Below are 288,358 nucleotides of genomic sequence, written 5' to 3' on the forward strand. Positions count from 1 at the left end.
CATCGATTTGCTCGAGCGGGCACCAGTAACGTCTCCATTGTGAGACTCGTTGTTACTGTTTTTGGCATATTGAATATGCCATGGGGAGCTTGCCAGGCTCTGCCGCGCAGGTGAGATACTCTTGGTAACTTGCCAGGCTCTCCGAGAGGGACAAAGGAGTCGAACCCGGGTCAGCTGCCTGCAAGGCAAACACCCTACCTGCTGTGCTCTCGCTCCAGTTCTAACGTCTAAGTCTACTGAAGCAGAAATCCCTGAGGCCTCTTGACTGGTCTCACAGTGATCCTGCCCGATTTCTCTCTGAGCAGAGGATCTGCGCTAAGCACATCTACCAGCCTCTCTCAGAGCTGAGGACGGGGCATCTGCAGCGTTCCGGTTTGGGGAGTTGAAAGTCGGCTTGTGGATCGGGGGACTCTGCTTCTCTGACAGGCTTGGGAACTGAGAAAGTAGCCAGAGGTCCCCAGGACAGTCACCATGAGGGCCCCCAATCAACCAAGTGCCAGCGAAGCGAATGCCGGCCTCTTGGCCCCCGAGACTAAACTCTTTCTAGATGGTGCTCTGGGAGATTATGTTTAACCTTTGGGGGTATTTTCTGTGTGCCCCCCCCCAGGAGCATCATCCTGGACCATTTTCCTGCTTCCCAGCTGATAGGAATTACCGACAGCGCTTGTGGCACCGCGCCCTTTGCAGCCCCTTCTCTGGAGATTGCCTTCTATTCTCTTTTTTTTTTTTTTTGAAAAATGATATTTTTCCTCTCTCCTACGTGGAACTTAAACGATACACAGCATGGGAGCAACAAAGGTGGAAGGCAACATAGTGGGCAAACACAATGGAGTCAGAGAGGACTTAGGAGGGAGGAGTCTGGGGGTCCCTGACACAGGGAGGGGGATACACGAGTGATGGATGTTGGAATGATGTGCAGGAGGAACCGTTATGAGTAGCACTGCAAGCAGAATCTCAATCTAACATTCAAAATAAATATGTATCTTTTTTCTACTTTGAAAAAAGAAAAATTCTATGTCCCACCATTCTACACATCAGGCTGCAGTGCCGGCATAATCAGCTGGCGCACCGGGGATCACAAGTGACAGAGCCTCTGGCGTGAGGCAGCGCTGGGAAATTGAACTTGACCTCCTGTCTGCAAGGCAGAAGCGCTGCCACGGAGTCATTGCCAGGTTCCTTCTGGAAGTGCTGCTACCCGGGCATCATCCACTGATGCCGTGTATCTGTGTTTTAGCAAGTAGGGGCTTGCCTCTGCCGAGGACAGGGCATCCCTACTTGTTCTCAGGATGGATGGGGGTTCCCATCATTGCTCTCTTCCCTTTCTGCCAGTTTCTGGCTTCGACACTCTTCACTTGGAAGACACGGGTGTGTGCTTGCAGTCTCTCTACCGGTGTCTGTCTCGGGGCTCACACACTCGCATCTTCAGAGACGGGCTTCCTTTCTGCAGCTCTAGCCTTGTCCATTGACCCCCGGGCTTTGTCTAGGCTGTGTTTCCCAAAGCTGTTGTGCCGTGGCCCCTCCCCTGCAGATCAGGAAGTTAGGAAGGCAACATGAGCTGGAGAAACTGTTACCCAAGGGTACTTGCTCTCTGTCTGGACCTCTGGCTAGAGCCCTGCCTGCCAGTTCTTCCTGTAACTCATCAGGCGAGGGCTTGGGAATGATTCCATTGTCATTGCTCCATGTACCTGCATCTTTAAGCAGCAACCTTCTCTTTGGACCACAGACCCTATCGGAGCTCCCTGTCCTCCTCCCTCCCTGCCGCTCTTGACCTCACGTGAGGCTAGTTTTCCAGTATCCCACAATCAAGGTTAACACCCCCTCCCTGCCCCCACACCATGGACCAAAGAGGGTTCTAGAGACAAATCTAGGGACCCAGTAAACAAATAGCAATAAATGCAAATGAAATGGCAATCTATCATTTTTTTTCCCACTTAGTCTGGCAAGGATGAAAGATTCATAATAGTGTGCATTATTGATGAGGTTTTTTACGAAACAGGCATTCCCGTTGGTGGGAACTGTGAGTGGGTCCAAGAGCTTTAGAGGAAAATCTGGCAGTAGGTCTCTGAAATTAAATTATAGATATCATTGAAAAGGTAATTCCAGGTCTTGTAATTTACTTTATAGAGCTCTTTGCTAAAGTATGTAAATACAGGATGGGTAGCGGGAGGTAGTCACCCTAGTGTGTTCCATTAGAGCAAAATACTGGGGAGTCACCTGAAGACACCCCAGTGAGGGAAGCAGAGCGTCATAGCTGGTTCATCGCCACCCTCTGCAGCACTGTGGAAGGTGAGTGCGAGCTGTGTGACCAATTAAAGAAAGCGAAGGAGACATCAGGGAAATAGTGAGACATGCCCAGCCGGCTTAGAAATTGTTTCAAGCTTTGACTCCGGTAATATCAGGAAATGAGGTTCCACCCCTGTCAAGTAGGGGCTGCTTGTGTGGGCCAAAAGACTTCAGTTCTTTGATTCACAATTTCTCTATCTCCCACAAGAGAGTCGCAGTAGCTGCTGCATAGAATTCTTGGCAATACTTAAGAGAGAGAATCTATGAGAATGCAGTGAATGTTGGGCCCAGTTCCTGAAAGGCAGAAATGAAAGTGACTGAAAGAAAAGAAGTCATGTGTATGTCGAGTAAAACCCCATCCATCTTCTCTATTACCTTTGCAGATGGACTTTTCTAGGTTGGGCCCAACTTTTCTTCTCCTCTTCTTCTTTTCTCCTCCTCTCCCTCCCCCTCCCCCCTCCCCCTCCTCCTCCTCCCCCTCCCCCTCCTCCTCCTCCCCCCTCCCCCTCTCCCTCTCCTCCTCCTCCTCCTCCCCCCCCTCCTCCCCCTCCTCCTCCCCCTCCTCCCCCTCCTCCTCCTCCTCCTCCTCCCTCCTCCTCCTCCTCCTCCTCCTCCTCCTCCTCCTCTTCTTCTTCTTCTTCTCTCTTCTCTTCTTCTTCTTCTTCTTCTTCTTCTCTTCTTCTTCTTCTTCTTCTTCTTCTTCTTCTTCTTCTTCTTCTTCTTCTTCTCCTTCTCCTTCTCCTTCTCCTTCTCCTGTTCTTCCTCCTTCTCCTTCTCCTGCTCTTCCTCATTCTCCTTCTCCTTCTCCTGCTCTACCTCCTTCTCCTTCTCCTTCTCCTCCTCCTCCTCCTTCTCCTCCTTCTCCTCCTTCTCCTCCTCCTCCTCCTTCTCCTCCTCCTTCTCCTTCTCCTTCTCCTTCTCCTCCTCCTCCTCCTTCTCCTCCTCCTCCTTCTCCTCCTCCTCCTCCTCTTCTCCTCTTCTCCTCCTCCTTCCTTCTTTCTTTCTTCTTCTTCTTCTCTTCTTCCTTCTCCTTCTTCTCCTCCTCCTCCTCCTTCTCCTCCTCCTCCTTCTCCTTCTCTTCCTCTTCCTCCTCCTCCCCCTCCTCCTCCTCCTCCTTCTCCTCCTCCTCCTTCTCCTTCTCTTCCTCTTCCTCCTCCTCCCCCTCCCCCTCCTCTTCCTCCTCCCCCTCCCCCCTCCTCCTCTTCCTCCCCCTCCTCCTCCTCCTCCTTTTCCTCCTCCTCCTCCTCCTCCTCCTCCTCCTCCTCCTCCTCCTCCTCCTTCTCCTTTTGTTTTTAGGGTTATACCTAGTGGTTCTCAGGGATTACTTCTGGTTCTGTGCTCAGAAATGACTCAGGTGGTCCTTAGGGAATCATATACAGTACCAGGGATTGAACATGGGTTGGTTGCATGCAAGTTAAGTGCCCTACCCACTGTACTATCTTTCCAAGCCCCAGTGTTTCCTTCTTCTAGGAATCTGTATTGTAGGGAGGCTCCAGCTCACAGGAGGGAGAGTTGAGAAATATGGCACTCAGAGTCACATTCTAAAACCCACTTGGCCCACCTCAGCCTAATTCAGCCTGAATTCAGTTTCTCTGGCTCGTTCTGAGCTTCCATTCGAAAACTTGAAGGCAGATTTAGTTCAAGCTCTAGTTCAAAGCCAACCAAGAGCTTAGGTAGGTTCAAAAGGCAATAAAAGAGAATCTGGCAGGCAGAGGATCAGTATCATAAATGTTGGACCTTTTTCCATTTCAGCAAAGAAACCTTATCTTGCTCCATTCCCCAACTATCCTAGTCTAGCACCTATTATGCCATTCTTTTTTTTAAAAAATGAGCAAGTTTGTGTACTTAATTTACTTTTACTTTAAGGGGAAAAAAAACATTTCCATATAGACGTTGTTCTATCTGTATACATAATTATTTTCCTAATTTTAGCTGAACTTGGGAACAAAAAAAATTTAATTTCCCTCTTGACTCGAAGAAAAACAAAACAAGGATGATGATGAATGCCTGCTGGAGTGCACTCAGCCTTGGAGAGACAGCAGGGAGGGGTGGGGACTGTGGAGAAGGAGGTTCCTGGTCCCGCTCCATATTCTGTGTTGGGGGGGGGGGAATTATTAGTTTCCATCCTATATACTTTTTGAACCACAGTCGGCTGTGCTCAGGGCTTACTCCAGACTCTGCACTGGACCATATGGGGTCCCAGAGATCAAACCTAGATCAATGGTGTGCAAGGCAAGCGTCCAATACCACTGTACTCTCTGTGCCCCCTGGAGTTGTTAGTTTTTCAAGAGAAACCCCTTGAGTATTTTTATTCAAGATAGCAATTCTCCCAAATATCAGAGCATAGGAAGATTGGGTGGTGTGGGTCCTGAAGCCAGAATCACGGCTTGAGGAAGGGGGTTTGACACCTCAAGTTTAGCATCTTCACAAAGGGCTCATTGGGATCCAGGGAGGGGAGCAGGCCTCTACAGGATGCCGTCAGAACTCAGCGTGTGCGCGAGAGAACCATCTGAGGATTGATTAAGAAAGACTATTGCAAGGGTGTGGCCAGGATGACAGGAGCCTCAGGCACAGAGTGTGATCTGGGACTAGCAGATGTCAGGTAGTCACTCTCTGTGCCCCCCAAAGGGTTTCGGAGAGCAGGGTGGGGCCAGCTCATTTGAGACGCTCCTTTGAGAAGTATGGCAGGTCCAGCGGAGTGCTGGAAGCAGGAACTGGAGAGATAACATCTTGAGCTCCTTCCCTCCTCTTCCTGGCTACCATGGGTTCAACCCAACCAGAGAGGGGTGGTGGGGGGGGGGCGAGTCACGGAAGCTCATGGCCGGATGCGCAGGGCTCAGCCTTTGGAGCAGGGAGCAGGTGGAAGGAAGCTGGGGTAGGACAAGAGGGACCGTGGAGATGACCAGCGAAGGGAAGGAAGCCACCGTGTTTAACTGAGTCTTTCTCAAGCTTCCACGGGGGCGGGCCCGTATTTTCAGTCACTTTTCTCAGCCTGAGCCAAGTAACCAAGTCCTACCTGTTTCCTTGTTCCTGTTTCCTTGGTGCCGGGGTTGAACTCAGAGCCACTAAAGTGTGAAGCGTGTGCTTTACTACCACGCTTTCTACCCAGGTGTGAACTGAGGAGGAAGAGGAGGAGGAAGTATCGACAAGAGGGCCCTGCAAGGGGCTGGGTGAGCTGCTAAAGCAACAGAAAATCAGGACCACTGAGGCACACAGCAGCCCCCCCTCCTCTTCCCTGCACCCCCTTTCACACCAAGCCCTGGATTAAAATCTGCTTTTACCTTGATGTCTCTCCCAAGCAACTCAAATAGTGTCTGGCCTGCAGTAGATGCTCAGTAAACTCTTGCTGGGCAAATGCGGTATTTGAGCTCAGAGTGACACTCCACTCCGTTTAATCAACGCAGAGACATCCTGCCGCATTTCTCAACACTCTCAGAACTGTTCAGGGTCCCGATCTCCTGAGGCACTGCTCTGAGAGGAACCCCCGCACCATAAGAGTCCACATGGGGAAGTCACCTCCCAGGATCGCTCTGGGATTTCCTGGCCCGGAGGACCAAACAACCCAAAGCCTCTTCCCCAGCTGTTGCCTTCGCACCAGATGGAAGGAGCTCAGGGAACAAGTAGCTTGTGTCTCTGCATATTTCTCACTCGGCAAATCAACAAGCAGTTGGATTAGAGGATTAGGCACTAAATGAATGGCTAATGGCTTCTGCGAGCTGTGGCAGAGGCAGGAAGCAGGTGGCAGGGTTGACAAGAGGAACTGTGTGGAGTTTCCCCGAGGCCCGTCTGCCCTTGGCCCTGGAGAGCCCTGAGAAGTGGGGAGGAGATAGGTCTAGCCCTTTCTTCCCATTCTAGTCTTCAATAACCTATGGCATTGGGGTTGATGAGCAGGCATCCCACTCTGAGTTAAATTGTGGAGCATGCGTCATTTCTCTAACTAGATGGATGGATTGTGTGTGTGTGTGTGTGTGTGTGTGTGTGTGTGTGTGTTCAGTTCCCCAGGGCTGGCAGCAGTTCTTATTGAAAAGACAATCCTTCCTTCTACTGTGAGGCCGTTTTTGTCCTGGTCAAAGGTTGGTTCAATTTGCACCTGTCCCTTCCCGTCATCCTTTCCTTTCTGGACATGCAGTTTGTCTGTCTGCTCTCAGGCCCTACCTTTGGATTTCTATAACAAAGCCAAGGAAGAGGAGAAGCCGGTTCTCAGTCAGTCAATGAATCTGTTAAACATATACCAGGTGCTGGGTTTGTGCTGGGCACTGAAGACAAGGTCATGAATGCCACTGTTCCTTTTTCTGTGCCCCCCACCCCGCCCCTGATACATTGAGGGAACGTATCAGAAGCAAGTGGAATTCATATTCTGCTGCAGATTCTGGAGCTACATACCCAGCTAGGCTGGAACTGTAGACCTAGAATGGAAGGGGCAGGAGTTTGCATTCTTGAAAGCAAATAACTGGGTGGTCCTAATACAGTCCATCCTGGCCATATCTTGAACCAACAGACCTTGCAGGAACCTTACACTGAGACACAATTCCTAAGTCAGACAGTGTCCCATTGTCCAAACTGGAATTCCACCTCATCCAAAGACTATCAGGGACGCCGCTAGGCAGGAATGGAGAAAACCCCTAGTGTCAACACAACCTCACTTGGGAAGGCTGCTCGAGCATCTGAAAACAGCTCAGCCCAGCTGTGCTTCCTCCACTTGAGAGAGAAACCTCTGTTTCCTCTGTGCACGTCGGTAAATGGAGTGACTTAGTGGCTTAGAGGTCCTACTGTTTGAAGAGTAGCTGAATAGGACAGAAGGCAGCCTTGCAATGGCCCCCTGAGTCCAAACCCCTGAACCCCATATGGTCCTCCAAGTCCTACATGGAGTAATGCCTGAGCACAGAGGCAGAGTGTGTCAGGTGTGACCCAAAAGGAAAAGAAAAGAACAGGGTAGACATCTTAAAATACTCCGCATGGCCGTTCTCTTTATTGGAGAACCCCCAAGGACTAGCAGAATCAAGGCACAATATATTGCAAGCCCACTCTGGAGTATGCACTTACTGACTGCAGTGACAGGAAGAATTGCCCACAGGATTCAAGCTATTGTTTCTCTTTCTTAATTTTCTTTCAAGACCAAGGAGTAGGTTTGCAGGAATTAAAACAACTGTGACATACCTCCACTGTCCCAGGCAGGACGTGAAAGGGGCCTGCCACTCACAGGTCCCCAGTTTGAGAAAGCCCAGAGTGTGTGGATTGATTCCAAAGCTCTGTACCTCAGTTAGTGGCCCTCTGGTTATTGAACCCAAGCTAAGCACCCCCAAGCTCTCAGGGAGCCCTGAGTGAACAACCCTAAACTTGGGTCAAATGCAACCTGCACCACGTTGTTGTATGATGATCTGAATTAGAGCCTGAGTCAGTCATTCAAGTCCAACCACCTGCAGTGGCCTTTGATGGTGTGGGTGGGGAATACACTTATCTCACGACTTCAAACAACACAGTGGCAAACACCCAGACAAATGAAACACCCAAGAGAATCTGAGGATCTGTATTTCCAATTACACCGAACATGTATTGCTCACCCACATGAGTGCCAATTTGTATTATTCTGAGTTCCACTGAAATTGGCCCAGGCCCCTGGGGCGCTCCTTGCCTGGTTTCACTTGTTACCCTGGGATAATTGGTTTAAAACTGATTACTGGGTCACTAATTATGGGGCCTATTGACAGTGTATTTCAGCTTAGGGAAGCAATTAAAAAGTTCACCCTAATTAATCAGGGGTAATTAACAGGTCTTAAAATTTGTCAAGAGATTCATTATCAAGAAATCCAGAACAAATCAATGTGCATTCCAGGAGGGTGAGCGAGGACTCTGCTCAGAGTCAAGGGATATCAGATCACTCAATGACTCACCGAGTTTAGTGTTTACTGAGCATCTACATAGTTCCACTCATGGAACCCGAAGATGTCAGTGACTTTGCCAACAAGAGTTTCCCAGTGAATGGGGTGCATTCGGGCCTGTGACCAGCCTTTCCAGATGATTGCCGAGCATCTCCAAATGCATAATAATGGAAACTCTCTTGGATGATCATTTTAAGCACTTCTATGCTACTTGTCATCCAAATAATGTTCATGGGTTATTCCATTAAACATTTACAGTGCCACCCTGTTGGTGAGATGGTGTCAGGTTTTAACAGAAGGAAGCGCTCGGAAGCCCAGAGAGGTTAAGAAAGTTGCTCAGAAGAAGAAGCACTAGATTTGACTCATGGGAACATGAGACTCTGCTTTTTGCATTTCTCCAAAGGCCAGTGCTCAGACAAAGGAGCGGGTTAGCAGTATCATCTCTGGATGATATCCACTAGGTAGACAGTAGATGAAGTTTGGGGGGTCTGAAACCTGGGCAACCAGTTCAAATTCTGCTGTCTCAGACTAATGGAGCAGGCTCACGCAGTGTTTCCATGACTTCACTTTCCCCCTGCTTAAATCGGGTATCTAATAGTACCAATCTCCTGGCACTGTTTGAAAACTGAAGGTGAATCAGTTTGAATCATTCCTGGCACGTGGGGAGTGCTCAGTAAGAGATCTCGGTTGGAGTGACTCATCACTGCATTCCCAGAAAATCAGGGGCTTATTATCTTGGCTCCTGTTCTACCAGCTCGCATTATTCAGCCCCAGGGGCTTTAGAAATGAATCTCTATTGAGTTTGGGAGTATGTTGTGGACTAAGTTGTGTCTCTGTCTGTCCATTCAAATGTTGATGCCCAAGTACCCAGGTGATGGTGTTAGGCAAGGCGCAGTGTTTGGGAGCTAATTAGGTTTAGGTAAAGTCCTGAAAATGGGTCCTAACCATGAAGTCAGTGCTTTAGGATAAGAGAGAGAGAGACAGAGAGAGAGAGAGAGAGACAGAGAGAGAGAGAGAGAGATGTTTTTATGGCCTCAGCCACCCAGTCTGTGGTATTTTGTTTTGGAAGCCTGATTGGGCTACTACAGTGTTTACAAGTGTCCAGAACTAATGACATAGAGATGCAAGCTTTTCTATTTTTGTTTTCACATGGGAGGTGAAATCCTATGAACTGAGGATCAGACCCATCTTTCTGCCCTCTGGGCTTCAGACAGTTTTGAGAACTGAAAGGTCAATGGCTCAGGACATCATCAATACCACAGTCATCTCTTTCCTGGGGCTGCAAAGGGATAGGTGAGCGACTCAGAGATTTAGGGCAGCAGACCCTGCCGAATGCCAGGGAGACACCAAGGGAGCTTATGTGGGAAATGCTGGTGCCATAGTGATCACTGTATCACTGTCATCCCATTGTTCATCGATTTGTTCGAACAGGCACCCGTAACGTCTCCATTGTGAGACTTGTTACTGTTTTTGGCATATCGAATACTCTACGGGGAGCTTGCCAGGCTCTGCCATGGAGGTGAGATACTCTCAGTAGCTTGCCGAAATCTTCGAGAGGGATGGAGGAATCAAACCCGGGTCGGCCGCATGCAAGGTAAATGCCCTACCCGCCACAGTGATAGGCATGAAAAAAGGTGCATCCAGATGTCACCCTGCATCTCCTTAGAAACCATCCTAAGACTTAGAAAAACAAGAATTCATTTCCTTGAATGTTAGGCTAATAGTCATAGAAAACCATAAAGGGATGAAGATTAAGGGGCTAGAAATCTGGTTCAAAAACTGACCCTGGCACTAACTAGCTGGCTGACCTCGGCGGGGCTACTTTGTCACCATAAGTAGCTTCATTCCTAGTAAATGTGGAGGACACTAGGTTGTCACAAGGTGTCCATAACTTTGAGTGTGTGGCATGAGTAACGCTATGCAATGCCCAGTGAGAATCCCCAAATGGTCTCCATGGTTACACGACAACTCCAAGCACCACTTGCCAAACTTTGGTTCAAAAGAGTTCTGTTTGTTCCTGGAATTGCCTTCCCAAGCCTCTTCCCGTGTGCTGTCTATCGGGGAGTCAGGAAAGCACTTGTGAGCAGAGGAGGTCGGTACAGAGAAAATGTTCTTCAATCCTCTGAGCTCTGAACCTTTTATCTCACTGTTGTGAGGGAATGATTTGCCCTTCTCCTAACTTCTCTTCTATTTCTGTGTGGGTGTTGAGTATGAATATTGTTAGTATGTTGAAGTAAGGCTTTGGCGCAGGGTTGAGTTTGGTGGGGGAGATTTGCTCCTCTCTTGATGTCGGCAGAGTTCGAGGGATGTTGGGGTGCTACGCTGATGAAAGAGAGTGACTTACAGATCAGAACGAGGGAGTGGGGAGGAGCTGGAGGAATGGCCCAGGTTCTCTCGAGACACTCTCAAGGGATATCATAGAGAGAGCATGTCTAGCTGGAAGTTCCTTGGTGGGGAATCGGATTTATCCAAAGGAGAGTGCGTGTTCCCCCAAGTGTTGGAGGTGTGTCAATCCAGCCAGGGGACCAGGACAAGGTCTGAGGGCTCAGGAAGCCAGCACCCTGCGCTCTGGGGTGAATGATAAACTTCCTATGCTTTGCTAGATTGTTTTTCTTTCTCTCTTTTTTTTTTTTTTGGTGGGCGTGTGGGGAGGGCACATCTGTTGTTGCTCAGGAATCATTCCTGGTGCTGTTCAGGAGACCATCTAGGATGCCATATAGAATCAAGCACGGGTTGGCAGTGTGCAAGGTCAACACCCTACCCACTGAGCCATCTCTCTGGCCCCCTGCCAGATGGCTTTTTTAATTTTTGTTTTTGGTTTTCTTTGTATTTGTTCCATTTTCTGTTTTCTCTTAGCAGTCAGTACTTTGAAATCCCCGCTGGTTTCCCTCTACTAGAGGGTTGGGGTGGAAAAATTCCAGTGGGAGCAAAGTTTGAAATGGAAGCGTGTTCCTTGGGACACCAAAGGTAAAGGCATTCATTTTTATTTTTGTCCTTCTATGCATCCATTTTTCCACTTAGTAACTTATTCGTCCTTCTGCCTGGGAGATAGTAGAAGGACTCAGGGAGCACGCACCCAACCCTGGTTTGATTTCTGGTACCACACGTCCACCCTCCAATCCCAGCAAATGTCTGGTATGGTCCTGGTGGTTCCCCAGCATCTTAGGACCTGAGCAGCACTGTGACCTTGGGCCCATGCATTCAGCTGTATGTCCTGGATGGCCAAGAAGTGATGGTGGGGTCCCTGGAAGCTCTTAGCAACCCTTGGGAGGCTCCAGCCAAGCAACCAACCTTCCTCATCCTCGCATCATTCATCTTTTTATGCTCCCTTTTCTCTTTGTATCACCTAATAAATAATAATATGCCACCCTCTCTGTCCCTGGGAGTGTTCTACACACTGGAGATACAGCAATGGGTAAGATGGATTTGCCACCTCAAGCAATGTAAAAATAAATTTTCCTTGTTTGTGGTACAGAGAGAGACAAAACAAGGGAATCGAAAGTACCAAAGGATGACAAATGCTTGCCTTGGATTGCAAAATTCAGATAACCAAGGGGTAAGGGGAGCTGGGAGGAAGGAAGGGGAGGACTAGAAGTGGCGTCAGGACAGGGGTGAAGGGTTTGGGACACTATGATGGTGGTGGAGGGTACAGTAACTTTGAACTCAATTCCAGAGACACTAACACAATTACAGCCATGTAACTTACCCTCCCATACAAAATGAATTAAATTTATAGAACAAGAAAATAAACTTGCAATTGCTATATGATTCCCTCTTCCCCCAAATTCTAAACAAATAAACATACTGATCAAGTGTTGATAAATGGAAACTATGAATCAGAGAAAAGGGGTGAGGGAGGGCTAAGAGGTTAGTAATTTAAAAGGAATTTGGGATAGCAAAACCAGGCCAAAGGGTTCTTTCTAGTCCATCCCTATCAAGATACATTTAAGAAAATACAATGGTACCTGAGAGATCTCCCAAGGCTTATTTTATTGTAGCCACTGAGCCAACTCAGTAGGTGATTGCCCGCTTGTGGTGTCATTAAGATATGCACATCTGCTTGAAGAGGGCATCTATTACTTTAGCTGATATAGCCTCAATCTTCCTTTCCCTATAATCTGTCCTTGCTTTTCCCTCAGAGAATCAACCTTCTTAGTCTATGATGTCCTGAGACCATCCTTCTTCAAACTCCATGGTGAATATCATGAGTTCACCAGGTAGGATCTAGCAGTGTATTTATTTTTATTTGCTATATTAGGCATGGACTGGAGTGATAGCATAGCTGGTAGGGTGTTTGCTTTGCATGCGGCTGACCCGAGTTTGATTCCTCCGTCCCTCTCGGAGAGCCCGGCAAGCTACTGAGAGTATCCCGCCTGCACGGCAGAGCCTGGCCAGCTACCCTTGGCGCATTGGATATGCCAAAAACAGTAACAACAAGTCTCACAATGGAGACGTTACTGGTGCCCGCTCAAGCAAATCGATGAACAACGGGACGACAGTGCTATATTAGGCACGGACATCTGAATGTTACACATTCAGTAATGCACATCTGTAGGTTCTGGTGCCCTCTGAGAAGAGTTGGTCTGAGCATAAAACCAACTCGGAGGGAGGCATGGGAGATGGAGAATAAGTTTTAATGGCATGATGGATCTCTTGACCCTAATTGAGTCTCACCCACCCAACTCCAGATTATTGGCTTTGTGAGTGATTTTTCCACAAATGTTAAGTCGTTGTGGTTTGGATTTCTGTCATTGTAACCTAATATCCTGGTCTCTAAGGTGATTCATGGAGTGGATAAAGACATTCAAACTATTGGAAGCATCTTCAAGGAACCATCCTTCCAGGGTTAAAGATAACAGCAAACAAAATTAAACAAATGGGATTACATCAGATTTCAAAGGTTTTTTATGGCAAAAGAAACTAAAGCTAAAACATACAGGCACCCTACTGAATGGGAGAAAATATTCACACCTAATACATCAGGTAAAGGGAAAATATCCAAGACGTATAAAGAAGCACCCACAAATGTCAACAACCCAAAAGTCCAATAACCCCATCAAAAAACAGGAAGAGAAAATGAACAGACACTTTCTTAGAGAAGATCTGTGGATGATTAGTAGGGCATATGAAAAAGTGCTCATTGTCTCTTATTATTAGGGAAATGCAAGTTGACACAATAATGAGATATTATCTCACAATGATGAGAACACATATCAAAAAGACTGGAAGCAAGGATTAAAAAGCAATCCATACTCACTATTGGTGAAATGTCTGATTCAACCTCAACGAGAAACAATATGAAGATTTCTCAAAAAAAAAAAAGAATAGAGCTCCCATACAATGTAATGATTCTACTTCTTGGCATTTACCTTCCCTACACACAAAAGCATTAGTTTGAGATCTCTGTACATTTATATTCACTGCTGTGTTTAGTATAAGAGCCAGCATATGGAAATAGCCCAAATGTCTGACAGGGGATCAAGAAGTTGAGCTAGAGAAATATCACAGTGGATAAGGTGCTTGCCTTGCATGCAGTTGAACTGCATTCCATCCAAAGAACCACATTTGGTCCCTTTCCAGGAGTGAGCCCTGAGCACAGATCCAGGAGTAATCCCTGAGTACCACTGGATGTAGCCCCAACAACCAAAAAGGAGTTGATGTTTCTATACATAATGGAATATTATACAGCAATAAGAAAAATGAAACCGTGCAATTTGTTGCAACATGGATACAATTGGAGGGTTATAATGTTACACTAAACACATCAGCAGGAGAAAGGCAACACCAGATGCTCACCCTCATCCAGGGACTCTAGAGAGACAAAACAAGAATAGATAATACTGAACAATAAAAAACCTGGGCCTCAGAGTACAAAACCAATTACCAAATAGCTCGGGGGCAGGGCATGCGGAAAGACCAGACTGCAGGTGACACCGGGACAGTGAGGGGGAGTCCTGGGTACTTTGGGGGTGGGAGTGTAGTAATTTTGTATACCAAGACTGTAGACGTTCATGCTATTCTAATAACCTAAACGATAATAAATAGAGATAATTAAAAAAAAGTCTTACTTTGTTCTATTTTTCTCACTGAGAAGGTCAATGTGATACCAGGGTGATAGATACTACTCGCTTTTCGCATTTACCTTTGAAGCTTTAAAATGGAATTTTATTTGTGTTCAGCATCTGGGAATTTAGGGAAGAAGACAGAGCTGTTGAGTATGTTCAGATGTTGATTTTTGTATGCTTCAAAATGATACATGTTTACTCTGGAGAATACAGAGAAGTACAAGGAAGTAAACAGAAATTATACATGAACCTACGGCGAGGAAAGAGCTTTGTATATAGCAGTTGTTTTTGTCTTTGCATCTGTGTTTTTTTTTCTTGAGATAAATTTAGTATTTTTCTTTTTTGTTTGTTTTATTTTGGGGGCCACACCTGGTGATACTCAAGGGCTACTCCTGGTTTTGCACTCAAGAATTACTTCTGGTATTACTCAGGGAACTGTATGAGATGCCAGGGTTCGAACCTGGGTTGTCTGCACGCAAGGCAAGCACCCTACCTGCTGTACTATCGCTCCAGCTTCAAATTTAGTATTATTCTTAAGGGCTCTTATAGCCTGGTTTATTTTCATTCAGAATATATTGTGACTATTTTCCTATGCCGTCCATTATTTTTCTGCAACAACATATTTGAACCACAATCTGGAAAGAATTTAAAGTTACAGTTAAGTACAAAAAAATAACACAGTACACACCTACACACCCAGCATGTACATTTAACAAATATTAATATTATAATTGCTTAGTCATTTTTTAAAGAAAAAAGAAACATTATACTTGTAGCCAAATTCTCCCAGCAGTCTTTATTTATTTTTCACCCTTGTGAGAAGCATTTCTGAAAACATCATTGGTGGATTGTAACTTTATATACTTCTAGGGTAAAACCTTAGAAATGGTTTGGGGGCTTCATCAATGGGAATGCCCCTATGACCTACCAACAGTCCATTGCTATAATTCCTTCTTTTATTTTTTCTTCCTGGGTCACACCAGGCGATGCACAGGAGTTACTCCTGGCTCATGCACTCAGAAATTACCCCTGGCGGTGGTTGGGGGACCATATGGGATGCTGGGAATCGAACCCGGGTTGGCCATGTGCAGGGCAAATGCATAGCCCGCTGTGCTATCGATTCAGCCCCTAATTCCTTCTTTTTAGTAGTTATGTTGGAGGGGGCGATGTTTTGTTGTTTTCTTAATTTGCATTTCTTCATTTCCTCCTCTAAGACATGTTATTTCTGTGTGCGATTTCATTTATAATTGTTCTTTTACATTTCATTTGAACTCAAATTGATTAATTTTTATAGAGGCAATATTAGTTTGCAACAGTTGACTTGTTGAGTACATGATCAGCCTGCTTCCAATCTATGTGACCACACAAGTTCACTCTGACCGGCTGGGTTCCACTCTTTGCTCCCCCACCCTCTCACCCTCTGATAACCTCAGTTCTGCCAACAGAAACCAGGGCTAGTCATGGTTTGGTTTTGTCTGTTCAGTTGCTTTATTTCTTTATCATCTACATATGAACAAAATCATCTGGTATTTGTCTTTCTCCTTCTGGTTTATTTTGTGTAACACAATCCCCACCAGTTCTGCTCATGCTGTTGCAAATGAAAAGATTTAATTCTTTTTCTTAAAAAAAATTTTTTTTCTATCTTAGCTACTGTGGTTTCCAAATCTGTTATAGATAGAATTTCATACATAAAACATTCTAGTACCACACCCTCCACCAGGGTGACCACTGCCCCCCACCCTTGTCCTGTGTCTCCCCAAACCCTTGCCCCCCCCACCCACTCTTGGTAAGCATCCTACTGAAGCCCAGTTTTCAGTTTCTGTTGCTTTGAGTGGAGCGATAGCACAGCGGGTAGGGCGTTTGCCTTGCACGCAGCCGACCTGGGTTGGATTCTTCCATCCCTCTTGGAGAGCCCCGCAAGCTACCGAGAGTATCCCGCCCGCACGGCAGAGCCTGGCAAGCTCCCCGTGGCGTATTCGATATGTCAAAAACAGTAACAAGTCTCACAATGGAGACATTACTGGTGCCCACTCAAGCAAATTGATGAGCAACAGGATGACAGTGCTACAGTTGCTTTGAGTGTTTGTTATTCCCCTCCTATGTTTATTTATCAGATTTAATTTTTAAAAATAGCTCAGTCCAAAGCATATAGAAACCTTATCTTCTTTACTCATCTCTGTGGAGCGCTTAGGTTGTTTCTCCATCTTGGTTTTTGTAAATAGAGCTGCAGTAAACAGTGACAGGGTCTGCCTGTTTGAATTTGTGTTCCTGTGTTTGTCAGAGGGATGCCTAGGAGTGAATTTCCAGGTCATGTGATGGATCCATTTTCACTACTTCATTTGAGAAGCTGCCATACTCTTTTCCATAGAAGCTGTCCCGGTTCATGTCCCACCAGCAATGCACACAGCTTCCTCTACTCCATCGGCTTGTCAATGCTTGTTAGTGGACTAAGGGAAGTAGAACTGTGTCGCACGCATGTGGTGATGAGTCACTGTGGTTTTATTGTTTCAGGGGCCTCGTGTGCTGAGGATCAATTCCAGAGCCTGACATGTGCAAGGTATGTACCTTACCCCATGATGCCTCTTCCCAATTCCTTACGGGGGTTTAGATTGGTATTTCCTGATAATTAGTGAAAAGGAGCATTTTTTTTCATATGTCTTTGGCTATCTGTATATGTCATGTTTGGAGAAGTTGTGCGTTCAGTTTTTCTGCCCATTTTTTGGTGGATTATTTTGTCGGTGTGATTGAGTTGCTTGAATTCTTTACATATTTTATGCACTTTTACATGTGCATTCATACAACATACCTATTTTATTGAAATTATTAAATAAAATTACTAAAGCATATTTAAATAAATATTTAATATATATTTGTATTTTATATAGTATGCCCTTGTTGGATATCTGATGTGCAAGTATTTTCTGCCATTCATTATGATCTCTTCTTAATGATATTTATTTTGATGTACAGAAGCTTTTCTGTGTGAGATAGTTACGTTTGTTGAAATCCATTTTGCATTTATTTTTGTGTATGGCATGAGATGATGCTCTCGTTTCTTTCCTTTGTATGTGACAGTTGACTTTCCCAAAACAGTTTGTTGAAGGGACTTTCCCTTCTCTATTGCATACTCTTTGCCCCTTTGTCATTAATTAACTGGACATGTGCAGTCTCAAATCTGACGCAATCATATGGCGCAAATCATATGGTTTTTTTTTTTGTTTTAATACTACACTGTTTTCATTACTAAAACTTTGAAATGTAATTTGAAGTTGGTGAATATAGCTTCTTTTCTGAGAATTTATTCTGGGTTCTTTATGGTTCCATATAAAAATCAGTGATGTTTATTCTATTTACTTGAAAAATGCCATTATATACATATGTATACATATATGTATGTGTATGTGTATACATAAAAATAAATATACATATATGTACATATCTTATTCATAACACAGTTATTTTATTTTATTTTTTTTATATTTTTTTAAATAATTTATTTATTTTTAATTAGAAAATCACCGTGAGGGTACAGTTACAGATTTATACACTTTTGTGCTTATACTTCCCTCATACAAAGTTCGGGAACCCATCCCTTCACCAGTGCCCATTCTCCACCACCCGTAAACCCGGCGTCCCTCCCACCCTCCCCAATCTCATCTCCCCCCACCCCACCCTGCCACTGTGGCAGGGCATTCCCTTCTGTTCTCTCTCTCTAATTAGCTGTTGTGGTTTGCAATAAAGGTGTTGAGTGGCCGCTGTGCTCAGTCTCTAGCCCTCATTCAGCCCGCAACTCCCTTCCCCCACATGGCCTTCAACTACAATGTAGTTGGTGATCGCTTCTCTGAGTTGCCCTTTCCCCGGAACGTGAGGCCAGCCGCGAAGCCATGGGGTCAACCTCCTGGTACCTATTTCTACAGTTCTTGGGTATTAGTCTCCCACTCTGATATTCTATATACCATAGATGAGTGCAGTCTTTCTATGTCTGTCTCTCTCTTTCTGACTCATTTCACTCAGCATGAAACTTTTCATGCCCATCCACTTGACTACAAAATTCTTGACTTCCTTTTTTCTAACAGCTGCATAGTATTCCATTGTATAGATGTACCAAAGTTTCCTCAACCAGTCATCCGTTTTGGGGCATTCGGGTTTTTTCCAGATTCTGGCTATTGTAAACAGTGCTGCGATGAACATACATGTGCAGATGTTGTTTCGATTGTACTTTTTTGCCTCTCTGGGATATATTCCCAGCAGTGGTATTGCTGGGTCAAATGGGAGCTCAACCTCTAGTTTTCTGAGAATCGTCCATACTGTTTTCCAAAAGGGCTGAACTAGCCGGCATTCCCACCAGCAGTGTAGAAGGGTCCCTTTCTCCCCACATCCTCTCCAACAGCGGTTGCTTTTGTTCTTTTGGATGTGTGCCAGTCTCTGTGGTGTGAGGTGGTATCTCATGGTTGTTTTGATCTGCATCTCTCTGATGATTAGTGATGCAGAGCACTTTTTCATGTGCCTTTTGGCCATTCGTATTTCTTCCTTGGTAAAGTTTCTGTTCAGTTCTTCGCCCCATTTTTTGATGGGGTTGGATGTTTTCTTTTTGTAGAGTTCAACCAGTGCTTTATATACCATTGATATCAACCCCTTATCTGATGGGTATTGTGTAAATATCCTTTCCCATTCTGTGGATAGTCTTTGTATTCTGGTCACTGTATATCTTGCGGTGCAGAAGCTTTTTAGTTTAATGTAGTCCCATTTGTTGATCTCTGTTTTTACTAGATTGCTTAGTTCCGTGTCACGTTTGAAGATACCTTTATCTTCAATATCGTGGAGGGTTTTGCCGACCTTGTCTTCAATGTACCTTATGGTTTGTGGTCTAATGTTGAGGTCTTTAATCCATTTTGATCTGACTTTTGTGCATGGTGTCAGGTCAAGGTCTAAACCCATTTTTTTGCATGTGGTTGTCCAGTTGTGCCAGCACCATTTGTTAAAGAGGCTTTCCTTGCTCCACTTCACATCTCTTGCTCCCTTATCAAAGATTAGCTGATCATACATTTGGGGTTGTGTGTAGGGATATTCCACCCTGTTCCATTGGTCTACGGCTCTGCCTTTGTTCCAGTACCATGCTGTTTTAATTGTTACTGCTTTGTAGTAAAGATTGAGGTTGGGGAGGGTGATGCCTCCCATCATCTTTTCCCCAAGAATTGTTTTAGCTATCCTTGGAGGTTTGTTATTCCATATGAATTTTAGGATTGCTTGATCCATTTCTTTGAAGAATGTCATGGGTATACTTATAGGGATCGCATTGAATCTGTATAATGCTTTAGGGAGTATTGCCATTTTGACAACATTGATTCTCCCTATCCACGAGCACGGTATATGTTTCCATTTCCTCATGTCCTCTTTGATTTCATGGAGTAGCGTTTTGTAGTTTTCTTTGTAAAGGTCTTTTACTTCCTTGGTTAAGCTGATTCCGAGGTACTTGATTTTCTGGGGCACGATTGTGAATGGGATTGCTTTTTTCATGTCCCTTTCCTCTGCCTCATTGTTTGCATATATGAAGGCCATGGATTTTTGGGTATTGATTTTGTAGCCTGCAACTTTACTGTATAAGTCTATTGTTTCTAAGAGTTTCTTAGTAGAGGTTTTAGGCTTCTCTAGATATAGTATCATGTCGTCTGCAAATAGTGAGAGTTTGATTTCTTCCTTTCCTATCTGGATGCCCTTAATATCTTTTTCTTGTCTAATAGCTATCGCAAGTACTTCCAGTACTATATTGAAGAGGAGTGGTGAGAGTGGGCATCCTTGTCTTGTGCCCGATCTCAGAGGAAAGGCCCTTAGTTTTTCCCCGTTGAGGATAATGCTTGCCGTAGGCTTAACACAGTTATTTTAATAATGCTAATTCTTCCCATCTTTAGGTATGGAATAGTTGTCCATTTCTTTTTGTCTCTCATTTTTAAAATCAATGTTTTACAGTTTTTGTTTTGTGGTGCTCAGAGGATACTCCCAGTTTAGTGCTTGGGAGACCATGTAGAGTTGGGATTTGATGTGGATCTCCTGCATGCAAAGCATAAACCTAATCTGATGAGCTATATTTTGGGCCCTCATTTTTGTTGTATAGATTTTGTTCCTCTTTTGCTAAGAACATAATCTTTTTTTTTTTTTTGGTCGGGGGAGCACACTCGGTGATGTTCACAGGTTACTCCTGGCTCTGCACTCAGGAATTACTCCTGCTCAGGCTCGGTGAACCATATGGGATGCTGGGAATCGAACCCGAGTTGGCCTCATGCAAAGGAAGCGCTCTATCTATTGTACTATCTATCTCTCCTGCCCTGAACTCAGTTCTTTCTGTTGCAATTATAAATGGGATTGTTGTCTTTATTTATTTTTCTTCAACATTGCTGTTCGGATATAGATTTTTGTATATTGATTTTGTAGCCTGACATTTTACTACCGACTTACTGTTTCTAGTAGCTTTTAGTGGTCATTTATATATATTATCATGACACATGCAAATGGTGATAGTTTTACTTCTTTTACAATTTGGATTCCATTCCTCCCCCCCCTTTTTTTCTTGCTTGACTTCTCTGGCTAGCTCTCCCACTATGATCACTGTCACTGTCACTGTCATCCCGTTGTTCATCGATTTGTTCGAGCGGGCACCAGTAACGTTGTGAGACTTATTGGTACTGTTTTTGGCATATCCAATACGCCACCAGTAGCTTGCCAGACTCTGCTGTGCCGGCGCAATACTCTCGGTAGCTTGCCGGGCTCTCTTGCGGAGGAATCGAACACGGGTCGGCCGCGTGAAAGGCGAACACCCTACCGCAGTGCTAGCGCTCCAGCCCTCCACTATGATATACAGTATAAAAGGTAAGGGCGGATATCCTTTTTTTGTACCTGATCTTCAGTGAAAAGCTTTCAGTTATTCACCACTGAGTATGATGTTAGTTTTAAGCTTTGTTGTATCTGGGCCTTTATCATATTGAGGTATTTTTCTTCTATCCCCACTTTATTGAGAATTTTAATCACAAATGGATATTGAATATTCTCTGTATCTATAAGGTCAATTTTTACTTTGTCTTTTGTGAATTGCATCACACATTTCTGCCCATTTACTGTATTCTTTGTTGTAATTTTAATTTTTTCCTTTTGAGTTGAAGATTTTGTTTCAATATTAAGGCTATTTTTACACGTAGCAAAATGCATTCTTTGTGTATATCATCTGCTTTTGTTTTTTTACGATGGTTTTTGACATAGGTAAGGTACTTTTTTTTAGCATTAAACTTTTCAGTCTTTTCTTTTGTTTTCTGCTTTTAGTGTCACGCTTAGAAAATCCTTGCACCTTCCAAATTCTAAAATTATTGTCTCCAAATAGTTTCAAGTCCCCATATGACTTTATTTTCACACAAAACTTTTAAAATCACCTGGAACTGTTTCTGGTGTAGGGCGTGAGGTTGGGATATTCTTTGAAATGATTGTCATATTATCCTAACATCATTTATAAATCATTCTTCTTTTACTTTTTAAAAATTTTCATTGACATTTTCATCACTCTTACCTTTGTCATTTTATACCAATTTCTGGAAATGTATCAGTTCCGTTTATGTGCGTGTCTTAGCTCCTTGGCTGCTCCATTCGTGGCTTAATGGATGTGTTATATGTCTGTTCTCATGAGTGTCTCCTTGTCTTAGTTTTTTTGGCTATTACTTGTGCTCCTGCTTTAGGGGTTCTTCTTAAACTGTGTTTGGAGGGATGGGGTCTTCTGGGGAGTCTCAACATTCAGGAGGCTTGTTGTGAGGGAAACGGAAGCAATGTGATCTAGTCCCTGAGGTATAGGGGACTCCTTGGGCTATACACAGTGTCCCTGGGAAGCCACCAAGGACACTCCCTTCATTGCTTGGATGGGGTGCGCTGAGTGGAGTGTCCAGGGCTGCACCCAGTAGTCCTTGGAGTACGTGTGTTTGTCGGTGATCACCCCAGAGGTGACTGCATGCAAGAAATGTGCTGTCGCCCCCATACTATCCCTCCATCTCCCACTTTTGTTTCTCTATATTAATTATTTCTCACCAGGGAAGAGCAAGCAAACAAACTGTGGTGTTTCTGCATTATAAACCTGCCTAAGGCTCCCATCGCAGGAAATACCGCTCAGAAATAAACAAATGAAATCTAAGCATTATAATAAAAAGCTCTCTAGTTGGTAATGAGCACCCCGCATGTGCATGGAGTGCAGGCACACACACACACACACACACACACACACACACACACACACACACACACACTTCAACTCAGAACCAGTGCTACAGCTCTAAAGGAATAGAAAAATTAAATATATCGAAAAGAAATGTTTACAAAATGGGTTTTACAATTTTATTACCATATATTAAAGTTTTTCTCTTCCCTCCTTCCAGTCTTCAAGAGTAAGATGTTCTCTTGGCACTAGATGGGGTATTCTTATGTAATTAACGGGTCTAGGGGAATTAGTTCATTATTTGGGGCATTTTAAAAGTTCCCCAGATCTTTCTAAAATGTTGATTCAGGATTAGTAACTGCCGGTGTAGATATTATTTATTGCTTCTTAGTCTTTTCTCTTTCCTTTTGATCTTCACGCATTGGTGCTTGAGGGCTACTCCTCAGTCGGTGTTTGAGAGTGACTCCCAGTGGAGCTCAGAGGACCATGTGGACCCAGGAACTAATCAGGGGCTTCTGCAGAACATGCGCTCAGCCCTTTGAACTAGCTCCCGGCCTCTAGAAATAGCTTCTTAGTCTTAAAAAAAAATAGCTTCTCAGTCTTAACCACTAAATCCCTATTCTGCTGCTCATAGACAATTTGTGAGTTGGTGGGGAATTCAGTCCTGGTTCTATTTTGGAATCACCTGTGGAACTTCAAGATATGATTGAGTTCAGCCTTGGCCTCCAGTTTATTAAAGAAGAGTCAATACTATTTCACAGGAGATTCTGGTCCTGAGCCAGAGGCCCACTCTCTGCTATGCTAGGCTGAGTGAAGGACTCATATATGCTAGGCAGTGCTCTGCCAACGAGTTATCTCCTGGCCCCACTGCCCCGCAATCAACAGTTTCACTTTTCTGTTGGGCACATAACTCTCTCTTGGGGTGTGTCATCCTGTTATAAGAGAAATGGTTCTCAGGGCCAGAGAGGTAGAACAGCAGGTATTGCACTGGCATCACATGTGGTCTTGGTCTCTGCCAGGAGTGATCCCTGAGCCCAGAATTAGGGGTAAGCTCTGAGCATGGTCGATGTACCTCCAGCCCCAATTCCTCCCACCCCCCAAAATAAAAACAAGAAAAAGAGAAGTTGTTCCGATGACTAAAAGGAGAGAAAGGAGGGAGGGGGAGAAGGAAGGAGAGAGAGAGAGAGAGAGAGAGAGAGAGAGAGAGAGAGAAAGAGAGAGAGAGAGAGAAAGAGAAAGAGAGAGAAAGAGAAAGAGAAGAGAAGAGAGAGAGGCCTAGAGGCAGGCTGGGGTGGGTGATGGGAGGGAAACTGGGGACACTGGTACTGGGAAATACACACTGGTGGAGGGATGGGTGTTGGAATACTGTATGACTGAAACCTAATCATGAACAGCTTTGTAAGGGCCTATCTCACAGTGATTTAATAAAAAAAAAATTCTTTTAAAAGAGAAGAGTGGTTCTCAAACTTAAACTTGCAACAGAGCCTCTTGGAATGTTCACTGGGGCCCTGCTCAGACCTTCTGATTCCACTGATAGGTGCCTGATAGTTTGCATTGCATCAGCTTCCCAGGAAAAGCTGAGGCTAAGGCCGCTGGCTCAGGGACCACACTCTGAGCTCCATGAAGCTATAGCAGTCATGCAAATATACGACTTCTTTCACCACTCAGTTGTACTGAACATAAGCGTGGTCTTTAGTCACGCTTGACCCCGAGACAAGGGGTATGCAAAAATGCTCCAGGAACCTATTATTATGAAGAATCACTACCACCACCATTTATTAAATCCTTAGAACTATATACAGCCTTCAGCTGGACTTGACTGAGGCAACTTCTTAGGAATGTTCTCCTTTCCAGTCCTGCCCCTGTTGTCTTGCACATGTAACTTTGGATACAGGCCCAGGGTGGCTGCACTGTTGCATTCAGATGGCATTATACTGTCCATAAGGTGAGTAGCCTGGTACCAAGTCCTTCCTTGAAAGGAGAGTTGAGTGCTATCTCCACAGTGTTCAGTATGGCACAGTCACATATTCCTTGCAACCAGGCTATTATCTACCTCTCCAGTCTTACCCCAGGACCTTTGTGCACACTCTTGTCCTGTGCCTGGAATATTCTCTCTGCATACCTGACCTTTCTTCTACCCCTTGTTCAGATATTTTGACTGATTCTTCGGGTTTCTACTGAGGTGCTGTTTTCTCCGAGGAACTTCACCAACACTCTTTCTGGATTAGAATTCTGGTATACCATATTGCTTGTCATTGTTCATCATATACAGAACAGGAGACGAGGGATGTGCTTCTACTGCAGGCAGAAGCAAGGGGTGCCCTGGTCATGTGTATTGGGAAAGACATCATCTGCAACCCAAACCAACCAGTCCAATGGTACAAAAGAGTCTTTGAAATACAGGACCCATCTGAGGACTCAAAAGCTTTTAACATGCAGAATTCCAGTCTCAGAGTATGGACTGGGTACCCTGGGAAGAGAGACTCCTTCCCAGAAACAAAGGCTATGCTAAGAATCTCAAAAGAGATCACCATAGCTTCCAGTCTCTCCCCCTTGGCAACAGACTTTGGACGGGGAGGGAAATTTGAGAAAACTGTACAAAAACTAACTTGGCAGAGGCAAAGGCCATCATTTCCCTAATCTGGGGTCACGCACACCCCTGCCTGAGATGACAAATTCCTTTCTTTTACTTTATGATACACCTCTCCATCTTGGGGATTTGCCCACAATTCCTTGGGATGTGTACTTGTCTCTCTCCATTCTGGAGAAGCCCATTATTCTCTGTTGAGTAGGGAATGCTCTTTCTCTCCCTTTTTATTTGCCAAATAAACATATTCTTATTTCATTATCCATCTCCTTCCTGAAGTTCTTTTCTGTGAGGGTAGGGATGGACCAATCGGGCACAGGGTAGGACTTGCTCTCCTTTTCCTACAAAGAGCAATCCTCGCTCTAGCCAGAGCTGGGTCCCAGAAGCCCTCAACTTGTGGGGTTGAATGAACATGAAGATCAAGTGGGAGGCAAGAGCAGATATATATATGTTTATATGTATAAATTTATTTATTGAATCACCATGAGAGCAGTTACAAAGCTTTTGGGTTTCAGTCTCGGTCATACAATGATGAAACACCCATCCCTTCACCAGTGCACATTTTCCACCACCAAAAACCCCAGTATACCTCCCATCTCACACCCTCCCCCTCTCTGTGTGGCAGATGGTTTCCACATTACTCTCTCTCTACTTTGGTTATGTTCAATATTTCAACACCAGACCCACCATTATTACTTGAGATTTTGCCCCAACACTCAGACCTGCCGAAAAGGCAACATTAGACAACTTGTTTTCTGTTGCTGATTATGACTAGCATATGATGTTGAGGGATTTCTGCCCAAAGCCGCTGGGTTCCGAGATTTGTTTCTGAGTCTCTGGGATCATGGTCGTTAAGCAGCCTGAGCAGGAGCCAGAGAGGCTGTTCGTGGGCGGCGACTGAGGGTCTCGTTGGGGCGGGGGAGGACAGGGCCAGCTCCACCCCCATCCCCATGAGACCTCACGTGTCTCGTCACTGTGGGCCCATACCTGGCTGTCCATTGGCCTCTGGAAGATGGTGGGGCCCGAGCTGCCAGGGGGAGCAGGCGGTGGATGAGCACCTTCAGGAGCAGGTTTAATGACTTCGATGTGGTGCTGATGAGAGACAAGGTCGGTTGTAGGTGCTTATCGCAGCTTTTGTGGGCTCAGTCCTAATGCTCCCTAGGCATTGATGGCTACGGAGGAAAGCAGCAGACTCACCACTGGAGACTCCCCCAACTCCCCGCACCTTACACAAGCCACCCACACCACTTCTGCTCCTTTCCTTGGGGTTCCATGTGCAGAGGGATAACCCCCCCAACACGATGATGCCCTGGCCAGGTGGGGTGCAATCAGATACTTGATGTATAGTGCGGTGATTTTCCTAAAAACCTTATTAGTCCAGATTCTTGGAAAACTGGGCCCTGGGTCCCTTGTGCTCTGTTGTGACTGGGGTTGGAAAAGCAGAGCAGCAAGACTCGGTGACAGACATCAAATGAAAAATGAAATGTGCCAGGATCCCTTCTGCTGGATCTGTTTCCCGTTTTATGGAGCTTCTTCCTGTTACGGTGAACAACACGATGATTTGAAATGTGGATATACAGTTTGAGATGCACCACGGTTAGTTCAGTTCACAGCCACCCGGGGGGCCCTTCTCGGGCTTCCTCTCCTCCAGGAACCCTCCTTCTTGCATTCAATCAGCGCTGAATACTAACCGTACAGTAACAGAAGCAACGCTGCCCTCTGCTAAACACTTCCTCCATAGTAAGCACATGGGTGTGCTGGCCTGGTCCTGTAATAAATTTTACTTGCCTTGTGTCTCAACCTGCGAGAGGAGAAATGGCAATTTCTCACTGTGAAGGCACCGAGGAGGCACAGAGGTTAAGTCATTTGCCCTGGATCACACTCAGTAATTAGTGACGGATCGGGGAGTTGGAGGCTGAGCTGTCTGATGAGAGAACCACCACGTTCGAGCAGTTCCATCCGGCTCTTTGATGGAGGAGCTTATCGGAAGCTCCAGGGGTAGGTGGGAAGGCTGGGCCTCCAGCCTCAGGGCCGGATTCTCTGCAGCTGGGGCGTCCCAGCCTCAGCTGTTAGCTCTGCCCCCACCCCCACCCCCTCCAGCTCCACTGCCCTCCCCCGCCAGCCTGGCTGCTCCAGTCCCAGCATGCCTTGGACTGCAGGCAGCCTGAGTTATGATATAACTCGCTTGAAAATTCCCCTGTAAAGGGAAAGGGGCCAATCAAATGTGAGTTATTCTTATTGTAAGTTCCCCAAAGCCAGGGACCTTGTATGATTTATCTCAGTATAACCCCCAGCTCTGGGAACAGGGGCTGGCACATGGCACACAATAAATGTTTATGGAATTGACTGAAGTTTTCAGAGACGAGGGGCCATGTATGAGCGCGCGCGTGCGCACGCGCGCACGCACACACACACACACACACACATTGTCAACACCTGAGTACACATGAATCCTACACATAGGCATACACATGCAACACATGTGCACAAAACACACCCACCCAGGCATGCACACATGGGTTTCTTTCTTGCAGTCACGAGCTTGCATCTGTAATCACGGTCTCCCTCCAACATAGTGTGTGCACCACCCCATCACTCATTTTAATTACATTATTATGGGCTCGATTTGGCCTTCGGCTATTTTGGAGACTGAATTAGAAAATGAAAAGACAGCCATCCTTCTTCCCTGGGAAACGTGTAATAGCAGCTCCCCCAGGCTGGGGACCAAGACCCAGGGGTCAGGGTGGGGGGTTTTACTTTATCTGGGGGTGTGTGGGGGGGTGTCCCTGTTGTTATTTTAGACTGTTTTAAAAATCACGTGCATGGATTTTCTTTTCAAAGCCTGAATGCTGAGACATTTTGAAAAGAAAAGAACTGCAGCCCTTTAACAACCGCTGGGTTACATAAAAGCCTTTATAACTGGGTTAGTCAGAGATTAAAGTTCCGAGCCTCGTGGATGATTCCACAGCTGCCTCCACCTTCCCGAGTCACTCCCCAGAAAGGCAGGTACTAGGCCCTTCAGGGCTGTTCTCCCTGGGGGGGCTGGGGGTTCCTCTCTCTGGATCCCACTTATTCAGGGATTCTCCTTGCTGGCTCAGGGACCGACAGGGGATGCTTGGGTGGGGTGAGCTCTGAAATCTACTCAGTAAGCCAGAAATCTGAGCCTTCATTCTCACACTCAAGGGAAAGGAGTCGGGTGGGCGGGTGGGGGGGGGGGTCTCTGCAGCCTCTGTGCTCAAAGCTGTGTTGCATCTTTTCCTGTGATTTTAGAATCGCTGGGGTCAGGTCCCCAGTCTGATGGCAACCTGTTGGGTGCCTCTAGGTCAAGCCCAGGGAGGTTTGGCATTTTCACAGAAGACCTTGTACTTATTCCGCTAATGAGAGAGTGGAAGCTGGCTTCGGAGTCCAAGATATTCCTGGAGGGATTAATTTTTATCAAATGCCTTTTTAATGAGAGGCCGCTTACCTCCAAATTTGGAGTCTTTAAAGCTCCTGAAATGTAATGCTCATCAGCAGGCTGGTCAGCTTTGAATGCCAGAGCTTACACTCACAGAAGTTCAAAAGAGAACAAGAGAGCAAGTTTGGAAGAGCCCCGGTGCTAGCGGAGAGGGCGACGTGAGGAGGCAATTCTAGATCGAAAAAGGAAATACAACAAAACAAAGCATGGGGGTGGCAGGGAGGGGTCTGAAATCGAGGCTGATGTGTTTTGTTTAGTCTGCAAATTGGTTTTGTTTGTTTGTTTGCTTTTAGGTTTGGGGACATCACCAATGGTGCTCAGGGCCTACTCCCAGCTCAGTACTCGGCGTGGGAGTTGCTCCTGTGGTGATCTGGGGACCGTATGCGGTATTGAGGGCTGAACCTGAGTCCTCCCACATGCAAAGCATGCGCTTAGCCCACTGAGCTATCTATCTCTCTGTCCCTGCAAATTATTTTAATAGGGGAGAAGTTCTATGTAGAATTGTGGTTTGGGCTTCTTTCTTGCAAGTAGTAGTTCATGTAGATTATCTCCTAGAGCTGCCTGTAATTGCCTCTCTGTCTCTGTCTTTCTCTGTCTCTCAGTTTCTCTGTCTCTCCCTCACTCTGTCTCTCTGTCTCTGTCTCTCTTTCTCTCTCTCTCTGCTTATTTGCCAGAGTCCCTGCCTTTCCCAACTGCCCTTTCAGCTAAATGTGTTATGTTACCTGCCTGGCTCTTATGACAAGTTGAGTTTGTGGCACCCCCGAGATCAGTCACACTCATGCTTAGAAAAACTCAAGGGATAAGCTATTTTGCAAAGTTTGGGGGTCGTTTGGCAGAGACATGAAGTCCACTTCTCCCTTGGGCTCAGTTTGAGGAGTTCATTCGTTTCAACCCACACTGCTGTGTGGGTTTTCCTTCTGCCTTGACTCAACTGTGGTTGCTGAATATTGCTCATCTTGCATCCTGCTGGTCTCGAAGATGTTTCTGCATTGTCTTTCTCATTTCCTGATGCACAGCTGATCCTGATCCTCTTCCCTGGAGTGTGGGCGGGATCTGAGACTCACTGCTAACCAATGGAATATAGCTCTAGAGGACTCTCTTCCCTGATTGGCTTTGGTGACACAATGATTATGTGGCGGAGCTCTAACATTAAGGGATTTGAGTGACCTGCTAGCTAACAAATTGCTGGAACTGAGAGAGACTTGTGTCCCACATCCAGGAAGAAATGAAGACTCGGTCTGGAAGCCCTCAGGAATTTAGGATAATCCCATGAATCTGTAGCTGGCCGTCACAGTTGAGCTTTCGAATGAAATCACAGGACCATCTTCACTGTGGCCCTCAAGAGAACCTGATGTAAAAGACATGATTCAGTCGTGTCAGACCTGGAACCACAGCAATTATAAGATTATAAGCAATTATAAGATCATACACATGAGTTATTTTAAGCTGCTAAATTCATGGTAATATTGTTACGAACTAAAAGCTAGTGGATGCATACTCCCCTTCAGTTTGGAATGTTCACAAATAACCTTCCTCCTCAGTTTAATCCCACCGATGTTTCTAGAAATTGTACTCAGTTGGAGAGCTGCTGCTTTCTACGATTGATACTCCCAAATCTGGAATGCATGCCAGGATAGATTTTTTTTTTGTTTTTTTCAAGTGGGGTATGGGGGAGAGTATGGTTATGTTCAGCTCACACCCTTTTTGTGTCCTTCAGCAAACACAGGCCCACAATAAGCTGTGTAGCTGGGTATTCTCTGATGGCCAGCACTTTGTCTTGTTCATCCTGGCACCAAGACAGCTAAATGAACTGACATGTGCTTCACAAATTTCTGTTGAATGAATGGACATAGTCAAACAGCTGGGTTATTGTTTTCCTTTTTTTTTTTTAATTGAGTCACCGTGAGCTACATAGTTACAAAGCTGTTCATGATTGGGTTTCAGTTATATAATGATCCAACACCCATCCCTCCAAGGCTCCATTTCCCACCACCAATGACTCCAGTTTCTCTCCTATGCCCCTCAGCCTGCCTCCATGGCTCTATGGCAGGCTCTCTCTCTCTCTCTCTCTCTCTCTCTCTCTCTCTCTCTCCCTTTCTCTCTCTTTCTCTTTCCCTCTCCCTGTCTCTTTCTCCCTCTCCCTGTCTCTTTCTCCCTCTCTCTCTCCCTCCCCCTCTCTCTCCCTCCTCCTCTCTCTCTCTCCCTTTCTCTCTCTTTCTTCTCTCTCTCTTTCTCTTTCCATCTCCCTCTCTCTCTCCCTCCCCCTCTCTCTCCTTCCTCCTCTCTCTCTCTCCCTTTCTCTCTCTTTCTTCTCTCTCTCTTTCTATTTCCATCTCCCTCTCTCTCTCCCTCCCCCTCTCTCTCCCTCCTCCTCTCTCTCTCCCTTTCTCTCTCTTTCTTCTCTCTCTCTTTCTCTTTCCATCTCCCTCTCTCTCTCCCTCTCCCTCTCTCTTTCTCCCTCTCCCTCTCTCTGTCTCCCTCTCCTTCTCCCTCTCTCTTTCTCTCTGTCTCTGTCTCTCTCTTTCTCTCTCCCCTCACTCTCCTTTGGGCATTATGGTTTGCAATCCAGATACTGAGAGGTCGTCATGTTTGTTCCTTTACCTGTTTTCGGCATGCTGTTCTTATCCAGAGTGATCCTTTCCAACTCTCTTTGTCATAATGGTCCCTTCTCTGTCCCAGTTGCTTTAGCACTGGGTTATTGCTGGAGGCACCTTTCTCCTCACTCTTGTTCCCAATGACTAGATCGCCTTTGTGTGAAAAAACAGTTTGTCTCAACCATGGCCAAATGGCCTTCTACGGGTCTCCAGAATATACCCATGGGGCCACAAGTGAAAATCTTGCAAATGACGGGGGACACTACAAGACTAGGGAACCAATGGCAGGACTTGGGAGCACAGGAAAGAAACAGGGTCGAAACACTGGTTTTGAGGAAAAGGTTCTTTTGTCATTCATCTTGTTTCTACATTAAAAACATAAATCAATGCTTCAATTAAGCATTCTAACAGGAAAATGCTTGTGCTCATTATGATTATTGATAGATCAAAATATATGCACAATATTATGGATTTTAATACTAAAAGATATTTACCTAGAAATGTTGTGTATGAGAACACTAACTTTTCTGATCATTTTCCAACTCTAAATCATATTTTTCTGTTTAATCTTTGCCAATGAATAACTGGTAATGACTCTTTTTTTACAAAATGATTTCTTGTTTTTATTTGCTTGTGAATTTTATTGGCTTTTATTTTTCTTTTATAAATTTATATTTATATATTTATTACATATTCATTGTATTTATTTTTATAATGTATTATATGTCTATTAATCATTTTTCCCCATCGGAATAGTTGACCTTATCACAAGCATTCTTTGTCTACTAGATGCAAATAATCTACACTCTTTGTATCACACAAATGATACAAACTATGTTTAAAAGTTTGTCTTTTCTAAGTATGTTTAAGAATACATGGATGGGGGCTGGAATGATAGCACAGCGGGTAGTGCGTTTGCCTTGCACACGGCCAACCCAGGTTCGAATCCCAGCATCCCATTTGGTCCCCTGAGCACCGCCAGGGATGATTCCTGAGTGCAGAGTCAGGAGTAACCCCTGTGCATCCCTGGGTGTGACCCAAAAAGCAAAAAAAAAATTCATGGATGAATTTTCAGTTGGTGAAGTTTACTAGCTTTTACTTTTGTAGTTTGTCTTTATTATTACTCTTTCCATTTTTCCAATATAATTATTTATTCTCCAGACTTTTTCCTAAGGAAATGGTTGGTCTTCAAAGGACTTCTTATAAAGTCTAGCAGGTGGTAGATGGACTTCCATTAGAAATAGTTTGGCCAAGCATAATTAAAATCTAATTACTCAGAAGCACACTTGATCCTTTGTAAGAATAAGGTATGTTTTCCTTGAAGATTCACTCTGACATATTTAGCTAAAAGTTATTTCCTTCGCCCAAAAACTCAAGAAATATTCTTTCTCTTCTAAGGGTGAAGTCACTTCCTGTCTGGAGCTAAGCCCTAGAAATAGGTTCCTTGGGAGAGAGACTCAGTCACAGATGTTGGGAGGAAGAAGACATCACCAGGCAACAAGTGTCAGACAGGACTAGGAAGAAATAATGAGAGTCCTATGGGAAATGGGAGTGTGCTTACAGGGGACCAGAAATATAAACAAGGGCCAGGGATTGAGCCAGAATCAACTCAGTTCCAGAGACACTTAGCATTGTCATGTCTCCTATGTAACTTAATCTTCCCAATAACTCCACGGTGTAGCTATAATTAGCTGCATTTTGAAAATGGGGCAATGAAGATAGAGGATCTGTTAGGCTCACCTGACCGAAGCCTGTATTCTTTCCAGGACCCTAGACTACCTGGTCATGTTTCTCCACATGCTTTGAAGCAGGTATGGGAGGAGGAGAATCCTTCACCTATGTGGGAGGATTCAGGCAGGCAGCAGAAGCAGGAAGAGGAAGGCCCACCTGGTGGGCTGGGTCCTGCTGAGATGCTGTGAGCATGGTGGACTGTCAAGGTGGACATGTGGCGGAGAAATTGGTGTGAGCTTCACCAACTCAGCCTGTGACCGAAAAGTGTAGTCAGCTGTCCCGGCATGTAATGACCCGTGGAGATCTTGCTAGAAGTTTCTAATAGTCTGAATCTTCTTCTTCTTCTTCTTCTTCTTTTTTTTTTTTTGCTTTTTGGGTCACACCCGGCAATGCACAGGGGTTACTCCTGGCTCTTCACTCAGGAATTACGACTGGCGGTGCTCAGGGGACCATATGGGATGCTGGGATTCGAATTCGGGTCGGCCATGTGTAAGGCAAATGCCCTACCCGCTGTGCTATCGCTCCAGCCCCAGTCTGAATCTTCTTATCTAGGGATGGGATCGTCTTGTATTGACCTGCCCTCCTTGTGGCAAATGAACGTTTCCTCTCTGTTCTTATAGCTGTAGGATTTACGTGATTTGTCTCACTCCTTGGGGATAACCCATAAGTGGATTCTCTGTGCTCTTAGTAGGTGATCAAAGTGCTTGGGTGTATCTGACACTTCCCTAGGGCTTAAAGATAAGTATTTCATATGCCAAGGTGGCAAAGGATAAGCTCACCAAAGGGAATTCCTAAGAACCAGAGTCTTTAAAATCAAATTTCATTAATTTGTTCCATAAACATTTAGACTTAAGAGACACCAAGAGGCATCCTGGAGACCTCAACCGCTTCAAGTGAATAGATGCTGGTACTGTATCAAAGGAACCAAGTGAATAAGAACTTACCTTCAAGTACCTTATGTTCTGGGCTGCGGGGGAGACACCAGAAAGAGGAGTCACAAAGAAAGAACATTTGAGATCTGTAGCCCATGGTGTCTTGATGGCAAAGCCAATGGGATTCCCTGAGATGCTACACGTGGGATACTGAAGATGAGAGCAAAGTTGACTAGACAGTCGAGGAAGGGGGTGGAGGAAGCGTCTTCTAAGGGAGTTGATAAGGAGTTCAGCTTTGAATGTTTGAAGACTTACTTTTGGCCACCTCACCGTATTCTTTGATTAATTATGAATTGGAGGTTGAGCTAACTCAACCCAAGATGGGTCTAAAAGGAACGGGGAAAAATGGGAAATGCAACAGATAGACTTTACTCACCTTATTCTTCTCTGAAGTCACTTTAGGGGCAAGTTGTCCAACAGTTTCTGGCATTGCCATCTTGACTCTGATAGTTCATGCCAAGTCAACACACCGGACTCTGTCTCCTGTCCTCTCTCCAGAGAACCCTAGGGCCCCCCCACCCCGAAATAAGGTTTCCAGCTAAAATGTGAAAAGGGAGTCACCGATGGAACCTGGGAGGCTGGTGGGGACTTGGAGAAAATGAAGCAAGACAGGGTCTCGGGCTTGGGGACTAAAGGCCTGGGTGTGAAAAAGTTGTTTTTTTCCTGTGATGGAGTCTCAGTGCATCCCCTTTTTCTGGGGACACTGGAGAATGGTCCAGCTTTCCCCCATTGATTATTGGAGAGTGATGAGATTCACTGGATCAAGGAACTGGAGGGGGAGTATACATAGGTCACTACTGGGACAAAGGATTTTATTGTCACAGTGACCATGTAATGGTGCGTGAGGAGGACTCCCTTTCTACATAGTGCCACCGTAAGCTGCCAGAGCCTCCATTACCCTAAGCCCCTCAATGACTAAATGGGATCCCTACCCCCAATGATCTTTCTGGCTGTGTACCACCAGAGGAAATACGCATGCTAGATTAATCCACTGAGAGTCTAGGGTTAAATATGTTATCACAGGAAAACCTAGACTGCCTTGACTAAAACACCTCTTAAAGACAGAAGCAAATTACACCTTACTCTATTTCATCTCTTATCCTTTTAAGAAAATAAAAGCTGTTAACACTCTTCTGATGCTCCTGATAATACATCAGAACTCCCACCCACCCTTCAAGACTCACTCGGTGAGAAGCCTTCCTCTCCTCCCTCCCCCCGGCAGAGTTAGACAATTCCTCCTTCTGCGTCTGCTACACTCTCATCATACCTCTATTAGAGCACTTACCACATTGTACTGAAATGATTTGTGTGTGTCTGCCTCTCCCACTAGACTGTAAGTGTCAGAAGCCTCCTCTATTTCCCTCTTAAGAATCAGGGGGAAATACACCAAAGGAAGAATCAATACAGATAAGAGGCAGCAGCACGGTCGTTCTTCCACTTTTATCTTGCAGCATTTTAGTTAAGCATTTTGGTTGGGGATTGCAGGGAACAGAAACCTAATCTTACTAGTTTAGGTAAGAAATGAAATGCACTGGCAGAATATAAGAAAATTGTGGAATCCATTGGACAGAAGGATATGTAATTCAAGGACCTGCAGGTTTTAGCCACCATTCCTACGCATCCCCACTTGGCCCCACATGGCTTACAACTCCTGGACATTGTTTAGAAAAAGAATCCAATTGGCTCAGCTTGGGTGACTTGCCTGCCCATGACCCAATCACCGACAGCCAAGGGAAGTGTCATGAGATAGAAACACAGTGCTGTGACTTTGAACAATCAATAAGAGCGATTCTCAGAGACGAGGAGCTGACAAATCATCGCACAGATGCTGGCGTCAGATGTTATCTTGTCTGACCTTTGGGGAAAGCATCTCCTGGCTTTATAGACTCTCAGCCTGAAATTGCCTGATAAAGTCCAGTGAAGCATTATTCCTAAAGCTTGCTTTCGATATCCCCCAACAACCCAGGACATTTACAAAAACACCAGGATCCAGTGTCTATTTCGAGGTATCAGAGTGTACTGAAAAGTGAGGGCTATCGTTGTTTCCTAGCTGGCTGATTTATTGAGCAACCCTTTGCCTTTTTCCTTGAATGGGTCCCAGTATCTAGAACACTGAGCTTCCCTCATGGATGTAGCAGACCTGTGTGAGGCTGACCACTCAGCCAAGCTTGACTGCCAGTTGGAAGCTGACAATGAATTTTCTCATGTTAGGCCCAAGGAAGATGTTTGTTGAATCGCTTAAGGTGAGTGACTAAAAGCTAGATTCATGTCTCCTTTGATCAGTCCTGTCTGGAATGGAGCAAAGCAAACTGGAATCCTGTGGGGGAAAGGAGCGTAGTATCAATTCCCCAAGCAGATCACCCTCCAGGTTCTGAGTATTCATTCATAGCTATTAATCCACTCACTCATTATTTGGACATTTCTGGGTATCTCTGATGTCAAGCTTCTCCCTAGAACTGGGGATAGTAAGATGAAAAAGATCTCATCTCGCATTAACTCAACTCTAGTGAGGGCATGCAGACGTTTAAACAGGTAACTGAAATAACTGAAATGATGGGTTGTGAAAGAGGCATGTTAGTCTTGCTAAAAGTTTGCAGGGGCTGGAGTGATAGTAAGGCGGGTAGGGCATTTGCCTTGCACGAGGCCGATCTGGGTTTGATTCCCAGCATCCCATATGGTCCCCCGAGCACCACCAGGAGTAATTCCTGAGTGCAAAGCCAGGAATAACCCCTGTGCATCACCGGGTGTGACCTAAAAAGAAAAAAAAAGAGGTTGCAGACCTTGGGATGAGATGGATCTTTCCTTGACTACTTCTGAGCTACATGACCTTGGACAAATTACTTGACCTTTCAGAAACTTGGTTAGCTTACAACTGTAGCACTGTTGTCAAGTTGTTCATTGATTTGCTCAAGCGGGCACCAGTAATGTCTCCATTGTGAGACTTGTTGTTACTGTTTTTGCCATATCGAATACACGACAGGTATCTTGCCAGGCTATGCCATGCAGGCGGGATACTCTTGGTAGCTTGCCAGGCTCTCCAAGAGGGATGGAGGAATCGAACCTGGGTCGGCTGCGTGCAAGGCAAATGCCCTACTTGCTGTGCTATGGCTTACAACAAAAAAGCAAAAATAATGTTGACTTTGCCGGTTCTATCATTACATATAATCTATAAAAAAAATCTACCATATAATAAATTGCTAATGGAAGAAAACTATTAGCGTCATTACAAAATCCATTTTCTTAAACATGCTTATGCCTCTATGTGATTTCCAGGACCAACAACTGGCATTGTAGTAAGTCCTCAAAAATATTTTTAAAATATCATTTTATTTAAAGGAATTCAGTGAAGAGAAATGTGAAGAGAAAGAGACAGAAAGAGAGAAACACACTGATGAGAGAATGTAGACTTATCTAGAGTGGAAAAATATATATATACCCAACTGTCACCTATATATCTATCTATATATATAGATATGTACTATATATAGCTTTTTGGGTCTCATCCAGTGATGCTAAGAGATTACTCCTGGCTCTGCATCAGGAATTACTCCTGGTGGCAATGCTCGTGGGGTGCCAGGGATCGAACCTGGGTTGGCCACATGCAAGGCAAATGTCCAGCCCACTCTACCATAGCTCCAACCCCCAACAAATAATTTTTAAATGAGTGAATGCATTCATCATTTCTTGCGAAATAATTTCTTTATTTCAATAGACAGTCATATGTACATCTGTAAAATTACTTTTAATTTATAGAAAGGCAGCACATGATAGCAAAAAATTATTTGGAGTTTCAATATACTTGTGTCCTATGTCTTACAATGAATTTGGGTTCTCTCCTGGGTGGGTTCATAGAAGCAGAATTGAGAAGGGGCTTCTGGGGTCATTGATGAGCCTGTTCTCAGGAGGTTCTGTGCACAAAGGTCAGAGCCGCAGGCCGATGCTGCAGACACAGTTGGGTTTCCATCTGCATATTTCTGCCCCCAGCACAATCCTGTAGGGAGCTGTGGGGTATGACTTGGACCCCCGTTTGGACTGTCTTGATAAAAAGGGGGCTGGAATTTGTGCCCACAAATCGGTCAGCTCTTGATTGCAAGGGACCCTAAGAGGGAGGTCATGAAACTCAGGAATATCTTGGGTCATGATGGCTCCCACTGACAGCAAGAAGAATGCAAGAAGCATGGCCTTCGTGATCAAAGGCAGGAGCGGGGTGCTGCAGGGAGATCTAGGGTTGGGGACCGAGAGCCTCTGATGGGCACCTAAGGGCAGTTGACCTTTGACAACAGGTCTGAGCTATGAACATACTTCTCCAGGGATTCCTCTCTCTGTTGGTTTTGGTTTTTGAATCACGCCTGTCAGTGCTCAGGGCTTGCTCATGGCTCTGTGCTCAGGGATCATGCCCGTTGGGTTTTATTTAGGGACCATATGTGGTGCCGGTTGGCTCGGCTCTTCACACGCTACCTGTCCGTTTTTCATCCCAGTGGAAAACCAGCAGGACTGTTCTGTTATGCAAGAAGGGAGTCATCTACGACATCGGCAACTATTGCCCAATCTGCCTGCTGTCTGTCATCTACAAGTTGTTCACTGGAATCATCCCGAATAGAATAGGAAGAACACTAGATGAAGGACAACCATGCAGGCAAGCCGGGCTCCAAAAAGGATTCAGCACGATCGACCATATCCACACAGTGACCAAACTCATCGAAGTTTCTCGAGAGTTCAAGATGCCGCTCTGTCTAACGTTCATTGATTTAAAGAGGACCTTCAATTCTGTTGAGACTGCAGCAGTCATCGAAGCCCTAGCCAAACAGGGCACTCAAACTCAATACATCAAGATCCTCCTCAAGCTGTATTACGGATTCACACCAGGATCTCACCATTCTACAAGGAAATGATCATTGACGTAAAGAGAGGGGTTCGGCAGGGTGATACCATTTCACCAAAACTCTTCAGTGTCACCCTCGAGAACGTCATGCCATGACTGGAATGGGAAGGAATGGGAGTGAAGATAGACGGTCGGCAACTACACCACCTCCGCTTCGCTGATGACATCATTCTAATAACACCAAACATTAGCCAAGCGACACAAATGCTGGCCGACTTCGACTGTGAGTGTGGGAAGGTTGGACTGCAGTTGAATCTCACCAAAACAATGTTCATGAAAAATGAACTAGTCCCTGATGTTCCATTTGCTCTCAACAGAACAAACATCTCCGAATACAGCAGCTATGTGTACCTGGGTGGAGAACTCAACATGAGGAACAACTTGGCGCCAGAACTGTGCAGGAGGAAGAGAGCAGCGTGGAACATCTTCAAGAGCGTCAAAGAAGTGGTTAAGAGGACGAAGGATTTCCCACTCCAGGCATATCTTTTCAACTCCACCGTTCTTCCTGCACTAACATATGCCTCAGAGACCTGGGGCCTATGTAAACAGGATGAGAATGGCTATTTGGGTATCCCAAAGAGGAATCGAAAGAGCTATGCTTGGAGTATCACGTTTCACTCAAGTGAGAGAAGGAATCTGGAGTTCTGACCTCCACTGATGATCAAGAATCAGGGACACTGTCTCATTTGCCAAGGCATCGAAAATCAGATGGGCTGGACACATAATGTGATTTAGAGACGACTGCTGGACTAGAGCTGTTACTGGATTCCACAGGATGTCAAAAGACCACGTGGCCACTCACCTACGAGATGGTCAGATTTCTTCATCAAAACCCTGAACAAATGGTTTAAGGCTCTTCATGTTCCTGGAGTGAGCAGGTACCACTGGGCTACACTAGATGCAACAGGAACGAATGGAGACATTACTAGTGCCCGCTTGAGCAGATTGAAGATCAATGGGATGACAAGTGACAAGTGATGTGATGCTGGTGATTAAACCAGCATTGGCCATGTGCAAGGCAAGGGCCTTACCTGCTCTCTGTCTCCTTCAGTGATCCTTTCTTTCTACCCAGGGATAGAAAGGACTGTGTGCAAGGATTCAGCAACTGACCAACACTGCTACTCGGTTAAATGCAGGAATGCAGAACCTACAGATACCAGCTAAATTATACCCAGATTTTCCACTATGAGGGGCTTGGCACCCCACACCCCCTCATTTTTCAAGAACCAATTGAGCTTTCGTTCACGAAGAAACACAAAGGAATGGAAGGATTGAGAGTTCTTCCAGGTTATCTAGTTCAAAGTAGGAAGTGAGTCCTCACAACCCCTATGTGTTAACAAAAATAGCTACCTATTGTTAATTAAATTACCATGTTCAAGGTAGTGAAATAAATGCTGTTCATGCGCTGTCTCATTAACTGTTCACTACCAACCTACAGGGTAAGTAATCTTATAATTTCTCAATTAAAACAAGGAAACAAAGACTAGGAGGGGGTTTAGTAATTAGCACTCAAGTCACAGGACTGCCGGTAGCAGGACCCAGATTTGAAATCAGGTATGTCAGACTCCAGAGAGTTTTGCCTGTAATTCAAGGACAAAGTCATGGGATATTAATGTTTATCTCTCTCCCACACATTTTGCTTCTCCTCCCCCCTTTTCCTTCCCTCTACTCAGTTAGGAAACAGTCTTGAGATGTTTTTCCCAGAGGAAATTTGTAGAGATCAGTTTAAGTGTTTTTTTTTTTCATTTTCTTCTTCTTTTTTTCTCTTTTTTTCCTTTTTTTGGGGGTTCATCTGTCAATGCTCAGGTTTACTCCTGGATCTGCACTCAGGAATTACCTCTGGTGGTGCTCGGGGCACCAGATGGGATACAGGGGATTGAACCCGGGTAGGCTGCGTGCAAGTCAAACGCCCTACCCACTGCACTATCTCTCCAGCCCCAAAGTGGTTTTCTTTGGGGGATTTTCCCCCAAAGTCTAAGCCTGAAGGAAGGGAGAGGGTAGGGGAATGGGAGAGGGGGAGAGAGGAGGAGAGAGAGAAACAGGAAGGGGTGAGGGAGAGAGGGGAAGAATGAAAGGGAGAGAGGAAGAGGGAGGAATACGGAAGGGATGAAGGATAGGAAAAGAAAGAAGAAAGGGAAAGGAAAAGGGAAGGAGAGGGGGAGTGGGAGAGAAGGAGGAGCGGAAGAGAGAAAGAATGGGAGAGGAGGGAAGGAGAAGGAAAGGGGGAAGGAGAGAGAGAGAGAGAGAGAGAGAGAGAGAGAGAGAGAGATTGATTTCCTGAGATTCTTTTTAGATGCCTGAACGGCCCAGATGAAAGTCACATCCCAGTAACACTGACAGAGAGATCACAAAGCCCCAGGGAAGAAAGGCTACCTGGTGTGACTTGGTAGATGGGGCCTCTGCAGGAAGATTCACACGGCCCCTCATGCATCAGCATCACAAGCAAGCAGAGAGAGGGGGTCGATGAAGGAGTCCAAGCAGACCTGGCTGGCAGAGACACTGACAGTGACTCAGACCGATGCCTCAAAACCAAACCAGCACTCTTTGGATGTGAAAGACCCGAATGTGAGCCACTCAAGGTGGGGGAGAATGAGGAGGTGGTCCACAGCTCAGAGGGGTTGGAGTCAGAACATCAAGCATAACTGGGGGAGGGTGACGGGACAGGGGAGAATATTTATTGCAGACCTGAGATCAAAGTTGAGAATGTGAACAGGGAAAGAATTGGCCTTGGCCTCATATACTGAGGGAAAAGGCAATTCAGTTAGAGAAGGGATCACCAAGTAAAGAGTGCTAGGAGGATCCGCTCAGGATGGGAGATGTACCCTGAAAGCAGACTATAGACCGAACATGATGGCCACTCAATACCTCTATTGCAAACCACAACACCCAAAAGGAGAGAGAGCGAGCAAAAGTGAATGCCCTGACACAAAGGTGGGGTGGGGTAAGGGGGAATGGGGTGGGGAGGGTGGGAGGGATGCTGGGACCATTGGTGGTGGAAAATGGGCACTGGTGGAGGGATGGATACTTGACCGTTGTATGACTGAAATGTAAGCACGGAAGTTTGTAAGTCTGTAACTGTACCTCACGGTGAGAAAGAAAGAAGGAAAGAGAGAAAGAAAGAGAGAGAGAAAGAAAGAAAGAAAGAAAGAAAGAAAGAAAGAAAGAAAGAAAGAAAGAAAGAAAGAAAGAAAGAAAGAAAGAAAGAAAGAAAGAAAGAAAGAAAGAAAGAAAGAAAGAAAAGAAAGAAAGAAAGAGGGAGGGAGGGAGGGAGGGAGGGAGGAAGGAAGGAAGGAAGGAAGGAAGGAAGGAAGGAAGGAAGGAAGGAAGGAAGGAAGGAAGGAAGGAAGGAAGGAAGGAGAAAGCAAGAAAGGAAGGAAGAGAAAGAAAGAAAGAAAGAAAGAAAGAAAAAAGAAAGAAAGAAAGAAAGGAAGGAAGGAAGGAAGGAAGGAAGGAAGGAAGGAAGGAAGGAAGGAAGGAAGGAAGGAAGGAAGGAAGGGAAAGAAAGAAAGAAAGAAAGAAAGAAAGAAAGAAAGAAAGAAAGAAAGAAAGAAAGAAAGAAAGAAAGGAAAGAAAGAAAGAAAGAAAGAAAGAAAGAAAGAAAGAAAGAAAGAAAGAAAGAAAGAAAGAAAGAAAGAAAGGAAAGAAAGAAAGAAAGAAAGAAAGAAAGAAAGAAAGAAAGAAAGAAAGAAAGAAAGAAAGAAAGAAAGAAAGAAAGAAAGAAAGAAAGAAGGAAAGAAAGAAAGAATTGGCATTGCGGGAGTGAGAGACAGAAACCTGAGTAATGCTGAGTGGAGAGAACATTCCAGTCCTGAAGTTATCCTCACCCATCATTATAAGCCAAACATTTACCTATCTCTTTGAGTCTCACTCTCTGCCCTGACGGTGGTGGAAAGTATTGAAAAATGAGGTCCAAATAAATAAATAAGTTTGGAACCCTGACAAGGTTATTATCTCTGCAAAGGGAGCTTAAAAAATATGGTGCCATCAACTCAGAAAAACAAAACAGGGAATTTGTTGCAGACAGGAGAATGCTAAACTCTCAGAGAATGCTAAATGCTACATTGAAATGCTGAGTCTGCAATATCTTGTTGATATTGAAAAATCAAATCTATAATCTTATAGTATAAGATTTTACAGTATTTTTATGTATCTTATCCTAGATGGTAAAGCCCCCAGGAGTACTTGCAGGTATAAATTCAAAACTACTCTGTCACCGCATGACCAAAATCATGGGTCCCAAGGTACTCTCAGGTATAAGCAAGGGCCACTAGAAGCAGCTGTCATTCAAACCCTACAAATCAAAGAAAAAAATCATCAGCTGTGAGGAGGAGTTGGTGGATACCAAAACAATAAGATGAGAAAGCCTTCAGGTTAAACTAGGAGTCATCTGAAAGGCACTCAGTATGTTTAATTTTTTTAAGATATGAAAGAAAAGATAGACATAATCCTTTGTGATTTTCAACATGAACGCATAGATTCTTGAATTGTATTTAAATCATTGATCCACCTGCTATTTTATATATATGTACATATATATATGTATATATATATATATGCCTAAAAAGTAACTTTTGAAAGCAATGGGGTAGAAGATATCCCAACAAATACTAATAAAATAAGGGCCTATGTATCAATAGTAGCATCAGATCAAATACTATTTGGGACAAGACAAATAGGGATAAAAATGACCCTGGTATAATTAATAAGAGGGGAGATTTATCAGTAAAATACGAACATTGAACCAATCAACATGCAACTAACAACACTGCTTCAAAAACCTAGAAAGCAAACATGATAGAAGTATTTGAAGAGTCTACACTTCTGGAGGGAGACTTTTGTGAAAATTTTCCAGCAGAAACTGACAGACTCAGGAAATGGACCACACAAAATGGAGTACAGAACATTTTAAGCCCCACAACCAATATGACTGGCTTAATGAACACAACCAAGACATAAAACTTAAAAATTAGATATTTTTTGTTTGTTTGTTTTTGTGGTGTTTTTTTCTTTTTGAGACATGCCCAGAAATTCACAGGGGTTACTCCTGGCTCATGCATTCAGGAATTATCCCTGGTGGTGCTCAGGGGACCATATGGGATGCTGGGAACCGAACCCAGGTCAGCTGGGTGCAAGGCAAATGCCTTACCCGCTGTGCTACCACTCCAGCCCTCCAAAAATTAGATGTTTTTTCTTGTTAAACACTCATGAAATTTTAATTAAAATTTTCCAAGTTTGCAAAGAAAGTCTCCCAAATACCAAAAAATCGATATCTTCTTAACTGTTTTCTACATGTAACCCTGTTCTCCTGAGAAAAGCAACATGGGAGAAGCAACTCAGATTATTGCATGCTTGATTTTAAATCTGAGATTGTTGTACATCCAGAGACTTTTTACTCGTTCCAAGTCTTTCACAATCCCCACCTTTAGTTAGTTACAAGACCCCAGATGGGGTCGTGATCCAGTTTAAGAATCGAGAGTATAGACCACTTCCTAGATGATGGAGTACGATTGCAAAAGAGTAGAAAGGTAGTTCCTATCTGCTCTCGCTCCACATGCCAAAGTTTGAGATAAATTAGAAAGATGTTCAGGCATCAACCCTTCCCATTGAAACATGTAAATGGGTGCTGACTTCAGAACCTCATATGGAAGAGTAAAGGCTACAGCTCAGGAAAAATACAAATAGGAATAGCAATGAAATCCATTTTTCACCTATAAGGATGCCCCAAATTTGGGGGAGAAAAGGTCTGAAATGACAAGCATTGACAGTGGTGGTGTGTGGGGGCTAGGGGGGATGTTTGAGGAGTTTCGGAATCTGTGAAAGGGCTTGTGCCAACCTCAAATAAATGGAGCATACGTGAACCCTTCATTTCAGTTATCTCTTGGTATAGACCTTAACTGTCCACGGAGCATTAGTGAGTGGGCTGTGAAATCCTTCAAAGAGAAGGAAGAAAAGGAAAACATGATTGTGCGTGGCATAGAGTCAGATTAGCACTGGATTCTGCAGAAAGGGTTGCGTGCTGTTGCCAATGTAGATGTGCTCTTCCTAGTGGAGTCACATGTTGTTTTGTTTTAAAGGACTTAGGCTGGAAAGATACTTAAGGGGGGAAGGCACTTACCTTGCATGCTGCCAATCCCAGTTCCAGCTCTGGCACTGCCTATGGTCCCCTGAGTATTGCCAGGGGTCTCTCCTGAGCGTAGAGTTAGGACAAGCTCCCCAACACTGCCAGATGTGGTCCCAACATACACACACACACACACAAACACACAAACACACACAGTAAATAAAGAGAAAAAGAACTAAACAGACACTCTCACATGTACATACGGAAATATGTTCATTGAAGTGTGGTAATCGTGGAAATGGAAAGCAGCCGAAAATTTCATGGAAAAAAAAAAAAGTCATTCTCTCCTGAGTGGAAGATTGCCTTGTTGTTCAGATTACCCCGCCTTGACATTTTCAACAGGGAGACATTTCAGAACCAGCATGCTGAAGGGATGGATGGTTTATCATCTATTCAATATTTAAAAATGCATCCAGAGATTCCTGGTACAAACATTGCACCCTTTGGGGAAGGGTCCACTGGGGAGACAGGCTGGGAGGGGTTCCCTCAAAAGTGTGCGTTTAGAGCCTGGGAGAGGGGGTGAGAGTGATGAAGTGGCTTTTTCTGAGGTGTGGCATTCTGCCTGTGAACAAGCATGAAGCCAGTGCAGGAGAACATGAACACCTGTACAAATGGAGAGAGCTGGGGACCCAGGGGTCTGTCCACGACTGTATGTCTGGAAAGGCTCACAAAGGAAAAAAAAAATCAGGCATTGAAACAATCACAATACAAATATCTTTAGAGCAGCCTGTCCCCAGCAGAGGCCCTCAAACCACCAGCCTGGCGAATGCCTGCTGCATCGGGCTGTGTGGAAAGGGGACTCTTGCTGGCATTTAGCTAGCGGGCAAGGAGACAGGATGTAAATTGCTAGCGCACACCCCCCTGAAATCAATAGAGGCAATTTCCCGATTCAAACCCCTCGATGTGCACAGAACCACCCAGATCTACAAGAACGAGACACACAGAGAGGGGCCTCGGCGGGGTGATTTGGTGGCCTGAATTATTCAGTGTCTGTCCGATGACCTGTCACTGGGGGCTTCAAGTCGGGGCTGCGAGGAGAAGCTTGAGCGGGATGCTGAACTGCCCTCCGCTCCGAGGCTGACAGCGGACTCGTGATGAATGATAATTGCATTTTCTCTACATCAGTGTATGGAAATCTGTTTATAGATTTGGATTACAAATTCTGGAAGCTTTAGATGCTTAATGATTTCCCACCACCCGCCCCCCCATACCCCCCCACACACAGACCTCAAAGAGTTCTGGGCTATTTCAACCATGAACTCTGCCTAGATCCTGCGTGTCTTGTCTTTAGCTCTGAGGATGCCCCACCTGACTCATATTTGTGATTAAGAAACACTGCAAAGGTCACTTCTCCCACCCCTTGTCATATTCAGGGGAAAAAAAAAACCACGGACCAGGGAAAAGTCTCCTCCTGAAAGCTGTTTTCCTCTCTGAGGCTTCTAGGTTGTTCCAAACATCATCACTGAAACCCCTGCCAGGGAACAGGTGGTCCATGGGGTCTCCTTTGTACGCCTCCAAGTCCAGAGCTCCGGCCGTGAAGTTCAGTGGTAAAAGGATTAAAAAAAAATACGGCAGCAGGCAGATGGCCACACAATGAAAAGGTGATGAGTGACATACACATTAGGAAAAGAAAATTGAATTAGCAGTGGCAATGTAGGGTCCCGAGGCCCTGCTTGAGTGTGTATGTGTGGAAATAAAGGCAAACTTTGATGTGTTCTCTGCAGAATCTGATGAAGACATCAAGGCCGGGATATTGCCTCTAATCTTATTTGTTATTTGTAGGCTGGATCCTCAGAACTCCCAAGCTCCTTAAGTGCTGGGCCTCCCTGCCTGGAGAATGACTGCTTGGTTACAACCCCCCACCCCATGGAAGCCGTGTAATTCTCCCACCCCCTAACAATTGTGGGGCACACTTGGTCAAATTTATGAGATTTGTAGGGGAAGGTCACACCCAGCAGTGTTCAGGGCTTACTCCTGGCTCTGTGCTCCGCTACTCCTTCTTGGCGGTGCTTGAACAATTCTATGCAGTATTGGGAATCGAACCCCGGTCTGCTGCGAGCGAGGCAACTGCCCTACCTGCCCTGCTATTGCCCCGGCTCCATCAAATTCATGAAATTTAGGTGTACTTTCTCAGGATGGAAAAGCCTTTCCTAGGACAAATGAAAATGACAGAGAGGCCCAAGAAGGGACAGCAAAGAAAATTCTAAAAGACACAGCAAGCAAAACTTTCTCATCCTGAAATGAAAAACTTCATCATTGTTCTTTTTTTTTTCCGGGACAAAAGAACATAATAAAAGGAGAACTGCCTGTAGACACAATTTTCAAATGTCTTTTACGTTTTGAAAGATAAATTATGCAGTGAGCAGCCAAGCAGGAAAAAGAATTATCCTCAAAATCAAACTCAAACACCAAAGGAAAACAAAACAAAGCACATATTTAGAAAAGGATCCGTGTGGTTCAGGCCTTTCTGCTTCAGCAATAAATGCCGTGATAGACCTGGACAGCGCCTGTGTGACTCGGAGGAGAGAGGATTGTAACTCAATGCACATGCAAGTTGGGGTTCGGGGGTGAAGCCAGAGAGAGCATGGCGCGAGCTCTGGCGGGGAGAGCGGTGTTGCCAAATATCCCAGGGGATAAAAAAAAATCTGGGGAATTTTGAAACCTGCCGCAAGGGTCTTCAATTCTTTCGAACACAAGGAGGAAATGTGATTGAATAGGCCGTTTGAAAAGCTCTCAATCTAGCATGCTGTTTTATTTATTTTAATTCATTTTTGTAAAAGATTTATTTTTTAATGGAACCAGTGAGATAGACTGTTACAAAGTTGTCTATGATTAGGTTTTAGTCATGCGATGTTTCAATACCCATCCCTTCACCACAGTTTACATTTCCCATCAGCAATGTCCCCGGTTTCCCTCCTGACCCAGACCCCTGCCTCTATGGCAGGCACTTTTCTTCTCTCTCTCTCTATCTATGTATATATATATATATATATATACAGATATATACTATATATATATGTATATGTATATATCACTGTATCACTGTCATCCCATTGCTCATCGATTTGCTTGAGCGGGCACCAGTAACATCTCCATTGTGAGACCTGTTGTTACTGTTTTTGGCATATTGAATACACCAGGGGGAGCTTGCCAGGCTCTGCCATGTGGATGGGATACTCTCGGTAGCTTGCCGGGCTCTCTGAGAGGGACAGAGGAATCGAACACGGGTCAGCTGCATGCAAGGCAAACGCCCTACCCTCTGTACTATCGCCCCAGCCCATATCTCTCTATATGAGATATATGTAGCCCATATATATAAAGAGAAAGATATATATATCTATTTCTCTATTTCTCTGTGCGTTTATCTCTCTCTGTCTTTCTCTGTCTCTCTTGTCTCTGCTTCTGTCTGCCTATCTCTCTGTCTCTGTCTCTGTATCTCTCTCTCTCTCCTTTTGGGCTTTATGGTTTGCATACAGACACTGAAAGGTTATTATGTACATTCTTTTACCTACTTTCAACACCCAGTTCTTGTCCAGAGTGATCATTTCCAACTATTATTGTCGTTCTGGTCCCTTCTCTGTCCTAACTGCCCTAGCATGCTGTTTTAAAGCACCAGCCTGAGAGAGGACTGAGTGGAGCTGGCATATAAAATAAGAAGGGTTTTCCAAACTCTAGAAGAGACCATGGCAAGAAGAGATGAAGGCCCAGAATGGAGTAGGATAAGGAAGTAGGAGGAAAAATAGTTGGATCCCTGCTGGGGGCGGATTTCCTAACAGGACTCCCCAGACCTGTTGGGACTATTGTCCCCGTATTCAAAATAAAATTACTCACTGGCTGGAATTGCACCAGAATCTGTGATGGCCCCTCATCCCCCACTGGATTTGGATTGGCCAACATCCCCCTAGGGGTGCTAACACCCACTTTGTGAGGACTGACATGAAGGAAGGAGTGCTTCCAGGCTTCAGGTTTGAGCACTGGGAAGGGAGAACTGGGAACTGCGCGACTTCATATCTCTTCATTCTCAGCAATGGAAAACTAATTATCAAATGCTTCCTTGTCAGCAGAGCTGATTTTTTTTTGGGAAACTCCAACAACAATAGTGAATTTTGTGTTGAAATATGGAATGTAATCAAGGTAAAGAGAAAATGAAGTGAAATTTATCAGCTACGTACGTGGGGGTGGGGATGGGGGGGTGGGAGGTATACTGGGGGTTTTGGTGGTGGAATATGGGTACTGGTGAAGGGACGGGTGTTCGAGCATTGTATAATTGAGACATAAGCCTGAAAACTTTGTAACTTTCCACATGGTGATTTAATAAAATAAATAAATCTAAAAAAAACAAAAACATACCCTGAATGAACAGTTTGAGGCTCTTCCTGTTCCTGGAGTGAGTAGATATCACTGGGCTGCACTAGCACGTGACAGGGACAAGTGGAGACGTTACTGGCGCCTGCTCGAACAATTCGAAGATCAACGGGAAGACAAGTGATACAAGTGATTCTCCTCCCAGACTTATTCCACACCCTTCCCCATCATTCCATCTGACATCACTGCTTATGTTTCAATGGCTGAAATTCAAAATTCAAGAGCAAGATTATATCACCAACTCCTCTTTTTCTCCAACATCCCATGCTCAATAGTCCGGGAAATTCAGTGACTTTCCAAATGCCTCAGAATAAAAACCAAACATCTAACAAGCCTCAAGTCCTGCACGACCTGGACCCTCTGGTATGACACAGCTACACAGAACTTTCTCGCCGGTCTCATCCCAACTCAGTGTTTCAACCACAAAAATCTAAGTACATTCCCATCTCAAGATTTTTCCACTTGTTCTTCCTTTTGTCAGAGACACTCTTCTGCATTGTCTCCTTATCATCCTCCTCGTCCTCCTCCTTTTATTTTTTATTTTTTTGGGGGGGTCAGACCCATCTGTTCCCAGGGTCTACTCCTTGCTTCCCACTCTGGAATAACTCCTCGTGGAGTGCTTGGGGTGCCAGGGATCAAATCCAAGTTGGCCATTTGCAAGGTAAATGCCCTGCCCTTGTCCTACCTCTCTGGCCTACACTTTTTCCTTCTGTCCCCTCTTATCCCCAGGGCTCCCTTATTTTCTTCAAATATCACCTCATTAAAGGGGTGTATTCCAAGATGATCTACAGGAATCACTATTGGTAGTGCATGGGGGGGCCATATGGGATGCCAGGGATAGAGCCTGGGTCAGCCACAAGCAAGGCAAACACCCTACCCACTGTATTATCACTCCGGTCCTCATCACGCCCTCTACTCAGGTGTTTGCTGGCTTATTGCTTGTCTCTCTCTATGAGAAAGCAAGTCCCCTTGCCGTCTGAGACCATAGCCTTCCTTTTGCTCACTCCTACGTCTCCCAAATTTAGAAAAATGGTCCTGTCTCTAGTCGGAGACCCAATCGTCATTGCTGGTGACTAGGAGCTAAACAGCATGCAGAGTAGTCTCAGTCATAATCTCCTGCATCCTCCCTGAGCTTTCTGTCATGTTCTTTTTTTATCTGTGAGATGGATAAAATCTTATCATTAAATCTCTGCTTGGTACACAAGGCTACTATGAAGATCCAATGGGTGGCTTTACCCAAAGGGTTAACTGCTAGACAGAGTGAGAGAGCTTCCAAGGACAATTCCATGGTAAAAAAAAATGTAAAGCAGAAAATGTGGGATTCAATCAAGTTTGATTGTTTAATCATTTTCAATATAATTCCCGTGGACTGGAGTGATAGCACAGCAGGTAGGGCATTTGCCTTGCACGCGGCCGACCCAGGTTTGATTCCTCCATCCCTCTTGAGAGCCCTGCAAGCTACTGAGAATGTCCCGCCCGCATGGCAGAGCCTGGCAAGCTACCCGTGGCATATTCAATATGCCAAACACAGTAGTAACAACAAATCTCACAATGGAGACATTACTGGTGCCTGATTGAGCAAATTGATGAACAACGGGACGACAGTGCTACAGTGCTACAGTGCAATATAATTCCATGATGGGAGCGAGGAGTAGGCAGGACTGTGAGAAGCCAGAAGAAACGGTTCACCCAAAGAGTTCTCTGGTGAGCTCTGATCTCAGATGATCAGTACATAAAGACGGGCAGATGGGCACAGCATCCACGATGAGTAGAGTGGTAGACACGGGCGAGAGTGGGAGCACAGAGGCTCTGGCAAGGAAAGAGCTAAGGATTGCAAAAATGTTAAGGATGAGAGAAATTGATTTGGGGGCACATTTGAAGCAAGAAGATAAATGGTGAGATTGTGCCAACAGATGACAGATTAAAAGCAGAACGCAGAGATTTTAAGTTGCTTTCCAACAAAGAAAATGGTGTTCAGAATTCAGGAAAGAAATCCTTACACATGGAACGCCAAGAGCAACAGAGGTGTGAAAAGAGACAGCATTTCACTTCACTGCACAAGATGAAGCCTCCGGCCCCAGGCAGCTGTCACCTCAACACCATTCCCACTTCGTTCCCTGACTCTTGGGTTTTTTTTTCTCCTGCCCACAGCTTGACATCTAGACTACCCACCTCGTTCTTGGAGTGTTCTTACCTCGCTCACAGCTCCATCTGGAGAAAGAGGTGGCTAAGGAGTCAGTTCGGGCAGCCACAAGATACTCTTGATTCAGGAATAGACTGGGAGGAACAGAGCTGATGAGCACACACATGCCTGGTTTTGTGTGGATACATGCACCAGTACCCCCCCCCGCACACACACACCCCAAGAGGTATCATCTCATAACAGTAAATTTGTTCTTCTTTTGTTCTGTCACCAAAGGTAGGAGATCTGGGGATGCATAAGGATCATCGATCCTCTGCAGTTTATCAGTACAACAGAGACAGACATCTGGAATTTTCAGATTCTTATCAAATACTACAAGAACAGCTGTGAAGACCTTGCCCTCTATTCAGGAAGCCCACCAAAATGTTCCTGGGGTACAGAACAACCTGGGAAGGTTATTGGAGAGATGCCCCAAGGAATAATTACTTGTTCTAGCCTCCAAGGTAGCACCCCCGTTACATTCTGATTGGGGAACAATATTGACCACGTCGGATGGTAATTCAGGCATAACAGGACAGCGAATGTGGCCACGGACTTTACCTCCTGGTTCTGTGTTATTTCCTCCAATATTTCAGGATTCCCTAATGCCTGACTTCCCCATATTTTTGTATTCCCCCAGTGGAAAGAGTTTTCAACATTTGGCTATTGCTTGCATTCAGTTCCTTGGATTTGGAGAATGACTCATGCCCAGGTTAGCATGCTTTCTGCCTTAAACATTTCTACTTCTTTCTTCTCAAACCTTTCTTCCACCAGTCTGCTCTCTGTCTTTCATTGGTCAAATTCATACTTTACTCATTGCCTTCCAAAACTGACCCTGGGTCTCATCTCTCATACATCGGGCTGACTGCTGGGTTTCTGGGTTGCCCTTTGACCACTGCAATCCCATTCTGTCTCCTGCACGTACTCCTTTTTCCAGTTCATAGAATTGGGCTCCCATACCCACCCACTCCCTACCTTTGTTGTTATTTTTACAATTTGTCTATGTCTTCTGTCTCTCAGGGCTAGCTCATTCTCATTCCAACAAGAAGCTGGGACCATAAGGAGATTTCTCAGATGTCGCCTTTCTCTTTGCCCAAGCCTTTGGACAGTGCTCCTAGTGGTCTTTTCCTGGCCCCCATCACCAGACGTTTGTCACTCTTCCTGGCTGCCATTGTAGCCAACCACTTACTTAAACCATGACCCGGGTGGTCACAGCTCTTGGAGAGCACATTTTGATGATTGAACCTGGGAGCTGAGCTCTCTCTTGTGGCCCATGTTCTATTTTTTTATTATTATTATTATTATTGGGGTCACACCTGGCAATGCTTAAGGGATGCTCCCAGCTCTGCACTCAGGAATGACTCCTGGCGGTGCTCAGGGGACCATATGGGATGCCGGGGATCGAACTCAGGTTGGCTGTGTACAAGGCAAACACCCTCTCCACTGTGCTATCACTCAGGCCCCCGTGTTCTTTATAGAAGGAGAATCTGGTCTAGAGCATGTCTTATCTGTCCAACCTGCATGATTTTGCTGTAGATTCTGATCATCCTGTTTCTTTGTTCTAAATTATAGGACAACTGGAATTCAAACAATTCCAGTAATGATTTGACCTTTTGGGGGATGGTGGGGGACAGAAAGAGAGTCTCATTTATCTACATATCCTGAGACTGTGAACAGCCAAAATGTCATGGGAAGAAAATCAAGGCCAGAGAGAGACATTGTTCTCTTTCCAAGAAAAACAAATTACAAAATACAAAATACTAGAATGAAGTGGAAAAAAAAAAACCGAAATGAATCCTTACATTTTCTGGCATCTGTCCACACCTGGCCATGCTGGGGGGTTGAACCTGGGTCAGCTGTGTACCTTATCTGCTGGACTATCTCTCCAGCCAGCCCTCTGTTCTAATAATCTCTAAGCATCCAGTTCAGTGTAATTAAGTCTTATTCACAGGGTGACACCACCCGCACTAATATCACCTCCAGAACTTTTCCATCTTCCCAAATGAAAATTCTCCTTACACAGTATGGTTCCAGTTCCCTATTCTCTCAGCCCCTGCCATAGAGGAAGTAGCATCCTCATTCTATTTCCTGTCTCTAATGAATCTGACTACTTCCTGCTGCCTCGTCTAACAGGAATGGTATCACTGGAATCCTTTTGTGTCAGATTTCCCTGTAGCACAGTGCCCTCAAGATGCATCCCTATTGTCACGTGTGTCCAAAGTCCCTTCCTACTTAGGGGCGAATAATAATAGAGTATCCCCATTTGAACAAGACCGTGTTTCTCCCAATGAACCAAAGACTGAGCAGACTGAAACATTATCTAGAATCGGTGCCATCTGGGGAAAGGCTGTCTTGGGAAATTCCACTCTCCTCGCATCCAGGCCTGCCTGGACAGTCTCTCCAGCGATGACTTAAATGAGGACACCAGAGGGCTGCCAAGCTAACAACTTGTGAATGACATAAAATTGGGCAGAACAGCTCTTCTGTTGAATGATGAATATGGATTCAAAATATTTAGCGTACAAAAAAAAAAAAAAGAACGACATCCTGAAACCCAGGAGATGAAATCGAACAACAGTAACGCCAGAGACTAAAATTAGGTTAAAGTGCATACGGGCAGAGCCTCCGGACCCCCCTCCCTGCCTGGCACAGGATGGCGTAAAATGGGCCTAAGAGCGGCACCATCAAGAGTTGTGGATTTTAATTGACCACAAGCTCAGTCTGAGTCAACGGTGGGATGTGGTTGCCAAAAAAACAACTGATGTGATGCAAAGGTGCATTAATAGAAGCACAATGTTCAGAGCAAGGCAGGAAATAGCTCCTCTGCTGCTCCGTGGAGGGCTGGCCACACCTGGAATGCTGTGTCCAGCTCAGGACCACAGTTGATGAGGGTTAGCAAAGGCTTGGAGGACATTTGGCTGAGGGCAAAAAAAAAAAAAAGGCCAGGAAATGGTGCCTTGTCGTGAGGATCAGGCAACAAATTAATGACTGAGAAGGTAGCAGAGTTGCAAGGAGACAGGAGGCTCAAGGAGCTTGGATCAGCTTGCCTTTGAGGGGGCATTGGAAAATGGACCTATGGCTTGGAGCTGAGAGTTGGGGATGGAGCCTCTATTTAGAGAAATAAACCACGCCCTTACTTTTGGACCAATCAAACAACAGAACAGCTTCAACAACGAGTCAATGAGTTTTCCCCGCCCCTAGAGGCAAGGCATCAGAATCTTTTGGGATGAGTGCTTCTCGGGGGGCAATCTGGCCTTTCAGGTCCTAGGTTGGAAAGAAAGCTGGTTGTTACTGGCATAGAGGTGGGGGAGGAGGCAGAGGTCACCAGAGGCTTTTGAACTTCCTACAAAGCACGGACGGGTCGCCAGGGACGGAGATCCAGGCCGCAAAGTGAATAGTGCTGAGTTTGAGGAACCTGCTTTGGAAGGAATCCCTGCACGAAAATATCCCACAGCAGATGCCTCCGCGCTCGGGCCAGATCTGGCCGCAAGTTCTCTTCTTTTTTATATATCGCTTGCCAACGTCGAAGAGTCCTGTGATTTCACAGAGAGAGTTGGAATTCCGGCGTGTCTTACCTTCCTTCCTTCTTTCTTTATTCTTTAAAAAAAAAAAAGATCATGGAAGTCCCTGCATGTTGGCAATGCTGGACGTGCCTTCCTGCATGGCACTGGTGCCTGAGACTGAGTAGTTGGCAGCCATGGTGGTCGAACCCAGACTCGCATGTTCATTCCAGTCCTGGGGGACTTTGGAGGGCTGACCCCATGGGTTATTTAATCGAGAAATTCCCAACTTTGTATCTGCATTGAAATCACCAGAGGTACTTAAAAAAAAAAAGCCAAATGCGAAGACTGTCATTCTCACCAGCACATCAGACTGGTGGATTTGGGGGTGGAGGAGGGGGGGGGCAGCAAAATGGTTCCAAAGTAAAATTTGGATAAAACTATGGGGTTATCAGAGAGGGAAGGGGATGGGTTTAAGGAAAGGGTAAGAGAATTCATTTGCTGGCAGGAAAGGCGCTCAAATTTTGGTAGTTAGTACAGTGAGGCAGATACATATATTGCTAAATTCCACATTTATATAGTATTATAAAAACAATGGTAATTTCATAAAATGTTGAATGGTTTATCTAAAAATAAACAACCAAGAGCAAACAGCATTAAATAATGCAATGAGAATCTCTGTAAGTTTTGTGTGTGTGTATGTATGTGTGTGTGCCTATGTGTGTATATGCATGTGTTCGTGTGTGTGTGTGTGTGTTGTGTGTGTGTGTGTGTGTAGAAAGGAGTCTTCTAAAGCAAACTCCTACCCAGTCGATAGAATTTTCTAATAGTCAAAACATTTAAATCACCAGTCTGCTTCAGAAACAAGCCCCACATTTCTGGAGGTAATCCATCAAGAGAATTTTCAAGGAGTCCTCGCTTCAAAAGATTTGAGCAAGAGAGGAGGAGATAGGCATGGCTGAGTTTCTTCCTTTCTTTTTTTTTGACACTTTAAGTTTTTTTTATTTATGAAATCACTGTGAGATACAGTTATAAAGTCGTTCATGATTTTCAGTGTACAATGTTCCCACACCCATCCCTTCACCAGTGCACATTTCCCTCCAGTGATGTCCCCTGTTGCCCGTCCACCATCCCCCACATACAGCCTGATTCTATGGCAGAAACTTTTCTTTTGTTTTTTCCTTCAAACACTGGTTTACTACTCAGTAATACATTCTCCAAATGTTGCTGTTCAATTAAATAGCACAACATTTATTTGATAATTTTAAGAATTCTCACTTTGCGGGCATTAATATATAGATAGCTTGCTTTAGTTCACGAATATATTGCAAACATAAAATAAACTCTATACTTTAATTAATTGATATTTTCTTTTTTTAATTGAATCACTGTGAGTTACACTTACAAAGCTTTCATGGCTGAGTGTCAGTCAGTCAATGATTGAACACCTATCCCTCCACCAGTGCACATTTTCCACCACCAATGTCCCCAGTATCCCTCCCCCACCCCACCCATCCCACGCCTTCCCCTGCCTCTATGGCAGACAGTTTCCCTCTTACTCTCTCTCTCTACTTATGGTTTGCAATACAGATAATTAGAAGCCATCGTGTTTGGTTTTTTGTCTACTTTCAGCACACATCACCCATCCCAAGCGGTCCTTCCAACCATCATTGACTCAGTAATCCTTTCTCTATCCTAACTGCCTTTTCCCCCAATGGCTAAGTTTCTTTGGCCATTTGTGGGGAGTTTCTTCTGGTGCATGGGTCCCAGGATCAGACCAGAAGACTGGAATCCAGTGAAGTCAGGGGAGAATTGAGCAGGTCCAAACTGGAAAACCTCCCCAGACGATGCCAGTGAGTGCTGTTGAACAAAGAAGGACTGAGCGAGATAAATCACCTCTGTGAGTTCCAGCCTCTACCTTGGCCAGGACTCAGAAAGAATCTATGAAAATCTTCAAATTTATCCCAAAGTGCAAATATAATATCTTATAGCCTACTTCTCCCTCTGGGAGAACCTGGCAGACTAGAGGGAGTTTCCTGCCCACATGGGAGAGCCTTGCAAGGTCCCCATGGTGTATTCATATGCCAAAACTAGTAGCAAGCTGGGTCTCATTCCCCTGACTCTGTAACAAGAGCCTCTATTACGGCATCATTGGAAGGACGAGTAGAGAGAGGTTTTTAAAATCTCAGGGCTTGGATGAATGGAGACGTTACTGAGACTACTCGAGAAATTTGATGATGATGATGATGATGATGATGATGAGGAGGAGGAGGAGGAGGAGGAGGAGGAGGAGGAGGGGGGGGAGGAGGAAGAGGAGGAGGGAGTACATACACACACAGAGAATTACCCTTGAAATTGTAATATTCTCAGATTCAGCTTAAAGCCAAGTCCTGAAGGGTTCAAGGGAACAATGTCTCTAAGTCTTACGGTTTTTCTGACATACTTGACATGCAGTGTTTGCTTAAACAACCCCTCCTCTCCCCAGCAAACAGCTTATATGCTTGTGTGAGAGTTCTTAGCTCCAAGCAACAGATCCTCACATTGTCTGCTTTGAGCTAAGAAGAATTTCAGTAAATGGTATTGGGCCAGAGTAAGGAGGCTTTGATCCGTGCTCTCCTTAATGAACTCTGATACATTTAGGCATTGACTCAGGCTACAGCCATTGGGAACTACCATGTACAGATTCAATATACTGGCATGTAGAGGTATTCACAAGGTAGGGATTTGTGAGAAAATTGGGTTACAAAATGCAATGTAAGACATGATACCATTTATATTTAGAATAGCATATATTTATAATTATATTTACATATAAAATCAGGAGGGATCTGAACGTCAACTTTACATTATATAGAAAAACTAACTCAAACTGGATTATGGAATTAAATATAAAATGCAAATCTAGGAAAGTTTTTTTTTAAAAAAAAATGGAACTACTGAATGCCCCAGTGATCCACGTCTTGGCATCAATCCACAGAACATTAAAACATGAATTTGAAAAGAGAAATGCACACCTATGTTCACTGAGATGCTAGTTACAATAGACAAAAAAAAATAGAAATAATTTAGATGCCTACTGATAGGCAAATAAAGAAACTGTGGTACAGGGGTCAAGGAGATATCTCAGAAAGGGGCTGAGTATAAGCCTTGCACACAGAAGACTCAGGTTTGAGTGCCAGGAGTAGCCCTTACTCACTGCTGGGTATGGATTTAAAAACTAAAACAAAAACTGACTCCCCAAGAGAGAAATGTTGGTGCGGATGCACAATGGGATACTACTCAGCTATATAGGCAAGGTATTATTCTTGCCTTTTGCTACAACTCAGAGGGTGTCATGTTCAGTGAAATAAATCAGAGGGAGAAGAAAATGCTGAATGATCTCACATCTTAGTGACCTATCAAGAAACAAAAAAAAGTAACAGGCAATGGCCAATGAAAACAAATTCTTGGTCTTAGGTAACAGAGCTGAGCACTGAGTTTACCAAGCTGGGGTGAGCCAGGTGGGGTGGAGTGATGGAGTGGACTTGAAGTGACATAAAAACAATGGCGAAGGCACTTAGGGTGGTGATGAAAGTACAGTAACTTTGTCTATCCAAAGCACTGTGATAAACAATGTAACCTCAATAGTAATTTGATTGGAATAAATATCAATTGAGGGTTGGAGCAATAGCACAGAGGGTAGGGTGTTTCAATTCCTTTGTCCCTCTCGGAGAGCCTGGTAAGCTACCAAGAGTATCCCATCTGCACGGCAGAGCCTGGCAAGCTACCCGTGGCATATTTGATATGTCAAAAACAGTAACAACAAGTCTCACAATGGAGACGTTACTGGTCAAGCAAATTGACGAACAACAGGATGAGATGACAGTGGCAGTGCTAAATATCAATTTGAATTTTAAAAAAATGAGAGTCTTCAGGATGTTGGGACATGCAAAGAATCCCTAGGTTTGACATCAAAAGCATAGTCTTAAGATAAAGATAAAATTGATCTCGCCAACAGATCAAGACTATTGCCTGCAGACTGACTGTTAAAAGAACAAATGAGAGACAATACCTGCAAATCATATATCCAACAAAGGTCGGGCACCTAGAATACATAAAGAGCTTTCAAACTCAACAGTAATAAAAGATCAAATTAGAAGAGAGGGAAAATAGGTAGATATTCCAAAAATGAGATGGAGGTAGTAAATAAGTTCATGAAGATATGCCCAACATTGTTAGCCCTCAGGGAAAGATGAATTGAAATCTTTGTAAGTTGTCAGAGACCAGAATCCAGAATGCAGAATGCTAACCCCCACCCCCACCCCACTATGTAATGCTGCCCCTGGATCTCCTAGAAAAATTTCCCCTGAAGAAAGAGATTTACACTGTTTATATGTGCTCAACCAAACAAACCCATGTTTATAGTTGCATCTGACCAATCTCATGTTAATCCCTGTCCCCACCTCCCTTACGCTTTTCCTATATAAACACTGTCTGATTTCAGTGAAAATGTTTCGGGTCTCCAGCCTATAACCTGTTCTTTAGTCCGTCAGCTGGGGAGACGTATATGGGTCCCAAAAGCACCAGGGAACCTGGCCCCTGCTGGAACAGTGACAATAAGTATCACTGCATACCTAACAGAATGAACAAAGTGCTGATGAGGCTGTGGAGAAATTAGATCACTATATCTCCTAGCATGATAACATCACAGGGAAACAGTTCAGCAGTTTTTCATAAACTAAATATGCAATTTCCATTTGACCCTGCAATTGAACACTTGGATATGCATCCCAGAGAAACAAAAACAGGTTCATGCAAAAGCCTTACATGAATGTTCATATCTATATTTGGGCTAGGCAAAAACGAAAACAATCCAAATGCTCTTCAATGAGTGAACACTTAAAGAAACAGTGAGACATTCATACTATAAAATCCTACTCAGAAATAATAGAAATCACCAGTGGATATATGCAACAACTTGGATCCCTTGGGGAATTATTCTGTATGAAAAAAAGTCGGTCACCAAGGACACTTGTTTTGTGGTTCCATTTATATCACATGTGTGAAAAGACAGAATTTTAGAAGTGGAGAACAGATTGGGGTTAGGATGGGAAGTGGGTGAGAGAGAGAGAGAGGTGGATGAGCTTGTTAAAGGACAACTTGAAGGACCCTTCTGATGTTGGAACTTGACCATTTTCTGGCTGTGTGTGGGATCCTTGAGCATGTGATAACAGAGTAGAGAACTAAATGCACAAGCAAGTCATAGGTCAGCCACACTTGGGAAACCTCAGCAAAACCAGTGTGTTTTGGCAATATCAATATCCTAGTTGTGATATTTGGTTAAAATTTTCTGAGATGTTTCTTTTGAGTAAAACTTAATGAAGGGCATAGGTATCTCTGCATTTATTTTTATAACTGCATGTGAATCCACCAATATCTCAAAAATTCCAGCCAAAATAAACAAAAGATCACTGGCATGTAGAGATGTCTAGAACACAAGGCTTTGTGAGAAAACTGGAGTCTGGGATAAAATTAAACTATGTATGTTTCTAAAGTTTTTCACTAAAATCAGGAATACATGCTGATACGAGAACAGTGCATCCTTCTGGGTAAGGGGATTACAGGTACCTGTTGTATCTTCTATTTCTGTATGTTTTGTTTTCTTTTGTTTTTCTACTGGAAACATGGATTAATGGAGTGACAATAATTTTAAAAAGAAACTATAAAGCTGTGAATAGTTCAGTGTTTTCCTTTCACCCCTGCAGGCTGGCACATGTCCTGCAGACTAGTCCATGGACAAGCAGTGATTACCAAGGTGGTAGACCAGTTGTTTTCAACCATTTTACACCTGTGGGTTGGCAACAGTCCATGTATCAGCAGTGATCACGAAGGTGGTAGACCAGTTGTTTTCCATCTTTTTACACCTGAACATTGACAATGGTCTATGAAAGTTCACAGAATCACTGAGATACCTGGATGAAAAGGAAAATTGAGCTAAAGGATGGGACATGAGGACTCTGGTCAGTTCCCTTATATAGACACCCCTGCAGTCTCAGCTTCTGTGACATCAGGGGTTCCCCCCTTCCAATCTCACAGGCAGAGGACTTTAGGTATCCCTAATCCCCCAGCTACCATTTGCCTCCAGAATTTCCATTGAGAATGAGGAGGGAAGGAGAGGAAAAAGGCGGGGGGAGAGGAGAAAGTGAAGAAAGAGGGGGGGAGGGATGGGAGGTAGAGAAATGTAGGAAGAGAGGGAGAGATATAAGTAGGGGAAAGGAAAGAGAGATGAAAGAGAAGGAGAGGAGAGAAGCATAAAGAGAGCGCGAGAATCTTTGTGAGTCCTTTAGCAGGTGATTAATTTTTGGGGGTGCTGGCACAAGTGGGGCACTCATATATTAGATGTGTAAACATTTAAAAACTATGAAGGAGAAAATAAAACATAGACTCCAATCCACTCCTGAAAAATATACCTTCAGTGCATCCTGGAGAGCCAAGTTTAATTTAAAATTCTGACTCTCACTCGAAGGTGACAGCAGTGGGAGAAAAGTCAGCCCCTGGCCTCCCCCCTTCTCCTTCCACTTCAGGTTAATCCTCCACCTCAAGGTTCTTGCACAGCCACATGCCAACATCCTGGCTCCAGTCACAGCCTCTCTTGCAAAGAACCGTTCATCAAACACTGTTTGGGTCTCAGAGCACCTCCTCCAGAGGAACTTCCTGTTGTCAGAGACAGTCCTGGAAAGAGATGTGTGTAGACCTGGAAGTGGGTGGAGGCTGTTTGACCAGCTCATCCAGCATCCATAAATCCTGGCATGTGGTCCATAAGGAGAGGTCCTGGGGGCACATCCCTTGGTCCTGCAGATGCCTGACTCCATGAGAAGGGGTACGGTCAGAGTTTGGATGTCACTGACTGTGCATGAGCTCTGGAGCGTTCAGCTCTTTAGTAGCTGAAAGGCTTTGCTCACCTCCAAGATTTACAACCTGGAATTCCATCAATGTAGGAGGGACGCTCAAAGCTGGGCATTCTAAAAGAAGAACGGGGGCCAGAAAGACAGCACAGCGAGTAGAGTGCTTGCCTTTCATGTAACTAACCTGGTTTGATCCCTGGCACCCCCACTGGTGCCCCCAAATCCCCTCAGGAATGATCCCTGAGAGCAGAACTAGGAGTAAGCCTTGAGCACTGCCAGATGTGGGCCATAAAGGACAATAAATAAATAAGTAAAGAAGTATGCAACAGTGCTTTAGCTCTTAGCTGTATTCCATTGTCAGCTTGGGGATTCCGAGATGATGATGATCTTGGTGGATGCTAAGACTCACAGAGAACCCACTTCCAGAGGGTTCTGTACAAATAACTATGTGCATTTTCTTACAGAATCCTCAGAGAAAATTCACGTTATAGCCTTTCTTTTTAGTACTGGCAGCAAGTAACCAGTGCGGGCTCTGAGCTCAAGTGTGTCCGGCTCCAAGTCTACACAATTTTCTTGTTTGTTTTCTTTGGTGGCGGTGTTGAGGTGGCAAGGGGGAGTCATCACATTCATCTGTGCTCAGGATTTTTTCCTGGCTCTATGCTCAAGGATCAATTCTAGTGGGGCTTGGGGGAATCTTTTGAGGTGCTGAGGCTTGAATCCAGGTCATCCATATGCAAAGCATGGGCTCTACACACTTTACTCCTACACTGGTACCATCAGGAAGTACTCTAGTACAGATAATTTCCTATCTAAAGATAAAAAAATTTTAGCATCAAAGAGTGGTTATCGAAAGGAGAAAAGGGGGGGTGCCTCAGGACCATGGGATATGTATGTGGTGAAGAAGAGAATGGGACTTTCAGTGGTGAGCTTACTGTGGTGGAGACTCATGCTGATTATCAGGGGTGCACAGTGAAACATAAAAGACTATAACGCGATGGGAAGGAAGGAAGGAAGGAAGGAAGGAAGGAAGGAAGGAAGGAAGGAAGGAAGGAAGGAAGGAAGGAAGGAAGGAAGGAAGGAAGGAAGGAAGGAAGGAAGGAAGGAAGGAAGGAAAGAAGGAAGGAAGGAAGGAGGGAGGGAAGGAGGGAGGGAGGAAGGGAGGTGGGGGAGGGAGGGAGGGAGGGAAGGAAGGAAGGAAGAAGGGAGGGAGGGAAGGAAGGAGAGGGAGAGAGGGAGGGAGGGAGGGAGGGAGATGGAAAGAGAGAGGGAGAGAGAGAGAAAGAGAACATAAGAGCCTAAATAGTGTCCCCTAAAAAATTCATGATCCTAAATTAGGACATCCTTTTGGGTAAATTTACCCCCTCCCCGGACTCTCAAGCTGAGTTTAAGGATAATCTAATTCTGTGGATCTAACACCTTCCCCTCACCAGTCTTCTTCAGAAACACGGTTTCCCAGAGGGTGGAGCTGCAGTGAGACCCCTTCAGAATCCCGGTAGACCTGGGGACCAGACGGGGTCTTGAGGTGGGATTGTCATCCTCCTGATGAGGACGGCAGCTGCCATCCTCACGTCTCTACCTGCTTCTCCCTCACTCCACATTCCAGGTGTAAGCCTGGAGGTGGGATGATTTCAGGGAATTATTATTAAATGAAAGATTTCTCCGTTTAGCAGAGAGGTGGAAAGAGATGAGAATCTTCTCAGTGCTCTTTTTTTTTTTTTTGAGGGATTTCATCTTAGAGGTTGAGAGAGGGATGAGCTGATTTGGTTGATATTCTGGGAGTTTAGTGCCCCAGGGAAGATTCTAGATCAAAGTTTTCCAAACTCACCTGGCCGGCATAGTCATCTGGTGCACTCCTTAGCATGACATCTTTTTAGTTGCCACTGAAGCTACTGAATCAGAACCTTTCTGGTGGTTTTATTCATCACATGGATGAGTGACCTGCTTTAAAGGGAAAAGGATCTAGGATCCTGTTTAGTTTACTTTCGGTTTTTTTACTGATGGAGGTACTGTGCTTCACAGTATTGTGAATACTGTGTACATAATACCCATGTACATAATTCCAGCATCACAGCCATCATCAGTGTACCCACCCTCCCTCTAAGTATCCCAGTGCCCTCCCTTTCAACTCCACCTCCCCAATCTCAGTTTTGTGGTGCTGATATATTGTGCTACCTTTGGCCCTTGGTTGCTACCTTACTGTGTAGGTTAAGTCCCACTTATGAGAGAGATTGTTCTGTATCTACCCCTTTCTGACTGGCTTCACTATATGGAGGCATGATAGCCTTCACTTCCATCCAGGCCACAGCAAACTGATTTTTTTCCTTCTTTCTCAGAGCTGCATTGTATTCCATTGTGGTATATATATTCCGGATGCATCTGCCATAACAGAACATATCTGCAACTTCTTGATTCATTCTTCCATAGCTGGGCATTGGGGTTGTTTTCATATCTTGGCTTTTGTATTAAGTGCTGCAGTGAACATAGCTGTGCATAGATTCCTTCACATTAATGTTTTTGTGTCTTGAGGATAGTTGCCAAGAAGTGGCTGGGTCATATGGGAGTTTAACTCCTATTTCTTGGAGAGCTTCATCTTTGTTAGCTTACTCTTAGAAAGAAGTCAGATGAAGGGATCTTGCAATAAATAAAGTCAACTCTGGGCTCTAGCCACATATGTCCCACAGGTGAGTGTCCCCATAGTGGTGGCACCAAGATAATTCTGGGTATAACAGAGCCACCGACTCACAGAGAAACATATTCTTTAAAAAAATAGTTTTATTATAGGTTTTCAATACTGTAGCATTTCAGAGTTATAGCTTGATGCTGCTATATGGGTCAAAGACTCACCACTTTCACCAATGAAGTCCCAGGGGCATCCTAGAGCAAAAAAATACCCATTCACTCAAATTCCTCTCGCCTGCCTCCCTCCATCCTCTCTGCAACACCTACCAGTGTTTTCACTGAGGCTAGGAGCTGAGTTTGTTGTTTTTATCAGCGCCTCTGCTATAACACGTCGTATTCCCCATAGAAATTGTTTTTCTTTCACGAACGTCTTTTAATCTTGATCACACCAAGGAGACTACTCAACGTGGAGCTAACATCTCCTGGCGCATCCACCTTTTGCAGAGAAAGAGAGAGAGAGAGAGAGAGAGAGAGAGAGAGAGAGAGAGAGAGAGCAAGTTGCAAACGCCTTTTCTGGCAGGCAGCAGCACTCTAAAGAATGCAACAACCTCGTTTCATCTTCACAGTGTATGTTTTTAAGGTAACCTTCAATTTTGAGAAACGATACCGGCTTTTACTTTGAGTAATGAGCAGCCTCGGTTTCTTTTTTATATTTTATTTTTTTAAATACACACTCAGGTATACAAGGCAAGAGGACAGATAGAAATGTCATGGAAATAACCAGATTGTTGGCATGGGGCAAGGCAGACATCAGGAAGGTGTAACGGAATCAAAGGCATACCCCACTTCTCTGCTTTCTCTCTCTCAGGAATTCAGGCATGGTGGGGAAAAAAAAACACCACCAATAACAAAAGAAACCTGGGAAATATTCTCCACATCTCCCCCCCACCACCACCCCTTCCCTTTTATTCTTTCAGCTTTGAAGGGAGGGTGTGAGCCATTCATACATCATCTCCCCTAGTATTTTAATAAATGATCTGAAATGAATGATGGTCCCATTCGCGTGCAAGACCACCTCGAGAGGGGCTGGGGTAGGAGGGAGGGTGGAGGGAACAGGCAGCTGTGGATGAAAATAAAGAGGCATTTTTCAAGGTCTGCAGCAGAGCCTCAAGCCACTGCCGCATGAGCAGGAACAGGCTGGGAAGTTGTTTGTGTGAAATGGTGTGTAAACGGCAAACACGTTGTTGAGGTGGAAGGGAAGGGAGCGGAGACCGTGTGGGGGAGAGAGAGAGAGAGAGAATGTGTGGACAGAAGGAGGGACCCACTCCGGAGCACTGGTCCTGCTGCAGGTGGGAGACGCTGGGGGAGGCTGGCCGTCCTTATTTGTACAATATTCGAGAACGCGCGACTCCCACTCCGTGTGTTTGCTGCCGCCTCCCCATCAACAGATGGAGGTAATAAAGAGGCTAAAAAAGGAAACTCGAACTGGTGTGTAGTTTTGTTGTGGCAGTTTGTCACAGAACCGTCAAGGATCTCTCGCTGGTAAGTGTGTTTGTCAAGGTCACCCATGACCTCTTCGGTATTAAATAATCGAACAGATACTTGGCTGGCAGGCTGGCACAGACCAGGGAGGCCAGTCTCTTGGGGCATGAGGTTGGCCGCTACCCACCAGCAATCGGTCGGGTACAAGCCAAGTCTTGGCTTCCCCAGGGCTTCCAGAGGCTGTTAGTTCCAGCTTTGGTCAATAGCTTTCGTAATTAATCAACTTAAAGGGAGCTGCTGGTCAACAGTAGTTCTTGACCCCCGTGGCGCATTCTAATCCCCTAGGGGGCTTTACAAATAATACCAACCCCAGACGTTCCCCACCCGGGGACCTATTGGTGGGGCCTACAGACATCTGCAGTTTGTCAAAGTGGCCCCCAGTGATTCCACTGTGGAGCCAGGATTGAGAACCACTTATGGGCCCCCATTGAAATGTATATGGGTGGGTGCCATCTTGTTCCTTCTCTAATCTGTGACCGTCTGTCTCCTCCTGATACACTCTGAAATGAGGGTGGAGATACAAGTTTGGCATCAAGAAAGCGAGAGACCATGATTTATTTAAGCAGAAACCAATCAATGTGGTTTTAAGATTGCTTCCAATTTTATATAAGAAATGCTATAATGAAGCAGTCACTGTATGCACATACCTTTGCATATATCCATAATTTATTTTGAGGGGGGGTGGATAAATGCCTACATTGAACAGAAACATGAACACTCTCTATAGTTTGTAGTGCATGGTGCCAAATTGTCTTCCAGAATATTTGTTCCAATTAACATACAGAAATAGGTATGAGTTTGGTACCTATATGTTTGATCATCTGGAGGGTTTTTTTTTCTTTTTGGGGGCACACCCAGCGATGCACAGGGGTTACTCCTGGCTCTGCACTCAGGAATTACTCCTGTGCGTGCTCAGGGGACTATATGGGATGCTGGGAGTCGAACCCGGGTTGGCTGCGTGCAAGGCAAACGCCCGACCCACTGTGCTATCACTTCAGCCCCTTCTGGAGTTTTTAAACAAGGGACTAGACAGTATCAAATGAAGACAAACCAATGGTCTTTGATTCCAAGACATGGGGGGGGCTATGGGGGGGGTGAGGTGGAGGAGTTGGGAGTAGGGAGGAAGAAACAGATTAGAAGGGAAGTTAGGACAGAGGTGGAGGGTATTGGGTACTTCGTTGTAGCAACTTCTACATGCAAGCCATAAACATTAACACTATTACAACTCTGTCCTGTAAATTAACATAGTTACAATAGCATTAACTTGCAATTAAAGTTAAGTGAAACTGATGGATGAAAGACTCCAGTTAGAAGTATTGGAAGGCAAGAATGATAGCACACGGGGAAGGCGCTTGCCTTGCATGCGTTGGAGTCCTGTTCAGTCCCCGGCACCCCACGGAGCCCTGCAAGCACCTCGGAAGTGATCCCAAAACACAGAACCAGGAGTAAATCATGAGCACTGCTGACCGGGGTCCAAACCCACGTCCATCTCCCGATTTTTCTATTCTATGTATATCTATTATAAATACTATTTGGTCTTTGATTTGTAATTCTCTCATGTTCCACTTTCCCACTGGTGTCATTAGTCATTTGTGCTTTTTCCCTTCTGAAGTGACAATGCGTGTACTCTGACTCTTTGCCCACGGTGATATGCATCTTTTCTTACTGACTTTTTAAGACTCTCCTCCTATGTTAAGGGTATTAAACTGTGTAACAAACTAATATCTTGTCCTGATGTCATTTGTTCTAAGTTTCATAGTTGAAATTGAGCAGGAGGTCTTACCAGTGGTGCTTGGGGACCTGGTTGCGGGGGGACGGGGGTCACTCCTGGTGATACTTGCCCACTAGGGAAGGTCTGATGGCTCAGTGCTCAGACCCAGCTTTGGTGCTGCTCACCCAGAGGTACACAAGCACCCAGGAGCACACCAGGCAGTGCTTAGGGGCCCCACAGTGCTAAGTGTCAAACTCAGAGCGCCCCACAGGCCAGGCCTGTTCTTCCACCCTCCGAGCTATCTCCCTGGCCCTATGCTTGAAATGTTAAAAGTTTGAATAGGAACTGTGTGCTGAAAGTAGGTAAAGGAACAAACACGATAACCTCTCAGTGTCTGTGTTACAGACCATAGTGTCCAGAAGGACAGAGAGACAGCGAGAGATAGAGAGACAGAGACACAGAGAGACAGAGACACAGAGAGAGGCAGAGACACAGAGACAGAGACACAGAGAGACAGAGACATGGAGAGACAGAGACACAGAGAGAGACAGAGGCACAGAGAGAGACAGAGACACAGAGACAGAGAGACAGAGAGACAGAGAGAGAGTGAGAGAAGGAAAGAGCTTGCCATAGAGCCATAGAGGCAGGCTTGGAGAGGGGGTGTGGCAGGAGGGAAGCTGGGGTCATCGTTGGTGGGAAAAGGACACTGGTGGAGGGATGCGTGTTGGATCATTGTATGACTGAAACCCGATCATGAACAGCTTTGTAACTGTGTATCTCATGATGACTCAATTAAAAATAAATAAAAATAAAAGTTTTCTTAGATGTACAGTGTGAACTGTTTATGCAGCCAGATCTATTTGTATTATCTTTTGTGGTTTCTGCCACTGCTATTATGCTTAAACAGTTTGTAATCTCAAAAAAAAGTTTTCATAATTATTATCCAGCCCAATTGCTAACAATCAAAGCCCAAATAAATGTTTTGATTCAGCTGGAATTTGTTTTGACAAACTGACTTGACCCCAATGCTCAGATGATAACTGATCACCTACTGGACATGAGGACCTGGGTGAATTTTCTTTGTTATCCCTTTCTGAAAACCTCCCTGTTCTGTTGTTAGCTAATTCTATACTCATTTCTTTTTTTAAAATTTTATTTTATTATATTGAATCACCATGAAAAAAATACAAAGCTTTCAGGTCTAAGTCTCAGTCATATAATGATTGAACCCCTATCCCTTTACCAGTGCACATGTTCCACCACCAAGAACCCCTCCCACCCAGCCCCCACCTAAGTAGCTAATGATCTTCATTTTATTCTCTCTATACTTTGAATACATTCTATATTTCAATAGAGAACTCACTATTATTGTTTGGATTTTTCCCCCAACAATCAGGCCTGCTGAAAAGGCATCATTTAATAATTTCTTTTCATTGCTGAGAATGAAGATTCTATGAGCTCGCGCGGCCACTGTATTTCATGTTTTGGATTTCTGATATTTTAGTTCAGTTCACAATCTAGATGCATGTCTGTAAGAAGCCGCTCTGGGTGCCAAAATGGGTTAGAAGACCTCTTGGATCATAGTTTTTAGGAGCAGAGGGTCTGTTTCATGAGCAGCAGCTCTGGATCTTATCTGGGCCGAGGGCGTGCCGGTAACGCCCCCTTCCCATGATCGACCATACTCATTTCATTCAGGAATCACGAAATCCCATTAATCACCGATTTCTCGGGCGGGCTCAGTAACATCTCATTTCGTCCTTTCCCTGAGATCTTAGAAGTCTATCTCGATTCGGCCCTCCCAACGATGTCGCATTGGAGGCTCTTTCAGGGTCAGGGGAATGAGATCCAGCTTGTTACTGGATGTTGCATATGAATTCACCATGGGAAGCTGCAAGGCTATCCCATGTGCCCCCCGAAGATTGCCAGTTTCTCCCAGAGGGAGAAGTAGGCTAAAGATATCTTCTGGGAGCTTGCTTTTAAGTCTCTGGATGTTGGCCGTTGATGGGATTACACACACCTGGGTTCCTCTGCCGGTACCTTCATGCATGAGGCCTGTCCAAATGAGTGGAGAGGGGCCTCCAGCATGGCTGTACCTAGGTTCTGGTGGTCTTCGGCTGCTGGGAGCTCTGCTCAGGGTGGGGAGGGAAGCTGGAGCCCATCCCCTCCGAGGGGCCTTGGGCAAGAGACTCTCTGCATCACTCTCTTCTGAGAGCTTGCTTTTAAGTCTCTCTCTGGATGGAGAAGACCAGGAATTGAACCCAGGGGGCCCCACACAAGCAAGGCAAGTGATCTCTCATGGGCTGTTTCCCAGGCCCAGTGTGTGGTCACTGCTCAGCCCTCAGTGGGACCCTCAGAAAGAGGGTCTCTCAGGTCACCCCTCTGTGCGGGAGACCCAGACAGGCCTAAAACTGGTTATCGGGTGAGGCTGAGTGTACACTCCCATGACTGAAAACTCCCGTGAGTGCATACTCCCGTAAGCAAACACTTCCGTGAGCAAACACTCCCATGAGTGCAGACTCCCAAGAGCAAATAGTGCCGTGAGTGGACACTCCCGTGAGTGCGCACTCCGGTGAGTGGACACTTCGGTGAGTGGACACTCCCGTGAGTGCACACTCCGGTGAGTGGACACTCCGGTGAGTGGACACTCCCGTGAGTGCGCACTCCGGTGAGTGCACACTCCGGTGAGTGGACACTTCCGTGAGTGGACACTTCCGTGAGTGCACACTCCGGTGAGTGCACACTCCCGTGAGTGCGCACTCCGGTGAGTGGACACTCCAGTGAGTGGACACTTCGGTGAGTGCACACTCCGGTGAGTGGACACTCCCGTGAGTACGCACTCCGGTGAGTGGACACTCCGGTGAGTGCGCACTCCCGTGAGTGCACACTCCGGTGAGTGGACACTCCCGTGAGTGCACACTCCGGTGAGTGCACACTCCCGTGAGTGGACACTCCCGAGAGTGCACACTCCGGTGAGTGGACACTCCCGTGAGTGCGCACTTCGGTGAGTGGACACTCCGGTGAGTGGACACTCCCGTGAGTGCACATTCCGGTGAGTGCACACTCCGGTGAGTGGACACTCCCGTGAGTGCACACTCCGGTTAGTGGACACTCCGGTGAGTGGACACTCCCGTGAGTGCGCACTCCGGTGAGTGGACACTCCTGTGAGTGCGCACTCCGGTTAGTGGACACTCCGGTGAGTGGACACTCCCGTGAGTGCGCACTCCGGTGAGTGGACACTCCTGTGAGTGCGCACTCCGGTGAGTGGACACTCCGGTGAGTGTGCACTCCGGTGAGTGGACACTCCCGTGAGTGGACACTCCCGTGAGTGCGCACTCCGGTGAGTGGACACTCCCGTGAGTGCGCACTCCGGTGAGTGCACACTCCGGTGAGTGGACACTTCCGTGAGTGGACACTTCCGTGAGTGCACACTCCGGTGAGTGCACACTCCCGTGAGTGCGCACTCCGGTGAGTGGACACTCCAGTGAGTGGACACTTCGGTGAGTGCACACTCCGGTGAGTGGACACTCCCGTGAGTACGCACTCCGGTGAGTGGACACTCCGGTGAGTGCGCACTCCCGTGAGTGCACACTCCGGTGAGTGGACACTCCCGTGAGTGCGCACTCCGGTGAGTGGACACTCCGGTGAGTGGACACTCCCGTGAGTGCACATTCCGGTGAGTGCACACTCCGGTGAGTGGACACTCCCGTGAGTGCACACTCCGGTTAGTGGACACTCCGGTGAGTGGACACTCCCGTGAGTGCGCACTCCGGTGAGTGGACACTCCTGTGAGTGCGCACTCCGGTGAGTGGACACTCCGGTGAGTGTGCACTCCGGTGAGTGGACACTCCCGTGAGTGGACACTCCCGTGAGTGCGCACTCCGGTGAGTGGACACTCCCGTGAGTGCGCACTCCGGTGAGTGCACACTCCCGTGAGTGGACACTCCCGTGAGTGTGCACTCCGGTGAGTGGACACTCCCGTGAGTGCGCACTCCCGTGAGCAAAGACTCCGTGAGAGCACTCCCGTGAGCGTGAGCAAACACTCCCGTGATTGCACACTCCCGTGAGCAAATACTCCCGGTAGTACACACTCCAGTGAGTGCACACTCCCGTGATCAAATACTCCTGTGAGTACACACTCCCATGAACAAACACTCCCGTGAGCAAACACTCCCGTGAGTGCACAACCCTTGGAGATGAATCATTTTACTTAGGTATAAATAAATGGTGAAGAAAAAAACAAACTTTCTGGGGCTGGAGAGATAGCACAGTGGGTAGGGCGTCTGCCTTGCACGCGGCTGACGGGTTCAAATCCCAGCATCCCATATGGTCCCCTGAGCCCCTCCAGGAGTAATTCCCATGTGCAAAGCCTGGAGTAACTTCTCTGCATGGTGTGATCCAAAAAGCACAATTTAAAAAAATTTAAAAAAAGAAAAAAATTAAACTTTCATATATAGTGTGAGATATATATCCAACTTTGTTGCTTTGCATGTAACTCTCCAGTTTGTCCCAAGAAAAGTTAAAGAGACTTTTCTTGCTTTATGTCATGCACCCATGTCTTTTGTATGATATTAACTGTTTAAAGTCAAGGAAAGAAATTCACTGTATCACTGTCATCCCATTTTTCATCGATTTACTCGAGCGGGTGCTAGTAACGTCTCCATTTGTCCCAGCCCTGAGTCTTTAGCAGCCTCTCCTTACTCATTTTTCCCAGTGATTGGAGGCTCTTTTCAGGGTCACAGGAATGAGACCTGTTATTGTTACTGTATTTGGCATATTGAATACTCCACGGGGATCTTGCCAGGCTCTTCCGTGACATTTAAATCCTGAACCCTACTATAATAAATGCAGGCAACTGAATAAGATCAGATTAAGATAATATAATTTATATCATACAAATTGTTTATCTGACAACAAAAATATATTTGGTATATTTTTCTACTTTATTATATTTTATCATTTATTTTAGATAAAATGAATAAGCTACTTAGTTCAAGAATAAGCTACTTTTTGCTTTCTGTACCCAAATATAAATGTCCCTAAATTTTCAGTTCAAATTTAGTGTTTATACTGCAGTTAACCTTATTTACAATAATTTTGATTATCTTACTTGATGGGTTCATTTTTATTTATTCTTTTTTCTTATCTTCCATTAAAATGATTATTTTAAAATTAGTTTCCCCTTAAATGGATTTGTTGTTGTTGTTTGGTTTTGGTTTGGGGGCCACACTTGGCAGTGCTCAGGGTTAAGTCTTGCCTCTGAACTAAGGGATCATTCCTGGTGGGATCAGGGGACCAGATGGGATATCAAGGATCCAACCCAGATTAGCCACATGCAAGGCAAGTATCTTCCTTATCCACTGTACTATTTCTTTGGCTCTGAGAGGTCATGAGTTTTTGATCGGCCCAGAGAGTTCTAGGACCCCACGTCAGGGCTATCATAGTTATGGGAGACATTTGATGTTGTTTCCCATGTTCAAAGATGTTCGTGGATGCCTTGTTGTTAAGAACAACAGATTGGAGGCAGAGATTTCCAGAGATTTCCACATGCCTACACAATACAGACTTTCTCTGATACAAGAGAAACTATTAAAATTACTGACTGTCAGAAGAATACATGTCCCAGCTTTCCTTGCAATCAGGTGTGTCCATGTAATTGGATTACAACCAATGAAAGGTGAGCAGACATTAATGGGACAGCTGAGAAATCTTCATGTGGATGATAGACTCTCTTCTCCTCTTCTTCCAGGAAGTCACCTGGATTGAGGATGTGATTGTGGAAACTGTAATACCATCTAAGGTTATGAAGAGCAGGCTTATACTTTCTGCCCCTTTCTGGGCTTCATTTTAATAAGACCAACAAATGAATACAATAGCAAATGCACTCACTGCTATTTTGGGTTTCCAGTTAAATAAAACCAAATTGAAATAGAAAGCTAAATACCCATTAGCTAAATAAGCAAAATGGCTATGTCAAACCATGATATGTATTTTTTTTTTGGGTCACACCCGGCAATGCACAGGGGTTACTCCTGGCTCTTCACTCAGGAATTACTCCTGGCGGTGCTTAGGGGACCATATGGGATGCTGGGATTCGAACCCGGGTCGGTCGCGTGCAAGGCAAATGCCCTACCCGTTGTGCTATCGCTCCAGCCCTGCATGATATATATTTTTAAAAAATAAGTTTGAAACCATTTGAAACATCTTTAATATGATGAAACACTTTATAGTGATCAAGTTAACTCAACACAATTTTTCCCACTATTCGAGTAGAATATTTCTACTTGGCATGATTTGTTCAGTGATTTGGAGACTATTAAATATTTTTTATCATTTAAATTTATTTATTTTTTAATTAGTGAGTCACAGTGCGGGTACAGTTACAGATTCACACATTTTCGTGCTTGTTTTTCCCTCATGCAATGTTTGAGAGCCCATCCCTCCACCAGTGTCCATTCTCCACCACCAATGAACCCAGTATCCCTCCCACCCCCCCAATCCCATCCCCCCACCCCACCTCTGTGGCGGGGCATTCCAATTTAAAATCTCTCTTTCCTTTTGGGTGTTGTGGTTTGCAATAGGGCTATTGAGTGGTCATCCTGTTCAGTCTCTAGTGGAGACTATTAAATTTTTTTAAAATCTAAATTAATGACAAACAGGCTGGAGAGTATAGAGGGTGAGACACTGGCCTTGCATGATACTGACCAGGTTTCATTGCCATCATCCACTCTGGTCCCCTGAGCACTGACAGGAGTAATTCCTGAGTACAGAGCCAGGAGAAGCCCTGAACCCCAGGTGTGGTTCCCAAACAAAACAAAAAAAAATCCAAAACTTTATTAATGGCCACTGTGTTCCCAAGCCTCCCCAGAATAACCTTAAAAATGGCACCAAGTAGGAATGTTCTACTTCCAGAGAGCAGGGGACACGTATAATTCCCAACAAGTTGATAAAAAAAAAAAGCTTTCTGCAGAATAACATCATCATTGATGGAAACTTCTTGCCAAACGTCCAAGACAGTGAGATGGGTTTCATTTTTCTATACACGTGGAAACAGAAACAAGACAAAGAGTGCACGGGCTAAACTGGGGTGATGACAACAACCCTAGGGAAAAGGACACCCATTGCTGGGAGATGGTGGGCGAGCACCTCCTCTTTGGCTGCACCATTCTACATCTGAACAACAGGCATGATTCATGCACTACCTGTTGAGGACAAATTAATGAGGTTTCCCACCTCTCCACCAGCTGACCTGCTGCCACTGTTTACCTGCCTGCTGCTTGCCGCCTGCCAGGGCTGCGTTTGACAACTGTCATAGCTGCAGAGTCCAAAGTGGGGGGAGGGAGCCGGGGTGGGGGGCATCTTGGCACACAACCTGAGCCACCACCTGAGCGCTCTCTGTTGGAGAAGCTCAAGGTTCACTCACATCCTCTCTGGCGCACAGAATCGTGCTTCTCACAGTACCGCTATGTCTAAGGGAATGAAAGAGAAGTATCAGTCATCCAGGACAAAGAAAGGGAGAGGAGCAGCCAGTGGTGACAAGAAAGGAATGTCAGGAGCAGCACGGGTGCAGCAGCGCTGAGAAAGTCACACTCAGTGTGGAAGACAGGAAATGTCACCCTGCCACTGCCACCACCACTGCTACCACCACCCATACAGCTCACAGCGTTCTGGAGTTGGAAGCATCTGGAACCAGAAGGAGGGACAAGGTGGAGAAGCTGAGCCTCTAGAGTCCTCACCGTGCACAGCTCTGGGAAACTCATCCGTCAGAACTTCTGGTTGGAAGGAGCTTCAACAGGAGACCTCAGAGTGGTGGTCAGGAACAAGTGTTGGTATAAACCAGGGGGAATTGTGTTAGAATCATCCTCTGAGGTAGCGTTTGTTCACAGACCTACTGCCTGCTCCTTTAGGTTGGTTCTCACTGGGGATCAGGGATAGTTTTGAGTCTGCTGATTGCTTAAGAATAGTGTTTGGATACCACGCAGCCACAAGGAATGATGGACTCGTGCAATTTGCCGCAACTTGGATGGAAGTGGAGGAGCTCGAGTAAAGTGAAGTAAGGCAGAGGACATGGGCAAAATACTGAATGTTCTCACTGATCTGTGGCATAACCGAATGACAAGACAAGGAAAAAAAGTGCCTGGGAGGTATCCAGGGTGGAGATGTTGAGTAGACAGTTCAGGGGAAAGGAGATAGAAATTTGAGAAGAGCAGTACAAAGGGGTAGACACGAAAAGCTGGGTAGCACCACAGGAGCGAGTGTGGAGTGAAAAGGTACCATGTCCAAGGACCAATCCTGGGATGCTTCACATGAGGAACAAGGGGCATAAAGAAACCATCAAAGGAGACATAGAATGAGAAGCAGATAGGGCAGAGACGCTGAGTGGGTGTCTTGAAAGGCTGGTGAACAAAGGAGGAATGGCAGCCTGAGTGAGGACTGAGAACATCTAGTTTCTAGCCCTGTGGGATTCACTGGTAGAGTGAGAACAGTTTTAGATGAAGCATCAGATTGATAGGAATGGGCTCCAATAGATAGGTAACTTGTAACAGAGAATTTGGAGTCAATGAGTGGAAATCACTTCCAGGACTTGAGCTGCAAATTGGTAGAATAAAAAACGAAGCTTTAGTGGGAAGAAGAGGTGACATCAAGACAGAATGATTTCTCTTATTGTTAAGAAGAAATTCCAATGTATTTGTATACTGATGGGAAGGACCCAGTAGAGGCGGGGAGGGAACTGATGATATGAAAAAAAGGGGGGGGAGGATTTTGGGTGTTAAAGTCCTTCAGTTGACAAGAGTTGGTGGAGAACATAGTGGAGGGGTTGACCCTTGTCTAAAAGCATAGACCATAAAACTCATGTTAATAGAGAAAATAGCATCCAGACATAGCTGCCGGCAGATAGGGAGAGGAAGGTGGTAAACATTTTCTTCCAATCTCTTCCCTTTACCCAGTGAAGTAGGAAGCGAAGTCATCAGGTGATGAGAAGGGAGGAGGCATCAGCGGTTGAGAAGTGGAGAGAAGGAATTCGATAGCTACATAGGAGAGCAGAGAATGAATGGACTAGGAAAATGTAGTCTAATTGCTCGGAAATGTTAAGTATCCTACTGAGATTAGAAATGATGAATTTTAAGTGGGTCTAGTCATCATGTTTGTGCATTTACTGTGCTCAGCCGTATGGGTGCAGACACAGGGCATTGAGTGGGCAGGTGTTTATCCATCAGATTTAAAACGAATAAGGAAGCAAGAGAGGACATGAAGGAAGTGATCGGTAGATAGAGGTTTGTCCTCTAAGATAACCACACCTTGTTTGCATGACTGAAATTGTACCCAGACAGCTTTGAGGCATTATCTATCCAATAATCACTTATTGAACTTCTTATCCTGAGCTTATCCCAAAGAGGCTTTTTGTTGACTCCCCTGAAAACATTAAAAATATTCAGAGGGGTGAGCTGAATCTAAAGAAAGTGGCTTCTTGGGTAATTTTATTGAAAATGAATTGATTTTATTTTACTGTCCAAAATTTCTTCCAGCAAGTCAAAAGAGGCTGTATGGTTTAAAGGTGCCTATATGCATCAATCCAAATGACTGCGGCAAAAAGATAATTTATTGGTAGATGGATAAGTGGATGTGATTGAAAATTTTGTAGCACTATACTGACCAATTCTTAGTGGGGGCTTATTAGCCAACTTTTCCCTTATTAATTTGATTATTCCTAGTACCAGAGTCAGGATGTTTAATTTCAGGCAGTCTGCTCCCAAGCAGTGCACTCATAACCTATATGCTGTAATGTTATCCTGGGAGAGACAGCTTCAGGCGCAGGTAGATCCAGAGATTTGAAAATTACGAGGACTCAAGTCTTCACTCTCACCTTGCTTCCTTCTTCTTTTTTTTTTTTTTTTTTTTTTTTTGCTTTTTGGGTCACACCCGGCGATGCTCAGGGGTTACTCCTGGCTCTGCACTCAGGAATTACTCCTGGCGATGCTCAGGGGGACCAAATGGGATGCTGGGAATAGAACCTGGGTCGGCCACGTGCAAGGTAAACGCCCTCCCCGCTGTGCTATCACTCCAGTCCCTCGCCTTGCTTCCTTCTGTGTTGAATAGACTCACCTGATGTTGAGATTCTCTCCACTCCTGCCAGCTGCAGGCTTACATCTAGCATTTCCAATGGGAAGGAAATTTCTTTCTGAAAGTACTAGACCTACCTAGGTCTGTATTTCATGATGTAAAATAGATCCACAGTATAGTAAGCACTGTAGCAGTGTCCTCCCGTTGTTCATCGATTTGCTCAAGCAGGCACCAGTAATGTCTCCATTGTGAGACTTGTTGTTACTGGTTTTGGCATATTGAATACGCCACGGGGAGCTTGCCAGACTCTGCTGTGAAGGCGGGATACTGTCAGTAGCTTGCCGGGTGCTCTGAGAGGGACAGAGAAATCGAACCCAGGTCGGCTTCATGCAAGGCAAATGCCCTACCCGCTGTGCTATCACTCCAGTCAGTATAGCAAAAGTAAGAAAAAAAGAATAAAGATAAGATGATCTATAAGCAAACAAAATACATTTATAATTAGAAGAATGTAAATATAATATTTCCAGGTAACGGTGATTTCTGAACATTATGCCTTCAAAGGACTTTTTCTTTTTTTCTTTTTTTTAATTTTTATTTTTTATTGAATCACTGTGAGATACAGTTACAAAGTTTTCATATTTGATCCACCACCCAAAACCCCCACATATCCCCCCTCCCACTCCCCCTCTGCCTGTGTGGCAGACAATTTCCACTTTACTCTTTCCTTACTTTGATTGCATTCAATTTTCAACAGGAATCTCACTATCATTACTTGGAGGTTTTCCTCCAACAGTCAGACATGTTGGATGGCATCAATAGATTGTACATTTTCATTTTTCAGGAAAGGTCATGTGGCCGCATTAGCGGCCACGAGGTTTGGAGATGTCCCAGTCCCACATCCTGGAGCCGTGTTAGTAGCTGCTCAGTGTCTCCGGGGCTCCATCTGGAGAAGACGTGCTGGCTGTACCTCCTCCGTCTGGCACCTCAGGGGACATTTTCACTTCTCTGTACTTCCACTTGCTTTACATCAAGGTCATATTACTTGTAAAATATGAATGTTAAAGGGGAACAACAAAACTCACTTGACCACACATTCTTCCACTTACCGTCTCCTAGACCTCTGAGATCCATCTCCCAGGGAACTGCTAAAGTGAAGGTAACAACTTCTGTAGTCACATTCGGAGCTGCTTCCGTTTGGCTAAAGACAAGGAGATGCGAGCTGATGTCTCCCAGCCCATTCGACCACGTCATCATACCCACTGGTGTTTGCTTACATCTTTATTGACATAAGACAGAATCTGCTTGGAATACGTTTGGAAACAAAATATTAGTTCTCCCTCCCAAGCCCCAATGGGGTGCTACTCAGTGGTCTACCAAAAAGGACATGTCAACATGACTATAGAGGAAATTTCACATGCCAGTTGAGTCAGAACCAACAGTTGAGCCCTTGGTCTCCTAAAAAGTGTTCAGACTCCTTAGGGAGGGAAGACAGCATGGGCTAAAATAGTTGGGTTAGGCGTTAACTGCAGGGGAGGTGGGGAGGCTGAGCAATCTGGCCAAGGGAGGGATGTGGGTAAGGCTGATGGTCATCTCTCTCTTCATACTTGTTCCTTCTGCACCATCTGTGAGAACACAAAAAATTCAATTTTCTTAAAATTCTTTCCTGATACACAAATGAGGGATAGTATAATCTCTGTCTCAGTGACCCCTTGAGTGGACTAAATTAGGTAATACATCTAAATTCTTAACTAGTGCCCAGTACTAAATAAATGCTTAGTAAGTGAAGCTAATTATAATTAGAATCATTGCCAACCACATAAGTAAATCAACACGAATAATAGCAAAGGGTTTGGAATGTCTTACCAAGTTAGGCAGCCATCTACCACCAATATCCCAATATCTGGAAGTTTCTGGAGCTTTTGCCCTTCGAGTGTATCTAGAGAATGGAGCCCCGTCCTCACTCCCGGTCTCTTTTCTACAGGTAGAATATCCACCCACATCCTTCGGGCTTACGGGTGAACTGTGTGCTTCACGTCACTCTCAAACCAAATGATTCCATTTCATGGTCTTTTGTCTCCTCTTTGTAATGTTTTCTCACATTTTACAAAACTCAGCTGTTAGGGGGAAAAATTGAAACTTACACTGAAATAAAACTGAATAATAAAGCTTGATTATGTCCAAAGACTTAACGGAAAGAAAATCTCCTTGTTTTATCATTTCAAATTCAAGGTCTTAACTGCTGAGCATTAGAGTGGGAAGGAAGACTTTAAGACAATGCTGATGAGTGAGAGACCCAGAGACAGGGGTGGGTAGGAGGGAGAGAGAGGGAGAGGGAGGGAGGGCGGGGAGAAAATGAAGACTCTGAGAAGAAGGGAAGGAAAAGAAATGTGTTTTATCATTGTTATTCTGTTTATGAACCCAGTCTTCATGCCATCTTATTAATTCTGTAAGCTATTTCTAAGGTTTTCTGGTGTGTGTGTGTGTGTGTGTGAGCTATTCCAAATTCCTCCTTTTTTGCTTATATTAGACACCATCAGTTTCTGTTGCTTGCAACTCAGTAACCCTTATGATTCACAAATAAAGGGGCAAAGGGCAGCTAAGAATGGGGGGACAGGTTGAGGGGGGAGAAAATATATAAGATGATAGAAAAAGTAGCTGGGTCCCAGGGTTACCTCAAACCTCAAAAGATTCCAGGTCTAGTCTCTACAGAACCCTAGAAATAAGCCCCCAAATCACCCCCACCACTTTTAAGAAAATGGCCCCTGTTTCTTACACTAACAGTAGTGACTGTGTTTTGTATTAGGATGCTCTTGATTGCAAGTCAGAAAAGTAACTACAGATCAGCTCCAGCATGCACTAGGGTTGCTGCTCGACAACACTGTAAATTGAAAATGCATTTACTACACCTAACCTTTCGAACATCACAGCTCAGGTCAGCTCTGGACTCCGGCATTAGCCTATAGCGGGGCTATTATTTTGAGTGCATCTCGAAATGAACTGCCTCTCTTTTCTTCTTACCTGAAGTAGGAAACCTGGATGGGTGTTTTTCAGACATGGTAGGCTATGAAAACATGAAACATGAGCTCTAAAAGTGCTGTCACAGCAAGTGATGGATGATGTAGCTGACCAGGAAGCACCAGAGACTGTCCAGAAGATGTGGGTGTGTAGTCTACCTTTAAGGAAGTTTGGTTTCCATGGAAGGGATATCATTTCTGCACAACTACAAAAGTCGTCCATTTCACGTCCTTCAAAAGTTCTGAGTTGGGGGTCAGAGTGATAGTACAGCAGGTTGGGCATTTGCCTTCTACACAGCTGACCTGGGTTCGATCCCTGGCACCCATGTGGTTCCCATAAGCACCACCAGGAGTAATTCCTGAGTGCAGAGCCAGGAGTAACCCTGAGCATCACTGGGCACGACCCAAAAAGAAAAAAAAAGTTCGGGGTTATCTGTCATCAGTTGAAATTATGCAAGTATAATTCAGACATCCTGTTTCTGCCCTAGCCAGATTCAGAGGTGCAAAAGGATAGCCCCTCCCCACAAAGAAATCTGATTCTTCCTCTTGGTCCCACTTCCCTGTCTTTGCTTTATTTCCTGTCTCTTGGCAGAGACAGCCATTGGCTGGAAGAACTTCTTGTGTATTCGCTCGGCACCTCTGCAGAAAAAGCTCCATGCCACCTCCTTACACACACACACACACACACACACACACACACACATGTTCTCAGTGGTTTTTATTTTTTATTTTTAATTAAAAAAATTTTTGGCTTTTTGGGTCACACCCAGCGATGCCCAGGGGTTACTCCTGGCTCTGCACTCAGGAATTACTCCTGGCGGTGCTCGGGGGACCATATGGGATGCTGGGAATCGAACCCGGGCCGGCCACATGCAAGGCAAACACCGTACTCGCTGTGCTATCACTCCAGCCCACATGATTTCAGTTGTTTTAACAAAAGTTCTGTGGTCAAAGCACACTAAAATGGTTCTAGTTGTTCTCAAGTTGTTGTTCTCAAGTTGTTCTCAAGGCATGCTCAGAAAATGATAATTGTCAGGGCTTGGTCAGATGCTCTCTTTCAGCTCAGACCACACCAATCACACAGGAAAAGATGCTTTCTCCAAGAACATTAGAAGTGCCTGGCTCTCCTTCATAACTTTGCTCCCGCTTTTCATCCTTGGTAACAAGACACCCAAATATTAGCAGAGAAAGCCATCTAGAATGAAGACTGCATTTCAAAAGATCAACGGACACGGGAAGGACATTTGAAAATGTCGGATCACTTGGTCATAAGCAGGCACAGGAAGGGACTGAAAAGGATCCAACTTGTTTTCCCCCATTCTTCCTCACAGAGAGCCAGAATGTGGAAGGGATGACTGGAGGGAAAGGTAGCCTGGGACTACTTCTTTTGTTTTGTTTTTTTTTTTAATTTATTTTTTCCTTTTGGGTCACACCTGATGATGCACAGGGGTTACTCCTGGCTCATGCACTCAGGAATTACTCCTCATGGTGCTCGGGGGACCATATGGGATGCTGGGAATTGAACCCGGGTCGGCCTCATGCAAGGCAAATGCCCTACCCGCTGTGCCATCACGCCAGCACCCTGGGCTACTTTTGAAGGCAGGATCTGCCTGATACAGTCTCTGACCCTGAGGAAATGTGCCACCCCTGAACCATCTTTATCTTTCACGTATGTGATGAGAAAAGAACCATTGGTCTCTCTTAAGGACTATTTGACAAACTACACAGCCCAATATAATATGACTTCATCCTTTCGAGGAGAATCGTGATAAACCCTTATAAACACAAGGGGTGAAGGACATTAAGTGACCAAGTCCACTCTTGAATAGACATTCAATTCAAGGTCATAACTCCAAGTTGGGAATTGGAAGAGCAATTCTGCAGGCTCACATGTGTCTGAATACCTGGGGAGTTCAGAGATAAAATTATGAATGCAAGGATAAGATTAATTTAAACTTTGAGTCAAGCATAGAATTTCAAGGAGAACCCAGTTCAGGTTTCTTTTTTGTAAGAAAAGTACCTGTCAGAGCAGATGAATCCACATTCAACCTTGTAATTTTAACAGTGAAATGCAGAAACAGAGAGTTTCCAGGGTGGAGGCCGGGGGCGGGGGTGTAAAACAGTTGAAGGTGGATATGAGAACTCCTTTTGGCATATTTTGTTTTGACATCCTATATTAGAAATTTGAGTGAGAAATTACATTAAATTAACCATAGAGAGGACATGATACCAATAAAGTGGTTCCATACCTTGAAGAACGGGATCATCAAATGCCACATCAAACCCCAAGAGGTCTCTGAATTGAGTTGTAACAACCCCGTTTTACCAGACATCATCGAGTTTCGGGAAGGTCAATCCGCTCTCCCTGGGTGATACCTGGAACCGAGGTTAAAAATGCTAAGATTCAAGCTTTCTGCTCTCTCTTTGGGAACAAATGAAAGCTATGTCATGATTCAAGTAGACTTTAAAAAAAAATTGGAGCAGTCAGTTGATGAGAGACAAGCTAAAAATTTAATCAGGTCAACTGTACAAGGACCTCCATGTTGCGTCCAAAAAAGTCCACTGCATAAGCTCAGTAGGGGAGCGTGTGTGCTTTAATCAGTGACACTTAAGAGAGTCATGGAGCTGTTACTTGGCGCAAAGCTTGAGATGCCAGCAGTGTGACAGAGCTCTGTGAAACAGATAATGGAGTCCCGGGGACCACAGCTCAGAACAGACATTATTGAAGGGAATGAGAATCCTGTGGAACTTTCCCAGGTGTAACTGCACTCCCTCACTGGGTTCCGGGTTCGATTGCAGAAATGATGCAGAGAAATTAGTCCTCGGCTGGAAAGTTAGGTCAGCAGCGTTGCAATTAGGGAACCTGGACCTTGGAGGCAGACCACTAGGGCTTAAATCCCAGCTCGGCGCATGACTGTGTGCGGGTTCATGAGCCCCTAAACTCCCCATCTGTGACCCGACTTTAAGAGTAGCTCTTTCCGGGATGAACAAGGCAGCACACGTCAAGTGATGAGCATATGACTGGGATGAAACAAACATATGTGTTAGCTGCTGATTGGCATGATCCAAAAGGGGGAGTTATTGTAGTAGTGGAGGGATTGACCTAAGGTTATAGGGATGGGGATAAAACAGTCCCTAGATTGAATAAGATTCTCAGGGCCTGAGGGGTTTAGTCTCTGAAACTGGACCTAAATAAGGATGGAGGGAGGGGCGTGGAGTAATGACCTAGGGTGGAAAACAAGACCAGGTGGTCATTTAGATATTTGGTGGGGTCATTCCCTCGCTGAACCCCTGGGAGCCCTAAGATGCCATTGTCCTGAAGCGACAATTCAGTGGGGTTCTTACTTAAGGTCCTTTAGTCCCGTTTGAAGGAATAATTCTCGTCCACTGGCGAGTCATTTCTCGCAGTCATGGACTGGTCACTCCGGACAGTCCCGGGCTGGCCACGGATTTTCAACGTCTCGGGGAGGCCACTGAGAATCCTTCGGCGGGGAACCGCGCCTGGAGAAGTCCTCCCAGTGCCACCAGGCGCTGTGCCCCCGCCAGCGGGTCCTCAGGTGGCTGTGGGACCCGGGACAGGGTCCCGGGGAGCAGTCGGTCGCTAGAGGGCGCCGCTCAGAGAGGCGCCCCGAGCGCGCGGAGTCGGCTCCTGGGGCTCCCCCCCCCACCGCCCCACGACCCAGCCCCATCCTCAGCCCCGGCTGCGGGCCCCGGGAGAGGGGGAGTGAGAGAGGGCTGGGGGTGCGTGTTTCCCGGGTGTGAGACAGCTCTCCGCCTGCGTGTGAGTCAGCGCGCCAACAGTCACGGAATCTCAGCGCCGCCGCCCGGCTCGTCCCCCTTCCCCGTCTGGGGTCCGGACCCGCGCGCGGGCGCGCCACCCGGAGTGCAGTTCCCGGCTGCGTGTGTGTGTGCGTGTGCGTGTGCGTGTGCGTGTGTGTGTGTGTGTGTGTGTGTGTGTTGTTGGGGAGAGAGGGGGTCGGGGTGAGAAGGGGAGAGGGGAGTGTCCCGATCGGCGTTTTTCCAGCAGATGAGAAGATTCTCAGTCCCCCCCCCCCGCCATGTGGCCAGTTGTGCGTGTGTGTGCGCGCGCTCGTGTGCGTGTGTGTGCGCAAGTGTGTGCATGTGTGTGCGCGCGCGCGTGTGTGTGTGTGTTGGGGGGTTTGGTGGGGGGTATAGGGGTGCTTGCGTCTGCGCCCGGGTCTCTGTTAGCGTCTGGATGTTGGCGCAATCTCGTCCTGGGTTCCCACCCCTGGGTGTCGAGAGAGACCCGCGTGACCGGGGCTGTCCAGCTTCCAGGCGGAGTCAAGACCCCCAACCTCGTCTCCGTCCCCACCCGCACCCCCCACCTCCTACCCCACCCCAGCTGGTCTGGGTTCGTGGAGGGGGGTGGGGGCGCGGCCGGCGTGGGGAAGGCCCGGGGCGCAGTGTTCCCGGGAGGGGTAAGAGAGAGGGGGTGCAGGGGGCGGGCCAGGTCCCCGGGCGGGGCGCGGGCTCGGGGGACCCGCGCGGCTGACGTCAGGCGACTCCTTAAATAGAGCCGGCAGCGCGCTGGGCTCGGCATTTCTCGAGGAGCCGGCACCCGGCCAGCGCCCCCGTCCGGCCCGCGCGCCCGCTCGCCGCGCCCGCCGTGGCCACCGCCGAGTGACCGGGGCGCCGCGCTCCGAGCGGCGGGCATGGGGCCGCGGGCACCGGGCGCGCTGCGAACCCCGAGAGCGTGAGAGCCGCCGAGGAGCCCCCCCCGCCCCCGAGAGCCGCCGGGCGGCTGGAGATGCGGGGAGCGCGGCGGCCGGGGCCCCGAGGAGGAGCCGCCGCCCCCGGGAAGCCCGGCCGCGGGGTGCGCCCCGGCCAGCCGCGCCCGGAGGAGAGCGGCGCCCCCTAGACGCAAGCCGCGTGGCCCCGGCCGCTGGTGCCCCCCTCGGAAACCATGACCCCCGGCGCGGGCCCATGGAGCCATGGCCTATAGGGTCCTGGGCCGCGCGGGGCCACCGAAGCCGCGGCGGGCGCGCAGGCTGCTCTTCGCCTTCACGCTGTCGCTCTCCTGCACTTACCTGTGTTACAGCCTCCTGTGCTGCTGCGACGATCTGGGCCGGAGCCGCCTCCTGGGCGCGCCCCGTTGCCTCCGCGGCCAGAAACTTCTCCCCAAGTCCCGCCCCTGCGATCCCTCGGGGCCGACGCCCAGCGCGCCCGGCGCACCCAGCGCGCCCGCCGCCGCCGCGCCCGCCCCGCGCCTCCCGGCGCCCGCCGCCAACCACTCGGGCTCCCCGAAGCTGGGCACCAAGCGGCTGCCCCAAGCCCTGATCGTGGGCGTGAAGAAGGGGGGCACCCGGGCCGTGCTGGAGTTTATCCGCGTGCACCCGGACGTGCGGGCCTTGGGCACCGAGCCCCACTTCTTCGACCGCAACTATGGGCGAGGGCTGGACTGGTACAGGTAAGGACCCCGGAGCCTCGCCCCGCGCCGGGGCTCCCTCCCCAGCTCCCCCGCCAGCGTTTCCCTGTTTTTCCCCTTTGGCTGTCTCGTATAGGGTGACTTCAGGCTGGCACTGGGGTTCAGAACTGGCAGAAGGAGCCGGCCAGAACTTGCAGAAGGGCGCGCACCGCGCGGGGGGTTGGGGAGGGGTGCTGGAACCGCGACGATGATTTGTCATCTCCCCCACTGCCCCCCGGGGTCCTGCACGCACGGATGGCGACAATACAGCCAAGTCTCAGCCCGAGCTCGAGGGCTGCTCGCCCGTGAGGTGCAGAGAGTGTTCAGGGAACGAAGCCCAGGCAGGACACACGCGCCGCCGCCTCTGGACCTTGGAAGGGCCCCCCGCTGCCCTCCGCCCCACCCCCCGGGACCCTGCAGCTGGACTCTGTGCTGGGAGTGGCTGCTGGTACCTGTGGTGGCCGTGTCTGGACTGACACCCCCTTCTTCCCTCCCTCCCCTCGTGACTCAGCCCCCAGTCCTCCGTCTTGGAGAGTGGACGAGGACTCCGGATTTGGGTCGTGGCCCTGTGGGTTCAGTCTCGAAACTCCAGAGCCTGGGGTGTCTGCTCCCTTGTGCCCGCAGCCTGGCGGGTCTGAATAATGTCTCTGTCCGGTACCCCCCACCTCTGGAGGGAACGGGCGTTCTCAAGTGCTTGAAAGGTGTGATAAGGGACTTGTGGCTCTGTTGGAGGCTTCTCACCCTGGAGCCCAGATTCTGGTGACACCTCGGGGGCCCAAGGGGTCCTAGATACAGGCAGCTGCTGTTGGGGATGAGTCACTCTGGCTGCTGGGGTCTGCCTGCCTGGGGTGGAGGTGAGGGGGATGCTTGTAGCTTCTGGAGAGATACAGTCTGCCTTGCTCTGCATCTCCCCTTACCTGTACCAGCCCCACCTTACAGCTCTGAAGGGGCTGGCACTGACCTACATGTGGGCTGAGTCAAGGCTTTTCTGGGGATGCCGGGCTCCCCGGAACTTATGGGTTGGGTTGCAGGTTTGTCTCCATTCTCCTTATCCCCCGAAGACTTTATGGAAATATCTATCCAGTGAGGGCCCTGGGATAGGAGAACACAGGAGCTTGCCCAGTAGCTGAGGCGAGTTGCTGAAAATTTCTTTAAAGGGGAGGGGGGTCTGCTGGCTGGTAAGGCAGTGGTGCCTTTTTGCAGGTGGTGAATCCTGGTTTAATCTCTGGCCCCCCACCTGGTGTCCTGAGCCCCACCAGGAGTGATCCCTGAGTGCAGAGCCAGGAGTAAGACCTGAGCACAGATGGGGTGTGGTCCCCAACCCCCCCCAAAAAAAAACAAATGACTAAAATTGTTATAAAAGTAAACCCTTCGGGAAGTCAAATGCTGTGGGCATGTTGGACGAAGGAGAATTTCATTCGTGTCACCTCACGGTGCTCCTACTAGGGACGCTTCCTTTTGCAAGGGGGCAGTAGAGCCGGCCAGTCCCTCTTGCCAGTAGTAGCTCTGGCCCACGGGAGCGTGCGGTGGCAAGGGCCGAGGGGACGGGCACCGAGCACTGGATGCAGACACACGAGCTGGTGGCCCCAGCTTGACACAGTTGCTGCTGGGGTGTAGAGTGGCAGATCCGGTCTCCCCAGATCAGGGGTACAGCAGGGGCTTTGGAGCCAGACCCAGACCCTTCACAGCAGAGCCCTGCAGGGGGCTCAGGCCGGTCACACCCTAATGCACTGCAGGTTTCCTTTGTGGAAAATCCAGAGAATATTCTAGAACCCCTTGCCCCTGTGAAGTGCCGTCTCACGACAAAACAGCAGAATCCCAAAGCATGTGGCTTTGGGCAGTGTGGCCTCCGTTCGGTGCCTCAGCCCTGACCCCAGATTCTGCACCGCCAGACAGCTACCTCAGGCTCCCTTCCCAGCCCGTGTCATTCAGGGATGGCTGCTTCTTATTTTTAACCTTGCCATGTGTGATTCTAAGCCAGCTTAGCTGTGAACCTTAGAGATGGGAGCCGTGCCTTTTTCTTTTTTCTTTCTTTCTTTTTTTTTTTTTTATATAGCACATTTGGATTCTGCTAAAATTCTCAGCTAAGTCTTGCTAGGTTTTATTTAACATCAAGCACACTGACAAACTCTGTCTCTTTCTCTCTGCCTATATCCCTTCCCAGGTTCAGAGTTACCGTCCCTTGTCCCTTTAGGTTTCTAAAGCAGATTAGCACCCCCCCCCCCGGGGTCTGTAGTTGCCCCCTGCCCACCCCTTGGGAAGGAAGGCCAGGAAGCCACCGCCAGGAAAGGCCTGTGGGTCTCTGCTTCTTTCCATTGCAAATTCACCTCCCCAGTGGCCAGGATTTCTGTTGGAGATCGCCTTTTCTGCATAAGGTAACGCTACCCCATTTGGATGCTGTGCCCATCAGTTCCAGAACCCTTCTCAGTGTGTATTTGATCCTCTATTATTGCTCCAGCAATATGCATTATGCATTAATTGCAGAAATGATGCGAATCTCTGAGATCCTTTCGAACCCGCATCCTCACTTTGTGCCTGGATTCTCCAAGTCAGGATGCAGCTGATAGGGTCTGCCCCTCTCTCTGCCCCATGCCCATTTTAACTCATAGGTTTGAAAATGATACACAGCCCCTGAGAGAGACAGACAGGCAGATGGACAGACAGACAGACAGACAGACAGAGGATCTAGAGTGGGTTCACGAAGCCAGTGGACGACATTGAAGACTCACGGTGCGTGGCATACACCGTCCCACAAGGATATGCCCCAACTGCAGGCACCTTTCCTTTCAAGCGTTCCACCACAGTGGGCCACAGAGCCCAGGCGCCCGCTGCAGGGGGCTGCGTTGCCCACGGGTGGCATACAGTGAGCAGGTCATGGGTCTCAGCCCGAGCTGCCCACCGGGAAGCCCTGGTTGAACTTCTCGGCTTCAGAAGCCCCGACCCAAGTCTCCCGAGGCTCAGGTGAAAAGCTTTGCCCTGAGCTTAAAGGGGTGAGAATAAACCAGAAGCCAGAGTGGTAGAAGCGGAGACCCCCGGGGCCAGGGAGACTCAGAGGCAGTTGGCACCTTCCTGGCCTCCAACTGGAACCCTCTCTCGGGGACATTTAGGCCGACACAGCTCCTCTCCTGCGAGTCTCTCCCACCTGGGATGTTTCTGAGGGCCTCGGGCATGCATTGGGCTTTGCCCTCCCCAGTTCCTGCCCCCTCTTGCCTCGGGGGCTGCAGCCAGGGGCACTTAGCTCCTTGGACCAGCTCAGCCAGGGACACTGAGGCTGACATGAGGGAGCCGGGTCAGGACCCACTGTCTAAGGGTCAGAATGGGGCATTAGGTGAAAATAGATGCGCCTCTTGCTCTTCATTGGACTTAGGGTGGGGTCGCCTCTCTAGAAGCAACCCAAGGAAGACACTGTAAGGTACATAAGGTGGCTCCGAAGGCAGGAAAGTGCCCCAGATAATCCTGGTGACTGTCACCACTGCTCCTGCAACCGCTCACCCCGGCCATCTCCAGAGGAGCCGAGTATCTGCTGCTGTCACCCAGGGAGGTGGAGGAGTTGCTCCTCTCTGGAAAAGCTGATCCAGGGTAGTCTAGGAAGACGTAGGACCCTCAGAGTGTCCTCTTTCATTCCTGCTTGAATTTCCTATTTCATTTTCCCATGCTTTTCTTTCTTTCTTTACTCCCACACTTCTCTCTTCCCTCCTTCTTCCTTCCATGGATTCAAAGACCGCGTCGCTCTCTGGCTGTTCATTTTGTCACCTTTAAAATGAGAATCCGGTTATAGCCTTTAATATGGGGATGATGGGCTGGAGAGAATAGTACGGGGGTGGGGGATAGGCACTTGCTTTGCAAATGGTTTGCCCTGGTTGGTTCCCCAGTACTGCACACGGTCCCTGAGAATTGACAGGAATGATCCCTGAACACAGAGCCAAGAGTGATCCCTGAGCACAGAGCCACGAGTAAACCCTGGGCACAGAGGCAGGAGTAAGCCCTGAGCACAGCGTCAGTGGTGATCTCTGAGCACAGAGCCAGAAGGGATTCCTGAGTACAGAGACAGGAGAGATCCCTGAACACAGAGTCAGTGGTGGTCCCTGAGCACAAAGCCAGGAGCAAGCCCCGAGCACAGAGCCAGGTGTAAGCCCTGAATGCCAAGAGTGATCTCTGAGCACGGGGCCAGACGTACTCCCTGAAGACAGAGCCTGGAGTGATTTCTGAGCGGAGAGTGGGGAGTGAGCCTTGGCTACAGAGCCAGGAGTGAGCCCGGAGCACTGCTGGGTGTGGTGCAAGAACCCCACAGTCCTTTGGAAATCAACTAAGCGCATACATGTGCCAAGGCTTGTCCCAGCTGAAGGTCCTGTGTGGAAGACTGTCACCTGCCAAGAATCTGGCGCGAGACGGACTATTCCCAGGGCTTGTCCCCATCAGGAGTTATGCACGCACCGTCCAGTGGCTTTTGAAATTCAGGGAAAGTTGCATTTTGACTCAAGTGTTCTTGACACTGAAAATTTCCGAGACAGCAAGAGGCACATGGAGGGGTGTGAAGAGGGAGCGAATCTCCCCCCTCCCCCAAACACCGAGATGCCAATGAGAGCGACTTAATACGTGATAACTGACTCCGTGTTCAGGTGTCAGAGTTTTGATAGATGAGCCTGTTCAGTGTGCCGTAGACACCACGTCGCAACTTGGGCTTATTTATTTGTTCAGCCTCAGTGGTGTTCCTGGGCTGGTGTAAGGCAAAAGACAGCACCGTTATTTTGCCCTGGAGACAACAGTCTGTGGAGGAAAGAGAATTAAAAGCCCAGATCAAGATCTGGCACCGTGCGTAGGTCGTTTCAACCGAGAACGTACATCCCAGCGACAATGACACATTCCAGCAAGACAAAGTTTGGGGAGAAACAGAACCAAAGCGGAAGGTGAGGGATCCTTGGGGCGATGCCAAGAAGACTTAATGGACTTTAACAAACTGACCAGTGCAGGGCACAGTCCCCTGCCTGGGCCCGGGGCAGAGATGCCTGAGGCACTTGCGCCCCATGCTTGGTTTCGGGGGGTGCACCCTTGCCGGTCTTTACGGCCGCTCTCCCTGCCTCTGACAGGCCGATGCAATGAAACCGTCAAGTCCACCCATTTCCATCCATCTTCCGCTCTCTGTCAGCCACGCAGCAGCGCGCTGGCGATACAATAGTTCATTCCAGCTGCCGTGCACATTTGTCAGCACCGGGGAATGGTCCAGAACATGCAAGCGCAGTGTCACGGCCCAGGAAGTCTCCTGAAGTGCCTGCTTGGCTGCTTCTCCCTGGAGCTTGGGGACATAGTCAGGAGAGCTGGCCCTGGCCCCAAAATCTTTGGGGTGGAGGGATGCATATGGTCAGGGGGAAGGACCCCAGTGGTTCCAGGGCTTCCCGGCAGACACGCACAGAGACCTTGTTCACATTTTGGAAATACCTCTTATTATCAATCAGGAAGTGCTTTTCTCACAGCTCGGAAGTGAGCGTGTGGTGACGAGAGACAGGTCTCAGAATTGATGACCCCATTCAAGCAAACTTCCAAGTGGACACTGACACACCCCCCCCCCCCCCGCTCATCATGTCCTCCTGCCTGCGGAACCCACAGAAACTTCCACAGGGCTAGCAACGAGCAGGCAATTGCCTAGCTCATTGGGGCACGACTAGCTCCCACACGTCCCTGCGGCCCTCTCTGTCCTGGTCACTAGAGCATCCTCCTGTCTCCCTGGCCTCAATGTGTCTCTCCTGAAATGCCCACTGGACAGGCGTTTTGCTGAGTCTGTTTCCCCAGGGCTCCCTGGCAGCAGGGAGTGGCTATTTCCAGGCACACCCCAAAAGTCCCTAACAGACTTGGGGCAGGGTCACTCTTTCTGACTTGCCTCCCTGCAGAGTTGGGAGAGTAGCAGTCAACCAGGGCCTCCGTGCCCGGGGATCACGAGGGAGTGACTGAGTGACAGAGTGGGTGGGGTGGGGGCTGCAGTGCCCCTACAGTTCCCTCTACCAATCGGGATCCACTGGAGCATTTGGGGGTGTCTTTCTGGGTAAGGACTCTGCAGTGGGGGAGTCAGGGATAGATGAACCCCCTAGACACTGGCGTTCTGAGTCCGTCTGGAAGGTTCTAAAAGGTCCTGCCACCAGCCCACTCCTGTGAGCCTCCTCCCTCCTCCAGATCTACCCCCGGGGCGGGTTTAATCCATTTGCCTGTCAAACGCCTACTATTTGGCAGCTCTGTGCCATGCCGGGCTGCTGTAGGCTGGTTCTGCTGCCACTTTGTTCTCCTAATGGGCTGCGCTGATGGTGTGAAGTGCTTTGTAGTCCACGGGTAGCCTGGCGAGGTGGGTAAAACCCACCTGCGAGTGAAGTAACTTAGAGCTCCGAGGTGATTGCTGCCAGAGAAGCTTCCATGCTGACCGTGCGTGTGAGGCTGTTGACATGGGACCGACACCCTGGGAAGGGAACCCGAGTAGGGCAAGGGGCCCCAGTGACTGAGCCTGCTTCTCCCAGGAATGTGGGCTGAGGGTGCCAGCCATGTTGGGGGTGTCTGCCCAGCTTTGGAATTGCAAATGGTTCCACCCCAAGGGCTCCGTCCACCAGCTCTCCTGAGTGCTCCCCAAGGAAGAAAATGAGGGGTCTGCTTGGGCCATGCAAGGACTTCCCCCTGCTGTCCCAGGGTGGTGTTGCTCCCACATTCTTTTGTTTTGTCTTGTTTTTTTTTTGGGAGGGGGTCACCCCTGGCGATGCTCAGAGGTTACTCCTGGCTCTGCACTCAGGAATTACTCCTGGCGGTGCTCAGGGGACTGGTTATATGGGATGCTGGGGATCGAACCCAGGTTAGCTGTATGCAAGGCAGATGCCCTACCCGCTGTGCTGTTGCTCCAGCCTCACTCCCACATTCTTGAAGGCATATTTAGAGCCTCCTGTACCAGCTGTGCGGCCCGGTACTATCATGTGCATCCCCCGTGCTGTAAGATCCTGGAGGTGGTATAGTCACTTCCACTGGCAAGACCGCTACTGTCATTTTCTTCATTTCTTCATTCATTTCTTCATTTTCTTCATAAACTTCATTGCTGGAAGTTTAATGGCAGGGAATGTGTTTTGACATTATGAAATTTGGAGAGGGTGTTGGGTCATAGTTTAGGGATGATACCTGCCTTGTTGCTGGGTTGTGGGGCGGGGGGTGTTCCCAGCAGTGCTGCGGACCCACATGGTGCGAGAGATCACACGTGGGCCTCCAGCATGCAAAGTCTATACTCTGTTCCTCTGATTTACCTCCCTAACTCCACATTATAATTTTTCACAAGAAACGGAATTGTCTGTCCACATATATAATCTGGCATAGCCTTTGTGTGCACAAGCGCAATCCTCAAAAGTGATAGTGCAGCAGGTAGGGCTATTTTTTAAATAATTTATTATTTTCCTTGCAAGCAGCTGACCCAGATTCCATCCTCAGCATCCCTGAGACCATCATGAGTGATCCCTGAATACAGATCCAAGAGTAAACCCTGAGCATCATCAGGTGTGATTCCCCCCAAATATATATGTATATAACAGCTCAAAATCAAAGTGATCACGGTTATTCACTGGAAGTTAACTCTTCCTAGGCATATACCTCCTGTTTCAGCATAAAGCTGCTCTTCCCAGGAGCAATCCCTCGTTGTCATTGTGGATCCTTCAAGAGATGTGCTTTATTGTTTTGTAAACCTGATATGCACTGTGCAACTCTAGTTAAGATACATGGTGTCGAGGGGGTTGTGTAACATACCTGGCGGTGCCTGTATGTGATCCTGGGGATTGAATCAGGGTTTGTCACATGCAAGGCAGGTGCCTGACCCTCTTTACTCTCTCTCTCTCTCTCTCTCTCTCTCTCTCTCTCTCTGGCTCTTGAGATACGTAGTTTGAAAATACCTTTATTTGAAAACTTTCCTAAGTGGAAAGCCAGAGTCAGGTGCACGTGCATGATATTTAGTAGGTCTCAATTCTGTATCACTGCATCACTGTCATCCCATTGCTCATCAATTTGCTCGAGCGGGCACCAGTAACATCTCCATTGTGAGACGTTACTGTTTTGGGCATACTGAATACGCCATGGGTAGCTTGCCAGGTTTTGCCATGCGGGCGGGATACTCCTGGTAGCTTGCCAGGCTCTCCGAGAGGGACGGAGGAATCGAACCCAGGTCGGTCACATGCAAGGCAAAATACCTTACCCGCTGAGCTATCACTCATCAATTACACTTTAAAATGACCAAGATGCGGGTAGGCAGTGACTTCACAGGAGTTCACAGAAAAGCCAGCTTCAGCCATTCCAGTGATGTTTCTTGCATCTTCCTTTGATGTGCGAATAAATTGGAAGAGGCAAACGAAAGCAAAACCCCGACCAGAGAGAAGCCGTCATGCTTCGTCATAAGCATCTGCTGGAGCAGGAGAGATGGCACCACAGGGAAAGCACTGGCTTTGCAGCTCCTGACCCTGCAGCTCCTGACCCAGGTTCGATACCTGACACCATGCACAGATCCCCCAAGCACCTCTAGGAGGGATGTCCCCGGATGGCAGAGCCAGGAGGAAGCCCTGGTATGCCAGGTGTACCTCCCCAACCCAAACAAGGAACATCTGTGGACTTGCAGTATGTGGTGGGTGATGTGGCCTTGGGAAGACCACCATCCCCAGAATACAGGGTACAGCAAGTAAAACTGAGTAAAGGAAATAGGCGCCACGAGGCTGTTGTCACCTATGGGAAATCCTCGATGACCGGCTGCCACCGAGCGAGCCCAATTCCCGAGCTTGCCACCCTGGTGCCAGTGTCAGGGATGTGGAAGTTGCCGTAAGGTGGTTTGTACTCCGGACCCAGCAGCTGGGGGTAAGGGGCTCAGTGAATTTTGAAGTCATTATGTTTTGTGTTGTTAAATGTTATTTATTTATTTTATTGTCTGGGTTTCTTTTTATTTTACTTTTTAAAAAAAAATCGCTTTAATGATTTTCATTTGATGAGTGGTTTGTTTTTTTTTATCCCGTTCCTTTTCTTTGATCTCATTTCATTCCGAGGCTCATGTGAGGCGGGCTGTCTTGTGAATCTCGGGACGCCCCGTTCCTTTCCTTGCATTGTCTGTTGCGTGGCGGGAGGCTTAAATAGGGTAGTGGAGCAGAGCGTTGCTAATGCTTTGTTGATTAAACCTCACTGGAGGAAAAGGAGAAAGAAGGCAGGGAGGCCTCCTTGTGCATCCAGATCTCCCTCGACATACTGTGACGTTCCATCCTGATGTGCCATCCGCAGTGGTGACAGTGCAGTTAACACGCCTGCCCTGCCATAGGCTGCGTCCCAGAATTCCCACACGCGTGGGGAGGGGCAGTGATGGCATCCACTTTGGGGAACACTAGAGTTGCCTGCTTCTCGACTGGCAGTCCCAACTTCCAAAGTCACGTCCTGAAAAGCCCCTTCCCCGCCTTCCCAATCTCAGCTGTCTCACCAGTTCTAGTTCTCATCACACCCCGTTGTATTTGCTTTGTGCTGCTTCTTCCCTTGTAATTTTACTTTGGGGCTTGGGGCCACACCCAGCGGTGCTCAGGGGATACTCCTGACTCCATGCTTAGGAGATTATGTAGTACCAGGAATCAAACTTGGGCCTTCCAGCCCTCTGAGCTCTCTCCCTGGCCTTGCTTCATACTTCTCATCACATTCTGAACCCCTCATGCTTGGATTTCTTTTCACTCACCATCTCCCTCACTGGTCGCCCAGTTTTCGGCAAACTGGCATCTCATCTGCTTTGTCTATGGCTAGATGCCCAGAGCACAGGACAGAGCCTGGCAAGTGAAGGGACTATATCAGAAAAAGGCCCTTGTCACCCAGATCTCATTGTCGTCTCAGCTTCATCAGCATATGTGGCCTTGATGGCATTGCTTGATTTAGGGGTCTTCTGTGGGTGGGATCCTTCCACAAGTATTAACACCACAGTGCCTTCCCATTTGATCATCAGGATCTGAATCCCACTGGGGTCCCCAAAGCTGCTGGGGCATGGGGAAATGGCTTCTGCTTTGGCAGCCTCCTGTAGCATGTTTCTGCCTTGATGGTTTTAATGAAGATATGAAATCATCGAACGGCTTTCGTTTTGCTCAAGTGAGAGGCTGAAAGTGCAGGTAACATTTCCCAGGATCAATCCCCACTTTCTGAAGTGGTTGGTTAAATTCTGCAGTGTCTGACTACCTCTGGCCGAAACCGTGCGGGTGCTGAATTATTAAATAGGTACATAAAAAAATGAGTAAAGTGACTGCAAAACTCAGTGGTGGTCAAGCACCTACTTGAAGCTCCCTTTCTTGTATTTTTCTCTAGCACAGACATCTCATTAGCCAGAAATTCTTGGGCAACTTGGCCAAATCCCTCAGTCCTTTTATCTGGAGGGAAAGAACTGGACTTCACCCAGTCATCCTTTCCTGCCAAGGATGAAGAGGAAGAAATAGGTGTAAATGACTCTGGGAGGTACTTATGTCAAGGTCACTTTTATAGGTACTCGAGTTTGGGCATCATTCAAATGACACCAGTGCCAGCAAGGTTATCTCTAAAGCACAAGGCTCGTAACAACTCTGCTCTTCCCAGGCGACTGGTTCCAAGGGAAGATGGTAGAAGGAAGGAGCTTGGGCTATGTTGCCTTTGACTGTGAGCTGGGGACCATGGCTCAGCTGTAGGAGCCGCCATCCCTCAGGAAGGCAGTTGGGAGAATAGACACAAACTCAAACCCGATGACTCTGAGGGCCTAAGTGTGACTGAATGGGTGGACATGGGAGTCTAAGGAGATAAGGGGATTTGTATCCCTTAAAGAGGACGATGCTTATCAATCCCAACAGATTTTTTTTCATTCCTGTATCAACACCTCTTTTAAAGATTTTTTTCAGAAAAAAAATCTTGAAATGTAGCATTTCAGATATAAATTCCAATTTATAATCATCTCGTACTGATTTGCAGCTCTTATAGAATGCTTATGAACCAAATAGAACGTTCTGTGTGGGCTGGGTGTTACCTGTCAGCTGACTTTCACAGTGGTGGGTCTTAGAAATAGTCACTGCTGCTTTACCATTCTCCCCCCAGCCAACACACCTCCACTTAGTAGCTATAGGGGGTCGTTCTCTATCTTTTTAAGCATTGCCTTCTCTGTAAGGCAGAGGCTATTAAGCACCCCCACTTTATAGGTTCATGAATGGCAATGATTCTCTGTCTTAAGTCCGTGCTAGGTTTTGTCACTTCTCTTGGAATCCCTCTTCCTGAACAATGCTACGAGGGGGTGCAGCTGCTCCTAAGCAGGTAGGTCTGCCTGCAAGCTAAGAGGTTCAATGTGGGCCTTTGTCGAGGTGAGAAAGCAGTGCCGGGAGTGGGGGTGGGTGGGCCCTTAGCCATTGGAAAGGTGGGAAGGAGGAGCATGGTGCTAGAATGACCTAGAGCTGGTTTGATTTTGTTTCGGGGCCACATCTGGTGGTGCTCAGGGCTTACTCCTGATTGTGCTCAGGGATCACTTCTGGCAGACTCGGGGGACCAAATGGGGAGCTAGGGATTGAACTGGGTTGGCTGTGAGCAAGGCAGGAGACTTACCCCCTGTACTGTTTGTTGCTCAGGCCCCTGGCCCAGAGTTGGAGAAATCTGTTTGGCTGTATAACTGGTGTCTAGGGGGAGATCCTCCTGACTATCGTTTCTGAGCTGTCCAACCCTCTGAGTTTGCGCAGCCTTCCCTGAGCCAAACTGTGTCTCCAAGAGATAGAAGATCTCTGCGGCTAAGCCACTATGCCTGGCTTGGGTACCACATTCAGTACAATTCTCCATCCTTCTCTGCATGTCTTTTGGATTTAGGCACCTGGAAAGGGTAGCGTTCAGAGGTTCACATTTGAGAACTGACCTTGCTGGCGCAGAAGATGAATCACCCTCAAATTCAGTGGTTGGAAAGAAAGTAGGTTCTTACTAACAAAGAGAGACCAAGAGATTGGGAGGGGGGTTCATAAAGGAATGCCCAGAAGCATTTCTCTGCAGTCTTCGATAGTAGCTGGCATCGACAGAACAACAGAACAATATTAGAAAGGAAGATTGAGGAGGTCGGAGGAAGATAGGAGATAGCCAACTCACAGAGGAGTGAATTGGGTTTGCTCTGAAGTGAAGGCAGGTCTCTGAGAATTGAGAGCTTGGATGCACGAGCCATTGGGAAAGAGCTGAAAGAGAATCCAGTCTCCGTCTGGTCTTTGGGACTTGATGAGCCTTCTCTCTCACAGGGTCACAAAAGTTCCCCCCAAAGTCCAATGTGTTGTTCCCTGGCCTTCCATCCTTTGGGTTCCGTCTTCACTCTTTATTTTTGAACCTCCCCTACAAATATGTTTATTTACATGCTATTAAAATCCACTCCCAAGTTGGGCTTTAACATATTTATTTAAACATGAAACTTTGTCTCACCACCCTAAAGGAGAATCATCACTTGCCAGAAATAGAAAGTAGTCATCAAAACAAGTGCAGTGAAAGCTAAACAATGCAATTAAAATTTCAGCCTGTTCTGTAGCCTGGGCCCTGTTCTGCCTGAGGCAGCCACTTCTTCCTGTTAAAGAGAGAGATCAAAACAGTTTAGAGAGGTGTTAACTTTTTAGGACCTAATGGAGGTTTTCCTCCATGATGTAATCAGATCATTCCAATAGAATGCAAAGGAAAGATCATTATTTTCTAACGACAGGAGCAGATGCCATTTAAAGTCATCTTTGTGCTATCTATTTATTAAATTAATTAATGGATTCCCCCACCCCTCCCCCCGCAAGGTGGTTCATATCCCACTTCGGGAACCGCCGACCTACACACCTAGTCCCTCCTGCTTTGATGTCATTGCTTGATTTCTTTTTTTCCTTTTTATCATAGTTGCTTGTCGTGGTCCATCAACAGCTTGGGAGGGACTGGCTGACATTACAAAATCTGGGTGGTTAAAAAAGCTGTGATTCCAATTTAAATTGCAAATGGATGGGGCACCACGGGAAAAGCAAATGCAGACATGAAACACTGAAGCAAGGGGATCCAGCTAGGCGGTGTTACAGATCATTCTCGCTGGACTCGCTTTGTGTCACTGTAGCTGGACTCGGGGCATCGTACATTTCAATATCCGCTCTCTAGTAGACTGCCTCAAGAACAATCCCGAAGTTTCTTTACAAATCTAATTTGAATGACCCGTGTAAAACCTTTATTTATTGTTTCTGTTAAAATGTGATTTGAATGAATCTCCAAGGCATTGTGCCTCGTGAAAGAAAGGTTATGATTCCATTTATACGATGCTCTCACGCAGACAAAATGGAAATGTTGGAGAACTAATTAGTGGTTGCCAGGATTTAGGGCAGAAGGAGGGCGTGACTCTAACAAAACATTGGCAAGGGAATTTGGGGACGAGGGAGCTGTATTACAGCCGGGATGTGGTGATGGTCCCCGGATTCAGACATGTGTTAAAATTCAGAGAGTCACCACCTATCACGTCTGCTTCACTGTTTAATGCTTGAACTATAAAATTAGAAAATGTGAGTTTTCAATGATCTATGAGTCTAGAACTCAGTTTCTGAAGGAACTTTCACCTCTCGAGAGAATAAGGTTCAATTCAGAATTAGTAAATCTAACTGGATCCCAAATTTGGTGGCAGGGGAGTGGCAGGAGGGTGGGGTGGGAGAGGATCACAGGCTTCCCTAGTTTTCCTTCGTTACGCATTAGAATCCAGGATAAGGGTGGCCCTGAAATCTCCACATTCTCTCTCCCATCTCATACCCACATCCCTGGATGCTGCTGGGATCAAAAGCAAAGGTTAGAGAGTTTCCACTGTGACTGAAACCCTGGCAGCCAACACAGGTGGTTTCCACCAAAAGGTGAGAGGTCAGGGCGGAAGGAGATCGAGCAGGAAATAAACAAGTCCGTGAACAGAATACTTGGGTGAGATGATCTGGCTGAGGTCCTGGTGGCATTTGAAGTAGCTATTGGATGAGTAAACATGAGTCTCATGCAAACAAGCCAACTGGATAGAAGCCTTCCAGCATTTTCCTCCAAACAATTCTACCAACAGCCTGTCATAGCCTCTTGACCTCCAGAGAACAGAAAGATGGCACTAGAACCGACACCCCCAAAGCAATCCAGCTAGTACTCAAATGCATCCTCTTCCAGCCAGAACACCCCCAGGGGAAGTGAAGACCAAGCTGATGCCCGTAGTCCCATGACTTATAAAGAATTTATGCTTCCCTGAGCCCTTTAGCTGTAAGGCCTCATTTAGCATCTCTGCCCGAACCCAGGAAGCCAAGACTGTGTGAACAATATAGCAGAGCTGAGCCCTTGAATCCTGACTGCCCTGCCTGTTCTGTCATCCACCAGGACCTCTGCCCGCTCTCCCGGCCCTGACTCCTTACTTGCATTCCTTCCCGTGAGTGCATTGTCTTGGTTTGGGGGGTTCAAGCCCATTGCGCTGGGTAGTACACACCTGTGAGGGTTGCCAGCCTCTGGGTCATCATGGGAGTCATGGGCTACAGATATTTAGCCTGTAGAGGGAGGTCACAGGTGGAGTGTGACCTGGAAGCAAATCAGAATGTCAAAGAAGGAAAAGGGAGTGGGTGAGTAGGTGAGAGCCTGCACCCCAGTACAGCAGAGGGTCTGTGGTATGTGCCCCTCCCAACTCTACTACTCAGTGCCAGCCCTGGAAGAAAGATGATTTGAGGGGGGGAGGGCAGAGGGAGGGATTTTGAATCATACCTGGTGGTCCAAAAGAATGAGAGGCTATTCCTCACTCTCTACTCAGGGGCCCCCTAGTAGCACCCCTAGGAGTGACCGTACGTGGTTGAAGGGATTGATCGGGGTCAGCAGGATGCAGCAAGTGCCTGACCCCCCGTTCTGTCTCTCTGGCCCCAGGAAAGATGGCTTCTCCTTGCTCACTTTGCCACTTCCCGTGGTTATTGGTCTGTTTGGACTCCCCCATGGCAGCCTTGTTGATTCATGTTCACCTTCTTCCCAAAGCCTGATGATCACATTGCAAATCATGATGCCTGACATCTGTTCTCTGCGCCAACATATCAATACTTTTACTTTATCTAATGATAATTCATCTTTGAGGAAATAAGTCAGCACACAAGCAAATCAAGATAGATCCACAGGGTGGAATTCAGCATAGGCAAGAAAAGCAAGGAAAATAGGGGCTGATATAAAAAGTTCTCAAGATTTATTGTTCAGTTAAAAATAGCAAGGTGAAAAGTCTATATTATCTTTTGTATAAAGTGGGAGGAAAGAAATTACATATATGTGAATACATCCTGGAAGGAAACACAAGAAATGAATAAGTTTCCTGATGATTAAAGTGCGTGGATGAGAATGGGGGAAGAGTCTTTTCACTATGTATCTTAATGTACTTTTTGAGCCATGCATTTTCTTTGAAAAACTAAACTGGAAGTCACTCACTGTTAAAAATTAATTGGGGGACTGACCAAAGAAATAGAATGTGACCCTAATTATACTGCAGGTTTTAACCACTGTTAGAATTTTTCTTTTGATCATGCCAGGCAAATCATGTGTATGCTTTATGAACCCTTTTATATATGACATATATATCGTGTCTTCTCTTTTTATAACTTGTAACTTCATCTAACAATATGAGAGTAGTATCTTCCTATGTCCGTTGTGTGTGGACCTACAGAATCAGTTAAAGTGCTTCGAGGGCGTCTAGTTGTACAGACTATTTATGATCTCTTAAACCAAATCTATTGGTGGCCATCCTCTATTGTGCCCCTACGTTGTGATTTTAAAATAAAAATGACAGTTGCAAGCATTTGTCCATTTCCCCTCTTTGGGCTAGGTCTGTTGCAGAAGAATTTTGGGATTTAGGCATCTTTGAAAAAAAAAAGAAACATATTAGTAGAAAAAGAAAAGGGCCAGAGGGATAGTCTAGGAGTGAAGTTAGGCACAAGCCTTGCATGGAGCAGACCCAGTTCAATTTCCAGCCCCCCAACCCTGGGCTCCCCAAGCAGGGTCTTTAGCAGACCCCGAGTAACCTGTGTCATCCTCACTCACCCTCCCCACTGCTGGCCTAAGCAGCGATGCATCTTTGGACCCTTACATCAAACCACTGGCCCCGTTGACAGAAAATTGCTGGCAGGCTTGAGCACTGCTTGGGGGGCTCTCCCCACGCATGGCTCCCCAGGCAGCGCCAGGAGTGAGTCTTGAGTGCAGAGACAGAGTAACCCTTGGGCACCTCCAGCACCTCCCAGCAACTCCACCCCTACCCCCTGCAAAGCAAGTTTGATACACAGTATCAGCTCTTCTCTACCCCGTGACAATAGCTGAGGCTATTTCCCTCCTCTAGTGGGGGTACCCTGACTAATAGATCCAGAATAAAGCTTCCCTCCGCCCCCTGCCCCGGTCTTGTCAATGTTTCCCGGAACTCTCTATTTGGTCTTTGCCAATCTAATGCATGAAATGATCTCTCCTTGATTTGGACAATTTTAGTAGCTTTAGAAGTGGTTAATTCCTGTTTGTATTTTCTTCCTGAAACTGTTTGCTTATGTTTTTCTTGTTGTATCTAATATTTACTATATATATTACATCACTGTATCACTGTCATCCAGTTGATCATCGATTTGCTCGAGCGGGCACCAGTAACGTCTCCATGGTGAGACTTGCTGTTACTGTTTTTGGCATATTGAATACACCACAGGGAGCTTGCCAGGCTCTGCCATGCAGGCGGGATACTCTTGTCGCTTGCTGTGCTCTCCGAGAGGGAAGGAGGAATCGAACCCAGGTAGGTTGCATGCAAGGCAAACACCCTACTCGATGTGCTTTTTTTATTTTGCCGTATCAGAAATTGAGCCTGGGCTTTACAGATGCAAAGCTGTTGAGTCAATCACCACTTTCCTAGTGGATATTTTTCTTTTCTTTTTCGTTCCTAAGAGGGTGCTTAATTATCAGGGCAGCTCACTCAGGGCTGACTTCCTATTTTTAGTGTTATATTATTTCAGATATGTTTTTGGTGAACGAATAGACTTCAGCTGGCTTTTATCTAAGCAGATTATCATGTCGCAATCAATAGCTTAAACTTTTAAGTATTCTGATGACCAACATGCTTAAACTTTTACCTATAATTTGTTTTATTCATTTTCATCGATTTCTTTTCCTCTCCTTCCAACTCTCTAATGTTGGTCTGGTGGGAGTGTTTTCAAATGACCTTTTTCTTCCCTAGACAAGCAACTTATTTCTGAGGGGTTTTGTTGTTGTTGATTTTGATTTTGGGGCCGCTACTGGCTATGCTAAGAGTTTACGCCTGACTCTGGACTCAGGGATCACTCCTGGTGGTGCTCACAGCAGGGGTGGGGAGGGATATGGGGAGCCGGGCACTGAACCCCCGTTTGCCACTTGCATAGCAAATACCCTGTTCACTGTACTATTTCTCCAACCCCTTATTTCTGTCAAGTAGTTAGCAAAGACTAAACAAAGCCTTGGCAAGGGGCAAAGCACGGGTCCATCCTCTGCCTGCCCCAACACTGTCCCTCAGAAGCTTGTCCAGTATTTTATGCCACTTCCTTTTATGAGTCTGATGTTAATCAAAATAGTATGTCAGTAGTTCAGACAGTTAAAAACTGTCCTAAAGGTGATCACAACAAGCCACTGAATCTCCTCCTTCCAACTCCCCCTGAAGGAAGTCAAACCGTTTTTATATTTTCTGTTCTGTTTACTCTGCGTTCCTATGTATTACTTAAATAACATGTTTACAGTGCCATGTACGGTGTATTCAGCAAAGAAGGGATACCCTTGAGCGTTAAAATCCTAGCCTTTCATCACTCCAAAGAAGCAAAAGAAGACTTTCCGAAGCTCAAATGGGCAGTATGGCGACAGTGGGCTGAAGGCAGACGGCACTCATTGAAAAAGTGCAGAGATGCACCTCCCTCCACGGTGCCTCTTCGATAAATTACAACTGAACTGACCAAGGAACAATGCCCCCAAGTTAGAAGAATGAGAAAATAAACACAAGGAAAGAAGAACACATCATACGGAAAGTAAATACAGACTAAGAAGTGAGGAATCAGCAACATTGACTTAAAATATCAAACCAAGAACTGCTCTTTGAAAAATCAACAAAATAGACAAACATCTATAGGATCTCATCAAAAACAAGTGGATTACCCAAATAGGCAGGATTTGGGAGAAAAAGGCTCCATAACCACAAGGTTTTTGAAAATCTCCAAAGGGTGCTGGTGTCTTTATGATGCTGAAAAAAAAATAAAGTGTTAGATCAAATCTAATTCCTCGTCCTCATAAAATACACAAGACGTTGTAAAGCTATTTTCCAAGAATAATTTGATTTTATTTTTAATAAAACTTTATTGATTTACCATTGGTTTACAATACTGTATAAATCTTCGCATGGTGTTAAAAATAAATTTCAAGCTAATTTTTAACCTGGCATTTTGAACATTTCACAAAACATGTTAGATCCTGTATAAGAATTAAAGGCAATTGCTGAAAAAAAAAAGAAAATCTTACTTAGCTTTGAATTAAAGATACCCCAAAGGGACACAGAGAATGAGAATCTAATTGAAAGCGGCAGTTGATGAGAACTTGCTTCTAAGTAATGATTATGAAATCATCTTATATAACGTATTTTCTATTTCAGATTTTACACTTGGTATTCTCCTTAAATTGCATTACCACAGTAACAACACAAGTATTTGTTTACTGGGTTCTCGTCCCTCCCTTTCTATATTTATTTAGAACTTCCTTCAGTTGTTTGTTTTCATTTCTCTCTCAATTGGTGGACACACTTTTATGCACAACTTTTTCCCCTCATGATTTTAACCAGAGCCCTCTGCAGATTTCAGCGTATATTTCTGGGGCTAAGAAGAGCTCTGATAGTAGAGCACATGCCTAGTAAGTGCTTGACCTTGAGTTTAATCATTGGCACTGCATGGACTTCCAAGTATCATCATGGATAGCCCTGGTAGTCCCTGAGCATTACTGGGGGGTGACCTTGGTGGTCTCTAAGTACCACCTGCCCATGCACCCCTAGCCAGAGTTCTACCATAAGTGGCCTCATTTAAGGGTGCACCACACACACACACACACACACACACACACACACACACACACACACACACCACATGGACTGGAGCGATAGTACAGTGGGTCGGACACTTGCCTTGCACGTGGCTGACCTGGGTTTGATCCCCGGCATCCCATATGATCCCTCAAGCACTGCCAGGAGTGATTCCTGAGCACAGAGCTGGAGTAACCCCTGAGCACTGCCAATGTGGCCCCCAATCAAAACAACACACACACACACACACACACACACACTTTACTCATACCAGAATTAAAAGTTTCCAGAAAAATATTTTTGAAAAAGCTTTTTAAACAACAAAAACTCACCAGGCCTGGCGGAGATGGCGCAGGGGGTAGGAGCACACACGTGCAGAGTCCTGAGTTGGCTCCCCTGCACAGCCTGGCCTGCTGAGCACCCTGTGTGTGATGCAAGTGATCTCTGGGCATCGCTGGTCTGAAGAGCAGCACGTGGCACGGGCTGCTCCGAGGATTCAACCATCCAGGAAGCTCAGGGAGTGGCCACTGAACACTGCTTGGGAGCCTGGTCACCCAACCAAACAGAAGCAATGACAAAAACACATCTCTGAAATTGTGGTGGTCATATTCACTGGTGCTCGCTCGAGCAAATCGATGAGCAACGGGATAACAGTGATAGTGATATAGTGATACATATTGACTTAGTACATGTACGTGTGTGTGTTTGTAGGTGTGTGGTTTTGATATAACCTGGATTCACTCTTTTTCCTTGCAAACGGCACTGTTGTTTTTTTTTTATTTGCTTTGATCATTTTTCCCGTTGGTCCATCAGGATATGTGGTTCATGAATATATCTAACAAGTTTCTAACCGCTTTTCCTGATCTGTCTGTTTACGTGGGTTTTCAATTTAGCTTTTCTGAAAATTTCCAGCAATGTCCTCAAGGGCTCTTAGGGCTGCTATTACTTTCTTCCCCTTTGCCTCTGTATTCTGGAAGTTTCTCTTGAGTTTCTTTGTTCACTGGTGCATATTTGAAAGGTGGGGTCTGGGCTTCTGTCTTCATGCTTTGCTTTTATTTTACTGATCTGAAAGCCACAGTTGACTTTCTCCCCCATGCACATGACCCAGATTTTTCTTACTGATTTTTCCTTAGTTTAGAAGATAGCCTCTCAGAGACTAGTGTCACATCTCAGTGCACAGGACTCTTGCAGCTGCCACCAAGGTGCGTGGCCATTCTTCACCATCGTCTCTGTGTGTTCATTTCACCCGCCAGCCTTTCTCCCCAGTCACCATGACAGTTTTCACCAAGAGTTTGATTGTTTCTTGCCAACTTGTTTGCATTTGTTATTCCTATTCCACACAGGAGTGAAACCATCTGGTATCTTTCACTTCCTGTCTTAGTTCACTTAACGCAATCACCTCGAGTTCCACCCACCTTAAAGAACTCACACAACCTCACAACAAAAACCAAGCAATTGGGGCTGGAACGATAGCATAGTGGGGAGGGCATTTGCCTTGCACGCAGCCGACCCAGGTTCGATTCCCAGCATCCCATATGGTCCCCTGAGTACTGCCAGGGGTAATTCCTGAGTGCAGAACCAGGAGTGACCCCTGTGCATTGCCTGGTGTGACCCAAAAGGAAAAAAACAAACAAACAAAACCAAGCAATTGATCACTGATTTGTGCTTGCTTGCTCATCATCGATGCGAGGATGTCGTGTTTCCTTGAGACAGCTGGTGGGTTGCTAACTTTCCCTTTGATTCTAGCAGCAGTTCTACCTCTTTGACAACATTGACTGTCCCCTCACACGGCTGATCAGAATTGTTCCCTTCCACACACCTGCTTATCTTTCTCTATTCTCTGTTCGGGTTACCTATTCTTTACAAGATGGAGCTCTGGTATGTTCTGTGAGAAACAAACAAACAAACAAACAAAACAAACAAACAAGTTTAACTCTTGCAACTCCTGATATATATTTTGTTTTGTTTGGGGGCCAGACCCAGTAGTGTTCAGGGCTCAGGAATCAGTTGTAGTGATGCTTAGGGACCATATCGGGTACCATCAACGAACCTAGGTAGACTTCCTGCAAGACAAAAGCTCTGCCAGCTGTACTATCTCTCCAACCCCTGATAAAACAATAGATATAAAAAAAAATGTTCCGGGGCTGGAGTGATAGCACAGCAGGTAGGGCATTTGCCCTGCACGCAGCTAACCCAAGTTCAATTCCCAGCATCCCATAGGGTCCCCTGAGCACCGCCAGGAGTGATTCCTGAGTGCAGAGCCAGGAGTAGCCCCTGTGCATCGCTGGGTGTGACCCAAAAGGCAAAAAAAAATTCCCTCCTTTTCCATTACAGAAACTTGGCAGGTTGGGAGAAGTATGGGGCTTTCAGGGAAAGTTTCACCTTTGTATTAAAAATGGATCCCTTGGTGCCTTTCACAGTTGGCACCAAGAAATTAATTGGTTGTCTTGGAGTATTCCCAAGATCTGAGAGACCCGCCCCACCCTCAGGCAGACCTACTTTGGTTCTCCCAGTGGCCTTGAAATGGCAATTGCCAGTGTCCCCGCAAGACAGAGCCTCTGCCCCAGAGACTCTTGGTCTCCTCTTTCCCGTATCACGGTGCAGGTGGGGCCATGTGATGCCCACACTAGGTACAGATGGCGCAATGGCTAATGCTATGCACTTGGCAATGCAGGAAGATGATCACTGGCTTTGTTCACCACCTACCGCCCAGCTCCTCAAAACTAATTGGTAAATTCCTGCCCCAACTGGGTCGAATGGGGCAATAGGTAGAAGCAAAGGAATCCCTTGTTTGGGTTCCAACTTAATATTGAGTTATAACTGACATATGTACAGCACGTTGATTTGATATACCGATGTATCATGGTATGATTACCAAGTGGTGATAGCTAACCCCTCTATTGTTTCATATACTTGCTGTTTCTTTTTGTGGTAAGAACACTGATGAAAGACCTACATCCTAAGCATCTTTCAGTGATGGAATATTTGAACTTAAATCATCATGCTGTACATTACATTGCCATGGTTGAGTTATCTTTTAACTGGAAGTTTGTTCTTTGAACAAGAAGTCCCTTCACTTTCACCAGGACCCAGCTCTCCGTGCTTATGCCACTCTAACAGTATAGTGAAGCCATGATATTCTGCTAATCATGGCCACAAGGTCATCCATGTTGTGACAGATGACAGGGTTTCCTTCTTAGGAATGGCTGGATGCTATTATATATAAATGTATAGACATACGTAGGGTGGATGTGTTTGTATATGTAGAGAGAGCACATCTTTGTCCATACATCTGTTTTCAAAATACTGAGGTTGTTTTCATATTTAGTTACTGTGAAGAATGCTGTAATAAGTAAGAGAATACAAATCTTTTTCGGCATCCTGTTTTTATTTCCTTTGGGCCTGATCCAGAACTGTTGGATCATAATTCTTGAACGTTTTGAAGAACCTCCCCACTCTTCCATAGTGGCGGTACCAATTCACAGTCACTGTAGATCCTCAGGATTCTCTTGGCTTAACATCTCTTCACCAACACTTGTTCTCTCTGGTCTTTTATTTCTTTAATTTTTTAATTTTTTTGCTTTTTGGGTCATACCTGGCGATGCACAGAGGTTACTCCTGGCTCTGCACTCAGAAATAACTCTTGGAGGTGCTCAGGGGACCCTATCGATTCCCGATGTTGGGACTCGATCCCAGGTTGGCTGTGTGCAAGGCAAACGCCCTACCTGCTGTGCTATTGCTCCAGCCCCTTCTCCCTGGTCTTTTTGATGATGGTTTAAAGTGGTGACATTGTAGGTTTGGTTGTGTGTCTGGGATCATTAGTGAGATTGAGCACCCTTGCGAGTGTCTGTTGGCATTTGTATAGCTTCTTTGGGAAAAATGTCTATTTATACCTTTGCCCATTTTTAGTTATATTTTTGGTCATTGCTGGAGTGATAGCACAGCGGTAGGGCATTTGCCTTTCACGCAGCCGACCCGTGTTTGATTCCTCCACCCCTCTCGGAGAGTCTGGCAAGCTACCGAGAGTATCAAGCCTGTGAGGCAGAGCCTGGCAAGGTACCCGTATTGGATATGCCAAAAACAGTAACAATAAGTCTCTCAATGAGAGATGTTACTGGTGCCCACTCGAACAAATTGATGAGCAACGGGATGACAGTGACAGAGTTGTATTGATTCTAAATCTCTCTTGAATATATGTGTTGGGGGCGGGGGCTTTGGGACCGTATCTGGTGGTGCTTACTCCTGGTGCTGTGCTCCAGGTCCCCCGGCAGTGTGTGGGGAACTGTATATGATGTTCAAGCCAGGATCAGCCAAGACAGGGGATCAGAGAGATCCTACAGGGATTTAGCAAGTGCCTTAATCCCTGCACTATCTTTCTGATCCTCTAGCTTGGATATTAACTCCATCCAAATTACATGGTTTGAAAATATTTTCTCCTATTCCATTAGGCTAGCTTTTCATTTTGTTAGCTTTTTTGTCCTTGCCATTAGAAGCTTTTTTAGTTTTATGCAGTTCTACTTGTTTTTGCTTTTCTTGTGCTTTTTGGTTTTCTATACACAAAGTGTTGCCAAAGAATTCCATCACACCCTGCCTATATTTTCTCTTAGGGGTTTTATGCTTTTGTGACTTCCATTTATGCCTTTTGTACTTTTCCGGTTATTTTTTGTGAGCAGTGTAAGCTAGGTGCTCAATTTCATTTTCTTCTGCGTGTGGCTCTTCAGTCTCCAGCATCATTAATTGAAGAGACTATCCAGAAAGCCCTTTGTTTTATTAGAGATAGAACTTGTGAATCATTTTGACATCCAATTGCAAATGTTTTAAAAGCTTAATTGTGACACTCATTTTTCCTAATTTTCATCCTATTACATATATCAAATGGGCAAATTAGCATGTTTCTTTTTCACTAAAGTAGATGTTTAAAGAGGGCTCCACAGATGTTATGTAATTCTTTCCTCTTTACTGAGAAGCAGGTCATTTCGTGGACAAGATTGCTGAGAAATAGAGCAGCCTGGCCCGAGGAGGGGCTCTGGGGACAGACAGTCCAGGGTTCGACTCTTGGCTGCCCTACCCGCTAGTTGTTGTGAAAGTCACTTAATTTCTCTACATCTCACTGTCCCGTCCACCAAGCAGGGTGACAACTGCCCTCCTCATCCGGTGATGTGGGGAATGGTACAAGTTTGCATGTGCAAGATGCTTAGAAGAGCCAATCCTCTAAAGGCATTTTCTCCTTTGATACTATTATTATTATTAGGACTTCTTTTGCTATTGATTTCACTTGTCACTGGTTTCATTACATTGATCAATTGATCAATTGCCTATGATCTATTTCACTGATTAATTTCCTCTAATATATAGCCAGGGATTTCAAAACCTAAAAGGGATTTTCCAAAATATCCCCTCTATCCTTGGACCTCCTCTAACCTGATGACCTGACAAATTGACTGGCTGTCTCAGGCTCCTGGTGGCTGACCAGATCTCTCTGTGTTTCACGATTTCCTGTCGAAAGTCCACCAGAGGGAAGGACTTCATAGACTTTTGGTTCTCTATGATCTCTGGGACAGCCCTGCTTTTTCCACCGCCTTCTCTTTTGCGTTCGGAAGCATGCACGTCTAATTTAGCTGAGCTGTTAGAACAAATGCTGCAAAATCCCAGGCTGATTTGGTTCTTCCCTCCATCTATTTTTAGATTTTATTTCATTGGGTTTTGGAGCCACACCCAGCAGTACTCAGGGATTAACTCCTGGCTCCTTGCTCAGGAATCACTCACAGCAGAACTCAGGGGACCATACGAGGTGCCGGGGATTGAACCGAGGTCTGCATGCAAGGCAAGTGCACTGCCCACTGTGGTATCTCTCTGCCCCACCCCTTTCATTTTGGTTTTTGGTTTTTGAGTCACCTCAGCTGTGCTCAGGGATCACTCCTGGCAGTGCTCAGAGGACTATTGGGGGTTCAGAGATGGAACCCAGTCGACCCCATGTGAGGCAAGTGCGCTACAAGCTGTACTATTGCCTTCCCCCATGTTTTTTGAAAGATGATCTGTAATGGACATGTCACGCTGTGTAAAATTAAAGCATGGGCCATGTTGATTCAATATATTTGTATATAATATTCTGCTTGCTACTGTCACCCTCACTTGTACTCCTGTCCTTTATTTTTATGGAAGTCATAAAGATATTCACTGAGCATGTTTGATGATTGTAATACATCAATGCTCACTCTGTTGTACATTAGATCTTCAGAACTTATCCTCTCACTGCAAGTTTGTCATCATTAACAACATTATCTCCAATATCCCCCGCCCCGGTGGCCACTGTCTTACTCTCTGTTTTTAAGAGTTTCTTTCAGATTCCACCCCTCAGGGATATCCTACAGTATAAGTCTTTCTCCATCTGACTTAACTCCTGTAGCCTAAAGCCTTCGAGGTCCGTCCATGCTGTTGCCAATGGCAGGATTGCTCATTATTTTAGTCGGCATTCTCATGTCTAGATCATAGACCTTTGTGCATACATCTACACACATCACACATGTATCTAATATCTTCATTCAATTTCTGTTGGTTGCTGCTTAGGTTGTTTCTCTGTTATGGTTACAGTGGTCTCACATCTTACATCTCCTTTGAAAGATTCTTGAAATTCCAGGCATGTGAATTAATTACATCCCCAGTATCCAGTATTGATGGGTTTCTCCTGTTGGTTTTTTTTGTCATTAGCCAAAGGGACCCAGGCAGTGGGATGGAGGAGCTGAAGTTATAGTAACCCTTCTGAGCTCATTGGAACTGCTATTTACTGTTGGAACTGCTATTTACTGAATTTGCTCCTTGTAACCTGCTCTTTCTGGCAAGAGATCATGGCTGTTTTTTGTGTTCTTCCCTTCCCATCTCTTTGTTGTTACTGTTGTTAAAATAACCTGGGGGTCATACACAGTTGTTTTAATATGCCAGAGATCACGCACATCATTGTGACGCCAAGAACCACAAATCACAGTGCCCCCAGGACTGCACTCAGCGTGAGGGCGGTGCCAGGGATCCAACTTGAGGCCTCATGCAAGGCAGCTGCTCCACCACTGTGGTTTCCGGCCCTCAGGAGATCCTAGTTTGTCATTTATAGTTCTAACAAGTTTTAGGATGAAGCTAAACTATAGATCTATTTAAAAAATAGTTGATTTTCTTTATAAAAGTCATTTTAACACAGGCCACTCCCAGAGAGACTTAGCCTGGCATGCAGGTCAGATGGTTTTTTGCTCCAGCCCAGTAAAATGGAGCTTCTTGGGCCCAGTTGTGCTGGGGGTGGGGGGCAGGGTAAGCAGGACCAGGGACTGAACTCAGGGTTTCAAGCATGCTAGAAACAGGCTCTGGTGCCTTAGCTACCTCCCCAGACTCCAGTCAAATGATTTTTTTCCATTTTTATTTATTTACTTTTAAATGAAGTCACCGTGAGATACACAGTTACAAAGTTGTTCATGATTGAGTTTCAGTCATATAATATTCTAATACCTGTGTACATTTCCCACCGGCCAATGTCACCAGTTTTCTTCCCGTCACCACTCCCAACTGCCTCTATGGCATACACTATACTCTCTCTCTCTCTCTCTCTCTCTCTCTCTCTCTCTCTCTCTCTCTCTCTCTCTCTCTCTCTCCCCACCACCACCAGTCAAATGATTTTATAGAATATCAACAACAGAGCAATAATATGTTTCCAATGTTTTGAAGGACGTTTGAAGCCAAGGGATACCCTTGATCTTCCTCTAGAATATTTGAGCAAAACCCTATCGTGTCGTTGAAGTTCTGGAGACAATTATGCAGGGCCCTGGGATTTGAATGATTGTTTCGTATTCCTTTGGAATACACCCCAGGAGTCCCCCCCCCAAAGCACCGCCCTTCAGAGGCAGTGTCCGAACTAAGAACCTTGGGTTCAAACACTCTCTTTGGACAGTGGGGGTGGGGGCTTCCCTCTCCTGCCAGCGCTGAAGGATGAGTCCTTAAGAAAAAATCATAAACCACCGATTAATTTCTTCTAGGGCTGTGCTGATCTCCATGCTGAGTTCAATCCGGGTGCGTTGTCGCTGGACAGTTTGCGCCGGCGGCCGGCCTGGCTGGGGAGAAAATCATGATGAAAAAGCCATCGATTAGGTGTCCACACTGGGGAAGCACAGCCGCTCCTGGTGCCGCGTTTGTGAAAGGGCAGGGGTCGGAGAGGAGGGCGAGCATGTGATGGAGAGAGGAGACCATTTGTTGAAAGGGCAACGGCGTGTGAAGGCAGCAGCCTCTGGGGAGGAGGCGGAGGGTACTGGGGTCTGCTCAGGTGCCGGTGACTGCTGTTCGCAGCCCCGGAAGGAGACCAGGGACCGGGCTGCTTCCTAGAGAGCCCGGCCTGCGTCCCACTCGCCTAGGACTTGGGCTTGGTGATGCTGATGCTCCGTTTCCACCACCCAGTCCCAGCCCAGCCAGCCCATCGCTGCTCTTCACTGTCCAGCTCTCGGAGCATCCCGCCCCACAGAGCCGACACCCTAACCCCAGCTTCGAGTTGCTCTTAAACTCTGATGCTGCCTAAATGATGGCTCCGGACAAGAACTGAGTGCTGAAAGGAGGGAACGGGATATACATGATGACCTCACCTGTTGTCGGTACCTGTATTGCAAACCATAATGCCCAGAAGGGGGAGAGAGAGAGAGACAGAGAGAGAGACAGAGAGAGAGACAGAGAGACAGAGAGAGACAGAAACAGAGACAGACAGAGACAGAGACAGAGACAGAGACAGAGGAAGAGGAGGGGAGAGAAGGGGAGGGAGAGAGGGAAGGAGAGAGAAAGAGGAAGAGAGGAAGGGAGGAAAGGAAGGGGAAGGGAGGGAGAAGGAGAGGCAAACGGAGGGAGGGGGGAATAGAGGGAAGGAAACGGAGAAAGAAGTGGAGGGAGGGAGAGAGAGGGGGACAAAGAGAGAGAAGAAAACCGCTATCGAGGCAGGGGGTGTGGGAGGGAAACTGGAGATGTCAGTGGTGAGAAATGTACACTGGTGAAGGGATGGTTGTTGGAACATTGTATGACTGAAACCCAATCATAAACAATTTTGTAAATGTGTGTTTCACGGTGATTCAGTCAAAACCCAAAGCCCTCTGATGGCCCCATTCCCTCTGGCCTTGGTCTTGGCCACCCTGCATACAAGACCCCCTCTACGCACGGGTGCACGCCACTGAGGCATAGCCTTGCCCCCTGCCTTGCTCTTCCGTGCCTTGAGCGTGCGACTGGAGAACATTGATAACTGTGGGGGTTTTTTTTTGAATGAATAAGCGGAGGACAGCACTGATCAGTGTTTGTCGAATGAATCAGCAAGCGCGTGTGCGACCCGCCGGGGCCGCGCTCAGCCGAGCACGCACACACCCACTGCAAGGCATGTTGTGCCGTTGACTCACCGCTGAGAATACACGAAAGAATGAGAAGCTTCTCAGGAAATCTGCAAGGAGCTCTTCGAAAGAACAGAAGTATAAATAGTGAGGGAGGATCGGGCTCTTCCTCACGGCCGAGGGCTGCCGCAGAACGGTAATTGTGAGTGGCCTGTCAGTCACACATCATAAATTCAGTCATACCTTAGGCAGCGATTCTCGGCGCTGCTTTCTCGGCACCAAAGCTGCTGCGTAGGTAACTTCTGCAAGTTTCTGTGAACCTGTCTTCACCGAGCAGCGGCAATTCCATTCTTTTTCTTCAACTCGAGGCAGCATATGATATGCTTGTTTTAGAGGACTTACAGCCACCCCTGCCCAAGACCTTTTGCACAAAGATTCTGATCTGCCCCAGGTCTGCTAGTTAGAATGAGCTTTTTTCTAGTCATACTACTCACAGATTTCGCTGATAAGAGGCAAGCTAGACCCCCCCCCCATCCTCCTCGAATGGGTCAATACATGCATGCAACAGTTTGCAAAGAAATATCTTTATTGCAATGGTGTGTGATGGCCTTCAAACCCATGCTCCCTTGGGCATGATCTTGGCAAAGAGCTCAGTCTTTTGATCTCAGCTTTTTGGTTTTTTTGTTTTGGGTTTTTTTTTTTTAATTTGTTTGTTTGTTTTTTGGGTCACACCCAGAGATGCTCAGGGCTTACTCCTGACTCTGCACTCAGGCATTACTCCTGACAGTGCTCTGAGGACCATATGGGATACCAGGGAACCAAACCCGGGTTAACCACATGCAAGCAAATGCCCTCTCCAGAGGTATTTTAGCGAGCCAGGTGTCAAACCTAGAATCTTCTGATCCATAGTCAGACTCATCTGCATCATACATTGCACCACTGGCCCGCACGTAGATCTCAGCTTTTTAATGTTGAGTCGCTGGTCATTTTTCCTAAAAACAAAAGCAAACTCCAAGTCATACAAAGTATGGCAAGAGGTGGCCTCCTTGGACTGTCGCACCCTGTCAGATACTGCAATTGAATCGGTAAAGAAAACTTCACGGGGCCAGAGCCATAGTATGGTGGGTTGGGCACTTGCCTTGCATGCAGCTGACCTGGGTTCAACCCCCAGCAGCTCCTATGTTCCACTGAGTGTGTAATCACAAAATAAATAAATGCAGCAGTGTGGGCTCTTACGCCACCACATGCATTTGGTGTCCATCCATGAGCCGCACCCCCACCCCGGCCTGAAGCCGCTGCCGACAGACCCATGAAAGAGGGAACAGGGCTGCCCGGCTGGTTGGTGATCAGTGGTAGTTTATTCCAGTCTCCCTCTGCCTCCTTCCATTCTCTCCCACTCGCGTTCCTCCTGCCCCCCTGCTAGTCTCCCTGCACCCGGTGGCCCCGTCTCACAGCCTAGTCTAGACCGCCACCTCCCAAGGTTGGGGGGAGCAACTACACCCAGTTTTTTTTTCTTTTTTTAAAATTTTTAAAATTTTTTTAAATTTTTAATTAGTGAATCACCGTGAGGGTACAGTTACAGATTTATACACTTTTGTGCTCATATTTCCCTCATGCAAGGTTCAAGAACCCATCCCTTCACCAGTGCCCATTCTCCACCACCAGTAAACCCAGCATCCCTCCCACCCTCCCCAGTCCCATCTCCCCCCACCCCACCCTGCCGCTGTGGCAGGGCATTCCCTTCTGTTCTCTCTCTCTAATTAGCTGTTGTGGTTTGCAATAAAGGTGTTGAGTGGCCACTGTGCTCAGTCTCTAGCCCTCATTCAGCCCGCAACACCCTTCCCCCGCATGGCCTTCGACTACATTATAGTTGGTGATCCCTTCTCTGAACTACACCCAGTTTTGATGTAGCAAAATCAACATAGGAAAGCCCTTCCTTCCGGGGGAAGCTCTTCTAAGATAACACAGAGATCTCCTGCTAGAAGATTCTCGCTCAAGGGAAGAATTTAATCTAAGGACATACTTCTCCTTTCCTTAGTCCATAAAACAATCATCTTAGATTTACTTCTTAATAATTTTTCTAGTCATTTTGTATGGACACTGTAAGAGATATATTAATCTTACAGGGTGGCTCTCCTGGGGACATCTCGCTATAGATCCCAGACCACAGTGCTCAGGCCAGATTAGTCTTTCCTAACCCTAACAGGGTCTCCTAGTCCAGTTGTTACTTGTAAAAAACTAAGGCTCGCCGAGGGGCGCGTGCACTCGCGGGCTCTCCGGGCGGCTCTGTCTCACCGACCGCGTTCGGTGCTCTGGAACCACTGAGTATGGGCTGGATCGGGACGGCCGTTGGCCAAGGACAGGCGAAGGAAGAACGAGGACCAAGCTGGTTGCTAATTAGTTACCGTTTATTCAATCTTCCATCTTTCTCATCTCCCGCACTCCCAGCTCCGGCCTCTCTCTGGATCAACTGCAGCCTCTCTCCTTCTCTAGTCTCTCCTCCTACTTGTCTCTCCCACCTTCCCTCTAGGCTACCCAGCCAGGTAGCAAAATCAACGTAAGAAAGCCCTTCCTGAGGGCAGGGCATTCCAAAGCCCTTCCTGACTCTTAAGGTTTGTTTTTTTTTTTCTTTTCCTTAGTCCAAACACTTATTAACATCTTAATACTAGTTATTTTTGTATGGACATAGCAAGAGATACATTGAGGCTTGCAAGGCAGCTCTCCTGGCAACATCTTGCCACAGACTCAGACTACAGCACTCAGGCCAGATTAATCATTCCTCACCCTAGCAGGGTCCGAATCTAGTTATCACTCTTTGGATCATGACAACATTTGTCCATGATCAAGCTCTTAACTTATAGTTAAGCATTAGGCACTTTGGCCAGGCCCATCTCGATGCCAGGGTAGCACACAGCTCACCGCTTGCCCTGGGTCTGTCTCGTCCCTCGTCTCGGGACCCTGCTTTTGGGGGTGCTAGGAAGTAAGGGCAGCTGAGGCTTAGGTTGGATGCCCAGGAGGAAAATATCATGTAGAGTCAAATGACTCCCAGGTTACAAAAGCATAACATTTGCTAAGTCTTCCTGTGTCCATACAAAATGGACATTGCTCTGAATGAACTGTGCAAAGGACTCAAGGAGAAGAGAAAAACAATATTTGCAAGTCAACAGAACACTAAGAAAGAAGTTACAAATAAACACAGAGGAGTGGGAGCACTATAATGGGAGTAACCCAATAAACCTAAACTACCTGAAGCTATGTTATCCTACAGTTACTCTTTGGTAACATATGATAGAATTTGTCCAGGACCATGCTCTTAACTTAAGAGTTAAGTACTATGGTGCTTGGCCTGTCCCATTTCGATGCCAGGGTAGCTCACAGCTTGCTCTGGGTCCATCCAGTCGGGACCCTGCTTTAGGGGTGCTAGGCACTAAGGGCAACTGAGGCTTAAGTTGAGTAAACAGATACCCAAAGTGAATATTATTCGGAGTCAATTAACTCCCAAGTTACAAAAGCATAGCATTAACTGTCTTCCTGTGTCTATACAAAAAGGACATTGCTCTGAGGTAAACTATGCAAAGGACCTAAGGGAAGGAGAAAAGCCATATTTCACTTACCAATACAAAATCAGAAATTTCTGAGGAATTTGACTTTACAAGTCACAAGTACTGCTTAGGGGAAATGAGTGATTCACAGGTAGAGAAAGCCGAGCGCAGAGAAGTGAAAGATGAATACCGAGGAAATGGGAGTGCTTCAGGAGCATCGTGAGGGGTGTTACTCAGCAAATCTAAGATCCTTGTGGCAGAGGAGAAGACACAAACCAATGTTACTCTACCACCAGGCACCACCAGGAGTAATTCCTGAGCACAGAGCCAGGAGTTACCCCTGAACACAGCTTGGTGTGGCTCAAAAGCCAAAAACTAAAAAGAAAGAAAACTTCAGCCATAGACTGTTGGGCCAAATCAGGGCTAACAGTGGTCCCTGAGTTGTGCTGACTCTAGCTTCGTGCGAGGCATTGGACTGGATCCCTGATAAGTTGTGGGAAAGTGGGCTTTGACCCTGAACAATGAAACCTATCTTGTTCCCCTCGCATCCCATCAGGCTGTTGGGAAGATGCTCTGGTATGCCACAGATTGCAGTGAATGTTGTGTGTCCTCAGCGGGCACACTGGAATGTAGTCTAGTTTGAAGGGATAACTGATATTGTTAACTTCTGAGTTCTGAGGCGAGGGTTAGCGTCCCCAGCCAGTTGTGCTGTCTGTCAGGGGGATAAATAAAGCTTCTTGTCCATCTCTCCTGCTTGGTGTTGGCAGTTCTCAATGAGTTCAGAACTCGGGATGCCACAGAGGTGCCCTTCGCAGGGAGACTTGATGGTCGCGCTGGCAATGTCTTGGAGAGCTGACAGGTTGCTGCTGCGGTATGTGTTATCTGTGACGTCGGATGGATTATGACTCCTGCTTTTGATGGCGCCAGGCACCTGACTTGCCAAGGTTAAGTAGATGTAAATGAAATCAGAGATTCCAGGAGTGGTTTGGCCTGATGAGGGTGTCGAATTACCCCAGCATTTCCCCCAGGAGTCTTGGTTGAATTCACGCCACCTCCTTCCCTTTGTACCTGCCTCAGGGCCGTTACCTCTGGCCCCCGACTGCAGAGCCCTCACTTGGCAAGGAAACTTCATTATTTCAGAGACGTTGCCTACTTTGGCAATTGCCAAGAGCAGCGCCTACAAGGGGGGAGATTCTTTGATGGTGTCAGAGTGCAGAGGAGAGCTGAAAAGGAAGGAGCTGTGATTTGGGAATAGCTGTGGTCTCCCCCAGCTGCGTGCAGAAAGAAAGGCAAGCTTCGCACCTCCTCCAGGCCTCTCTCGTAAACCCTAGAGGTTTCTGCAGCCCAGGCGGGGACGCCAGACTTCCGGGCACACTTCGTGCAATTTCTTCCTCCACTCCAAGCCGTAGAAAGGCTTAGACGCCACACTGATGTGGGAGATCATCAGTTGTACTTGTATTCTTCTAGCTATTGCCTTTGCTATTTTAACCCTGCATCTAGACTTTTTCCTTCCAGCAAATTGCAAGAACCTGAACCTATCAGATGCTTTCATGCATCCCATCGATTAGGAGTCTCAGTTACACCTTATTTTGCCAAGCCAAATTATGTTATCATTTTCACCTCCTTTAAAAACATCAGTCATAATCCATGTAGATTTATTCAGGGAATTCCTAATCCATTTGCTTAAGTCACCAATTTCCGTTTTCTCAGCTCCATTGTTTTCTACTCTCTAGTAAATTCTGTCAATATGTTGTTGTTGTTGTTGTTTTTCTTTCTGAAAATGTTTTTTTTTCGCCTTTACTCTTGATAAATAGCTCAGTGCAGAATTCTAGGATGGCAGTCTCTCTCTCTCTCTCTCTCTCTCTCTCTCCCTCTCTCTCTCTCTCTCTCTCTCTCTCTCTCTATATATATATATATATATATATATATATATCAAAGATAAAATTCTAGCCTCTTTGGGAATTTCTTAGAGCTGTTGAGAACCCCACTCAGAATCAAGTTGTTATTCCAGGATAGGCAATATCTCTGTTTCTGTGGCTTTCAACTCTCTCTTTGGTGTTCTGTGATGTCTCTGAAGTGTAGCTAAGGACTGATTTGTTTTCTTTTACTTTGACCAGAAGACGTTTGCTTCCTATGTCTGAGGATTGTTTCTTGTTACCAACTCTGGAACATTCTCAGTCATCATCTTGGAGTGTATTTTTTCTGTTCTCTTGATTTTTGCCTCCTAGCGCCTCCTGTTAGACACCCATCACACCATCTTATACGTTTCTGCTTTATCTTAATGTTCCCCCAGCTTCTCTTCCTTTTATTTTTGTGTGCTGAACTATAGAAAGTTTCCTTCCTATTTTTCATTTGAGTACATGTTTTCTTAACAAGAACAAAGGCTGAGTTTGGAAAGACTTTTGCCAAAGAACTTTACCCTAAACGAATTTGCCAGTATTTCCCCCACCCCTTAATGTGCTTTTCTTTCATTAAACATTTCTGTTATTTTCTTCCAAGTGCATCAATTATGTTAAACTTACTTAGGTTCTAGTCTTTGAAATGGATTCATTTTCTCCAGTTATCAGAAAGATTCATATTCCCTTCTGGCTGTGCTTTTATTTCCCCTCTCCATTAGAAATGAATCATTTCCTGGTGTTCTTTCCCCCCCCACACACACACACAATTTCTTCATTTCTAGATCATCTTCTTGGGGTGCTTTTGGAGTCATGCTCCAGGGTCAGAAGTATGTCCCTTGGAGGGCATGGGTATGTCCCTTGCATTGGTCAGAAGTATGTCCCTTGCTGCTTCACTGGGGCAAACTTTTGTGTCCTAGTTTGCTTTGGGTATTCCTATGCTAGTCAAGACCCAAGTCGGGAATTTCAGCATCTCAAGAGATCATTCTTCCTCCCTTGAATAAAGACATGATTCCTTGTAGGTCCCCTGGGTCAGCGAGAAGAGCTTCATGAGTCTTCCATGGCCAAGACGGCAGGCCGTGTATCCTGTGTCCAGCTGTGTAGGGGTGTCCACTCCAGGCTGCCAAACACCAGACTGGACTCCACCGGACTCCAGCGAGAAACTTGAGAAGAGTAGGAGGCCCGTTGGAAAGCATAAGCTCTCTGGATAGGTCATTGGGGATGGGTTTTCCTTGCTTAACCAGACCAACAGCGGATATCTAAATTGAACAAGGGTAACACTTGTAGGAATTTTGGAATGCCACATGTTCTCAAGAAACAGGCTTTTCTGAGCTTCCTATATCCGGTTAGATGTCCAAGTCACCAGAAGTCCAACCTATCTTCAGGCCACTTGTGGTCTTTGTCTTTGTGGGGGGGGGGCACACCCTGGGGTGCTCAGGGCTTACTCCTAGCTCTGCCCTCAGGGGTCACACCTAATGTGTGTGATGGGCTCCAGGGACCATAAGGACTGTGGGGATGGAACCCGGGTGGGTACTATCTCTCTTGCTGCGGGTGATTTCCACCCCGACCAAGCCCTGCATGTGATCTGTTCTCTCTCTGGGGCCTCATTTCGACTCTTCCTTTCTGGCCTCTGCAGGTTTCCGTTCCTTGTCTCTGTTTTTCTCCTGATCCTATTCTATCTAACATTTCTCTTGGTAGAAAAATCCGCGTTAGCTCGGGTTACTTGGCCCTGGGGCCTTGTGATGTCTCTTTAATCACGGCTACATTTGCTTAGCAAGATGATAAACAACTTAATAGGCGGCCGAAGAGAAGGCTTTTGTGTGAGAGCAAATTCAACTTGGGTGAAGTTCTAGTCTTTCCAAATGAGATTTTCTTCCTCTTAACAAAAGGCCATGTTACCCGATGTCCTTTCAGGATGAAGAGTCCTGAGTGGGCCCTTCAGGCTGGCTGCCGCCTTGGGGCCAGCCAACACTTGCTAATGGACTATGATCTGTTTGAAACATCAGCCTCTCCAGTACTTCTGGCAAACCTTTCCCACCCCCCACCCCCCACCCCCTTAATGCGTCTCCTGACACACTTCGCTCTTTTGGATCCTCATGGGAACTGAGTGCAAACCCAGAGCTGGTCACCTCTCACCTCTGGTGCCAAGCACCTAGGCAGCAGTTTAAAAAAAAAATCTGTCTGCCTTATATGAACTCATTTGTAATGGTGAAATTTAAATTATAACAGTTTGAGATGTCATTTCACACCTATTAGACTAGCAGAAATTAGAAAAATGCTGCCTGTCAGAGGGGGCGAGGGGGTCTAAGAAACCTCACTCACCACCAGCGGGAAGGCAGGCTGGCAGGATTTGGAGAGAGATCTGACAGGACTGGCCAATGCATCAGACGCTGGGGTGCCACCCGTGGAACAGAGAGCTCAGATGTTCTCAGAAAGCTCCCTCAAGACACATGCAAAGCAGGGTGGGCGCTTGCCTTGCATACGTCTGACCTAGGTTCAATTCCTGGCACCACCTATGGTCCCCTAAGTACCGCCAAGAGTAATCCCTGAGCACGGAGCTAAGAGTAAGCCCTGAGCACTGCTGGGTACCTCCCAACTAGACAACAACAACAAAATCATGTATAAGGAAAGGGGTTATGGTGTGGCTAGGGGCTGGGGAAAAGGGTTCAATGTTAGGGCCCATTCCTGGGCAGGTGAGGTGGGGGTCCCAGTGTGAAATTCTCTGTAGCATTTAGAATAAACACACCAGAAGAACAGAGCTGCATGGAGTGGAGAGGGTGGGGGAGAAGGAGGAGGAGGAGATGGAGAAGGAGAAGGAGGAGAAGGAGAAGAAGGAGGAGGAGGAGAAGGAGGAGAAAGAAAAGGAGAAGACAGAGGAAGAGGAGTAGGAGAAGAAAAGGATTTTATTATTATTACATTTAGGTTGTTGCCATAGTGTTAGCGTATGTGGCATCAATGTTCAAAATTCCTGCACCTCAGCACCATCAACTTGCCCATGGCCCTCCACCAGTGTCCTTTTGTCACTTCCACTGTGACTCCTTTCCTCCTCTTTCTTTATCCGTTGTATACTCCAAGGCCAGGGTTTGTCATTGTCCACTACTGTCCATTCCCTTGTTTCATCTCTCACTCGTCCACAGATGAGTGAGATCGTGCCTGGATAGGTTTTTTTGTCAAGTCCAGCACCAAGTGGCAAACACGAGAAAGGGGTCGGGATATTGGGTACGCTACCATCCACATGAAAGTTTAAAAACCTCACGCATCACCATATCCACTTTGCAAGGACAGGCTGCAGCACCGAAAGATGCTCATAGTAAACAGGTGAGAAATGGGCTGCCTGGGGGACAGAGGAAGGAGATAAGAGTGAATGCAGTCATTGACAACTATTTAAGGAAGGCGCCAGGCATGGACAACCATGATAAGCTACAGAGCAAGTGACGTAGTTAACTCCCGAGATCTGATGCTGAGAAATATATAGGAAAGCGAGATCAAGGAGTAGAGAACAAGATCAGCAGACTCGAGACCCTGAGTTTGACCCCTGGCACTATATTCCCTCCTGCTCCTTCCACCTCAATACTGCTGGATGAAGTCCTGGTGGCCTCTGAGCACTGTCAGGCTGAGCACCTTCAGGGATGCTATGTTAGGGCAAGCAAAACAATTTAATTTAATTTTGAGGCCACACCTGGACTTGTTCATGGGTTATTCCTAACCCTGTGCTCAGGGGGTCATTCCTGGTAGTGCTGGGGAATCACCGTTGCGTCTGCTAAAAGCAAGGCAAGTGCCTTCCCCGGCTCCCATCCCCACCCATCTCCTCTCTCCAAGTGCTACCTTTTAACCTTTTGGGAATAGATTTGCTACTCACCCATAGATCGGGGCAAACGAGGGTGATGGTCTTTCTAACAAAAGCAGACCCTCCATTGCAGCACTGTTTACAATAGCCACAATCTGGAAAAAACCAGAGTGCCCAAAAACAGATGACTGGTTAGAGAAACCCTGGTACATCTACACAATGGAATACTATGCAGCTGTCAGAAAAGATGAAGTCATGAAATTTGCATATAAGTGGATCAACATGGAAAGTATCATGTTGAGTGAAATGAGTCAGAAAGAAAGAGACAGACATAGAAAGATTGCACTCATATGTGGAATATAAAGTAGCTGAGAGGTACAAGCTTGCAATGATGCAATTTCTGGCAGAAATTCCTCTGGACTTAGTTACTAAAATACTAAAATACAGAAATCCAAAACCATGCAGCCGCTAGTGTGGCTGCTCGACCTCATATCTCTTCATTCTCAGCAATGGAAAACAAATTATCAAATGCTTCCTTTTCAGCAGGTCCGACTTTAGCGGGGAGAAACTCCAAACAATAATAGTGAGTTTTTTTGTTGAAATATTGAATGTAATCAAAGTAAAGTGAAATTTATCAGTTACACAGGCGGGGTGGGGGGCCTGGGGAGGCTGGGGGGGTGGGGGGAAGTTTACTGTGATTCTTGGTGGTAGAATATGTGCACTGGTGAAGGGATGGGTGTTCGAGCATTGTTTAACTGAGACTTAAACCTGAAAGCTTTGTAACTTTCCACATGGTGATTCAATAAAAGAATAAATTAAAAAAAAATAATAAATAAAAATACTAAATAAATAAATAAATAAGCAGAACCTCAGTGCAGCATTTTTTTGAAAGCTGCTCTTTCACAGGAATTCCACCTGCTCACCGTTGTGAAATATTCTTCTGTGCGCGTGCCTTGGGAAGCATTTTCTGCTTTCACACGCACGCCTCTGCCCTCCCGCGCCCCAGCTCTCTTCCTCTGTGCTCAGTCTTGAGGACTCTTGACTTCTCACTCACTTTCTTCCCTGCTGGTCCGGGGGAGAAGTACTCCGTGCCTTGGAGTTGATTTCGCTCCCCGCTTTTGTTCTCAGCTGTCTGTTCGAGAGACCCTCACTTCCCGCGAGGCTGGCTGCTTCTCCCCACGCCGGCGGGAGAGGGAAGCAACCCTGACACTCTTCCCGTGGACGGTGGTGATTTTTGCGAGGCCTTTAGATTGATTGCATTCATCTGAGCAGCAGGTCACACGAGCTCTGAAATTATCCAGCTGCTTTCCAAAACTCTTGCATTCAACCCGAGACGCTTTAAAAGCTTTTCCATTTAGAACAGTTGAAATCCAGCCGGTTTGGACAATGCGGCTGACTCACGATGCTTTGTGGCAGGTGTTTCTTACCTCTCTCTGCCTTGTTTTTCTCATCTAGGAAACGGGAATGATCTTTGCCTGGTGCGTTGAGACACGGGAGTCAGCAGCCGGCCCCCAAATAGCTGCTTTCACTGCACTGACTCCCTTCACCCTGACCGTCCCCTCTGCTGCCAGGGTTATATATCACCTCTGACAGCCCGCAGGAACTCACAGACGCAAACACTTACCTCTTTAAAAATAATCCGGTTCTCCGTCTCTTTAAAATAAGCCTGCACACCCGGAGACTAAGAATATATATTTAGGGGGGAAAACACTTTTGCTGAAATATTTACTGTAAGGCAATGTTACAGCTTGTCGGTGGGACGACACCATCTCATTCTAACTAGATGCAGACACGTGGGCTTGAGCTGTGGTAACGAGGAGCGCCAGCATCACAATGGCTCAGCACAGGAAAGGTCTATTTCTTTCTCTTGCTCCACAGCCTTCATGTGTCAACTGAGGAATCTCTGCTCGTGAAGTCATTCAGAGACCTGGCGTCTGGCTTCGTCTTGACACGGGCTTCCTAAATCCCAGCAGAAGTGGAAGGGGGGAAGGAAAAAAAATAATGCAGTAATTCTTGCTATTCCTACCTGGATGCAGCTTCAGGAATGGCTTGATCCAGGCCCAAGGAAGGCTATTATGCTCCATCTAGTGTACCTGCTTTTGTCTAGGACATCTCCATCCCTGGGGCTGGCCATTCTAGGTTTCACCTCGCCTGTGCACTGATTTAGCAAAGGACACAGACTCCTCTCAAATAGTACTGCCTCTCCCCCTCACATCTGAGGTTTCCCTCTCTCACTGGCCTGGTTTGAGTGACATAGCCATAGTGACGTGACATTCCAACATCGCCAGGTCCATGGATGGCTTGATCTACTGAGCAAAGATCCTCTCCCTCCTGAATCAGGGGTGGAGTAGGTTGTTCTCTACATAAAATACAGGATGTCCAGTTACATTTGCATTTCAGATACACGTAGTGCAGCGGGTAGGGTGTTCGCCTTGCACACGGCCAACCCGGGTTCGATTCCTCCGTCCCTCTCAGAGAGCCTGGCAAGCTACCGAGAGTATCTCACCCAATACGGCAGAGCCTGGCAAACTACCCATGGCATATTTATATGCCAAAAACAGTAACAACAAGTCTCACCATGGAGACATTACTGGTGCCCGCTCGAGCAAATCAATGAGCAACAAGATGACAATGACAGTGGCAATGAACCACCAAAAAAGAAAAAAAAACCCTGTGGCATATATAATGCAAATATCTCGAGGAACTTACTGAGACGGTATACTTTGGGGGAACCAGAGAGATCGTGCACTGGTTAAGGCTCTGGTCTTGCATCTCACCAACCCTTTTCTCGATCCCTGCCACCACATGTGACCCCCCTGAGCACCAGCAGGGGTCACTCCTGAGTACAGAACCACTGAGCTCTGCTATGTGTGCCCCTCCCCCAAACAAAATAATTGAGTTAAACTCAATGAGATAAGTACTCTTTAAAACGTCTGAAATGCAAATGTAACTGAGTCGCCAGTACCAGCAACCTAGTAAGGGAGCTCATTTCAAGGCAACAGTGCAGGCCAGAGTACTTCTCCCGGGCTCCAAATTGGGATGTTGTATAAGAGGAAAAGGATCCGTGTCTGCTGGGTGGCAGAAGCCCTAGGTGGTCACTACAATGACTGTTCTCAGGTCAAACGGTGGTATGTCCTTGTAGGTGTAGTGTATGATATCCTGGTTACCTGACCCCTCTTCCCCCCCACACACCAATAATCACACCTCACACGGACATGACATGACACCATTCCAGTCATCAGTCATCTCCTGCTATGGAACAAATAGCCCCCCAGCACCATCCCTCTATTTTTTTTTGCCTTTTGGGTCACATCCGGCAATGCACAGGGGTTACTCCTGGCTCATGCACTCAGGAATTACTCCTGGCAGTGCTCAGAGGACCCTATGGGATGCTGGGAATCGAACCTGGGTTGGCTGCATGCAAGGCAGACGCCCTCCCCGCTGTGCTATCGCTCCAGTCCCCAGCACCGTCCCTCTTAAAGGTTGATCATCCCTCCTGGCTTCCCGAGGCGCCAGGGCTCTGAGTCCCTTCCAGTCCAGGTCAGATACCAGCTGGCATGGCGACCAGCTAAAGATCGGTCGGGATGCATGGCCAGGATGGGTCGTGCACGTGGCAGTTGCTATCAGCTGTGTCAACTGTGAGCTCAGCCAGTGCCGCAGCCAGAGTGACAGTTCACGGCCTCACCCTGTGACCCAGGCTTCTCGCACTATGGCAGCCAGGTGTGGGGTGGGAGAGAGGGGGAGAAGCAGCTCTAGAGGCCAGAGAGACAGGACAGCAATTAGGTCACTTGCCTTGAATGTGGCCAATCCCGGGGTTCAATCTCTGGCACCACATAGAATCCTTTGAGGGGCTGGAGCCCTAGCACAGCAGGGGAGGGTGTTTGCCTTGCATGCGGCCCACCCGGGTCCAATTCCCAGCTTCCCATAGGGTCCCCTGAGCACCTCCAGGAGTAATTCCTGAATGCATGGACCAGGAGTAACCCCTGTGCATCGCCGGGTGTGACCCAAAAAGCAAAAAAACCAAAACAAAACAAAAAAATCCTTTGAGTGCTACCAGGAGCGATCCCTGAGCACAGAGTTGGGAGTAAGTCCTGAGCACAGCTGCATGTGCCCCCACCTAGTCCTCTCCCCCCCCAAAAAAAGCATATCTAGGGCAAGCAGTCCAAGGGGTCCAAGCAGAAGCGGCCACGATGTCCAGTGGCTTGGCCCTACAAGTCCCATCACACAAACTTTGCTGCATCCCTTTAATCAGTTAAGTCCCCGAGGCAGGTCTAGGTTCAAGGGCAGCGAGGCCACAGCCCGCCCGCATGAGAGCACCAGCACCTCGTATGTCCAGTCAGGGAAGGAACTGACAGTGTCCTCCTAGGAACCACCCACCAAATCTGCTTTCTGTAACTAAGCCATCAATTAAGCGCGGTGGGTGGATACTGGTGCGGCTGCATTTTATAAGACAAGGTAAAGCCACATCATAAGGGGACGGAATCAAGACACTTGCCCCCAGTTGGCCGGTAAGTATGGAGCGAGCACTTAGGTGCTGCATTCCCAGTCCAGGGTACTTTATTCTTGCTTCCAGCCCAGCTGTCTCTTCTCCGGTGTGGGACAGCTGTTGTGCACGGATTTAAGAATAAAGTCTAAATTCCATCCTCTTGCAGGAGGAAGTGTCCAGCTCTTATCCACAGCCTCCTGATCAGGGCAGTTTCCCATCCCTCTCTGTGGGTCTCCTGTAAGATATTTTAAAATAAAAAGTTAGGACTTCTGGGGCTGGCACTATAGTACAGCAGGGAGGGCATTTGTCTTGCACGACGTGGCCAACCCAGGTTTAATCCCCAGCACCCTATAGGGTCCCCCGATCACCACCAGGTGTAATTCCTGAGTGCAGAGCCAGGAGCAACCCCTAAGCATTGCTGGGTGTAGCCACGAAACAAACAAACAAACAAACAAACAAACAAACAAACAAAAGTTAAGACTTCTTAGATGAATAAGACAAGCCAATTCTGCTGTTGATGGCTTGAACAGAGTGGGGAGGGGGGGCGTGAATTCTTATCCCTTGTATTCAGGTCAAGAATTTCTGCTTCCTGGGGCCGGAGCGATAGCACAGCGGGTAGGGCATTTGCCTTGCACGCGGCCGACCCGAGTTCGATCCCCGGCATCCCATATGGTCCCCCAAGCACTGCCAAGAGTAATTCCTGAGTGCAAAGCCAGGAGTAACCCCTGAGCATCGCTGGGTGTGACCCAAAAAGCAAAAAAAAAAAAAAAAAAAAAAAAAAGAATTTCTGCTTCCTAAGGTCAAGCCTCACACATGAAGGTACCGGCAGAGGAACCCAGGTGTGTGGGACCTGGGGCTGAGATCTCCAAGCCTGCTTGGATCGGGACTGGGCCTCTTCCACCCAGATCCCCCATTTTCCAGTAGCTAGATGGTCACACCCAGAAACTGCCCCCAGTGCCGTGTAATCCCATCAATGGCCAACATCCAGAGACTATAAAACCAAGCTCCCGGAAGACATCTTATAGCCTAGTTCTCCCTCTTGGAGAACCTAGCAAGCTGCTGAGAGTTTCCTGCCCACATGGGAGAGCCTCACAAACTCCCCATGGTGTATTCATATGCCAAAACTAGTAACAATGCTGGGTCTCATTCTCCTGACCCTGAAAGAGCCTCCAATGCAGCACCATTGGGACGGACGAGTAAAGAGAGGCTTCTAAAATCTCAGGGCTAGGATGAATGGAGACATTACTGAAACCACTCGAGAAAATCGACGATCAATGGGATGATTAATGATGATCAATGATGATGATGATAATTATGATGATGATGATGATGATGATGATGATGATGATGATGACGACGATGACTCATTTGTTTGTCTCCTATGGGGTGAGAACAGTAAGCCCCCAGAACTCTCCCCACCCCCAACACTGTTGGATCTTTTGCTCAAAGGGTCAAAAGGATGTTTACTGATGCACCACCATCAAAGGTTTGGAATGGGATTGTGTGATCAGGCTTGTTCCCTTGTATTTCTGCAACCCACTTAAGAACGTTCCCAATGTTGGAACACTGAATGAATGAAACCTAATCATGAACAGCTTCGTAAGGGTCTATCTCACAGTGATTCAATTTTAAAAATCTATTAAAAATTAGGGAAAAAAAAGAATGTGCCCCAGGTAGACCAAGAAGGCTAAAAGACAGAGCAGGCCTGAATTCCACCCATAATTCTGTGGCCCCCAATTGTCACTAAGGGCTGAGGGTGTGACGCCCCGGGCACACTTCCAGCCAAGGTATAGACAGGGAAGTGAAAACCAATGATTGTTATTTGAGACCTCTGCGCGGGAGGGGAAGGCTTTGCAGGCTGCTTATTGGGAGCGGCAGGTAGGGTGGCCGAGCCTCTTGTCTTACGAGGCGAGTTCAATCGATGCTTCCCCGCAGCTGAACTTTGCAATCTCCTTGCTGGCTCTCGTTCCCTCAGTCAGTTCCTCTGGCAGAGGGTGACCCAGTAGACCAGCTGAGGTTCCTGCTGGTTCTTGGATTCCCCCGCTCTGGGGAAGTCCAGGCCCACCTTCAGCCCCAGAGCCTCCCACCTCCTCTGGTTTCGGGTCATTTCTTTCTTGCCTTTTGAAGTGCTTCATGACGCTCTGCCCCACCGGGCCCGCCCCTTCCCCTTCCTGTCACATTCGATTTGTCTGAAGACTCTTCCGTGGCTGCTCATTAAGGCTCATTTTCTCCTGCAGAGAGTGCCGGCCTTTTCTCTCCTCGCTCCGGGCTAGCCTCTCTAGCTCCAGCACGGCCTGTCCTTGATGGTGGCCCATGTCTCCAGGAAGCCAAATCTTTCTGTACTTCCCAGAAAAGATGAAATGGTTCCTTCCAGTCCTTAATCAAATCCCCACATCCCTGAAGATCTTCTAACATAGTCTTGGTTCCCCGACAGATAATAATTGTGTGTGTGTGTTTTTTTTTTTTACTAATCTGCACAAAAGAAAGTATAGACATAGAGAGAGAGATAGATTGATATCAACTGGACAAGTAATTCCATTTCATGTCACCATTTCTGGTCATCCTTTTTGAAGATTAAAAAAAAACAACTAAGATGCAATTTGCAGGTAGTAAAATGTAAAATGTACAAGTCTGATGGGCAGAGCTGGATCAATCTGTGCATCTGTGTAAACTTGTTTATCACTACAGAGAACATTCCATCCCTTAGAAAATCCTTGCACCCCTTTCCTTGCACTTACTGTCCTCACTGAGATCATCTGCTTCCGCTTCCGTCCCCAAGGATGATGTCTGCCTCTTCTCCAACTTTATGCATGTGGACACAGCCGGCTCATCATCAGGGATCATTTCTTTGTGCAGAGCCAATGTTCTCCATGTTTGGAAATGTATGAACGTTACTGAATGCACCATTTATAGCCCAAGTTTCAATCTTGTACGATATCCTCTTGCGGGTTTCATACCTGTACACTGGTGAAATGAAATGTTTCGTAGACTTGTGAGAACAGAAATTTTTTTTTCGGTATTATAACCTTGTGCATATTCCTTTTGAAATCGAATGTTATGAGAAAACCTGTGGTAAGCGGCAATCATATATTTTTTTTTCAACGGACTGGCAGGAAATTCGGTTCCAGAGGTTGAAAACCACTGACTTAAGAGATTTGTACATGAGCTATTTCAGGAAAAAACTAAATTTGGTGAAAATAGCCTCCGCTGGGATTTCCGGAGAGTCCAGGAATGGGGTGAAAGTGAGAAGGGAGGAATATTAGGGACAACGGGTTGTTCCACACAGACCTGTAGGTCTCCCCCCACCCCCAACTGGGAGGACATTGCTCTATTGAGGTATAAGGATTGGCTTTCCCTGTTTGGACCCCCCACCCCCACCCCAAGAATACTTGTTGGCCTCAGACGAGGAGGTTGAACTGACACCCTGGGAAGCAGTTTCACTTTTCCTAACCTGAGCAGAGGTCCCTCCAGCAGATGCCAGCCTGGTGGCCCTCTCTTTCCAGACCAGAAGGCATTTGTGCTAGAAAAACCCCAGCCTGCGACCTCCCCAGTGCTGGTAGCCGAACCAAGCACAACTCCACTGGCATAGGCATCCTCCAACACCGGCTGGTCCAGCAAGGGACCTCACCCGCATCCTGACCCGGGCAGCTCGATGCTTCCCAACTCTAGGATGTTGGGAAGAACGCTTTGCCCAGCTTGGCCCCTTACTTCAAGCACAAACACACCTGGTCTCACCGTTGTCTTCAGATTCCACTCATGGCTGGCTGGAGTCTCACTTCTGCAGACGAGAGTGTAGTGGGTGTGGAGCTTTCTCCGCCCTTGAGCGTGGAGAGTATCTTTCTCTGCCTGACATGGGAACAGAGTTCGGCTGTCTGTGGAGTTCATTCGGGAGCTGCAGGCTTGCGGATCTCAGATTCCAACCCCCAAGGGTGTTCTTCTCTCACAAAGGCATAGTCTGAGGCCATGCTGCCCTTTTTTCCTTCCCCTCTGAGTTATCAGTAACGTCTTTTCCTTGAAGTTAGAACTTTACTGGGAGACCTGTCTAGGATTTGGTTTCTTTTAAGTTTTGTTTTTCATGCTCCCGCCATGATTTCAAAATGAACCCTTTTGAAATAGATTAGTGTCTTCTTTACTCCGGGAATCTCTCCTCCTCCTATCGACTCTGGCTACTGTTGCATCTGTTTCTGCACATTGTTCCCAGGCATCAATTTTCTCTGCACTCTGTTCTTGTGCTGTTCTGGGTGGCTTGTCTGTATCCTCTCCCCTGTCTTGCTAGTTCTACCTCCATCACTTCCTCAGGGAAATTTCTCAAAACTGGCTTCACCCTTTGTGAATCTGCATTGACCGCGTAGCTGTCACTCTATCAAGTAAGCACATTTGAGAATCATTTAATTTCTTTCTGCCTCTCAATCTCAATCACTTTCATCTCCTTTCCCTTTCCTTCTTCCCTGCGTTTTGCCTGTTGATACCTGCATTTTCTTTGATTTTATTAAAAATGCAAAGCAAACACTTCCAGAATTCACTTCTGTTTCCTGCAATAAATCCTTTTCAAAGCAAATTTTCCTTTGTCTAGTTTTTGTCACAGATGGTTTTCATAAGTTTCACATTTTGCCTCTTATTATTTTAACTGATGAGAGTTCTAACCAGGGTAGACATTCCCTCCCAAGCACAGGGCAATGCATTTTTCAGGAATTCCCTTCCCACTCCCCACTCTACACCACACACACACACACACACACACACACACACACACACACACACTCTCTCTCTCTCTCTCTCTCTCTCTCTCTCTCACACACACACATACACTCTCTCACACACACATTCTCTCTCTCTCTCACACACACACAGACTCTCTCTCTCACACACACATACACTCTCTCACACACACACACATACACATACACACACATCTTCAGCTGGAAGATTTTGTTCATTATGGAATCAGGCATCTGAGATCTGAGGGAGAGAGAAAGAAGTTAAGATCACATCGTTTTCGCAGTGGACCCCACATTTGACCTGGACACCAGGCAGCCTTCAAGCACCCAAGCTATCCAGATCCCTCAAAATCAGGGTGTATTTTAGAGATTTGGGACTCTCCTGTGTGCAAACCAAGCCTAATGGGAGCAAAAGAGAATTTATTGCCACATAACTGACAAGTTCGGGGATCGTTCTGCTTCCAGTTTCACTGGGTTCAGGGAGACCATAAATAATGCAAGGCATCCCCCTCGCCTCCCTCCCTCCCTCTCCATCTCCTTCCCCTGTGTTGACTTTATTCTCTAGCATCCTGTGGTGCGTATACCTGCTACAGCTTCAACCCTCATATCCTCAAAATTCCAAAGGAAAGAACATTCCCCCGCATCACCAGGCCAGGTCTAGTTGTGGAACCACTGGCGCGGGGGAGATCGTCTGCTCCTCCTTGAATAACCCATCACATCTAGAACATAAGCTATCCTACCAGGTTTGAGCATGGGTTACAGACCCATTTCTCGGCAGGAATTGAATCTACACCCATGCAAATCATGCGCCCCCCCCCAAAAAAAAAACATACTAGAGTACTTGTGCCACAGACTCATGAATGGATGCCAATGGCACAATCCAGCACAGAAGCCTTCTCCCCTTATGTCCTCTTCCTCAGAGAAGCAGGGAGTGAAGAGGCCCCGCAGATCTGCCACGTACAGTCGGGCAAGCTGTGCCCTGGATAATCAAAGCGCATCATTCAGTCACCTTGTGGACTCTGCAGATGGGTGTAATGTTCACAGTTGCCCCTCCAGTGTCCGTGAGGGTATCTCTCGCCTGCTGTCTTTGGGTACCTGATGAGCAGCAGCAAATGTGAGCCCTCTCCAGGTCTCATTGTCCAGTGGGGCTTCCTAGGAGCTATAATTACCCTTTTCTGAGCTGCCAGCCTCGGTGCTGTGTCTTCCACTCACTTTTGCGTGTTTCATTGGTAAGTGCTACCTCTTGCATTATTTCTCTGAGATACAAACCCCACTGTAAACAGAAGACCGTTCTTTCCTTTGCCCCCCCCCATGTCTAGCTTCAAAACACCTGTTTTCACGAATAAGCCAACCCATCCCCCATGCCTTACTGCTTAAGCCTTTTTGATGAAGAGGAGAGAGGGATGTTCTTTCTGGGCTCAGGGGTTCTGCTCTGTAAGAACAGGGGTGCTCCGTATCTGTTTCCACTTAGGAGAAGATTTGCCAACAAGTTGGGACTCACCCCAGGCTCCCGAGGAGGTAGGTCATCATCTGATGCTTCTCTGCTCCAGGCGTGCAGCATTTCTTCTCTGGGTTGGGAGGGAGCATTTCTGCTTGCTTTAGCTCTCGGATCTAATGCCGGGGGATATCTCCGATTGCAAGAGGAAAAACATGTCAACAGATGTTACATATCTCAGTAACGACCCTTTACGCAATGCTAATGGATCATGCAATGTATGAGGCACGAGTCAAGGTGTTTATACACATTATGTCATTTAATCTTTGCAACAATCCCACAGGCATATATTACTGGTACCTTGCTTAAGCGTGTGTGGAAGGGCTGTCAATGAGTTTGAGTATTTTTTGTTGAAGTGGCATAGAGTCATAACATCACATAGGTTTCAAGGACTCAGGTATATAAATAAAACTTTGTATGTATTCCACTATGTTTCCCAGCAAAAGTCTGATTTCTGCTAACTATATGACTGACCCCATTTACCTGATTTGCCCACCACCAGTTCACCCTTTTTTTGTGGGGGGAATCACACCTGGAGATGCTCAGGGGTTGTTTTTGTCTCTGCACTCAAGAATTACTCCAGTTAATGCTCGAGGGACCAAATGGGATGCTGGGGATCCAACTAGGGTCCGCTGCGTACAATGCAAACACCCTACCCGCTGTACTATCACTTTGGCCTCCTGGTTCCCCTTTCTTTCTGATACCCACAGTTTAGCTTGCTAAGAGTCTGGTGGGATTGTGTGCATGTGTGTGTGTGTGTATTTGTTTCTTCATCTTACACATACTAGTGAAATCCTATGGTGATTTGCTTGCCTGATGCTCTGAGTTTATTTCATGGTGTATAAATAAAATAGACATATATATATATTTTTATCAAGTCATTCACCCATAGCTGTGAACTGGAGAATGCATCTATTTCTTTGAATTTATATTGTTTGTGTTCTTCAGGTAAATACCCAAAAGTACACATCACCCCATTGAGTAAATAAGGAAAACAGGACTCAAAGAAGCTCATCGGAACCTATTTATTTAAAAATAATGTTATTATTTAAATCCCATGCCCATACTTAATGTGAGATTTACTGATGGTAGGCATGATGACCAGCTGAATATTAATGTTGATGATTCATTTGTACACCAAATGTGGAGGATGGGTTCAGACAGGACTGGGCTTAGATTATTGTTTGTTTGGGGGTCACACCCAGCGGTGCTCAGACACTGCACTTGGAAATCAGTCCTGGTGGGCTCCGGGGACTCTATGGGGTGCCGGGACGAAACCCGAGTGGACCACGTGCACTCCCTCCCCGCTGAACTATCCTTACAACTCCTGGCCTTTTCCCCTTTGTTTTTCCTTTGTTGTTTCATATCTCTTTGACTGTGAGCCTTTAATTATTTTCCCTATTAATTGAAGATGATTATCATTGCTTCACCCAATGGTCAAGAGGATGAAACACAATGATGACTAGCGACGGTGCAGCCACTCTGTCTTCTTCCTTAGTCATCTTTTTTTGCTTTTGCCCTTAATCTCGAGTTTCCAGTTACCATCCTCCCCTGCCCCCATCCCTTCCTTTTGTAGTTGTCGATGTTGCGTAGGCCTCCCACACCTGGTTGCAGTGCTCACCAGGGTGACACACTGGTTAGGGGTGCCAGGAATCAGAACGGTAGTGCCTGGGGTTGGACTCAGTGATGTGGGTGGTACCAGGGATGGAACTCACAGCCTCATGGATACCGGGCAGGTGCTCTCCCACTGAGCTACATCCCTGGACCCCCGCAGACAACATCTTTGACCTGAGAAAATTCATCCTCTAATTGTTTCCTCATAACACTCTCCCTGGCATCTTCCCCCATGTAGGTTCTCAAACTATGATTTAACTTCTTTAAGCCAGAGGCCTTCGGATGATTTTCCTCAAGTCCCTCCTTGTTACTGCCCCGGTAGCCTCTTCATGAGTATCTGAGCTGTGTTTCAAGTATAAACAGTGGGAAAATGCGTTAATATCATTTCCTTCCCAGCCCCATTTCGAAATGAAAGGGAAATGTGTTTGGGGGAAAATTCACTTACAACTTTGGCAGGGGCCCAAACTCTCCCAAGAACCTGACAAACAGAAAACCAAGTTGAACTCTCTCTAAATAAAATCCCCAATTCTCTGAGTTGGCGTGGCACGAGGGCAGGGTGCGTTTTGGGGCGGGGTAGGGGGGGCGAGCTCCTCCAGTGGTCCTCTTGCTAATGATAGCCCAGCCATCAATAATGGAACGTGAAAGACAATCTCTAATCAATTTTTTTTTCCTGCTGGTTTAGATTAAAGCACAGAAAATGTCCAAATGTTCCATCTGCTTCCTCTAAGATTTCTGGTAGGCTGGAGCCCAATTATGGCTGCCTTATCCATTTTTAATAATCTACTTATGATCATGCAAACACAGGGTGTGATTATACCCACATCAGCTTCTGTTTCAGAGCTTCCTTTCCTATCCATAATTAATAAGCCGCTGGTGCATCGGAGGGGAGCCTGGAGGAGAGATGTGAGGGAATCTTAAGCAGGCTATCCTTTTCGGTTGTTCATTCATTCATTTTACAAACCTGTCTTGATGTCTGCAGCATGCTGGGCACAGCACTGGACAGCCGAGGTAAAAGGGCCGGGGCAGACAAGTGCTTTGGTCTCCGTGAACAGCTGTTGGGAAAGGGGCAAAGGACACGGGTGCTTATGGCCTGGATGGCGCTCAGCTTTTGTTTTGTCTTGTTTTGTCACCAGAAACATTCAGCTGCTGAGACAACCAGGATGTTTTATGCTCTCAAATTATGAAGTACCGGGTTATTAGAGGGCGATACCATTACACATACAATTAATTCTCCAATTTTGGAGTCTGTTTCTTCCGTTGGAGAGGGAGAGAGCTATTCAGGGGAAAGAGAGTGAATTTATTAAGGAGAACCAAAGTCGCAGGAACTTTTTAATGTATAGACCAGAGATTCCCAAACGGCAGCGATCCCCCCTTCAGGGGAAAACAAATCACTCAGTGTCTTCTGGAAATCTATCTTCTTTAAAGGAGCAAACAGAAGTTACCTCCTAGCTGTACCCTAGGCTATATCTCCCAACACCCCCCCCCACCTCCAGATCATTTCAATGATGTTTTCATGAGCTTTGGGAAACACTGGTATAGACAGGCATCCTGGGTTCGAGCTCCTACTTTATTCTGGGTGTCCTTACACAAGTTCCTGAACCTTTTGGGGCCTATTCTGCCTTGAAGACTAAAGGAACTGCCTCTCTTTTTAGACTTCTAGAATGTTGTGCATGGATTTCTATTCTGGGCTACATCAGAACAATAAAGAAAACCCAATATTTTGCTGATCAGAACTAGGATCAACCCTCTTTCTCCTTCTTTTCTCATCCTGAAGACCAATACACTTCACATTAGAAGTGTGTTGTGTTTTTGCAATACTCACGGCACAAGTTATCGTTCGGATTTACAAACAAGTCAACCTGCCTCTAATAATTCTTTGCACAAAGGGGATATTTGGAGAAAGACATCGAGGACTCACAAATATGCAGCATTAGATATCTGAATTTGGTAAATGTTCCATTATCATTGGCTGGAAATGTAATGGAATCAATAATTTACTGCCCATTCTCATTTCCGGCGGGACAGCTTCCAGATGCCCTGACATCCAGGGCTTGTGCCAAGCATCCAGCATGCCTGCCATCTCATCGTCTCATCTCAAATTCTTCCCGGGGCCTGAGCGGTCCTCTCCAGAGCCATTTCATGCCCATACCCACGATAGTCAGGATGGAAAATTCCAGCACTCTCTCCTTGTGATTTATAGCTGAGTGATAGCTGCCCGCTGTCCTTCTAGCAGTAACTGAGCAGTCTCTGTGAGGAGGCAGGAAACAAGTGCTCTGTTTCCAAAGAGGAAAAGCCTCATCCCTTAGGACTGGCCCGCCCAGCTTCCTGCATGCAGGAGGTGGTGACTGAATTAACGCCTGATGAAGCGGGTAGGATTTTTCAGTTGCTAATGGTGAGTAGGAATGAGGAGGCTACAGAACCCGAACACCAAGTTTGCACACATGTGGAGGTCTATACACACACGCAGACATCCATACACATGCATGCACACACATGCATGGGCAGATATACACATATACGCAGTCATGTATACATGGACACACATGTACCTATACACACATAAGCATATACATACATGCAAACACGCATATACATACATGCAATACATATCTATACAGATACAGACACGCCCAGTCAGGCACACTCATATACATGTATACATTGACATACATGCACATAGACACGTATGCACAAACATACTAATATGTACACACATACACACTTGCACATGCCTCCTCCTTGCTTGGCCACAGAACCTTTCTCCAAACATGTCACACATTCCCACCTCAAGACTTTGCCCTTGCTCTATTTTTTTTAATTTTATGGTTTCTTTTATATTCTTTTATTGGGTTTGGGTTGTTGTTAATTATTTTTTTATTAAATCACCATGAGGTACACAGTTACAAAGTTGTTCATGGTTGGGTTTTAGTCATACAATGTTCCATGACCCATCCCTTCACCAGTGTACATTTCCCACCACCAGTGTCCTCAGTTTCCCTCCCATCACACCCCACCTAGCCTGCCTCTATGGCAGACACGTTTCGTGTCTCTCTCTCCCTCTCCCTCTCTCTCTCTCTCTCTCTCTCTCTCTCTCTCTCTCTTTCTCTCTCTCTGTCTCTCTCTCTCTCTGTCTCTCTCTCTCCTTTCAGGCACTATGGTTTGCAATACACGTGCTGACAGGTTATCATGTATGTCCCTTTACCTACTTCCAACACAGTTTTCATCCAGACTGACCATTTCCAGCCATCATTATCATTGTCACCAGCCCCTTCTCAGTCCCAACTGCCTCCCACCTCGTGGCCAGCTTCCAGCCCTGGTTCAGTCCTTCTGGCCCCTGTTTTGACCATCCTTGGCTATTAGTCTCATGCTCTGTTTCTTTATATCCCACGAATGAGTGCAGTCATTCTATGTCCGTCCCTCTCCTGACTCATTTCACTCGGCTTGATACTCTCCATGTCCATCCATTTATAAGCAAATTTCATGACTTTATTTTTCCTCGTGGCTGCGTAGCTCTTGCTCTTATCACTTCAGTTTTCTTCCCTAGAGAGCTGCCTGGCTGGGCTCCTGTTCCACTCAAATCTGTGTCCTTGTGTGAGACTTTCCCCGATGGCTCCAGGTAAAATGGCACAGCTGGGACATGGCAGTATAAAGCAGTATGTGTCTGAGACCCAGGTTCCATCCCTAGCACTGCAGGAAAAAGACAATTCTGAAAACCACAGCTACTCTTGGGGCCGGCGGGACAGTGCCAGGGTTAAGTCACGTGCCTTGCATGTGGTCTAATGGTTTGATCTGCAGTACCACATACGGTGCCCTGAGCACAGAACCGGGAGTAAGCCTTGAGCACTGCCAGGTCTGGTCTCCCCAAATAATAAATAAATTGAATAGGCCTGAGAGATAGTATAAGGGTTTAGTTGCTTGACTTGAATGTGGGCCAATCCTGGTTCCATCGCTGGCACCATATAAGGTTCCCTGAGCACAATGCCAGGAGCAAGTCCTGAGCACCACTGGGTGTAGCCCAAAGAAGAAGAAAAAGAAAGAGAAGGAGAAAAGGGTCAGAAGGAGAAGGAGGAGGAAGAGGAGGAGGGGGGAGAGGAGGAGGAAGAAGAGAAAAAGAAGAGGAGGAGGTGGAAGAGGAGGAGGAGGAGGAGGAGGGAAAGGAAGGGGGAGGAGGAGGTGGAAGAGGAGGAGGAAGGAGGAGGAGAGGAAAGGAAAGGAGAAAAGGGAGAGGAGGAGGAGAAGGAGGTGGAGGAGAAGGAGGAGGAGGAGAGGAGAAGGAGGAGGAAGAGAAGAAGAAGAAGGAGGAGCAGGAGAAGGAGGAAGAGGAGGAGGAAGAGGAGAAGGAGGAGGAGGAGGAGAAGGAGGAAGAGGAAGAGGAGGAGGAGGAAGAGGAGGAGGAGGAGGAGGAGGAAGAGGAGGAGCAGGAGGAGGAGGAGGGAAGAGGAGAAGGAGGAGAAGAAGGAGAAGGAGGAGCAGGAGGATTTGTAGCCAGCCCACCCAGAAAACACCACATTCGACATCCTTCTTCTTTGGGGCTTACTGGGCAGTGCTCAGGGCTCATCCCAGCTCTGGGCTAGTGGCCGTGCAGTGCTTGGGAATCCAGCACGGGCCTCCTGTTTGCAGTGTGTGTGCACAGGCCCTTCGAGCTTCTCCCCTTTGTCTTTCTTCATCGCAACAATCACTCGATACTGATTCATTTGAGGGTGTTCGCCTCCTCTAGGCAGGAATCGTCATCACTTTTACTCCTTGCTGCGACCTCCACCCTCCCCAAAGCCTGCCGGCATCTTGGAGAAGTCGCCAGGAAATGCTGGTGGGAGGAACCCAGGCAAGAGCAGCAAACCTCCCCATGGTCTAGTGGTCAGGGTTCAGCACTCTCTCCCTTACAGGAGACTCGGGGTGTCCAACAGCAACTCTGAGCTAGTGGCCTCCAGCCCTTACCCAGGTGTCTGCTCATGGCCTGGTGGCAGATGCTCCAGCCGCATCTGATCCCAGTTGCACCCCATCCATGGCTGATGCCAGTCGCACGGTGCTCTGCACCTGCAGGGGGAGGTGGGTTCTTACTCCAGAGCTGCCTGGGGGGCTGCGCCAAGCCCTGGGATGTCCGCGGGCCCTGAGCTGACACAGGAAGTGGAGGATCGGGGTCCCTGGGACCCATTTCTGCTGTGTCCTCTCACACAGGCATCTGAGCCATCATTGGAGCCCTAGTTCATCCTCTGGGGGGTGGCGTGAGGCCACCTCTGGCTGTGCTTCCTTCTTGCTCTGGGCTCGGGGGCACTCCTGCAGGTGGCGTGGAGGGAGACCCTCTGTGAGTCCAGGGAGGGAACTGGGGTTGGCCCACATTCAAAGCAAGCACTTTCCTCCCATCGGATCCCTCGGGTTCCAATGCTAATTAATTCTTAGTCGGGAGTTGGGGAGGGAGCCTCCTTTGGGGAGTCAGAGGCAGCGAAACAGAAAATACTAAAACACATCGCACTGAAGTCCCTTCCATGCATGGCTCTTGTAAACGGCGCTACGGTGAATATGGGTGTGCGTAGATCTTATATCCATCATAGCCCTATTTGCAATAGCCAAGACCTGGAAACAACCCAAGTGCCCCATGATAAATATAGATTTTGTGGTAAAGGGACACAGGGGAATACTACTCAATGCTGAGCACTGATGCAATCCTGCCTTTGGTGACATCAATGGAACCAGGTGGAGAAAGATTCACAGGGGACAACTTCACCCACCCGTGAGATATAAAATAAATAAATAAATAAAGCAAGGAAACCAACCAGATGCAACACAAGCAAATCCTTAGACTCTGACGACAGGACTGAGGTCACCAAAGGCAGGGTGCCGAAGTGAACTGGAAGGGTCCAAGGGACTGGGGTAGGGGGATATTGGGGGCAGGGGTGGTGTGGTCACATTGTACCTCTGAAACATCAGCATCTTCATGTAACCCAACCATGCCTCACTTCAAAATGAAATAAGGTATGAACAAGGTATGAAGATCCCTCTGCAGCTTCCGGTTCTGACCCACGAACACCCTCTGCAGCCTGAGCACCCCTCCCCGTCCTCCCCACACTGTGCTCACCACATTCCCACCTTGAGGATTCTCTTTTCCTCGACCCCACCAAGCTCTTTCCTGCACTTTGCCTTAGGCTTGTGCTTGGAGCTTCTGCAGCCTGGCCCAGACTCTCCACTCGTCATTCGGACCCGAGCCCAGCGCTCCCCGTCATGTCCAGCTGCCAAGGCCCTTTCCTATCTATGGGAACTGCCCCCCCCCCACTACCCGCACGGCACCCCCCTCCAGCTCCTGGTCATGCTCTTTGTAACAAATTTCACTTCCTGTTGACTGTTCCCTGTAACAGTAAGCAGATACTGTTACTGTCCCTGTAACAGTCAACAGTTCCCTGTTACTGTTCCCCCTTCCACCTGCCCCCCACCTCAGGAACGTGGACTGTGTGCAGAGGGTGGTGTACCCTTCAGCTCATTTACCACCGAAGCCTGCGTGCTCCCCCCTGGCCCTACACTTCACAGGTGCTGTAGCGCCATTCATGAAGTGAGCAGGCGAGGGGCCACGCCAATGGATCAATCAGGCATTCTTGTTCTAGCTGCTATAGGCAAATGGCATGGGGGTGTTTCTCGGCCCCTCGGCAAGCCGTCGCTCCATTTCTCTGAAGAGACTCGGCAGCCAAGGTTGCAAACAGGAAGGCCGTGGGCTGGCTGGCGCCTGTGGATTTGTTGAAGGGGTTTGATTAGCCTCCTACTGGGTTTTCAAGGCAGACTGAGCAAGCACCTGCGCCCCGCTTCCCATCCACCACCCTCTCCCCCGCGCACATTCCTGCCACCTGCCTGGCTCCCACAGTCTGCAGACCTTTCCCACCTGAGACCCCGGATGCTCCATCAGTTCTGTGCCTCCCGCAACTGTCCTGGTGGAGCTAAATCTGCCCTCGGGAAGCTGGAGCTGAGCTTCCCGCTTGTCGGCTGGTCGAGCTGACCCTGAGCTGGGTGGTAGCGCCTCCTCTTCCTCCTCCTCCTCCTCTTCCTCCTCCTCCTCCTCCTCCCTCTCCTCCTCCTCCTCCCCCTCCTCCTCCTCCTCCCCATCTCCTTTATCTCCTCCTCATCTTCCTCCTCCTCCTCCCCCTCCTCCCCCTCCTCCTCCTCCCCCTCCTCCTCCTTCCTCTCCTCCCCCTCCTCCTCCCCATCTCCTTTATCTCCTCCTCTTCCTCCCCCTCCTCCTCCTCCTCCCCATCTCCTTTATCTCCTCCTCTTCCTCCTCCTCCTCCTCCTCCCCCCTCCTCCTCCTCCCCCTCCTCCCCCTCCTCCTCCTTCCTCTCCTCCCCCTCCTCCTCCCCATCTCCTTTATCTCCTCCTCCTCTTCCTCCTCCTCCTCCCCCTCCTCCTTCCTCTCCTCCCCCTCCTCCTCCCCATCTCCTTTATCTCCTCCTCTTCCTCCCCCTCCTCCTCCTCCCCATCTCCTTTATCTCCTCCTCCTCTTCCTCCTCCTCCTCTTCCCCCCTCCTCCTCCCCCTCCTCCCCCTCCTCCTCCTCTTCCTTCCTCTCCTCCCCCTCCTCTTCCCCATCTCCTTTATCTCCTCCTCCTCTTCCTCCTCCTCCTCCTCCCCCTCCTCTCCACCTACTCCCGAGTCTTTTTTATCTCCTCCTCTTTCTCCTCCTCCTCCTCTTTCATCTCCTTTATCTCCTCCTCCTCCTCCTCTAGCTCCTCCTCCATCTCCTCTATCTCCTTTCTTCCTCTCCCCATCTCCTCTATCTCCTCTATCTCCTTTGTCTCCTTCTCCTCCTATTTCTCCTCCTTCTCCTCCATCTCCTCTATCTCCTTTCTTCCTCCTCCATCTTCTCTATCTCCTTCTCCTCCTTCTCCTCCTCCTCCTCCTCCTCCAGCTCCTTTATCTCCTCCACTTCCTCCTCCTTTTCCGCCTCCTCCTCTTCCTTCTCCTCCTCCTCCTCCTCCTCCTCCTCCTCCTCCTCTATCTCCTCTCTTCCTTCTCCTCCTTCTCCTCCTTCTCCTCCTTCTCCTCCTCCCCACTGAGGGCATTTGGAGTCTCGATTTCTCCCTCTCCTGGGGCTGATTGCTCTGTGCTCCCTAGAGGAAGGAGTCTGCTCTGGAGAGTCAAGGTCTGGCACATATTCAGGGGTGCAGCCCCCGAGAGCTGGCATCCGGTCTGCTCTGTTCCCCAGCACTGAGCTGACTTGGGAGACAGTGGCCGCTGAGGGAATACTGGTTGAGTAGAAGCATTCTAATGCGCCTGGCTGCCAGGGCAGAACTTGATTTTGAAAGTACTTGATTTTGAAAGAAATTGATTTTGAAAGGGCTTGATTCCTCTGCCCCCCACCCCACCCCGCAGCAACCTGGTAAGAGGCATGCGGGAGGCGAAGGGGAAATGCCCACATCTCTGCCAGTGCCGGGGAATCTTTGGAATTCCCTAGTACAGGCTTCCTATCCCCAAGAACTTGAACTTAACAGGAAGCAGCCGCACTTGGTCAAAGGCTCTCTGGGCTCTCCAGGTCAAAGGTCAAGCCTTCTGCAACATCCTGACCTCCTGGGATTCCCAGTCAGACTCCCAGATACCGGCTCTCTCGGTCAGCAGGTCACTGTGGGATGTTCTGCGCACACCTGATCTGTTTCCAAATCTCACACATCCTGGAGTGGCCAGTGATGAATTAGTCCATGGCCCATGCTACACCACAATATCCACATCTCCTGCTCAGCACTCAGAACAACTTCATTTTTAACCCCCTGGCAAGTACCAGAGTTTCCCTGATACCCAACTCGACCGACAGATGCAGGAGCTCTGAATGGGCCATGGGTTTGCCAGCTCCTGCCAGTGCCTTGGTATCTTGCCAGCTCATCCACTGAGCTCAGCGTGGCCCTGGTGCCTGGACCAGCCCCCTCGAGAATGTTCTGAGAACAGGCTGTGTTGCAAACACGGTGTACTGGTTTCCTACGGCTACCGCAGATGACCACAAGCTGAGTGACCTCAGGCAGCGTGAGTTTATTCCCACTGGTACTCGAAGGCCTCGAATCAGTAGCACTGATAAAATTCAAAGTGTTCAGCGTCGCTGTACTCCCCCTGGAAGCTCCGGGGAGAGTCTGTTCTTTGCTTTCTCCAGCCTCTGCTTACTGCAGGCATTCCTGGGGTTGATGTCCTCAGTCTTCCCCGCCAGCATCTTTCAAGCCTCCCTTTTCCCCGGCTTCCCATGGTCTCCTCCACGGCATCTCTTCCAAATCTTCCTCTACTCCTTTCCAAGACCCTTGTGATTCCTAATGGGGCCCACTCTGATCATCCAAGGCCATCTCCTCAGTTTAGGGTCCTTCCGTTTATCACATCTGTTTGTTCTTTTGTTTGTTTGGGGACCAGACCTGACAGTGCTCATGTATCACTCCTGCTGGGATTTGGGGTACCACATGTGGTGTTGGGGATCGAACCAGGGTCAGCTATATGCAAAACAAGTGCCTTGCCCTCGTACTATCTCTCTGTCCCTGCAAAGGCTGTTTCTAAATGAGACTCCAGGGTTTAGGCCTTTGGAGGCATCACTCAGCTCATTCCATGCAGTTCTCCCAGACTCGCTGCCAATGAGGCACTTGACCTGTCAGGATCGTAGGTATGTGAGGTCTCCTGGGATTCCAAGAAGCCCTGCTAGCCTCCTAAAGGAACATGGACCATGTCTAAGAGTGATGTGCCTGCAGAATCCTGCCTTCTGGATATCACATCAGTAGGTTTTACTGTTGATTTGTCCCAGCATGGTTGTTCTTATTCTCATGAAGTTGTTCATGAAAATGGTCATCTCACTAGTCAATATCTTTCCACACATGGGTCCCCAATTCAGTGACCCTCTTCCCCTGAGAAAACCCTCCAACTCTCTCCCATCCCAGGCCAGGTTATGAAGGGTCTGTCTTTGAAATACCCTTAAACACATGCTACCTCTGATCCAGCAAGTTTTTGCTCACAAGACTCACACAGAGAAATGCCTATAAGTCCTATCAATGAGACTCCCATCTCAGTTCCTCTAGCTCCATCCATCCTTCTTTAGGCCACGCAGGCAACTCAGTGGCAAATATCCACCACCCTTTCCTCTCATCCCCCCAAAAGCCCAACACCCATGACATTGCCCCACTGGTCCTTCCTAGGTTGAGTTAGGCAGGATTCCTCACTCTAGCTTAATGCTCCTATCATGGATTTCATCAAAGCATCAGCATCCTTTTAGTAAATAGGGTCTATACTGCTAAGTAAGATAGGAACTTAAAGACCAAGAATCTGGAGGGGCTAGGGGCCACCTGTTCCATAATGGCCCTTTGTTTGAGGCCCCACCTACACAATTCAGCCTGTAATTCCTCTAGTGCTAGAAATGGTGAGGTGATGGATGTTTGGCCCTCAGAGGTTGACTTAATCAAGTTCCCCGTGGTTATAAAAAAAGCATAAATTTATTCAAATGAAGTAGAGCAGCAAGAGCAGATTTATTATAAAGTTACAGGGATTTTTCATGGAACCAAGTCTAGGAAATATGGCAGAACCTTCTTTAGGAACTGTAGCCAGGAACCATGAAGATAATTACCCATTTGCGCAACTGGCAAATATGAACCAGCAGCTCCGATTCTCTGTTCCAAGTTCCCCGGAGAAATTGTTTGACTTCTGTAGCTTGAGCCAAGTGTTCATTGCTGGTCTAGTTCAGATCTGGATTGTGGGCTGTTTAGTCCAAACATAGTGTGTGTGTGGGGGGGGGGTTCTTTCCCGTGGGTTAAGGGGCTGCTCTCAGGAGGAAGTAGACTGAGCAGATAGGTCTATTTTCTAGAGGTTGAGAACGTACAAAGTACTCCTTCCTCTCAAGATATGCCACACGATGCTATAATAATAAATAAACCCTGGACCAGAGAGATAGTTTAGAGGTTAAGACGCATGCCTTGCATGCAGCAGACCCCAGGTCAATCCCTGGCACCAGATGGTCCCTGGAGCATTACCAGAGCTTGGGAAACACAACCAGGGTGACCTGGTTAACCCTTGGCCCTGCAAGGCCTGAGAAGCACCACATCCTTGGTCCCTGGCATTGAGCCACCTGACTGGTTGGCTGGGGATTACCAGGAGGCGTCCTGAGACTCCTAAGCATCTCTCGGGAGCTTCCCAAAGTCAATAAATAATGCATAAACCCAAGTGCTGCTTCTTAAAAGTGAAACAAGAGATCTCAGAATTTTCAAATCAAAGTGGGGAGGAAAAAACTGGAATGCACAATGTCGGAAAGATAAAATAGCAAATTTAAAGAAAACATTGCATTATTAAAGGGCTAAGCCTCATCTAAGCACATGGTTCTGTGGCAGGGAAAATGACTCAAAAAGCAATGGGACAACTGCAAATATACTAAGAACCACACGAGAATTTGAAACCACCATCCAAAAAATAGGTACTAGGGGTCAGATACATATAACAGCAGTGAGGGAGCTTTCCTGGCATGCAGCTTACTTAACTTCAAACCCCAGTACCCCATATGGTTTCCCAAGACCCACCAGGAAGTGATCCCTAAGTGCAGAGCTAAGAGTAAATCCTGAGATCACCGGGTATGGCCCAAACACAAATCCTCAAAAATCTGCTAGACCAAAAAGGTTTAAATGAATATGAATTCATTTTATGAATTCAGTCAGTCTTCAAGGAATGACATTATTTATACCCTTCCAGACATAAAAATTATGCCTCTCCCATTTTTCCCCTAGCAAGTACCTGGAATTTCCTGATACAAAACACTGACTATAGATGCAGAAAATCTAAATAATAGAAGAGAAGCAAATAGTATTCCGTTAAATTGGCAAAAGTGACTGCAGATTATAGAGAAGGAATATACAGTAGGCAAAATAGAATTTCTTCCAAGAATGTTAATAGTGGTTTGTTATTAGGATGCCTAATAATATAATTAAAGGACAACAGTGAATCAAAGAAGGAAAATGCATAGTCAATTGAACAGCTTCTAAATTAAGCATCGACGGAAGTCAGTAGTCATTTCTGAACACCAAGCTATGGAATGAGGACAACAATGTACCCAGTTCCATTTACCCTACTTCATACATTATATTTAAGTGGTATTTAAAGACCAGAACAACAGCTGGCTCACTACAGTTACCTAGTATTGTTTTGAAAGGTAGAGTCAGCACATTAAGACAAGAAAAAATATATATATGTGTGTATTAACAGCTTACAGATTCCAAGAGAATCACTGACAGTCTGTTATAATTAAGAAGAAAGCATCACAGAGTTTGGCAAAAGGAAAAAAATCTGTGCGTACACAAATACACACATGCACACGCCACATCCGCTCAATAGCATGTAGATGGTGGAAGAAGTTGTTTATTTACAACAGAACAGAATTGCTAAGTACTTTAACCAATGCTCAGAAGGAAGAAATCGACAAAACTTTATTAGATCACATGCACAAGAGCAAGGCTGTGGAGCAGAGCATGTTCCCAAATGTCAGTTCTGGCATCATTCTATTAAATAGAAACTCCAAACAAACACAACTCCATGTTGAAAGTTTGTCAGGAGATTGATGAGAACTTCTGAGAAAATCTGGAGCGTGCAGGGAAGATAGTGTCATTAGCACCCAGTGTAAGTTCAGAATTACATGGGGTATAGAGCTGCTATGAGAAAGATCAGGGAACTTGATTAGACATCTATAAAAATATCTGTATGAAGGGGACCAGTGGGCAAGGTAAGGACAAATGGTGTGGAGACAGCTGACTATCCATTTGGAAAATATTTCCTTCCTCATATATATCAAAGTGTCCCGACATGATTATAGATTATATTCTATTATAATCAATTCTATGATAGATTCCACATTGTGATATGGAAGAGCAAATGTCTTCAGAGCATAATGCAGAACTCTTAAAGATGATGAAATTGCATTACATGAAAATGTATAAAATTTTTCTACTAAAAAATCATGGGACAGGGAGATAGTATAGCAGTCTAGGTCATATGGCTGGCATGCACTGGGACCCGAGTTTGGATGGTGGCATTGTGTGGTTTTCCAAAGCACCACCAGGTGTGGCTCTAGTGATCCCCAGGATTACCAGGCCCAAGCACTAAGTATCAGCAGGAATGGCCCATGCCCCCTTCCCTGGTACTCTTTGGGAGACCCTTTAAAAATAAAAACTAACAAAATAGCCTCCCCAAAAAATGTTCATAACAGTTCTGGGGAGATGGCTCAAAGAGCTGGCATATGATTTGCCTGTGAGGCCGAATTTTGATTCCAGTGCCACCTGGTCCCCCAGCACACCGGAAGTGAGCCCAGAGCACACAGTGGGACTTAGCGCTGAGCACTGCTGGATTTAGCCCCCAAACCAGCCATTCATGGCAGTAAAACAGAAGGTAACATGAGTTACAGCGTGCCATCCAGGTTAGCTCTCTTGGAAAGATTTATCACGTATAAATAAAAATGAGACCGACACCCTAATTGCAAATTTGGACAATGAATGCCAGTAAGAAATCTGTTAAAGCAAAGATTTCGACAAGCTACCAATGAAAGACAAATACTTAACTCGGTCATGAGACGCCTTGAAGTCAAATAAGGATAGCACTTTCTTCCCTTCGAAAGTGGGGGCATCTGAGAAAGATGCTCTGGTGTTGCTGTTATAAATGTCAGCGTGCAACTGTTCTGGAAGCACATTCGTCTGTGTGTGCTGCAGACCTGAGACCTAACAAGTCCCAGACACTTTGCTTTTAGAAAAAAAAAAACAGTCAAGAAAATAAATAAAGGGCAGCTCAGAGTAAACTTCAAGAATGTTCACATCGTTTGAATCTTAATCTGATGAGCCATGGTAGGACATCAGCATCGAAGATCATACAACTGTTGAAAGGGATGAAGGAGGTGAAGGGGACTATGAACGTGGGTTTTTAGCCACTGCAGATTAACAACTTTTAAAGAGTGAGTATGAGATTAATAGCCCAGGCCAGGAAAAACAGGAGCCATTGAAGAACTGGTGAATGGTTGGACACTTGCTGCAATAGTGCAGGAGGCGAAGGGCAGTTAGGAGGGCGGGGGGGGGGGGGGGGGAACCAGTATGATACTGATAGTTGAAAATGATCACTTTGGACATGAACTGAATGTTGAAAGTAGAAAAAGGGATATGCCTGATAACCTTTCAGTATCTGTATTGCAAACTACAATGCCCAAAAGGAAAGAGGAGAGAGACAGAGACAGAGAAAGAGAGACAGAGAGAGACAGAGAGACAGAGAGAGAGAGAGGGAGAGAGAGAGAGAGAGAGAAGAAGAAGAAGAAGAAGGAAAAAAACACTTGCCATGGTGGGGGGGTAGAAGGGAAACTGGGGACACTGGTGGTGGGAAATGTACACTGGTGACGGGACAAGTGTTGGAACATTATGTGACTAAAACCCAATCGTGAGCAACTTCGTAACTGTGTATCTCACTGTGATTCAACTAATAATTTTTAAGTGACAATACAATTTTTAAGTGACCGTCCCTTCTTCTAGTCTGATTCTGATTATTTATTATGCATGTATGCTTATTTAATAAAAATATTAATGTTCATGCCAGGGCTGGGTGGAAGCACCCCAAAGCACTCCTGGTGGTTCTTTGCTGGGGAAGGACCCTACGAGTTCATGATTAGGTCTGAGTGGAGTTTGGGGGCCACCAGGACCCAGAGCCAGCTGGGTCCCCTGGAATCCAGACAGGGGAGCCTGCGGTTCAAGGGATCCAACTCCAGGCCTCCCAGGTGTAAAGCTCGGGGCTCGTCCCCTTGAGCTCTCCCCCCAGCTCTGCTTCTGTTTATTATTATCACTTCCAAAGACTCTGCATGAGCAAAAACCTTCCACTCAGGTAGAGACAGAGACCGTCGGGGAGGATTTGCAAGACACTATTAGTGGTGTTGATGGCTGCATGGTCGGATTATCCAGGATCTTCCTTCTTCTCCTTATCCGAGGTGTTATTTTCATTGGCAGAATGCAAAGTCAGGAAATACTTTAAAGTCAGCCGCAGTCACGGAGCCTGGGCCCTCCCCCTAGAACTGTAGTTAATCTGAAGATGAATTCCTCCACCCAGGCACCGCCTGGCCCCGGCCCGAGCGCTGATTTGTTTCTTTCTGGGATTCATTTTGCTGCGACAGCATCCACGGCCCCCCCCCCCCCCCCCCCGTGAGCTGGGGGCGCCTGTTTCACGCGCAGCCTTTGTGTCCCACGCTAGATTTATTCTGCAGTTTATCTGGCGCTTCCCCCTAATTGAATAAAACCCATAATTTCATTTTTAAAATACACGGGCCCATTAGTGTCAGTAATTAGACATTAACAAGTATGAAGATGCCCATTAATGAAACAGCAGTTTTTAGGAGGCTCTGCCGAGGAGGCACCTGGGGGGAATCACTTCCCAGCGAGGTCCCGGGAGGCTTTTGATGGGCCCGTTTGTGAGAGTTGGTGCAGCGCTGGGACCCCCCAGTGAAATTAGCATTTTCCTGATGGCAGTAAAACAAGGAAACCTGTAACCAGGGGTAATGGGGGTTTTCTTTCGGAGAAATGGAAAGAAGAAAGAAAGCTCAGGGAAGCTGAGGAAGGAGACCCCGGAAAAAATTTCCCACTGAGGAGTGGGGGGGGGGCCGGGGGCCCGGCCCTTCCCCCCCCCCCCCCCCCCCCGTGAGGAGACGCTTGCCTTGCATACAGCTGACCTACAGCCAAACCATTAAAGAAATAAGGAGTGAGACTTAAACCTGAAAACTTTGTAACTTTCCACATGGTGACTCAATAAAAAAAATTTTAAAAAATAATAAAGTATCCAAAAAAATAAGATATAAATCAGAAAAAAATAAAGAAAGAAATAGGAGGGGCTGGAGCAGGGAGGGCGTTTGCCTTGCACGCGGCCGACCCGGGTTCGATTCCCAGTATCCCATAGGGTCCCCCGAGCACCGCCAGGAGTGATTCTTGAGTGCAGAGCCAGGAGTAACCCCTGAGCATCGCCGGGTGTGACCCAAAAAGAAAAAAAAGCAAAAACTAAAATAAATAAGGAGATAAAACCTTCCCCCCTGTGGCCCGGCCGATTCTCCTGTGTTCTGAGAGGCGCCTCCGTCGTCAGCCCTGAGTCACAAAGATTCCAGGTCGCGGGCTCCTGGCTTGGAGGCTAAGACGCGGCTCCGACAGCCGGGCTGCTTCCTCCTATTCCGGCTTCTGCCCTTTCCTCCCGCCTGTCTGTTGCCACACGCCGCCCGCGAGAGCTGCTCAGACAGCTGCTTCTCACTCCGCTCCGTCAGTGCTGGCGTCCAAGTCCTTCCGTCACCTCCCGTGCCCCCGACCTGCCCTTCCCCTTCCTCTCCTCCCTGCCCGCTGGGTACCAGCAGCCCTGGCCCCGTCAGTCCCCAGCAGACATCCCCCGCCCCCCATACCATCTCACCCCAGGACTGTGGGACATGCACAGGCCCCTCCCTTCCTCTAAGCTGCAGCTCCTACGCGCCTTCTCGACGTTTCTGTTGGAAAAGGAAACATTAGTTCATAGCACGGTGTAAGTTAGGGTGCATGTACAGCTTTTTGATGCCTGTGTCTCCTACAGTCTGATGATCACCTAAAGTCTCACTTGGGGCGGGGCAGAGGGGGTGGGATTTGAGCTTGGGAGCTACACTCATCTGTGTTCAAGGTTTACTCCTCGCTCTGTGCTCAGGGATCACTCCTGCAGGGCTCTGGGGACTGTAGGTGGTGCTGGGAATCAAATCTGAGTTGCTGCAAGCAAGGCAAGCACCATCCCCACTATATTATTTCTCCAGCTCCCAAAGTTTCCTTCCTTCCTTCCTTCCTTCCTTCCTTCCTTCCTTCCTTCCTTCCTTCCTTCCTTCCTTCCTTCCTTCCTTCCTTCCTTCCTTCCTCTCTTCCTCCCCTCCTTCCTTCCTTCCTTCCTTCTTCCTTCCTTTCTTTCTTCCCCCCTTCCTCCCTCCCTCCTCCCCTCTCCCTCCCTCCCTCCTTTCCTCCCTCCCTCCCTTCCTCCCTCCCTTCCTTCCTTCCTTCCTTCCTTCCTTCCTTCCTTCCTTCCTTCCTTCCTTCCTCCCTCCCTCCCTCCCTCCCTTCCTTCCTCCCTCCCACCCTCCCTCCCTTCCTTCCTCCCTTCTTTTCTTCCTCTTTCCTTCCTCCCTCCCTCCCTTCCTTCCTTTTTTCTTCCTTTCTTCCTTTCTTCCATGCAGTGAGCATGGAGCATGTATATCTCTTCGAATCCGTGTTTTGTGTCTCAAGATCAATTCCCAGAAGTAGTTATTTGTTAAGAGCTGGGTCTTAACAAAGGTAGTTGAAGCCTCAGTTCTTTGAGGAATCCCAGGCAGTTTCCCATTGTGTTGCTCCCAGAAATACTTGTGCCTCCCTGCTGAGGGCAGCTGTTCCTGGACACCTTTGGGACATTTTAGCCTCTCTGATCTTGAGTCACCCCGGCCTCTGCTCACTTAGTTCTCTTGGTGCCTAGAATCAGCTGGCAGGCAAGATACTTGCTTTCTTCACCTTGTTCATTGCCTATCCCCACAACCTCAGTGAAGGCAAAGATTTGGGTCCCTTTGAATCTCTGGACTCAGTAGATGCTCAATAAATATTTTGTAAGTGAATGCATGAATGCCCCTCCTTATTCAGAACCTTAACATTCACAGTGGCCTGGAACCAAGAGGCAAAGTCTTTTATTAAACTTTTTAAAAATTATTTAAAAAAATTCTTTAATTGAGTCATGGTGGGCTGGAGCAATAGCACAGCGGTAGGGCATTTGCCTTCCATGCAGCCGACCCAGGTTTGATTCCTCCGCCCCTCTTGGAGAGCCCAGCAAGCTACAGAGAGTATCTCGCCTGTACGGCAGAGCCTGGCAGGCTACCCATGGTGTATTCAATATGATAAAAACAGTAACAACAAGTCGCAAATGAAGACATTGCTGGTGCCCGCTCGAGCAAATCGATGAGCAATGGGATGACAGTGATTGAGTCACAGTGAGATACAGACTTACAAAGCTGATCATAGTCGGGTTTTAGTCAATATTCCAACACCCATCCCTCCACCAGTGTACATTTCCCATCACCAATGTCCCCAGTTTCCCTCCTGTCACCCTCCCCCCAGCCTGTCTCTCTCTCTGTCTCTCTCCCTCCCTCCCTCCCTCTCTCTCTCTCTCTCTCTCTCTCTCTCTCTCTCTCTCGTGTGTGTGTGTGTGTGTGTCTTTCTCTGTGTCTCTGTCTCTCTGTCTTTATCTGTCTCTCTGTCTCTGTCTCTCTCTGTCTCTCTGTCTCTGTCTCTCTCAGTTTCTACCTGGGGATCAGCCTCTGCTGGTGTCACCTCAGGGGCTAGAACCCTGGAGGGCTGAGCTGGGTGTGGGCGGGGACAGAGATTCACTGCCCGGGCTGAGGGGGCCCCGCCGGGCAGCACCCACAGGCGGGGGACTGACCAGACGGGTGCATCCTTCGCCAGATGCCCTGGCGTGGTTACAGACAGTCTGGCTGTTGTTGATGGGCATGCGAGCCGAGGAATGCAGGTACCCGGGAGCCAGGAGCACCGAGAGGAACATTCCGGAACTTGGCTTGTAAATCTGCTTTCGACTCAGAAATGGGCCCGTCTTGTGATTTGTCAACAGAGCATTAGGATGTCAAATGGCAGCCCTCGAGATAAACTCAAGCAAGAGACTATTTAATAATCCACCCTTCACTTCTCATATCGACCCCGAAGATGATTATGCCAGACTTATTTTCCGGGAGATGAGTTCTCCCTTAAACTCCTTCTGATTTTTATTGTCACTTTCCCTGAGCTTTATCTCCTAGACCAAATACAACAGAGCCTCTTCCCGGGCAACGTTTGACCCGGAGAACTTGGGTCTGAACAAAAAAAAAAAAAATTTTTTTGGTGCCAGCTTAAAAATCAAAATGTACTTCCTAAATTAAATTTCAGACTAACGGGCCAGACCGACAGTACAGCGTGGAGGGGGGTTTGGCTTGCACGTGGCCAACTGGGGTTCAATCCCCAGCACCCCGTTATGGTTCCCCGAGACCACCAGGAATGATCCCCTAGTGCGGAGCCAGGAACAAGCCCTGAGCACTGCCAGGTGTGGCCCCAGAACAAATATATTTCAGATCTATCTTGAAAAACGGGGGAATTGGGCGACAGGGGGCCATGCAAGGATGCTCTGAGGGCGGGGAATGTATGGAACAACTCTGGACCCTGGACATGAGGTTCCCCTGGGGCTCTGGGATCAGGGCTTCACGTGTTGTGCATTTTCAGGGACTCGAGTTGCATCTCCAGCGCTGCAGCTGGGGTTGTAGTTGACCCCCTGCATACGACCAGGCATATTCCTGGTGGGGGGGCTGGAGGAGGGGAGGACAGACACTACGAGGCATGGTGGTCCAGGTGGCGCCTCATCAGAGGGTCCTAAGATGGAACCATCTGATCCGACTCACTAGGATTGGCGCCCAGATTCCAGGACACTGCTTAGGAGAACACTACCCCCTCCCCACCAAAATCTTCAGTAAAATTTATTCTGAAGAGTCCAGATATGAGTGACTAGTCTGCTTGCCTACCTGGGGCATCATGCGCGTCTAAGGGAGGAAAACCTGAGGCCGGATATGACAGCAGGTAGGGCATTTGCCTTGCACATGGCTGACTCAGGTTTGATCCCAGCATCCCATACGGTCCCCTGAGCACCGCCAGGTGTAATTCCTGAGTGCAGAACCAGGAATAACTCATGGAGCACCGCTGAGTGTGGCCCCCAAGCCCCAAATAAATAAGTTAAATAAACAAAGCAAAGCAGGAAGGCACTATTAATAGGCGTGTTAGACTTCCAGCCACAAAAACTGCCCAGTCTGGATCAAATGGAAGCCTGGAGCCAGGGCCTGGCACTCCCGGGACATGAGACAATGCATAAATTCATCACCTCTCTGTGCCTCTGTTTTATCATCTGTAAAGTGGCCATAACACTGTCCATTAAAGTGTAAAGGAGTACCTGCCCCGCTGGTTCAGATTGGGGGTTACGTGACTCACATCAGTTACTCTTAAAAGCACCTGGCACAGGGGGCAGGAGAGAGACCTCAGACAGCAGAGCCCAAGCTTGGCATGTGGGAGGCCTGGGTTCGACCCCAGTACCACATCGCCCTGAGCACCGCTGGGAGTGACGCCCGAGCACAGAGCTGGGAGGAGCTCCTGAGCACTCTGAGTGTCACCCAAATCCTTTCCCCCCAGAAAGGCACCTGACACATGAGCAGTGGCTGTGCATGCAGGCACCCAAGGTGGGTCCTGGGGACTGTTCCCTGGAGTAGGGACCTCGTGGCCATGCAGATGGGGGAGCGCTGAGCTGCAGTGCAGATTCAGCCCCTGGCACCTCCACTCCTAGGGAAGCAGCTCCACGCTTGGGGGCCGGTGGAAGCAGAGTCCCACACAGGCTATTAGATAGTGGCGGCATGTAAAGGCCAGAACGCTTCAAATACCAGGTGCAAAGCCTGACCCGCAGAAGATGTTTGAATGCCCATAAAATATTTTCTCACTTGAACAAGTCTCCTGGACCATTTTCCCAAGACTCCAACTGAAAATTTTTTTTTTTGCTTTTTGGGTCACACCCAGTGATGCACAGGGGTTACTCCTGGCTTTGCACTCAGGAATCACTCCTGGAGTTGCTCAGGTGACCATATGGGATGCTGGGAATCAACCCCGGGTTGGCTGCATGCAAGGCAAATGCCCTCCCTGCTGTGCTATCGCTCCAGCCCCTCCAACTGAAATTCTTAGGGGGAAAATAGCCTAGAATGGAAGAGAGGATGGGGAGGGGGGCAAGACGTGGCTGTGTCTGCTGTACATCATTTTTCTTTTTTATTTTATTTTATAAAATTTTTTTCTTTTATAATTTATTGATTTTTTAATTAGTGAGTCACAGTGAGGGTACAGTTACAGATTCACACATTTTCGTGCTTGTTTTACCCTCAAGCAATGTTTGAGAGCCCATCCCTCCACCAGGGTCCATTCTCCACCATTTATGAACCCAGTATCCCTCCCACCCCCCTATCCCATCCCCCACACCCCACTCCACCTCTGTGGCAGAGCATTCCAATTTGTTCTCTCTCTCTCTCCTTTTGGGTGTCGTGGTTTTTGCAATAGGAGTATTGAGTGGCCATCATGTACATCATTTTTCATACACGACTATTCCCTTGTTCTTCAGATAGTATCAGTAACCCATTCTGGAATGTTCTGGACAGCGATGTCCGATTGCAATATGGATGACACACCCTGGGCCACTCTGGCCCTCTCCGACCACTCCACGAGTCTGGACTCTTTGTTTGCTTTGGGGGCTACTCCCCGCTCTGTGCTTTGGGGTCTTGCCTGGCTTTGTGTGCAGGGGGGCACAGTGTGCCAGGGATCAAACAGGGTTGGCCTCGTGCAAGGCAAGCGCCTTAATCCCTGTACTATCTCTCCTGAACTGTGCATATTTTCATTTATCGTGCTTTTTGTTGTACAACGAAGAACTCTAGGATACCAGGACTTAAAACGACAGTCCTTGATTAAGTTCATCAATTCCAGAACCTGAGACTTTGACCTGCTCATGCCTGAGAAGTTCTTACAATCTGGCCCAGGCTCACCTTGGTTAGACTGGCCCATGCTTCTGTGACCAGCTAGGGGTCCGGCCTGGGCTGACCAATGCCTGGTGCTGGGTCCAGGATGGCTGTGGTGCTGGGGGCTTGGTCTCCACCTGTGCCCATCCCCCAGCAGGCATGGTCGTGCTCAGTGGCAGACAGGGGGTTCCAAAAGCAGCAGGAGGTCAAGGTTCCATGCAGGGGAGTTTTCAGGGCTCTGCCTGCATCTCCTCTGCCACAATTATGTGGCCAAGTTTGGAGTTTTTCTGGAATATTTCACCCAAAAAAAATTAAAATCAGGGAGAGAGAGCTGCAGTGGCCCTGGTTATAGACAACCCATCCCTCTGGGTCCGCCTCCAAGCTGGAAAACGCCTCCTTTACTTCCATCCAGTTGAACATCCAGGGGATGAGTTTTCCTCCCCCACATCCCATGTCTCCGGCTGGGAATCTCTTCTTGACACCAACGCCCAGCCAGCCTTCCGGTGGGGTCCACACCCCGCTCTCCTCCAGCCTGGTTCCCCAACGGCTTCACACCCAACTCCCCCCCAATCCGCATCCCCTGTCTGCCCTGCCTTGGCTGGGGGAACTGAGGCAATGGATCTTCACTCCGTGAGTTGATGCGTCTCAAATGCCAGACTCTGCCCAGGCCATATGCTGTCTGGAAAAGGACATTATTCAGCGCGAGTGTCCTTGCGGAGAACCAGCGGGAACATCTGCTGGGGCTGGAGCCTGTCGCCGTCAGAGCAAGGTCTGGGACTCGCTGTACCTGTGGGGTCCAGGAGAGCAACCCCGATGCACCAGTGACAGATCACCCAGCTCTCGGCCCTCCGGATCCCAGGTCCCTAGGGAGGTTGATGTTTTGAGGGCTTGAGAGGCTCCAGAGAAGCAACAGGGTTTGCACCCCGAGGATGTGGTCACTCTCTGGACAATCTGGAATCTGCCTCATCCTTCAACCCCATGCGGAGTGACTGTGGGTGCAGAGAGTCCTTGCTACAGCAGGACAGGGCTGCATAAACGTGTTCCTAGCCGGGGTCCCACAAGCTAACACTGATGAGCGTTTATGATGCACTGGCACTGTGGTCAATGTCATTTTATTATTGTTGCAATAACATATTTTTTAGCTTTTTGGGTCACACCCAGCGAAGCCCAGGGGTTACCCCTGGCTCTGCACTCAGGAATTACTCCTGGCACTGCCCAGGGGACCCTATGGGATGCTGGGGATCAAACCCGGGTTGGCCACATGCAGGGCAAACGCCCTCCCTGCTGTACTATCGCCCCGGCCCCACAATAATATTTTTTATTTTGGGGGTCACCCCCAGTTATGTTTCCTGATTCTGTGCTGAGGAGTGGCCCCTGGCGAGGCTTGAGCAAGTGCCTTAACCCTTTGTACCATCTCTCCAGCTCTGTTACTGCAATTTTTAAAATGGGAAACTGAGGCATTGGAGGGGAGTCACTGGTGCTAGCTCAGCTAGAGTAGAAAGGACAATGAGCAGGCCCCCCTCTGTCTGGCTGACTGGTTCCAGAGTCTATCCCCGTACTCGATCCCAGAGGCCAGCGGTCCCTTCTAACACAGACAGCAGACCAGGCGGTCCCAGCATGCCTGGTGGCCACATACTCCTTTGTGCTGGACTAGGACAGTCCCACATGGACAGCAGGAAGGATTCAAAACCCCTAAGGAGTCCTGGGTACAGGCCTGTGTCAGCTGGAACCTGTCCCAAACCTCTCACTGATCCCAGGTACCACACAGCCAGATCACCCAACAGAGAGCGTTGCCTCGACTTCTAGTCAGTGTCCATTGTGTGTCAGGCTTTTTGTTTGGCTTAGTCAAGATGGAAAGGAGACTGGTCACCTCTGCCCTCAGTGGGCCACTGTGCAAATGAGCGCAGGTAGGAACAAAACATAGAGGAGGCCAGTCAGAGTGGAGGGTGAACTCTGGCTTCCACAGAGGGATAGCCAAGGGCTTCTCGGAGAAGGTGGTGTAGAAACTGACTTCTGATGCTTACGTAGGAGCTCACCCAGCAGGTACTGTTGGGATGCCCCTTCTGGATAGGAAATGCACAAAGTGCGGTGCGAGCATTGAAAACTGCTTTTCCGGAGTCAAGGGAGCATGAGGAAGCATGTCCAAGAGATGGTAGAGTGGACCAGGTGGCAGAAGGCCAAGTGAACAAGGTTATTTAGAAGCCGTTGCATTTATCTTAAATGTCTACCATTCCATAGCCTGTTTTAATTTGATTTGTACCAGGTACTTGGGCTTAAATTTATTTAGAGAGTGAAAATAGTATCAATGTGATAAATGGAAAACTGTTATCTTTTGTCAAAGAAATGAATACACCCCAGCCCACCCCAAAGCAACCTGATTCTGATTTGATATAGTGGCCTGCTTGAAAGCTCAGTTCTGTGTTAAAGATGAAAAATAAGCAGGGCTAGAGCAACAGTACAGCGAGGAGGGCGTTTTTCTTACACGTGGCTGACCCGGGTTTGATCCCTGACATCCCATATGGTCCCCTGAGCCTGCCAGGGGTGATCACTGAACGTGCAGCCAGGAGTAACCCCTGAGCACTGCCAGGTGTGTGCCAAAAACAAACAAACAAGATGGAAAATAAGGGTCAGAGATACTATAGGGGTTAAGGTGCTTGCCTTACATGCAGCCAACCTGGATTCAATTCCCAGCACTACATAAGGTCCTACAGGCATCACTAGGAGTGATCCATGATCCTAGAGACAGGAGTAATCTTTAAAACAAGCAAGCCAGAAATTAATTTAAAAAAGAATTTTTTGATGGAAAAATAACATGCATTTGTGACACAAAAGAGAGATTCTGTCCTTGCCAAAGAAGGGAAGTTTGAAAAGAAATTAAGCTTTTTGTCAGAAACTTGGTGTTATTAATCAAGAACCTCCCAAACCAAAACCCTTCACTCCCAGGGAAGACCTTTAGCTCTGGGGGATGCTGAAGGACACTTAGTTTGAGCAGAACACAACCTAAAGGACAGAAATAATTGCAAGATGGTGCATAGGAGAAGATATGAGTAACAAAGAGGGGAAAAAATAAAAATAATAAAATTTAAGAGATTAAAACAGGGCATGCTAAGAAAGGTATATTGCAATAGGGTGGTCAGAAATGTTGTTCCTGAAAGGGGAACATTTGAGCACAGACCTGTGACAGGCAAAGGAGGTGGGGATCTGAGCGATGAGCTTTCCAGGCAAAGAGAATAGCAAGTGTAAAGGCCCTGAGGTCATAATGGGCCTAAGCATGTTTCAAGGCAAAGAAGCTAGTGAAGCTGGAGAGGAGTCGGGTGCAGGGAGCTAAGATGGTGGAAAGGAAAGGTTGGAGATGGATTCAGAGAAGTAGAGAAGTGGGGACCGTGTTGACCATCGCTGGCATATTCCCAAAATCCTATCTGTGTATTCCTGCCACAACTGAGAGGAAAACAGCGAAAATCTTAGAAGAAAATTGAAAAATGCCATCAGACATTGTGTTTTCCTGAACTGACTCCCCACCTTCCCGACGCACCAATAGTTTGGGCCCTGACTGTGTCCCTTAGTCAATACCAACCAGTGTGTTTGTGTTCCTAACCCAAGATTCAGGCACTGCTTGCTGAGCAAACTTCCCGTTTGATGGCTTCTTTCTTGGAGTTCCACCAGACTCCATCGAGAGTCTCACTGTCATTAACCCCATTTTCTTCAATCCCATGTGCAGTTCGTTGCATTGCTGAACATGGGGTGGTGAAAAATCTTTAGAATGCGTTTTAGGGCCAGGGAGACAGGAGCTGGTGAAGTGCGCATGCCCAGCACCTTGCAGTCTCTGGAACATCACCAAAGGTGGGACATGGCCCACAAAGGAAAAATCCATGAACCAAGCCCAGCAAAGCCCAATGGTGTGAGACCAAGAGCGCTGTTGGAACTCTCTGAGCCTGTAGATCCAGATGGGCCTGAAAGTAGAGGACCCACGGGATTTCCCTGTGCATATGGCAATAAATTCCCTTGCTGAGTTTTATCCCTTGTACCTACGGGACAGGCTTCTATTCAAATCCTAGCTCTGCTGTCTGCGAGTTCTGTCATCTTGGCTAAGAATTTACCGCATCTGAATTCACTTTGCTCAACTGAAAATTAGGAATGATGAGCTCCTGTGTCTTCTAGAATGCTGGGAGAGGTCAGCGTGAATGTGTCTGAATATTTCGTGACATTAGTAGGTGCCTCGTGTAGGGCTCTTCCCTTCCTTCCTAGATGCAGGAGGGTGGGAAAGAGGAGGAGGAGGAGGAGGAGGAATAAAAAGAGGAGGTGAAGGAGGATGAGGAGGAATAAAAAGAGGAGGAGGAGGAGGAGGAGGAATAAAAGGAGGAGGAAAAGGAGGAGGAGGAGAAATAAAAGGAGGAGGAGATAGAGGAGATGGCAGAGGAGGAAGAAAGGAAATAGAGGAGAAGGAGGAGAAGGAGGAGGAGGAGAAGGAAGAAGAGGAGGAAGAGGAGGAGGATGAGTTGGACGAGGAGAGATTTCTCTGCCCATGAGGATGGTTCAGGAAGACACTGTGTGGAGAATATGCATTTAACCACCCAACTTTGCGAGGCTGAGGCTACACTCACCCTGCCCCTTCCACCGTCTCTACTCTCTTCCTCTGTTTCCCATCTCCCCTCAGCCACCAGCCCCCGCCTCTAAAGATGCTACCAAAATGCATGCCCAATCTTTCCAGAGTGGAAAGAATCAGGGCCCAGAGCAATAGTACAGAACACAGGGCACTTGCCTGGCATGCAGTCAACCCGGGTTCAATCCCCAACACCTAATATGGTCCAACAAGACTCATCAGGAGTGATCCCTGGGCACAAAGCCAGGAGTTAGCCCTGAAGCACCACTGCCGGGTGTGACCCCCAAACAAAAGCAAGGCAGAATGGGAAGAACCACAGGAAATTGAATGGAGAGAACCAGCTGGCCGGAAACGAGTTGGTGCAGGAACAATATACACAGGACCAGGGGCCTTCCGCATCCACACGGCAGCTTCTCACCCAAGTGAGAACAGTTTCCAGTGACCTGGTGGCTGAGAAGACACATCACAGTGGCTCAAGAAATTCATGCTAAGGACCTTAGAGCACTTGGTAAAATTCACCAGGGCAAGAACTAGATCGTCAGCTTTCTTCTCTTCTCCTGGCTTCTCCTCAAGCTGTTGGCATCTAATTGGTCCTTAATAAAGATCTGGAAAGAAAGACGGTGATGCTAGTGGCCAAGGCATACAGGTTGCAGACTGGAAGCCCGTAGACACATTTGATTTTGTTTCGATGTTTTGTTTTTCACTGTTTTTTTTTTCAAGCTGTAGATGTTTAAAAATACTGGCCAAAATTTTATAATTAAGAAATTTCAGAGGCAAATCTTCATTTATGATTTCACTTTCAAGAAAAATAGCATATGTGGGATTTCCAAAGAGAATCTTGGGGATCAGCCAGGGAGGTGAACTCAGCTGCGTTAAAATTCCCAGACCATAGCAACATTCCTGCTAACCATATGCTCCATTTGGGGCAAATTCAGATCACTTTAGAGTTCTTGCTGAATATTATAAATGGCAAACAGATGCCAATTCCTAAACAGCTGACCATTTGTGCTTCCTTAGCTGAGTCCAGGATGAACGAAGTGATAGTAAAAAAATAAAGTAAAATAAAATAAAATAACAATTCTCACTCCACTATCAGGAAAGTACTGTTCCAAACATCAGCCCCGCAATCCAGGAACATTCCCAGCCCTTTAAGAGTAGAGTGAGGTCGACCAAGCTGAGGGACAACCCAGTGTCCAGTGATGGGACAGCGGAGAGGGATGGCGTTGTGTGTGTGTCGTCGAATGCTATTTGGCTATGAGAAGAGATGAGACAGTGGAGACGGTGCAATGTGCATCCCATGGATAGAGTTGGATGAGGAGATGCTGGGAGAAATGAGCCAGGAGAGGAGCAAGACATACATGATTATTTTACTAGAGAAACAAACCTGATCCAGGTTCGATTCCTCCGTCCCTCTCGGAGAGCCCGGCAAGCTACCGAGAGTATCTTGCCCACATGGCAGAGCCTGGCAAGCTACCTGTGGCGTGTTCGATATGCCAAAAATAGTAACAACAAGTCTCACAATGTAGATATTACTGGTGCCCGCTCGAGCAAATCGATGAACAACGGGATGATGGTGATGGTGACGGTGACAGTGGGATACAAAAAACAAGGCAAGAGAGTAAATGAAATCAGTGTTCTTGAACCAACTGTCAGTGGACTAGTGTCGGCTGGCCCACAGGTGTAGAAGATTGAAAGCAACTGGTCTACCACCTTGGTCATCACTGCAGTTCATGGACCAGGATGCAGGACAGGTGCTGATCCGTAGGTATAGGGAGGTTGAAGTACGCTGGGATAAACCACCCCGGACCCACCCTGGATCCAAACCACAGACCGAGGTTGCCAGGCAGACTGAGTGGAGGAGGGATCAAAGGTGGAGTTGATCCAACAGGTGGCGGGGGGGTGGGGGATGTTGAAGATGGCAGTGGCTGTTGAAGATGCATGATAAAACACACTTGTAATATCTATGATGGTGTGAATCTGTGTCCTCAACCAAATGAAAACAAAAAGAATGAGATAGACACAAGAAAACTGAAAACAAGCCAAAAAAAAAAAGAGGGTCATTGAGCAATCAATGAACACTCCACCAGGACAAGAGAGCACTATGATAGGAGTAAGAGTAAGGCCAGGAGATGGCCTCAAGGACTGGAACACATGCACTGTGTGTGGTAGTCCTGGGTTTGGTCCCCAGCACTGGGTGGTCTCCAGAGCACCATTAGGAGAGACCCCTACGTTCAGGACCAAATGTAGCCCACAAACACTGCCGGGTGTGGTTCCGAAACAAACCAAAAAACAGATAAAATAAAGAGGAGGGGAGAAAAGGAGGGGGAGGAGGATATGGAGGAGAAGGGCGAGGAGAATGAGGAGGAAGAAGGGGAGGAGGAAGAAGAGAATTAAGAGAATGGAGGAGGCGGAAAGTAAGGAAGAAGAGGGGGATGAAGAAGAGGAGGAAGAGGAGGGAAAGGAGGAGGAGGAGAAAAAAAGGAAGAGGAAGAGAAGGTGGAGGAGAAGGGGATGGAGGAGGAGGAGGAGGGGAAAGAGGAGGGGGAAGACAAGGAGGAGGAGGAGGGGGAGGACGAGGAGGAGGAGGAGGAGAGCTATTTCCTAGGAGGCTTGTGTATGCTGAGGAAATGAGAAGTTCCAGGGATCATGGTGAGAACGATGCAAATAGCAGAGTGAACTGTACAGGGAGTCGGGCAAGTGTCTGGGATGACCGTCCACCCGGGTTTTGTTGAGGGTTTGGGGCTGGAGGGTCAAATATGAGAGGGGAGAGAGATGCAGAGAACATCCGGGGAGAGCCAAGTGTTTGAATTTGGGACCCTGTTCGCCAGGCCTCTCCTCCACTGCAGAGACCTGGCTGTGTCCCCGCCCTTCCCAGTCCATCTTGTGAGGACAAAGTGAGGACATCCCCCCCCCACTATCCCCAGGGATGTGCCAAGAAAAAAAATGAGGAAGTGGGCATCACACTGGTGGGGGTGGGGGTGGTTGCCAAGTCACTGGTGGCCAATAAGTCCAGCTCAGAGACCGTCAGCAGAGACCGTCTCCAGCCCTCTTGGTCCTTCTGCAGTTTGGCTAAGGCAGAAGTCAGACTGTCTCCTGGCTGACGTGGGGCCCAGGCGCCCTCTCCGCCCCCCCCCCAACAAGACGGGGAGCCAACTGTGCATCACTTACAGGGGAGCTGTTAACACACAGATTATCTCCGAGGCAAAGTCGCCCTAGAGACTCATTTGCTCCTTCCTCAAAACCCTTCCCCGGCCGCCGCCTCGGATGCTGCTTTATAGCCCAAGTTAGCTGCACAATTAAACCCCAAGCAGCCTGTTTATGAATACGAGGTGCCAAATTTCGCTGAGGAACGTAGCAAAGGAGCAGATGCTTTCGAGCAGTAAACAAACTGGAAGAGAGCTTTGCTTCTCTCGCGCGCTCTCCTCTCTCCGATTCCAATAGAGAAGAGACATTGCTCAGGAATCCAATGGGGTCTGAGTGTGGGGGGGAGGGGCTTATGTCAGATAATGGTGTGGGCGCTTCATTATGTTGGACATGCCCCCCCCCACCCCGACACTCACAGCAGGATCCTGCTCGAGGTGTCTGACTTGGCAAAGGGCTTGAAGATGCTCCCTGATGGCCTCCACCTCTCGCCTGTGCTCACCTCCCCTTCCTGCTGTCCGGCCACTCCGAACCGCATCTTCTGAATATTGTTCTTGCATTCACCTCCTTATCTTGGGGTCTGCATCTGAGCGTGCACACCAAGCCCAGTCGTCACCTAACGCCCGTGGCTGGCCCTCATTCTCCCGTCAGAGGCCGATTAACTGACCCAGGGTCTCCCACTCTCTGCGGACGAAGGTCGCTGGTTTCTCATAAATATAAAATGCTGCTTTGGAACAGCTACAGTGGTTTGTGTACGACGGCGGTCTTCCACTGGGCCAGTGATGATCAGCAGGTGTAGAAGGGCTGAAAACTACAGGTCGATCACCGCTAATAGACAGGACAGGTGAAGTCCCCGCAGGTAGAAAAAGATGAAATACTGGTCTATGGTATTAGACTCCACTGGCTCTTTCTGAAAACCCTATTTTCCCTTCGTTTCCCTTCCACCCCATGTTAATGGGGGCAGAGAGTTCATCAAATGAACACTGGCTGCGTCAATACTGCTCTGCAGTGTTAAACCCCACTGGTTCTTTCTGAAAACCGTATTTTCCCTTATTTTCCCTTCCATCGGATGATGGACATAGGTTTCATCAAATGAACACTGGCTAAGTCAAGACATGTGTTGCTTGATAGTATTGAGACAGTCTAGAGGAGCAGCGTGATGAGTCTGTTCTACCACATCAACTGGGGGTGCACTTCTTTCCCACCTTGCTTCTCTAGCATCTCTAGCATGTTCTTTTTTTTTTGCTGGGGGGTCACACCCAGTGATGCACAGGGGTTACTCCTGGCTCTGCACTCAGGAATTACTCCTGGAAGTGCTCAGGGGACCATATGGGATGCTAGGAATCAACCCCAGATTGGCCGTGTGCAGGGCACGTGCCCTACCCGCTGTGCTATCGCTCTTAACTCCACAGTCTAAGGTGCTCGTGGGGAGCAGGTTGGCAGCAATGGGAATGGGGCGGGGTGAGGTGCATCACACCCGCTCACCTCTGATGGGCCTTGACACACTTAGCTGCAAGGGAAGCCATAATACATAGTCTTGGCCTGCCCAGCTGAAATAGAAGGTTCTGGAACTGTAGAATAAGGGAGGAAGTGGGGAACGGCAAGAGGTCACCTGCTCCCTAGTTCTTATCCTGGGTCTTCAAAGTCTTCTGCCTGAATCAGTTCCCTGTGCCTGCCCTTTAAGCCTTGGGTTCTCTGATTATTTCCTCCTGTTTCTGGAGGAGCTTTTCATACCCACAGCCTCGGATTACCATTCTCGGCTTCGCTCCCTAATCTAAGCCTCCGTATCTCTGCAGCTCTCTTGACTTGGATTTCCCAGCGTGTACTCTGCATTCCCTCTTCCACATCCCGACTGCTCCTCAAATTCATGGAAACCTGCGTTGGTGACTCCTCCTGTCCTGCTCCTCACCCTCCTTCTCTCGCCTGTCCCTATGGTTAGGAACATGTTTCTCTCCTCAGCCACTTGAATCACAAGCCCAGGAGTCTTCGGAGACCTTGGACCTGGACATCTAGCCTCATCTGCAGCCACGTCATCATTCTGAGGCTTCCTTACCTCTCTTGAATAGAAATTTCCAAACATATCTCCCTCCCTCCCACATCCGTACACTCTCTCGAAATCTTTCCCACTTGCTATCAGGAAGGTTGCATTCAGGAAGGGTTTCGACATATTTACCCATAAATGTGACACTGTGTCTACATGTTGTTTTTGAAAAGACCATGAGATTTCAACGTTTGAAAATTCACCTGAAAACTCACATTTCCATATTCAAACCTGCAGAGTGGCAATTCCCGGCGGCGACGAGTAGCTGCCTAGTTAGGGGGACACATGCTGTCTCCTTTCCCCAGAGACCGCCCAGCAGGCATCACTCGTCCGTGTCATAAATCTGGTCACAGTCAGCATTTCCATTTGTGGGCCCTGCTCTAAGAGCTGAATCTGGACCCAGGGATGTGACTCCGTGGTGAAGTGCTTGCTTTGGATCGTGTTATGGTCTGAACACTACAGTGGTTGTGGATGTTCACATTCCTCTGAAAGGAAGCCATGCAAGGCCACTCCATGTTGGATACCTACCTGGGTTCTTAGCTTCGTGTTCTACCCACTACGTCAGGTTCACCTTTCATTCTTACCTCTGAGACATCTGTTCCCCTGCAAGACTTATGTATGTTTAATTCCTTCCCTTCCATAGTCCACTGGGGAAATTCTTGCTTAGCCTTTAAGACCAACGTGCTTATAAAAGCCTCACTCTTGCCTTCTCTGGAGTAATTAGCATCACCTCCTCAGTTGCCTCATCACAACTTCAGTATTTCTTTGTGTTTCTTTGTTGTTGTTGTTGTTGTTTGTTTTGTTTTTTCACAACACCCAGCTGTGCTTAGGGCTTATTCCTGACTCTGCTCAGGCATCACTCCTGGCAGGGCTCAAAGAACAATATGTGGTATCGGGGAATGAACCTAGGCTGACCCCATTCAAGGCAAGTGTAAGGCAAGTAAGTAAGGCAAATGCCCTATCCACTGTGCTATCTCTCTGGCTCCCAGAATTTCTCATTGATTTGTCTCCTTAGCTTAATTATGATTCCCTTCATTGCAAAAAAAAAAATCTCAGCACCAGGGATAGCACCTGGCACAAATGAGTTCGCTTCCCAATAAATGTTGAATGAACTCTTTGATGAAACTGTAAAATAATCATTGTGTCATGCGAATCAAGGTCACCTCATTTGCCTTTATGCTTTCAACACAGGTGGCTGTGCCATCCTGAGAATTCACATGCAAAGATGTGAACATATTCTTCCCTAACCCTGCTGCATGCATGCATGCACAGGTGCACATACGCGTGCACACACACACACACACACACACCCCAAGGCTTAATGCATACACATGCATGCACACACGTATGCAGACACACCAAAACTTCATGCATGCAGTGCATGCACATGCACGCACACACATGTACACAAACACACACACAACCCATAGACATCTTTTTCCTTTTCCTAGAAGCAGACAAAGGAGGAAGCCAGAGAACAATGAAAGCTTCAGGCTCTCCAAGAGCTGGGTGATGAATTTGCATTCAAAATCCAACCCAGTGGCCATGGTAATAAGCAGGGAGGGAGAGTGAGCGGAGTTGCGACGCAGCTCCCGGGCCGGGCATTCTGCTAAGACTTTGTGTACATTTCATTTCGTCCACACAGAAGCTGTGTAAGAAATTATATTAGTCAAGGTTCTCCAGAGGAAAGAACCAACCAGATCTAGATAGATACAGATGTAAAAATATACACACGTGAGATGTCTTATAGGGATCAGCACATGTGGTTATGGAGGACAAGACGTCCCGCGGTCTGCTCTCTGAAAGGTGGAGAACCAGGAGAGCTGTGGGAATAATTGAGTCCAAGTGCATGGAACTGAGTCCCAGGGGAAACTGAGCTCAGAGGTAGGAAAGACCCGACGCCCCAACTCAGGAAGAGCGTGAACCTCTCCTTCCTGGTTCTGTCCCCTGGGGGTCCTCAGAGGACTGGTGATGCCAACCCAAACTAGCAAGGGCGGGTCTCTATGCTGGGTCCACAGAAATGTCAATCATCCCCCCCAGACACCCAAGAAAGAACACCTATCCGGCTCTTGGGGCCACCATTGGTATGGTCAACTGACCACACAAGGAGACCCAGAAATTGATGCTTTTCCGCATTTAGTATGTGTGGACAGTCGCTCGGAGAGTTGAGGTGGTTTCCTCAGAGTGGCCCCCTTTTCTAAGAAGTCTGAGTTTTTCATTTCACTGACATCGTTTGCTCTGGAGTTAGATTTGACATGTTCAATGGCTTTGATTCCCCAACTGAGAGATTCGGGGAAGTGCCATAGTCTTCACTGGGAAGTAATGACATTTTGAACTATGTGTACCTCTACTTGGGGCCACACCTGGCTGTACTCGGGGGCTGCCTCTGGCTCTGTTGGCTCAGTGCTTGGAGCTTACTCTAGAAGTGCTCAGGGAACCGTGAAGTGCTGGGAATTGAACCTGACTTCCCTCGGGCTGAGCAATCAATCACTCCATTGAGCTACATCTCCTCGGCCCAATAAAAGAGATTTTAATTTTTAAACATTTGCACGTGACTGACCTGGGTTAAAATTTTTTCCCATGACTGATCTAGATTCAATCCCGGCAAGCCATATAGTACCCCAAGTCCTTTCAGGAGTGATCCCTGAGGACTGCCAGGTGTGACCCAAAGATGAACAAGCAAATAAAATTTAGACAAACTAAAGACCTGTCTTTAGATCAGTGACTTTTCTATCAAACTATTCTTTGATTTGATTTGAAGATACAGCAATGAAATAGCAGTGACCTTCCATGTCAAGGTTATATTATAGCACTGTAGCACTGTTGTCCTGGTGTTCATCGATTTGCTCGAGCGGGCACCAGTAACGTCTCCATTGTGAAACTTGTTGCTACTGTTTTTGGCATATCGAATACACCACAGGTAGCTTGCTGTAAGGGCTCTGCTGTGAGGGTGGGATACTCTCAGTAGCTTGCCGGGCTCTCTGAGAGGGACGGAAGAATCAAACCCGGGTTGGTCGCATGCAAGGCAAATGCCCTACCCACTGTACTATCGCTCCATCTATAAGGTTATATTATAACGAAGAAAAACCATTTATCATACAATTCAAAAGGGGGAATTCAAAAGCTTTTCACATCCCTCCTTTGTTGACCTTCTAAATAACCATAAAATCACTTTCTACATAAGTTCTACATAGAGTTAGATCAAAGTTATACAGCAGTCACCCCGCCCAAAAGTTACCATAGGAGAATAATCACCCAGTGAATTATCCCCGTGAATAATCATCGCAAGTCAGACCTAAGTAATTTTCTTTTTTAAGAAGCATCGTTTTTTTCTTTTTCCTTTGACACCACTGAAATGTTTTTGATCATCGTACTTTTAAAAAGTGTTTCTCACATTTTTCTTGTGAAGTTATTGAATAAAACATATTTTTTGTGCATTCTCTATCTTGGAAATTCACCCACATCTCAACCTGGGATGTTTACTCTGGGTTTTAATCACTCGCTCTCATTCTCACTTTCCTATTCTCTAAATAAAACTATTTTACTTCCAAAAATTATTTTTAAGCTTAACAGAAAATTTCTTTGTGATTTTTTTTCCCTCATCACTACCAGGTCCCTTTAACAGAAGTCAGTTCTATGGAAGGTGATCTCTCTGTTGCCTGGAAGGGGACACCATTGTCCCTTCAGGCCTCCTACTGCTAAAGCTTCTACATCTTTGTTTGGTTAACATTTTTTGAGACCACACGTAGGGACCAGAGACTGTGCAAAGCAGATTTAACATATTGGCATTGTGCATACCGCCAGTGGCTCACACTTGGTTGTGGCTTAATTAACACAGCATCCAGCATCAATTACATAATTGCAGCACCAACGTGTTCATTTTCATCCATTCTCATCCTTAATTATGTCAATAATCCTTTGAGGTAGGCACCGCCATTGGCCCCATTTAGTACATCAGAAAACCAGCCATGATGTTCAGTTAAGAGATGATTGGTTAGAATTAGTAACGATGTCAGCCAGATTCCAAAGTATCTCTCTGCACTGCGAAGCACTCAATAAATTGTGTCTTCCTCATCCTAGCGAGTTATTAAATTGACCCATATCTGCAGAAGTGCCTTTTAGCAGGTTAGTCAAAGTTACAGTTTGCTAACTGTAAGCTACAGTTCCCTCAACTCACAGGCAACTCAGCACCTTGCTGGAGGCGATTGTGGGTGGAAGAAATAACCTGTGTTTAACAGAAAAGGTCCAGGGTTTGCTGACATGTTTCGTTAATCCACACGGAGACTGCTGATGAGGATTCTGGTTAATTAGTTGTGGAATTTGTGAAAACCGAGCAGATGTGCCATGGTAAGACGCATTTCACTTCCCGAGCCCCCGGGGGAAAGCCTGGTTCTGTTCTGCGGCTGTGTGTACTTACATATCTTGATTGAACATTCAACAGCGTGTTTTGCAAGACTCAGGTATCCTGGCCCGCTTCCAGCCTGGATAATTACATTCTGCATGAGCTCTCCCTACAGCCTCAGGCAGGTACAAGATTCATCCAAGAAAGGAACAGCTAACGAGCACCTACTACGCTCTCTCGCTCTCCGGCTCTCACTGGCTGGCACTGGCCCACATATTTGGAAACTGTGTAGGTCAGCATCCCCCCATTCCTGTCCCGTCCTGCAGAGTTCATTCATTCATTTCCCCCCCCCCCATCCACCCACCTCCCATTATGGAAAAACTGAGGCCCACAGAGAGATCAGTGGACTTGACCAAGGTCACACGTGATTAAGGGGCCAAACTGGGATTCAGATTTCAGCTGTCTAGCTCTAAAGCCTCTATTTCTTTTCTTCTGCACGCTTCATTCCAAAAAAAAAAAAGCACTAGACATGTTATTAAAAATTTCTTCCAAGTTTTTCTCTTATCCCCCCCAAAATGCACTTGACAAAAAAGCCAACCGATGCAAAAAAGGGATATGCAATGAAAAATGAGTTTCTTTGCATTCCGTGTTTTCCCCTTGCCCGCCCCACACGCCCCCTCACCCCTCCACGTTCTTACACATCAGCCATATCTTTGACTTATTTTCTCGTCGACTTTCTTGTTATACGTTTTTGGCTGAATAGACTATAGCTCTGAACTGCAGCCTCCTAGTTTGAATTTATAAATGCTTCGGGAGCAAAGCGCGAAGGGTTTTGTATGAATATCAAAGAACAGGTTTTTCTACACTTCTTTAGGAAAAAAAAAATCATCAGGAACAGCCAGTCATGTGTTTTGATATATAGTTGGAAAAGGTAGAGAATAGCAGAATATCAGGAGGATGCTTTTGTCCTTCCTTTTGATCTTCAAGTACATACCTATTGCGGAGAGAAGTTACTTAGTGTACACAGTATTTTCTATAGATTTAATACCAGCATTTCTCTCCATATATTAAGCCCTCTGGACGTGTTATTTCTCATAGCATGACACTTCATGCCGTTGATAGGCCATCAGTTAATTAGCAGAGAGTGTTGGGTGCATTTGATCTGTTTTTATTTTACCAATTTAAATAAAGTCACTGGTAATATACAGCTTTCTGCAAATACCTAAACTTTTAAACCAGATGAAGTCTGAGTACCTGTCATAAAGTTTAAACTTAGTTGCATTGTATGAGAGTGGATATTTCTCTGTGCCATGGATAACACTCTTACTTTTTATAACAGACTGACATGCTATCTTATTTGGATTTAGTTTGTTCTTTTGTAATATTTAATTAATTTGGATATTTTGCCAATTCTGTATTTTATTTCAGAGATTGTTGATGTCTTTCCCTAGGTTTTCTAACGAGATGCCTTTTAAAATTGATTTATAAGAACTACTTAGAATTTGCCAATATTTTTTTATGATATAAGGAGCACAGTTTTCTCTTTTGCATGTTATTTCCCCTTGTGTAGATGTTTTTATCTTCCACAACTTTTAAAAACTGTTGTGGCCACATGCTTTCCTCCTCTGATTTATGGTGAGAGTCTTCCCGATTCTCAAGAATAGGTACATATTTCTTTCTTTTTTTTTTTCTTTTTGGGTCACACCCGGCAATGCTCAGGGGTTACTTCTGGCTCTGCACTCAGGAATCAGTCCTGGTGGTGCTCAGGGGACCATATAGGATGCTGGGAAGCGAACCCTGGTTGGCCGCATGTTAGGCAAATCACCTACCCACTGTGCTATCGCTCCAACCCCCAGTACATATTTCTTAGTGGTTGTTTTTTTCTTGTTTTGGTGGGGCGGGGGGCGGTTAAGGAGAAATAGTGCTCTGGAAGGAGAAACACTCAAAAGTGCCTGGGGATTACTCCTGACTCTGTGCTCAGGGATCACTCCTGGCAGAGTTCAGGGGATCATATGGGGTGCCAGAGATCAAACTTGCATCGGCCATGTGCAAGGCGACCCACTGCACTGTATTTCCAGACCCTTTATTGATATTTTCATCTTTAACATCTTGGTAGGGTGTTCGCCTTGCACGTGGCTGACCCGGGTTCGATTCCTCCGTCCCTCTCACAGAGCCTGGAAAGCTATCAAGAGTATCCCGCCCACACGGCAGAGCCTGGCAAGCTCCCCATAGCGTATTCAATATGCCAAAAACAGTAACAAGTCTCACCATGGAGACATTACTGGTGCCCGCTCGAGCAAATCGAGGAGCAACAGGATGACAGTGACAGTGACCGACAATTTTATTTCTACTATGGCATTATTTCATTTCTCTTGAACTAATATTGGTGTAGATGTGAATGAGGAACCTTAGTTCCCTTCCCCCTGGATTAGCATACCTAACTGTCCCAATGAAGTCCCACTGACCCATAATTGCCCAGCTAATACCATCTTTACCATGTGCTTTGTTAGGGCCAGGGCCAGGAATATAGCTCAGCACTAGAGCACCTGCCTTACACATGTGAGTGAACCCCTGGATTCAATCCCCTCACCCTGAAAATGAAGAAAAATATATGCGTTTTTTTAATATAGCTGTGCTAATTTCTGATTTTATATCCTATTAATCTCCATTAATGCCATACCTGTTCCTGAGCCAGAACTCCACTGTTTTAATTACTAAAGCTTCATAACACGGATTATGTGCTATACATAAGTGTGCCTTGACATTATAAACATGTGACATGGAGTTTCTTGCTTCCTGGCTTTTCCCCTACCACTATATATTTGCTCTTTTTGCTTGATTTTGGGTCACCGTCGGTGATGCTCGGGGCTTATGTCTGACACTTTGCTCAAGGATTATGCTTAGATTAGGGTTTGAGGGAATAGCGGTGATGCTGGGGATTGAACTGAGGTCAGCCACGTGCAAAGAAATCTCTCTGCCTGCTGTTACCATTCCAGCCCTGTGCTTTAGCTCTTCTCTTTCATGTTTCATTCAAAATATGCTTTGAATTCATTTACGGGATATAAAAAAAACATAGTATGAGACTAACACCCAGGGATAGTAGAAACAAGGGCCAAGAGGACCAGTCCATGGTTGGAAGCCTGCCTCAAGTGCTGGGGATGAAGGCAGCTGAGATAGAGAAGGGACCACTATGGACAAAGATAGTTGGAAATGATCACTCTAGATAAGGACTGTGTGCTGAAAATAGATAAATGAACAAACATGATAACCTCTCAGTATCTGTATTGCAAACCCCAAAAGGGGGGTGAGAGAGAGAGAGGAAGAGAGAGAGAGAGAGAGAGAGAGAGAGAGAGAGAAGAGTGCCTGTCATAGTGACAGGCTGGGGGAGAGGAGGGGAAGGCGGAGGGAAACTGGGGGCATTAGTGGTAGGGAATGTGCACTGCACTGTTGGAGAGATGGGTGTCGGAACATTGTATGTCTGAAACCTGACCATAAAAGCTTTCTAACTGTGTATCTCATGGTGATTCAATTAAAGAAAAAAAAATCAGTCTAAAAAAATATGCTTTGCAATTATAACGTTGAATTTCAATTTTTTTTTATTCTCTTGGGATCTGGATAGGTATTATACTTGATTTATAGATAACTTTGAGAACAATGGAAGTCTTTTTAATATTACAGTTTCCTATATCTCCATTCATAAAGTTTTAATTGAACTGTCTATAAATTATAGAACAATATCCATATTAATTGGGTTAGCAGGCATCTTCGTCTGGCTTCACTTTAATGAGATGTACAGCCTGCAGGTTACCAGCTCACACACCAGCGTCAGACGCTTGAGCTGAGATCTTGTCTTCGCCTTGGGGCTCAGTAGGTTCCTTCTCTGTGCCGGCTTTCCTTCCACGAGCAAGAAGGAGAATACTCAGTACCTACCTGGGGATACTGTGATGAGGCTCTCGCGAAAGCGCTCATGTGAGAGTACTTGGAACTGAGTCTGAGTGACTTGGAACTGAGTGTCTCTCGGTGACCGTTAGCTACTGCTCTCATTTCCCTCAGATTTCCGCAGGGTTCTGTTTTTTCCTGTTTAAGAGGCAACTTTCCTGGTTTCCAATGGTTATTTTTTTCTTATGTATTCAGGGTTGATTTACTAAGTGCCTTTTTAAAGAGACTATTTCTTTCCTTTTCATCTACTTCTGTGCTGAGTTTTGAGTATGATATGATAGATAGAATGATCTGGATCTCAACACGTCTGGAGAGCAACTTTGCTTCTAATGAAATGGGCTCTGTGGGTTGTAGAAGCGCCACACCCAATGGTGCTCGGGGCTTACTTCTGGCTCTGTGCTTAGGGATCACTCTTGGTGGTGCTAGAAGTCACTGAATGCAAGACAAGTGTCTTAACCCGCTCTCTCTCCCCTCCTTCTCTCTCCCTCCCTATCTCCCTCCCCTCCCTCCCTATCTCCCTCCCTCCCTTTCTCCTCTCCTTCTCTCTCCTGCCCTATCTCCCTCCCTCCCTCCCTCCCTCTCTCTCTCTCTCTCTCTCTCTCTCTCTCTCTCTCTCTCTCTCTCTCTCTCTCTCTCTCTCTCTCTCTCTCTCTCAGGCCAGCCGGCCTGCTGGTGTTCTGGTGTTTTGTCCAGTTCTCCTACCAGCTGGGTATCCTCTGTAGGATAATGTTCCCGTCTCTGCCTGATAGGACCAAGGCTCTAGACTGGCTGTTCAGTCGGGGGGTTGGAGGTGAGTGGAGAGACGCCCTGCAGAACCAGCTGCTCCCTGGAGAGACCTCCACTACAACTCCTCCTGACTGCCCCCTCCCCCACTGGGGTTCCTGGTGCTCTAGTTACAGACCTGTTGGGAGAGTCTGGGCCGGTCTTTCTTCTCAGAAGGGGCTCTTTCCCCTGCCTCCTGTCACTTCCGTTCCGTTTGTTTCAACTTTCACTCCAGTGCTTCTCAGGGCCGACTTCCCTCCTTTCAAATCCATGTCTCTGATTACGGCTCACAACTCTGCACTCTGTCTTTTCATGACTGATGTGTGCTCCTTTTACCCACTTCGGATCCACTAAGTGCCGAGCCAGGAAGGTGCAGACAGAATCTCTGTGCTTGATCTGCCTCGTTGTTCGTTAAGCTCACCTCTGCACTGGACTTCATCGGGATTGCACCATCCGCATGGCCTCACTGAATGCCTTCTGTCTCGGGTTCTACTTTTGCTGGCCTGAATGTCATCGTTCTAGTTTGTATTAGACTTGCCTTTGCCTCTTGCATCTCAGTCCTTTTTATGGATGATGCTTCTTTCTCTGAGTTTTGGGCCAGTTTGGTAAACACCTTTACAGTGAGATTTTACTTGGGAGTGAGACATCGCTGTGGCTGTCATTTTCCAGATAACGGTGTTTAGTCTGTTTCTAATTATTTGTAATATTAACGCAATCAGTCCTACAATCTACACCTCTGTCGTCTTGCTCTACCTTTCCCTCCCCCTTGTTTTCTCTCCCTTACAATATAAGCTGCATATACTTTGCTTTTTTAAAAGTTTTTTGTTTGTTTTATTTATTTTTTAATTTTTTATTAGTGAGGTACAGTTGCAGACTTACAAACTTTCGTGCTTGCATTTCAGTTATATAATGGTGAACTGCCCACCCCTCCACCAGTGCCTATTTTCCACCACCATCCCTCCCCCCCACCCCGTCCTCTCCCCACCCCACCCCACCTCTGTGTCAGGGCATTCCCTTTTGCTCTCTCTCTCTCCTTTTGGGTGTTGTGGTTTGCAGTAGAGGTATTAAGTGGCCATCATGTTCGGTCTATCGTCTACTTTCAGCCCACATCTCCATCCTGAACGGGCCCTCCTTGGTGGTCCCTTTACTTGGTGGTCCCTTCTCTATCTGAGCTGCCTTTTCCCCCAGCATGCGAGGTCAGCTCCTATACTTTGCCTTAAAAATGTTTCCCATGTTTTGGAAGATATATGTTCTATATATATATTTGCATTGGTCCAATAAAGACACGTACCTTTGGTTAAAAAAAAAACCTCTTGTACATTTTCCCCCTCCTTTTCCTTCATTGACAACTTCAAGGACTCTGTTAATTTATTTTAAAAACGAACACATCGAGGTAGCAACAGTTCATGCTATTATGTGCATTTCTGAAGTGTAGCTTTTTCATTTGACATCAGCGTATGATAGATTGATCACCACCAACGTCTGGTTTCCATCCATCATCATCCATCGTCTTGGTTAACTTAATCTGGGATATTGGGTTTGATTTATCTAACTACTAATTTTTTCAACTTTATTGAGGTATAAATTATTAATTTTCATATGTTCTTGTTAAAGATAAATCTTCTGCTGGAAGCTGAATTTATGCGTTATTTGTTCAGTCCTGTTCTCTGTCCGCCCTACACTGACTCTCGAATGACAGTGCTCAGATGGTTGCTTCTTCTTTCCCAAGGAACTTGCTCAACAACATCCTTTTCAAGAGGCTGAACATCTTGGAGTGCTTTTCTTTTGCCTTTATAAGCAAATTAACCATGGACTAAGTATTGGGATTCACACTTCTGCAAAACTCTGTGGAGGAGAGGAGAGAAAAAAACCTTTTCTAGCATTGGCTGTAGCTACAAAATCCTTATCTGGTTTGGATTTTTAGAAAACTGTTTTTGTTAACTTTATCTATCCTGGGAACTATAATATGCAAAGAATTTTTTAATTGATATATAATTTAAAATGTTGGCCCTACTACCTACATATATATATATGTATATGTATATATGAAAGGTGGATGGATGGGTGGGTGGATGGATGGATGCATAAATGAATGAATGGAGGATAGACAGATGAATGAGTGGATGGATGTGTGGATGAGTGGATGGATGCATGGAATGGTAGATTTATGTATGAGTCTTATGTTGTTCAGATTCACTTGGCCTTTTAAATCTAACCACATGCCTGCCCTTTATTTCTGGAACTGTCTCTTTGATTTAAAAAAAAAAAATTGCGTGTAGCTCTGTGCAGTTTATTTCCGTTTTCTTCTTCACTAGCATCATCCACCATGCACTGCTTAGGACTATTCCGTCATCCATGACTTTTCTGTCTCAGCAGCTGAATCTTGGGAACCTTGATTTGAGAAACACAAGGTCAGACAGGAGTTTGTCGTAATTTGTGTTTTTAGGGGACTCTCCACTGATGTCAGTGTTATTTACTCATCCAGTTCGAGATTCTCTGCCATCTAAGCTATACCTGGTGTTGTCTTATCCTCTTGTTTTTTCATATCATCCAATATAGTTTTCCTTCAAGACAACACTCACTTCTTGATTAAATATCCCCTTCAGGGTTTCTGTGACTCTTCAACTCCTTTGTTCCCTTTTCTTCAACACAAATTGTAATTACCCATTTATTTATTTACCTGTTATCTCATCCACCGGGCCTTCATGGGAATAAGAGTTCCAACTCCTTTCTTTCATGCTAAAACTTCAGCACTTGGCACAATGGCTGCCAGCCATTAGGTGCCTAATAATTATTTGTTGAATAATTATATTGTGTACAGGGTCCGTGTTCCCCTGGGCTGGATTCTCTTTGGGCATACCACTATTGTCTTGAATGCAGGGCTCCCAAGTTTTTGTCATTGAAGGATCATTTTTTTACTGTATTCAAGTACCATTTAGATAACTATTTACATAACAGGTGTCTTTAAATCAATCTGCATGTTCTGTATTCACTACATTTTCATCCTAAGCAAGAAAGTCTGTTACATAAAGGTGATGTCCCAGATCTGATTTTTAAAAATACATGGAAATAAACACCGAGTTGGAAAAAAAATGTGAATTTCCTCCAAGAATCACTTTTCACACCATAGATAATAGGTGACTATGCCTTGGGAACCCTTCAGAAGTCCCCAGACTTCTCTAGAAACCCAGGTCTTCACACCTCTGGCTTGATTCCCCCTCCATACTGTTCTCTGGGTAAGTATGAGTTCCTTTGGAGGGGACTGCTGGTGACAGCCATCACCACGTGACAAGGAAGGAACATTCCACAGTCATCAAAGAAAACATGGTCCCTTCCTGATGGGCCTCACAGACAAATGAGTTGGGGAGTGGTAATAAATAAAGATATGCAATGATGGTTGGAAGGAATTGCTCTGTATGGGGGATGTGTGCTGAAAGTGGGTAAAGGACCAAACATGATGGCCTCTCAGTGTTTATACTGCAAACCATAATTCACAAAAGGAGAGAGAGAGAGAGAGAGAGAAATGGGGAGATGGGGGGATAGTGGTGGTGGGAAATGTACAATGGTGGAGGCAAGGGTGTTGGAACATTGTATGACTGAAACCCAGTCACAAAAGCTTTGTAAATGTATCTCACGGTGATTTAATTTTTAAAAATTCATTAAGATATGCAGGCTTCAGCTGAGAGCATGTGCAGGGTTGAGCTGAGAGCCGAGAAGGAAGTGAACGTGGGGGCAGGGTTAGATGGGGACCTTCGAACTGAGACCTGGGCATGGGAAGAATGGAAGCAGGGGACAGGGAGCCAGGAGAAAGGACAGCAAAGAACTGAAGGACCGGACGGAAGCTTTTGAGAGTGTCATCTTGCCAGGTCATCTTGCCATGCATCCTGGTCAGGCTCCCAGAAGTACCAAAGAAGCAGCGTTGGACCATGCTGCACCATAGCCGGGGTGAGATTCGGGTCTGTTTGCTCAGGGAGGCAGACCATGGCCCTGAACAGGGCCAGATGGGAGCCTCAGCAGTCATGCATCATGCATGCCGCCGGGCTGGGGGCACAGGGGAAAGGACGGTGTGTGAGCCTCTGCCTTCCTGCGCCTCGTTTGCCCACACAGCTGCTCTCCCAGCTCCCTGCTGGGTCGGATCTCTGCTCACCCTCTAGGACCTCGGAGCCAAAAGTCTTCTGCCCGTCCCCCCACCACCCCACCCCTCCTGACTGCGGGAGACAGAAATAGAAAGAAAGGGAACCTCTCCCCATGCTAATTGTTCTCAGGGAGACTCCAGGGGATGGTCCAGGGGGCCAGGGCAGCAACTGCAGAGACGGTCACTTCCACCAGGGGACACTAGAATGCCGCTCGAAGTGGGGCGGGCTGGTGTGGCAAAAGTTAGCGGCAGCATCCCCCGGGTGGGGGGGGATGGTGCATGAGATTGTCAAGCTTGGTGTCCCGAAATAAACTCGCTGACGCATCCAGTCATTGGCTAGGGAGTTTGCAGATACCTGGTAAGAATTGAGAGTGGGTGGGAACCAGCAGATCCTTAGAGTAGACCCAAGAGAGCAGGTAAGTGGGTACAGGCAGTGAACATCACCAGGAGAAATCGGGGTGCCGAGCCCAAGAGAGCAGCCTCCAAGAGGGGCTGCCGGCCCCTCCTCATGGGGAGCATGGGGAGCCTGTTTGGGCTGCAGGAGAGAGAAGGCTATCGTCTGCGATCTCTTTCTGGGGCAGCACTTCCATGGTCCGGTTCCGGTTCTCACTGCTCTGACAAGCTGACCCAAGCTGACCGTGTTTTCCTGGCTCCCAAGAGGTTCAGAGGGTGTTTCCCCAGCCGCCAGTGACGTTCCAGGCTGCTCCTGCCTTCTGAGGTGGGCACCAGGGGTGAGACACCCGTGGTGGTGGTTAGGGTCCATTCCTGGCTCTGTGCTCAGGGAGCCACAGAGTGTGGTGTCCGGGATCCATGCAGGGGCTGTCGCAGGGAAGGCCAGGGCTTTGCTTCCTGTACTCTGGTTCCAGCCTCGGGACCTCCTGGCCCTGCTTTCTTCTCAGTGCTACTTGCTGTGCTACAGGGTGGGGAAAAACACAAAGAGGGTCACACACCTGCTCTGCGAGGCTGAAAGGCGCCACTTCTTTACTGTTCCTGGCAAGAATCAGCTCTGGGGCGGGGTGGGGGGAGGTCCCTCCTGGAAGCAGGGGCTTCTGGGAAAGGCAGTTTATGACTGGGCAGCCCTACACAGTGGAGCGGAAGCAGGAACCTCAGTGGCCCTCTCCCCATTCCGGGCCCCAAACGCTGCAGGAACCAACCACGCACTCAGGCCTGTTTGTGCTTGGACAAATCAATTGCTGGCGGGGAAATGGCTGGGTTAAAGGGTGTGTGCGTTTAACATTTGGGTAGATAATATCAAATTGCCCTCTTAATGATTGCATCGATTTATACTCCTACCCACATTAGAGAATACTTACATCTACAGGCGACTGCCAATAATAACTATTCCATACTTTGAATATATGTTTCCCAGTCTTCTAGCAGAATATTGCCTCACGATGGTCTTCAGCTGTGTTTTGTTCATTCTGAAAGAGAGAGACTGCACGGCTTTCATATATTTCTTTTTCCACCCATGGTTCTTTTTATTTCTTTTTTTTTTTTTAACTAACTCTTCTCTGAGTCTGTGTTCTTTTATTCTGCTGGATGCGTTTTTTTTCTTATGATTTGCAAAACCTTTGGGGAAGTATAAATATGTGCTTTTTTGCATATTTATATTAACAGAGAGAATCATCTCATGGCTTCTCACCTCACATGCTGCAAATCTTTTTTTTTTTTTTAATTGAATCACCATGCAATATGTGACTTTTGGGGAGGCTTGTCATCTTCCTTTTATTTGTGGGATTTTCTGTCTCAGAGCCCTACTTTATTTCCTTTTTTTTTTTTTGTAGTCTAACTTTTCTGTCTTTTCCGTCTTGATTTTTGTCTCATGCTTAGAAAGGCTGTCGTCATGCCAGGATGAATTTTATATTCTCACATTCTCTCCTGGTGCTAGAGTCACACTTGAATGCAGAGTTTGCAACTCACCATGTTGCTCCGATGATGGATTCCGCAGCACGGTACCCCCACGGCCTCCTCCCACCCTCGGGGAGATTGAGCTGTGCTTTGTCGAGTGACCGCCCAGATGGGGTGAGGGGGCTCAGTCAGACACAGCGTCGAGACCTGCCTCTGGCCCCCAGAAACTGCTCAGAAAATGTGAATCCAGAGCTGGTTTATGGCCAGGGCATCTACGACCGACCGAGTCTCCATCGGCAGGAGCTGCTGGCACAGAAACAGCAGGGGCCAGGCAGAGTCAACAAGGGGGATTTATTTCTCCTGTCTGGAGGCTGGAAGTCCAAGGTCAGGGAGCGGGCTGCCAGGGCTGTGGGCAAGCACTCATTTCCCTCGCGTGCAGATGGATGGAGCGTGGGCTTCCGTGGCAGAGCGGGAGAGACCAGCTCGCTCCGTCTCCGTCTCTTCTCGGGTCTCTAAGCCCCTTGGTGGGGCTTCATGCTCAACACATCCTTACCACCACCGGCTCCAGCTCCTAAGAGCCTTATGGTTGGGAACTCGACTTCTGGGTGTGAAATGGGGTGCATGGGGTGGGCACCAACACTGGGTCTGTAATCGGGCCGTGTGGATGGCCGATAGGCACCACTTAGGAGGATCTGCAGAGATGATGACACGATACCCAAGGGGTGTCAAGTGAGGCCCTCCCAGAATCCAGTTATTTTCACTGCTAACCATTGACTATGTGGGCAAAGGGCTTTTGGGACCTAGTCTAGCGAGTCACAGGTCTCCAGTTCAGTACCGGTAACTGTAACGCATTTTGGGGGGCGGGGAGAGAGGGGTTCCTCAGGAGCTATCCCTGGCTCTGTGCTCGGGGATCCCTCCTGGCGATGCTCAGGAGACCATATGTGGTGCCAGGTATTGGACCAGGGTGGGCTGCACAAGGCAAGTGCCTCACCCTCTGGACTGACTCTCAGACTTGAAACATTTTTTTTTATAGCTGCCAGGTGATCTATTCCTTCAACTAACTCCCCGTTTTTCCAGCCCCAGCTCCTGGCCACGACTCTTAGACAAATTTCCTGCTTCCCTAAGTTTGACATTGACATTCCACCAGGTGACAGTGCAGAGTGTCTTTTTGAATCATCTTATGCAGACTCGATGATGATGATGGTGGATATCCTGCCATGGGCAACCACGTGGGTGACCCTGGAGACCGTGGGGCTTCGTGTGCCCATTTCTCAGGCAGAGCAACCCCAGAACCATCCATTCACGTCTGTTGGACTCCAAGTCCCATATTCTAATCAGCTGCTAAAATCGCCACTTCCCCGCACTCATTTTGTGGGGACCCTGTGCCCAGTTGATCCACAAGAGGACTCATGATGCACAGGCTGTGGGTAGTATGGGCTTTGTTGGGGCAGGGGGTAGGGGTGTCCTGAGACTCGAGGGTCTCAGGACAAGCCTGGAATGGGCCATGTGTCTCTGTCTGTTCCCTCATGCCGAGCAACATGCCAGGGCTGGACCAACAGGGTCTGAGGCTCCACCAGGGTGCTTGTCCCCACCTCTCCGCCAGCATCCTTCTTCCAGGTCAGAGAGAGTGCAGCCTCTTCTGTTGGAGGAGAAGCAAGCAAGCTCCCGGGACAGCAGGCAGGCTGAACTCACTGCCAGCTGTTCACAGTTCTCTGAGACAGCTGCTGGCCAGCCACTGGAGTCCATCAGCAGACAGGCCCAAGAAATTCGGTTTTGGGGGTCAGGGAGATAGTACAGTGGATAGGGCACTTGCTTTGCACATGGCTGACTCAGGTTCACATATGGTCGCCTGTAGGATAACACTGGGTTTGTCCTTTCAGCCTTGCCTCAGGGAACTTAGTTTACCTTAAAGCAATGCCCTTTCTGTATGGACACAGGAAGACAGTTAGTATTATGCTTTGTAACTTGGGAGTTGATTGACTCCAATAATATTTACTCCTCGGTACCTGCCTTCTCGACTCAGTTGCCCTTAGTTCCTAGCACCCCAAAAGCAGAGTCCCGACAAGGGACAGAATGGACCCAGGGCAAGCTGTGAGCTACCTTGGCATCAAAATGGGCCAGGACAAAGCTCCACAATACTCAACTATAAGTTGAGAGCATGGTCATAGACAAATGCTGTCATGATCCAAAAGTAATGATGAGACTAGGACCCTGCTGGGGTTAGGAAGACTAACCTGGTCTGAGGACTGTGGTCTGGAATATATAGTGAGATATCCTCAGGAAGAACCAAACTTTAAGTTTGATACATCTCTTACTGTGCTCATACAGAATGACATTGCTAGAAATATTAGAAGTAGATTTACTACAACTAATTAAGTGGATTACTAGCTGAGGAAGGAAGAAAGCACCACACCCTGGATGGGATCTCGCCCTTAATCGGATCTCCTAGTAATCTGGAGTAATCTCCTTAGATGAGATTTTGTTAATCTCCTGGAGGAGTGCTCTTACCCCTCTTTGTTGATTTGTTAATGTTCAACCTACCTTTGTGTCACCACCCTATGTGATTGCTATATAAACTAAGACTGTAAGAGAAATAGGGGAGAAGACACAGATGCAGAGCACAAAGCGAGAGAATCAGGGAGTCATCAGAGCCAGAAGCAGGGGAAAGAAAGAGCACAAAGTGAGTGAAAGACAGAGTCAGAAGTAAAGGTCAGAGTCAGAAGTAAGAGTCAGGGTCAGAAGTAAGGGTCAGAGTCAGAAGTAAGGGTCAGGGTCAGAAGTAAGGGTCAGGGTCAGAAGTAAGAGACAGAGTCAGAAGTGAGAGCGAGAAGGGTTCTAGAGAGAGAAGCAGAAGGGCTCCGGAGAGAGAGATCAGAAGAGACCAGAGGAGAGACAACAGAGACAGAGTCAGCAACAGAGAGACAGACAGAAGAGAGCACAGCAGCACACACAGAAGCAGAGCACAAGGAGGAGCAATTCCGATCGGGTCCATACACAGAGGCTTGAGAACACCGAACACAAGTGGGGAGAGAGAGAGAGAGAGAAGAGAAAGAGAGAGAGAGCACCGCCCCGAGAGCCCACAAACACAACACACACATCACCCCTTCCATGTGCACATGTGCTTATATTTTTTACAGCCCCCTAAGCCTCCGGGAGTGATCATTTAGTGCAGAGCCAGGAATAAACCCTGCACCGCTGGGTCTGGCCCCCTAAAAAAAGAAAGGGAAAGAAATTGGGGTTCTATAAAGCCCCTCCTGCCAGAGGAGGGGGGACACCAGCTGCTGTGGGAAACCTAGAGAGTTCAGGTGCAATCTAGACACTGGGAAAGAGGGACACGCACCCCTGTTATACCTCCATGCTCGACAGCGCCTAAGGCCAAAGACTCTTCCTTACTACCTTGTGTCGCTTGCATACAGCAGTTGTTTAATATGTGCTTGCTCCACGGAAGGAAGCTTGCCAGGCACAGGACAACAAGCACTGTCCTAGAGACGCGAGGCAGTATCCGGATCCTCACCTTCTGTGACCTTCCACTCCGGGCCCACAATAGACACAGGGGACGTGTCCAAACAAAACCCAGAGCAAAGCAACATGGGCTGTGTCTGTACTGGGTACCCTGCATCACAAGGATAACAAATGTGGGACTGGAGCGATAGCACAGCGGGGAGGGCATTTGCCTTGCACATGACCGACCCGGGTTCGGTTCCCAGCATCCTATAGGGCCCCCTGAGCACCGCCAGGAGTGCATTGCATGAACCAGGAGTAATCCCTGTGCATCGCTGAGTGTGACCCAAAAAGAAAAACATAAAAAAGAGGATAACAAATGCCTGGCTCTTCTGGAAAGGGGGAAGTAGTTCTAACGCAGGGAAGACTTCCCGGTGGAGATGACAAGGAGGTGTGAGCTGAGAGAGGGGAAGGGCACAGGAAGTCATGACAATGAAGACTACTGTCTCCGGGGGACTCCCAGAGCCCCTTCTGAGCACTGCCCCCTGGTGGCTGGACAAGAATAAGAAGAACCAGATGGCTCATCAGGCAGCAGGCATACTTTGCAACGGGACCGGGGAGGAAGCGTGAAGCCCGGGTATAAACCTGGCACCTCGTGGTTCTGGAGCACCACCAGGAGCGGCCACCGAGCACTGGGTCAAGGCAGTACCACCAAAGGTGGCCTGAAGAACGAACAGAAGAGCCCCAACCGTCCTGTATGGCCTTTGTCCCAGGGAGTAACGAAGACACTGGTGGCGCACGGGCTGGGCCGGGCCTGGGCTCCGTGGCGGGGCCCCCAGTGCCACGTGGGGCTCGTTTCTTCCTTCACCCAGTGTTGCTAATTGGCCACAGGCTCCTTGCCCAGGCCTGGCGCGGCACAGGCTTACCAGGTTCTGTTTGGAGACCTAGTTTCTTACCTTACAGCCTCTTCCCTCCTCCGCTGCTCCTAATTATCTCTCTAGAGACCACGCTGCTTTTCGAGGGCCCAGATGCCGAGTTAGGAGCTAATAAACCACCAAAACCACCCCTACCTCCCCCCGCTCCCGCCCTGGCCCAAGGCTGGTGGTTCCTCAACGCTTTTGCACACAGAAGGAACGGACTTGGCAGGAACAAAAGAACAGAAGAACTGCACAGACGATGGGTACCGGAAGTGTGTGGGGATTCTGCAAGGTCCCCAAGGTGCTGCTCAACCTCCCCCACACAAACAGCCCAGGGGAATTGTCTGCCCCACCGTGGGTGGGGACGGGGCAGGGGGCAGTGTGGGTCTAACTCGCTTCTAGAGAACCATGAGCTGAGAGAAGTATTTTCCTATTTTTCTCCTTTTTTTTTTTTTTTTGGTTAAGGGCATAAGGTGTTTGTGGGGTGGGACGGGAGTTGGGGTCTGGGGTCAGGGTGGGGGTTGGGGTCAGGACAGGGGGTTGGAGTAATAACAAGGCCACCCCCTCACCATCCCCCTGCAACCCCTCCACACACATTTTCTACCTCATTATTCCCATGTAAAACCTCACCTTTATTTCCCCCCCCCACTTCAAGAACTATTTGTCACCAAAATGCTGATAAAAATAGCGAGATCAAGCCAGATCCCAACCCCAAGTTCATCCTCCGCCACCATGCGCAGAGACAGACACTGAGAGATAAATGTATGTGGCAAGAGCCCCACCAGTGGGCTCATCTGTCCTCGGGGTGTATGTGGCACTTACTCAAGTGTGCGTCCCTGGTGCATCAGTTAATCAGCCCTACGTGTGATGGTCCCCATGGTTAAAAGTGGAGATGGTGGGGCTGGAGAGATAGCACAGCGGGTAGGGCATTTGCCTTGCACGTGGCCGACCCAGGTTCGATTCCCAGCATCCCATATGGTCCCCTGAGCACCACCAGGGGTAATTCCTGAGGGCAGAGCCAGGAGTAACCCCTGTGCATCGCCAGGTGTGACCCAAAAAGCAAAAAATAAAAAATGCAGATACGGCAATGAAGGTTGAGGGGTGATGGGGGTGGAGATGGCGAGACCGTGCACCCGACTCGGGGAATCAAGGTGGCCAGAGGAGGGATCAATGCTGCTCCTGATCTGAAGTCAAGGCTTGTGACTTCAGGAAGGCACCATCTGCCGCCCTGGCTCTTTGCCCGGCCGGAATCATCTGGGGAGTTGAAAGAATGCAAGTGCTATGGGGGCCGGAGAGGTAGTTCTGGGTGAGGTGCTTACCTATAAATGACCTGGGCTTGATCCCTGATACCCCCTTGGGTCTCCCCAGCCCTGCCAGGAATGGTCACTGAGCATAGCACTCAGAGTAAGGCCTGTGTGTCACCCAAATACCAGTGAAGGGGGGGGGGGAGAATTATAGGTACTGGCGTCACCTCTCCCCTTCTCTGAGTTCCTGACTCATCTGGCATGGAACTCTGAGCACCCCCCTCTGAGCACCCCCTCTGAGCACCCCTGTTCGGGGGCGTCTTGAGATGCCATTCGTTGTGCAGATGGTCAGATGTGGCATGAGCTGTGCTCCGTTTTTAGCCCATCTTACCTTCTTAGATCGGAGGCTAAGCTAGCACGGCCCTCAGTCTCTGGGCCTGAGCACTGTGGCCAAGGAGAAACCCTCAGAGGTGCTCAGGGACCTCCCCTCCCTGGGACTCTGCTCAGGGCTTCTCTATCCAAGGTGAGATGACAAAGAGTGGCTGAGCTTCATGAATGAACCCTGGTGACTTCTGGGGACCCAAGACAGATTCACAGTAGACACCCTATCTTTAACACGCAATGCCAAGTACTGTGGGTCTTATTCTGAATAAGGAAGTAGGTCCAGGTCCTAAACATGATGGCTTCTCAGTGTCTGTGTTGCAAGCTATAATTCCCAAAAGGAGAGAGAGTATGGGGAATATTGTCTGCCTTAGAGGCAGGGGGAGGGTGGGAAAGGGGGGTATACCCGGGATATTGGTGGTGGGGAATGTGCACCAGTGGAGGGATGGGTGTTTGATCATTGTGAGATTGTAACCCAAACATGAAAGCTTGTAACTATCTCACAGTGACTCAATAAAATTTTAAAAATTTTTTATAAAATGGGGCTGGAGCAATAGCACAGCGGGTAGGGCGTTTGCCTTGCACGCGGCCGACCCGGGTTCAATTATTCCCAGCATCCCATATGGTCCCCTGAGCACCACCAAGAGTAATTCCTGAGCACAAAGCCAGGAGTAACCCCTGTGCAATGCCGGGTGTGACCCAAAATGCAAAAAACAAAACAAAAAAATTGAAAAAAAAAAAAAGAAAGTAGGTTCAGGTCCCGACCCACTCTTTCTCTAACTGGACGCCTATCTGAGAAGTTTCATGCCGTGAGTTGAAGGCCCTAGTAGACAGAATGCCATGGATTATTAAAAAAAAAAATGGATTCTAAGAGGAGTGGAAAAGACAAATGGACATTTGTCAGGAGGAGAGTGGCAAGAAAGACAATGCCGAGCATGTAAAGGTAAAACCCCCAAACTGCACAATGAGAACAGGATGTTTGGGGGCAGCGGGGCCCATGTTCAGCCTGGCACGAATGTGGCCAGAGATTAATTTCTAGAAAGGAAGGCAGCAGCCTTGAGTCCCAAGCCAAGGGATATTTATTCAAAAGGGTAACAGATGTTTGACAGGATTGAATTTATTTGAGAGAGTTTCCTGGTGGACACAGAATGTGAAATGGATGGCCAAGGACAATAAAATGTATTGGGGGGCGGGGGAGGGCAGTGGAGGGGGGAGGGAAACTGGGACCATTGGTGGTAGGAAATGTACACCAGGACGGGTGTTGGAACATTATATGACTGAAACCCAATCATAACCAACTTTTTTTTTTTATTAGTTTATTTTTAATTAGAGAGTCATCATGAGGGTACAGTTACAGATCCGTACATCTTTGTGCTCATGCTTCCCCCATACAAAGTTCAATAACCCATCCCTTCACCAGTGCCCATTCTCCACCACCCGTAAACCCAACATCCCTCCCCCCCTCCCCAGACCCGTCTCCCCCAACCCCACCCTGCCACTATGGCAGGGAATTCCCTTTTGTTCTCTCTCTCTGATTAGGTGTTGTGGTTTGCAATAGAGGTGTTGAGTGGCCATTGTGTTCAGTCTCTAGTCTGTATTCCGCCCGCCTCACCCTTCCCCCACATGACCTCCAACCACATTTTACTTGGTGGTCCCTTCCCTGAGTTACCCAGAATGAGAGACCAGCCTCCAAGCCATGGAAACATTCTCCTGGTACTTATTTCTACTATTCTTGGGCGTTAGTCTTATAGTCTATTATTCTATATTCCACAGATGAGTGCAATCTTTCTATGTCTGTCTCTCTCTTTCTGACTCATTTCACTTAGCATGATACTTTCCATGTTGATCCACTTATATGCAAACGTCATGACCTCATTTTTTCTAACAGCTGCATAGTATTCCATTGTATAGATGTACCAGAGTTTCTTCAACCAGTCATCTGTTCTAGGGCACTCGGGTTTTTTCCAGATTCTGGCTATTGTAAACAGTGCTGCGGTGAACATATAAGTGCATATGTCACTTCGACTATACTTTTTGGCTTTTCTGGGATATATTCCCAGCAGTGGTATTGCTGGGTCATAACCAACTTTGTAACTGTGTCTCACGATAATTCAATTTTTAAATTTATTTTTAAAAAATAGAATGTGGAGGTGAGAGAAGTTTTAGGAAATTTGTTGATGAAGTAACACATAGAAGTGAACAAAGTCCAAGTGGAGTATTAGACTCTTAAGTTATTTCTGCAGTGGCATCAAAAAAGAAGCAGGCCGAAACTTTGGAGGGTCACAGGAAGGGAGAAAACATCAACTGTTTGTTAGAAGCCGCAGACAGTGTGGCCAAACAGAAAGACCTAAAGAGGGAAAATGAGCCTTAAGAAAGTTTCATGCCCGCTCCCACCCCATCTCCAACCCTGAGCACAGAGAAGGGAGTTGATGGAGATAGTCAACTTCCTTGCATATTAGCATTAAACATATGCTGGAGGAGAAAAGACCTCTATCTAGAGGTGTGGGGCAGCAGAGGACAGGGATGACTTGGAAATCTGTAGGTCTGGATGATGTTGCAGAAGTTCATCGGGACTCTGAGATGGGTCTGATGTATGAGTAGTTTCAGGGTGCCAATATCTGCAAAAAAAAAGAGTGAAGTTTGGGAAGGAAAATGGGAAAGTAGGAAGTCCCATGGTTGAGATGAGGTGTCTATCTACTGCATGGACAGGGAGACTTCCACATCTAGGATAATTTGGAACTGCAGTGACAGAGTCATGAACGAATGTCACCTCAGTGGCTTTTAAGGTTTGGGGAGCTATGAAGTCTTCCAGGAAGATCATGCAGAACCAGGAGATGACAGAGCTAGACCCAGGATCAGAATGATTTGGAGAATAGTTGAGAATTTCTTGAGTCTTTTGTTTGTTTTTCATTTGGGGCCACGCTCACGGTGCTCAGAGCTTACTCCCGGCTCTGTGCTCAGGGATCACTCCTGGTGATGCTCAGAGGACCATGTATAGGGTGCCATGGATCAGACCTATGTCGGCCACAGGCAAGGCAAGCCACAGGCAACCCACCCTCCTGTCTTGCTGGCTCCAAAAGAGTTGAAAATTTGAAAGGGAGATGAGAGCTGCAAACCAGATCAGACAACTTCCTGGCTTCACTTGCACCTCAAAGAAATATTAATGGAGACTTGTCATGCCATTAACTAGGGGTAGGGGCAGGAGCTATAGATGCAAATAGTGGTGCCATGCCCTGTTCTCATAAGGTTTTTTGGTCACATTCGGCGATACACAGGGGTCACTCCAGGCTCTGCACTCAGGAATTACTCCTGGCAGTGCTCAGGGAACCATATGGGATGCTGGGAATCAAACCTGGGTCGGCCACGTGCAAGGCAAACACCCTACCCGCTGTGCTATCACTCCAGCCCCTCTCTCATAAGGTTTATCATCAATTCAAGGAAGGTAGGTGGGTCATGCAAGCGAGGTGAGAGTTCCTGAGTTGCAAGCAACGGAAGCTGATGCTGACCAACGTGTAGTCATTAGTTGGACAGATGTGTTCAACCCACAGAACACAGAGAGAAGGGGATAAACCAGGTCTCAGCTATGGCAAGAACATAGCTAGTGGGAGGCATCTGGCACTAGAAAGTGATGAAGAGGCTCTTTCAGGCTCCCATTCCTGGCTGGGAGATTTTCAGTCTTTTAGGGTGTATTTTTAGTACTGATAATACTGTTGGCACCAATTAGTCTAACTTTGGTTATGTGTCCCCCAGGTCTGGCCATACTACTGTAATTTTATGAAATGAAAGCAGAAGTGGTAGCTCCTCGGAGAAAACTCAGGGGTGGGCTGGGGTGGGAGGGGTGGGGGGAGCATAGATTATTAGAAGTTGTAGGAAATTTGTTGATGAAGTAACACATAGAAGGGACCAATGTCCAAGTGGAGTATTAGACTCTTAAGTTATTTCTGCAGTGACATCAAAAAGGAAGCAGGCTGAAACGTTGGAGGTCACAGGAAGGGAGAAAACATCAACTGTTTGTTAGAAGCTGCAAACAGTATGGCCAAACAGAAAGACCTAAAGAGGGAAAAGGAGCCTTAAGAAAGTTTTATGCCCGCTCCCACCCCATCTCCAACCCCGAGCACAGAGAAGGGAGTTGATGGAGATAGTCAACTTCCCTGTATGTCAGCATTAAACAGGTCTCCAGTGCTTCATTCCAACGTCCAAAGAAGAAATAACTACATGAGGGTGCCTTGTGTGGAATAGAGAAATTCTAAAGTACACAGCAGCCATTTACTCATGGATGATATATCTGTGATGTTCTTTATCATCTGGGGTTTGTACCTTCCACAGCAACTTTAATTTTGTTTTGCAGTTGCTATGCCAGTTAGGAAATAGAAGGGTGAAACTTCACGTGCATACACAGTCAGGGGATAGATGGATGAATGGATAGACGGATGCATGCATGCATGCATGGGTGGGTCAGTGGGTGGGTGGGTGGGTCGGTGGATGGATGGATGGATGGATGGATGGATGGATGGATTCTCTCATGGCCTTTGAACTGATCAGAATTTTCTACGACACTAACAGAGAGATATGTTCATTGCTGTTTCTGGCTCATACTTCCTTAGGAAAATAAGCCTGGGAGATGTTCCGTCCTCAGTTTCTTTCTTTGGGGGTGCTATAGCTTGTTAAAGGATATTGCTAAAAATTTTATTTTATGGCTTCCAAGGTCAAAAAATATTTATTTTTAGAAGTTTGGACCACACTTGGGTATGGTAGCTATTCCTCAGAACTTATTTCTGGCTGTGAACTCTGGGATCACTCCTGGTGGGGTTAAAGTGCCAGAGACCAAACCCAGGTCAGCCATATGCAAGGCAAGCACCCTGTCCAAGCACCCTGTATTATCGCACCAACCCCATCAGGTCAATAATCTTTTAGGGAGAGCCTTTATATCAAGAACCCCCAGGGAGTTTTGGGGAGTCCTTGGCAGAGGTTCAGTGCATTGTCACCCATTTGTAGTTTCATCTACTCATGTCATTTAGGCAAACACCCAATTACAATATATACCTAAATCATAAGACAATAGAGTCATAATTTTAAGAAATCCAGTCAAAGAATTCAAGTACATTTCAGAATGTCTGCTAATACCCCATTAAAGAAACTAATGACCTACTCAATATTCAAAGGTATCATTAAAACTTGCAAGCAACTATTATCGACCATGGGCCTGGAAGTGAAATATCGGTCGTATCAGTCCATCAGTTGTGTGGTGACTGTGCACTTTCAAAGGGAATCTGGCCAGGTTTGGAGAGAAGGTATTCAGGGACGGGAGCTGAGCACTCCGAGGAGCCCTGATTCATCCTGTCTTCTGAGACCAAGAGGGATGCAGAAAAGAGAGGGGAGGCAAGAAGGTTGGGAAGCTGAGGTGGTTATTGGGGCACCAGTTGTATTTTAGTGGGTGAGAGGAGTAGAGTAGGAGCTTATGGCGAGAAAGTAGAACACAGTACAGGAGAACAAAGTAGAAAGACGGCTGGAGGCCTATAAAGACACATATAAAAAATTATTGAGCAGCACTTCGGGCGCAGTTGAAGCTTGAATTAATAAATATATAAAAGATCCGTTGTCAGGGTCAATAATTTTCTCTACTGCTGTTTGGCAACCCAGAGACAGATTTAGGACGGATAAAAGGTTGGACGGAGGCATTATTAGAGTCCGCGAGATCAAGTAGTACAAGAAAATTGATGGTGATTATGATGTGATTGAAATGACAGTTCATTGAGTCCCAAGAAAGTATAGAAGAAAGGAAAGTCAGCAGGATCACAGAGGAATTTAAAGTTCAGATATAATGAGCGAGAGACTATGGCTAAGGTGAAAAAGAAATAAAGTTGTCATCTGTATTTATTCCCTCTGCCTGCCATAACAAATCATCCCAGAATGACTTAAAACCACCGAAATGGGGCTGGAGAGATAGTACAGTAGGCAAGGCTCTCGCCTTGCATGCTGCCAACCAGGGTTCAGCACAGCATATGCCCCCTTGATTACCACCAGGGTGCCATGCCTGAGCACAGACCTAGGAATAGCCCCTGAACAACACAACAAGATACACACATTCAAGTAAACAAAAATGAAACAAACAAAACCAGAAATAAGCAAAACTAAAATTTAACCACATAAAAACAGAAATGTATTCACTCACAGTTTGGGAGTCTGGACATCGAAAATCAAACTGTCAGCCAGGTTTGCTTCTTCAGGAGACTCGTGAGGCAGAATGTATTCCATACTTCTCTTCTAACTTCCAGTGGCTGCCAATGATCCTGGGAATTCTTGACTGGGAGGAACATGGTTCCTTATGCTGCTTTCATCTCTACATCACCTTCTGTGTGTCTCTTCTTCTCTTCTACGAATATTCTTATTGGTCCCTAATCCAAGATAGTGTCATCTCAAGATTCTTAACTGATTTATATATATACATATATGTGTGTATAAACCCCCTTCCCCCCCAATAAGGGGACATGCATAGGTTTGGGGTGGATGTATTTTGAGGGGATCATCATTCTACCCCCACATAATCCTAAAGTGGAATTTCAGAGTGAGATTTCCAGAATTAGAACAATACCCATGACAATCCCAAGGGATGGCTGTGAAAAAGAGTTGCAAGAAGAAGAGAAAAAGAGGGACTAGAGTGATAGTACAGCTGGTAGGGCATTTGCCTTGCACATGGCCGGCCTGGGTTCGATCCCCAGCATCCCATATGGTTTCCCAAGCACTGCCAGGAGTAATTCCTGAGTGCAGAGCCAGGATTAGCCCCTGAGCACACTGGGTGTGACAGAAGAAGAAGAAGAAGAAGAAGAAGAAGAAGAAGAAGAAGAAGAAGAAGAAGAAGGAGAAGGAGAAGGAGAAGGAGAAGGAGAAGGAGAAGGAGAAGGAGGAGGAGGAGGAGGAGGAGGAGGAGGAGGAGGAGGAGGAGGAGGAGAAGAAAAGAAGGAGAAGGAGGAGGAGGAAGAAGAAAAAGAAGGAGGAGGAGGATAAGGAGGAGGAAGAAAAAGAAGAAGGAGGAGGAGGAGAAGGAAAAGAGGAGGAGGAAGAGGAGGAGGAGGAGGAGGAGGAGGAGGAGAGAAAATGGAAATAGTTGCTCAAGGAATGGTGGAGCCAGGTTGCTTGTGGGGTGGCAGAGGGGGATGCTTTTAGGAACTGGGACGATGAAGACCAGAACTGGGAGTGTATATCCCAGAGGAATGTGAGCAATATTGCTTTGGGAATTGGTACACCAGGGGGGTGAGGAGTGGGGAAAGGATGAACCAGTGGGAATTCTTGACTTAGTCTTCACTGTGCAACTTGGAGGAGCTTTGTAGATGTACCCACTCCCGACAATTTTCCCATCAATTGGCTTAGGATGGGACCCAGATGTCTGTGATTTTTTTTAATTCCTGGGGTTGTCTAAATGTGCAGCCAGGATTAAGAAAACCAGTGAAAGGTGAAACCTGATAACTCCAGAAAGAAGTAGTGAATCAGTGTGTTACTGTCCATCTAGATTAGACAGACACATCTGGAAAGCAGACTTTAGAATTTCCCACCAGCATTCCCTGAAAACTCAGATAAGGTCTAGAAGTTAAGAAGCAAGTCAAGACTGGGCCCAGAGTGAAAGTCCAGTGGGTACCATTTGCCTTGCAGTCAGCTGATGCAGATTTAATCCCCAATACCCAACATGGAGGGCTGGAGCGATAGCACAGCGGTTGGGCATTCACCTTTTACTCAGCCGACCCGAGTTCGATTCCTCAGCCCCTCTCGGAGAGCCCGGCAAGATACCGAGAGTATCGAGCCTGTGCAGCAGAGCCTGGCAAGCTCCCCGTGGCGTATTCGATATGCCAAAAACAGTAACAGTAAGTTTCTCAATGAGAGACGTTACTGGTGCCCGCCCGAACAAATCGATGAGCAACGGAATGACAGTGACAGTGACCCAATATAGTCCCCCAAGTCCTGCAGAAGTAAACTCTTAGCACCACTGGTTGTGGTTCAAAAAACAATTCTTTAAGTTGCTTTATTAAGTCATTAGTACATTTATAGACATTCAATATTCCCACACCAACCCCACCACCATTGCACCTTCACACCACCATTATTTTTAATTTTCCCAATGGCCCTTTAGCCTGACCCCATTTCTGGCCCTCAATAATTTATTTTACATGGCTCGTTGTAAGGAATTTGCAAAGGTTTTAAAAGAAGCAAGTCAGACGTGCGTTCCCTATCTTCACCCTGAGGTCCAGGGTGCCTGGAATTCTGAGTGTCTTCAGATTTATACCAACGTTGTGTTTCAGATATGTTTCAGCAGCAAGAAAAAGCACAGAACTCATTTCTAAAACACTTAGTGTTCCTAACAAACAGTCTTTCCCATCCCACTCTCCCACCCAAAAAAAAAAGACAAAAAAGGTTTTCTTAATGTATTTGGACAAGTATCTTCTGCCAGAACAATACTTTCTGGCTTCCTTTGTATTTTTTTTGAATATGTAATAAACGCATTAAAATTTTTCAAGGCTTATAAAAGGTTATATAATAAAAAGAAATTCTCATTTATCCCTGACCTCTTCATCTCAAGTTCCATCCCCAGAAGCAACGTCTTTTACGGGCTCCTTGAGTCTCCCTTTTGAGATGAACAAGCTGTATCTTACCGTCTTTATTCCATCTTGACAATCATGCTGTATCAGTACACACAGATCTGTCTCACTCTATTCATCACTAGTTCGGAATGCAAGTTACCTGATAGACATTTAGATTATTTCCCACCTTAAAGCAAACCCATTGAAGGTTCGTTGGAGGATTTTTTTTTTTAATCAACAAAAGTGGGCTTCTCGCTGAAGATTTAATTGGCCGTAGAGTGATTAGAGAAAACATTACCGTCTTTTAAACATCAGACTTGCTGAAAGTCTAGATCTTAGGGCAGATTCCTAATAGCGGGGAGCAAAGGAGACTCAAGGTGCTCCCAGAGAAGCTGGATGTAGGGAGACAGACCCTAGGGGACCCCCTATCTCACCATGTGTTACTTTTATCCGCAGAAGCCTGATGCCACGGACCCTCGAGAGCCAGATCACCCTGGAGAAGACGCCCAGCTACTTTGTCACGCAAGAGGCCCCCCGTCGCATCTTTAACATGTCCCGGGACACCAAGCTGATTGTGGTGGTGAGGAACCCGGTGACCCGAGCCATCTCCGATTACACCCAGACCCTCTCCAAGAAGCCGGACATCCCCACCTTCGAGGGCCTGTCCTTCCGCAACCGCACGCTGGGCCTGGTGGACGTGTCGTGGAACGCCATCCGCATTGGCATGTATGTGCTGCACCTAGAGAGCTGGCTGCAGTACTTCCCCCTGGCCCAGATCCACTTCGTCAGCGGCGAGCGGCTCATCACCGACCCGGCCGGTGAGATGGGGCGGGTTCAGGACTTCCTGGGCATCAAAAGGTTCATCACGGACAAGCACTTCTACTTCAACAAGACCAAAGGGTTCCCGTGCTTGAAAAAACCAGAGTCCAGCCTCCTGCCTCGGTGTCTGGGCAAATCGAAAGGCAGAACTCATGTACAGATCGACCCGGAAGTGATAGACCAGCTCCGGGAATTTTATAGACCTTATAATATTAAATTTTATGAGACGGTGGGGCAGGACTTCCGGTGGGAGTGAGCCCCTGGGAGGGAAAGGCCCTTCCGCCTGTCTCTAACTGAGGTTTGTCCTTAGAGCCTGTGGTCCTCTTCGCCCTCCCTAGCAAACCCAGTCCTTCCCCCCCCATCTTGGGTACCATCATCCTGGCCCCCGGGGAAGTCCAGCAAAGGTCAAGGGATGCCCTGCCACCAGCCCTCCCTAGTCTGTCCCAGGAAGTAAATCTGTTTCTGGCACATTCTGTCAGTTCCAAAATGTCTCCCACAAGCCCTCTCGGAGGCGTCGGGAAATTGCTGTCAGAACAGGTGTCCCGATGGTGATGACGGTGACGGACAGCAGACACCGTAACGGTGCTGTTGCTAACGCAGCAGTTCGCCCCTGTCGCTGTCCACCTCCAGAGTGGGCTTGTTCGTTCCAAGTGGCATGTACCTCCCCCTTGAGCTTAGCCCTCTGGAACCGCCCTGGGTGCTGGGATGGGCTCTGTCCCTGCCCTGTGACCTTAGCGGGAAGCATCCGTTGGCTCCTGGAGAGTTTCCAGAGCTGAGAGCATCCCCTCCCACGCCCCCCCCCCCCCGGCTCCAGCCGCTCCTACAAACAGACCCTTTGAGGAGGAAAGAGACCAGAGGTTTCTGAGCTGTGATCTCAACTCTGCTTGAGGGGTAACTGTCTTGGGGGAAAAAAAAATCACTTTGTGTCCCTCCCCGCTCCCTCCGAACTGAAGCACATAACTGCTGTTACGGGTACTTTCCTTACGCGAGCTTCATGCTGAGCATGCGGTAGAATCATGCTTGTCCATGTGAAATAAATATGGCTCTCTCGTGTCCTGAATGCTGGGCTCTCTTCTGTCACCCAGGTCTGGTCGGGCAGTTCCATTTGCTCAGTAACCCTCATGCAAGAGTGGATTGGCTCTGAGGGTGTTCTGGGCGGGGCGGGCAGTGAGGGCGGCAAGGGGTGGGTAGGAACTGTGAGAAGTCCGAAGACCATATGTGTGAGGGGCCAGGTAGGGGTGGCGAGTGGGGAGAAGAGACTCTTGGTGCCAGCTTTTGCAGTGGAAACAGCCGCTGGGGCTCCATGGGCACATCCTCTTCCTGAAACATGAGTCCAGTTGTGGCCCCCGCTGACCCTGCTCTCCTCGACGTGCTTAACTAGAGGCCCCGGAACTGTGGGTAGAACAGCAGGTATGTTTGGGGGTTGATCAGAGGCTTTGAAATGATTTCCAACATTTAAAACTTGACCGTTTTCGTATTTTTTTTTAAAAAGGATTTTCAGCTTGTGTGTGTATGTGTGTGTGTGTGTGTGTGTGTGTGTGTGTGTGTGTGTGTGTTGGGGGGGTGGGTACCACATCCGCTGTGCTCAGGGCTTCCTCCTTGGCCCTGCGCTTAGGGATCACTCCTGGTGGGGCTTGGCGGGCGAGAGGCAGTGTGTGGGGTTCAAATCTGGGTCAGCAGGTAACCAGGCAAGAGCCTTGCCCACTGAGCTGTCCCTCCACCCACTCCAGATTTTTCTTAAAACAAACGTCTGACTGCTCTGCATTGGTATGTGAGCCGGGCTAAGTCACCGGACTCCTCACCCTGGCACCAGCACTGCCTGGATACCCAGTTCGCAGTCACACCTCCCTCCCTGATCTGCCACATCTGTGTGGCCCCTGCAAGCCGTTCAGCCAGCTGACCAACCTGCTCTGGACACAGCCCATGATCTCAGAATGATGTCCGGGTCCTACAGCGATGTGCCTGAGCCAGCCCCAGTGACAGCCGCTGGCGTCTCTGCTTCTTCTCTCTCTGCTCCAACCACACGGAACTCCGGGCCCTGCCTTAACTGTGTGTGCCTGGAAGTTCCCAGCCACACTTGCGAAAGCTCGTTTCCAGCTCCTGGGAACCCGGACTCCCTCGAGATTGCACTCACCTGTCTTCTTCTGCAGGCATGTGACGCTGCCTCTCCAATGCTCTCATCTGCTTGCTCTGCTCTTCCTTTCACTTGGCAGGGCGTGCACATCTCAGTCAAAGATGTGCATTCGCTTCTCATTCTTTGCGAAAGGACTGTCTTCACCGTGAATGACACCATTCATTTCCTGACGGTCCCGATGACCTCTTGCACGTATGGAGAGGTTTGTGGGAGGATGGGTGAAGGGATGGATCAAGGATAGAGGCCAGGAGACAAGCACAGAGCCATCCTGAGGTGACACACTTCCCATATAACTTTGGAAGGACTGCTGAAGCCCCAGGAGCCTCCTGGCCTTTGAGCTAAAAGGCCTGCTGGCAGGTCTCGGAAAAGTCAGACTCTGACTTGCAAGATACAAGAGTCTAAAACAGGGGCCAAAGTGACAGTGCAGCAGGGAGGGCTTTCTGCCTTGCACGTAGCTGAGCTGGGTTCCATCCCTGGCATCCCGTATGGTTCCCTGAGCAGCACCAAGAGTAATCTCCTAATAAAATAAAAATAAAAAGCCTAAGACATTCATTCCTGCAGTGGGCACCAGGCTATCAAATGGCTATCATGGTCAGGAAGCCCTTTTGGGGTGTCTGGATCTTTCTGTGCTTCCCCTGTGGGCATGGGGAGGTGAGAAGAGACAGTGTGAAGCTGAGCGCTGCATCTCCGCTGCTGAGCAGCAGGAAGTTGAATGTGAGCATTAATAAATCGCCCTGGAACATACTCTTCCCAAAGCATTTGATGTCCCAGGCCATAAGTCACATAGCCGAGGTGATAGTTCAAGGGAGATGGAATTATACTGGGAGGTGGAGGACACACTCAGGGGGGCCTTGGTGAAATTCAGGTGCTTATCCTGATGGGAGAAGAGTCTCATCGTGATTGAGGGAAAATTCTGAATTTGGAGTGGCCAGATACAGCTGTAGTCCTTGGCATGACGACTGTCCCCAGATGAAGTAGCCTCTGGGTAGAAAGGAAGAGGCCAGCCTGTGACAATGTGTGTATCAATCATTTCATGCAAAGAAAAGATGTTAACGTGCCTTTAAAATCCCAGGTTGGGGGCTGGAGCGATAGCACAGCAGGTAGGGCGTTTGCCCTGCACGTGGCCGACCTGGGTTCGATTCCCAGCATCCCATATGGTCCTGTGAGCACCACCAGGAATAACTCCTGAGTGTAGAACCAGGAGTAACCCCTGAGCATCACGAGGTGACCCAAAAAGCAAAAATAAAACAAAATAAAATAAAATAAAATAAAATCCCAGGTTAGGGGGCTGGAGAGATAATACAGTGGGTAAGACATTTGCCTTGAGCAAGGCCATCCCAGGTTCAGTCCCCAACATCCCATTGGACCCTCAAGCCCACCAGCAATGATTCCTGGAGTGCAGGACCAGGAGTGAGCCCTGATCATCATCTAGCATGGCCCCCAAACCAAAACTTAAGAAAAAAAAAATCCTATTCAAATGAGTGGAATCTGGCATGCGTGAATCTGCTCAACAAACTGATTCGTAATCCAGAGTAAATGTACTCTTTTGCCCAGGCAGCCCCAGAGCAAACTTGTACAAATTCCAAATTATGCCATTTAACTTGATGTTTACTGTTCATCTGGACTGGAGTGATAGTACAGTGGGTAGGGCATTTGCCTTGCACACGGCCGATCCAGGTTTGATTCCTCCATCCCTCTTGGAGAGCCTGGCAAGCTACCGAGAGTATCCCACCCACACGGCAGAGCCTGGCAAGCTCCTCGTGGCATATTCAATATGCCAAAAACAGTAATAAGTCTCACAATGGAGACTTACTGGTGCCCGCTCAAGCAAATCGATGAACAACGGAATGACAGTGCAGTGCTACCGTTCATCTGAGGCTTAAAAGGCTTCTTCCAGTGTTCGCTGGGGAGTGGGGAGGCAGGAAGAAAAGGGAGGGCCATTGCTCAGTGCCAGAAAATTGGGCTCCTAGTCTCCCCATGCATGACCATTTGGAATGTCTTTCCCCACCTCTGCATTCCAGTCATCAGGAAGGGACTTGAGAAATGAAGATTGTCCAGAGACAGGGTTGGTTGATTTAGATTACTCCAGGAAGGAGCTTTGCTCTGGGAAGGGTTCAGGTGCACCCTCACGGCGTGTGTGTGTGTGCGTGTGTGTGTGTGTGTGTGTGCCAGTGTGTGTGTGTGTGTGTGTGCGTGCGTGCGCAAGTGTGTGCCAGTGTGTGTGTGTGTGTGTTTGTGTGTGTGTGTGTGTGTGTGTATATGTGGCGGGAGGAGGGCTAAGGGCTCAGGGTAGCTAGATCCAAAAATCCTCTGGTCAACCAAAACCATATTTGCTTCTGGGGCCTCTAGTTTGGCACTTCCGGACATAGACTCGGAGATAGACACTATTTCCGTCTTTCTCTGGTCCTGAAGAGGAAATGAGATTCCAAACATACTGAAGTTGGCAGCCATTGGCCATGTCTCGCCTCTCCTGGGCCCATTACTACCAAAGTTGAGGGACAGGGGCCAAAGAGAAGGCACAGCAGGTAGGGCACTTGTCTTGCTCATGGCCGACCTGGGTTTGATTCCTATATCCCATGGGGTCCCCCGAGCACTGCGAACAGTGACTCCTGAGTGCAGAGCCAGGAGTAACCTCTGAGTATTGCTGGGCGTGACCCCAAAACAAAGACAAATTAATAAAATTTAAAAGTTGAGTGTCTGAAGGGCTGGAGCGATAGCACAGTGTGTAAGGCGTTTGCCTTGCATGCAGCCTACCCAGGTTCAAATCCCAGCATCCCATATGTGTCCCCTGAGCACTGCCAGTAGTAATTCCTGAGTGAAGAGCCAGGAGTAGCCCCTGTGCATCGTTGGGTGTGACCCAAAAAGAAAAAAAAAGTTGAGTGTCGAGTTCTCTGGAGTTCGACCATCATGAGTTCAAACACTTGGTTCCTGGTGCGTGCAGGGAATCTTGGGACACAGCAGGCTCTTCAGTTGAGGGTGCCACATTCCCTGTGGACTGCGGTGCCACCGTCGCTCACATGACCTGGAGTGGAACATGGTTCCTGAGTCACAACTGGGTGCCAAGGAAGCTGTAAGATGTGCCCCCTCTGTTTAGGTGAAACAGCTTAGCTTAAAGTGAGTACCCCAGGGAAGAAGGAGAGAGAAGTTCTCAGGGGTCACCTTTCTTGGTCTTAGAATGTGCCCCGTCCCCTACACTGGTGTGTGGCGTTCTCTCTGGGGTTCCGGGAACATCAGTCTGTGAACACCCCTCTCTGTGCCTCAGGGGTACGACCCTGAGCAATCTTCCAGGCTATTCCTTTTTCTTCCACTCTGGCCGTTGATAAGAAGTCACGAGGGGTGGGGCCAGAGTGATAGGACAGTGGGGAGAGCGCTTGCCTTGCACATGGCCAACCCAGGTTCAATCCCCAGCACCCAATATGGTCCCCCGAGCACCACCAGGAATGATCCCTGAGTGCAGAGCCAGGGGTAAGCCCTAAGCATTGCCAGGTGTGGCCCCCCCAAAAGTCATAGGGGTGAATGCCCAATTATGGAGGTCCAGTAGGTCTGCATTTCAATCCCACCCTGTTCTTGTCTAGCTGGATGACCTGGCCCTGTCATCTGACCCTTTTGAGTTAGTTTTAGCACAGTCTGTAGGGGAATAAGATGGATCCATGACCGGAAGTGTGTTGAGAGGATCGTGGGAAAGTACTTGTTTGCCACAGAATCGTGGCTCCATGCGTCTTCCCTTCCCTCTCGTGGATGTGGAAAATGTCATAGTTCCTCTCTCCTGGCGACCTTAATCTGAGAGCCAGGCCTCTATAAAGCCCCTCCATCCCATCTCTTCTCTGGTACCTGAGAATTAAATCACCTTCATAGCCGGAGACCAGGGGACAGAGTCTATATTGCTGAGCTGCAGAATTTCCAGCCCAGTGACCTCAGTTCCCATCACCCCCAGCGCAGGGTGATCACTCACCCTGGCTTTCCCAGGACAGGTCCATTTTGTCCCTATCAGCAGGGAGACATCATTAGCATTGTCCCTTTCCATCTCAACCGTGCCCCCAATAGCCGGTAAATCCTCATAGGTCCTCAATGATTTTGTGTCAATATTATCCCACTGCTCTGTGCCTGCCGTCTCCACTTGGGGCACAGTTCTTCTCCAGTTCCCCTCTCCTTGGTGCTCTTCACCACACAGGTTACCCTGTCCTCACCCACCACCCCACTATTCGCTTATTCCTCCCGGAGGGCTGAGCCTCGAGGTGGCACCATGCCTTGTCATCAACCGTCTCTTGACTCGAATATCTCCCAAAGCTGCTTCCCCTCTCCCGTCTCGCCTCCTTCTCCACCTTCTAAGTCTGTCTCCCTGAGAGCACTCCCCACTCTCTGATCTTCTATCTGAGACTGTTTGGAATCTGCCTCCTCCAGGGGTCTGTAGACGCCTTCAGAGTGGAGACGATGCCCCCTGCTAAGCATTACTTGAGTCCACCGGTCAGCTACGGGTCTCCAACCAAACTTCAACCCCTCGACTCCGGTCATACTTTGGAACCATCTTCTTTTCATTTGTTTTTATTTGGGGGGCCACACCTGGCTGTGCTCAGGGCTGACTCCTGGCTCTGCGCTCAGGAATCATCCCTGGTAGTGCTCAGGGAACCCCATGGATGCCAGATATTGAACCCAGGTCAGCTGTGTGCAAGGCAAACGTCCTGCCCGCTGTGCCATCTCGCCAACCCTCAGAACCATCCTCTATCCAGGTTCTCAGTTCTCCTGGGATCTCTGTTGTCAGCCTAAGGCAAACTGCACCTTTGTGAGACGTAGAAAGAGGGTCTTCCTCTCAGTAGGCAGATGAGGAAAGGGAGGGAAGGAGATAGTACAGTGGATAAGGAACATGGTAACACGGTCAGGGAACTTTCACTGAACCCAGGTTCAATTCCCAACACTACCTGGTCCCCTGAGGATTTTGGGGTGCAACCCTGGGGTTCCCCAGAAACCCCTGTGTGGCCCAGTTATCCTGGGGCCCAAGCAGCATTCCCATCTCGGGACCCTGGAGTTGAATTGAGCACCCTATTGGCCGAGACTCGCCAGTGGGGCCCTGGATATCCTACACACTGCTTGGGGATCCCCAAGAATATTAGAAAAGGGGGGACTTTGGGAAAGGACACAGCCTTTCGGGCACACTGTACAACGAGTAGAGCTTGGCTATCTGCCACCCGTCTCCCTCCCCCCGCGCCCCTCCCCCACTCTGCAACTAACACTGTTGGGAGCGGGGGGCACAGACAATCCCACCTTACGGGCAGCCCTGACAGCCACACATGTTCCATTCCTTGCAATGGCCTTGTCCAGAATGTGCCTGAGTTTAGTGCCAACACATCTGAGGGGGTCCCCCACTTGCCCACACTCCGCCGCTCTGACCACGCAGGCATCTGGGGACGTCTGCTAATGCAGAGTCTAGGAATTGTTTGTGCACGTCCGTCTCTCCTGTCTGTAACTTCAAACACGGAGAGCAATTCTGCAAACTCTTCCTGAGTGACGGTTCAAGGAGAGGATGTAGGGCCAGAGGGGTGTGGGGCGAGGGGGAGAGAGAGGGGGTGAGAGAGGGAGAGAGTGAGGGAGAGAGGGGGGGAGAGATAGAGGAGGAGGAGGAGGAGGAGGAATTTTCTGCCATAGAGCCACCAGAGGCAGGTGGGGGGATGGGAAGGAAACTGGGGTCATTTGGGAAATGGACACTGGCGAGGGACAGGTGTTGGGTCACGGTATAACTAAAACCCGATCATGAACAGCTTTGTAACTGTGTACCTCACGGTGACTCGATGAAAAATATAAAATCATTTTTAAAAGGATGCTCCATGAAGCAAGTTCAGGACCCAGAAGGACCTGAAGGAGGAGGGAAAGGCAGACAGTGGAGCAAGGACTGCGTGAAGAAGGGTCCAGACCTCCTTCTCTGCCTCTGTCACTTCCAGCCAAGTGCCCCGTCTCTTGGACCAAGTCCCACTTGTTAATCTGCTACCCCTGCTGAGAAACATCGAGAACACGATGTGCTTAGGTCAAACCCAAAGCCTCCAGCACGAAGGAGATGCCACAACGTAGCAGACCTCCGCGGTGGTCTGAAGACACACAGGACGCACACTTGTGTTCACCTCCGTCCCACTTCCTTTCAGGGACAGAGGACACAGTTATCTGGAACCCCAGAAGAGTTGGGGGCCCAGGTGGACAGGCAGTGGGGACCCTGGGACTCTCAGCAGATAAAGCCACAGAGGCGAGGAGCAGTGAGCAGAGCTAGTAGCAATTGTTCACGGCCCACACCCGACTTGGAGAAGAGTTTAAGGGGATAAAGTGCTTGCACTGCTTTTAGATCATTTTCTCCCTGGAACAACAAAGATCTTTCTTTACATTTTACAGAGGGAAGAAATTGAGTCCCAGGAGCTATTTTTCCCCCTCCAAAAGCAAGTTGTCCCAAGAACACCATTGCCAGAAGTTAAATGTCTCATTTCTCTTTTCGTTTATTTTTGTTTGGGAGGGTCACACCCGGCAATGCTCAGGGGTTACTGCTGGCTCTGCTCTCAGAAATTACTCCTTTCAGGGTTCAGGGGGCCATAAGGAGTCAGGGATGGAACCCAGGTGGGCCACGTGCAAAAGCAAGTGCCCTACCCAAAGCACTATCACTCTAGCCCCAAATGTCCCTTTTTTTTTTTTTTTTTTTTTTTTTTTGCTTTTTGGGTCACACCTGGCGATGCACAGGAGTTACTCCTGGCTCTGCACTCAGCAATTACCCCTGGTGGTACTCAGGTGCTCATATGGGGTGCTGGGAATCAAACCCGGGTTGGCCGCATGCAAGGCAAACTCCCTCCCCGCTGTGCTATCACTCCAGCCCCAAATGTCCCATATCTAACTCTGTGCTCCTGTCTCGATGATCCTGCCTGGTGCTATCGCACGAAAATTTAAAGTGTCTGTTGGAAAGACTCTGACCTCAGCAGAGGTTGTGCGCCTGGGGAACAAGAAACAGTCACATTCTGGCTTTTAACTCTCATTCTTGAAGTCCAGGACATCGATGTCTAAAACATGGAGATAACAAGAAACTGAAGATGAATCCTCATGTTTTATTTGTGACAAGAAAGGACAGGAGTGAGATTTCGCCCCAGTCTGACCTCTGAAGAGAACCCAGGGGTCAACAAGAAATTTCCAGATAAAGTTCAATGATCAGGGACCGAAAGTCAGCGGCTTTGAAAGTCCCCAGGGCTAGTGCTTCATCCCAGGTGCCACCGTGTGCGTCCTGGGAGACAGCTCAAGTGGCAAAACTCACGCCTGATGTGAGCAAGGTGCTATGTTCGTTCCTAGGCTCTGCATGGCCCCCAGGCACCAGCGAGTATAGCCAGGCTCCAGATCACCATTGGATGGGGCCACAGTGGCCTCAGAAAAAAGCTGGACCAGACACCAGCATGCCCTGAACCTCTCCACCCAGCTCGGCTAGAAGTGCCTTATTTTTGTTTTCAATGAAATCATCCAGAGGAGGACAGAATCATATCCAGAGATGTACGATGATAAATGTACCATGATACTTGAGCTCACGGGTAGCTATGTGTTTCCTAAGAGTCAAGGCGAGGAGAAAAATCAATGGGCAGTGTGGCTCCGATGATCTAACGATGTTCAGCTCAGAGGAGAGAGAATCACATTTCTGGAGGGAGAGTTTTATCTGAGCTGGATGGTCCCCATCCTGTATCCCTAATAATTATTTTCACAGGAAATCCTAGAATAATCCACAGCCTAGTCTTTCTCCCTGGAAATAATGATAAACATGAAAGAGTCAGAATTTGGAATAATGGGTCTTTTAGGGGGATTTCAGGAAGGAACCCAGTGATGTTGATGGAATTGTAAGTGAGCGATGCTGGCCTGAGCTGATAGCGGGATAAAACCTGGAGGATTCTGGGAGGGGAAAAAAATTATAATTTCCCTCGGAAAACAAGCCTCTGACTTTGTCCTTTGCTCCTGGCAAATAATTCACCTGGTGATCCTGGTGAACACACATGAAATATAAGTAGTCGATGACTTCTGGTGGGAGGGAGCGTTGCAGGAGTAACTCCCAATGAACTGAGAGTGCATCTCCCAGAATTGTTTTTGGTTAATGAGAAGATTCAGCTACAGCCATCATTGGTGCTCCAAATGTCAAGGCTATCCTTTCCAGGATTCTGAGATGACCACTTCAAGGCGCCCTATTCTCACCTTGTGGCTTTTGTGCCTACCTCAAAGGGGACCCCTCAGCCAGGGTGTGCCATCATTTTTCTCTAGATCTTTGCCTTTTAAGTTTCATGGAGGTGAACCGTGTGAGTTTACCAACATTCAACTGTTTTAACCCGCACAACAGCGATCACGTATAGCGTAGAGCCAGCCTAATGTGAGCTTTGCAGAAATTGAGGCACAAGACTCCCTACAGCCCATTTAACATCTAATCTGTTTTAGCTACTCAAGATAGACTGAAAGTCACATTATCTAGCCAAATACATATACATTAAAATAATGCTTTTCCCTTCCTCATATCTCATGAAAGGATATTATGAAAATGTTTATGAAAATTCTGGCAACAGTCTTGTTTGGAACTGAGCAAAGAGCTTTCCATTGTACTCGACTGGGAAGTCTCACCTTCCAATTCTTATACAGTGACATCTCCTGATGTCCTGTCCATTCCCAGGATAGTAGGACCCTTTATACTTGTCTGTTGGGGTCAGGATTTCACTGATACAATCTTTTCACCTCTTGCTTATTAAGATGAACTTCCAAAGGCTCCTTCACATGCCACACTGACTCTGGGAGTTCACATCACTAAGAGTAATGACTAAATCTTGTTACATTTCCAGGCCGTCTCTGCGACCAAGTCTACATCGACCTCTAGAATCCCCTCCAAGTAGCCCTGAGTCTGCTCTCATCCACTTGTATAAATAGTCCATCATGATTCAAAATAATTCAGAGACTTCTCTTAATAGAAGACCCTATAGACTCAAATATGGAAGGACTCCATCATTTCGAAGGAAATTTTTCAGTGCGCGTATACTTTATATAAGTATATTTGGAGACGCTTTAACTCGAGTACAAGTAATTGCTATTAACCTTTCAGGAAAATTTGGCAGCAAAATGGCCTCCAGGTAACCAAGTAAATGAAACTTTGAGTGGGAAAATGTAATGTTTTTCACTTGAGTGCCAAGATTTTTTTTTGTTAGAAGCAGACATTCTTTTTGGCATGATTTACATGTAACTAATTCTCCCTGGCACCACTTAGTCAATGGGTTTAGCTGTCTCCTGTGTCTTGTGCAACCTGAGCATGTAACCTTGAGGTGAGTGGAGACGGGACAGTGGGACAGGCCTCCAGGTCACCCTGGTACATCCAATCGTTGAAGGACACTGTCTTATTGTGTGCCACTTTTTAAAAAACGGAATTTGCTGTCCTACCCACTTTGATTCTCACTCTGTGTTTCGAAAAATGAGAGAGGGGGAATTAAAAGCTTCAGATCAATACTATTAAGATCATATGACTTAACCCATAAATGATTTATGCATATGAAATCAAAGCCCAGAATACATCAAGGGTCTGAGTTTATTCGCTCTTGCTACTCTCTATGGAGTGACACAGGATGAAACTCCATATATGACCATGATCAATGTCATATAACTGAGCTAAAGCTATCGGTGTCCCCTGACCTCAGAAAGCCTGGTCTGAAGGCTCTGGCAGTGCCCTGTGGCACTAAGTTTCAGAGACTGTTAAGAAAATCCGTGTTTATTCATGTTTCCCAACCTTAAGCCGTTTGACTACCATTTTTACAATTTTTGTCCAGGTCCACCTACTACCTGTTCAGATTATTCAACTTTTTCCATTAATCATCTCCTTTTCCTTTACTCCCATTTACTTTGAAAAGAAACTTACATTTTTATCATGTATGGAAAAGCAGTCAAATTAATTTCACTTTTTAAAAAAATGGAATTTGCCAAAAATAAAATGGAATTTGCTGTCCTACCCACTTTGATTCTCATGATCACTGTCACTGTCACTGTTGTCCCATTGCTCATCAATTTGCTCGAGTGGGCACCAGTAACTAACTCTCCATGGTGAGACTTGTTGTTACTGTTTTTGGCATATCGAATATGCCACGGGGAGCTTGCCAGGCTCTGCCGTGCAGGCGGGATACTCTCGGTAGCTTGCTGGGCTCTCCAAGAGGGACAGAGAAAGAGAACTCAGATTGGCCGTGTGCAAGGCAAACGCTCTACCTGCTGTGCTATACCCAAATTAATTCCAACTGAAAGCATAACTACTGCAGTGAGAGAATGTCTTTTCCTCACACTCTGGGCTCAAAGAGGTGTTGCCTGAAGCATTCTTTAACTCTTCTCCTCTGTCTAGATGGATTGAGAATTTACCTGGTTGGTGAACAAAGTCATTGGTTCACAATTCCTGATTGAGTAGAGCTAATTTAGCAAAAGTTCTAAGCCAGGAATAGCCCCTTGAACACCACATGTACCCTCTCCAAAAAAATGAGGACGGGGAAAATTTTCTTTTCTCTTTTAAATACTTCCCTCACCACCCAGACTAAAGTCATGCTCTGTATATGGGGTCTGTTCCCTAGGCATGTGCCCACCTGCAGAAGGCTGCCTCTCATGCCGGCTGGCAGGGAGAAGGCTCTAGGAAGACCCCTGGATGTTATCCCAAACCAGGCCCCAACCCTGTCTTTCGAGTCGATTTTCTCTGTTCGGTTCAGAACTCAGATGGAAAGACTAAAGCTGTACCTTTTGGGTCCCTCAAATCCCAACAAGCACTTTCAAGAGTTTTTATTTGTTTTTCCAAGCCAATGTGCTACTAGAGTCCTCTCTTACACTAAGAATGAGACCTTGGCCCTCTTTGGTAGACACGAAGGAGGAGCCATGATCTGGGGAGTCGTAGAAGTGCACTGCTGTGTTGAGATTGGGAAGCCTAGGGACTCAAGGAGCTGGAAATCAAGAGCTCTCTCTAGGCGCATCACTAGGGAGAGTGCTCCACCTTCCTGCTCGGCCCTCCTCATCTCACTAGGGAGAGTGCTCCACCCTCCTGCTCGGCCCTCCTCATCTCACTAGGGAGAGTGCTCCACCCTCCTGCTCGGCCCTCCTCATCTCACTAGGGAGAGTGCTCCACCCTCCTGCTCGGCCCTCCTCATCTCACTAGGGAGAGTGCACCACCTTCCTGCTCGGCCTTCCTCATCTCATTAGGGAGAGTGCTCCACCCTTCTGCTTGGCCCTCCTCCATCTCATTAGGGAGAGTGCTCCACCCTCCTGCTTGGCCCTCCCCATTTCACTAGGGAGAGTGCTCCACCCTCCTGCTTGATCCTCCTCATCTCACTAGGGAGAGTGCTCCACCCTCCTGCTTGGTCCTCCTCATCTCACTAGAGAGTGCTCCATCCTCCTGCTCAGCCCCCCTCATCTTACTAGAGTGCTCCACCCTCCTGCTCGGCCCCCCTCATCTCACTAGAGTGCTCCACCTCCCTGCTTGGCCCCCCTCATCTCATGAGAGTGCTCCACCCTCCTGCTTGATCCTCCTCATCTCATTAGGGAGAGTACTCCATCCTAATCTCACTTGAAAGAGTGCTCCATCATGCTCAGCCCACCCCATCTCATGGGGAGACCCCAGGGCAGTGAGGAGTGGCCAAGGTCCACCCCAAGCACCTGCTCACCGTGGACAGTTAGGTCCCTCCAGTCCCATGAAACAGCTGTCAAAGCAGACCTTCAAAGCATGGGAACTTATCTCCACCCCACACACACACACACACACATTTTCTGTTCCTGGCTGATGCGAGCACGTGCTCTTGGCAGGGAAAGGACAGTCAGTCCAGGAACCTCTGCCCGGGTTTCCCAGTGGCAGTCTGTATTCTTATGGAAAGCAACTTCTGAAGAAGACCGCTTGTGAAGGGAAGAGTGAGCATCAGCAACACTGTTTAATAGGCAAACCTGCTTGAGTGAGAACAGGACTTGTGCAGAGAGAGGAGAGAGCCCGGGAAGGAAAGGAGAGGAAAGGAACGGCATATCCGGCATGCGCGCCCTGCGGTACAGGTGGTCCCAGACTGGAACGGAAGCCGCTTGCTTTTGCAAAGTTGCTTTTCTAGGTTTTTCCTCAAACTTCCCCAGCTTGGAGAGTTTATGATTTGCTCTTATTTGGATTTCATTTGTTTGCTTGTTTGCTTGGATGGGGGCAGGTGTGTGTGTGTGTGTGTGTGTGTGTGTGTGTGTGTGCGCGCGCGCATGCACTTGTGCCCGTGTGTGATTTTTTTTTTTCGGTTTTAGAGCGACACCCAGCAGCGGTGCTCAAGACTTATTCCTGGCTCTGTGCTCAGGGATCGTTCCTGGCCATGTTCTGGGGACCATATGCAGTGCCAGGGGTCAAACTGGGATCACCATGTGCAAATCAAGTACCTTCACCCCAAGGGTTCTCTAGTCTAAGAACAGTCTGTGTAGATGAGTCTGCTCTTGGGCAATGAGACACCAGCTCACACCCATGAGAATGGCACATATCAAAAGCAGCGGGAACAAGCTGCATTGACAGGGATGCAGTGAAAAAGCTCTCCTCCATCGCCAGGGGGAATGTTGTCTGCTTCAACCCCCCCTGGGAAACAGTATGGAGACTTCTCAGGAAACTTAGAATTGAACTACCATATCACCCAGCAATTACACTTTGGGGCATTACCGCCAGGACATTAAAAACACTCTCTCAAAAGGACATATGCACAACATTATTCATTGCTGCACTTAGTACAATAGCTAAAATATGTCATCAGCCTCAGTGTCCAAGGACAGGTGAGTGGCGTATGAAAATATGGTAGATAGACACAATAGAATGCTATGACGCATTGCAAGAAACAATGAATTCATGCAATCTACTGCAACCGGGTTGAAACTGGAAGATGTTATATTGAGTGGAGTAAGCCTGAAGAAAGAAGACAAACCCAGGATGATCTCATTATTATCTGTGATGCATAGAATAACTGGATGAGGAAATGTCATAAAGGGGGATGCCTAGATCAACCTTGACCCCAGAGTTTAGAGAGGAGAACAGAAAGGGAAAAAATCAAGGGGGAAGGAAGAAAAATCGAGGTAATGGGTCAACAGGGGGCTTCCGTTATGCTGTCGATGTGGGAGAGGGGTACAGCTGGATAGCCAAAGCACAAACTCATCCACGTTGAAAATGAGAGATCTAAGCAGCAACCACTGGAACTTTATAACATGCCTGTCAAGGTGACTGACAGACGGGACTGGGGAGGGTTGGAGATGGAATATGAGAACACTGGTGAGGGAAGTTGACACTGGCTGGGGGATTGGTGGTGAAACATTTTATGCCTAAAACTCAACTATCAATAACTGCGTAAATAACAGTTCTTTAATGAAGTCCTAATTATTTGAAAAGAATAAGAGTCTGCTGCTAGGTTGTTGGCAAGGAAAGAGAGCTCAGAGCTTTGGGTGGTCTTCAGCTTTATTGGGCTGGAGCAATAGCATAGTGGCGAGGGCGTTTGCCTTGCACGAGGCCGACCAGGGTTCGATTCCTCCATCCCTCTTGGAGAGCCCGGAAATCTACCGAGAGTATCTCGCCCGCACAGCAGAGCCTGGCAAGCTACCCGTGGAGTATTCGATATGCCAAAAACAATAACAACAGGTCTCACAATGGAGACATTACTGGTGCCTGCTCAAGCAAATCGATGAATAACGGGATGACAGTGATACAGTGACAGTGATGTTATTAGGGCTGGAGCGATAGTACAGCAGGTAAGGCATTTACCTTGCACGCAGCCAATCTGGTTTCGATTCCTCCATCCCTCTCGGAGAGCCTGGCAAGCTACTGAGAGTATCCCGCCCACACAGCAGAGCCTGGCAAGCTCCCCGTGGCATATTTGATATGCCAAAAACATTAACAAGTCTCACAATGGAGACATTACTGGTGCCTGCTCGAGCAAATTGATGAACAACAGGATGACAGTGCTACAGTGCTTCATTCTTACTGAAGTTTCTCCTTCAGGAGGGTCCGGCCTCCTCTGGGCCCCTTTAGGCCAATAACTCACACTTTGACACCTGCAAAAGGGCTGGCCACAGAGCAACATCTTTTGTTAGACCATGAGGTCATTTTATTACTTCCCAAGACTCATTGCCTGCAGCTACCTACTTGTCTGATTCAATGGCCATATTTTCAGGCTAGAATATACTATTTTGCATTGATCTTGGTAGACCCTATTCTAAAAGTTATTGGTAAACATTTTTAAAGGTTGGAGCCCTCAAAATTGAGCCTAGGGTCAGAGACAGGACAGGGGTTGAGGCAACTTGCCTTGCATTTGGCAGACCCCAGTTGAAATCTTCCAGACCACATGGTTCCCCCAAGTGCCTCTAAGGAGTAACTCCTGAGCACTGCCAGATGTGACCTAAAAACACAAAAACAAACAAAAGCTGGGAGTAATGTCTAAAGTTTTCTCTTGTTTTCTCTTTCTCTAAGAGCAGGGTGACCCTTGAGGAAAGGCCAACCAGCCTTTGATGTGTGTGCCCAAACTCACTGATTTATTTTTGCTTTTTGGGTCACACCCGGAGATGCACAGTGGTTACTCCTGGCTCTGCACTCAGGAATCACTCCTGGCAGTGCTCAGGGAACCATATGGGATGCTGGGAATCGAACCTGGGTCGGCCACATGCAAGGCAAACGCCCTCCCCGCTATGCTATCGCTCCAGCCCCCCAAACTCATTTAATTGGATGCATTTAAAATGTGCCAGTCCAGGGGCCAGAAATATAGTACAGTGGGTAGGGTACTTGACTTGCATGTGTGAGTTCAATCCCCAGCACTGCATATGGTCCTCTGAGCATTGCCAGGAGAGATTCCTGGAAAAATCCCTGGCAGGGATCATATGTATATGATCCCTGTGTGTGTACCTGTGTGTAATTATACTTCAATAAGCTCGTTAACAAGCTACAGTCGTTAAGAAACCATCCCTCACCCCCAAATAATTTTAAAAGTGGCTTGGGGATGCTCTTCTGTGGCACATACGCCTTTCAGCAGCGAGGCTGATGGTTCTGCAAGGCAGCAACTTGATGTCATTAGATGCTGGAAGCGGAGCCAGTGTTCAGGCGTCGATGTCGTGCGGTTTTTGATACCCCCAACTCCCTCCCAGGGGCTGTGGCAATAGAAGAGTATCCCCAAATCAGATTAGGACCTCTGCACAATGTTAGCTGCCTGTTCTGCTGTCGGGAAATAAATGAGTTCTTTCCAGCAGGACTTTAGAGACCTCCCGAGTTAAGTTTCTCTGAGTGTTGAAGCTTTTGATTATAAAAGAAGCTTCCCTAAAATAGCAACCTCTGCAACAAAGGGGGGCTCATTCTGGGTTTTGTTAAACTGCCACGTGAGTGTTGAGTGTTGGAATATCTGTGAGAGTCTGTCCAGTAGGCTTGAGACTCTCGACTTAAAGGATAAGGAATCTATTATGAGCTCCCAGGGGTGCAGACTTGGCCTGTATGGTACCCGGGTTCGATCTCTGGCAAAGTGTGGCTCCCTGAGCACTGTTGATTAAAGCCCTGGGGTCCTCCAAGTATCACTGGGGTGGCCCTCATGGTCCCCAACCTCACCAGTCCTTGAGCATTGAATCTGAGTATTGATCACTCTGACCCTATTGGCCAAGTATCACCAAAAGTGGCCCCAAGTCCCCCCGCCCAGAGCATTGCTTGGGAATATTTCTGCCACCAAAAGAAATAATTTAGGAAAAGTAATAGAGCGATAGCACAGTGGTAGGGCGTTCGCCTTTCACGTGGCTGACCCATGTTTGATTCCTCCGCCCTTCTCAGAGAGCCCGGCAAGCTACCGAGAGTATTGCGTCTGCACGGCAGAGCCTAGCAAGCTACCCGTGGCGTCTTCAATATGCCACAATGAGAGACGTTACTGGTGCCCACTCAAGCAAATCGATGAGCAACAGGATGACAGTGACAGTGACAGTGACCCAAGCAAGATCAGAAAAGTTGCAGAAAAATAATTAAAAGCAACTGTAATTCCACTTCCCAGACATACATTTTGGGTATTTATCTTTTTTGTATAAGGTTGGAAAGAAAAGCCCCACTTTCCCTCTGGGTTTTTCTCGGGCTCGACAAACCATTATATTAATAACAGGCAGGACTACAGGAGAAAAGAACAAAGCAATTATTTATGTATGGAGAATCTACATGGATGTAGGTTTTAGAATCAGTGATGTGTGTGCCTGTGTAATGGGTGTGTATGTGTGTGCGTCTGTGCATCTGTGTGTCTAAGGGCTATGATAAGGCCTCAGGCTTCACCATATAGGGGAGGGGGACACCAGAAGTGGTGGGGTTTTATGACAAAACCAGATGCTCCGTGATTAAAAGGTGGGCCTGCCATGGACATCGGTTTCTCCAATAAAAAGGAGAAAACTGGTAAAAAGCGTGGTTCTCAGGAACACTCTTAATTTCCATTCTTCTAGGGAGTTGAGGGAATACTAAGTTGCTTGTGACTCCGCAGGGCTTCGACTGACCTCAGCTGGAAATAATCCACGTGCCAAAGTGGTGTATTTGATGTATTTGGTGTATTCTGGATCTTGGGGAAAGCATACCTTTCTGCCTCCTTTCTGATTAGAAAGGATATTAGAAAGAAATAAGAAATTGGGAGCCATTTCTTATTATAATGGCTGAAGCACAGGCTCTTAACTTTTATCTTTCATATATCCCAGTAGACATCACTGTATCACTGTAGCACTGTCATCCTGTTGCTCATCGATTTGCTTGAGCGGGCACCAGTAACGTCTCCATTGTGAGACTTATTGTTACTGTTTCTGGCATATCGAATATGCCATGGGTAACTTTCCAGGCTCTGCCGTGTGGGCAGGATACTCTCAGTAGCTTGCTGGGTTTTTGGAGAGAGGCGGAGGAATCGAACCTGGGTTGGCCGCATGCAAGGTAAACGCCCTACCTGCTGTGCAATTGCTCCCACTGACTTTTCCACCCACTGACTTTCAAATTAGAGCAGATGGAATACATAATTTAACCTTCTTTTTTTATAAAATTACAATGAGTTGTATTCAGCTCAGAATTGATATAAAATGTTTTAATTGGTATGTGTGCTTATGCTTTCATATTTTATGAATAACTCCTAGAGGTCATAATTACCTTATTTAATCTTTATTTTTTGAGAACATTTAAATGGAAGTTAACAAATTTATTGACTATGACATCAGAAAATATGGAATTCTCAGATATGACACACACTCATTTCCCCAATGAGACTCTGGGAAAGTCTGCATTCTTTCTTTCTCTCTCTCTCTCTTTTTTTTTTTTTTTTGCTTTTTGGGTCACACCCGGTGATACACAGGGGTTACTCCTGGCTTTGTGCTCAGGAATTACTCCTGGTGCTAGGGGACTGTATGGGATGCTGGGAATCGAACCCGGGTTGGCCGCATGCAAGGCAAACGCCCTACCCGCTGTGCTATTGTTCCTCCAGCCCCAAATCTGCATTCTTACTGTACTTCCTAATCTGCACTTCTCTTTGAATGGTCTCTGTTTCTCTAATTGCGTGGCAGTCACTGTTACTGAGTTCTGGAGCTGAGGCCCGTGCCTTTCATCTGGTACATCATGATCAGTAGTCTGTGGTTCTGAGGAACCGCAGGAACCCAGTAGACGTATCTCAAAAAAATAAATAAATTGAGGGAGGGGCATAAGCTTCTAAAACAGGAAATCAATCAGGTGGGGAGAACCCCAAGTGGTAGAGCACCTTCCTAATGGACTTTGATGCCCAAGCCACATGGCCCCCTGAGTCACCACCAGGTATGGCTTAGGTGACTGCCAGGCCTGAGCTTAGCCATGCCAGGAGTGGCCCCTAGAAAGCATTTTGAATCCCGATGCCATTCTTCAAGGGCTTAGACTGATCATGGATCAAATTTGATTTTCTTTAGGGGGTGGTGGTGTTTGGGCTTGGGCCACACCTTGCAGTATTTGGGGCTTACTCCTGGCTTGTGCTCGGGAGTCACTCCTGGTGGGGCTTAGGGAACCATATGGAGTGCCAGGGATTGAACCTGGATCAGCGGCATGCAAGGTAAGTGCCTTGCCTGCTGTATTATCTCCCTGGTCCCCACTCACCAAATTTGTAGGGAACCATAAACATTCTGAAAAGCCAAAAAAGTGGTTTCTGAGAAATAAGAAATCGGGAGCCATTGTGTTACCTGACTTGAATAATACTACGGCAATCGAACAGCATGGTACTGAAATAGGAACAGACTCCCCAGAGCAATGGGTTAGAATTGGAAATCCAATGGCAAACCTGCAGATATATAGACAGCTAATTTGTGGCAAAGGAGCCACGTCAATGAAGTGGAGAAAAGATAGCCTCTTCAACAGCAGTGTGGAAAAACCTGGATAGCAACATGCAAAAAAATAAAACTGGATATATCTTGCACCTTACATTAAAGTCAGTTCAAAGTGGAGAGGCTCAGGGGGGAGATAACTCGGAGAGCTGAGTCGGTGCTCTGCATGTAGGGGATGAGGTCTGGATTCGATCCCTGGCACGGCCTGTCCCCTAGTGAACCCTGAACCCTGAACCAGAAGTAGCCCCTGAGCACATCTGGGTATAACCCTATCTAAAAGACACACACACAGTTTAAGGGCCAGAGAAAACATATAGTGGGTTTCTGGCACTTTCCTTGCACGCAGACAACATAGATTTAAATCCTGGCACCACAAAGTGTCCTCTGAGCCCTTGCCAAGAATGATCCCTGATATGGGGCTGGAGAGATAGCACAGTGGGTAGGGCGTTTGCCTTGCACGCGGCTGACCCGGGTTCGAATCCCAGCATCCCATATGGTCCCCTGAGCACGGCCAGGGGTAATTCCTGAGTGCAGAGCCAGGAGTAACCCTTGTGCAACGCCAGTGTGACCCAAAAAGCAAAAAAAAAAAAAAAAAAAAGAATGATCCCTGATAGGCCCTGAGCACTGTTGGATGTGACCGATTAAACCAAACAACAACAAAAAAGTGGATCAAAGATTTGGACTTTAGACCATGTTACATAAAATGCATTGTAGGCAGAAAATCCTCAGATATGGCCTCAAAGGTGCTTTTAGTGTTGATTCCATTGTCCCGGGCAACAGAAACAAAAGTAAACAACTCTGTCAAATGGGACCATACCAAATTAAACAGTTACACTTTGGAGGGGGGGAGAAAACCTCGGTACGTTGGTGAAGTTGACACTGGTGGTGGGATTAGTGTTGGAGCATTGTGCTCCAGAAACTCAACTCTGAACAGCTATGTAAATTGTAGTATCTTAATATTTAATAAATTATTTTAAAGTTAAACTTTATGGGGATTTATAGTTTAATTGGATAGGACTCCATTAAAGGAAAGAGAATGTTTCTGCGTGTCAAAAGAATGCTAAACCTAATGGAAACCCTAATAAATGGGAGAAATTGTTTGCATACAATCCGTAGATAGAGGACTAATACCCAATATATTCAGAGCACTCACAAGTATCAATATCAATAAATTCAATAGCACCATTTAAAAAATGAGAAAGAATGAGTAGACACTTCACTGAATAGACAGAGCCACTAGGCTTTCACTTATTATCACTGAAATATGAATGAAGATGACATTAAGGTATCACTTCACACCAGTGAGAATGACATATTTCAAAAAGACTGAAAATACTCTGTGTTGGCGGGGATGTGGTGAAAAAGAAGCTCTCATCCAGTTACCCAAGCAAGATCAGAAAAGTTGCAGAAAAATCATTAAAAGCAAACCCTGATTGCTTGTAGCAATGTTGTCTAGTTCAGCTCTTCTGGAAAATAATACGGTAATTCTTTTAAAAACACATACACACACATACACACACACACACACACACACACACACAAGAACAGAGCTCTCATATGACTCAGCACCTTGCTTGGCACCTACGACCTAAGACACAAAAACATTCATTCAAAAAGATGTATGCACCTAGGCTCATTATGGAAACAGCTCTGGTGTTCAATGACAGATGTGTGGATGATGAGGGTGTGCACAACGGAATACTATGCAGTCACAAGGAATGATGAAGCCATGCAGTTCACTGGATATTGCATGGAACCCGAAGGTCTCATCTTAAATGAAGGAAATCAGAAGGACAAGGACAAATACCAGATGTTCTTACTAATCTGTGGCTTATAGAATAACATATCTAGGGGGACAGAGCGATAGTACAGATGGTAGGGCACTTGCCTTGCACAAATCTGACCTGGTCTTCATCCCCACCATTTCGTATGGTCCTCCAAACACCATCAGGAGTAATTCTTGAGTCCAGAGCCAGAGGTAAACCCTGAGCACTGCCAGGTGTAGTCCAACCCCCCATCAAAAAAAGAACAACGTATCTAAGGAATGAAAGCTATCAAAGGTGGGCAAAACACTAGCTCTAGATTATAGAAACAAAAATGCCAAGAAAGGTGATTAATGGAGGGGGGGAAGTGAGAAGGAGGGGGAGGGGTTCTGAAAGGATCAGAGAGACCAGAACAGGTTCCTGGGCTCCTTTGTAGTATGGGAATAAGATCTCTGTCTAGATCTAAACCACGAGAGACACAGCACTTTTGCAGGCCTGGGACCCAAACTTCAGTAACTCAACTGAAAAACTGTACCTGTCAAGGAGTCAGGTTGGGGGGTGGGCGGGGAGCTGGGATCAGTGATGGCGAGATGGGATCACAGGCTGAGGAACTGGAGGTGAGAACATTGTGTGTCTGAAACCCTAGTGCAAGCAATTTTTTAAATCATGATGTGCACATTTTTTTAAAGTACAATAAGCATAAAATAATTTTGTTAATTTTTTAAAAAATCAATCAGGCAAGCTGGCCAAGTGACCAAACAGCCGAGGGATTTGCACAGAGACATTGTCACCTCAGCTCAGGTCCAGGGGACAGGACAAGGCCCAGAACAGGCGTTTTACGTGGTTGGTGGGTCCCTGGTACCACTTGTCAAGGCGCTGGGAGGCACTTCCGGAATGAGCTTGTAATAAGGGCACTTAGCAGAGAGGGCAGTGCCCTACTAACTCCTGCTGCCAAAATAAACTCAGGAAGGAAACTGCTTTGCCCAGCAGGAAACTTCTCTTCTGAATGCTGACTCCCCTGAAACTCACTTCCTAGTCATCACAGACAACCACAGCCTCCACCCTGCTGGAGAAAATGACAAAAAAAAAAAATACAAACTTCTCCAGCTCTTCACTGTCTGAGACCAAAAAGGTTTCAGGGAAAACTCAAGGTCCCTCAGATAGCGCCTGATGGCCCAAACCCAAGAAGCTCCCCCTGCAAAAAGAAACTCAGCAGAGAGAAATGACAAGAGGTGCATGTGTGACAGGGGACAGGGGCTGGGAGGGGGAGGTCCCTTGGAGGCTGGGGGTAGGGGGTGGGTGGGAGAGGAGGAGAAGAAGAAGATTCGGGAGTTTAAATAAAGAGTGTGCCTAAATGTACGCCAAGAAAATGAGAACGCTTTTTATAATTATTCCTATTTCATGTTTTCTTGAGAGTTGAAGCGACATTACAGTTTATAAAAAGACTGTCATTAAGAAACACCCATTCTGGCCAAAAGAAGGCATTAATTAAGTTAAAAAGGCTTTGGATTTAGACAACCCCAAGCTCAAATTTTGTCTCTGCCATCGATGAACTATCAAAGTTGACATCTGTGCCTTAGTTTATCCATCTGTTAAGAAGTAAAGAAATGCTGGTCAGGGTGGTCCTGTGGAACTCTTGTAGAACTCTTGAGAGGTGAATGAGAAGATGCTCTAAGTTACAGGCTGTCCAAAGCAGCCAATCATATCATCTATTCTTTTGGCTGCTATAAAAAAAACAATCTTTTACTGCAACTTCTAGTGTTTAGAGTGTGGGTTAAGCCTACATATATGCCTCTCTTCCCTCCTAAAATTCCTCTGACATGATACAAAGAAGAAAAAAAAATATCTCTATCATTCGGAAAAGCAAGAAAGCTACTCCCAGTAAACAAGAAACTCCAAGGGAATTTCTGAAGGCTGTTAGCAGATGCAGGCTGACTGACAGAACATTCTGCAGGGACTAAGCTGTCCCCATGCTGTGGAGACGGGCAGAGACCTAAGACTGCACTGCTCATGGCACCTTGGATGATTGATCTCTTCTTCCCAAAGAGAAGGGATGGTGAGGTGAAAGTTGATGATTGGGGAATTGATCAAGAATGGAATAAGTTTTTGAAGAATATTTTAAAGTATTTCCTTGGTTATTCAGGACTGGGACACATCCGAGCCTCGGGGGGGCACTGGAGTGGGGCGGCGCCAGCCCAAAACTCCAAGTGGTCCCGGCCGCCGGAAGTCACGCCCTCGACCCACCCTCGGCGCCATCTTGATGCCACAATCCACAGAGAAGCGGCAGGCATTCTGGTGAGCAACACGGCCCAGACAATGCTCCGGACCCGAATTGGGGCCAGCAACACCGGGGGGCTGGAAGGAGGAGGTGCCGCCAGCACACCTTCTCCAGATGGAACCCTGGCGACACTGAGCAGCAACTAACACGGCTCCAGGATTCGGGACTGGGACACATCCGAACCGCACGGCCGCATTAGCAGCCGCGCGACCTTTTCTAAAACCTGAAAACATACAATCTTTTAATGAAAACTAATTATCAAATGCCTCCTTATTAGGGTTATCTTGTTTGGGGATATAACTCCCACAACAATAGTGAGTTTTGTGTTGAAATATGGAACGTAATCAAGGTGAAGAGAAAATAAAGTGAAATTCATCAGTTATACAGTTGGGGTGGGGGGCGGGGAGTATACCCGGGATTTTGGTGGTGAAATATGGGCACTGGTGAAGGGATGGTGTTTGAATACGGTATAACTGAGACATAAACCTGAGAGCTCTGTAACTTTCCACATGGTGATAAATTTTTTTAAAAAATAAAAATTAAAAAAATAAAAATAAAAAAATAAAGTATTTCCTTGGTCCACATATTTACTAATTTTTTCTTCGATGGTAGGACTATTAGGTCAGAAGTTACGTAATGTGTGTGTGTGTGTGTGTGTGTGAGAGAGAGAGAGAGAGAGAGCGCCTCTGTGCGTGTCTTGGATGTGGAGAAAGGTATGTACATGCAGTATTTGTATTCTAGGTCTTCAGGTACATCCCTGTAGGCTACTTTCTCTGGAAGGTGACCAGATGGAAAATACATTGGGGGTGGGGGGCAGGAGGGAAAAGTCCTGCCTCCTCTGAATACAAAGTCTGTTGTTCTTTGTGGCACAGCTAGAGTTCCGAACCTCCACACCATGGTCTTCACTCCTTCCGGCTCATACGTCTTCTCAGAGCAAGAGGACTCAAAGAGACATTGTTGCTTGTTAATAATTTCCATAATCCTCAGTATCAGCTTCTAAGCCAGCAGCCGACTCCACATAAGCAATAATAATTTATAGTTGCAGTTAATGGGCTGTTTTATAGGAACCCACAATTATAATTGGATGTCAAGTGTTGTGAATCTCAGCGGATGGAAAGCGACAAGCACTGGGGGCTGGTGTTTAATTTTTTAATGTGATTACTAAATTTCCCATCTCCTTCTTCTCCAGCTCCTCTCAGTGTGGTCTCCAGCTGTGGCCCATTTCTGCCAGTGCAATCTCCTCCGGTCCAGAATCTCAACATTCACTTCTGGGCATCTGTTTCCTGCCCTCTGTTTTGTTCCTGTGCGTGGGGACACAGCAACCGGCTGACTTGGGTGCGACAGAAATAGGGCAGCTACCAACTTTTCTGATTGGAAACGCTCCCTTCCTTCCCACAATAAACCACTGGATGTGTATCGTCCATCCCCAGGTTTACTTGATTGGCTGTGCACCAACTCCACCCCATAGTACATGGCCTGTTGGTCCAAGTCCATTCAGAAGATGATGATGGGAAATGCCAGAATCCTTCAACCCCATCTCCCTGGGCCCTTGGAAAGGACTGCCATGGCATTTTTCAGTCAAGATCTATCCTTCAGATCTTGTTCTGCTCCAGATCCCGGGACACAGATTAACGTAGGACTCACCAAGAGCATGTGTCAAGGGAAATAGTCCTAGTTGTTTGCGAGAGTGGCAAATGGACTGAACACGTTTTTTATCGGTCAACTCCTGGCTAACAGAAAACATACAACCCTTTTTTCTAATGAGAGTGAGGAAGTCTTCCCAGGAGATGAGTCCTCCCTGGGACTGGTTGAGCAAGAAGAGGGAAGGACAAGGGAGGGAGGCTTGCCGGGATGTTACTATCTGCTGGTAGCCCCGAAACCAATGGCCTTTTCGAATCTCAAACTCCAGTTGAGACATGACTCCAGTGCCCCAAAGCCAGATACTAAGCCTAACAGACAACAAAATGTCGCCTAGTCGAGATCGAAGCTCAGCAAAGATCCCCCTAACAGTTTGCTAGGCAATCAAGACATAAGCCAAAAAAATGATCTAAGTAACAGTAACAAGTACACTGACCGCTCGCTCTCTTTCCACTGCTCCTTTGGGGCACGCCCAACCCTCTGGTAGTAAAGACAGGAAGAAGCATCTAAGTAGAAACTTGTCAAAATCTCCTCTTTTCTGCACCAGGGAAACAAGAACTCGCCCATCTCAGATACCAAGTTACCCCAACCGCAATGTCTAAAGGCAGGGGCCAAGACAAAGGTATTTCACCCTTTCCCAGGAAAACACTTTGACAGGCAACTACGTCAGTGGAAGAAAAAAGAACGGAACCCAATGTCGATGAGCGACTGTATGACTTATTAGTCATCCCATTTTAAAAAAATCAATTCAATTTTTTACAAGAATGCAAGTGTTTATGTTTCAGAGGCACATTATACCAGAACCAAATCCCATTTTCCACCAAAATCTATGGGAGAAGCCAGGCCTTGTTCTCTTGAGGTGGATTTCCCATCACTACAAAGGTGTTCCCACCTGCCCTTGCTAGATTTCTATTCCATCCTCACTCACTGGGCCACACATGGTTCTGCCCATTCATTTCTATTTAGTTGACTTGCATTTTATCATCAAAATATTGGTATCCTAAAGTGAAAGTCATATTACCAGGCCCATTAGATGCTGTATCTGCGTGGATTTAATCCCAACTGAAGCCTGTCTTCCCTTTGGTTAACAAATACTCCTGGCACTCAAGAATAAGAGGTATCCCACCCTTCCTGGTACCCATCTCTTTCTTTATGTTGTCTTTTTCAGTTAAGGCTTTGCTGACTCTCATAATTCCTTCTGCACGTACTCACATAATTCATGCTGTTTCTATGCAGCAGCTGGTTCCCCTCCAACCAATACCTACCTTGGGTATTGTCAGGGCTTGGGATGACATCAAAGGGATAATGAATGCACTTAAACTTGTCATGTATTCAGAACATGACAAGCAAAGCAATTAAACCAGCACCCAGTGTTGCTATTAGAGTGAATCTAAGCATCTATATTTGTCTGTCACCATCCTCTTCAGGAGTCACTGGAGTCCTTCAACTTCTGGCCTTTTTTTTTCTAGAATGTTCTAGAATGTTCTCCTCTTAGAATATGCCCCAGGTATCCCTCCCCAACAGCATGGAAACCCAAGTCAGGGAACTGCTCTGCTACTGTCTCACATGGCCAAACTCAGAAGGCCAGAGAGAAGGGAGCCTGCCCTTCCTGCAGAGTCCAGGCCTCATGGTGGTCCTAGAGGGGTTTCCCTTTGAAACTAAGACGAGGAACCCAGTGGCTGGCAGTAAAGGAATATGACACAAATGTTCTGTTGGAAGAGCTATAAATAGAGAGAGTCAATGGACTGGAAAGGAAAGCATTTAGCAGCTAAGTGTTCTTTGCAACAGCAGGCTCGCACCTCATTTTATCAGACATTATTTACACAAAAGAAGGAGTGATGGTGCTTATGGCATCATTAGACATGGATTACTTTCCTAACTGTGACTACAGAAGCCCCGGGGAAGCCACGCCTCTGGGACTCCTCAAGGGCACCCTGGCAACGGAGCACAGACTCACCCGAGAGGCAACCGGAAACTCTAGGCACCACTTCCTGGCTCCCTCTGCTCCCAGCCCACTCAGAGCCAGGGCTGTGAGGACAGCCACATCGCTCTCATTTCAGTAACTGGACTAACTCCCCAGAAAGCCTCAGTTTCCCCCAGCCTCCCTCCGCTCCACCCGGTCAACTGTCATCATAGACACAAGACCCTCTGTTCTCTGTCATTCGAACATGTGGTGCCAACTGCTATACGGTTCTTCTGCTCCTTCCAGCCCAGACATGGAACACAGAGGTGGCAAGGCTGGTACCCCGAGGCCCTCTGGTCTTGTGTCTATGGATGTCCCATATTTCCATGTCTCCCTGGTCTCGTCCTGTCTTCCCAGTGCTTCAGCGAGACCCACTGGCCTCCCTCCTGCCCCTAGCCCAGGTATCTCTTTCTCCTATTCATGGAAGAAGTCGTCCCCGCTCTCCTTCCCTCCTTCCTGAATCTTCCAGTTGTTCGTTTGACTCCCCCAAGTCTATCTTCAGCACCCTTAGGTTTTTCAACAATGACAGAAATGTCAGGGCTTGTGTGCAGAAGTGGGGGATATTTTCCTTCTACCCTGCTTTTTTCTCTGAGGCAATCAAGCACCACGCCCACCACCTGCCTTCATGGGAGGAAGGAAAAGCAGAAAGCATGATTTGCTATCATTCTGCTATAATCCCTCCAAATACTAACACACAAGACTTTGGAGTATTATGCTGACCTGGAATGCCACCCTTCTCCAGGTTACTCCTATGCGCCTGAGTCTTGATGGTCTGTGGCAACCTAACCCTGAAGACAGTCTCTGACCCACCAGCTCTTTGCTCCACTGGGTGTTCTGCAGGAGGGTGTGAGGTGGTCCAAGAGAGGAGTGGGTGAAAGAATCTTTGGCAGCTTGGGATGGAGTTGGGCAGGGTCCTTCGTGAGCTGATTGCATTCCACCATTTTTTTTTTTTGCTTTTTGGGTCACACCCAGCAATGCACAGGGGTCACTCCTGGCTCATGCACTCAGGAATCACCCCTGAGCGGTGCTCAGGGGACCATATGGGATGCTGGGATTTGAACCCGGGTTGGCCGAGTGCAAGGCAAACGCCCTACTCGCTGTGCTATCACTCCAGCCCCATCCACCATTTTTTTTTTTTTGCATCATTTGCTTTTGTCCAGACTCGTCTAAAAACATAAAGAAACGTACCACATGGCACAGACCAAATCACACTGCCATGATAACCTGGGGCCAAGGCAAGCCACTGCCAAGAATCCAGAACTTCCCTGCTCTGTGCTCAGAGCTGGCAAACCCTGTGTCTCCGTTCATTTGCTCCGCTCCTTTTGACTGACCCTGTTGAACACGTAACTCACCGCCAGGCACTCTCCTTCCGGCATGGAGAGAGCCCGGCTGCGTTCTGGCTTGGGGTGGGTGGGACAAGACATGGATGAAGAAAGAAGACAGCAAATAAACTGATGCCAGCTCGAAAATGAAGCAGAGGAGGGGACCGAGAGGGAGCGGTTGGTCGGGCAGGTCCTTCTAGCAAGGTGACCTTGAACAGAGAGAAGGGGTGGCCAGGGGCAAAGAGGGGAGCACCTTCTGTGTGGCAGGAGAAGCCCATGGGGTCGTGCGGGGTGTTGGTGAATCACTGGGAGAAAGCCAGGGTGACTGAGCACAGTGTTGAGGACAAAGGGAGGGCAATGAACTCACTCAGTGAGACCCAAGAAGGAGGAGATCTGGCTCTCTTCTAAGAGAGGTTCCCGGCGATCCAGGCTGCCAGTGGCTGTGACTTCGTAGGCTATGGAGGGAGGGGGCTGGCACCGGAAACACTATTGCTGTTTGTTCACGTGGGAAAAACAGCATTGCCCCAACCTCCCCTGGTACCTAGCAAAGAGCAGTTTTTCCCCCTTTGGGAAAGCAGGAGAAAGTGAGAGTGAGAGGCCACAGTGGAGTCTCGATCAGGGCACGGTGACAGAACGCATGTCCGGAAGCTCTCACAGGCTCACCTGTGCAGAACAGCTGGTCCTGGGGTGGGAGGGTCTCAGGCTCGTGACTCGGGCCCACTGTGTATCCACACAAGCCACAGTGAGCTAATGCTGAGGCCTAACCAGGAGAGAGAGAGAACACAGGCCTGGCGCATTCTGGAGTCAGAGACGGCAGGGCACGTCGTGGACGTTGGAGAAGAGAGGCAAAAGGCACCACGAAGTCACTGTTCTTCCTCGAAGGGAATTCACAGTCAGAAGAGACTCTGTGGAAATATACTGCTCCTACTCAGTGTCAAGTGCTCATTACCTGGCCTTTGGAACTTGTTATACATGTTCCCGCCCTCTCATTATCTCCTTGGGGTGAGCTGGAGCTTGGATTTTTTTTTTAACCAAGTGGGCCCCCAAGAGGGGATACTTCCCAGGGCTGGAGTGATAGCACAGCGGGTAGAGCGTTTGCCTTGCACGTGACCGACCTGGGTTCGATTCCCAGCATCCCATATGATCCCCTGAGCACCGCCAGGGAGTAATTCCTGAGTGAGCCAGGAGTAACCCCTGTGCACCACTGGGTGTGACCCAAAAAGCAAAAAAAAAAAAAAAAAGAGGAGACACCTCCCACCAGATGGGGTTTGCTCTGGGTTTGAGTAAAGCTCATCTCAGGGATGGGGGTCGGGAAGGCAGCTCAGAGGGTAAAAGCTCAAAGCCCTGAGCTGAAGCCCCAGCACCTCCCCGCCTCCTGAGCACCCCGGGATGTGGTCCTGGTGGCCCCCAGGAGTGCAAGGAAAGCCAAAAAATTTTAAACGAACCTCAGGCGTGGGAGTGATGATAATTGAATTCTTCCCCAGCATCTCTGCAGCAGCAGCCTCTCGGCTCAAACACTTCCTACGGGTGGGATACTTGTTAACTTCCAAGACAATCTAGTCTGGTGATAGATCATTTTGACTGCTAGCAGGATTTCCCTAATAAAAGCTTTTCTTGCAACTGTCAGAAATCCAGAAATAGTAAAAACTAAAATCGGATCAGGAAAACAGTATTTAGTAAGAGTCTCTAGTGCAGAGAAGAACAGTTCGTGAACTGGGAGTCTTCCCAGCTGAAGATCAGAAATAAGACAGGGCATGATCTGAAGAGACGAGTGCGGAGGGTGGTGAGCCTTCTCGAGGATTAGCAATGACCATAGAGTTTTCCAGAAACCAGGTGATTGTTTAAAGGTGATTCCCCTGGTACCATTTGGGGAGGACCAGGTAAGTTTCTTTGATGACTTTGGAATGCATTTGCAGAGTCACCGAGGTCTGCTATGCTCATGAAAGAAGGTAGGTTCTGTCTTGCTTATGTGGCTTGGACAGTTTTGTCTGCATGGGGGATTTCTATCTTTTTTAAAACCTTATTTTCGAAGAACCCAATAGATGCATTCATCTATCTTGTGTTTAGTCTTTCTTTTCATTTTTAAAAGAACTGGAGGAAAAAAATAATCAAAGAACTGGAGGACCGTGACACTAGTTCAGGGGTTAAGGCATCTGCCTGGTACATGAGCAACACTGTTCAATTCTGGCGCCTCATATGGTCTCCCGAGCACTGCCAGGAGTGATCTCTGAGTACCACCAGATGATCCCCCTTTCCTCCCCCCAAAAAGGAGCTGCAAGATCAAAAAAAAAAAACAACAAACAGAAATCTTTCTTAAAAAGCAGGGATTCCTCTTGCACTGTCTCCTTTTCCTCTGTTTTGCTTCACTGACTAGACGGTCTTTGTGGAAGGGACTCCCTTTGGAGGGAGGTTGCCAATGGGCCCCCTCACATGTGTCGAGACAGACTGGCTCTGTCAGCATTGGCCAACAGACAACCCCAACAATCCTCCGAGTTTCACAGTAGAACTTTCTGGCTTGGTTGTCTGGCGCCAAGTGGATCCCGCGCCTCTCCCCGTGAAGGGTGGGGTCTTTCCACCCCCTTCTTGTTGGCCCTGATAACTGCCCTGACTAGACGGGTTTGTGAGGCCACGGCGGTGGAAATCACCCTGAAGTGTCCACCGTAGGAGGGAGCCCACCCTTCCGTGAACAGATGTGACACCACGAGGGGGAGGGGGAGGACGCAGTGGTGCTGGCGAGAGCCCAGCTGTTCGTGCCAGCCCAGCCCGCTGCCCAGCGGAAATGTGGGCATGAAGAAACGGCCCGAAACATCACTGACTGGTGTTCTGCGCTGTCTCCCTCACTGACGCTTTCGCTCGGAGCCACCTGCAATGTCCCTATCTCGACATTGCCCCTAGCTCTACCCACTCACCCTGGCTTCCTGGAGGAGGAAGCCAGACTGCAGAGGCCTAACGGGAACTGTATAGGCTTCTGTTTCCTAATGATGACCTCTCAAAGTGTGTGTGTAGGGGCTGGAGCAATAGCACAGCGGGTAGGGCATTTGCCTTGCACACACCTGACCCGGATTCGATTCCCAGCATCCCATATGGTCCCCTGAGCACCGCCAGGAGTAATTCCTGAGTGCATGAGCCAGGAGTCACCCCTGTGCATCTCCGGGTGTGACCCAAAAGGAAAAAAAAAAGTGTGTGTGTAGTGTGTATGTGTGTGTGTGTTGTGTGTGTGTTCTGTTTTATGTGTGGATTTCCTTGCCTCCTCCCCTGTCAGTTTTATCTTTTGGCAGAAGAACCATCTCAGTTTGAATTAAATGATCCCCGAACAGGATGTACAGGGGTCAGTGGTAACTCCGGCCAACAGCCAACAGAACCTGAGAAAAACATTATACAAATTTGGGTTTTTGGTTTTGGTTTCTGGTTTTTGTTTTTGTTTTTGGTTTTGGTTTTTGGTTTGTTTGTTTGTTTTTTGCTTTTTGGGTCACCCCGGCAATATACAGGGGTTACTCCTGGCTCCGCACTCAGGAGTTACGCCTGGCGGTGCTCAGGGGACCCTATGGGATGCCGAGAATCGAACCCGGGTTGGCCGCATGGAAGGCAAACGCCCTCCCCGCTGTGCTATCACTCCAGCCTGTTTTTGTTTTTTTCTTGGGATAATTCAATCATTTTGCTTCGGCCTCATCTTATTACAAATGGCTTCTCATCGACATCGTGGTTGTTTATCCAGCCAGGTTGTTTTATCCACCATGGAAAATCCACTTCCCGGGGGATCATCGCTTCTGACCGTGGCTCTGCCCTGCATCTCCTGAGGCCTCCAGGGTGCCCTGTGGGACAGAGCTGTGAGCATCCTGTTCAGAGCAACCTCAAGGAGCCTTTCTGGAGTTTCGCGTTCAGGTTTGGGATTTTGCATTCAGCTGGGGAAAGGAAGCAGGTGAGGCCGGGGGTGAGGTCAAGCAGAGAAGTGGCCAGCCCGAATCCCCACTCACAACCCTCTGGGCTGCAATCACCAATATCCTGACCTGAGTCACGGCCAGCGTGTCGAACTCGTGTGCACACGCCACACACAGTGGGTTAGGGCAGCACTGTGCTGGGGCCAGGCACACACAATCTCCTTTCGTTTTCAGAATCTGAGCAACTCCTGCCTCACAGGCAACTGGCACTCCAGAGGGTCTTGGGTTTAAGTAAAAACCTGAGAGGGTTTGTCCACTGGCCTCTGCGGATGAGACGTCCCGGCTCCACCGGGATCCTCCAATGGCTGAGGACACACACAGCGGCTGACACAGACTTCTCCGGTGTGACACACATTGCCACACTGCCAGGTGGGATGGGAAGTAGCATGGAGGTTAGACCCGGGCCGGGTTCCTGGTGCCACACAGTCCCCTGAGCATTGTCCCGTCCCGAGGGACTTGTTCAACGTGGGTAACCGGGAGAGGGTGCGAGAGTGAAAAGGAGACAGACGCAAGGAGAAAGAGACAGACAGACACAGACGCAAGAATGGGAGCAAGCTCCAACTTTATTTCTCCTAAGCTAGTCTTTTATAATTGATTATATGAGGAAGTGGGCAGAATGGGGGAATAGCAAAGAATGCAAACGTTAAATGAAACTGGATGTGGGCCCTGGTGGCAGTTTCCCTGGGCATTGTTCTGCAACCTTTCCCAAGAAGCAGTTGTTCCTAGTTACAGGTCAGTTTGAACTGACATATTGGTGCCCAGGCATAAGTTTCAGGCCGTTCCCAGGCATGGGTTTCTGGCTGCTCCCAGGCATTGGTTCCCGGCAGAGCATCACTCGGTGCAGCCCTGGAGGCCCCCAGCACCCCTGGACCCCAGAAGCACTGAATCTTCCAGCTTTTGTCTTGGCCAGAAATCACCAGAAAGGGCCCCACATCTCCTGAGCACTGTTTGGGAGGCCAAAATAATTACTGAAGTTTATTCATCCGGGGGGGGGGGCGGGGGGAGAAGGAGCAGGGGAGTCACACAATAAAGCTTGAAGACTAGCCTGAGGCCAGTGGTAGAGCGAGGGCTCATCTGAGCACCAGCCCTGGTGGATTAGATTGATTAGCCTGCCCTGAGTACGAGGGGAGACTCTCGAGGCTGCGCGACACCACTGTGATCCATTAGCCATGTCTGCACCGCCATTGCATGGTCATTGATAGCACAATGGCTAGGGTGTTTGCCTTGCACGCGGCTGACCTGGGTTCAATCCCTCCGCCCCTCTTGGAGAGTCCAGCAAGCTACCCAGAGTATCTCGCCTGCACGGCAGAACCTGGCAAGCTCCCCGTGGCGTATTCAATATGCCAAAAACAGTAACAAGTCTCACAATGGAGACATTACTGGTGCCCGCTCGAGCAAATCGATGAGCAACGGGATGACAGTGACAGTGACAGTGAATAAACCATGAAACTTAATTTCTCACAATCCAGGCCATGGGGAGTCCAAGATTTGGTCTCCTGAGGAGAGCTGGGATCCTGGCTCATCTCTGCCCTCTTTCACCCGTATCCCCTCACCATGGTGGAAGGACCTGGGCCTCTAGGGGGTAGAAAGTGGGGTTTCTTTTATAAGGGTGCAAATCCCACTCACTAGAACTCCTTCAGTATCTAATCCCAGTCCAAACGATACCCCCATTGGAATCAGCTCTCATCACGTGGATTGGGGGGACCCCAGCATTCAGACGAGAACTGGGGGAGCAGGCAGGAGAGTAGTAATATAGGAGGCAGGGAACTTGCCTCGCACACGGCAAACAATCCCGCACCCCGAGTCCCAACTGGACCCATCCCTGAGCACAGCACAGCATGCCATCCCTGTTTCCATCCCTCCCCCCACCAAAAAAATTGGAGGGATGTGCACAGAGAGGGAGGGAAGGTTGTGGGGCCAACTCTGCCAGAGCACGGGTCAGAGGAAGAAGCAAGGAGCATCCTTCCATTTCACAGAGGAGGAAAACAGGCAGGAAGGAGCAGCGCCTGGGGCCCAGCAGGTGGGGAACTGGGAGCCCCAGTAACTGAAAGTGCTGAACCTGCCTGGTCCCCCCCATTCCCGGCCAAAGTGGGTTCATGGAGAGTGGATTCGGGCTCCCAAGATGAAGGTTCCATCTCTGCCAATCCCTCACCGGGAGCACTACCGCTGGGATTCCTATAACTCCCTGCTCCACCTCCCAAGGTCCCAGGACTGTGTGTTGGAGGGCAGGAAGGATAGTCCAGCGAGTAGGGCCTTGCACGGGGCAGATCCGGGCTCAATCCGCTGCACCCCATATGGTTCCCCCTGAGCCCCACTGGAGGGATCCCTAAGCATTGCCGGTGCAGCCCAGAAACATGCAGACTGACCCAGTCCAGCCTCAGCTGGTGGCCGGGCACTGAGCTACTAATCCTGCATCCGCCTCTGCAAGAGGCAATTCCCCACCCACTGGGAGGCCACGGGCGGGGCCCACCGCCAGCAGGCGCTTTTACAGGGCTATAAAAACCATTTAAAGGTCCACTTTGTGAGCCGGCCCCACACGCCCTGGGCCCGACCTCTCCCACAGCAGCTCTGCGCCCTCTCCTGGGCCCCGAAACCCCTGGAAACGGAACCCGCCAAGGTCTGACCACAGAGCCCACCCCGATTTTACAGGGCTCCCCGCAGCCCTGCACCCAGGCAGCCGCCACCCTGCAGCGCCCAGAGTCTGACTCCAAGGCCTAGAGCCTTAGCACACCCACGTTTGAAAATGCAGTCAAGTCAGTTCCTTCAGCCGCAGGCGCCAAATGCATAAACAAGCCGTAAGTCCACAGCAGCCAAGGTGAATCTGACCATCGGATACACACACACATACACACACACACACACACACACACGCAGGCACACACACATGCACATACCCACATACCCACGCACCATGCACACATATACATACATAGATACCCATATGCACTCACATATACAAGCACACATATGTATGCAAGCACACATATGCACACATTGCACCCATCTATACACATTCACACTGTAGCACACCCAGACAGACATATGCACGCATACAAATGAGCGCACACATGTACACACATGCACTCGAGCACACCCCCAGCTCACACATGTCCCTTGCAGGATGTCCAAGTGTGCTGGTTCCTTAATGACCAGCTGCCTCCAACTGACGCCACCTGCAGGTAGAGCTAGTCACTTCCTTGAGGTGTATGAGCTGGGGCACCCTTGCATCCCTCCGTTTATTCCTTCCTCCCATGCATCATTCCAGAGACGCTGCACCCTGGGACCGGAACTGGATTGGCAGCAGCAGGAGGGCACCAGGCCGTGACCATCCATCGAGACTTTTGGAGGGGCAATGGTACTAATGCAAGAAAGGGAAAAGAGGGGGGCTCCCGCAGGACCGGCCGCTTAGGGGACCCTGTGAAAGGTGAGTGAGTTCAAACTGTTCTGGACGCAAGGAACGAGTCCAGGAAGAGGAAAGCCAGAATGGGCAGGCAACCTGGGCACCAGTGAAAGGAGAAGGCGGCCAGGCCGTGTAGCTGCCGGAAGCGTCAGGAGAGAGAAGCTTCTGGGCTAGGTGAGGGTCTCGCAGCCCCGCGGCCAGTGCCCTGACCAGGTTTGAGACAAGTGCCTGCCCTCCAGGCAAGAAAGCCTGGGCGTCTGCAGAGAGGCAGGGGAGCAGCCGAGTCTGGACACCGGGAGCCTGGGAAGCCAGGGAGACTCTTTTATTAAACAAGTAAATTAAGGAGAGATGGTACAGGGCGGGGGCTACAGAGGGGTACCATCTCTCGGCCAACTCAGCCTCGCACGCAGCACGCAGCAACCCTGGTTTGAGTCCCCGGAACTACACGTGATCTCTGAGCCGCCAGGGGTCGCTCGTGAGCACAGAGCCAGGAATAGACCTGAGCATGACTAGGTGTGCCCCCCCCCCAAATAAAATAAAAGGGTCAGGAGGTGGCTCAGGTGCTGGAGTGCGTACAAAAGTCCAATCCCGAACACTGCATGGTCCCCCAGCACCGTCCTCTGGGGCACTCCCCCAGAGCACTCTGCAGGGAGCCTCTGAAATCACTGGGAGGGTGGTCTGAAAACAATCCGCCAATAAGGTGAGTAACATTTGTTTGAGTAGTGGGGGGCGTCCTGGTATCTAAGTCGGTGGCCTACACCCCTTCTATCCGCACATCAGTACAATCATGCCGGGTGAGATGGAGAGGGACAAATAGGGGATGGGCTGAGCTGCCTGCAGAATTCTGAAAAGCAGCCAGGAGGCTGGAGCGAAAGTACAGCGGGTAGGGACTCTGCCTGGCACTCAGCTGACCCGGATTTGATCCCGAGCCTCCCATATGAACTACCCCTGAGCAGTGCCAGGAGTAAGCTCTGAACATCTGAGCACTGCTGGGTGTGGCCCAAAAAGTAAAAAAAAAAAAAAAAAAAAAAAGTGTCTCAGGCCCTGATTAGGGAAGGAAGGAAGGAAGGAAGGAAGGAAGGAAGGAAGGAAGGAAGGAAGGAAGGAAGGAAGGAAGGAAGGAAGGAAGGAAGGAAGGAGCAAAGAGAAGAAAGAAAGAAAGAAAGAAAGAAAGAAAGAAAGAAAGAAAGAAAGAAAGAAAGAAAGAAAGAAAGAAAGAAAGAAAGAAAGAAAGAAAGAAAAAAAGAAAGAAAGAGAGAGAGAGAGAGAGAGAGAGAGAAAGAAAGAAAGAAAGAAAGAAAGAAAGAAAGAAAGAAAGAAAGAAAGAAAGAAAGAAAGAAAGAAAGAAAGAGAGAAAGAAAGAGAGAGAGAGAGAAAGCAAAGCAGCAAGGTTCGTCCTTAGTATGTCTGGCCTTTCTCGAGCACCTGGCAGGCCCAGCAGGGGCACCGTGGCCTCCCGTGCAGGCCTCCTGTGGACCCAGAACTGTCCTGAAGCAAAACCACGCCTGCCTCCCAGATTAGCGTCTGCTTTAGGGGTTGGGGTGACAGCAGTGGGGAAAGGAGAGGCTGTTTCTGTCCCCTGTCCTGCCACTGCTCTGAGCACGGGGGCCCAGGACAGGACCCGTGGGAGTGGACAGCGGAAGCTGCCTTTCCCTGACCGCCTCCAGCCCAGGGTCCCCTGCCATGAACGGCACTCGGTTGGACCTTGCTCCCCCCCCCCCCCGGGGGCTTCCCGCCTCCCCTCGCTCACTGCTGCCTCCACTGCAGTCGCCTCTCTCGTTTGGGCGGAACTGCCCAGGGATTTCCGAGACTGAGTCCGCCCAGTGATCTCTCCTCTGTCTTGGTCCCCCTCTGCCCTGAACTCAACCCTCGCCCGGCCCGGGGCCCTGCCGCCCTCTTTCTTTCTACACCCAGACTTTCCTCTGAAAAGGAAACTCTGTGGGGGGGGGGCAAAGAGGGAATACTGGGTTCAGGCACTTTGCCTCACCCGTGACCGACCAGGGTTTGATCCCCGGCACCTCATATGGTCCCCGCCCCAGCCTTGCCAGAAGGGATCCCTGACCCCAGAGCAGGAGGAAGCTCTGAGCACAGTCCCCCGAACAGCGTGACCTGCCTGCTCTCTCCAGGACACTTTCTGTCATGCCCACACAGCCACTGCCTGCCAGGCGTGGGTTACTCCTCCACGTGTGCTCATCCATTTCTCATCTGGCCAGGCGAGTTCCGATCTTCTCATTCTACAGGGGAAGAGAGTGGAGGGCATGACTCATCACACCCTGAGCCTAAATCCTGCCTCTCACCATCTAGTCTCTTCTTCTCTTTGTTTGGTTGATTGGTTGATAAAATTCTGTTTATTTACTTGGAGGCCACCCGGGCCAGTGCTCAGGGCTTACTCCTGGTTCTGTGCTCAGGAACCAGTCCCAGTCAGGCTCGGGGGACAATGGGGGATGCTGGGGAGAGACCTGAACGACACCTGAGCCTTACTCATGGCACGATCTCTCCAGCCTCTTCTTTTTCCTGTGACCTTCCCAGCAGCGCTCACAAAGCCCCATCCTGTAATTCAAGAGGAAGCCAAATTCCTGTGCCACCTCCGTAGCACTCAGGGGGCTCTCTGGCTGCATCCAGAGGGGCTTGGGAGGTCACGTGATGCAGGAGGTTGAAACAGGGTCAGCTGCATGCAAGGCCTATGCTTTAACTCTTATACTGTCTCGCAGGGAGTAGGAGGTGGTGTTAGTCTCTGCAGACCCCTGACAGATCTGAGGGACTTATAAGAATTTACTAAACAAATGAAGGAAGGAAGGAAGGAACGTTCAAAACCTTGAGTGACTTTCCCCGCTTCTCCTGAGACCTTTCCTAGAGAGTTGTAAAATTGGGTCATAAACGCATTTGCTAGTAATGTTATATGTATCATTGGATCTCATCATCCCAGAATTCCTTTATGAATTAAGTATCTTGAAAAACAAACTCGAGTGAAATTCAATACAGCTCTGCATCCATCTATCTCGCGTCTTCACCCTTGCTGTCAAAATGCCAGTGCCTTCTGAAACAGGAATGCTAGCTACATATTAATTTGGCTTAGCTCGAGAAGCACACTCAAGCATGCACAGTACAAAACAAAGCAAAACAGAAAATCCGGGAGACAGAAGCAATCAAAAGGAATGAGTTAGGTAAATCCGGCAGAAAAATGCTGCAGGTCTTCAAATATTTATCAGGAGAAACATCCACATGAAAAAGAAAAGGTTAGTCTGCAGACACAAGGCCCGAAAGACAGCTACAAGACTACTCTGTTAAATGTTTCAAAGAAATAAAAAATTAAGTCAACGATTCCCTTAAGGCCAATGAAGACAAGATTCCGAGAGCTCTAGGAAGAGGCAACACGAACGGCTTTGCCTGGTAACAAAGCGGGTTAAGTTCACACGCCTCACATTTCGGCAGCTCAATATGGCAGTGGTGATTTCTTGCTCCTTCCACACTTCCAGCCTGGGTTGAAGGAGGCTTGGCCCCACCTTGTATTTATTTCCGGAACCCAGGCTGAGTTATAGTCTCGACTTGGACTATTACAGGGACATGGAAGTCCACTGTCAAGCATGATGGATGTCACCCCGACTCACCCGGACTCATTGCTTCACCTCAGCCCTTCTACAGAGCGGCCGATGCTGACCCACCCTTCCCACCGGAGCAAATGAGATTCCAGCCAAGAGTTAATGAGGAGGAAGAAGATGCAGGAGTAATGGCAGCGGGTCTCCGTGCGTTCGCAATGCCCGGGCTCCTCAATATTTTCAAGAACAAAAACACTGAGTTCTAACGATGCTCAGAGTTAGAGTTGGAAAGTCGAAACATTGATTGGGAAGTAGAAGAGAAAGGGGAAAAAAAAACACCTCATGGTGGGAGGAACTTAGTACAGGCTAAGCTAAAAGTTAAGAGTTTTGTGTCGGCCTTTTGAAAGGCCCTTTGCATTTCTTATCAACTGGCAAGCATGACAGAGAATGCAGGGGGTCCACAGGGGGGTCGGGCTGGGTTTGAATCTTTCTGGTCATCTACATCGGGTCAGAATTGTCCATCTTAGTCCATCTTAGTCTCCCTGTGAGCCTACGCTCTTGAGCAGGATTTTAGGATAGATGATAGTTTACTCACTGTTTAAAGCTCTCTGAGAAAAGCTCAGGGGGTCAAAAATGTAGGCGGGACCAGCCAAACACAGGAGTGTTCCCGGCAGCTGGCAAGGGTAAACTGAGGCTTCCTCTTTCAATCATCTACTTCCTTCGTCCCTGCCCCACATCCCTTCCCATGGGTTCCAAACTTGAATGTGTATTAAAGTACTGGGAAGCAGGAAATGCAGGTTGCCAGGGGGTCACCTCCCACCGGGCTGATGGGGGAAATCCTTGGTGTCCCCTCGTGCCCTGTCTGCATGTTCTCAGCATTCCTTGATAACCTGATGCAGAGAAGAGCATTTGAGGAAACGCTGGTTTAACTGGAGAGGAACCTTACCCTCTGGAGCTTTCGTGCATCAAATATTTGACTTATTCCTTACTCAAGGTGCACACCGCCAAGAGTCCTCAAAATAGCAAGGCATTGAACTATAAACATTCAGTTTTTCACTGGAAAGAGAAGCCTCGGGACAGGAAGTCAACCGTGGACAGGGAGTCAAACCTGGCACTGCAAAAGAAAAGGAAAACTGTTTGGGGAGGTGGGAGCAGAGAGGTGACCCAGCAGTGTAGTAAGTGACTTGCATGTGTTAGGCCTTAGAATGGCCAAAAAAAAAAAAAAAAAAAAGATAAAAGCAACATGGACGGATGGGAAGTTCAGAACAATCTGTTAACTCTCTGATATTTAGGAATCCAGTCTCATCTTTATACCTTTTGCCCATGTCCTCATGATCCAAAATGGTTGCTGATGCTCAGCCATTACATTCACATTCCAGGCAGTCAAAGGAAGGAAAACAGGAGAGAAAGACGTGCCCCTCATCTCTTAAGAAAATTTCCTGAAAACACTACAACACACACTTATACACTGACCACTATTTCACCACCCTATCATACTTGCCTAGAAAGAATAAGAGATGGCCTTTATTCTTTTTTTTTTCTTTTTGGGTCACACCTGGCAATGGAGAGGGATTACTCCTGGCTCTGTACTCAGAAATTACCCCGGGCAGTACTCAGGGAACCATATGGGATGCCACCCCCACACAGAGGACCAGACTGCATCCTACCAGGCGGCATGGGAAAGGAATGCCAAACCAACACCACCACCCTCTACCTCCCTTCCACCAAAGAGCACACCTCCCTTCTGTCCCCTTCCTGCCAGAGAAACCACCTTGTCCTTATGCCTTTGGCACCAAAGAGACCTTAAAGAAAACAAAACCTGCTAGACCCTCTCAGGCACGGCCCTGCCCCATCCTCGCCAGAGCTCAGTAGGGTCCACCCCGGAGTGCACCTAATAAATCTTTTCTGTTTCTTCACTTGGGCTGGAGCGATAGCACAGCGGTTGGGCGTTCGCCTTGCACAAGGTCAACCCAGGTTCGATTCCTCCGCCCCTCTCAGAGAGCCCGGCAAGCTACCGAGAGTATGGAGCCCACGTGGAAGAGCCTGGCAAGCTACCCGTGCGTATTGGATATGCCAGAAACAGTAACAATAAGTCTCTCAATGAGACGTTACTGGTGCCCACCCGAACAAATCGATGAGCAACAGGATGACAGTGACAGTGACAGTTTCTACACTTAACTTGTCTCTGTCCCCCTGTCTGCACTGGGTAAGGTCCCCAAACCTATACCTTTTTATTTCAAAGATTATTTCTCGCCTTTCTGGTCTTCTTAAACAGAGGTGATATGGGGGCCGTGCTCAGCTGAAACATGATTTTGTTGGACCTCTATAGAATCGTCCTCGTTATTTTAGGATGGCGTGTTGCTATCCCCTCCACCAAAGCAAGCTTCTGTGCACAGAACATCAACCAAAGAGGCCAACTGCAGAGTGGAAGAAAAACATTCGCCAACCACCTGCCGAAGGGCCTGATCCCTAAATACATGAAGAACTCACGGCACTCAATAGCAAACCATCAGTATCAGATTTTAAAGGGAGCAGATGGCCTGAATAAGACATTCCCCCCTTCTCCCCCCCAAAAAAAGATATGGGGGCTGGAGCAATAGCACAGCGGGTAGGGCGTTTGCTTGCACTCGGCCGACCCAGGTTCAATTCCCAGCATCCCACATGGTCCCCTGAGCACCGCCAGGAGTAATTCCTGAGTGCAGAGCCAAGAGTGACCCCTGTGCATCGCCAGGTGTGACCCAAAAAAGCAAATATATATATATATATGGAAATGGCCAAAAGGTACTAGAAAAGAGTGCTCAACCTGCTTATGATGAGCAAAATGCAGATCAGAACCACAGTTATCGCCCTGTACCCATGAGAATGACCATCATCAAGGAGACCAGAGGGAACAGAGTGTGGAAGAAGGGGGATGTGAGCGTCCCAGGGCCCCACTGGCAGGAATATAAATTGATAGAGCTGCCAGGGGACCTGAGAGGGAAGTTCCTCCAAAAATTTAAAATAGAACTCCCATCGGATCCAGCAATCCCATTTTCTAGGCAAGGAGCCAAAGGAAATGAAACCACTATTTCAAAGAAATATCTGCATGGCCATGTTCTTTACAGGGTAATTCACGGCAGTCAGGTCGTAGGAATGGCCCAAACGGCCACAGACAAATGAATGGCTGAAGAGAATGTGCTCTCTATGTACAATAGAGTAAAATCCGACCATCAGAAGCAAAAGAAAATCTGCCTTCGGGGACAGCCTGAATGAACTTCGAGAGCATTACACTAAGTGAAATAAGCTAGACGGAAAGGCCAGTGTGTAAGGACCTTACTTCTCTGTAGAATCTAGGGGGGGAGGAAAAAACCTCTTACAAATGGTAGAATGGTGGTTGCCAGGCAAGAGGGTGGTAAAAGTAGGAACTTCCAGTGATATTTAAAAGTTGCTGAGGGGCGACAGTGACGTCTTGTATCACACGTGCCTGGCACAAGGCCGACCCAGGTACAATCCCCAGGTTTCCTGAGCCTTCTGAGAATGATCCCTGAGCATAAATCTAGGGGCACGTCCTGAGCACCACTGGGTGTGGCCCCCAAAATCAAAAACAAGCTGCTGAAATAGAGCTTCTAGGAAAAAGTGCTATAATATACAATACCGTCATACTGGTAGGGTTTTATGGGTACAACATTCCAGCACCACAGCCTCTACCTGAGTGCCCACTTCCCTCCCCGAGCATAGCCCCGGTGCCCAACCCCATCCTACCTCCCGCCCCCGCCCAGCTCTGTAGACATCTGTGAGCATTCCGTCACCTCTGGGTGTTTGCTGTCTCCCTACTATGTCTCTATAGAGGCAGCGTTGGAGAGACTTCATTTTGCGTCTGTCTCTCTCTGGCTAACTTCCCAGGGGCCGGACACTCTCCAGGCCCATCCACGTGGTGGCAGACTGCCAAGGGGAGTCTTACATGTTCTCCCCATCCACAAAGATGGCCAAGGGCACGAGATGGTGGGTATATGTTCTCAAGGACAGCAAAGGACTGTGGTAAGCACCTTCTACTTACAAATTCAGTGGGGATTAGGACTCAAGAAAGCTGTGGAGTGGGTGCGATTGTAAGTACGAGGCCATTTCACAAGGGAATTCAGTTTCCTGAGCACTTGCTCTGAGCACTGGAGGAGCTGGGCCCGCTGGGCCTGCAGTGGCCCTGTCGAAAGCAGGAGACCGCACTGGCCTCTGGGTGCTGCTCACACTCCTGAATGGGTGTGCCCTGGAGCTCCAGACTCCCCCTGAGTGCCCTGCCCGAAGTGGGGTGCCCACCTCAGTTTATATCTACAGATGAGGGCAACCTCTCTCACTCCTGGGGCTGCCCTGGTCTCTGCCCTACACTTCAGCCCTGCATTTCTGATAACCACAACCTTCCAGCTCCTGAGACCTTTTATTTAAAAGTCACATTGGGTGGGGGGGGGCTGGAGTAATAGCACAGAGGGTAGGGCATTTGCCTTGCACGCGGCCGACCTGGGTTCGATTCCCAACATCACATATGGTCCCCTGAGCACTGCCAGGGGTGATTCCTGAGTGCAGAGCCAGGAGTAACCCCTGTGCATCGCCGGGTGTGACCCAAAAAGCAAAAAATAAAAAATAAAATAAAAGTCACATTGGGGCTGGAGCAATAGTACAGTGGGTAGGGTGTTTGCTTTGTACACGGTTGATCAGGGTTCGATCCCTGGTATCCCATAGGGTCCCGTCCCCTGAGCACCGCCAGGAGTAATTCCTGAGTGCAGAGCCAGGAATAACCCCTGTGCATCACCGGGTGTGACCCAAAAAGCAAAGAAATTTTAAAAAATTAAAAATAAAAGTCACATGATTCGACTTGTGGGGATCAGGCAAGTTGCTTCAGCCCCAAACCTTAACATAACTGTGTCATTCAATAAGCTATTTGGGTGCAGGAGCAATATACAGTGGGTAAGCCAACAATCTCACTTATAATTGCAGCGGAAAGAATTAAGTTCAGAGGCCAGAGAGGTTGTACAACAGCTAGGGCACTTCCCTACCAACCGAGCTTGATCCCCGGCATCCCATATGTGCCCCGAGCACTGCCAGGAGTCATTCCTGAGTGCAGAGCCAGGAATAACCCCTGAGCATAGCACGGTGTGACCCAAAGAGCTAAATGATTAATTTCAAAAGGGCTATTTGAGGGGCCAGAGAGGTAGTACTGGAGGTAAGGCACTTGCCTTGCACACAGCCAACTCTGGTTTGATCCCCAGCACCCCAGAAAAATCCTCTGAGCAGTGCCAGGAGCAATGTCTGAGCACAGAGCCAGGAGTCAGCCCTGAGCACCAGTGGGTATGGCTCAAAAACCAAACATAAGAGTTACTCTAGTACCTAGTAGCATCATGCACTAGGGAGTTAAATCATGAACCCTCCCGCCTCTCCTAGGAAGTCACTGAGAGCACAGCTGTCCTGCGGAATTCTCGCAGGTTCTATCAAGAAGAAACGTCAGACACAGCAGCTGGAGGGTGACATGGCACTCATCCGAAGGGTCAAGGTGATGGGAGCCAGAGATACTCACATCCCAGGGAAAAACTAAGGCGACATGAGCGCTGAGTGCAAAATACGGACGCCCTGATCAGCAGCTGGAACACTTCGGGGGGCGGGGTGGGAGGGGGTGGAATTCACCGTGTGGTGCTCATTCCCTAAAATTCCCACTCTGACTCTCCAGAAACACCGGGGGAAACAGGGCAAAGGACCTTTAGGAAAGCTCCACCATTTCCCCACCTTTCTGTAAATTGTTTTCAAAATGTAAAGAGAAGAGATGAAGTAATTTGAAAACTCCTCATGGTGTGGGATCACGGGACTGTTTGAGCAGAGCCCAAGACCTCAAGAACAAGACACCCCAGGAGAGACATGACTATTCCCATAATGAGAGCAAAGTATAAAATAAAATGAAATGTAATCTACTTTAGTGAACCTTAAGCACACGCGGCTGACCCGGGTTCAATTCCTCCCAGTCTCACAACGGAGACGTTACTGGTGCCCGCTCGAGCAAATCCATAAACAACGGGATGACAGTGCTATGGTGCAGTGCATATATGTAAAAGAAAAAGGGCGCTTTTATGTTGTACTAAATAATTTTAATTTTCTTGTTTACATAGGTCAAAATCACATCGTGACCACTAATTGGCCCTTGCTGATTTATTTTCTGATCATTCACTTGGCCAGTTCTTACCATTGGAAGAAGCAACATAATGTCAATCTGTCACAAGCCTACAGAAACAGGTTGGATTGGGAGGAAACTGGGGATGTTGGTGGAGGGAAGGTCACACTAGTGGTGTGGAAACGCTAAATGCTTGGAACAGCTGTAAAATAAAGAATTTTTGCGAGTTTGTTTATCTGTTTTTTGCTTTTTGGCACAGCAGTAGGGCGTTTGCCTTGCACATGGCTGACCTGTGTTTGATTCCTCCGCCCCTCTCGGAGAGCCCGGCAAGCTACCAAGAGTATTGCGCCCGCATGGCAGAGCCTGGCAAGCTACCCGTGGTGTATTGGATATGCCAAAAACCAGTAACAATAAATCTCACAATGAGAGACGTTACTGGTGCCCGCTTGAACAAATCGATGAGCAACAGGATGACAGTGACAGTGACAGTGCTTTTTGGGTCACACCCAGCGATGCTCAGGGGTTCCTTCTGGCTCATGCACTCAGGAATTACTCCTGGCCGTGCTTGGGGGACCCTATGGGATTGCCAGGGATCAAACCCGGGTCGGCTGTGTGCAAGGCAAATGCCCTACCCACTGCACTATCCCTCCAGCCCCTAATAAAGAACTTTGTAAATCACCATGTTTAAAATAAAAATCAATTTAAAGATAAATGTTAGAAAAAGAGCAAGATGCCTGATTTTCTCCTCCATCTCCAGCAGACCGCAGCTCCCCGACCTGCCCCCCGCAGCACCGTCACGGGACCCTGAATGATTGAGTCTGCTTGAAGACAAGCAGGGAGAAACTAACTTCATATTAGTCACGCCATTTGCCTCTCTCAATAATCCCGGGAGGAAGGAATCATTCTCCTTGTTTGACAGATGAAGAGAGTACGGTGCATAAAGGTTCAGCATCGACACACTTGTTTCCACCAAAGGTGCAGAGTGACCCCCTTCACCGACCGCGGCATCTCTGGGTGGGGAAACCGGCCCTCTGCCCGCCCCCGCCCAGCACCCTCACCCCGTCCTTCCCAGCTTCCTGCTTGCAGGAAATAGATGTTCCTGCTGCTCCCCTGTTCCCAGCACTTGGGTTTCATTAGCAAGCACAATTCTAATTGAACTTTTACTCACTCGCCACGGCGTGGCAATTAATCAAGCTCCTCCGAAGCTCAGAGCCGTGTTCCTGCCTCTCACCCAGAGAGAGGCAGAGAACTCTAGAGCCTCACTCCTCAGGCCGCCTGCCCTGCTGCCACATGGCTGTCAGCTTCTCCCCCTGCTCCCCGGACACTGTGTACTCAGTAATTCCTAGAGACGGGCTGTTAGATTCAGGTGCTAATCATAGCCCCCTTCTGGCGCAATCCCCGGACTCCTGGCCTCATTAGAAACCTCTCCTGGCCTGCTTTCTGCCTCTCACTTGCAAGTGAGTGCTGGCCTCCGCACTCCTTCCTGCCAGCATCTTGAGGCACCTTTTTTTTTTTAAATTCTTCTCCTACACTAACGTTTATTGTCATTCCCACTCCCATCCCTGACGTTGTTCTCTGACTCCAAACAGAAAAAGTGGGAAATGTGAAAAATCGCAGAAGAGAATAAAACTCGGTCATAACGCTACCCTTCGGAAATAAGCACTTCTCATCTCTGGGCACGCAAGCGCTGCCTGACTTCCTTCAACAAGACTTCCACATCTTGTCCATCGAAATGCCTAGCTCAGGAATGCAGGTTAAAAGGGGGGTGGGACCAAAAACATTGCATGGTTCCATGGAGCTACTGTTTATCTGAGTCTGCGGGGCTGACCCTGGCTGAAGTTGTGCAGTGCACACCCTGGACAGCTGGACTTGCCAACATGTGCAAAGCCTCAGGAGACAGTACCAAGCCTTGTCGCCTCATGAAGCAAGTTGTAGATAAACAAAAAGGGCCAAGACAGCTCCTGAGAATTGCTGCCAATAAGAACATGGGACTTAGGGCGGGAGGGAGAGTACAGAGGCTAAAGCAGTTGCCTTGCACACCACCATCTGGGGTGCCAGGCTCAATCCTTGGCACCCCAGATGGTCCCCAGAGCCCCACCAGGAGTGATCCCTGACTGCAGAGCCAGGAGGAAGCCCTGAGCACAGCTAGGCATGGCCCCAAAACAAACAGAAACGAGACAAGTGATATGTGTCAGAAAGAGCAAGAAATCTGGATCTTTACATGAAATAGCCCATTTTTCAGTCACTGTATCACTGTCACTAGTCATCGAGTTGCTCGAGCGGGCACCAGTAACGTCTCCATTGTGAGACTTGTTGTTACTGTTTTTGGCATATCGAGTACACCACGGGGAGCTTGCCAGGCTCTGCCATGCGGGCGGGATACTCTCGGTAGCTTGCCGGGCTCTCCGAGAGGGACGGAGGAATTGAACCTGGGTCAGCCGCGTGCAAGGCGAACGCCCTACCCGCTGTGCTATGGCTCCAGCCCATAGACATTTTTCAGCCCATGGGCAACTAATTCTATTTTGATTTTTAGGTCCACGGGGCAAAGCGAAGAGACGTCAGGGTGGAGCCTTGGGCGATGCCTGGTGACTCTGGGTTTCCCAGGGCCACTGTCACTCTAGGTCCAGCGTCTCCTCCTGCTTCCTCTCCCCTCATCGGTCATCCTCATCCTCTCTCATGGAGGGGCCTCAAGGACCCTCCTCCTCGGCCAGAAGCCCACCTGGACGGTCCTGTGCTTGGGCCTGGGGGTGGCATGGCAGGGGGGCAGGGCGGTCTCCAGGACTCCGTAGAACTCAGCTCCCTGCTTTGTAACTACTGAGCATCCTTTTAACCACATGGAGCGTTTCACCTTCTCCAAAAGGATGCCCAGGATGACAGAGACAAGCAAATGGAAGACTTTTCAAAACTCTCTTTTTTAAAAAATAACTGAGGATTCGTGTTCACCGTGTTTGTTTACGGATGCCCTCTGCCGTGGGGCCAGGCTCACCCGTGCCTGGGGCTTCTCCCCGCTCCCCGCTCAGGCGCTGCTCTGGGGATGCGGTGCCCGGAACTCTCGACTATAGTCCTGTGTGTGAATGGGGAGGGGAGAGGGCACACCCCGTGGTGCAGGAAGACTGTGGGGTACCAGGGATCAAAGCCAGGACTCCCTCGTGCAGAACGCCAGCCCCTGGCGCCCCCTGGCCAGCCCATCCTTCTATTTCAAATGTCTGAATCATGGCGATTGCTTTGAGGATGACTTGTATGATTCCATGTTTAATGTTTTAAAATGAGGCACTTCTTTAATTGAATCCCAGTGAGATATAGTGACAAAGTTGCTCGTGATTGGGTTTCAGTCATACAATGTTCCAACATCTGTCCCTTCACCAGTGTGCATTTCCCACCACCAATGACCCGTTTCCCTCCCCTCCTGCTTACCCTCTCCCAGACCCCATCCCCGCCCCACTGCCTGCCTCTATGGCAAGTAGCCCCCTCTCTCTTCTTTCTCTCGTCTCTCTCACTCCTTCTCTCTCCTCTCTCCCTGTCTCCTCTCTGTCTCTCTGTCTCTCTTCTCTATTTCTCTGTCTCTGTCTCTCTCCATCTCTCTCTCCCTCTCTCTCCCTCTGTCTCCTCTCTCTGTCTGTCTCTCTTCTCTGTTTCTCTGTCTCTGTCTGTCTCTCTCTCCATCTCTCTCTTCCTCTTTCTCCCTCTGTCTCTTCTCTATGTCTCTGTCTCTCTTCTCTGTTTCTCTGTCTGTCTCTCTGTCTCTGTCTCTGTCTCTCTCTGTCTCTCTGTCTCTCTCTGTCTCTCTGTCTCTGTCTGTCTCTCTGTCTCTCTGTCTCTCTCTGTCTCTCTGTCTCTGTCTGTCTCTCTGTCTCTCTGTCTCTCTCTCTGTCTGTCTCTCTCTCTCTCTCTCTCTCTCTCTCTCTCTCTCTCTCTCTCTCTCTCTCTCTCTCTCTCCCTCTCTGCTTTTCACATGATGGTTTGCACTCCAGGCACTGCAATGTTATCCTGTTTGATCCTTTCCCTACCTTCAGCACTCAGTTCTTGTCCAGAGTGATCATTTTCCAACTAGCCCTGTTGTAGCGTTTCCTTCTCTATCCTCCTATCTGCCCTCCATCCCACCACTTGTGGCAAATTTCCAACTGTGGACCAGTCCTCCTGGCCCTTGCTTCTTCTGGCCTGGGGAATTCGTCTCATATTGGGTCTTTTTATATCCCACAGGTAGGTGCAATCATTCTATGTCTGTCCCCCTCTCTCTGACTCTTTTGAAGAGGGACCAGATTGTAACACCCCCTAGAGGCGAAGGCCTCCTGTTTCAGACCGCCTCTGATCGGCATGATTGGTTTTGAAAATCTTTGCTGAACAATTGGTGGGATTAAACATTGATGATCCAGACAGGGCGACACACATCTCTTCTGACACTTGGCCAAATTGGGCTTTTGTAGCGTTTTCCTTTTAAATTAATGAGAAGGCTTTCATTCTTTTAAAATAGCTTCCTGATATTCCAGAACTATACCTTGATCTCTGGATCACTGAGATCTGTCAAGAAACATTAAATTGTAACAATTTTTTAAATTTCTCTTTTGCTTTTTTTTTTATAAAGTTTACTTACTGATGTTATGAGATATGTGGAACTTTCTTAATGTTAAACTATCATTGCATGAAGGACTAACTGGATTGCACCGTGCCTCTATACTTTTGGTATAGATATGTTTTTAGTTCTTTTAGTGGGTTATTGTTTGTTATTTTGGGGGGACACACCCAGTGGTGCTCAGGGCTTACTCTTGGCTCTGCCCTAAGAGATTACCCCTGGCAGCTTTGGGGGACTATAGAGAGTGCCAGGGACCAAACCGGGGTGAGCCATATTCAAGACGCCACTATACTATCTCTCTGGCCCCATTGTATAGTTTTAGGATCGATTTACTACAGTTGATTGATGATAAATGTATTTAATATTTGTGTGTATATGTGTGTGTAAGTAACAGCAATCAACTCAGGGCTTCACATGTGTGAAGTATTCACTCTAACTGTTTGGAGGTATATGCTCTATTAAAATTAAAACATTTAGAGGTATATGTTCTACCACTGAGCCACATTCCCAGTCCCCATTTAGAATTTAATTTTATATCAGTGCTCAAAAGAACTTTGATTGGTTGGTACTATTCTTCTTAGGTGTGACTTCAAACTGGGTTTTCCTACCGGCTATATTCACTTCACAAAACAACTTAAGAAACTTTCAGTATGATTTTGCTTTACCTAGTCAAGCAGTCTAGGAATCATTTGTTCTTTGTGTCAGAGGATTTGTTCACACAATTGAGTGCGCATGTACTCTTTGGGGAAAATGGGTTTTGTTTGTCAACAACTTTTACATCTCCTTTTGGAGCTACATGTACTTCTTTTTCTCCTCCATTTTATCCACTTTCAGTCCCTAAAACAATCCATTTCAGGACAAAAGAAGAGAGGACAATAGTTAGGGCACCTGCCTTGCACACAGCGGAACCCTCTCCTTCAAACTCTGGCATTGCCTGTGGCCCCCGAGTCCATCCAGGGGTGATCCCTGAGCACAAGCCAGGAGTAAGCCCTGAGTTTCACCAAGTGTGTCCCAAAAGACAGAAAAATGACCCATTGCATTCAGATTTTTAAATTCATTTTCAATGTATAGTATAGTCTTCAATAGTTTATCTGGGTGATTGTGGGGGGGACTTAAACAGTCCCTGAAAATCAAACCCAGGTTGGCCACATGCAAGGCTAGCACCTTTCCTGCTGTACTATGGCTTTGGCCTTGATCATTCTTTTAAAATCCCCTCTTATTCCAGAGTATTACTCCCTATCAATAATGAGTTTTGTTTATTTTCTTGCCTTTTCCAGAGGTTAATCTATTTTTATTGATTTTTACCATGTGTTGCTACCAACTTTTATTGGACATTGGCATTCTTGTTCAATTTGTGACTTTTTTTTTTTGGTCCCTGTTCCTGCTTTCCTTGGGTTTATTTTTGTGGTTTTTCCTATTCTCATCTTGAGGTCAGTGTGCATTTCATGCGCTTTCACCTTTTATTGTTTATGGACAGAAACATTTAGAGGTGATTCTTTTCATTGAATCCACCTGTAGCTTGTCGCATAAAATAAAAGACCTCAGGGCTGGAGCCATAATACAGCAAACAGGGGGCTTGCCTTGCACACAACCAGCCCTGGCTCGATCCCCAGTATCCCATAGGGTCCCCCAAACACTGCCAGGAGTGATTCCTGGGTGCAGAACCAGGAGTAACCCCTGAGCATCACAGGGTATGCCCCCCACCAAAAAATCAAAGGCTTTATACTTCACTTCCACTGTCTTTTGAGATAGTCTGCATTTCAATAAACTCCACAGCTGAGTGTATAAGAATATATTTGTTTTTCTCAATAATGGCCTCATCATAAAGGCCTTTCATTTAAAAACAAGTTCATTGTTTGAAACAAGTAGTGCAGGGCAGCACCGAAGTCCAGTGGGTAGAGTGTTTGCTTTGCACACGGCCAACCGAGTTTGATACTTGGCACCCCATATAGTCCCCCCCGCCAAGTGCCTCTCAGAGTAATTCTTGAGTACAGAGATAGAAGTAACCCTTGAATATAGTGACCCCCCCAAAAAAATAGGAGAAGCGGGTAGTGTTCTGAATTCAACATCCTCCCCCTCAAGTCTGTGCATCTTTCCCTCACTGGTACATATCGCTGCCTCTGTCCTTGGCTCGTTGAAACCTGCGTGTTCTACTCTGTCTTCAAAGTCACTTTTCCCTAGGTATATTAGGGCCTCTTGTTATTCTTGGGGGGATCGTGACCTCTAGGGGGCCTGCAATAACCCACCTGAACATGGGAATTGCTGGACGAGCAGATTTTCCAGGTGTGATGGATTCACAGAGAAACAGACTCAGTTGTCTCCATCTGTCTTAGAGAGCCAGTCCCCTCGCCAGCTTGATGACAATGGAAACAAGGAAACATTCCTCCCGCTCTCATGTCCGGACCCCCTGACTGCTCCCTAGCGATCCTCAATCCATCCTTCCCCACCCAGACGGGGCACATCCCTCCTCTCCTCTGTCCTCTTCTCTTCCTCTGCAGTGACAAGAGTCGTTGCCAGCCCCTGAACAACAATATGGACCCAGAGCCTAGCCGGGGACAAATACTGTGACTCAGCCCTGGAGGTGACTCACTCTTCCCCTCACCCCTCTCCCCACCGCCGCCGCCGCCAAAACACAAAATAAAGAAATGAAACAATAAGCGAGATCAACGCAGATCTCACATCTCAGCAGAGACTCAAGGGGACCTCAAGGCCTGCGACTCCTCCGCGGTCCTCCCAAAAAAACAAGCAAAGCCCCCGGAGATGCTGCGTCTCCAGATCGTCCTTGAATTCCGCGTTGCCCGATGGAGAGAGGAAGCCCGTGCCCTCCCGTGCATCATGGGGCTGTTTATTATGCCAGAGAGGCCGCTCAGACACATTACAGCTGCAGAATACAGGCCCCCGGGGGGCTGAAGTGGAGCCGGATAATTACCGCCAGATCCCTAATAGGGATGGACTGGATGGAAACAAGTCAATCAGGAACGGGGCATTTCTGTCTAAACTATTCCGCTCCACGCCCCAGGCCCGGGAGACTGCTAATGAGGGTCAAGCTTCAGGGAGGCGGCAGAGTCCTGAACGTGACCATGGAGAACCCCCATGCCTGAGAGAACCCCCGTCCCACTCCCCCCCAGAGCTACCCAGTCATACCCCGTTCAGGAGAAGTAGGTGACGGACAGGCTGGCTTTTAGGTGTCAGAATCCTGATGGCGAGGCCCTGGCTTCTTTAGCAACAGGCCTCGTTTTGCCAGAACCCTAGTGGCCGCTCGCCTCCCTTCTGATCACAGGGAATATCAATTGCCAATTCCCGGTGGCTTCTCAGAGCTTCCTCCCTCAGCTCACCAAGTCTCCGGGTCACAGCCTTACCTTGTGGGAAGGTGCTCTTGTTTCAAACCCTGACGCTCGGTGAAGCCTGCACACTTGCAATGTCATCTAAAGCATGATTAAAATCCCTGATGGACAATCCCTGCCACTCTCCCACACCCTCCCCCCCCACACACACTCCTCAAAGGAAGAAAACTCATTACACAAATCAGGGGTATCAGAAATGGAGCTTTCCGGATGGTTCTAGAGTTCATCTTTGATGATACCACCAGCTCCCTTTCCTTTGGTGGCCGGAGCCACACTTCCAGCAAATCAAAGAGTCCCCCTGCAATTTAATGTCTAGATGACTGGGGAACCCAGCATTTTTTCAGAGGGGCCAGTGCCAGAGACCTTGGTCAGTGCCCACTGCCCATGCTGGCATCCGCCAAGCCCCAATCCTGGAAGCCATCGGCCCTCATTGGCTGCTGTCCAATGCTGAGTCCCACTCATCACCCTGATAAGCTGTTCAGCTCTTCTCATCGCTTCTCTACCAAACAGATGCACTTACCTGCCTCTCTCTGTACCTTCCTTCTTCTGAGAAGCACCCAAAGTTGCTGTTTTACTGACTAGGGAAAGACAAAGAAGCCTGGTCTGGGTCTATAATAATGACAATTCCACGGTGTCCCTAAGGTAAAAAACGAGGGAGGCTGGCTGGTTAGAAGAAGTGAACCGGGAGGGGCTAGAGCAATAGCACGGTGGGTAGGGTGTTTGCCTTGCAAGCGGTCGACTCGGGTTCAATTCCCAGAATCCCATATGGTCCCCTGAGCACCGCCAGGAGTAATGCCTGAGTGCAGAGCCAGGAGTAACCCTTGTGCATTGCCGGGTGTGATCCAAAAAGAAAATAAAAATAGAAGTGAGTCGGGAACACTGGGATCACAGGACACCTTAAGGAAGAGCTGGCCCTCCTTTCTCAGGAAAGAAGCTGCATCAATCAATGGCTCTGGAGGGAGTGGGGGGGGGGTGGGAGCACATGGGGAACTTCCCCAGCTCCTAACTCGTGCTCACCATTTGCTTCTGGAACAAATTGTTTGTCAAGACCCACGCCCTACACGAGAGGTTGAGCAAAAGTCAGAAGCAGCCACATTCTCTTGGGCTGACATAAGCATTAGCCCGAATCAGAGACTTGAAGGTTGTCCCGGCCACCAGCCTGTGCTGCCACTCTGGGCCTCAGCACTGTACCCAAAGTGGACAGTACCATGCCTAGGGGACTCTGAGAAGACCTCAGGTGCCATCACCAAATGTGTTACAGTTGTGTGAACACTGTTTGTTCACTTCAATTAGATTGGAGTCTGGAAGGGGCCTGGGGGATCAGGCAGTCAGTCAAATATGTTTGAGAAGCCCTGTTCTCGATTTTTCCCATCCCCACTATCCTGAGCTCCCCTGAGCAATAAAGAAGTCCATGCTGTGGGTTCCCTCCTCCCTCCACCTCGTCACTAGTGTCCCTGCTCTCCTGGACACTACCCCACTACCCACAGCTTGGGCACCTTCCCTGTTCATGACAGTGACCTGCAAAACAAAACATCAACACACCCCAACTTAGGGTTGCTTGGGGTTGTTTGGCGTTGTTTGGCCTTTTTTGTTTGGGGGGTCACACCCGGCAATGCTCAGGGCTTACTCTGCACTCAGGAATCACTCCAGGTGGTGCTTGGGGGGGGGGGTCCTATGAGATGCGGGGGGTTGAACCCAGCTTGGCCATGTGCAAGGCAAATGCCCTCGCTCCCGGACACCCCGACTTTGATGTCTCCTCCAACTTCACCTTGAGCCTTACCTGGACCTTCCTGGCACCTGCCCAAAGTGCCCCGTGTCATAAACGCTGCATCTCCCCCTTTACCTCTTGTTGTCCCCACCCCCTCTGCTTTGAGGATACAGATTGGCCTGGTCTTGTTCCCATTATCCCAGCCTTCGGACTTCTCAGCTTCCCAACCCTCCATGCCAGCCTAGATCTCGGTCTCTCGCCCGGCCAAGTGTCTGCCGCTCACTCTCCCCCGTCCCCATCCCTCCGCCTTACCCAGAATTCCTCTCAGCTGCTAAAAACCGTGGAGGCACGCACAGGTGTCCCTCCAGCTGTGGGTTCTCCAGCATCACCTGGCACCTGTCAGGGATGAAGCCAGGTCCAGCCACTGTGTTAGTGTCACTGTCAGACTCGGCCAAGTTCCTTCACTTCACGGAGATCACTGGGGCTTCTGTCTCAGTGATAGGACAAAGATAGGCAAAGATAGGACCCACCATTACTTTGGGTCTGAAACACAAGAAGATTCTTTGGTTGGTTGGTTTTGGGTTTTGTGCTACCCCGGCAATGCTCAAGGGTTACTCCTGGTTCTTACTCCCAGGAATCACTCCTGGCAGTGCTCAGGGGACTATAGGAGGTTCTGGGGGTTGACCTGGGTCGGAGCATGCAACGCAAACACCCTACCTGCTGTATTATCGCTTCAGCCCCAAGAAGGTTCTCTTTCCACTGATTGGCATTTAAGAGACCATGCTACTTGTCCCAGGGATCTTTCTAGAGACTTCTAGAATGAGTGCCTCACTGCCTTGCCTTGATGCCTAGTGGGAGCAAAGTCTCAAAGTTGGAACAAGGAGTCAACTACCCGGGTGTAATTTAGCTGCGGCCACCAGACCATGCACCATGCTAGCACTCGACCTACTCCGCTGCCTTGGGAACCCCTTGATGATCCCTGGCCGGCTTGGGGAGCCAATGTGCCTGAGTGATGGGATTCACGGGTCTTCTCTACCGTAATATTCATAATACACACACACCCTCTACTATAACCATTCTAACACACTACGACATGACCACTCACTCACCTGGTCCCTGTCAGCACATCCCAGCCACAGGCCAGGGCTGCTGAAGGGTGGCACAGGGGAACCAAGTGTCGGACTTAGTCCCCTGGGGTGAGCCCAAAGATGAGTTTCACTCCTCGGATGAGATGGCAGACATACCAGGACGCACCCAGGGCCTAGTGCGGTGTTGGTGTGCAACAGGACTTGTGCGAGACTCCTTTGGGTCAAAGCCCAGCTCTGTTGCCTCAGTTGTGTGACCCAGATCTAGTTACTAATGTCTCTGTGACCTAGTGTCCCCTCCCGGAAATAGGGATAATAGTCTCTGCCCAGGACCAGAGATAAAGTGTGTGTGTGTGTGTGTGTGTGTGTGTGTGTGTGTGTGTGTGTGTGTGTGTGTGTGTGTGTGTGTGTGTAAGTCTGGGGGGTGAGAGGGATGGTGTGTTTGTTTCAAGCCACTAAGCTCTGAGGTGGTCGTGACAGCGGAAACCACCAGGTGTCAGTCCCGTCTTTGGACCAGCGTTGTTCCACCCAGAGGGCACCCTTGGGCTCTGAGGCTGAGCACAGAGTTGGAGATGAGCCCGCCCTGACTGAAACCCCTCAGACTGCTTTTCCCGTGGGTGCAAACACGGCCCTCGCTCGCAGCTAGGAAACCAAGAGAGGCCACGATTCCGAGCTGCTGCTCAAGCTCAGGCCATCGGCCAGTCACCAGAGAGAGGCCCTGTCGCCAGGCCAGTATCAAGAGGGGACCATCACCAGCCCAGTCACCAGAGGCGCCTGTCACCAGGACCTGGTTTCCGAAGAGGTCCCTGAGCCCCTTCTCTGGGCCACAGCCTGGAAGACAACCAGGAGCGAAAGGGGAACATCTGGACGCCTCTGGCCCCCTGCTCTCCCCCGGGCGTAGAGGTTTTGGGGTGCTGGGACTGTGTGTAGGACAGTGTAGGGGTGGATGCGGGGCCTGTGCATGGTATGGCGTGGGATTGGGTGCTAAGGTTTGTGACTAGGGGGTGGGCGCTGGGCCTGCGTGTAGGCCGTGTGGGGGTGGGGCTGAGGGTGGGGGCGGGTCTGGCCCTGGGAATAGGGCCGAGTGGGGGTGGGGAGAGAGCGAAGGCCTCCAGGAGAGAAGGTGCTCGTGGTGTGCTGTCTGGTCTTTTACTATTCAGGGGACGTCGCGGGAAAGCAGGCCCGCGGGGGTCCGCAGCCGAGCAGGGGCCGCGACCTTGCGCTCTGCAACCCTCGGGGCGGCCTTGGTGGCGCATGCAGAGCAGCTGCGGGCCCCGGCTGGCAGGGGCGCCCCAGCCCTGGGGTCCCCGGCTAATGAGCGCGAGGCGGGGAGGGGGCAGAGACCGGGTTCAGGGGAAGGGCGCTGCCCGCGTCCATCCCTGTCGGGGCGGGGCTGCCCGAGCTCCTGCCGGGCTGGAATACAAATGCCGCTCCGACAGACAGCGCAGTCTCTGCAGGGAGGGGCCTGGGCCAGCCCTGGGAGCGTGTGTGTGTGTGTGTGTGTGTGTGTGTGTGTGTGTGTGTGTGTGTGTGTGGCTGGAGTATGGATGTGTGTCTACATAAGTGTGTGGATTAGTGTGTGAGAGTGAGAGTATAGAAGTGTGTGTGTGCGTGGAGTGTGTGAATGTGCCTGAGTGTGTGTGAGTGCGCATGTGTACGTGTGTGAGTGTGAGTGTGCATCAGTGTGTGAGTGTGCATGCTTGCATGAGTGTGTGTGAGTGTGTGTGTATGAGTGTGTGTGTGCATGTGTATGTGTGTGCATGTGTATGAGTGTGTGTGAGTGTATATGAGTGAGTGTGTGTGCGTGCATGAGTGTGTGAGTGTGTGCGTGTTTATGAGTGTGAGTGTGCATGTGTGAATGTGTATGAGTGTGTGTAAGTGTGCATGTGTGCGTGTGTATGAGTGTGTGTATGAATGTATACGAGTGTGAGTGTGCGCATGTGTGGTGTGAGCACATGTATGAGTGTGACAGCGTGTGCAGGAGAGCATGTGTGAGTGTGTATATGTGTGAGAGTGTGTGTATGAGTGTGTGTATGCATGAGAGCATGTGAGTGTGTGTATATATGTGTGAGTATGTCCGTGTGTGCACATGTATAAGTGTGTGTATGTGTGTGCATGCACACGTGTGTTTTGCTGGGACAGGCCCTGGCTCTCCTGTGTGCCAGGCATGTCCCCTGCCCTGAGCCGCACCCCCAGCCTAGGCTTGGTGTCTCCTCCATCTGCCTGGAGAGGGGGAGGAACCCTCCCGCCCGGGGGCTCCCCCAGACACGCACGTGGAGCCCCAACACCCGAGCTCTGGGGGCTGCTCCGGGCTTCCCCAGCAAGCGCTGGGCAGGGCCAGCACAGTGGCCAGAGCACTCGCCTACTGTGCGCCTGGCCTGGGTTCGATCCCCGTCACTTCCTGGCCCCTGAGCATGGCCAGCTGCAGCTGTGGAGACCCCAGCACCATCGGGGCGGCCCAGGGATCCCCAGCGTCGCGGGGACCACACAACACCTCGTCTGGTTGCTGGGAACCGCCAGTGGGGTCCCGGACCCTGAGCGACACCGGGCCAACCAAGCCAAGGGCCTGCAGACGTCCACCCTGGACTCAGCTTCGAAGACGTGTTTTCATTCTTGTGGGGGTCACACCTGCTGGTGCTCGTGGGACAGAGGTGTGCAGTGCAGGGGTTTGAACCCAGGGCCATTCCGTGGGGCAACTGGAGGGGTTTCAGCCTAAACCAATGGACATACAGGGGCTCTGCCACTTGAACCCTGTGCCCAGTACCCACGTACTATTGGGTTTGTTTGGGTTTTTTTGTTTTGTTTTGTTTTGTTTTGTTTTGTTTGCTTTGGGGTACTTTTGGGCTATCTCTTCAGCCCCCAGGTACTAACTCTGTAACTGTTGGTTTTTTGGGGGGAGGGGTTGTGGTTTGGGGGGTTTTTTAATGCTTTTTGGGTTACACCCAGCATTGCACAGGGGTTACTCCTGGCTCGTGCACTCAGGAATTACTCCTGGCAGTGCTTGGGGAACCATACGAGATGCTGGGAATCGAACCCGGGTCAACCGCATACAAGGCAAACACCCTCCCCACTGTGCTACAGCTCCAGCCTCTGTAGTCATTGTTTTAAACTTCATTCAGGATGGAAGGTGGGCAGCGTCATCTTTCATCCAAGCCAGGTTGATGTTCTCCCTGTGTCCCTGGCACTTCTCTGATCATTTGGTAAATAGTTGTGTCACGCTTAAACATCTGAAACATCTTGATTCACTACTGACTCTTACAGTTTATAGGTGAGAAGACTAAGAGAGCAGAAGGAAGTCTTCTCGAGTCAAAGCATTCAGTGGGGGACCTGGGAGGGTCTCAGCCTAAACCAATGGGCATCAGAGCTGTATCAGTCAGTCTTTGCAATGTAACAAACACCCCCCCGCCCCAGCCTGGAGTGGCCTTACACTGCTCACATCTGCTGTGTCCCACAGTTCCGTGACATGGCAGGCTGAGGACTCTGCTGTGGTCAGCTGGGCTCATCCCTCAGCCTGAGTGGCAGCTCTTCCAGAGCTGGGCAGTCTAGGTCAGCTCCGTCCACAAGTCTAGGGGGTGGGCTTCAGGCTGGCAAAGGTGCTGGGGTAGCCTGACAGTTCATCTCTGATCACTAAGTCCCCTTGACTGATTCGTGTAGAGGTGGTAATAAGGGTCCCGGGATGGGACAGAAAGGAATATCTGAGCAAATGCTTTGTGGAGGCGGGAGGGGGGTAGGGGGGGCGTGAGAGAAGCATATTCTCCATGCATGGGGTTTGGGTGCAGTGCTTGGGGAGGGGGAGGCTCCTGACCCAAATGAGGGGACTGTGCAGTGCCAGAATGGAACCCGGGAGTCTTGCATGAAAAGCCGGGCCTGTGCTTTTTGTGCCTCTGCTTGTATCACACAGTACAAGATCCATCGGCCGAAGCAAGTTCCAAGCCAGCCCAGAGTGTGCAGGGGAGGCGTGGAGCGGGGAACGAGCCCAGGCTGCCGTCTTAGTTCTCAAGTGCTCACTGGCCTGCCTACTCCTCAGTCTCATTGGAGCCCAAAGCAGAGACACAGGGAGGTATCTTAAAGGCAAAGTGACCAGCTCTCCTTCACCTAAGTCCACATCCTTCCCTCCTTCTCCTCCTCCCAGCACCCCACCCTTGTGTGGAGACAAAAGCTGATGAACCAACGTGTCAGGGATAAGGCCAGGCCCAAGGCCAGGGAGTTTGGGTCCTGTTACCTAAAGGCTAGGCTGGAGCGATAGCACAGCAGGTAGGGCATTTGTTTGCCTTGCATGCAGCCGACCCAGGTTCGATTCTTCCGTCCCTCTCGGAGAGCCCGGCAAGCTACCGAGAGTATCCCGCCCACACGGCAGAGCCTGGCAAGCTCCCCGTGGTGTATTCGATATGCCAGAAACAGTAACAACAAGTCTCACAATGGAGACGTTACTGGTGCCCACTCAAGCAAATCGACGAACAACGGAGACAGAGTGCTACCTAAAGACCACTGACAGCAGAGCGCCTCATCTCTTCGAAACTCCAAGGCCTCATGTCAGGTGCTTTGCTGTTTTGTCGGTTTTGTTGGGTTTGGGGTGGGGGGCACACCCGGTGATGCTCAGGGATCACTCCTGGTGGTGCTCAGGGCACCATACGGGATGCCAGGGAAAGAGCCGAGGCCAGCCACATGTAAAGCAAGTGCCCTCCGCACTGTACGACCTCTCTAGTCCCCTCCTCGTGCTATTTTAATCCAGGAACCCCACTAGATCGATAAACAGGAATTGCTCTCCCTCCGCGGGGCAGGCGCTGGGTGAGGTGACACGGATACAGTTGTGGAATCAGGGAGCATTTAGCATCATGCAGGAAGCCCATTTCAGGGATGGGATCATCTGAATCCTGAGCCCACCTTTGCAGGCTGAGAAAGTGTCCCGGATCCCAGAGCCCAGCTCGGCAAGGGCGCAGTTACTACCAGGAATTCGGTGGAGGGCCAGCAGGTGGGAGGGCAGCAGAGAGGAAGCTTAGGAGCGGGACCAGGAGAGATGCCCAACACGCAAGAGAAGTGAGAGCTGTGGAGCTGGCGTGCATTTCTGCGCACGGGAAAAGCGGGTGCCAGACTGCCTCGCCCCGGACCAGCTTCTCAGATCTAGCTGCACATGAGAGCTTCAGCGATAAATTTTATTGCAACTTTTAGAAGACCTATGGAGAAAAAATAATCCCGGCATATGATGAATGAAAGGACAGTATTGGGGCTGGAGCGATAGCACAGCGGGTAGGATGTTTGCCTTGCACGAGGCCGACCCGGGTTCGATCCCCAGCATCCCATAGGGTCCCCCAAGCACCGCCAGGAGTAATTCCTGAGTGCAAAGCCAGGAGTAATCCCTGAGCATCGCTGGGTGCGACCCAAAAAGAAAAAAAAAATAAAAGAAAGGACAGTATTGAGAACCTAGTCTGGTTGTTTGCTTGTTTGTTTGCTTTGCTTTTTGGGTCACACCTGGAGATGCACAGGGATTATTCCTGGCTTTGCACTCAGGAATTACTCCTGGTGCTGCTCAGGGGGCCATATAGGATGCTGGGAATTGAACCCGGGTAAGCCACGTGTAAGGCAAATGCCCTACCTGCTGTATTATTACTCCAGCCCTTTTTAGTTTTTGGGTTTTTTCTTTTTTGACACACCCAGTGGTGCTCAGCAATTACTCCTGGCTCTGAGCTCAGAAATCACTCCTGGCAGTGCTCAGAGGGTCACTTGGGATGCCAGGGATTAATCCGGGTCAGCTGCGTGCAAGGCAAGCACCCTACCACTGTATTACAGCTGGAACCTAGTCATGTCCCATTTTTTCACCAACGTGGTATATGGGTGTGTACCACCAATGGCTCATACTTAACTGTGGCTTCTTTAACATAAATTGCAGCACCCGCATCTCTGTATCAACACTGCAACTTTCAAACGCCTGTCAACATTCAGTGGGGACTTGCTGCCTCACACACAGCCTTGGAAGATACAGTTTCTCCCTCTGCTCATTGCCCCAGAGAAAAGATGCCAGTTCCAAGTCTCTGTCCACCACCTGCTTTGTTTCCCTCCTATTATAACGCATCCCAGGGTTTGCCCAAGTACCTCTCAGTCCTCTTCATGTAGGCTGTAGGAATGGGGACTCGGACGCCCCAGGCAAAATGACACTCCCCTGGGCTTGGCACTTGAGTTATGACGAGTGATCAGTGTGGTCCCATTTCTGACTCCGGTGCCTGTGGTCAGCATCGGGGATGACAGGTTAGTTTGCAAGGAACGTAACGCCCAGAGCTTGCCCCTCACAGATGGGAGCACCAGGGGGAACGGGTGGGAGCGGACTTTTGGCAGAGACAAGTGCGAAGTCTGGGCAGCAGTGGAGGAGCCGGACCAGGGAGGACAGGCTCTGTCTGGTGGGGTGGGAGTTGAGAAACTGGTGAGGAAATGGAGCGAGATGGAGCCAGAGGGCTGGGAGGGCTGGGGTGGAGGGGGGCTGCGTGGTCGTGGGGAGCACAGAGATCTCCCCGAATGGCCGTGTTCAGCCCTGGAGGACGTTTTCGACAGACAAGACACCGCATGTACCCGGGGACGTGCTGAGTGTCCACCCTTCTTAAGGCCTTCCTTATGCTACCACAGCCGAGAAAGTAGTCTGGGTTGCCACCCTGGTTGGCATAGCAACCAATGATGTGGCTGTTCTCACCCGGAGCCTATTTATAACAGCTCTGGATCATTGAATGGTCTGTTTGAAAAGGGTGAACATGAGGCCATAGAGAGCAAGCTGATTTTATGTGGGTTGTTTTTTTTGGGGGGGCGCGGGGGGGAGGGAGTGGGCTTGGGCCACACCCAGCTGTGCTCAGGGGTTATTTCTGACTCTGTGCTGAAGGAGCCCTCCTGGTAGTGCTCAGAGGACCATATAGGGTGCCGGGGATCGAACTGGGCTCTGCTACAGGTACTATCTCTCCGGCCCACAGTCACTCAGACGTTCAAGAGTGAAAAGCACTGACCAGGAAGGAGCATCCCAGTCAGGGGTGCGTGTGGAATTTTCCAGAAGCTGTTTAAAAACCAAGGCGCCCCTTCCTCATCCCCAGAGCATCCTCATCCCCAGATGCATCCTCATCCCCAGATGCATCCTCATCCCCAGATGCATCAGCATCTTCAGGCTCTACCAGCGGCAGGGTCGTGAGAGACAGTACAGCAAGGAAGGCGCTTGCTTGCCTTGCACGGGGCCAATCTGGGCTTATTCCTGGTACCCCAAGGTTTCCTGGTCCCCCAAGAGCCAGGAGTAAGCCCTGAGCACAGCCCTGTGGGGCCCTCAATGCAAAACAAATCAAAGACTCCCTCCAGGTGGCTGGCCTCTGCAGCCAGGGCTAAGAACCTTCTGGAAGGTGCTTCTGGCCAGGCTGTGTCTAAGAACCAAGTGAACTCACTGTGTAGGTAGTTCCATGACAGAAAAAAAGGGCTTCAATTTGCTAATTACCCAACATTTAGACAATTTTTAAAGCAATCCATAGCACAGCGGGTAGGGCGTTTGCCTTGCATGTGGCCGACCTGAGTTTGATTCCCAGCATTCCATATGGTCCCCTGAGCACCACCAAGGGTGATTCCTGAGTGCAGAGCCAGGAGTAACCCCTGTGCATCGCCAGGTGTGACCCAAAAAGAAAAAAAAATTAAAAAAATAAAAGCAATCCAGAGGGAAGGAGGGTTCCACAGAAGCATCCCATATCCACCCCCCCTTCATTCTTCCAACTTCCTCCTGTTCCTCGGGTCCACTTGGGTAGCACCAGAGCTCGTGAAGGTCAAGCAGCCAGCAAGCAGAGAAGCGCCAGCCTTAGTCCCCTTAGAGTTCCTAAGCCCGGCTCTGGGCGGGCGTTGCTTTGGATTTTGTTTGTTTTCAACTTCACTCTTTATTTTTTTTTTGTCCAAATAAGCTTGAATCTGACTGCCAACATTTAAAAAGCTAGATTTTTAGATTCTCCTGGAAAAATAATCAGGGCACGTGGGCACAGTCCAACTCCATTCCTGCAGGGCAACGTGGGCTGGAGCGCCTCTAAAAAAAGAAGCTGGGAGGGAGGCAGAGGGTGATACAGGAGGGCGGGCACCTGCCCTGCGCGCGGCCAAGACCCTGTTCACACCCAGGAACTGTAGAGGGTCGCCACAGGCACCGGATTCTGGAGATTGCCTTGCGAGTCAAATCAAACCGCGTTTGTGAGTGATAGTTAGGGCACTGGAGGCATCAGAAGGGCTCTGGGGTGAGCCCCGGATACCATTAATGACCCCCAGCCTTATCTGAGGTCTATCTGAGGGTCTCATCACAGTCCGAGGAGTGCACGTTGGTGCTCTGTTTCTGCCAAGCCCACACCTAGCAAGCAATGTGTTAGGGCTTTCGTAGGGAAAACGTGCTCAGACTCAGATGAGTTTTTTTTTTTAATCTGTACCACCAAGTTAATAAAAACCTCTTTCCTCAGTCCTCTGGGCGAAGTTTCCCTGGAACCATGCTGTGGGACCGTGCGAGGAACTAACTGGTAACGGGACGATGCAAGTAACTGACTTGCCTTTGCAATTCCTGAGTCAGTACCTCAGCGTTAACTCCTCTAAGCAGAGTCCCCACCTCGTGGTTTCAAAGAGTAACTGCATGTTCTCCTGGGCACACGGGTGGGGTGGGGAAAATCGCGGTTTTAACAGGGTCCCTTTGGATGGACGGGTAGATAGATTTGGGGGAAGAGAGAAAAATTCATCAAGAGGTGGCGGTTCATTCCAGGAGCTTAGCAATTGGCCCCCGGGTCCATCCCTGGGCCAGTCCGAAAATCGCCCTGATAGCTTTGTAGCTTACTTGGGGAGTCCCCTTGACATTAGCCAGCTGGACCCTCAATGTAAGCATTTGGCCCCTGGTTTGGTCGGTTCTTAGTTATTTACTTTGCTGTGTGGCCACTGGCTTCGCAAGTGTCTCCAGTTTCTGAACTCAACTACTCAGTCGTTGGCGGCTGTGTGTGTTTGGATCCAAATTTGGCTCCATGCCAACCTCAGGGCTCAAGCAGAGGATAAACGGTGGCCATCTGTGCTTGGAGAGGTGGAAGCTACCAAGGCCCCATTTCCTTCCATAAAACATATGTGGACTGTGTGCCAGCCCTGCCCAGGAAAAAAAAAACAACAAACCCCAGCACCACGGCCTCATTCGCTCCCCACTGTCGAAGAGGACTGCTGATCCTTCTACTAAAATGCCTCATGAAAGAGCTGGAGAGAGGCCAGAGCGATAGGACAGTGGGGAGGGCGTTTGTCTTGCATGTGACCGACCCAGGTTCAATCCCCGGCATCCCATATGGTCCCCCAAGCACTGCCAGGAGTAATTCCTGAGTGCAGAGCCAGGAGTTACCCCTGAGCTTGCTGAGTGTGACAATAAATAGAAAGAAAGAAAGAAAGAAAGAAAGAAAGAAAGAAAGAAAGAAAGAAAGAAAGAAAGAAAGAAAGAAAGAAAGAAAGAAAGAAAGAAAGAAAGAAAGAAAGAAAGAAAGAAAGAAAGGAAGGAAGGAAGGAAGAAAGAAAGGAAGAAAGAAAGGAAGGAAGAAAGGAGGGAGGGAGGGGAGGGAGGGAGGGAGGAAGGAAGGAAGGAAGGAAGGAAGGAAGGAAGGAAGGAAGGAAGGAAGGAAGGAAGGAAGGAAGGAAGGAAGGAAGGAAGGAAGGAAGGAAGGAGCGATCTGGAGAGACTTGAGAGATAGTGTAGGGGTTCAGGCTCTTCGCTGCAGACCCCAGTTCAATCCCCTGAGGCCCTCTACAGTGACCTTTGAGTGTAGTTAGAAGTAAGCCCTGGGGGTATGGTGCCACTAGCAGATCAACCTGTACCTTCAGGGCAAGTGTATCAGCAGCCTGATGGTGCCTTCAGACTTCCAGATACCCTAAAATTGCTGCTGTGCCTTTGGCCAGACCCCAACAACTTGGGGCCAAGTTTACCAAGAAATTAAACAGCCAAAAATTAGGCATGTGGGAGCCACACCCACAAACCACCTCCAGCTCAGCTATATAAGTTCATTTATTGGCTTTATTTCAGAGACCCAGAAATCTCAAAAGAGATCAAAAGACACAGTTAGGGCCTGTAGCACGGAGGTAGACAGGAACCTGTGACTGAGATCTCCAGGCCCACTTGGATCGGGACTGGGTCTCCTCCCCCTGGTCCCCAGTTTTCCAGTAGCTTGACGGTCACATCCACAGACCCACACCCCTCTCCACCCTGGCACCATGCAATCTCATCAACAGCCAAGACCCAGAGACTATAAACTGAAGTTCCCAGAAGAGAATGATGCAGAATTTCCTGGACATTATATTATATTCATAACAAGCAACACAAAACAAATTGTCTAGCATTGCCGTTCCGGCAAGTTTGAGTGGTGGTGAGACTGTTGTTGAAATATCAAATGTAACCAAAGTAGAGAGAGGAAGTATGGGGTAAATTGTCTGCCACACCAGCAGGGGAAGAGTTGGAACAGGGGTCTGGGACGGGGAATACTGAGGATTTTGGTCGTGGAAAATGTGCACTGGTGAAGGGATGGGTGTTTGATGATTGTATGACCGAAACTCAAACATGAAAGCTTTGTAACTGTATCTCACGATGAATCAAAACCAAGGGGTGGGAGGAAAAATAATAAAATAATAAAATAAAATTAACATTCTGAATAAAAAAGGAAAAAGTAATGTGGAGTTCATGCCCAATTCAATCAGCTTAATCAATAGCTGAATTAATAGCAGTAGCACTATCATCCCATTGTTCATCGATTTGCTCAAGCGGGCCCCAGTAACGTCTCCATCATGAGACTTGTTGTTGCTGTTTTTGGCATATTGAATATGCCACGAGTAGCTTGCCAGGCCCTGCCATGCGCATGGGATACTCTCGGTAGCTTGCTAGGCTCTCCGAGAGGGATGGAGGAATCAAACCCGGGTTGACCACATGCAAGGCAAATGTCCTATCCGCTGTGCTATCATATAACAGTACTCCTACATTATTTAAAAAAAAATAAAAATTGGGGGGAGGGGGGATGGGATTGGGAGGTGGGAGGGATACTGGGTTCGCTGGTGGTGGAGAATGGACACTGGTAGAGGAAGGGGTGCTCGAACATTGTATGAGGGAAACACAAGTATGAATATGTGTAAATCTGTTACTGTACCCTCATAGTGACTCACTAATAAAAAAATAAAAACGAAAAGAAAGAAAAAAATAAAAATTAAAAAAAATCCCTGAACACAGCCAGCCAAAACATCAAGAAAATAAATAACTGTGAAGCCAGAAGCTCCTTTTCTCTTTCCCTGACATCGAAGAAAGCAGGCAGCAAGGATCAGTGGGCCTGGGGGCTGTCTGATGTTGTCTCACCCTCCCGGAGATCTGCAGGGAAAGGTCAGGCCAGGAGCACGCCGCCCTCTTTTGCTCTTCCTCTGGGTTCCTTCACACCGACAGATGAGACGACGACGAAGAGTGAGAAAACCGCCCACGGACGTGGCAACCGAGTGTAACTGAGAACAGAACAGATGCCCATGCCCTCTTGGACTCGAATTCCAAAGCAAAAGCGATAAATAAAGCGAGACAACCCACAGTGGGGGTAGTGGTAAGTGCTGACCATGGGCGTGGGGAGGGGGCATGCGCGTGAAGGCTGGAGTTGTAGCCCGTGCATGTCTAGAGAGAAACGTCCCAGGCAAAAGCAAGGGGGGGGGGCAGTGTCGTGTCCCGCTGCGGGCCTGCGGTGGGCCCAGCTGCAGCTGCAAGGACATTCTGGCTGGGTGCGGAGAACAAGGAGAGAAGAATCAGATGAGGGTAAAGTGGCCGTGGGTGGACTAGGGGCAAAGGGTCTTGGGATGTACCAGGGGGTTTTGAGCAGATCAGTAATGAGATCTAAAACAGATTTCATGGGGTCACTCCGGGAATGGCCCCGAGGGGCAAATGCAGAGGTAAGGAGTTGTGATAGGAAGTGAGAGAGGATGGTAGCATTGATCTGGATAAACCTTAGCACGGGCCAGGAATCTGAAAGTGACTCCAGGAATAAGTCTTACCAAGGAGCAAAGACATCTCATGCCACATTACTGGGGCGGGGGGGGGGGGGCAACTGATTCTGGTGGATTCTGATAGCAACTTATTATAGAACACAGATTCATTTATGTTCTATCTATTGCACATGAAAGGTTGTGAACTCTCCGCTCTCAGGAGCCCTCTGTCTTCGATCCTGTGTCACTGCACCCATGTAATACCCAAGGCCAAGTGGGCATTCTGGTGGATGGATAGTAGACGAATAGATGGGTGGATGGACGAATAGATGGATGGAAGGTGGAGGGAGGGAAGGAGGGATGATGGATGAATGGACAGATGGATGATGGATGAGTGGAGGGATGATGGACTAAAAAAAAAAATTCCATTTTCTGAACTCCCGAAGTTCCTGATGATTAGTCACTTTGAATCAAACTCATGGAGTTTTGCCAAACTAAGGATATTCCAAAACTTCTTCCCCACTAGAAATAAAAGTTGTAAAAAAAGAAAGAAAGAAAGAAAGAAAGAAAGAAAGAAAGAAAGAAAGAAAGAAAGAAAGAAAGAAAGAAAGAAAGAAAAGTTGTAGATACAAATCAAAAGTGAGAAGTTGTGGCATAGAGAAAGCCAAAGTAGCTCGCCACCCCCCTTCCTCTCTCATCTTCCCAACTGAGGGATGGGACACTCTTACAACCAGGCTGTGACATCATGGGGATTTTCAGTGTGTGTGAAACATGGAGACATTCTAACAGCCAGGCTGTGACATCATGAAAATTTTCAGTGTGTGTGAAACACATGTAGACTTTGGATGGGGCATGTGGTTCTTTTTTTTTATTTTTGGCTTTTTTGGAACACGCCCAGCTATGCACAGGGGTTACTCCTGGCTCATGCACTCAGGAATTACTCCTGGCAGTGCTCGGGGGACCCTATGGGATGCTGGGCATCAAACCCAGGTCGGCTGCATGCAAGGCAAACACCCTCCCTGCTGTACTATCACTCCAGCCCTGGTTCTTTCTGTTAGCACCAGTCACATACCCTTCACTGAAAGGATTCTGGAGACCAGGTCTGTCCCCTGTAGACTATCTTCTCCATGGAACACTCCAGAAGGCACTATTCTTGGGTCCCCCCACCCCCCAGGAGGGTCGCACTCCTGGAGGCCTGTGTCAGCAGACAAATACTTAGCAAGGTTCCCTGGCCCAAGAGCAAGCAGCGTTTTGTGGTTCGTTCCGCAGGCCCCCAGGGCACCCAGCCCTGCTAGACGGCCCTCCAGCTCGGCCTCCGCACGGACCACAGGAATCCTGGAGACAGAGAGTTGATCAAAAATAAAACCCACTTTGACTACATCAGCAAGCAGTATCTCGAGCAGAGCCAGTCTCGCAATTCCCCCGCTGGATTCAGTCTGGCCACAAAAGCTTCATCTCTTCTCCATGATCATTTAACAACCTAAAATCAATAAGTGGCCGATGCCAGCCCAGAGAAAGGCAAAAAAAAAAAAAAGTCCCAGCCACAGTCCTGGTTAAAATTCTGTGGTGTGTTAAGGGGCTCACCAGGGAGAAAACTGCAATCAGATAACGGTACCGTTTCCCCTTAACTCAAAAGGCATCTGCACAGAAGCTAAAACACGCATCTGTGAGGGTCAGCCGTGAGTCTGTCTCATCTTACTTCTGTTCTGCTGTCTCTCTTTGTCTCACACACATATATTTGGGATATATGCTTTCTGTCTTTATAAATAGACTGGCAAGCATGCGCAATTATAATAATGTCTGAGGCAGGGAGCTGCAGAGGGGGAAAAACATGAGAAAGAGAAAACAGACCCGCATCTGGGACAAAAGTTCAAGGAAAAATCTAAAGCTATCATTAAGATGCAGCAACTGGAGGGATGTAATTGCTGATTTGCCACACCAAAAATAATGTTCACTTTCAAAATGGAGAAATCAAGCCACATGTTTGAAATTGATCCATGCCCCCAACTCCCCCCCCAAAAAAAATCTTTTTTTTTTTAACGGAATAAAACCATCTTAAGACACGTACCAAGAAATATGTAAATTTAAGTATTTTTATAAAATCACATTTAAATGTTTATTGGCATCAAAGGTGATGATGAAAGGCTATGTTGTGAAGAAAAAATAAATACTGAGAAGGATTTAATTTCTAATGTATTTGAGACTCCATTACATACATATAGATGCTGCAAATAACAGGAATCTCCCAGGTGCCAAACTGGGAAAGGAAGACTGAAAAATAGGGAATCAAATAGACGCTGAGGCTAGAGCAAGTTTGGAACATTTGCCAATTTCCATGACCTTTCTCCATTTCACAGATTTCCACAGATTCTGAAAGATTCATCAAAAGACAAGTAACCCAAGACCGACCTCTAGTGGGAAAATTAAGATGGGACTCATAAAAGACTATCCCTTGGTTGTTTATCCATAAATAAATCCCAGAGGACCTCTCTTAGGTGTGGTACATAAAGAAACACACCAAGACTCTAGACAGGGTTCAATAATCACACACCCATGGACTTGGACTCCACACATGAGGTTACCAAGTAGGGCGATGGCAGGGGGGAAGAAGAGACAGACTGTAAGTGACATAAGAACAGAGGTGGAGGGTCTTCTGCGCTTTCGTGGTGTTGGAAGAACTCTGTATGCCATCAATGATACTTTTGTAACCATGTTGCCTCAAATACAACTTTATCAAAAGGAGTTAGTAACAGAGTAATCCAAAATTGATAAATAGCCGAATCCTGAGACACAATAAGCACAAAAGGTACCATGTTCTTTAATTATTTTTGTAACTAAACCATTATTTATAAGTCTACTGATAATAGAGTTTCAGGCATACAATATTCTAGCTCCAATTTCACCCACCAGTGAAAGCTGGAAATCAATACTGAGATTGGAGAGCAGGGTTAATTAAAGCTTTTTTTTTTTTGCTTCTTTTTTTTTGCTTTTTGTTTTTTTGGGTCACGCCTGGCGATGCACAGGGATTACTCCTGGCTTTGCACTCAGGAATTTCCCCTGGCAGTGCTCAGGGGACCATATGGGATGCTGGGATTCGAACCCGGGTCGGCTGGGTGCAAGGCAAACGCCCTACCCGCTGTGCTATTGCCCCAGCCCCGGTTAATTAAAGCTTTTGCCTTGCATGTGATTGACCATCACTCAATCCCTGGCACTACATATGGTCCCCAAACTACAGCACAGTGCCCCGTGAGTACCAGCTGGGTATAGTCCAACTCTCCCACCCCCAAAAAAGATTTACACCTGTGTACATTGCAGTGAAAAATAAATTCAAACTCCTTCCTCCCCCACCATATAGAAAGGACTTAAAAAAAAAACTCTCAAGGCCTTAAAAAGTCCCTTAAAAGGTAAGAACTTCGTAAATGGAGAGGCCATATGGCATGAGATTAGGGGGCCAGCAGTAGGGAAACAAGATTAAAAAGGGGTCACAGTCAGAAAAAGGTTGAGCAACATTGCTGTAGACAACAGAACAAGATCTGTGTGCTGAAAGAAAAATAATGACCACCTTAGAATTAGGATGCCAGCCAAACTATCCTTCTCTCACAGAGCTAAACAGGACAATCCCACACCACACCAAAAAAATGTTGTAAGTCTTTACTAAGGAATTACTAAGGGAGGATTTTAGGTATCCCCAAAGAAAAGACTAGAATGCACAAATAAATTTGTATACAAGTAGGATACAGATGTGGAGGGTCTACTTGATGCAGCTTGGTTGGGTTGGGTTGGGTTGGGTTGGATTGGGTTGGGTTTTGGAGCCACACTCTAGGTTGGCAGTGTGCAAGGCAAGCATCTTACCCCCTGTACTATCTCCCCACCACAAGAATTTGGACAGGCTGATAGCAGCATCTCTCCAACCCCATCTACAAGAATTTGGACAAGCTGATAGCAACAGAAGGCATCACAATGGTCTTAGAGCGGAGAAGGGCCACTGTTCCTTTAGGAGATGCTCAAGGGCAGGCACCTATCCCCTCCAAAACATGCCGGTCCAGAAAATGTTTTGCCACTAGAACTATAAAAAACCTTTTCTATGGATATTTCCTCCGTGGTCCCAGGGTACTCTCCCCTTTGGATCAGCCAAATGTCATTTTATCCTCCCTCAGAACTAGAGATGTTCATTTTCTGGATAATCTTTCAGACCTCGGGTCTTGTTACTCAACTGAAATTCTGGATAATTCAACCTGATGTTTCATATTAGTAGTTTGGGCCACACCAGGTGGTGCTCAGGGTTTACTCCTGGCTCTGCTCTCAGGGGTTACTCCGGGTGGGACTCTGGGAACCAGATGGGGAGCTGGGAATCAAACCCAGGTCAATCGTGTGCAAAGCAAGCACCCTACCCACTGTCTTCTCTCTCCAGCTCCTAGTAGCAAATATTTTAAGGACACTTTGGGGCTTGTTCTTTAAGCCTATGTTCTCCCTTGAACTCAGATCTCACTTGCTTATCTCTGTGTTTCTTTATTTCCTTACTTCCACTCTGGAGAAACCTGTGTTCCCTCCTGAACACACATTTCTCCCTTCCATTTCCCTCCTATCTTTCTAAATCAGCTTCCATAAACACTTTCTTTCTTCATTAAAAAAAAAGGAAACTTTGGACAGCGTTGTGCCAGAAACCAAACTCAGGCCCTCAGATGCAAGGCAACTGCCATATTCTTGAGCCACAACCCCAGCTTTTCAAGATTCTACATTAATCACTCTTACCTTTTTCTTATAAACACACCTGCCATGAGAAAAGTAAGGTTGTTGGAAACTTTCATGGATCTGTGGTTCCATGGGTGGAATTTTCTAAGTTTAAGAGACTTGAGGTAAATTTTTATTCATAGACCCAGAGAGAGAGACAGAGACAGAGAGAAACAGAGACAGAGGCAGAAACAGTGAAAGAGAGACAGAGAGAGTATAGCAGATAAGGTGTTTGCCTTGCACAAAGTTGACCTGGCTTCCATCCCCAGCACCACATATGGTCCCCTGAGCACCTCCAGGAGTGATCCCTGATAACATAGTCAGGAGAAAGTCATGAGAACGATTGGGTATGGCCCCAAGACAAAACCAAACCCAAAGATCTATGTACTGAGTCATCTGAAAGATCCGTGTATTTAATGTTCACGAGTCAGATAAAATAGCACTAGATTGGTGACAAAGGAAATAATGTGAAGGAGGGCAGGGGGTTGCTGGGATCGAACACGGAGTATGATGAATGCAAACTATGAACTTCACCACTGTGCCATATCCCTGGTCCTAAAACTCTCCGTGTTCTGAAACAAGTTTTCATGATAACTTAGACCTCTAATGTAGACCTTGGTAGCCTGGCCGCTTGCTTCTTCACAAATTGAGTTCGTGACATTCTGACATCGCGTGTAGGAAAAGGATGTGCTGAGGACCTGGTTTTATTTTCCTAAAGCAAGATTTATAACCCTAGACCTCGTGAGACAAGTAACTCTGGTACTTAACTGCCATCATAAAAAAATAGCTCAATAGCAGCCTTGTAAAACTGAAAATGATTGCCTTTGGTAGCCATTTCTCAAATTCATTTGATCAATAGGAAATTATTATCTTCCCAGGTTCACATTTTGGGGCACCCTTGTATTCTCTGCTGCTAACAGGCCCCCATGACTCCCAGGTAGGGTGTGTGGTGAAAAGCAGCCACCCTCGAGAAGCAGATTTGGGGTTTTACTCATCCCAACAACAATCAGAGGCTGCAAATTTTATGAGGACAAGAAGCCATGTAAGTTGTCCAAGACTTATGAATATTGCCAGAGTATAGTGGGGAGAGCGGAGTGTAAGACTGAAGATATAAGCCAGGGTCAGCTATCCTAAGTGTGCAGACAAAGTTGGGATGCTAGCATATTATGAATAAGTTTCCTCTCCAAGGACATTGATATGTGAAATAGCCCAAAAGACACCCCAGGTCCAAAGGTCTCAGATGTGTCCAATGTAGCATACAAAGGTAAATGGATCGCTTGGAGTCACACAAATATCTAAAAAAAGCAAAAGAAAAGTGTTTCATCCTCAATTTGTTCTTATCTTCCATTTGTGAAGTGAGAAAAATCATCCTTGGAGGAAAATAAAAAGAAGCAAGTAATAGGCTCTCAAATCTCATTTTATACCTCCTGCTTTCTATGTGTTCCATCTCCCTAAACCTTGCACCTTTTTGTCTTACTCAAACTCTTAGGCCTCATTCAAAAAAGCAAGCCTAAGTTCTCTGCACTACTTCCCGATTGCCACTAAACCGTTGTGCATCACCACCTCCATATTTCAGCTTTGGCCATTCATTTGGCACGTCTGTTTCTATCGCCGAACTGTGAATTTCCTATGGACAATAACTGAGTTTTTCTAATTTGTGCGTCTGGGGATGCCATCTGACATAAAGTCGGTAGTTGTTCACGGGTATTTATTGAATGAATGAATGAGTGCGTGTGTGACGGGTCCCCGGGGCTCCATATTTATGAAGTTATTCAATAGAGGCACACTTTTAATCACAAGGCTCCACATCAATGTTCCAGGTCTTGGGAAAAGACATTTCTTGAGATGGCTCAAGAAATAGCTAAGTAGGGCTGGAGAGAGAGCTTGAGGGAGGGGGCGGCTGGCACACAGACTCTGCAAGCTGGAATTTAATCCCCAGCTCCACTTAGTTCCCTGAGCACCGCACAGGGAATAGCCCCTGAACACTGCAGAAATAGAAAAGTACCCAATATTTTTTTTCTGAGATGTTGAAGCTAAACTTCAATAATATGATTGAATGGCCGTCCCCGAGGATGTGAGGGTCAAATGTTTGTCGCAAGGAAGGAATGCATGATTGAACCCTGCAAGGAATATCAGAGGATTCTTAAGATTTATCAACCACCATATGGGGGCCGAAGGACATTTATTGAGGAATTTGCTTATGGAGGTGGTGACCTCTATAGTTGGATTTGTCTGGTTACTCTTTAAGTCTCTCATTAATCTGCAGGAAGTTCTCTGTGCCTTGGTCATTACTGCCTTATTAGCATATCATTAATGGTTCTGTGAAGCAGAGGTCACAGACCATCCCTGAGGTCTGGTATCCCCCAAATGTAAGGAAGCCAATGGCTCACATTCCTGAACAGAAATGAGAAAGATAGGTCTTAAGAAATGATTCAGTGGCAACAAAACCTAAAGCATTGGTGAGTAAGAATGGGCATTTGTAGAGGAGAAAACGGGAATGTCAGAACTTTCAAGTGAGGAGCCTCATTAACATGAAAAATGTCCAATGGAGGTTTCCCAAGATATTAAAATAAGAAATGCCATATGATCCAGTAATGCCGCTTCTAGGACTTATACCCCCCTCCCCAAATAATGCATAACTGATTCAAAATGACATAATCGTGGGCCAGAGAAGGAGAGAGAACAGGGGTTAAGGCGCTTGCCTGCCTTGCCCGCAGTTGGCCCTGCTTCACTCCCTGGCACTGCATATGATAGCCTGAGGAGCAACGCCAGCAAAACACAGTGCAGCCCCAAGAGAAATAAATATTCACACCAATGTGCATTGCAACCTTATTTACAATAACCAAGAAACAGAGATTGCCCAAGGATCCCTCGGTGGAGAAATGCATAAAGAAAACATGGTGCCTATGAAAAATGAAGTAGTATTCAACCACGAAATGAAGGAAGCCTCACCACTCTCAGTCACCTAGACAGACCTTGAGGGCATCGGGTATGCTAAGTAAAGTAAGACGGACAGAGAAAGACAAATACCCTGTTACCACTTCCATGAGGACTCTGAAGAAGCAAAATAAATCCAAACAGGCTCATGAGACAGGGAACAGATGGACTGTTACCAGGGATAGGGAAGGGGGGTGAGGGGAAGAGGGAGGAGGCTAGAAGGACCAACGTCCAGATAGCGAAGAAATCATATGAATCCATGTACAGTCACAGACAGCATGACGAGAGTAGCTAAGAATAGTGCACTGTCTTTTTTTGAAAGTTGCTTAGGGAGTAGATCTTCAAAGTTCTCCATACAGGAAAAAATGGAGGGCCATGCGCAACACATCCCACAGTGCTTAGAAGTCACCCACCACAAGAAGCTCAGGGACCACTCTAGCAGAGCTGGGGGGCGAGGGGGAGGGGGCAGCTGATGGCAGAGCAGGAGTTCCAGATCCCTGCAGGCAAAGCACACACATACGCTCTAGCTCCTTTGAGCCATTTCTCCACCCAAGAGCAAAGTGTAACTACAAATGGCGACTGATGTTAGTGAAGCTTATCACGGTGATCATTTTGCAATGTTTACAGATAGCAAATCATTGTGCTATCCATTTGAAGTGAATTTAATATTGTGTGTTAATTATGCCTCCTTTTTTTTAAGTTACCAAAAACCAAAGTTAGGAATTTCCAAATCTTTATGGTAATGTGCCATAGAACTTTCTAGGATGATGGGAACAGTCCGTGACTATCGTGTCCAGTACAAGTTGTCTTGCCGTTTTAGTGGATCGAGGCAGAAACGAAACTTGGCCATTCTCCACTCACACCGCTTTGGAGCCACGCTTAACCAGTGTTCATGGCAGCACAGTTGTTTAACGTTGCTTCTGGAGAAAGCATTGAGCATATGAAGAAATATCGATAATATGCTAACTATTCTTCAGGTCCAGCCTTCACAGAGAATCAGGATGCTGTCTTGTTTGCCAAAGCATCAAAAATCAGATAGGCCAGACACATAATGTGATTTGGAGACAACCACTAGAGCTGTTACCGACTAGATTCCATGGGACGTCAAAAGAACGCCTGGCTGCCCACCTACGAGATGGCCAGACTTCTTCATCACGACCCTGAATGAATGGTTTGAGGCTCTTCATGTTCCTGGAGTGAGCAGACGCCATTGGGCTACACTGGTACGCGACTGGGACGAATGGAGATGTTACTGGCATCCGCTCAAGCAAATCGATGAGCAACGGGATGACAAGTGATTCTTCATGGACTCAGCACCCAGTTTTAATCACTCGCCAACGTTTTATTTTTCGGTGACAACTTCCCACACTAATGCAAGTGCTTTACCATTGAGCTTCAGCTCAGTTGTGATGATGATTTTATTCTCTTTTTTAAAAAAAAATTTATTTTTTTTTTCAGTTGAATCGCCAGGAGATACACAGTTACAAAGTTGTTCATGATTGGCTTTCAGTCATACAATGTTACAATGTTTCAACACCTGTCCCTTCACACTGTACATTTCCCACCACCAACCAATGTCCCCAGTTTCCCTCCATCCCTTCATCCCAACCCCCAAAATCTATGGCTGACACTCTCCCTCCCTCTCTCTCTCTCTCATTTTGTGTATTATGGTTTGCAATACAGATACTGTAGCAATATCATGTCCATCTTTTTACCCACTTTCAACACTCAGTTCTTGTCCAGAGTGATCATTTCCAACTATTATTGTCATACTGGTTCCTTCTCTATTCTAACTAATTATTTTCCCCTCTGAACCTCTATGCCACCCTATCAAACACTAGATTACCTAGAACTATATCTTTATTATGGACCACAGCAAACACTAATAATTACCAGTACGTGGCCAGTCTTGCAATCTTGCAATATCTACATCTCTCTCTCTCTCTCTCTCTCTCTCTCTCTCTCTCTCTCTCTCTCTCTCTCTCTCTCTCTCTCCCTCTCCCTCTCCCTCTCTCTCTCCCCTCTCAGACATCGAATCTTCAAACATCTCCAAAGGTGAGGAAGTGAGTCTTTCAACACAGCCATAGGATCACAATCACACCTCAACAAAATTAACCTTATTTCTCCCCCTTAATATCTGGTGCTTCAACTTCCAGTCGTATTGTGAATATCACAATATATTTTTAAGAGTGTGTCCAGAGGATGCAAGAAAGGTTCACACATCACTCTTCATTGCTATGTCTCCCAACTTGTTGTGTGTTCTTTTTCCCAATCTGTAGACTGCTCCCTGCTTCCCACCCCCGTCCCCCAGTCCGCCAACACTCCCCCCACCCCATTCTTTCCTGTTTCTTGCAATTTCCTTGCTGAAGAAACCAGGCCATTTGTCGGGAGAGCTTTTTCACAGTCTAGATTTTGCAGAGCTGTTTTAAATAGCACTGTAAAACATCGAAACCAGTGGGTGCTGTCCATCAAAAAGAAGGAAGTTAAATAACTGAAGATCTAACCGCATGGTGGAATTCATGAAAGTTGTGCGATTCGTCTACATGGGCAGAAAGAAAGATCCAAGAGGGACTCAGATGAGGCTCAAGCAGAACAGCATTTGCTCAGCATCGGAGACACCCGTTCCATCTCCCTTACCACGTAGTCTCCATCAAGCTGTGAGCTTGGTGGCTCTTGAGCACCACTGGGGATAGTCCTCAAAATAATGTTTAAGATGCACATCGTACATATTTAATAAATATAAAACTACAAAATTGGAACCTAAGCAAAAGTACAGCAGGTAGAGCACTTGGCTTGCACACAGATAACTGGGTTTGATCCCCGGCACCCCCTATGGTTCCCCAAGCCCACCAGGAGTGATCCCTGAGTGCAGAGCCAGGAGTAAGCCCCAGGCACCAGTGGGTGTGACCCCAAAAAACTAAAAGAAAAAAGTTTTGGGGCTGGAGCAATAGCACAGCGGGTAGGGCGTTTGCTTTGCATGAGGCTGACCCAGGTTCGATTCCCAGCATCCCATAGGGTCCCCTGAGCACTGCCAGGGGTAATTCCTGAGTACCAGGAGTAACCCCTGTGCATCGCCAGATGTGACCCAAAAAGAAAAAAAAAAAAGAAAAAAATTTTAAGAAGAAAAGCAAAACATGAGTCTGGAGCGATAGTCCAGCAGGTAGGGTGTTTGCCTTGCACGCGGCCGACCCAGGTTCGATTCCCAGCATCCCATATGGTCTCCTGAACACTGCCAGGAGTAATTCCTGAGTGAAAAACCAGGAGTAACCCTTGTGCATTGCCAGGTGTGACCCAAAAAAGAAAAAAAAGAAAAGAAAAGCAAAACATTCACTAATTATGTGCTAGACTCAATTGCAGTCTTAGAGACAGAGGTGACCTCTATGAGCCTTTACAGAAGCGAGGTAGTACCGAGAAACAGGTACGGAGCTAAACCAGCCTGCAGAGCCTGCCTGTACAGAGCAGGGTGGCAGGGCCAGAGAGATGTCCAGTGGGCAGGAGCAGGAGCTGTTTCGCTGACTCCCTCCCGGGCGTGCATGGTCTGCAGTGGACACTCTGGCTGCAGGTGAGACGAGGGGAGCACTCTGAAGCCGGCAGAGCCCTTTCCAGGTCCTCTGAGGAGGCACTCCATACCGGCAACAACAGGAGATGGGGAAAGACCTCAAAATAGCTCAAGGACGAGTAAGAAACATATGGGACGAATTCAAGAGGGAAAACATAAGAACCGTCAGAGCACCAGAAGGGTAGGGAGGCAACCCCAATGAGGTAAGAATAGTTAAAGACAGCATTGCTGGGTTCTGTGGTTTAGGAGGACTCCCAAGCAGTGCTCAGGGAGCCTGGGGGCCACTCCTCACAACTCTCAGCCCATCAGACCCAAAACCCAGTGCTAGGACCCAAGACCATGGCAGGTGCTCGGGGCATGCAGTGCCAGGAATCATCAGGGCTCCACCCTGGGGGTGCCTGAACCCCAAGCTGTGTCTGCTGCTTCTGAAACAGTGCTCGAGGGGGAGTGAGTCTGCGGAGCAATAGATCAGGGCAGGGCAGTGGAATGCAGGGCCTCGAGACCAGGCTGGAGACCTTTATTCTTTCATTTTGTTTTGTGGGCTGGAGCGATAGCACAGTGGGGAGGGCGTTTGCCTTGCATGCGGCCAACCTGGGTTCGATTCCCAGCATCCCGTATGGTTCCCCGATGGAATGAACCTCTTGTGTCTCCACAAGTCTCCGTCCCACACCAGACAGCACCCGCAGGGTCCGATGCCTCCTTCTGAATCTCCTGGCTTCTGGGCTCACTTCCACCCTCACTTTTTCAAATGACAAAGATTGCACCGCCACGCAGGTATCTGAGAGGAGGCTGGACGTGAAGACACTTTAGAACACTGATGCTCAGTCTCGCAGGCATGAAGGTTGTCACCGGACTTGGAAAACTGCACCTCTGCCCCAGAGAGTCCAGTTTGGAAGGAGGAAGTTCAGGTCCATGAGTCTGCATTTGTTCCTTTTCTTTCTTTCCTTCTTTCCTACTTTCTTCCTTTCTTTCTTTTCTTTTATTTATTTATTTATTTATTTTGCTTTTGGAGTCACACCCCATGATGCACAGGGTTCACTCCTGACTCTGCACTCAGGAAAAACTCCCTGCAGTGCTGGAGGACCATATGGGATGCTGGGAATCGAACCAGGGTTGGCCGCAAGCAAGACGAATACCCTACCTGCTGTGCTATCACTCCAGCCCCTCTTTTTTTATTTATTGAATCACCATGAGATGGAGCATTACAAAGCTGTTCGTAATTGGGTTTCAGTCATACACTGTTCTAACACCCATCCCTCCAGCAGTGTAATTTCCCAGCACCAGTGTCACCAGTTTCTCTCCCACCCCCTCAAGCCACCCCTCAGCCCCACCTGCCTCTATGACAGCCACCTCTCTTCTGTCCCTCTTTCTATTTCTCTCTCTCTCTCTCTCTCTCTCTCTCTCTCTCTCTCTCTCTCATTTTAGGCATTATGGTTTGCAATACAGATGCTAAAAGGTTATCATGCCTCTCCCTTTACCTACTTTCAATGCTCAGTCCTTGTCCAGAGTGATCATTCCCAACTAATGTTGTCATAATGGGCCTTCCTCTACCTTAACAATCCTCCACCTCCCACACCTTTGTGGCAATTTCCAACCATTGACCCATCCTCCTGGTCCGTTGTTCCTGGCCTTGGATATTAAGTCTGCACTTCTTTCTGTTCACTGAGGTTTGGGGGTCACCCCTCCATGGTGCGTGGGGTTAACTCCTGGTTCTGGACTCAGGGATCACTCCTACAGGGTTCAGGGAACCAAAGGGCATGCCAGGTATTGAACCCGGGTCTGCCCTATGCGCTGTACTATCTCCCCATCCTCATTTTAAAGGTTCAAGCATGTCTCTGCTGCAGCTGGGACCACAGTTTGAGTGGCACTGCCTTCGTGCAGCATGGATGGAAAAGCAAACTTGCTGTAGGCAAGGCACTACAAGAGGATAAAAAACAACACACGGCAATAAAGATGATGCTTACAAACCACTAAAGGAGTACACGAATGCATGATCCCATTTCATCTTGAAGCAAGGCTCAGAGGGAGTTGTTGCCGTGATTAGTCTCATTTATTGTCAGAGACGTTAAATGCCTTGACCAAGGTCACACAGTTTGGCAGCCCTGAGGTGTCCACACAGACTGTCCTTCTGAATCTGGTAAAACAGGCAGGTAGATGGAGGGGGGTGGGAGGGAAGGGGCTGGTATCTCTCTAGCAATGAGTTCTTTTTGTTTGTTTATTTTGGGCCATACTCAGGTCATGCTCAGGTTACCCCTGGCTCTGCACTCAGGAATTACTCCTGGCGGTGCTCAGGGGACCACATGAGATGTCAGGGATCAAACACAGGTTGACCTGTGCTAGGCAAGTGCACCCACTGTATTATCGCTCCAGCCACCTGGCAATGAGTCTTTGGCACATAATCAAACAAACCTGGGATTGGGGAGGAGTTACTCTGCCACTAGTCCTACAGCATCGAAAAGCATCATGGCTAGACCCACTGTGTGGACGCAGGAACGGAGGCCTGGGAAGCCTCCCACTGGCGCCAGCAGAGGCCCAGAGAAGGCTGGACCCACTCTGGAGAGAAGCGCTAACAGGAACAAAGGGTGGTCGGAAGGACACGCGGGTGGACACCACAAGGTCCCAGCTCTTCCCCCTCATAGCACCATAGCAACAAGCTCTGATCTAAGTGCACAGCCCCACATGGGGCAGCGGGGGGGGGGCGGGACCTATAAAATGAGCCCTGCAAAGGCAGGCAACCCCCCCCACTCTGAGAGAGAGCCCCGCCATTCACCTAAGATGTGGACCCTCAACTCCTTCCACCTCTAGAGAGGCCCGTATTCTCTCAAACACATTCTCTCTCTCTCTCTCTCTCTCTCTCTCTCTCTCTCTCTCTCTCTCTCTCTCTCTCTCTCTCACTTGCTTGTGCGCTCCATTGCTCTTGCTCTCACTCTCCTTCCTTCATAATTTCATCATCACTAGATGCAGCTGTTTTACTTCACTGTTCATCTTGTCCTGAAATTCTTCTCTGCGCGGGAAGCGTGAAGGCTCCAGAAAGCCTGGGTAACTTCTATACTGATTTTCCTTTCTTGCCAAGAGCAGTTCCTCACTCCAGCCTGAGTCCACGGGGGCGAATCATCTCCTACACCCTGCAGAACAAGTGGACTCAGGCGCAGCCTGGTGGCCACCTCGTGGCACTGGTAAAACATGAGTCCTGTAGGGTTGGAGCGATAGCCCAGCGGGGAGGGCATTTGCCTTGCATGCGGCCAACCAGGGTTCAAATCCCAGCATCCCATATGGTCCCCTGAGCACTGCCAAGAGTAATTCCTGAGTGCAGAGCCAGAAGTATACCCTGTGCATCCCCGGGTGTGACCCAAAAGCAAAAAAACAACAACAACATGAGTCCTGTGCCACCCTGGGGCTCATCACACGCTCTCATAAGCCTTAGATTTCCCCCAGACACTCCTCAGGAGACCAAGATGGGCGAAGAGGGAAGCAGTACACTTCCTCTTCCTGGCCGCCATCTCTCCCTTCTGCCCACTTCACAGAAGCCACGTGCAATACTGGGAGCTTAGTTTGCGTTTCCATCAGGCACCCCAGTTGAGGAGGGGGCACAAGCTATGCCCCCACTGGGTGGTTAGATTAGTGGGGGGGTGCATGCCATGTCCTCAGCTATCCCCCACCCACCATTGCCACATATCACTGTATCACTGTCATCCCACTGCTCATTGATTTGCTCGAGCAGGCACCAGTAACATCTCCATTGTGAGACTTGTTGTTACTGGTTTTTTTTTTTGGCTTTTTGGGTCACACCCGGCAATGCTCAGGGCTGACTCCTGGCTCTGCACTCAGGAATAATCACTCCTGGAAGTGCTCGGGGGGCCCTATGGGATGCTGGGAATCAAACCCGAGTCGGTCGTGTGCAAGGCAAACACCCTACCCGCTGTGCTATCGCTCCAGCCCCTTGTTGTTACTGTTTTTTGGCATATCGAATATGCCATGGGTAGCTTGCCAGGCTCTGCCATCGGGGCAAGATACTCTCAGAATTTTGCCAGGCTCTCCGAGAGGGGCAGAGGAATCGAACCCGGGTCAGCCACGTGCGAGGCAAATGCCCTACCCGCTGTGCTATCGCTCCAACTCCATTGGCACATATACCTAAAGGAATTCACAACCGACTTCTATATGGACTAAGCAAGAGGTCTGCTGTGCTCAAGGGCAAAATGCAACAAAACTTGCAGCTCCTCCTATACTTGTCAACTCCCCTGGGGAGCCCAGTAACCCCCAGCCATGATAGCTAAGAACAACTTGGGGCCCAAGCGACAGCACAGCAGGGATTGGGTGTTAGCCTTCCCTGCAGCAGACCTGGATTTGATTCCCAGCTCCCCAAATGCCTCCCCACCCCGCCCAAGCCCATCAAGAATGATCCCAGAATACGAGCCAGGAGTAAGCCCCCAGTACTATGGGGTGTGCCCCCCAAACAAAAAAAAAAAAAAAGAAAACAGAGCACAGCCTCTAGTGGAGAGATAGTACAATGGGCAGTGTGCTTGCTTTGCACCAGTCGACCCTGGTTCAATCCCAAGTACCACATATGGTTCCCTGAGCACTGCCAGGGGTGATGCCTGAGCATAGACCCAGGAGTAAGACCGGAATACAGCCGGTGATGGCCCAAACACCACCCCCTAAAATAAGAATAACACTTCAGCGGACCCATTGATCATCCTGAACTGTGCCCAAGACAACAACGAGCACAGATATGTGACTCTTAACGCCGTCGTCGGGGACCCCAGGGTGCGAGCACATCGACCTGAAACTGACTCTGATTCAGGGGAGTGAGTAAACCACCAAGCTTCCCTCTCCCCCTCCGGCCGGTATTTGGGGCAGGGGAAAGCTCCTGGCCACCACTAATTCTTTTCTCATCACTATCGTCTTAGCATTTCCGAAAGATCGCAGGAGGGGACGCAGACAGAAACGGACCTTGGCAGGATGGCCGCGTGCACCTTGTCACCCGCAGCGGAGACTCAACGGCCTCTTCAAACCTCCCTTGCTCGCAGAGCTGAAGGGCAGGACCGGGTCCGCATGGCCGCGGCTTCTTTCCCCGCTCACCCGTTGCAGGACAGCTGAGGTGCCCCCAAGTTTTGGCAGCGAGAAAGCTGTGGCAACTACCTGTATGCTGGTTTTGTGTGGGCTTAAGTTTTCGACGTTTGGGTAAGTACCAGGGGGTCCATCAGCTCTTTGTCTGGGCCCTGTTTTAGCCTTAGGGAACAGTTGGCAAGAGAACCCAGAGTCTGCTCACCCCACGTGTCCCCTGAGGCCGACACCTCCCTCCCGCCACTCGACTACATTTGTCACAGCTGAGAAGTCAACACTGGATTTGTCTTCATTCGCGTTCCACCAGCTCGCTTAAGACCTGCACTTCCGGCGTCAGGAGCCCAGCGTGTCTGTCTCCGAAGGCTCCTATCATGGGTGAAAACTCCCCCAGCCTGGCCTTGACATTCCGGGCTTTAAGGCTTTCACAGAGTATTGCTCAGGCATTTGCAGGGGGTGGGGGTGGGGGGCTGAGGTTTCTCTCATGATGATATTCCAGCACACGCAGACGCTCGTGTTCAGGCAGCCAGGGCTGGAAACAGAAGGCAACAGGAAATGGCTGGATTTTTTTTTTTTTTTGCTTTTTGGGTCACACCCGGCAATGCACAGGGGTTACTCCTGGCTCTGCACTCAGGAATTACCCCTGGCGATGCTCAGGGGACCATATGGGGTGCTGGGAATCGAACTCGGATCGGCCACTTGCAAGGCAAACACCCTACCCGCTGTGCTATTGCTCCAGCCCCTGGATTTAGAAGAGATTTTTACTTAAGAGAAAGGAGAAGAGAGGGGAGAGTGCAGGAAGCCTTCCATTGTTGGGGGTGGGGCGGGGGGCTGAGTTTCCTAAACAGGCTTCCCTGTAGCACTGTCATCCCACTGCTCATGGATTTGCTCGAGCGGGCACCAGTAACGTCTCCATGGTGAGACTTCTTGTTACTGTTTTTGGTATATTGAATACGCCTCGGGGAGCTTGCCAGGCTCTGCCGTGAGGGCGGGATACTCTCGGTAGTTTGCCGGGCTCTCCGAGAGAGAGACAGAGGAATCGAACCCGGTTTGGCCGTGTGCAAGGCAAACGCCCTACCCACTGTGCTATTGCTCCAGCCCAACAGGCTTCCCAAGACAGACAAAATAAACTGCTTTTCTATGTGTCTAAGGGGATGTGCATGCACTTGGCATTGTACGTGAGGTCTGCTCAGGCGGTAAGGTAGGGGTGGGTGGGGAAGAACGGGAGGTTTGGAGAGGATTGTCTGTTGCCTATCCTAGGTTTGTCCTACTGGTTCCCTCTTGGTCATTAGAACAATGAGACTGGTGTTGTGGCTCTAGGGAAGGTGACTTCCATGCCCTGGAGTGCTTGCCTTGTATGAGTGAGGCTGTGGGTTCGATCCCCAACACGGGAGAGGAGGTGGGTGTGGGGGAGAAATGCCCTGTCTCTCTCTGGCTGTGACCCCACTACCTGCCCAACATCCTGTTTGCAGGCTATTGTGGTGAAACTCATCCTGGGTTCTTTCTGCCTTCACCCCAGGAGTCTGTTCTTTGGCAGCAAACCCAACCTGTGCTCAAAACAGAAAAGTCAGTGCCAGGTCCTTGGCTAAGAGCCAGCTCAGAGCCCCGGGGTCTTCCCCACAGCCTTCTTCATCCCTTGCAGGTCTCTTTGATGGCTGCCACCAACTCAAGTGGAATTTCTAACACTCACACCTGAAAGATGACCAGGGAAGGCCCTCGGCTCCCTCTCTCTGCGCCTTCCAGCCCAGGCTGCAGGGAACGATGGGTACCACCAAGTGATGATCCGAATTTCCAGCAGCTCAGGACTCTCTGTCCAGCCTGTCCCAGGAACCTTGCTAGCCAGGCTTCTCAAACTGAAGTCACCCCTAAGCGTCCACATCCCCAGAACCACCCCACTGGGCTTATGCGTTGTGTCACACCCAGCCAGTTAGGATTGCAGTCGGGTTAGACTTGCTGTTTCACCACATTTGAAAGACTTAAGCACCCAAAAGTCTTCACAGACATGTTCTCCGTCGGGATGAGGGGAGGGGCATTGTGTCCATCTCTGTGACCCACATCAGAGGTTCGTGATCTGGCTGAGGCCGTTGAGGGTGATCTTGTGAGTCTGCATTTCACTATATAGTGAATGGGGGCGTGAAACCCTGGAACCGCCAGTTCCTGCTTTCATTCATTCAATGACTCTTCAGTGTACTGTACTAGGCTCAGAGAACCCTGGCTGCACAATATCTGTACCCTTGTAGAACTTCATGGGTCCTGACGTGATAAAGAAGGAAGCGAGGAAGTAAACCAGGTGATTGCAGAGAAGCAGGATCCAGAGGGAAATTAACAGACCTAGCACCGCGGTAGGGCGTTCGCCTTTCACGCGGCCGACCTGGGTTCGATTCCTCCGCCCCTCTTCGAGAGCCCGGCAAGCTACTGAGAGTATCACGCCCACATGGCAAAGCCTCGCAAGCTACCCGTGGTGTATTCGATATGCCAAAAACAGTAACAATAAGTCTCACAATGAGAGACGTTACTGGTGCCCGCTCGAACAAATCGATGAGCAATGGGATGACAGTGACCCACTGGGGAGCAGGACCCTGCCTGGGCTTTTAAAGAAAAGTGTCTCTGAGCACCAGGAGAGCATCTCGCGTTTCTCATGAATGGCTCCCAAAGAAGGAGCCAGTCGTGAGAAACACGGGGGGGGGGGGGGGGGGGAATCTCCTGAGGCAGAGGGAATAGCCGTGCAGAAGGGAGATGCCAATGAAAAACATTTGCGTTCCAGAAACCAGACCAAAGCCAATAGAACTATCACATGGGGAGTAGAGAGAAGAAATTACAGCAAAGAAGTATGCAGGGTCCATCTTGTAGGAACCTTGGTAGCCATGGAAACGGTGAGTTGTAAAAAAAAAAAAAGAGAGAGGAGCAACATGCTCGGACGGAGGTTTTTGAAAGGCTTCTCTGGCCACGGAGAAAATAGATTTTTGAGGTGGTAGAACGGAAGCAAGGAGGACCCATTAGAGGACCCATCAACAAAGTGCATGAAAGAGAAGCCGGTGACTGGACCCAAGCTGGTAGTGACAGACTCGACGGGAAGGGGAGGGGACCTAGGTCAGATCCCTCTTTTTCTTTTTTCTTTTTTTTTTTTTTTTTTGCTTTTTGGGTCACACCTGGCGATACACAGGGGTTACTCCTGGCTCTGCACTCAGGAATCACCCCTGGTCGTGCTCAGGGGACCATATGGGATGCTGGGATTCGAACCCGGGTCAGCCGCGTGCAAGGCAAACGCCCTACCTGCTGTGCTATCGCTCCAGCCCCATAGGTCAGATCCCTCTTGCTGGTAAGTTAGAAGCGAAGAAGGAATGAACACACACTCAGGTTCTGAGCTGACGGACGACACCATCACTACATAGGACAGGATGGGGAGTCCCGGGTGCCCCTGGGATGTAATAAAACATGGTGTCTGTTGGGAAAAGGATACAGGGGTGGGGAGGGGTCAAAAGCAAGGTTGCCTAGGTGTGTGCTTGGCTGCATGAAGACAGACTGGTTGTTTAGTTAACCAACAATGCGTGTTTTCTCGATGAAGGGTAGGAGAAGCTGTTTGAAAGGAGGTGATGAGAAAAGTGAAATCTGTATTGGACGACAAGGAGCAGGAGGCCATACCAGAGCGGGGGGTTAAAAATATGGACTACAGAGACCCTAATATGCCAAAACTTTCAGGTGCATGGGCTTGGGGTTTTGTTTCTTTGTTTGTTCGTTCGTTTTGCTGAAAACCCCAGGCCTCATAGTGGGGATGGACAACCTCCCCCGACATCCCTGTACTTCTGGAAGCCCCAGCAGCCACATAAACTCTCACTGCCGCCACCAGGTAAGCTCACCTGCTGGCCTTGTTCCAGAGACTCATAAATAAATCTCAAAAGAAAAAATTTTTTTAAATGGACTAGGACAGCTGCTCTGTCCAAGATGGTAGCCACTGGCCACACTCAGCTGCTGAGCCCTTGAAATGCAGCTGGTGTGAATTAAGATGCATTAAGAATTTCAAAGGCACCATGAAAAATGAAAGAAAATGAAATAGTTCATTCATCATTCTCATATTGTTTACAACAGTGGTCTTCAACCACTAATTCATGGGCAGTGCTGGTCCACAGGTATAGGCAGGTTGAAAACAAATGGTCTACCACCATGGTGATAAACATGGTCCACGGGCCAGTCTGCAGGACAGGCACTGGGCTATATGTGTAAGAGATTGAAGAACAGGGAAGAATATCGGTCTACAACATTGAACACAATATTATTTTAGCTCTACGGAGTACAATAATAGCTATGATTTTGATTTTAAATTGTTTACATTTCTTCTTGGGGCTACCAGGAAAATGTAAACAACGTAGGTGGGTTGTGTTAAATTTCCATTGCCTTATATTCTTTTGGACTGATTTCAACCACTGGTATCCCTGAGTTGAAACCATGCTTAGAGAAGAAGTACTAGAGTAGCAGAGGAAATGTCTGAGTGGGAAACTTAAAATCTACATTTTACAGCCTTTTGTCAGTGGTAAAACATGAGGGGGAATGGGGGAAAAGATCCAGGTTGCATGAAAAGTCAAGGAACCAAGACGTCAATGGGGTGAACGAATTGCCTGTGTGAAGGTTAGACTGTAGCTCTGTCTGTAGCACTGTCGTCCTGTTGTTCATCAATTTGCTCGAGTGCTCAGGAGGGCACTAGTAACGTCTCCATTGTGAGACTTGTTTTTACTTGATTTGGCATATCAAATACGCCACGGGTAGCTTGCCAGGCTCTGCCGTGCGGGCAGGATACTCTCAGTAGCTTGCCGGGCTCTCCGAGAGGGGCGGAAGAATTGAACCTGGATCGGCCGCATGCAAGGCCCTACCCACTGTGCTATCACTCCAGCCCAGTGTGAATGTTAAAATCACCAAAAATAAATAAGAATAAATAGGAAGGACCAGAGAGAGAGAGAGAGAGAGAGAGAGAGAGAGAGAGAGAGAGAGAGAGAGAGCGCACAGAGGTCTGACATGCTTTGCATTGGGAGATCCAGGTTCGATTCCCAGCATCACTTGCTCCCATGCGTATCCCAGGGACATCCCAACAGGGTGGATTAGCAGCAGCTAGAGGAGAAGTAGAACAACCAGAGACATACAAAGGCATCTAGTAAGTTTGCTTGGTGTGAGTGATCAGGGTCAAGTCTGAGGACAATCGGGACCACATGTTTTTGAGGATCCTTTCACAGTGCCAGGGATCAAACCCAGGCCCAGGGAGGGAGGTGGGGGTGATGAATCTCCTTTAAAGGAAGTGACAAAACTTTCTTTCACATTCCTGTTGGAAGAGAGGGGAGAGGGGAATTGCGTTACATACACCTAATGGGTCCTCCACATTGCAAAGAAAGATGAAAT

The 288,358-nt window shown here is 47.9% G+C and overlaps 1 protein-coding gene and 1 long non-coding RNA gene across 4 annotated transcripts; one reads left to right on the forward strand and one right to left on the reverse strand.

The window, feature by feature from the left end:
- Nucleotides 1-78,230: 78,230 nt before the first annotated feature.
- On the reverse strand, nucleotides 78,231-85,771 carry LOC129404408 (uncharacterized). Of its 3 annotated transcripts, XR_008629838.1 has the most exons (6): nucleotides 85,641-85,739; nucleotides 83,938-84,153; nucleotides 82,842-82,968; nucleotides 79,442-79,692; nucleotides 78,685-79,200; nucleotides 78,231-78,598 (listed from the first exon to the last, which is right to left on the reverse strand). It is a non-coding gene; the product is annotated as an uncharacterized LOC129404408 (long non-coding RNA). The 3 variants fall into 3 exon arrangements; XR_008629839.1 differs by lacking the exon at nucleotides 83,938-84,153 and having other exon boundaries at nucleotides 78,235-78,598; nucleotides 79,592-79,692; nucleotides 85,641-85,771; XR_008629837.1 differs by lacking the exon at nucleotides 83,938-84,153 and having other exon boundaries at nucleotides 78,236-78,598; nucleotides 85,641-85,771.
- Nucleotides 85,168-198,693, forward strand: HS3ST2 (heparan sulfate-glucosamine 3-sulfotransferase 2). The gene is made up of 2 exons (XM_012931734.2): nucleotides 85,168-86,020; nucleotides 197,271-198,693. The coding sequence occupies exons 1-2, from the start codon at nucleotides 85,545-85,547 to the stop codon at nucleotides 197,887-197,889; spliced, it is 1,095 nt and encodes a 364-aa protein (XP_012787188.2). The 5' UTR covers nucleotides 85,168-85,544; the 3' UTR covers nucleotides 197,890-198,693.
- The last annotated feature ends 89,665 nt before the right edge of the window (nucleotides 198,694-288,358 follow it).

The sequence above is a fragment of the Sorex araneus genome, chromosome 4 (genome assembly GCF_027595985.1).
Source record: "Sorex araneus isolate mSorAra2 chromosome 4, mSorAra2.pri, whole genome shotgun sequence".
Lineage (NCBI taxonomy): Eukaryota > Metazoa > Chordata > Mammalia > Eulipotyphla > Soricidae > Sorex > Sorex araneus.

What these genes read in the sequence shown, in the direction of transcription:
- HS3ST2 (XM_012931734.2), top strand. Translation starts at nt 85,545, where the DNA reads ATGGCCTATAGGGTCCTGGGCCGCGCGGGGCCACCGAAGCCGCGGCGG. An exon ending in CGAGGGCTGGACTGGTACAG is followed by an intron (nt 86,021 to 197,270) that starts GTAAGGACCCCG and finishes TTTTATCCGCAG; the next exon opens with AAGCCTGATGCCACGGACCC.